The 215,877-nt window shown below is 38.4% G+C and overlaps 4 protein-coding genes and 5 long non-coding RNA genes across 22 annotated transcripts; 4 read left to right on the forward strand and 5 right to left on the reverse strand.

The window, feature by feature from the left end:
* Window positions 1–40,325: 40,325 nt before the first annotated feature.
* Window positions 40,326–43,903, forward strand: LOC148113069 (uncharacterized). Its single transcript, XR_015728585.1, has 3 exons — window positions 40,326–40,359; window positions 41,942–42,075; window positions 43,779–43,903. It is a non-coding gene; the product is annotated as an uncharacterized LOC148113069 (long non-coding RNA).
* Window positions 43,904–56,390: 12,487 nt separating this feature from the next.
* Window positions 56,391–59,778, reverse strand: LOC117678818 (uncharacterized). The gene is made up of 2 exons (XR_004595138.3): window positions 58,169–59,778; window positions 56,391–56,825 (listed from the first exon to the last, which is right to left on the reverse strand). It is a non-coding gene; the product is annotated as an uncharacterized LOC117678818 (long non-coding RNA).
* Window positions 59,779–69,116: 9,338 nt separating this feature from the next.
* Window positions 69,117–85,147, reverse strand: LOC148113070 (uncharacterized). Of its 2 annotated transcripts, XR_015728587.1 has the most exons (3): window positions 81,228–85,147; window positions 78,005–78,167; window positions 69,117–74,398 (listed from the first exon to the last, which is right to left on the reverse strand). It is a non-coding gene; the product is annotated as an uncharacterized LOC148113070 (long non-coding RNA). The 2 variants fall into 2 exon arrangements; XR_015728586.1 differs by lacking the exon at window positions 81,228–85,147 and having other exon boundaries at window positions 78,005–78,941.
* Window positions 85,148–99,647: 14,500 nt separating this feature from the next.
* On the reverse strand, window positions 99,648–123,857 carry LOC117678293 (uncharacterized). Its single transcript, XR_004594978.3, has 2 exons — window positions 123,718–123,857; window positions 99,648–99,907 (listed from the first exon to the last, which is right to left on the reverse strand). It is a non-coding gene; the product is annotated as an uncharacterized LOC117678293 (long non-coding RNA).
* Window positions 123,744–133,372, forward strand: PFN2 (profilin 2). 4 transcript variants are annotated; one of them, XR_015728589.1, is made up of 4 exons: window positions 123,744–124,501; window positions 127,392–127,584; window positions 129,452–130,585; window positions 133,221–133,372. XR_015728589.1 is itself a non-coding variant. In XM_034439256.3 (3 exons), exons 1-3 carry the CDS (start codon window positions 124,370–124,372, stop codon window positions 129,547–129,549), a joined length of 423 nt encoding a protein of 140 aa, XP_034295147.1. In that variant the 5' UTR covers window positions 123,744–124,369; the 3' UTR covers window positions 129,550–131,449. The 4 variants fall into 4 exon arrangements, 2 of the variants coding, with proteins under 2 accessions (XP_034295147.1, XP_060538968.1); XR_015728588.1 differs by having other exon boundaries at window positions 124,256–124,561; XM_034439256.3 differs by lacking the exon at window positions 133,221–133,372 and having other exon boundaries at window positions 129,452–131,449.
* A 451-nt stretch (window positions 133,373–133,823) lies between these two features.
* RNF13 (ring finger protein 13) lies at window positions 133,824–183,901 on the reverse strand. 4 transcript variants are annotated; one of them, XM_034439254.2, is made up of 11 exons: window positions 183,768–183,901; window positions 178,320–178,409; window positions 175,213–175,339; window positions 173,639–173,719; window positions 166,034–166,159; window positions 162,020–162,107; window positions 160,494–160,584; window positions 159,905–160,010; window positions 153,578–153,671; window positions 136,524–136,604; window positions 133,824–135,307 (listed from the first exon to the last, which is right to left on the reverse strand). In XM_034439254.2, the coding sequence occupies exons 3-11, from the start codon at window positions 175,324–175,326 to the stop codon at window positions 134,919–134,921; spliced, it is 1,170 nt and encodes a 389-aa protein (XP_034295145.2). In that variant the 5' UTR covers window positions 175,327–175,339; window positions 178,320–178,409; window positions 183,768–183,901; the 3' UTR covers window positions 133,824–134,918. The 4 variants fall into 4 exon arrangements, with proteins under 4 accessions (XP_034295145.2, XP_060538967.2, XP_034295144.2 ...); XM_060682984.2 differs by lacking the exon at window positions 183,768–183,901 and adding an exon at window positions 178,867–180,353; XM_034439253.3 differs by lacking the exon at window positions 178,320–178,409 and having other exon boundaries at window positions 183,768–183,895.
* Window positions 176,527–199,281, forward strand: ANKUB1 (ankyrin repeat and ubiquitin domain containing 1). 6 transcript variants are annotated; one of them, XM_034439248.2, is made up of 7 exons: window positions 176,527–176,821; window positions 188,856–189,111; window positions 192,551–192,694; window positions 194,700–194,916; window positions 195,468–195,582; window positions 195,962–196,891; window positions 198,275–199,281. In XM_034439248.2, exons 2-7 carry the CDS (start codon window positions 189,022–189,024, stop codon window positions 198,357–198,359), a joined length of 1,581 nt encoding a protein of 526 aa, XP_034295139.2. In that variant the 5' UTR covers window positions 176,527–176,821; window positions 188,856–189,021; the 3' UTR covers window positions 198,360–199,281. The 6 variants fall into 6 exon arrangements, with proteins under 6 accessions (XP_034295139.2, XP_087728748.1, XP_087728747.1 ...); XM_087872622.1 differs by having other exon boundaries at window positions 176,530–176,821; window positions 188,856–188,968; XM_087872621.1 differs by lacking the exon at window positions 176,527–176,821 and adding an exon at window positions 183,514–184,081 and having other exon boundaries at window positions 192,551–192,652.
* On the reverse strand, window positions 195,469–202,718 carry LOC117678294 (uncharacterized). 2 transcript variants are annotated; one of them, XR_004594980.2, is made up of 3 exons: window positions 202,649–202,718; window positions 196,618–196,677; window positions 195,469–195,556 (listed from the first exon to the last, which is right to left on the reverse strand). It is a non-coding gene; the product is annotated as an uncharacterized LOC117678294 (long non-coding RNA). The 2 variants fall into 2 exon arrangements; XR_004594979.2 differs by lacking the exon at window positions 202,649–202,718 and adding an exon at window positions 201,535–201,592.
* COMMD2 (COMM domain containing 2) lies at window positions 202,093–212,660 on the forward strand. Its single transcript, XM_034439257.3, has 5 exons — window positions 202,093–202,371; window positions 206,188–206,265; window positions 208,469–208,551; window positions 208,925–209,098; window positions 212,003–212,660. Exons 1-5 carry the CDS (start codon window positions 202,305–202,307, stop codon window positions 212,198–212,200), a joined length of 600 nt encoding a protein of 199 aa, XP_034295148.1. The 5' UTR covers window positions 202,093–202,304; the 3' UTR covers window positions 212,201–212,660.
* Window positions 212,661–215,877: the final 3,217 nt, after the last annotated feature.

Raw genomic sequence — 215,877 nt, forward strand, 5'->3', positions numbered from 1 at the left:
AAGTACACACATATATAATTCTTACTCTTCAGTTACAACATGGTTACATTTTTCTATAAACTATTGTTTTTATTTTAATCCTCAAAACCATATCATGACTTCATTTTTTTTGCTGCTTCTCTTTCTCACAAAAAGTCAAAAAAGAATTTCCAATCATTATTAAACTGAGAAGTAAACCATTTCAAACTAAAGCAATTTAATTTGGATAGCTTAGCAAGTTCCATCATCTTTAACATCTATCCCTCCATTGTGGGTAAAGTCATTTTTTTCCAGCTTCGTTTAAAAGTTTAAAAGTCTTGCTGCATTTGTCATATATAAAAACAAAGTACTTTCATTCTTTTCCATTTGCTTATTCATAAATCCCAAAAGAAAAGTCTCTGATTTCAATTGCATATGAATTTTTAAAATTTCTTTATTATATGTTATTGAATCCATACTTTTTACCAAGCATAATAAAATGTCCTTACTTGTTGGTTACAGTTCAAGCATAAATCTAAAGAATCTTTATATAGACAGTTTGTTCTGTGAGATGTACTTACAATATATCATTTTATTTTAAAAATGTCTTTGAGACTATAATATAATATGAATTTCAATTTTTAATTTTCTTTTTCTTCTATTTTCTTAATTTATATGTCAGCTATTCCCATAGCTTATTTGCAAATTCATTTTTTTGTTTTTGTTTTATTTCCATTATTATTATTATTATTGACAACTATTACTATAAACGTTTAATTTGCTGAAGAATGCTAATATGGAAATTTCTTTAATTCTTCTTGTTTTCTTTATCTCATCCAAAATAGCCTGGGTTTTCTCTGGCTCTTCTTTTAGGTAAAGTATTATATTCCATGCCTATGTTTAGATTATTTTAGAAAAATTCAATTAGTTTATTTTTAAAGTTCTTCTCTATTGCATCTTTCTGTAACAACATTTCATTTAATCTCCATTTGAATGTAATAGCTTTCTTTTTATACATCAAATTCTAATCCTCTATATATTTCTATATTTTCTGAACAGATGTCCTCCTAAAGCAACAGGAAATGTCAACTTTTATGTCTATCAATTATGAATTATATGCCCTTTAAGTGTAGACAAAGTCATTATTTGTGCTGTAATACACATGGTAGTTACTTAAATATCGTTTTTAAAAAATCAAACAGCCTGAAACTGGCTTTAATGGGACACATGCACATTCCGAAATAATCACGATAACTGAAATAAAAAGACCATGAATCTCACTATCCTAAGGCAGGCATTGACTAACTAAATGATGTGTGTCTGCTCAGTTTTACTTCTAGGTGTTAAATGCTGATGGAGTCCATCTTCCTTCTAGCTGTCTATTTTTTAGGAGACTTTATCTTCAAATGAGACTTAGACTGAAAAACTTTCAAACAGAAAACAATAAACAGAAAACAGAAAACAGATAAAACAATAAATAGAAAACTATCCGTTGAGAAACCAAGTAGGGGACTGCTTGGTTTAAGCAGAACTCATAATTATGCAGCACCCTTAGCTATTTCATTTATTTCTGCATTGCACATAAAAGTGCTAAGTAGAAATTAGGGCAGAGATTCAGTTCTGACATATGACGTCATGATGGCTTATATAAGACTCCTATGGATATCAACTTCCAAAAGCTAATCCAACAGATTTGGCTGATCAGTGCTTCCTTTCAAGCAGCTTTCTACTGTCTGCTTACTGAACTGGATTTACTTCTGTTGTTTCATGGCCATATATGTCTACAGAAATCAGAGCAATAGAAAAAAAAAGTCACTCATTAAGTGTAATGAAACCTAAATCCATTGGTAGCCTCACACTGCAATGAACAAGGACATTCAATTTCAGAGCTACTACAATTGTTGGCTGACCAGGGTCAAAAATAGCCAGATAAATTATTATAAATCCTGGGAAGCATGTCCCTTGTCAGTCAACAGGAGTGCTGATTTACCACCAGCTGATCAGGTACTTAGGACAGAGCCAAGAGTGCAGTGGAACAAGGAAACAGCAGTCAACAATTTAATAGCCAGCCATCAACACCCTAATTAACAACAAAATCCTACACACAACCAGGCACCATATAAATACAATATGTAAAACAGCCTAGTGCAAGTTTTCTGGAGAGAGAGAAGTTCATCAAATGTGTTCTGGATATGAGTATAATTACCTGAGTTGGGGGTTGAAGGTTGTTACAGGTAGAGTTAGCCTAGGGCCGTGATGGCGAACCTATGGCATGCGTGCCACCTGTGGCACACGGAGCCATATTGGTGGGAATGTGAGCGTTGCCCTAGCTCAGCTCCACCATGCATGCGCACACTGGCCAGCTGATTTTTGGGCCTTCTGGGCCCACCGGAAGTCAGCAAACGGCCTGTTTCCGGCCTCCAGAGGGCCTCCGGTGGGGTGGGAAAGGCTGTTTTTGCCCTCCCCAGGCTCCTAGAAAGCCTCTAGCAGGGCAAAAAAACCAGGCCTACTGTGCCCACCCGTGCCATCATATGCCAAAAGTAGGGGGAACATGGGGGGGTCGCACACGCAGGCGCGGGAGGGCAGGGCACATAGAATGATGGGTGTGGGCACGTGTGCGCGCAACTATCCTGTACTCCCCCAGCTTTTGGCACGCGATGGCAAAAAGGTTAGCCATCACTGGCCTAGGGAATGGTTTGTGAAAGGCAGTCAGAAAGGAGATTTTAGAGTGCAAAATTTTTTTATGATTTTCTCCCACTCCTCTCTCTGGAGAGTAATTCCCCTTTCTCTTGATCCAGTTGAGAGAGGATTTCTCAGTCTGAAAGTGTCTGATTATTTGTCCTCCCAAGGCATGAGCAATTCCATGCTTTGCTGCAGTATTTGCAACAGCTTTGAGATCTAACTTTTTCAAAGGGCTTTTACTGGGTGGTGCTTTATTGACTTTTCATTGATATATATGACTTGACACACTACTGATTATTTTTAATTGTTTTATTGTTATTGCTGTCGGCATTTTTTTAAAAAAAATTGGCTGAAATCTGTTCTTAATCATAGTTGAATATTCTGTATTATTTTGTATTTCAATTTAAATGTCCAAACCTGTTATTGAAATGTTTGCATCTTATACTTACACTGTATTGTCTACGATGACTGGTAACAGATGATCTCCAAGTTCTGCAGATGCTTCCATTTTTAGTCAGTTTATTGGAATGATTGGAGAAGAATTGTTACCTAGGCTTGGTGGTAGGATTAATAATTATTTTAGGTATTAATATTTTATGTTTTGCTTGACAGTTGCCTTGATTGCCCTTTGATAGAAGGGAGGGAGGGAGGGAGGGAGGGAGGGAGGAAGCAAGGAAGGAAGGAAGGAAGGAAGGAAGGAAGGAAGGAAGGAAGGAAGGAAGGAAGGAAGGAAGGAAGGATTCATTTGATTATCTGATCTGTCAAAGCCAGCATTTTCCATCTATACTTCATGTTTAATGGCATGCCTTTCCATTCCTTTCAATCAAAGACCGCACCATGGAGACTGCTAGCATCTATGAATTTTATGAGACTATCTTATATTTCTCCTTCCCATTTCTCACAGCTCCTTTTGCTATAAGATCCTGAATTTGTTACAATGCAGATGCCAACACACATATACCCACAGCCCCCTCTGCCTGCATTCTCCCATCATATTGAGGCTGAATTATGCAGACCCTAAGTTTATGCTAATTCCACATTTGAATAATGTATTCTGAATAGCGATTTGCTTTTTCTCTTCATAAGATTGGGATGCAAAGCGCATCCAGCTCTGATTATAGTTTGGAGTCAGTGCAATTGTGGGTGAAACTTTGCTTGCAAAGAGCTAGTGTTTTGGGATCCCCTGGAATATACATGATTAGGATGCTAGACAATTCTCACTCTTTTTTTTCTTTCTCCTTCAAAAAAAGGCAATGCAACTTGGTAGAGGCAAAGTCTGCACATTTATTATAATGTGGCAATGATAAAGCAGAACAGAGTTGTTTAGTTTGCAGAATTCCGGATTTTTCCTTTGGGCTTCTTTCAGATAGCTCAGCTGGCTAATCTAATAAAGGCAGTAAATCTGTTTGCCTCCTCTGTCTGTTTCAGGCAGGCAAAGTATGACAGTGTAAATATGAGAGTGTGGGCAGAGAACAAGGAACTCCTCATTGAAAGATTTGTTTACTTTGGAAAGTCTTCCTCCGTCACCCCCCCCACTCCCCCCCATAGGAAAAAGAGAATAAAGGAGAAGGGGTATAAAGAGCAACATATGAGAAAGTGGGGGCTAGCCAAACAGATATAGATACCATTTAGTTTAAGGAAATGCGCTAATCTACAGAGGAACATAGATCTCTGAGCCAACTTTCATTAATCTGCTGCCCGTCAGAAACATTGGTTTGCAACTCCTATCAGTCCAGTCAAAGCCTATGCTGAGAGTGATTGGAATTGTAGTCACCTGATTATTTCAACATAACAAAGGATATTAAATTTGAGTATTGTCTTCTTTTATCATGCTTTTCATATCATGGAAGAATTTTTTCTTGGAGCTCCTTTGCCTGTTTTACTTAAAAGTCTATAGCAGTGGTTCTTCACCTTTAAGATTTCAACTACAAGAATTCCCCAGCTATCTTTAATTCTAGGAGTTAAAATCCACACATCTTAAAGTTGCTAAGACTGAGAAATATTGATCTGTAGAGACAGTTGGCAGCTCTTCTCTGAGGCACAATACTAGATGGAATGGACATTGATGACTGGATAATCTTTGGTTATATGCTTATAACAAAATCTGTGGGAATGTGAATTACATGATAGGGCAGATTTCATTTATGTTTGAGGTGTCCCTAAGCAACATTATTTCACTTTCCCATAGAACATCCTAGAATTATGCTATATCAAAACCATATTTCAAGAAATCGACATGGCTAGACTCAGTTTTTTTACACTAGGCCCAATATTTTTAAAGCCAGCCAGAGTAGATCCTATTATAACTGTCCTTACAATGTTCCAAGAATGTCTCATGTGGATGCCAGCCATACTACTGGAAGCTCCCAATGGGTTCCCCAATATCATTCTGTCTTAGCTCATGTTAGAGATGTATGGGTTTCAATCCCAGAGTTCTTAGCAATGGACTGGTATGAAATATGAGGATTCCAGGAATTAAACCCTTCACATCCAGAAGGTGCCCAACTTGAAATAGGCTTCCCTATATTATCTATGTTACCCACTTTTTCAGTGTATCCCATTTCCAGCACAATGTCATCTGGATATGTTGGACTATAATTCCCATAATTCCCAGGTTTTCTGTCTGCTACTAGCTGAATTCTCTAATGTTTGAAAAGCCCAGTGTAAGAAAAAATTCAAGCAACACAATAAGCAAAAAAAAAAAAGTTGGAGAGTTAATATAGAAGGATCTAAAAATTAATGCAATAAGAGAAATTCAAGTCCAGATAGAGGGAAGCAAATTCGAAATGAGATGAACAAAGAAACAAAAGCATAAAGCCAGAGACTGAATTAGCAGTTATTACTAGCTATTAAGATTTTTGTTACTGACTCCCTTATCCTGTTCTTCGCACGTCACACACATAGTAATTGATCAAATATTTAATTAAAATATCACTGGATATTTAAAGGAACTTTTCCCACAATATATTTATAAAGATGTGTATATAATGTATAATATAAAAGCTTTCATTACCACTTTCCTTCTCCCTGATTAAACATTCCTTTGCATGTATTTTTGACTACATGGGGCATGTGGTCATCATATCTTTGTGTCTCACAGTAAGAGGATGGAGCATGCAGAGAAGAATTTTTTAAAAAAAAGAATATCAAAGTGAGTGGGGGAGAAGATTATGATGCAGAAGTTTCTACTGATTTTCTCTAGTCTCTGCTGCAAAGCAAAAGAAAAAAAATGGCATTCTTCAGTTCTATTTAACAATCTTTTCTGCCAACTGAGTTTCTTTGACTGGTTAAATAATGTCACTTCTTTTTCAAGAGAATGTTCATAGCATTCTCCAATCATGGAATGCCTCAAAATATCTTCTTACTAGCATTCACCACAAAGGAAGGCTTTAAATCTAAAACAGGAAAAAACCCTCAACCCTGCTGAGATCCAGTGATACAGAAGCCGACACAGAGCACATTTCTAGCCAAGGGAGGGGAGCTGTGCATCTTTATGAGTGTGTGCGTTTGTGCATTAAAGAGAAAGAAAAGCATTTTCAGTCTTGGTTAATGTTTCAAAATGGATAGTTTCATAGAAAAGTAGATTGATGTTTTATATTCTAAGCATAGCTGTCGGTACTGACTCATCTATTCATCATGTGACAGATTTATTCAAGAAACCAGACGTTTTGAAAAAGTAGCTATGATTGTTTCGGGTTTCATTTAAAAGAAAAAAAATGTGGTTGCAGGGGAATCCTTGACAACATAATTGCACTGTACACTATAAGCAATTTCTCAGCTGCACCCACTATGGCAACATCTAAAAGCAGAGTCATGGGCACACCCTTCTTCAGCTTCTCTTTGTATGAGAAGCAGTCAAACATAAAGCGTGCAGGTTGGCAGCCTCTGAACTGTGCAAATGGAGGGGATTTTTTAAAAAAAAGATAGATTGGAAAAGATTGGAAGATAGATAAAAAATAATAAGTCTACAACAGAGACACTAGATTGTTCAGCGATCAAGAAGAGGAAAAAAGGTGGATAAAGGCATGTAGAATCTAGAATTCAGATGCTTTCTTGTCTATACCAGCTTTTCAAACTTACTGTCCTCAAAATTGTACATACATATTAGTTGGATATGTTGGGAATAGACCAATATCCTGGATGGCACTATATTGAAGAGGGCCAGCCGATCAGGAAATCACTTACAGTATTTTTGTTTCCTATTTTGTTATCTCCCACAAGCCAGTGGTGGGATTCAGCTGGTTTGTCCAGATCATGCGAACCAGTAGCGGCGACTGCGGGAGGTTCCACCCACCTGCCCAGACATAATGTGCGACTACTGCACATGCACAGAACTGGCGCATGCGCTCACATTTGCGAACTGGTAGGGAAGGTAAGTGAATCCCACCTCTGGTTACAACTTTCAAATGTCCAAGCCAGAATGTTTCCTGGATGAGTTACCTGAGGAATTAACCATTTTCTTAAGATCCCAAGCCTGTCTTAAGCCTGTCTTAAGGGACTTCTAGAAGGATGTCAGGGATGGGGCCATTCCCCCAGAGGGAAATGATGTTCCACAAGGTGAGGGCCTTGGCAGAAAAATCCATCTGTCATGTCCCGCCAACTCCTTTGCAGATCGGACCTGTTACAGACCCCTTGTACCTGACCTAATGGGACAGGCACATGTAATTGGGTGAAATTGGTTCCTCCAATAACCTGACCCCATGCCACGAAAGGCTTTAAAGTCAAAACCAGCACCTTGAATTGATCATAGAAGCAATCTGTCAACCAATGCAGCTCACAGAGTTATAACATTCTAGAGGCACATATAACTGCTCATGAATAACAGTATTAACACAACTGGAGGGCGGCTGCATCATTCACATGATTCACACAGAGGTTTTTTCCAGATACAATAGTTGTTTCAGTCTGAGATGAGTGACGCTCTTCTGATTCCCTCGGATGTCATGTTGCTATCTATATTGTGGACATTTGAACGAATAAACTTGTGACTCATTTTGCATTACACAAGAAACAGGCATTCACTTTGCAGAGTGCAGCAGTGGGAAAGTTTGTGTCAGCATTCCATCTTGGACACAGCAATACATCTCTCTCTAGGAATATAAACATGTACAATTAAGTAAAAGGAGATTCAAGATTCAAGGCTCAGAGAAGTTGCTTTCATTAAAAATGTATGAAAATAACACCAGAAAGATCGACTAATGCAGAATCTAGAATTCTAGTTCTATTGTTAAGTCATCTCCAGGATTTAAATCCTGTGTCTCGTTTTCTTAGCCTTATATGGTAAGACGCTGTTTATCAACTTTGGATGGTAATGGCACCTATACAGTGTTTTAAACAAAAAGGTCTTATCTGATCCTGAACTCTTCAAAGGCCTCAAAGTTATAGCAGAAACTCTTGTCTTGCTCAACTTCCTACCTCCCAGAATTACTTCCCACCAATTGCAGCTCAGCCCCTATAACCATCAGCCCTTCATCATCATTTCTTTCTCTTCATTCATTGCAGGAGGGGGTGGGGCTTTCAACTTTCCATGCACAGTGCTTTTTCTTTCCTTCTTCTCATTGTGAACATGTAGGGAAAGAAGAATGGGTATCAGATCAACTCATTGCCATTTTTCACATTCCTGTAGCTAGAGCTATGATGGCGAGCCGTGCCACAGGTGGCACACGAGCCGTCATCCCAGTTCAGCTGTGTTGCATATGTGGGCGCGCCACCTGCCAGGCAACTGTGGGGGGCAGGACATGTGTGGGGGCCATGCACACATGCGTGGGGGAGTATGCGGGGGGCAGGGCATGTGCAGGGGCACACATGCATGCAGGGGGCACATGCAGGGGTCACGCATGCATGAGGAGGTGGGGCGCATGCACGGGGTCTGCATGCACATTGCATTTTGGGGGTTCAGGCATGCACACTCACATTCGTGCGTGCATTCACGTGCTTTGGGAACTCGGTCCAGAAATGGTTAGCCATCACTGAGCTAGAGCAAGCACTAGTCAGCTCCATGGGAAGGTGAAAGGTAGCAGTGTGCAGCAGCAAATTGTTGCTGAATATTTAAGCAGGGTGCCTAGTAGCTGTTTGTCAGAGCCCAGATAACTTTATGGCCTGGTATTCGCTCTTCTGCATTTCAATCAACCAGAAATCAGTCCAGCCAGAGTATGTGATCTAAAGATTCAAGAAAGGGTTTCAAATATATATTGCTGCTTCATGCTTGGTTCTTAAGTATTACTAAGTTGGCAATGATGTGAGTGATGTTATGTCTTGAGATTTCTTCCTAAGTTCCAGGCTTTATTAAATGTACCAACTTAATAAACTATTATGCAAGAATTCAAGCTAATCAAGTTAGTCTTCACTGGGTCTTTCCCAAACCGATACCTTCAGGTGTTTTGGTTTCCAAGAATTATGTTCTTTGGCTGGAATTCTAAGATCTATGGACCAATACTTCTATATTGTGCTTGATTAGGGAAAGCTGAATTTCAAAAAATTACTGCAGCACTTCTGGTAGAAACCAAGGCAGAAAGAAGAATGTGCTGAAGCAATGCAGGTATTTCTAGTTGAGACATAATAGGAAGGGATCAATTCATAGCACTGGTATTATTATAAAACATTTTAAAATGACTGCAGAAAAATAATGCACTTTGTTTGTGATTATATGAGTTCTCATTCTGGAATGCAATTAATGGAATGGTGAAATGGCCATACCTTAGTCCTATCCCTCTACATCAGAGACCTATGTTTAAAGTTTATTTCACACAATGAAGAACAAGGAAAGGTTTTATTTATTTATTAAACAAATGTACATGGCTGCCCAACTCACAAAGAAATGACTCTGGGCAACTTGCAACATTAAAATCTGCAACATTAAAAAAAAAACATTCCCCATGGCAGCAACAACGCAATAAAACTTGATCAGCTTCCTCTCCATTTGGGGTCCCCAGGTCCACTTACAAAACAACTTCTTCAGGGCTTTTTGGAAAAGCAGCAAAGTGGAAATCAAACGTACCTCTGGTTTCCATAGGAAAGGGCCACTACTGAGACCCTCTTTTTCATGAGGATTTCATGAAAGTTGACTCAGTCTTCCATCCCACTTCCAAGGTTGGTAAAATGAGGATCCAGACTGTTGGGGGCAATATGCTGACTCTGTAAATAGCTTAGGGAGGGCTGTAAAACACTGTGAAGTGGTAGTTAAATCTAAATGTTATAGCTATTGCTATTGCTATTATGAAGATTGTATGCTCATAGATTCAGTGGATAAGGGAAGCTGGCTGGGGAATTCTGGCAGTTGAAGTCTACAAGTCTTAATGTTGACAAGTTTTGAGAGCTCTACTCAAGGTCACCCATGTGGTTTGAAGAAAATTCTATTCCAAGGGCAACTATTTTGTCACAGACAGCATCAGGCCAGTCTGTCCATCAATGGTGCAAAGCAAGGCTCAATGACCCCACAAAGAACATGACCTCATCTTCTTTTATCAGCCCAAATAATCATCAGGAGATCACTTGCAAAGAACAGCCTTCAAACTATCATATAAAAACAGTCACAGTCATCAGTAATCTGATAAAAGTCATGGGATAATCCAAAAACCTCCAATAAAACCACAATATTTGGATGGAAGCCAGCTATTATCCCACCTTAATCGTCCAAACATGCCTGGAAGTTAAATCCAGTGGGTTTCAAAAGAACTTGCCTTTAGATACTTGTGATTATAGACACGTCTTTGGCTCCCCTGATCTCATGTCAATTTGGATCTGTTCAAAACCAAACATACCGGCTTAATGAACTGAAGAATTGGGCTCTAGCGTAACTTTTTAGTCAAACATCATAGGCATTTTTTTATTCCTGTGTTAAATGGGATTTTAAAACGACCTTGACTAAAATAATAGCATAAAAGTTAGTGAATTGCATTGCCATATATAGGATTGGATCAGACATGTCCATTCCCTAGTTTGAACATCCTGGCCACATCCTCCACTTAGCTGTTGGGTGAATAGGTAGCAATTCATGGCATCACTTTGGACCTCATTCATAGATGCAGAGCATATGATCTTGATGAACTGGAGGATAAAAATAGTCCTGATCTATATAGCATTGTTTTCTTAATCTGGTCTGCTTCATAGAGCTGACAATAGCCCCAAGTATCTCTTCCACCTCAGAATACATTTACCTGGCCCATATTGGCTGAGTGCTGCAAGATATTCCAGCTATTCTGTTACTCAAAGCATACACTATGTATACCTGCAACAATTCATGTTGTGGAAGGAAGGATAGAATTGGTCTACAGATTACAAATATTCTTGTACTGGGGCCACAAGGGCGCAGCAGGATTGGATGTCAACTAGAGATGGTCAGCATTTTGAACCGATAGCATCATGTGGTGGAGTGAGCTCCCATCATTTGCCCCTTTCCCTGCCCTGAAAGCATGTAAAAATGCAAGTAGATAAGTAAGTACCATTCCACTGGGAAAAGCTAGCAGCTTTCTGAGCAGAAGCCAGTGCCAGACCTGCCTAGATTTGAAGCACAGCTGGCGGAAGAAAGCCCAGATGAACCAAAATCTCCTGAATGCTGCTATCCATCTGGTACAAAGCTAGTTTGTTCCCCATGGTGTACCATGGATAGTGTGCATGCGTGAACGAACAGGTTAGCAAGCTAGCCAGAACTACTCTGTGGTAAAAAGGATTGTAGGCTTCCCTGGCTATGTACACCATATGCTTTAAAAAAAATCGTGCGCTTATTCCAGATGCTCTCAAATCAGAACAAGAAGCAAGCACCTGGCCTGATATTAGATACCCAGAGGCTGGCCACTATCTTCTGATCAGCTTGGAATGTAACAGCAGCTGGAGATGCTTTGGAAATCATGCTCCTAAAACATGATATTCATGATAAGGCCAAAAAAATAATGGTCTTCACCCAAGAAACCAGCCATTCTTTCTCAGGAAAGCAGGAGATAGATAATAAGAAAAGAGGGGGCAAGCCACATGTGATTGACACATTCAGTCAATCAATTATTTATTCCATTATTATCCTGCTGCAACATACTTTTGGCAAATTACATGATCTGAAGGAATTTAAAACATAAAAGATAATCAGAAAAAAGAAAAACAGTTAAAAACAAACCCAAACATTCAAATGTGAAATAATAGCATAAAAATTAAGTCAACTGCATTGCCATATGTAGGATTGGATCAGATATGGCCATTCCCTAATAAAATAGGGAAGTAAAAAGAATAACAAGATATAATTCTATAATTATAGAATTATAGAATTCTATAATTCTATAAGATTAGAATGCAGTCTGAAGGGTTTAATCTTCAGGATCCTCCAGAATCCTGTCAGAGAAGAGGCTAGTCTGATTTCTACCAGGGAGACATTCCAGAATCAAAGGCAGGGCCTTTTAAAAGGTGTAAGTTTGAAAGAGCAGAAGGTGCATCTGATAAAGTCAGCTGTCTTCTGAAAAGATGTTACAGATGCTTCCTGATTTTTTTCTACCATAAATGAACAGGTCTCCTATAATATGTAGGATAAAAGGTATTTAAAATATCTGGTTATAATCACAATACAGTACCTACCTTTAAGATCAGAGTCAGTATATCTGTGAAATGTATCTTAGGGCAAATCCACACTGCCAGCTTTCCCCAATCTGAGCTACCCACTATCTCTGGAAGCAGTGGCGGGTTTCAACCAGTGTTACCACTGGTTTGCTTCACGCATGCGCTTTGTGCATAATTCGCACAGGCTTGCTCGCTTCGCTCGCACACCAAACTTGCGCTCCGGACAAGCGCATTGCATTTTAGAACAGCTGAGGCACAGCAATCCGCTCTGCCGCGCCTATCAGCTGGGCTAAAAACGAACTAATATAGGTAGTATAGCGCAGGGTAGGCGGGAGAGCCCAGCTGACAGTCGGAGCGAACCAGTTCACTCTCACCTCACTCTCGCCGCTAGTGGCTCGCCTGAACTGGGGCGAACCGGTAGCAACCCACCATTGTCTGTAAGGCTGATGCTGTTTTCATGATGCTGTTTTCCACCCATCCTCAGCCTTTGAAAAGCTGGTTTTTTTGTTGTTTTGGTTTTTAACAAGTTCACTTATGCTGCAAGGAAGGACCTCTCCTTGTTCATTGCTAGAATAGCACAACAATGAGCCTTTGGGAAGGAAATTCTTTTTAAAACTAGATGAAATTGACCAAGAATTCTGTCAGTTTCCTCTTTCTGCCTCAGTGACAGAAACAAAAAGTGGTAAAACAACTAGTGTTTAGGGGTTTTATATTTAATGAGTCAAGAGGTGTGAAGGAATACAGTGAAGCGATGTATCCCCAGGAGGGAGGGGCTGCATTCCAGAGGAGTAAGAGGCAACCCAGCCCATGTATTATGTGTGAGAGTGTGAGTAAAGATAGCCACTCCCTAATAGTTCACAGAGTATATTATAGATGCAGATAATAGAGTGCTCAGTATGGCAAGAATTTGTCTATAGGTGTGAAACTATAAATCACTCCATTTGGAAGAATTATTATGTGTTATTCTTGGTCTGACAGAAGGGGTAAACAAATTGGACACCATAAATCAGAGCTTGGGGTAAACATGACTCAGACAGAGCATCGGGTCATCCCTGTTGCCAAAGCAAATGAAGGGGTTGAAATCCAATAAAGGATTTCTTAAGCCAGCTTCCTTTCCAGATGGTTCTTGCATAGCGAAGAAGCAGCTGAAGATGTGGGAGCTGCAGGGAAGCCCTAACAGTTGCTGGAAATCTCAGCAGGAAGGGCTAATGACACTTTGCTTGTGAATTTTCCCTAGGACTTTGGGTAATCGGCTGAATTAACTAAGCCTTAGTTCTGATGTCTGATTTATATTATTCAGCTGAATTTATATTATTCACTGGAAAGAGTCGTATGAAATAATTTATCCAATTAGAGATCATTCAGCACAGCCTATAAGTCACTGCTAAGGAAAGGGTTAGAGGTATAAAGCATTTTGTATTTTTCATATGTGCAATTCTTGGCTGCTAAATTGCCCAAGGGTGTAGAGTAGTAATGTAACAAATGTTTTCTAGTCTCATGTGACTGGTTATACCATATTCTCTGTCTCTTTCTCTGTCTGTCTCTCTTTCTCTCTCTCTCTCTCACACACACACACACATAAGCAAATATATTGTATATTTCTGAGAATGATTCCAATGTGGAAGATCTAAAAATTCTCATAAATAACTACAGTTCAGAATCAAAAATTTTACAGCAGTTGTTCTGGGACATTTAAATCTTAAGATGTTAGCTTTGCAAACATTTTTTTTATTGTTTTTAACTAGTTCAGCTAATTGTATGTTTAAATAGTCTCTCCTTGTCTGAAACTGATCCATGCACATTAACAGCATGAGATATTATTTGGAAAGATTCCATTTTAAGAGCACCATGAGCTCAGTAAGCCTCCAGCATGGTACTTTACCTTATTTCATATGTCACATTAGCAATACTTAACTCTAATCCAAATTATATTTAAAGAGCTGAAAGCATGCGTCCAACTCACATTTCTTCCCTCTAACCAACATTTCTTCCCTTTCCACTTATCAGTTAGCTGAATTATACTCCTCTTTTGCATTCAAATCCAGCCAACGTCTATGAATCAAAACGACAGGTCCAGTTGAGCTTCAGTCTGTTGGATGAGGGCAAAGGATGCACACCATCTGCTTTAAATATTACCCAAAGCTATCATTAGATAAACTAGGAAAGGGATGATATTTTTGTGGTCCTTTGAAGTGTCTCTGATCACAATTGCCAAAGTTAGTGGTATAATTCTCTAGTTAATGGAGTTAATGGACACAGTTGTTTGTCCACTGAGTTTACCATGGATAAAATAACTCAAATTTTCCCCAATGCACAAGAACAATACTATTTGAGATTCTATCATTTTAAATCATTGCCATTGCACACTATGATAAGGGTATTCCAAAAATGTTGATTGACCCACTTATCACAAATTATTGCCCACGGACCTAGTGAAAAAAATTAAGGATGTAAGCTTATGTCACATTTCCAGTTTTCCAACTACTTGAGTCTATTAACCATCTTGTGCAATGTAGGAAAAAAATAATCCCTAGTCATTGGAAAATGTAGATAAATAATAAATGAGCAATATAGTTTCCAAGATGCTAGATGAATCTGCACTGTATGTATTCTTAAAATGGATGAAGGGATAAAAGCATGCATATATTTGTATAACATAAATTGCTTGATCATTCTTCCTATGGCTAGGTTCACAGGTCAACTCAAGTTTTTTGCTTCCAAGAAAAAATATGCCTGTCGATGTTGATATGATATCAACATCCCAATTAACAACTAAAAGTCACCACATAAATATATGCATAGAATAGACAAGTGTACACATTCTGGAGGGAGAGAAGTTGCCTGAGGATGGCCTCCAGCACAAGTCTGAAAGCTCAGAAGACTAAACCTCTGGTCCCAGTGACCAACTCAAATAGGATTCTGCAACATTATCTTGGGAACATATATTTGCCTTCATTCGCAATATATTTGTTAGGTTCACATACACACACACACAATGTAAAAAAAAAAGTTATTTTAGTTAGTGTAATGAATGGGCAGCTAATAGCTCTTTTCAGCCTTAAGCATAATCTGTCTTTTCAATGGGGGAGGCAGGATCTGGGGAACTCCATATAGACACAATGGCATTCTTAGACAACAAATTGGTAGATGGCTGAACCTTGTACTTTGTTTGCTCAGAGACGTATGTATGTTTTATAACTGATCACATCCACTGCTGCTTTCAAACTTTCAAATGTATTCACTAATGCATAATATGGGGGACCACTGCACTAAGTTAATGTTTCTGTTTTCTGAATTACTTATAACTGGCTGGGTTTTCTCCAGAGACAACTTAAAGTGGATTGCAGCAAATCTAACTGTGCTGAGTCCTTGAAAAGAAGGCCTCCCCAGCCCACCACACCCCAATAGCTCTTCCCATGTGTCCCTTCTTGCAGCAGTTCCTTCTACCTCCAATCTCCTCCATCTGCTCTGGCCCATTTTCTCCATTCCTGGTGAGCTAGGGGTTGCATCTTTCTGAGTTTCATGACCCAACTAGGGAACATCATCAGTGCTATCCCAAAGGTGCTTTTAAAAGAATCAACTGGACCCTCTGGTTCCCCTCCGAAGATGTTTGACTTCTCATCCAAGAAGCTTCTTCAGCTTCTTCTTAGGTGAGAAGCGAAATGCCTTCAAAGAACAACAAGAAAGTCCAGTTGCCTCTTGAAAAAGCACCTTTGGGACAACCATAGAATAACAGAGTTGGAAGGGACCTTGGTGGTCTTCTAGACCACTTCAGACAAATGGTTATCTAATCTCTTCTTCAAAACACTTCCAGTGTTGGAACATTTACAACTTCTGGAGGCAAGTTGTTCCACTGATTAATTGTTCTAACTGTCAGGAAATGTCTCCTTAGTTCTAAGTTGCTTCTCTCCTTGATTAGTTTCCACCCATTGCTTCTTGTCCTGCCCTCAGGTGCTTTGGACAATAGCTTGACTCCGTCTTCTTTGTGGCAACCCCTGAGATATTGGAACACTGCTATCATGTCTCCCCTAGTCCTTCTTTTCATAAGAATAGACATATCCAGTTCCAGCAACTGTTCTTATATGTTTTATCCTCAAGTTCCCTAATCATCTTTGTTGCTCTTCTTTGCACTCTTTCTTTCACTAGTAATTTGTTTTATGATAATCCCGGCTATGAAAAGCATGTGACTTCTGAAAGTTATTGACTCTGTTGTTGAATCTATAGGCAGACTAAGTTTCTATGCTACAGTTCTTCTGAAAATGGAGCTTGACAGAGTTATTAATAACATTGCCTAGTTAATGACAGCATTAGAAGTCTCTCCCTGTCTCTCTCTGTCTGTCTCTGTCTCTCTCTTTCTCTCTGTCTCTCCATGTGTGAATGTGTGTCTTAAAATAATCACTTTGAATTGCTCTTAGATATCTCTGGACTACCAATTTGAGACCAAGCCACAGGTGACTCATTTCCCAGCTAGTGAGTTACTGGATTTTGCATCAATTGAAGCCCATGGGTGGCCTTCCAAGATAGCAATATGTAGTCCAAGCACGTAGAGATAAATGCATGATCTCATGCTTCAGATAGGACCACAATTGGAAGAACATTTTCTCAGACATTTGATTGGCTGTTGTAGTCCAGCTAAAGTTTTAGAATGCTGCTAAAACCTGGCTGTTTTAGAAGAATTTGGAGAGCCTGACTGGAATTTTTGATTCCTCATAGAGAGGGTAACTGAAGGTATTAGCTGCTCTTGAAACGATTAGATAAGCTATATTGATATTCTGTTTTAATTTAATTACTATTTGTAAGGTATATGTCTCTCAGAGTTGAATGTGATTTGAATAGCATATTGATGATTCATCATGTGTCATAATATAGGTGTTGACTCTTAGCAATCACATAAATAGATTTTCTCCAGGACAATCTGTCCCCAGACTGATCCTTTGAATCTTCCAGTGGTGCCTCATTGGCACTGTAATTCAGTCTAGCTGCCTTTCTGCTGGTCATTCTCTTTTTTCTCTTTCAGTTCACCTTCTCAATATTGCAGTCTTCTCATAAGCGCTTGGTCTTTGCACAATGTGTCTAAAATTTGGCTAGTTTGAGTCCTGCTTTTATGTCTGAAATGAGTACTCTGGATTGTTATATTGTGGATCCATTTGGTTGCCTTAGTCCCATTTTTCTTTACTTATTTGTCCCTCTAAGAGCTTAAAAATAATTTCACAAATGAATGTCAATGTGTAGTCAGAAGAGCCCATCATCAGACACTTTAAAGGATCTATCTATGTAAGTTTTCTTGGTAAATTACAGGAGTGGTATACTATTGCTATGAAATAATGCCTTTGTCATTGTTAGTAAGGTGTTCATTTTCTTCCAATATCTATCTAAATCACTGCAGCCCAATATAGGTGCTGGCTTGCTTTAGCTGGGCTAAACTGAGTTAATTGTAAGTTTTAGGGATGGACGTCAATCAAAAGTTATGAGTCAGTGAGATTCCTATTCCTGAATAGTCCTGAGAGCAGAATGAAACTGATGAATCATCTCTCCAAAACTGGGCAACTTCACAAATCTGGAAAAATGTTATCATCACCTGTATGCCCTTTCTCAAAAATATCATTAAATAGGACTCAGGGCTAATTACAGATATATATATTTGTTTTCTGAGGTTTTCGCGGGTATTTGTATGTAGGTCTTTGGTTATTCGGGTTTTCTCCCGTGTAAAATTGGAAGTACCTTGGCGACGTTTCGACGAAATCTCATTCGTCATCCTCAGGCTGGTGTCTTCAGCCTTGTGCTTCTAGGAGCTTGCTAGAAGCTCCTAGAAGCACAAGGCTAGGAGCACAAGGCTCCTAGAAGCATAAGGCCAAAGACACAAGCCTGAGGATGACGAATGAGACTTCGTTGAAACGTCGCCAAGGTACTTCCAATTTTACGCGGGAGAGTCTTTGGTTATTCGGGTTTTCTCCCACGTAAAATTGGAAGTGTCTTGGCGACGTTTCGACAAAGTCTCATTCGTCATCTTCAGGCTTGTGTTTTCAGCTTTGTGCTTCTAGGAGCAATGTGTGATCGCAGCTGTTTCTTCCTTTTAACTGCCAGTGGGGGTGTGAACTGATTGGGTGGGAGCTTGGCTGTGTTCTGATTGGGTAGAGGTGTGTTCTGATTGGTTGGGGGTTTGGCTGTGCTCTGATTGGATGGGGGGTTGGCTCCAATGCCTTTAAGTTCTAAGAAGAACTTGCTTGCTTCCAGCAGAACAGGAATTCATCCCCCACTTCTTTCTACTTCAACAGAGAGATGGAACAGAGCAGAATCTTGATCCCCATCTCCTCTCTTGTATTTATTCTTCACTCCTATTCTCTCTTTCTCCAGGCAGAAGATATAAAGTGTTATAAATCAAACATGGGCAGACTTTGGGTTGATATAGAAGACTTTATTTTGCCGTATTGTGCAGCTGGTGAAAACAGTGATGGGACTAAGGCCCTAACCTCTCTGCATCTAATCAAAGCACAAACATATCTAGCAATAGGCATTCTATTGTTATGACACACTAAAATATTTTCCCTTTAAACCGGCAACAAGCCATGCTATACATTTGCTCCTTGGCCATTGATTGTTGTCCCAGACCAGTAATGACAAAAGAAGTGGCACCAATTTAGTATAGGCAGGGCATGGTCCTTCCTTCTGGCCGTTGGTACAAATATTTTCCATAGATGTCTTCATCTGAGAATCAGCTGGATTCTGGAAGAGCACCATTCCAGAATAGAATTCAAAGCCCTGTCCAGCCAGGCTCCCATTGAATGCATTTCTGTAAAACACTTGATGAGCAAATTTTGACAAGTATTAAACCCATAAGGCTAGGCATCTTTCCAAACTCACCTCCTCTTTAGCCTCATCTTCATTCCATGCAGGGGTGGGTTCTACTTACCCTTACTACTGGTTTGCAATAGGATCGTGCACACGCACTTCTGGTTTACTACTGGTTTGCAATAGGATCGTGCAATAGGATCGTGCACACGCACACGAAGTGCGTGTGCACGATCCTTGCTTCTGTGCATGTGCAGATCGCAGATGACATCCGGGGTGGTGGGCGGGGCTTCCCTCCGGTTTTACTACTGGTTCTTGTGAACCGGGGGGGCAACCCACCACTGATTCCATGCTAAGATAAGTGATTGGTCCATGATTTCCAGCAGAATGATTAAAAAGAAGGAAAGCAAAGCCAAGGGTATCCCTGTTTTTGCTGTGGTCTCTCTATATAAACAAAAACCGTATCAGAATCAGAATCAAGCTGGAAGGGACCTTGGAAGTCTTCTACTCCAGTCTCCTGCTCAAGCAGGTGATCCTATATCATTTCAGACAAGTGCTAATTAGTTTCCATCTATTCTTTCTTTTCCTTTCCTCTGGTACTTTGGAAAATAAATTGACCCCCTCCTCTTTACGGCAGCCGCTCAAATACTGGAATACTGCTATCATATCCCCCCAGTCCTTCTTTTCTTTAGACTAGCCAAACCCAAATCCTGCAACCATTCTTCATATGTTTTAGTCTCCAGGCCTTTCATCATCTTAGTTGCTCTTCTTTGCACTTTTTCCACAGTCTCAACATATTTTTTATAACGTGTATTACAAAATTGTGTAATGTATCATTTGTTGGCATGTGCTTCTAGCCAGAATCACTAGCAGACGCAGCAAATGTTATGCTGATATCCTCTTCTGTTACTTCAAAGACTGGAAGGTAGCACTTTCATTCTGTTGTAGGAAATATCTGAGGTAGTACAAAATTGGATTCAGGGAATGAATCTAATTGCCTATTGCCTGCTGGGTGAAAGATATAAAAATTGGCTATATTTCTCAATATATCTACTGGGACTTTGCGGACTTCAAAAGTTATTGGGAAAATTGCTTTGGACTTTGACATAGTATCTCTCTGCTACTGACTAAAGCATGACAAGCTTGATGCTGCTGCTTTAATGAATACACTCATTTATCCAACTCTTAAAGCAGCAACATCTTTTTTTCCCAGACACACTTCTTCCAATGATGTTCAAAACATACACACTTTGATAACTGTGCCTGAGTTGCTACAAATCAAGTGTTTCAATTTTGATGTATTCATCTGCACCAAGATCTAGGAAAAACTGTTTTTAAAAAGATACAGCGTAATTGAGAGTTAAATAGCATGGCATAAGACTATTTTTAAATATGCAATTTGACTTGGTATTGTTCAACTCCTGAGAACTACTATGGATTAATTGTATATTAGCATCATATTTCCCAAGAAATGTTTTCAAAAAGCAGATATTTGATACCTGGCTTCCTGATGTTTACATAAAGTTTTTTTTATACAATTCATCCTTAGCATATTTGGTCAATAGCTTAGATCTCAAAAGAGGCAAAAGCTGCATCTCAAAAATGTATAATTAAAGTGACATCGATGGAAGCCTTTGCAGATCTCTGTAGAGCCAAATGGAGAGAAGAGAGGCCCAATAGAGTCAATCTTTCTACCAAGTACTCCTAACAGTAGTAACCAAAGAAGAGAATGCTACTTGCTAAAAGAAGGGCTTCTACAACAAAAGAAGCTGTTTGGCAGCCTTTCATATCTAACTGTAAGAGAAGCTCATATGCATAGCACACAATAGCCAAGGCATTGTCTGCTGTTTTCTGTGCATGGACCAATTTCATTTGGATCCTGCTGACACAGCTGTGATATTACTGTGAATGGGGTCAAAACCTGGCATGGCAACACTACTGAGTCACATTGAATGTGTTACTATATTTAGCCAAAAGAAGAACTGTAATCCATAGCATACCAATTGCTTAACAGATGGAAAAAGTTGGAGTATTTGTCAAGTGCTTCAAATTACATGCTACCCTATATCTTATTTTCCAAACTTTATTGCATCAACTCCCACTGAAAGCCAAAGGTACCCCTAACAGAATCATTTGGAAAGTTCAGCAGATTCTACACACACATAGAGAGAGTTTCATATATGTGCATGTACGTAACAGTATGTGCACATTTGCGTTAAAATTATAATTTATTATATTTATGTATTGCCACTCCCAGTGACTTGTGTATTGTACATGCACAAAATACATACCTTCAAAATGAATGCATTAATTTTTAACAGAAGATGCTCCTAATATTCATGATTTTTAAAAATAGTATCCCAAACAGAATTGCCAACTAATTTATCAGCAAAACTAACTTTGCTCTTAGTGTTCAGGAAGAAAAGGCCTTTGTTGGTACCTTGAAATGTTGTCAAGAGAAGAAAATATTAATGTGGACAATTTCTCAGAATAAATGAATACTTCTCTGTCGCTGTCCTTCTGAGACACAGAAGACTTTCAAAATGATAAACCAAAGGCCTAACTGTATGATTGTGCTGAAAGATGAAGCTGAAAGTCTAACCTGTATTAAAGTTATTTTTTACATGTGGCTTATCCCAATTAATTATTCATGCAGAATTAATTAACCAAATCCATTCCATATTTTAAGACATGTAAAACTAAGAGATTCAACTGGATAGATTGTAAATCAGGATTTGTTGAAATATTTGGTTTTGATATTATTATGAAATAAACAAAGCATTACAAATAATCTGCCTGCTCGTACCTAAACTATTGTGTATTGTATTTTGATCTGCAGATGTAACTGCTTAGGTTGTTATAGTGGGTAGGAAAGATATTTTTTAACTCTTGTTATTGTTGTTACAAGTAAAATTCTCCTTAACATTTATTTCAGAAACATCCTAGCATCAAAGGATGCTGTTAAAATTTAGTTGATTCAAAATATTTAAAATTATTTTTATAAGAGGAATTTCTAATTCTGAATGAAGATTAATCTTTCTGCACAATACCTCTAGTCGTAATTAAAATATTTCTGAATTGATTTTATAACCTCAAATCTTTCCTAACCAATGTACAATATGTAAAAAAATCATTTATGTTACAAAAATGCATCTAAACGCTATGAAATCTTGGACTTACATTGCATATGAAAGTACTAGTCCTTGTGTCCTGTACAAGTTATAATTGAAGGCAAGTACCAGTACTTTCCAAATCTAGAAATTCCATTTCATATAACTATCAAATCCATTGATATAACTTTGTGAATTTATTCTTTTCTCTCTTGTCTTAGAGTCAATGATGATAATAATATAGAAGCACTTGGCTGTTGGTTTACTCCAGAATCTTTTTCCAATTTTCCAGTGCAGCCTACAACCCATTTATCTCCTGGAGATCTTCTGCAGAAGTACTAAACTACTATAATCCTGCTTACGTTTTCAAGATTATGGAGGTTCAGATTGGTGCTGCCTAAATTCTAAAACTTTTTTTTATTTTTCATTTCAACTTTTAAAGCATTACAATTAACATTTCTTTTTAAAAAACTGAATAGTTTGTGGTATTAAATAGCAATGTAGCTAAATATCTATGGAGATTCCCAGGCATCCAGGTCATGGTTGTCCGAAAAGTGCTTTTTCAAAAGGCAACTAGTCTTTGTTGTTTTTTTTTCTTGAAGATGTTTCATTTCTTATCCAAGAAGCATCCTTAGTTCTGACAGAATGTACTCAAGTCAGAATTGAAGAAGCTTCTTGGATGAGAAGCAAAACTTCTTTAAGTAAAAAAACAAAGCCCAGTTGCCTTTTGAAAAAGCACCTTTGGGACAAAGAGCAATGTAATGTTAACATTAAATAAAAACAGTATAGTTTAAAAAATAAACCTAACGTGTTACATACAGTATTTAAAAGCTGTAAGGTGAAGAGAGAAAATATTAAAATCCTAAATAACCTTTCAAAAGAGAAAAAATATAGAAAAGGGGAAAACTGAAAAAAGCTATTAACTATGCTAGAAAGTTAAAATTCAACAGCAAAACACCACACACATTCACAGAAAAGAGAAAAATAGACACAGAGAGAATATATATTCAAATTCATGGACACATACACATATATCCTTAAAAATAAATTATAAACACTGTATAACTTGTTTTATTTTTTTCATTGTTGCAATCCAATTTTTCAACAACTGTTGGAACCTAGAATTATTTTTGTACCTCTCTGCTAGTACAAAATCCTAAAACTATCCCAAGCATACAGTGATTTTTAAATATGGATCAATTCTCCTTAGGATAGAGCCTTTTAGATGGTCTTAGTCAAAATGTAGCACATCTGGACTGTATTAGGACTAATTCTGATCATTCTCTTGAAAGATGCTCAATATATATATAATAAACAAGCAAGATTTGGTCCATTTGTAATTAAAAGTAATTCCATAGCAAAGTATATGAAAACAAATGTGACAATACAGTGAGCATTCAACATTAAAACCCTACAAAATGATATAAGTAAAAAAAAACCCATAAAACAATGAGAGACACTCAGTAAGGGGCACAGCACTATTAATTTAAATAATAAGCTGGGCAGACAGATGGTCTATATCAGGGGTGAAATGCTCCCCGTTCAGACCGGATCATCTGATCTGGTAGCAATGGAGGCGGGTGGTTCGGAGAACCGGTAGCAAAAATCCCTGCCCCCCCCCCATTGCCCAGCTGAGCTGCACAATCATCAGAGGCTTTTTTTTAATTTTTAAAAGCATTTTTTCTACAACCTCTTTGGCCGAAAAAATGCTTTTAAAAGTAAAAAAAAAAAGCCTCTGATGATCGCACGGCTCAGGCTGGGATCATCAGAGGCTTTTAAAAGCATTTTTTCTACAACCTCTTCAGCCCAAGAAGTTATAGAAAAAATGTTTTTAAAAGAAAAAAAAACCTCTGCCAATCAGGCAAGTCAGCTGGGATCGTCAGAGGCTTTAAAAGCATTTTTTTACAACCTCTTCAGCCCAAGAGGTTGTAGAAAAAATGGTTTTAAAAGTTAAAAAAAAAAAAGTTGGCCACGCCCACTCAGTCATATTACCCCCCCACACCAAGCCACACCCACAGAACCGGTAGTAACAAATTTTACATTTCACCACTGGTCTATATTTGATTCAAAAACCTAACTTCAGCACCAAACACAAAGGGGCGGAGAAGGAATTCCACCATTGTGGTCAAGAACCAAAAACATACATTTATAAGAAAACCATGGATTAAAATGGGAAAAATCATGTGATCCTGTGTGGATACATACAGTACAATGTATTAATATGGAGAGGCTTTTTTGTAGGGGGGGAAATATCGTTTTGTACTGTATGTTGTTGTTATATATATGTGTGTGTGTGTGTGTGTGTGTGTGTGTGTGTATAGTTAATATTTCGTGTTTCTTCCCGTGTAATTGTGGATATATCCCTAAAAGGGTAGAAGCGACGTTTCAGCAGAATCCCATACATATATATATGTATGTATGTATGTATGTATGTATGTATGTATATATGTATATATGTATATATGTATATATTTTTCTTACTTCTTCGTAGGGTTTATGTGTGTTTTTCTTCTAGCCAGGTTTTCCCTACGTAGCCAAGGTTTTTTTTTGTAGCTCCAGCTCAGTAGAATCACATCTACTCGGTTCTGGGCTTTTTTCCTTTCTAACACCTAGCAAGCTCTAACTGCTAGGTGGGAGACCTAAATAGATCCATTTCTAGCTCGTTAGCTGTCATCAGTAGGCCACACCCATATCCTCCCTGTAAAGGCACAGTATCAATTTTCTTACTTCTGGCTAGAAGAAGTAAGAAGTAAAACCTGGCTAGAAGAAAAACACACATAAACCCTACGAAGAAGTAAGAAAATTGATACTGTGCCTTTACAGGGAGGATATGGGTGTGGCCTACTGATGACAGCTAACAAGCTAGAAATGGATCTATTTAGGTCTCCCACCTAGCAGTTAGAGCTTGCTAGGAGTTAGAAAGGAAAAAAGCCCAGAACCGAGTAGATGTGATTCTACTGAGCTGGAGCTACAAAAAAAAACCTTGGCTACGTAGGGAAAACCTGGCTAGAAGAAAAACACATATATGTATATATATATATATATATATATATATGTATGTATTTCAGTCCTTTAAATATATTGTAAGGTTGAATGGATATCATGCAGCTGGGCAGGCTGTCTAAAACCTTTCATACGTGAATACTTCTAAATTTAAACAAGGTCAAGGTAATTTCAGCAAATACAGGAGACATTTTTGGCCAAATGTACAATGCCTTAATGGCATATTTCTCCTATGGGAGTAAGTCTGGAACAGAGTGCTTCTTTATTGATTGTCCTCTATTTATACAGAGGCAAATTATAAGTCCTCTTATTTCATATTAGGAACCAGGCAATAACATATAAACTCTGTTTGCACAGTCAATTCCTTGCTTTATATAAACTATGGACCAGGATTCCAATTTCAGAAAGTCCTCTCTCAGGCTATAACAACATTTCCACACTCACTTTGATTTTATTTATTTATTTATTTATTTATTTATTTATTTATTTATTTATTTATTTATTTATTTATTGTTAGTTCAATTTATATGCTGCCCTCCTCCGAAGACTCAGGGAGGCTTACAATGCACTTATAGCAATAGCCTTCATTCTTTTGTATATACCTGTTTATTAGGGCTTTTGGCCCCCCATAAGCGGTGTTTCTACAAAGTCAGCTTATTGCCCCCACAATCTGGGTCCTCAATTTACCTACCTTGGAAGGATGGAAGGCTGAGTCAACCTTGAGCCTGGTGAGATTTGAACTCACACTAATTGCAGGCAGCTGGCAGCTAAGTGCTACATAACAGCACTAGTCCGCTGCCCCACCAAAGCTCTCTTCATTGCATTTTCCTTGCAATTAAGTCTCTGAGACATATATTGGACTTTGGTAATATTTCAACAGATCTCAGAATTTGGTAGTTTATTTATTTATTATTTATTATTTAAATTTTTATACCGCATGTTGGTGATATAGTTTAGAATCAAGACTAGTTAATATTGGGACAGCAAACTGGGTGTATGAAATCCGTAGCCTAGTGTGGAAAAGTGAAGAAAAATATCCCAAACGAGATCATGTCAAACCACCTCTATTCTATATCATCTAAAGAAATTTGCACATGCAAGAAGTTCAGCTTGATTTGAAGATTTATTGCTATTATTATTAATAATTAACCAAGTTGAATCAGAGCACAAGTGAAGGTTCTAAGCTTGATAGCCCAACCACCACTCTGCAAAAATATCAGGCCTCACCTAGAAGACCTTCTCCAAGATTGTCTTCCTTTGAAAATAACTTCAAAAGCTTATTTTCTTGCATCAAATTAAATAAGAATTAATACGGAAATGTTTAGAAGAATTTGTCCACCTGAAAACTTTACTACAAGATAATGGGGACACTGGGCAAGTTAATTAAATCAAATCAAATTTCCACTTAATCTCTTTTTTCATCTTGTTCGTTTAAAGGCATCTCAGAAGCCAGCTTTCCTTCCTGCAATTTAAATCCATTGCTTCTCCTTCCAGCCAGAGCGGTCAACGCAAACAAACGACCCTTGTCCTCTTTATTGCAACCTTTCAGAACTGGTCAAGAATCAGGTTTCCCATCCCACAGGAAATTCCACACTTCTGACCTGAATTACATTTTTTGTTCTAAATCAGGAAGAAAATTCGGACGTGCAGGCTCTGCAAAAGAACCTCCCTCCTCCCAGCAATGCTCCATCACCACCATCAGAAAGACTCAGTGTAAGCCAAGCTTGCAGAACCCCAAAGCAACATTTTCATGTCTATTCTGGCCCAGAATACACTGAATATTCTCAGATTCCTATTGATGTGGAATTTTTGTCCGTCAAAATGCAGCTCCAGTGGAAAATTCTGGAGGTGGTGTTGGAGGAGGAGATGGGGAGGAGGAGGCAGCTTCTTTCCTGTCAAAACATTGTCATTCTAGGAAAATTATTTTCATAATTTTATAAACATTCAGGATAATAGTTCAGAAGACAAACCTAAAATGGAGGTTGACCAAAAGATTGGTAATGAAGAAAATGTACAACAGAGGATTGAAAGAGAAGTTTTAATGATTCAATATAATTTTACAGAATATGCAATTAGTCTGAGAGGTCTGCAGGAAAATGACAGAGATGATTTAAGGAAGATATCTTCTGAAATTCTGGCTGGGATTTTAAAGGTTCAACCTGATGAAGTGTTTTGCAGGATTGACAGAATTTATAGAATAAACTCCTGGTTGGCAAAACAAAGGCAATTGCCTAGAGATGTGGTGATTTATTTTACTGATAAAGGAATAAGAAATGATATTGTGCAGAACTCTTTTAGTTCTACTTTGCAATTTTGTGGAAGAAAGATTTGGATTTTTAAGGAGCTCCCACCCAAGATGTTAATGGAGAGGAAGAAATTTGGTTTTCTAGTGTCTGAGTTAAAAAAAAGAAATATCCTATTTAGGTGGGATGTTCCAGTTGGTTTAATATTCAGACACCAAGGAGTAAGATACCAACTGAACACTGTTGAAAAAGCGGAAGAATTTTATCAAAAAATCTTAAAAAAGAATTTAACATCTTCAGGCATAATACAGGACAAACAAAAGGAGTTGGAAACAAAGGGAAAATATCAAATTATAGAGGCTGTGGTAGATAAATTGTCTTCGGACTCCCTGGATACCCCAGCTGGACTGTCTATAAATATGAGAGCAGTGTCATCTGATTCCAATGTGATGAATTATCAAGTTACAGACAAGTGCGTAAATCAACCAGTTGATATACAAGTGATGGAAAAGAAATACGAGATAATAAAACAAAACCAACAAGATCAACTAGCTGATACACAATTTGTAGGAAGGAAACCAGGATGGAAATTCAACCCGCAAAAGAAAAAGAAAAGAAACAGATCTCATAGAAATAGTAGTTTCTAAACTAAGCAACAGCGAAGCCAAGGACTTTAAAAAAATGAACGAATATGTGAAAATAGTGGAGGCGAAGTATTGTTTAATACTATCTTGAGGATAGTGGCAGACCTCTGCAATGCCGTGATTTTGGGATGTGAAAAGAGCCTTACATTGTTGGATTTGAATTATCTATTTTGGATTTCTTTTACCGATAAATATATTATAACTATTTCGAGTTACAAGGCAAGAGAGTTATGCTGGGGCATGCAGAAGATCTGGTTGTTACCCACTAGGATGATGGGAATTAATAATCCTGATGAAAACCACAATTACAACTATATGGAATATAATCATAATGTCACTCGGGTGGTTGTTTTTACTTTTATATATATATGAGGATATTCATTACTGATGGGGGCAGATGATGACTGAAGATTTTGAACAAACTGTTGCACCAGGATGCTATGTTACCCAATTATGGATGATGGACTCAACAATCCAGTGGAAAGACGTCAAAGAAGATATTATATGGATTATAAATTTAAAGTTATTGTCTTTTTTTCTTTTTATAAAATGGAATGTATACATAGATATATGTATATTTTAGCAGAGTGGGCAGTGGTTCATATTTAGAATTGTAGTGCATGGTAATTTTGCGGGAAACTGGGTTGAAATAGGTTAGTTTACTGATTGATTAGTTTAAGAAAAAGGATTTTTAAGTCATATATTTAGGGGAGTGGAGGAATTGGATAGAATTGAATAAATGTTAAATTTGGATGTGGGGAGAAGGCTGCTTTGAAATGTTATATTAATATATATAAAAGATTAAATGTTATGTTGTTGTAATAATATACTATAAGTTTGGGGGAGGAGAAAAAGGGCAGATTATTGCGAAAATGGGGGTTATAAGAATATTATGCTAAGGGTCAGTATTTTGAGGAGGGAGTAAGGGAATGGTAAAATATTATGTAATTAGTTATGAATTAGCTTACTGTTGTGAAGAAGTCACGGGGGGGATGGGTGGTGAGGGGGGGGTTAGGGAAGAGGGGGGGAAAAGGGGGGAAAAACTTGTATTTGAAAACTTTTTCAATTAAAAAAAAAAATGCAGCTCCAGTGGAAAATTCTGGAGGTGGTGTTGGAGGAGGAGATGGGGAGGAGGAGGCAGCTTCTTTCCTGTCAAAACATTGTCATTCTAGGAAAATTATTTTCATTGTGCAATACTTTTGTAAAGAATTTCCTGCCTGGCCTCAGTTGTAGACCAAGAGGATTCTGTATCGATAACAACTGACACTCAAGAAAAATATGCTGAAAGCCACCGTGAATTGGTTTAGATACTAGATGACCAAGAACAGCCCTGCTTCTCATTATGTTTTCACTCACGCAGAGTTTCATCTCTGCACTATTTGCCCAGACTGACATCATTGTTATACTAGCCATTCCTGACCAGAAATGTGTGTGTGTGTATCTACAAATATGCACATGGTATGCAACAGTATGTTTCTTTTTTTTCCCCTTTGGCAATGCAGTTCTGCAGTCCATTATATTCAATCTCTAAATGGTATTTCAGAATTTGTACCACGAGCACAAAGGGAACCCCTGCCCGTTTTGCCATTAGTAATTGCATCTTTTCCTTGTAGAAAAATCACAGGCAGCAGATAACTTTTCATAGTTGGACAAATAATTAGACTGGATTTCAGGTGGCAGACCGTTTGGCTTGCTAAAACATTCTGGATTTTTGGAGGAAGTTCTTTTCCCTTGGGCATTAAGCACAAGCCAAATAATGCCTTATTTTCTCGTATTCACCATTTTGCTGTCTATATAGATTGTTTCAGATGAACAAAGTTGAGTCATGATTTCATTCTTCCAAACTATTTCAAAATGTCATGTGTGGTACCTTGTGGTTGTTTTTACAGCAAGCTTTGGAGATCTTTAACCAGAACTTACGCTACTCTGTGTCTGATAAGAATCACTTTTGCATGTCTGGAGGCCCTACATCATTCAACCAGGTCAAAACCTAATAAGGTCATGGCCCTGAGATCAGCTACATTCCTTCTTTGCTTCTTCCTCTTTTTTTCTAAGCAAATAATTTAATGAAGAGTCCTTGACTCTCAAAAAATTGCAGTGATTTCATGGACCTTCACTTGTCTTAACAAAAGTATGTTTTTTATATATTGCAATTTGTTGCTGGTTTATTATGGATTTCTCAGAAATCAATAGCAGCAGAGAAACTTCCTTATCTATTGCTTCTGATCTTCTCTTTGCAAGGTCCAGTTCCTTGACAATCTTAAATGGACATGCATCCTTGGTGCAGATTATGCTATGCACTGGTTCAGGCATCTTAGAATCTTGTAGAAGATAAGCATATCTGCTATAGGACTGAAGAACCTTCAACCTCTTAGCCTAATTTCAATAGCTCTCTTCAAAAGATCAATTTAGATCTCTGATAAGATATAATTGTCCTTCTTGCAGGGTGAGTTACTTGACAGAGAGAGAGAGATAAGGTGGTGTTAAAGAAAACTAGGGGTGGGAGTGAGCAAGAAGACTGATCAGGAATGTCAAAGAGAAAAAAATTGTCAGAGAGAATGATCCCCATTGACAGTAATGGCTCTGACTCCATCTATACCTTGCTTCAAAATGGCCCATCACAATAATTCTCAAACTTGGTGCCTTAAGTTCTTATCTACTAATGTTCTGTCAAAGAATCTGAATCTTTCTAAGAATAAAAAGAAGAAAAAAAATCTTTCCAAGAAGGTGTGGGTGTGTGCAACTGAGCTACTAGTATTACACTGGCAGTTAAAAGATGGATTAAGTTTATAAAAATAGGAATAATCTTGTTAACAATAATTTCATCCTCAAAAAATGAGTAAGTACTAACTGGGGCTGAAGCCATGCTGCATCTGTGGAAGCAGTCTTCTCCTATGTCCAGACCAAAACCAAAACCCAGATCCCAGGAATAAAAACTAGTTCAAATTGCTATTTTAGTTTGATTTCTGTGCCCGAACCTTTTAATTGCTGCTTCAATCCTGGTCTCTAAGAAATGCATTACTAAGCAGCTTCCCTTTGCTTCAGAATGTTGGACTAGAGATTACCTCCCCTCCCTTCTTTTCTGAGGTCCTCTCCTTTCCCAATTTGGGGATGGGAATGGTATTGCCTGTAGGCTGCTTTTGCATCCTACCAAACAAAGAAAACAATAGTCTAGAGCAAATTATTCCTGGGAGACTGAAGCTTCCAGTGTAAAATAATTGTCCATCTTGGTTTTTTTATTACCCAGTCCAAGTACAGTTTTTAGAAAGAAAAATTAGGACAAGAGTTGTCCAACCATTATTATCTGGAGAACAAACTGAGCAGATACATAAATCACCTGATAGCAGGTTTCTCCACAATTGTAAGCTGTATTCTCTTTCTGCTAAAATTACAATAATTATGTCTAAATTTATTTCTGTTGAAGAAAGTTAGCACCCACCCCCTCTTAGAAGAATGAAATATTTTAAGAAATATTAAAAAGGCAGAATATTATATTTCCCTGGATGAGAAAAGGAGAAACATGTTTTAAAGACAAAGCAGCTCTCTGCAGCTCCCTGCCCATCAGCTCCAGAGTGATGTGATTAAGATATGGCCCCCAGGACATGATGGGATTAGCCCTCTACCCATCTAGCAACAGAACTCATCATATGGCACCTGGGGAGATTGCATCACTCAGCAAAATACAACCAAGCCTGGGACTCAAGACAACCTACAAAGTTACCCCTGCATGGCCCCATGGGAGTCTAACAACCAATCAGAATAGATTTCTTACACAGGAACAGGAAGCTCCAAGGTGGGGCCCAAGAGAACATATAAATCTTTCTCACCCATGTGCTCATTTTGCCCAGGACCTCAAACCATGTGGTCCTGTCCACCATTAAGCCATCTTTCCAAATAGCCTCCATGTTTCCAGTGTCTTTCTCCCCACTTGGAACTGAACCCAGATGGACATTTCTTCCAACAACATGGCACCCCAGATGGAATTCCAAGCTAACCTGACCAATAGACCTGGCACAGGTAAGCCTCCCTTGCCGACACAGACCCATTGAGTCTGTGGGTGAGCTTTCCTGGACCTTGGCCATTTGGAACAAATGGGGTTTTGAGTTTTGAGCTCAAAGGCTGCTTGGAAAGAAGGTGAGTACCTCTAAATTTTAAAGCTCAGAAAAGCGAGCAGAGGTCCCCCCGGACATTAGTGAGTCTGAAAACTGAGATGGGAAAAATGAAAACGGCCAGGAAACTCACTGCGGGGAGGAGTGGAGTCCTCTCGGACCCCTTTTTGGTCTGCAAACTGAGAGCAGAGTTCCTTCAGAGGAGGGGTCCTTACTCTGCAGAGGGAAGCAGAGTTCTCCCAGACCCTTTTTGGCCTGAAAACTGAGACGGGGTGAGGGTTTCACTAGGAAGCCCAAGATTCACCAGGACCCAGCAGGACTGAATTGAATCCCTACATCGGAAAGGGAAACATGTGGTCCTGTACACCATTAAGCCATCTTTCCAAATAGCCTCCATGTTTCCAGTGTCTTTCTCCCCATTTGGAACTGAACCTAGATGGATATTTCTTCCAACACATATGAATCGACACAGGCATATATTGTATTGTGCCAGATGCATTTCTTTTTTTGTTCATTTCAACCCATGAAAGTGAAGGTACTTAGGATTCTGGATGAGACTCTGCCTGCCTGGCTGTGTGTCTACCTGCAGGGTAAACCAGTGGTGGGATTCAGCCAGTTCGCACCACTTCGGGAGAACCGGTTGTTAACTTTCTGAGCAATTTGGTACACTGGTTGTTGGAAGAAATCATTAGGGCAGAGAACCAGTTGTTAAATTACTTGAATCCCACCACTGGGGTAAGCTCTCTGGAAACAAAACCAGATAGGACCAAATCTGATGCAGAAAAAGAAGCTGGAAGAAAAAGATCAAGTTTGAAAGTGGATGGAATTCAATGGAAACTACAGGGAAAAAAACATATCCGAAAAAATGTCCCCAATGGATCCCCATGGGAAGTGCAGTTGGGCATTAACTTGGGAAATTGGTTTCACTATAAGCCTTTCTCTCCTTCCTTCTGTTATGTGACAGTATCCCAAGACTCCTAGTGCATAGAGTATATGCATACACATAAAAAAAACAATAGGAAGGGAGAGCTAAATCATAGCCACAGATACAAGCCTCCCTAGGGGGACCATATATGTACCCACTTTGATCAGACCCTTACATAATTGCATATTCCCTGGACAGAATAAGACACTCGCCCATGCACCTAATGACTCCCAGTTAAAGGGAGAATTCCTAAAGCCTTGCACTGCCTCCTTTCATAGCTTTTTTTTTTTTAAGTGTTGTATTTTCTTCAGGTCATTACTATTTGTGAGATGAAAATATATTGCACTGGACATAGATATCTGATTAAAAGAACATAAAATGAAAACCGGTCAGATGAGGAGATCCTCACTGGTAGCCTCACACTGCAATGAACAAGGACACACATTCAATTTTGCAGCTACTATGATTGTTGGATGAGCAGGCACAAAAACAGCCAGTGGAGTGATTGAACACTACATCAAACTGGCTTTAAGCAGTATTATAAAAGTGTAGAACTTCAAGCAGTAATATTATAGAAATTAAAAATATTGAAATACTGAAGAAACATTAAATCAACATTACATACACACACACACACACACAGAGAGAGAGAGAGAGAGAGAGAGAGACTACAATGGTAGCGTGGATGGAAGATTAATTATTATATAATGACAGATTATATTTTAATGATTAAAAATTAGATTTTCTGGTTCCATAAAATATTTTCATCAATTCAAATAAATTCCTATTTCCAATATGCATGTTATTATATATCAATGCATTTATGTGTAGGGTGCAAAATTATGAAATGTTCAAATTACATATTTAAAGTTAAGACTTTAGTTTCTTTATTATACCATCTTAACATGTCTCATTCAAAGCTATTTTAAAATGCGATCCCAAATCATAGTAAAAACAAGAAACAGATTCCACCATAAGTATTCATTTCATAGTTTATTACTGTCATTTTACCTGAAGCCAAATCTTCAAGTCTTGAATTTTTACTTATGAATAGCAAATAATTTTAAACATTTTCCTAATGTAAGACTGCAAAAATTTTTCCCCCTGTTTTTCATTTTCGGAGCCAAAATGCTGGCAGATTTCTGATTTCAATCATCCTAACTTCAACCTCTATTGTGAACTTGGATCATTAGTTTTAGGCAGTGGTGAAATGTAAAATTTGTTACTACCGGTTCTGTGGGCGTGGCTTGGTGGTGGGGGGGGGTAAAGGGACTGGGTGGGCATGGCCAACTTTTTTTTTTTTTTACTTTTAAAAGCATTTTTTCTACAACCTCTTTGGCTGAAGAGGTTGAAGATAAAATGCTTTTAAAAGGCTCTGACGATCCCAGCTGAGTTGCCTGATCATCAGGGGCTTTTGTTTTCTTTTAAAAGCATTTTTTTTTTGCTTTTAAAAGAAAAAAAAAGCCTCTGACGATCAGGCAACTCAGCTGGGATCGTCAGAGCCTTTTAAAAGCATTTTTTCTACAAACTATTCGGCCGAAGAGATTGTAGAAAAAATGCTTTTAAAAGGCTCTGATGATCCCAGCTGAGCCGCGCAATCATCAGAGCCTTTTTTTTTTTACTTTTAAAAGCATTTGTAGAAAAAATGTTTAAAAAAAGCCTCTGATGATCGCGTGGCTCAGCTGGGCATGGGGGGGGGAAGGGATTTCTGCTACCGGTTCTCCGAACCACCCATCACCATCGCTACTGGATCGGGCGATCCGGTCCAAACTGGGAGCATTTCATCCCTGGTTTTAGATTGAATCTATCTTGGCTTTTTCCAATGCTGCATAATGTTGCAAAAGTTTCAATGAAGACAATTCTACATTATGGATATTTTTCCCTTCATTTTTTTTTTCTTATTTGCATAGAATTTGATACCTCCTTTCAAATTGCACTTTTATTTTCTTAGGAGCAAGAAAAGGAATGGAGATGTTGCTTGTGGGGAGTATCCAAAATGAAACATTTTATAGTTGGAAAAATGCATCATTTCTCAGAAAGCATATCCACAATATTAAGTTATGCAACCACAATAGTGGTACTCTAAGATCCAGAATTTCTGCCCATCCATGACATCAGTTAAGTCAATAACTTGTAGAGAATCACTGTTTTTACCTCAATCCAGGGGTGAAATACAGCAGGTTCTGACAAGTTCTGGAGAACCGGTAGCGGAAATTTTGAGTAGCTCGGACAACCGGCAAATATCACCTCTGGCTGGCCCCAGAGTGGGGTGGAAATGGAGATTTTGCAATATCCTTCCCCCAGGAGTGGGGAGGGAATGGGGATTTTGCAGTATTCTTCCCTGCCATGCCCACCAAGCCACACCACACCCACCAAGCCACGCCCACAGAACCAGTAGTTTAAAATTTTGGATTTCACCACTGCCTCAATCATTACATTTCCTAGAATTTACCAGTATTCTATTTCGATAAAAATTGCATCAATAAGTTATACATTGCCTTGTTTAACATTTCATGTGTTTGGAGACTGAATACTTGCCTTCCCTTCTATCAGAACACAGAGGCAGTCAAAGGTTGAAAAGAATATGTTTGAAATATTTATAATAAATATCTGAACCTTGACTTGTACATATAGACTATTATGTTTCATCCTTTCTACAGAGTGGGGTTTTTGTTTTGTTTTTAAATACTCCTAAACTTCAGTATCTTCAACCATTATTCTAGAATGCTTTAGTTCTTAAAAGTCTTGATTATTTGCAAAGCTTCCTCTTTGCCCAAATATTAGCTTTCTTTAAAGTTTTATGTATGATGTTATTTTACTTTGGCCAATCTACCCTTTAGACAAAATACTTCCAACTTTGAGACAAGGGAACAGATCTAGTAGGATATCTGTTCCTTCTGCTCAAGACAAGTGGTTCTTTGTAGAGTCCTCTGCCTTTTTTTGAGAAGGAATTATCAATGCTCCCTCTAGTGGAAAATAGGGAGGGAAACTGTGCAAATTCAGAACAAAGAAAGAAATGTATGTAGCAAAAGGGTGTTTAAAACTTGATTTTACACTTTTTAGGGTGTTGTGTGTATGTGTCCTTAACTTGTATTTAAAACTTCTTTTGCTAAGGATTGAAGGAAAGTCACCCGGTGCTGTAAAAGCTGTCAATCCAAAGATTCCTAATAGCTGATTAGGAACCTTTGTCTTGAACTACATTTCTAGTACCAGGGGTGAAATCCAGCAGGTTCTGACAGGTTTTGGAGAACCGGTAGCGGAAATTTTGAGTAGTTCAGAGAACCGGCAAATACCACCTATGGCTGGCCCCAGAGTGGGGTGGGAATGGGGATTTTGCAGTATCCTTCCCTGCCACGCCCACCAAGTCACACCCACAGAACCAGTAGTAAAAAAATTTGGATTTCACCACTGTCTAGTACATGAAATTGGGCAACTGGACAACATAAATGGATCAGAAATTATTAAAGAGCTGGTCTACTCATCATCTCTTCATTCTACCACAGTCATTGGCTCTGTGTTTCATGGAGTCATCTTTAGTCCACCATTCCTCGTCCAGAAGTCCCATGTAGACAGTTTAATTCTGATGTACATTCAATGATATTCAAACTTTTTTTGTTACTTGGTAGATGTTAACAATAAAGATTTTTCTTGGGGGGGAAAAATCTACTTCCCTAAGTCCTGCATGATTGCATTTAGCCAATCCAACTTCATAGGATTCTTTTATTTGTCCCAACATTTACATTCCAATCACTCATGAGCAGTACTTTCTTGAATTTACATTCAGAATCCTTGCAATTTGCAGGAGAATTCTTCAGTGTTTTCCATGATTGAATCTATAGTAAGTATATCTTTAAATACCTGCATTGAAGTTCTGATTAGGGTATGTGTTTACACAGGTCAAATGCTGGAAAAGATACATCTTTGACAATCCCTTCTGGTCAAGAGCTTTATTCCTGCCTCCCCCTTTCATAATTATATCTTGCAAATAGTGCTCTGGATGCAATTTAGATTCAGCTTTTCAATTTTTCATACTGTCCCAAAAACAGTCTTTTAAGATATTTTTTCAACTACTCTTCCCAAGGCAGTCCATACACAGAAACTCATTGGGCTGGCAATGGGAGAATAGTTTTTTCTGCCTTTCCTTTAAGAGCATTATGCATTGCAAGCTTTGTGCAAAAGCAGGCCATGGGATGGATGGATGGATGGATGGATGGATGGATGGATGGATGGATGGATCAGTGGCTGGGTGGATGGATGGATGGATGGATGTTAGACAGACGGACACAGATCACACTGGTACTGAGGCTTAGCTATCAGATTCTAGACCCTTTTGGAAACATTGTTTGCCAGATATATTAAATATAGCCTTTATTTAAAAAATAGTCTATGTCAGTGGACAAAAGAGCCCTTCTCCACCCAGAACAACCTGGGCCATATTTCTTCAGTAAATAGAAGGGCTGCAGTTATGCAAGTTTAAACATCAAATGAGGCTATGTGAAATGTCATCCTCATCTATAGCCACATCACCAATTGTTTGAAGGCACCATAGTGAGGAGTTTTTGTTTTTTTTTAAGTTTGATTTATATGCCACCCTTCTCCGGAGACTCAGGGCGGCTTACAATGCGTTAAGCAATAGCCTTCATACTTTTGTATATTTATACAAAGTCAGCTTATTGCACTCACAATCCAGATCCTCATTTTACCTACCTTAGAAAGGATGGAAGGCTGAGTCAACCTTGAGCCTGGCGAGATTCGAACTTACAGTAATTGCAGACAGCTGGTGTTAATCACAATGCTATCAGTCTGCTGAGCCACCAGGCCCTTTTTTTGATGGAGTGTTTGCTTCTTTTGAGGTGCCCAAGCTTTTTTTTTTTAATTGTTTTGCAATGTTATATGTAGGGGTCTCCAGTAATGATATGATTGGATGGAGAGATACAGTATGTCATGCTTGTGTATGCATGGAGATGGCCTCATTTGATATCATAGCCCTTTTCACATCCATAAATCTGGAATTAGCCAAATAATCTATAAACATGTTGCTCCACAGCACACTTGACTTAACTAAATACACAAAGATTGAAACACCCAGGATTTATGGATCTCATAAACCTCTGCTTAAACTACATATTTCCAATTTGAGAGTAATCTCCAATTAAGGGTAGATCTATGGGATCACTGCTTTCAGGACTTATAAAGGAGGTTGTTGTGCAATTTATAGCACTTCCACAAATACAACCCAAAATATGGGTCAGATATATAGGTGATACCTTCACCATAATAAAAGAGGACCAATTATAGAACACCCACAGAACCATCAACAACATCCTCAAAGGAATCCAGTTTACTAGAGAAGAAAACAGCAACTTGCTACCATTCCTGGATATCCTGATCAGCAGAGACCACAATGGCAATGTAGAAACATCTGCACCCATCAACAAAGTGGTCTACTGCCAAAGCAACAACCCAATCTCTCACAAGAGAAGCTACTTAAGAACTCAGTGCAACAACCATGAACAGCAGAAAAAAGGAAACAGAACATCTATATAATATACTAGCTACATGCCCATGCTTCGCTACGAAACTATGTGATCGGGCATGATAAATTGACACTTAAAGCCTGAAACTTAATGTAGAATGTGTAACTCCGTAGCATCAGAGCGTGTTAATATAAGGCAACTGGCAGTTGGAACAGAAGGGGAGGGGGAGTAGAATGTCCCAGCCTGCAGGCCAGATGAGTCATATGCTGGCCACACCCATGCCCGGTTTAGCAAAGGAGTAGCATCAGAGCGTGTTAATATAAGGCAATTGGCAGTTGGAAAAGAGTTCTTTTCAGGTGGGGAGGGAGAAAAGAACGTCTAGCTCCTTAGCATCAGAGTGTGTTAATATAAGGCAACTGGCAGTTGGGACAGAGTTCCTTTCAGGTTGGGAGGGGGAGTAAAATGTCTAACTCCTTAGCATCAGAGTGTGTGAATATAATACTGTATATGAAATACTAATGATCTGATGGTCATTTTGACAAATCTTTTCTTAGCAAGTACCTAGAAAGCAAGAGTCCATAATCCATATATGTGCAAATTTCAAGTTTGTGGGCTTTACCATTCTGGAGATTTTGTGATGAGTGAGTAGTATTTGGCTTTTATATATATAGATTCCAATAAAACAGATATCCATGGAACTTTATCAAAATGTGCCTGACTCAACCTGATACAGCACAACCAACACAAGCCCTATAAAAAGAATAACACTGCCATACATCAAGAACATCTCAGAAATCACCAACAGACTATTACAACCATATGGAATCAGCATAGCAAACAAGCCAACTAAAGCACTTCAAAACATCCTAAGTAAACCAAAAGACCCAGCAGCCCCAGAAGAAAAAACAGGAGTCACCTACAAAATACAGTGTAATGACTGCAATAGCCACTATGTAGGACAAACAGGCAGAAGATTGGTAAAACACATCCATAAACAGCAACTAGCTGTCAAAAGACATGATGAAAACTCTTTAAATCCATCCATATGTTGTGAAATTAATCATAATTTCAACTGTGACCATTCTAGACCATACTAATTCCAAAAATGCTAGGGAATTTCTAGAAGCCTGGCACTGAGAAATTATTCCTCAATAGACACATAGACACAAACAAAATCTACAAACTATGCAAGAGACAATCAACAAGTCAAAAAGGGAACAAAAATACCAGAACACCTCTCCGCCAGCAATCAGCACCCAGATGAGCATAGATTAACTCCAAGATTAACATCAGATGAATAGTCAAACAATAACCCAAACCCAAAGGAACTGCTAAGCAAGCCAAAAATAAATAGCCAAACCAAAGAACTTCTATGACCACTCCCACCAACATTGACAGGACAAACTACTAGAATATAAACTGAGAGGAAAACCCATTCCTTACTAGCACCGATATTATCTAATTTGGGTAATAAAACATTTGCAAGAACCAAGTTCAGAGAGCACCAAGGACCCATCAGAAGAAAACATATTTCACCTTTGTTCTGGATCAGGGCTGTCAAACTCCCGGCCCATGGGCCAAATATGTCACATGTTGGCCATGGCCATGCCCAGTTTAGTGAAGGGGGGGGAAATCCCGCTATGTCACGTGACGCCGCCATGACACCGTGAGTTTGACACCCCTGTTCTAGATTAAAACTCATAGAGGCCCCAGATGCCCTGGTGACCCCATGAGTCAGCTGATTCAGAGTAGAAGACCATTGGACTCTGGCAGCTGTCTTTCAACCAAAGGAGATTAACAGCATTTGCTTAGCTCCCATAAATAGCTAGCTTGGCATGAATATCTCCTGCCCCAGTTCAAGTCGCAATTCTGATTTTCAGTAAGTATCTTGATTACAATGTGATCAGTTATGACGTGTGTTAAGATAAGTGGTTCTTGTCTTGCTTTCGTGTGATAGAGATATTGCACAACAAGCTTAATTTATAACAAGCACAAACTGCATCTCCAATTCTATGTATGTTGCAGGACTGGCTTTACAGTATCACTAACAGGCGGAAAATGTGTAATTGAAGAGTACTTGAAAAATTGGGCAATCCACTCACAACAAAGTACTAAAGCTGATCAGTATGTAATTATTATCCCATTTGTGAATAATGTTGCTATACAGCAATCCTATATGTTCCTCCTGACTCCTGCAGTTCAATGGGATTTGTGCCCAATATAATTAGGATTGCAATCCTAGACATTAAAGAAAATGAATCTGGTAATGTATGAGTCTGAAGCAAAATTATATTGTTTTAGCTCTATTTCAGATGGAAGTGGAGATTCCTTGATTATTAATTCTGGCATATCTTTGCCACCACAGTCTCTTGGAATATACAGTATAATTCAGCTTTGCAAATTCCTCCCTAGCTGAAATTGCTTTATATGATATTGGTCTTGGGAGTTTCTTTTCTGCCACTAATGTTGAAAAATGCATATCAGCTGCCTATTTCTCAAGTATAACAGAGTGGGAACAGTGGAAAGCCTGTCTTGAGATATTTGTGTTCTGCAGCTTCTTGCCATTCCCAGGGTGGTGAATAATACAAGTTTAATCTGTTCCTGTTAAGACGGCTAAAATGTTTGACAAATGCACTGAAGGTATAATCTCATCTGGGACCTGTTGGAAGCAGTGGAAATGAATTGGGCTTCTCTTCATTCAACTACCAATAAATTAACTATCTACAGCTGTTCAGATATTTCAGCTCAAACTGAAGAAGTCTCAACAGATGTTTTCCATGTGGCTGAACAAGAGGGGATGTGGATTCTATATATCCCAGTCATTGTTTTAAAATGGAATTGTATATAAAATGTCAATCAAGTTGTCATATCCTCTTGACTGATCAACCAATGCTTTGTATGACCATCACGGCTGCAATAGTTATTGTTTGTGTTCTATTACACAAAGTCTTGGAAACTTAATTTGTCGTTCTAAATAATGGCAACTAATGTCTGTGAATTAAAATAATAAAGTCCACAAAGGAGCTACATCTTAGCTTTATGGATTCTATAAATGTTGATTCAAGTTGATTTAAATTTTAGCACAAAACTGCTGGCTGCATTGTGCATTAGTGTTGATGCCAGAAGACATTTTCAATTATTGCTTTCTGGTCTGAAGGACAAGTTTAGAATTGGCCTAGTGCTGGACCAAGCTCACTAGGAACCAAACTACAATTACAGATAAGAGTGGAATTCCAGAACAAGAATTAAAAGAAACCCAAGAAGTAGTAGAATTAATTGAGAAGAAGGCTTTTTTCTGTGTGACAGATTCAGAGACAACAAAAAAAGCTACAGTAAGGCCATACTAATACCATTAAAATGTTGTCCATTAAAAAATTGTCTCAGACTAACCTAGGAATATTAATTGCTCTAGATAAAGCTTTAACAGTTTATCACATTAACAGAAGAACTCCTAACTACAGGAAAGAGGCTCAGAAGAAAAGTGTTGCAGGAGGAAGCCTGATGAAGAAAGTAAGGAAGAGGACTTTGACAGAGATCTGCTAGCTGTTGCCAAGATGTCAAGAGGCAAAACATTTGTTAAGTCCAGAACATCCAGGTAATATTTGAATGAGGCTCAAAAACCCTGCTAATTCACTGAAATATGAGGTAGGAGGTACATTGAAAATTATTTCTTGGTCTGGTCTACCTAGAAGGACTCACAAATGCATTGTATGAAGTCAAAGTTTCACTGTATGTAACAAATATGTTTTTCATTAAAAGTGTAAATAATGGAGCACTTAGACAAGCAATTATGGCTGTCTTTATAATTTTTTTCTGCAAGAATTATACATGGTTTGTATTAGTTATATTTTTACCACCTCATTCCCAACAAGCAGAATAATTTTGGGCAATTACAAAACAAAGCCAAATTTAATAAAAGGCAGTTATTATTCTAAATCATGGGGACTATACTTGAAACAAAAAATTCATGCTCATTTTTCAGGCAATCAGAAATTGCCCTATTAATTCATTTCTAAATGCAGGAAGTTTCCAGGATCCTTTTGCTCCTGTGTAGAAAAATAAGTAAGTCTTGCTGAGATTTTCCTTTGCTGAACAAGCTTGAGTTTGGCAGCAGAAATGAATTTTAATGTAGAAAAGCTTCACACAAAGAACAGTCAGTTAAGGGATAAAAGTACATGTTCAGTAAATTTAATCTGCAATTTATTCATATGGCAAAAAGTAAAAAAAAAATATAGGTCTGAGTGTTAAGACTTCACTCATCTTTTAGTGCTGCTAAAACAATGAATCATGATTCAGTTTATGAATAATCCCAAAGTAGGCTTTCTTACTCACTTATCTAACTGTGGTTTGCTTGAAATACTTGACATTCCATGGTTTCAGGACTGATAAGATTCTGGGTTCATTCAGACATAACAGACTGATCTCCATTGCTTTTTGTCCAAGTTTCTTATCACTTAAGAGATAGAAGGAAAGACTTGCTTTTGAAAAGGGAAAGGGGTCAACCCAGTTAATAAAACAAGGTCCAATTCCTTTGCTTGCCTGCATAGTGGAATCTTAAAGCAAAAATAGCATTATGCATGGAATGAAAGTACTCAATTCCTATTCCAGCTTCCTCAAACTGGAAATCTAAATCCCACACACATGGAGAGCAATATATTGGAGAGCATCAGGTTAATTCACATTCTTTGGTTTTCTTTTGATCCACCTCAAGTTTAGGTGTCAGCACATTCTACAAATGAGGACAATTTGCTGGGTGTATATATACTTGCAAAGGATACCACAACCTGTCTGCAAACATCTGGACAACTGCTAGACAGTAACAAAGAGATACTCAAAACTCTTTGCTGCCATCTAGTCTCTAAAGGTCTCGCAGATATTTGCAACCCACCTACAGTGGTGGATATTTTGCATCCTTCCCAAATCAGACCTTATTAAAAACATTCACAGCAGTAGATTATCTTAAATGAGATACTAGAGATTTGCTAAAGAAAAGTTTCAGTTAACAAAAATATTTTTGAGAATTAAAAAATAATAATAAAACTGCATCTAGTCTTGACTAAGCCCTTAACAGAAAATAATAAGCCATGGGTATGGGATATGTCAGGATTCAAACCTACCCTGAATTCCAACAGAAGCAGTAAATCTAGATTGCCTACATCAAGTTGCAAGCAAAAGTTCACAGAATGGAATATTATTTGGACACACAAATCAATCTAGTCCCTGCATCTCCATAGATATAAAAATCAGGCAGTAAAATTAAAGCCATCTTCGTAACAGTGTCCTATCTTCTGTTTGCAGGCATCATTTTCTACAAGGGAGCAGTTGGGCACAGCAAAGCCTTACCTGAAGTGATACAGTCCAGACAGACTTGCTGCTTCTGAGTGAGCCAGACCCAAACCTTGGGTTGCTTACTCCTGACATTTAGGAGACATTTACTCTAGAAGGAACTTGACTTTCCTTCTAGAGCCATGATGTGCCCTGTGATCCCATAGCAAGTCAGTTTCTTGCCAGCTCAGCTGCAGCCTAGTTCTAATTGCAAAATGGAAACTAGACCCTGAAGAATTGCACAGAGGGAGGATTTCCCCTTGACAGAAACTGCTGCCAATCCCTATATCTCAACTTCTTAACTCTTTTCTCCAACAGCTGCAAAGCTGATACAGCACCCTTATGTCCTCACATCAAGCTTTGCAGTTATAACTTGTTAAAAAAAAAATCAGGTGCAAGGCAAAGATGAAGATTGGGATCTTGGCTAAAAACCATTTTTTTCATTTCCTTATTGATGAGCTAGAAGCTCGGTTGGCTGGTTCTGGTTAGTTTATCCTGAATTCTCATCATGGCTCCAATGGTGATAATTGCAGACTGTTTTGAGATGGGCCCATGTGTTTAGAAAGTGTTAGGAAGTGGGATATGCTTCAGTTGTCCTAAGGCCCAGTGGTACTTATCTAGCAAATGCTTGGGCCGAAAGTCATTAGCAGTATTACTGATCCAGTTGTTTGATATTTTGCCTTTCTGCCCTATTGTGTAGACATTAGACATGTAAAATAAATATAAAGATTTATGAAAAATAAATATAAAGATTTGTGAATTTTTATTTTGTTTTTTGGTAAATCTGCTCATGCTCACCTGGAAAAGTGTAAAATTCCAAAAAAATATGCAAAGAAATAGGAAAATGCACTGAAGAGTAACAATAATATAGGTATAGGCAGTCCTCAAGTTAAGAACTAGTTCCATTACCTAACTTTGACTTTAGCTCAAACTTAACTTAGAATTTGTACTTTACAAATGAACTACCTATTAGTAAAAATGGCAGACAGTGTTGTCCTTCCTTGAGCTGACAAACTGCTGAAGCTACACAATGCTTTCAGACACCACTGAAAATTTCTGAAAACAGGCTGAATCTTGAAAATGTGCTGCTTCAGTGATTCCTGAAAGTATTGCACAGTTTCAATGGATTGTCAACTCAAGGAATGACAACATCTGCCAGTTTTAGCTTTTAGTAATAAGCAATCAATTCATATCTATGGGTTGTCCTTAAATTGTACATTAACCTGCGACTGCCTGTACAGTTTTTAAAAAATTACACCAATTCTGTAAATAAACAGAACAAATTGATCTTGTTTTAAAAATAGCTTCCATTTTTAAACAGTCATTCTCCCTAAGACCTCAGAGCTATTCTAACAGCACTTCAACAACCTTGATCAGAACAAAGCATAATGTCCATCAAACTGCTTAATGAGCCATCAGCTGCTTTGCTCCAACAAGGGTTTGCAAACTTGGAAGTTGAAACTTACACCCAAAGCTAAAATTACACACCAGTCTCACTTGGAAAGTTTTTCAAAAATCTAATATGAAATCCTTCATCGAAGCAACCTAATCTGTTGGTTATAAAGAGAGCCATTTGATAGGAATTGACGTGCCATTGACTATTACAGTGATTACCAAACTATATGAACCTAAATATAGAGTTATCCCAATACTATTGTCAAGTTTATTTCCTTCCTCTAAAGGCCAAAATTGCTTTAAAAGAAGCAAGTTTCCTGTTACTCTTTGTCACCATTTTCTCATCTGGTCTTTGCAGCTGCTAGAGATTAAAGGGTAGCATAGATTGGTTTATGAAACACAATTAGGCAGTCAATTCACTATTGTGTGTTCATAGATGCTAGCTGAAAAGAAGGATTTTCTGAACTAAACAACAGAGAAATAGGAAAGTTTGTTAAGAAAATTCTGCAAATTAGCATTTCTTGCTTATAAGCGTAGCATAGCATACCCTGTTTCCCCTAAAATAAGGCATTCCCTGATAATAAGCCCAATCAGGCTTTTGAGCACATGCGCTAAAATAAGCCCCTCCTGAAAATAAGCCCTCCCTGAAACTATTTAAAATACATGCGCAGCCAGTCCCCGCCATTTCCTCTGGTTAGGGTTAGGGAGACAGACCTGGAAATCAGGTAAGACGGCAAGAGGAGCCCCATCTTGCTCCATGTGTCCCAAAGTAATAAGACCTCCCCAAAAATGACCACCATGAAATAGCTGTAAAAACAGAGTATATATATGTGTGTGTTTTGTGTTTTGTGTTTGTCATATTGTGTTATAATAAAATAAAAATAAAAAAGACATCCCCAAAAATAAGGCCGAGCACTTATTTCGGGGTTCAAAAAAATATAAGACAGGGACTTATTTTTGGGAAAACACGGTAGTTAAGAGACAGATCAGAGTTAATTACACTAAGCCAAGTTTAATTGAATCAAGAAGGCTTTTCTGGGTACATGCAAGGCTGATGAAAGCATATTTAATTTGTATTGTTTTCCACAGAAGATTTAAACAGAGAACTAACATTCTTGCAGCAATGAGGAACTTTAACTAAATCATAATTTCATATAAGTACTACATAAATGTTCATCATTACAATGAGCAAGAGGATGAAAAGACCCGCACCAGCTATAAGAACCCCCCACACAAGGGGAAATAATAACTCACAAGGAAACTCTTCAGATTCCATGTGGAATCTGTCAGTTTAGAAGCCACAAGTGATGGTTTCCAGCTGTGATGTCACAATATTAAAAACAGGACTAAGTCCAGTAGTCTGGAGGACTCCCAAATCCAGCACTCTTTGCTTTTTGAAAAATTGTCTTTAGGAGATGTCCTAATTTGTTCCCTTCCTTTGCAGCCAAGTCTAATCATTTGCAAAAGTTAAAAGACAAACAAAATATCCAGTGTTGCTGTTTTCCAAGGAGAAGGAATTAGAGATAAAGAGCATGCAGGACAAAGACTGACAGAGAAAAGAGGATTGGGAGGAAAGAAAATTGGGATGGACTGCTCAGAAAAGTTCACATTATAGTTTGATGATTGCCATATGTGTGTGACAATTTTCTACAACCAGATTTTTTGTTCTGATTTATAAAAACCCATTGTTTCATTTCTTTAAAGTAATTGTGTCCGCTTTTCAATTAAAACTAGTAGAAAGGTTCTACTAAAAAGATTAAAAAGAAAAATCAAAATAATCGGATTTATAAAAGTGCTACTCCAGTATTAACCAAACTGAATTTTTCACTGGTGTGAGCATGACTTACTGAATAGCGTAATATACACTTTTTAAAGTAGTTCAGAAAATCTGGTTGGTTTTCTTCAGCCCGATTAGCAATTTGATCTAGTGTATCCTGTTTGGGCCTCAAACTGCTGCTGCAATTTCCTTGAGCTTGGAATCTGTAGGGCTAGCTATTCCACAATGACTCATCTGGAAGGAATGAACCCCATCTATACCCCGTTCATCTTCTATGTGTCACAAGTGAAACTCAAATCTTGAGCATGCTGTCTGCTCTATAAGTTGTTGATTCTGTGCTTGGTTTTAACTGGAATCTACTTGAACTGTCTGAACAGTATACAATATAAATTTTGAGGCTGGCAGAAGGTCTAAATCCAGACAACTACGTCAATTCCATGCAGCATGTCATTTGAATGTGCTAATTGATCCCCACCATTTCTTCTGTGCCTCAAACTATACTTTGATCTGGTTTTACCACACTCCACCCCCTAACTTGTTTTTCTTTCTTCATCTGCAAACTCCTGACCGTTCTATATTGCATTATTTTTTTTTCCAGGCATGCTTTCCAAGAAGTTTTTCTAGGAAAAGCAGATTGTGTGACGATGGGATAGCCACATTGCTACCATATTAAATATACAAAATAAAACCATAGGACTGTCACATTAAGATGATTTGCTTCTGAACTATGCAGAAGTATCTGGCTAGATGTTGCGGATCATCTTAGTTGCACCTAACATTTGAAAGGAAGGCAGGGGCCATAGAGAGCATAATGATGATACAAAGCGGATGTGACTCTCCCTCCCACTCTTTCTCTTGTACACATACACATCAGTGGTGGGTTGCCCCCAGTTCGGACTGATTCTATAGAACCAGTAGTAAAACCGGCGGGAGGCTCTGCCCACCAACCCCGACGTCATCAGGAAGCTTCTGTGCAGAAGTGCGTGAACACGCACAAGTGAGCGAAGCGAGCATGCACGCACAACCCCGTTGTGAACCGGTAGTAAAGGTAAGTAGAATACACCCCTGGGTATGTACACATACATACATACACACCAGGATAATTTAACACTTTCTGGAATTTTTTGAGAGGAAGCTAGTGGGGTCTTTTTCTCTTTTCAAAATAATATTATGCTATATTAGAGATAACACGACATGAATGGCATGTTTTCTATCTCACAATAGCAGGAAGTTACTTCTAACTGTTGGCGATTGGGTCTGAAGGAAGCTCTGGTGACAGACAGGCATCATATGGGGATTGACCATCCCTGAACAACAATCAAAAAACCAAGGAGCCTTTCACTGCTACGTGTAGGAACTTCAACAGCCTGTTGTTTATAATGTATTATTATGTTTTCTGTGCACTGTGAACTTCCAAAGGGGTTTGGATTGCAACTTTAATTATTAGTCATAATTGTCAGCATAGAAAATAAGTGAGATTACAAAGAATACCTACATGCACCCAAACTTTTAGAGGTAGATAACAAATCGTTTGCACTCCCTGTATTTCAGGGGTGGGCAATTAATTTTCCCAAGGGACCACATGAAAAACTTTAACAGTGGTGGAGGACTGCCACTAGGCCAAAATTACTATTTGATGTATCTTAGGTAGCTGCTAAATGACAACCATCTTTTTCTTTCTATCCACAAGCCACTCTAGTCAGCTAACAAATGCGAACATATATATATGTATATGTAAATATTCTGATAAAAATATTTTAAATCGGTGTTTAAACTGAATGGGGCTGGTTGAATGTAGAACAAAATGAAGCCTATCACACTTATATAGCTAAAAAGGATGGTCTTGAAACATTTTATAAAAGTGGAGCACAGTCCTTCATATTTTGGAGAAAACCAGATGACCTCTTTCCCACTTTAATATTCTTCCTAAATACTTAGGTGCAGGAACTGCCTTTTTCATTTCCCACAAGATTGCAAGAAGATGCTAACTCAGGACATTGTGGGGAATTTAAAGATAGACCCAGCTGCCTGAGGCTCTTCTGTTGCCATTTGTCATCAACTCCATGAGCGTCTGAAGAAAATCCACCTCCTAAGGCAAGAAGATTTGCCACCCTGTACTGATTCCCCTCTACTCTCTAAGGCAGGGGTGTCAAACTCAATTTCATTGAGGACCGCATGAGGCTTGTGTTTGACATTGGGAGCCTGTGGGGGGCATGGCCAGGGTGGGTGTAGCCCAGAGGTGAAATCCAGCAGGTTCTGACAGGTTCTGGAGAACTAGTAGTGGAAATTTTGAGTAGTTTGAAGAACCGGTAGTAGAAATTTTGAGTAGTTTGGAGAACTGGCAAATACCACCTCTGGCTGGCCTCAGAGTGGGATGGGAATGGGGATTTTGCAGTATCCTTCCCTTGCCACGCCCACCAAGCCACACCACACCCACCAAACCACACCCACAGAACTGGTAGTAAAAAAAATTTGAATTTCATCACTGGTGTGGCCAGCTCGACATCACTCGTGTCGGGAGCGCCTGTGATGGCCCCAGCGCTCTGCCAGTGAATATGAGCTCTGAAGCTCCGCTTTGGCTGCGACGGCCTCCTGCAACCCTCTGCCAGTGAAAATGGAGCTGGGGAGTGCCACATGCAGCCCTCCCAAGCTCCGTTTTTGCTGGCAGAGGCACTGAAGGCCAGTCCTTCGCTGTTTCCAGGGTGGCCCCATGGGCCAGATCTAAGCACCCGTGGGCCTTGAGTTTGACACCGCTGCTCTAAGGAGTCCTTGGTGCTCTCTGAGAAAACAACCAAGCTCAGAAGCATCAAGAACTGCTCATGTCAACCGTGAGCTACAATTTTTCTCTTTTGTTAGTACCTCTACTCTCTCCTTAGCATCTTCCCTGACTTACTCTTTCCTAAATGCTGTCCTTTATGCATCATTCAAGAAGATGTCCTGAGAATAATATATTATGGGTTGGCACAGTGGTATTGCTCTGAAGAGCCGTTAGATTGAAAGACTGGGGAGCCTCCCTGAAGAGTTTTCTGCCTCAGCAGCTGCCACTGCAGGGAGTTGGTTCTACTATTTATTCCACCTAATAATAACTTTAGCTAGCTGGTAAACTAACTCATTAGGGGATCATTCAACTATCAAAAGCATTTGAAAACTGGATGTCCTAAAAAAAATTATTAGGTTCTTATATTTACTTGCTTACAGTTAGTCTTAGCAACTGCCTTGCTTAACGACTGTTCACTGTTATGACAGTGATAAAAAGTCACTTTGCGACGAATCCTCATATTTATAACCTTTGCAGGTCTAAGGAAAGGAAAGCTGAAGTAAGATCATAAACACAGTTTCACTTAGTGATTGCCTTGCTTAATACCAAGTTGCCAATCCCAATTGGGATCACTAAGTGAGGGCTACATTTTCTCAAATTTACAATTGAGTATTTTTAATTGCCTCTGTGTCTTGCCATTTCAGACAAAAACCAGAAATGAAGTAGATCTACTTTTGCTTGATATAACCGAGTGATAGTGACATTGCCAAAAAGACAGAGCAGCCTACTCATTCTTCTCTTTAGTCTGGATTATTGCACTAAAAATGTAAAGCTATATCTGATGACATATAACATATGTTGGAGTTTTAAAAAAACACCCTGCCAGATGGTCTATAGTAATGTGCCATTTTTAAAAAAGCATTACTTTGATATTATCCAAGTTCATTCTACAATCTATACTAATTATATTTTGACACGACCTCTAGCCTTTTGAAGCTCAGAATTGGGATACCAAATCAGATTCCAATATAAATAAGAAAAAAATTAGTGAAATATGAAAAAGCAGGATGGGACAAATATGTGCTTCTTAGTCTTTCTTCTACTTACTTGTTCTATTATGGGAATTTCTTAGATGCTACATTCTCCAGATAACTGCTTCCTAACATCAAAACTTAAGGCAGAACCTCTTTGCTTCAAAATTCACAGATAAATTTTCCTAAGATTGTGACCAGTTACTTCCACATCCCAGCAAGTAATTTCAGATTTGCAATGCAATGACAAATGACACATGACAACATAATGGCAAGATGGAGTGTAGGGAGATAATAGAATCTGCTAAGGCAAGGCAAATGAAAGCCACATCAAGATATAAAGCACAAGACAGTTACAGTATCTATTGCAATAGATAGTGAATTGTGCAACAGCAATTTAAATCGCTTATTTAAATTAGTCAATATCATGGAACTGTGGCATCTCAAGTATTATATATAACGTATATAGTTTTGGTCGCCACGATGTAAAAAAGATGTTGAGATGTTGACTCTAGAAAGAGTGCAGAAAAGAGCAACAAAGATGATTAGGGGACTGGAGGTAAAACATATGAAGAACGGTTGCAGGAACTGGGTATGTCTAATTTAATGAAAAGAAGGACTAGGGGAGACATGATAGCAGTGTTCCAATATCTCAGGGGCTGCCACAAAGAAGAGGATGTCAAACTATTCTCCAAAGCACTTGAGGGCAGGACAAGAAGCTATGGGTGGAAACTAATCAAGGAAAGAAGCAATTTAGAATTAAGGAATAATTTTCTGACAGTTAGAACAATTAATAATTTTTCCCCCTTGGTGTGTTACACAATAAAACAAATCTTTACTGTTACTTGCTGCATGATAGGTAAGAGAAAGAAGAGTGCCAGAGGATGTTGGGGAAATAAGGTGTCAGGAAGAGAAGAAAATCATGACTCTGAGCCTTTAGTTATTTTTTGCCTTTAAGCCTCATCTCTTGTGGCTTTGATGTGGTGATCATAGTTATTCCTGCAGGAATATTGTTCCAGTGGAAAAAAGGGGCTACTCGTGAAATACAGCTCCATGTCTACAAAAAAAATTTAAGCATTGTAAAGGGATAAAAAAAAACCAAGTCACTTTGAATATGTAATTCTGAGACCAAAGGCATTCTAAATTTGGATCTTGATCTCCACTGAAGGGTTTGGAGTGCAATTACTATAATTTCAAGAATTTGAATAATAAATGTTGTTAGATAGTTATTATGCTGAATGAGCTCATCGCTATTTCTGAGTGCCAATCTATCCATCAGTTTCAGGGATGAACTAAGTACTGACCACAGGGCGCCTTGGAAGACAATTCTAGGCAGGAAAGAAGGCAGAGACAACTATGGCTTCTTCCTATCAGGTGCTGTTTTAATTCCTCGTTTGCAACTTTCAAGCTACTGTACCAGTGGTGGGTTGCCCCCTGTTCAGACTGGTTCACAAGAACCCGTAGTAGATGCCCCAGATGTTGTCATCAGCTATCTGCACATGTGCAGAAGCAAGGTGCGTGAGCGAGCAAAGCGAGCACACACGTGCAATCCCGTTGCAAATCGGTAGTAAAGGTAAGTAGAACCCACCCGTGTACATAACCAAAGAGAGATTGGGCTGGAAGCAAAAAACGATCTGGTTTCTATAAATCCATCTTTCAAGAACCATTAAAGTTGGTTTCTTTTGTCTTCTCCAGAACCACCCCTCCCCAAGTTATAGGTTATCTTACAGTAAGATATAATTGTTATATTGCAATATTATAAATTTATATTATATCATTTTCTTACAACATGGTAATAACAAATTAGGAGGTTTTTTTTTCTTTAAAACATCTAAATAAATAATATATTTAACTCTAGAAATATCTTTTGTTGCATATTGCTACCAAAGTGGTATCGTAAATATCTTGCTCATTAGAAGCAAACAGATTTTGTTATGCTTTTTCAATTCTTTAATTTACATTGGCAGGCAAGGATGCCAGACTTCAGAAACTTATCAGAGTCATATGATTTGTTCATTCTTTTTATTTCTTTTTAGACAAATATTCCAAGAATAATATCTTTAATTAGATACAGTTCATGTAGCACGAACCTCCTCCCACAGGACAAGATCTTCTCAGAGGTGGTTGCTATGAAATCCTGCATAGATACCACAATCTTGTCTTTGCATAGGTATTTCTTCAGAAATGTTTTAATTCAATAAAAGTACCGTAGTACAATGTTTTTGAAAACATCTCTATGCCTCATCAATCATCAATAAGTGTCATCATCTGCATGAATTTTTGCTCCAAACCAATGGGAATTGCTTCCATGGTGAAGATCTGAGAGCAATTAAATCCTCTCAATGCTACATGCAGGTGAGAAGCTCATGATCTTTTTGTTACCAAGAAACTGCTGAAGGAAGCAAACATCTCTCTAATTTTAAGCAGTTGTTCTGCTGCTGTATCTTAATTCTACACTTGGTACTTAAATTTGTAAAATAACAATACAAATACTATGTACGCAACACTTGACTATATGCAAAATTATTATTAAAATTTGCATATATTATATTAAAGGTTATTACTATATTATAGTAATATATAATATATAATATATAATATTATATTATGTGTGTGTGTATGTTATGTATATATATGTATACGTATATTATATACTACGGTATAATAGATAGTAAATTACTATACCAAAGGCTCTGAAGTTAAAATGTATCACAAATCAAATAATGCACAGATTTTTCACATTTAATTTTATTGAATTAATGTATTTATTTATTTACATATTCTCATTTATTTTTCACATTTCTGAACCACCAATCTCCCTCAGAAAGATCTGAGATATTTTTAATGTACCTTGACTATTTTGATGTTATAATGACCAAATTATATTTATATCCATGCAGGTTGCTATGCTTGCCCTTGTCCACATACAGTATATCTATGTATTCTTACTTGATGCCTTCTTTGGAGTCACTGGACTATAATTCCCATGATACTCAGAAAGTATAACCATGCAAGTTCTATCTCCAAATATAAGACATATTTGGAGAGCATTAGTTGATAATCTATATCAGTGGTGGGTTGCCCCTGGGTCGCACCGGTTCTATAGAACCGGTAGTAAAACTGGTGGGAGGCTCCGCCCATCGACCCCGACATCATCAGAATGCTTCTGCGCATGTGTGCGGCCCCATTGCGAACCAATAGTAAAGGTAAGTAGAACCCACCTCTGATCTATATCTAATTTACATATAATCAGTAAATAAAACTACAACCTGGAGCCAAACTCTATTTGATTAGGAGAAGGTTCAGTTCAAGTCTTTGACCTGAACTCAACATTAAAAAAAACTAAGATCATGGCATCTGGTCCCATCACTTTCTAGCAAATGCTATGATTCATGGGGTCATGAAGAGGTGGACATGACTTAGCGATTGAACAACAACAAACAAATCTTCTTAGCTCCTTACAAACCAACTCCTCAGCTTGTAGCTCTTTAAGTGTCAGGGCACATAAAGCTCTATTACACCATCAGATGGAACTCTTGTCTACAGAATGCCAAATACAGCAACCTCTGCATTTAGTGGCCTGGGGGGGGCGAGGAAGTGTCAAAAAAGTGAAGATGGTGGTAGCATTTTATTTAAAGTAGTTTTCTTGATGATTGATACCTCTTTATCTACAGTGAGAACTTCTAACATTATTTATTTATTTATTTAATTTTTATACCGCCCTTCTCCCGAATCCTTCTGGGATTCGAACCTGGGCTTGCTGGCAGATGTATTAACCTCTAAGCCATTTACTAAACCTCTAGTAAATAGATCTATACTAGTCTCCCTTTATTTCTTTGTCAGTAAATATAAATTTAACACATAATAGTTTGTCATGAAAGCGACTGCCTGAGGGTTCCTTGTTTGGGGCTGAAAGGCGAAAGGAAGCAGTATGCTCCTTCCCATATTTGGTTAGACCAGGTTGCTTCGATAGAAAACCCCATTTAATCTCTCCTGGTACAAGCTGACAAAGTGAGGAGGACTTGTGGCTTAGAGGTTAATACATCTGCCTAATTATGCCAGCAAGCCCAGGTTCAAATCCCAGAAGGGTATGGCTAGCTGATGATGAGAGCTAAATAGCTTGAAGTAGATCTATACTAGTCTGCCTTTATTTCTTTGTATACAGTATACAGTAATTTATTTATAAAAGAATAAATGTAAATTTTTAAAATAAAAAAAATAAATGTATATTTATACACACACACACACACAGAGTATATATATAGGGACGCAGTGGCTCAGTGGCTAAGACACTGAGCTTGTTGATCGAAAGGTCAGCAGTTCAGTGGTTCGAATCCCTAGTGCCGCGTAACAGAGTGAGCTCCCGTTACTTGTCCCAATCTTCTGCCAATCTAGCAGTTCCAAAGCACGTAAAAAATGCAAGAAGAAAAATAGGGACCACCTTTGTTGGGAAGGTTACAGCGTTCTGTGTGCCTTTGGCATTTAGTCATGCCGGCCACATGACCACAGAGACGTCTTCGGACAGCACTGGCTCTTCGGAGATGAGCACCACGACTAGCACATATGTGCGAGGGGAACCTTTACATTTATCTTTACAGTATAGATCTCAAGCAAATCCTTCAGCAATATAATACAGTAATACACCTATTTTAAATGTTTAAGAAGAAGAGCCAAATTAAGTACAGGATTACAAATATCCACACTGATGCCCTCTAGCTGAATTATATTATTTATTGTACTTTTAAATATTCCAGCAAACTTTCAAAAAGTTTTGGTACAACTATACAGCATTTCTAGTATCTGATAGGCTCCAGTTTGAGTATCAGTCAACTGCTCCATCTAAAGCAGTAATTTGATGCTGATATACTGTAATAAACTTCCTTTTCTCCCTTTTTCCTCTTGGATTTTTTACTATCTTGCCTGACTGAAGATTTCTTAGAAATCTGAATCTAGCATTCAAAAATACTACTGTCATCATAAAGATGTTTCCTTAATACTATATTTGGTTTTTCCTTTGTTAGTATGGTAGCTTGTCTGTAATTTGGGAAATATCAAATTTAGCTATTGAACAGAGATCCTATACAGGACAAGAAACAATGTTTATCACCTATATTGAGTTTGTAATCTCTGAGCACATAGCTCCTGATAACCAGTTTATACTGATTCTTTTTATTTACTACAATTTCCTAAATATACTCAGCTTTTTATAAATATTGCCTTGCTGACCTGGGATGAGAGCTTACTAGGAACTCCTAGGTCTATAGGAGTTTAAAACACACACACACACACACACACACACACACACACACACACACACACACGAAGGCTACTTCAGTACTGCTGTCAAGAAGACTTTACAATCAAGTTCATGAAATTGCCAAGCTGGACTCAAAGAAGGCTTTACCTTAACACTGATTCTGAATCTGTCCCTGATAAGATTCAATTTGCATTTATGTAGATTATGCCCACATTCCACCTCATTCTGTGAACTGATGCAAGCATGATATAAATGCCAGTCTCAGTATCGATGTGGGTTTTATTTTGGTTTATCTCCTGGGCAGGACAGCTGCTTTTGCTTTTAACTATTTCACATATTTTTCACAAGAAATGGTTCAAGCCTCCAATATTATTATGTTTCTTCTTTTATTAAGATAAAATTTGTCATCCTGACAATTTGGATCAACAATTTACATTTGCTTTGCCCTCACTGAGCACTAGATGGCACTCGGTTTTCATATTTCCAATGTCCAGTGGTTCATGGGAATAACTGCAACACTAACCTGACTATTATTAGTTCCTGCTTTGCTTGTGTATTAAAGAACTGAATCCCAGCCTTTCAGCCGGACAATTATGTTCCATATGATATCCCAAGGAAAATGATCGGTCCGTATTCCAAAGAAAAGCAATTGATACCAGACATACTCTGATATATGACTTTTGACTGGATGCATTCCTGATGATTCTGTGATATGAAATAATGGCTTGAGGGAACAAATCATTGATCTTCATTTCATTTGCCAGTTCTACCCATATCTCTGTATGGTTGTGGATACCTATAACTGAGAAGAACAGAAAAAGACCAATCAGTTACTTTATTCAACTTGGATAACTAGAGACCCACTTTACTGCAACAGTTGAATGTGTTACTCTTTAACAAGTATTAATATTGGACATTAATACATTCTGTCTTAAGGAGATCCTGCAGTGTACTCTTGGTTTCAATATTTCAAAGCAAAAGACATTTATTTACAGATAACTTTGATATATATGTGTTTATGTGTGTTTATGTATGTGTATATGTATGTATGTATGTATGTATGTATGTATGTATGTATGTATAGTCTATATAAGCAGAGCAGTTTATATCAATTCACGGGCATCCATTAAGATGAAGGGGATAAGAAGAATGAGCGACACAGCATGCAGCATGGCACAAATCAACTTCAATCTGTACTTGCATCAGGATGCAAGTACATGGAGTTGGGTTTTTTTTTTTTTTATTTGATTTATATGCCGCCCTTCTCCGAAGACTCAGGGCGGCTTACAATGTGTTAAGCAATAGCCTTCATCCTTTTGTATATTTATACAAAGTCAGCTTATTGCCCCCACAAACTGGGTCCTCATTTCACCTACCTTAGAAAGGATGGAAGGCTGAGTCAACCTTGAGCCTTGGAGAGATTCGAACCCTGCAGTAATTGCAGGCAGCTGGTCTTAATAAGCTTAAATCATTTGCCTTATGATTTATTGTGGGCACGTTGTCATATCTCAATCATTATGGCCTGCAATGGATGCCATTGTATCAAACTGCTAAACTGTAATAATTACACCAAAAATCAATGTAAACAATAAGAAAGGTGAGTCTGCTCTGGATCCTTTCTATTAAACAGAGCCATCTGGTAGGACACGAGAAAGGGATCTTCTCTGTGGCAGCTCTTGGCTAATTGGTTTTCCCTCCTGTCTCCTAAGACCAGTGGTGGGTTCCTCCCGGTTCGGTCCGGTTTGGCCCAGCCGGTAGCGGTGATGATATGACGTCACCGAACCGGTTCTCCCCCCCCACCCACCCACGTTATTCTTACCTTTTATTTGGTCCCACCCCCAATCTATTGCTGACTCCTGAGTCCCAGCTGATGACTAGAGGGAAAAAAAACTGTTTAAACTCTTGCCGCAGGGCTTCAAAGGGCCGTCCTACAGCTGATCAGTGTTAAAAGCAAACAAATGAGTTGGGTCGTAAGTGCGAGGACTGGTCGTAAGTGCGAGGACCTTCCAGAAATGACTCTGACCAGCTAGCCATGCCCACCTAGTCACATGACCTCCAAGCCACACCCACAAAATAAGCCACGCCCACAGAGCCGGTAGTAAAAAAATTTAGAACCCACCCCTGCCTAAGACCTTTTCCACATACCATTACAAGAATATGATTGTTATATGCTACAATTCCTAGCGAAGTCATCATAGTCATCATTTTAGCCATTGCCTATCCACTGCAAGTTGAAGGCCTCTTCCACATGTTTCCAACCAATACGATCCTGAGCTTTCTTTTGCCAACTGGGTCCATACTTGCTGATGTTGTCAATCCATCTTGTTTTAGGTCTCTTTCATGGATGCTTTTTATCAAGTGGGATCCATTCTAGGACTGCCTTGGTCCACCTGCCATCAGTTCTTTTTCTATGTGACCAGTCCTTTTCCATTTCAATTCTTTTACCCTCTTGATGATATTGTATACTTTTGATTGTTCTCTTATCCACATGTGGGTCTTTCTATCTTGTCTTGTAATGCCGAGCATGTATCTTTCCATGGTTCTTTGTGCCATGCAAGTTATGAATAGAAAAATGTTAAAGCAGCAGAGTCTGTAGAATCACAGCATGCAAGTTCTGCCTCTGCAAGTGGATGTATGATATCACAATGCAAGTACAAAAAGAGCAGCACACATGTTGCAAAAGTGCCTTCATCAGTCCAGCTCCCTCCTTGCCTTTCCCTGGGGACTGCTCTATTAAGCTTTTACAAGCCAGCAAGCCATTAAGCAAACCATCAAAATATAATCAAGAAATAATCAAACTGATCACAAAGCAAATCAATTGCCAATTATTGCTTTCCCCTGCTCAGCCCCCACCCTCCCTATGTGTCCTTAGGTTTTAATGTTTGATTTTAATTATTTATGTTTTTCTGTATATGTATAAACATATTTTTATGGCTGTAACCCTCCGAGAGTTACCCTAGGGCAGGGGTCGGCAACCTTAAACACTCAAAGAGCCACAAAGGTCCTAACCGGAAGCCCCCCATTCAATTCTGGAGCCAACCGAAAGTCCAGTTCCCCTGCCATAGAGACTCCTCCTAGCACAGCATCCTTTTTCTTCTGCCACTGGAAGCCCGGTTCTCTCACCATAGAGTCTCCTCCTAGCACAGCGTCCTTTTTCCTTTACCTATCTTAACTGAAAGCCCTATCAATTGTGGAGCCAACCAGCGACAGGGAGCCGCAGCAGAGGAATGAAAGAGCCACATGCAGCTCCAGAGCTGCAGGTTGCTGACCCCTACCCTAGGGTAAGATAGGCAGCTAATAAATTTTATAAATAATAAATAATGAATTCATCACCTTTTTTCAAAGTGAACAATGTACCCCTATGTCCAGTAAAATACACATGGTCATATGTGGCAACAACAGTAGCAAAGAAATAAGGGAAACACATGAAAATTTGCTGAACAAATAGATTAATAAATATGTCAGCTGTAGGAGCATCAATGAAGATTCTAGTATTTATACCAGTGGTGAAATCTGAACTGGTTTACTACCGGTTCACTGGCCGCGCATGCGTGCCATGCGCCAAATGCGTGCTGTGTGCACGCATGCACAGTGCACAACAAATGTGAGCTGCATGCATGTATGCACAGTGCGCGCCAAAAGGAGGCTTGGGAAGGTAAGTAGAACAGCACGAAGGGCTGAACAGCTTACGTGGCGCACGTGGGAACCTTTTTTAAAGACTTTTTTAAAGCATTTTTTTACTATCGACTCAGGGGAATAGGTAGTAAAATGGTTTTAAAAAGTAAAAAAAAAAGGTTCCGACGATCGCACGGCATAGCTATGATCGTCAGAGCCTTTTTTTTACTTTTTAAAGCATTTTTTTACTACTTATTCGCCCGAGCCTGTAGTAAAAGAATGCTTTTAAAAAGTAAAAAAAGGCTCCGACAATCACAGCTGTGCCACGCGATCATTGGAGCCTTTTTTTTAACGTTTTAAAAGCATTTTTTTATTACTGTCTCAGGTGAATAGGCAGTAAAAGAATGCTTTAAAAAAGTAAAAAAAAAAGGCTCTGGCGATTGCGCGGCACAGCTGTGATCGTTGGAGCCTTTTTTTTACTTTTTAAAAGCATTTTTACTATCTATTTACCCGAACCGGTAGTAAAAAAATGCCTAAAATGTAAAAAAAAAAAGTTCCGACGATCAGCTGAGCGATGCGCGATCATCGGAACTTTTTTAAAAAAACTTTTTAAAGCATTTTTAACTACTGGTTCCAGAGAACCGGTAGTACAAAAATGCTAAAAAGTAAAAAAAAAAAAAGTTCCGACGATCGCACATCGCTCAGCTGATCGTCGGAACTTTTTTTTTTTACATTTTTTTACTACAGGTTCGGCGAAGCAGTAGCATTTTTTACTACCAGTTCGGGCGAACTGGCCCAAACCGGTAGCATTTCGCCCCTGATTTATACCAAGATTAATGGTCAAATATAGTGCACTTACACAATACAGAACAGTGTTGTCAATATGTCTGAAATTCCAGTTTATGTGACTTAGAACATTCTATAATGAAGACATACATGCTTGACTCACCCCACACAAAACTGTCGTGAATGCATGCACAGACATGAGCACTAGGCCTATTTTCTTTCAATGCAAATCATAAATGCCTGGCTCTTAACTGAGATCAAGACTGTGATGAAAGGGGATGATTACCTAACTGGGCTTCCTCATTTATATATTATCTAATAGCATCTGCATCACACACTTAAATTCATGATGCTTTGAATGAATTAAATATTTTCATGTATTTTTGAATGGACATTCCTCTTTCTTTATGGCTATTATACTAATCACACTTATTTGCTTATGCACTCAATATTCAGCGAGAAGTGAATTTTAAAAAATTAAGAAAATAACACCATGTTTATCCAATGCCTTGATGGCGCAGCAGGCTAAAGTGCTGTTAAGTAGCACCAGCTGCCTGCAATTACTACAAGTTCAAATTTCACCAGGCTCAAGGTTGACTCAGCCTTCCATCCTTTCCAGGTAGGTAAAATAAGGACCCGGATTGTGGGGGCAATAAACTGACTTTGTATAAAAAAGAACACTGCTTAGGGGGGGCCAAAAGCCCTACTAAGCAGGCATATACAAAAGTATGAAGGCTATTGCTTAACACATTGTAAGCCGCCCTGAGTCTCCGGAGAAGGACGGCATATAAATCGAACCAATAAATAAATAAATGTAATATTTCTTAACCTTCCCCAAAGTCCATACATCTTAAAAGTTGCCAATGTTGAGAAACATGTCCGATCTAATGCCTGAAACTCAGAAGAGGGAGGTCTCCATTGGAGACAGCCGTGTAAAGTGACCACCTCACTTAGAAAAGGCAGCAATTAAATAATTTCTTCAGCTTTGCATAAATGGTTGATCTCCAACTATGTTGGGATTGCAGCTGCCAGAATTCCCCGGCTAATTTTAATTGTTTACTACTGATTGATTTACTGAATTACAGTAAATCACTGCAATTTTGCTTATATTCAAACATTACGAGCTTTTTAACAAAATGAAAAGTGAGTCATATTTTAAATTGATAGCAACAGCATTCAACCACTGTCCTAATAGAAAGCACCAGCACTCTGTTGTCTATCCATATATCTTCCACAGACAAGGACAGATTTTTTTTTTAAAGGATTCATTAATTAGGGAAGTCAAACTGGCGGCCCATAGGCTGGATGCATCATGTGCAGGCCATGCCCACCCCAGCTCCGTGAAGTGGAAGAAACGTCACAAAATGTCACGTGATGGCAATGTGACCACACGAGTTTGACACCGGTGCATTAGACGAACACTCGATGGATATTAATTTAACTCAGGTACTTTGGCAATTGGTCAAGCAATTTAAAACTAATGAGTTATGCAACAAATATTGTAAGCCAGTAATTTAGCTGACGTACTTCATATAAAATCCAAAGTAAGAGAAAGATGGAAAGTATGTCTTCATTCAGAGTGGATGTAAATACTCTCCCATGCATCTACTGAGCATATAAATATCACTGTGGAAACATCCAGTTAGAAGGTGTAAAAGTTGGTTTACAACTTTTGGTTTACAACTTTTCTCATCCAATCCAGCATGCTGACAACTGTAGTGAAGGACATTAGAAAAATTAGAAGATTAGAGGAAGTTGGAAGAATAACTAGAACTTGCATTACTTTTCTTATAAACAAAGATACTTCCTAATGTCCCTTGTGGAGTTTTTTCTGATACGGTTGTGTTCTTTTCTGCAGAACATTTCAGGGGCGGAAACCAGGGGTGGGTTCTACTTACCTTTACTACCAGTTCGCACGTGCACGCTCACTTGCACGCACGCCTTGCTTCTGTACATGCGCAGATCACTGATGACAACATCCAGGGCAGTGGGCAGGGCCTCCAGCCGATTTTACTACCGGTTCTTGTGAACTGGTCTGAACTGGGGGCAACCCACCACTGGCGGAAACCAAAGAAAAGAGCAGGTAAAAGGTCCTCCATGATTTTCTAATCTTCAGGAAAGGAATAAAAGCATGTTTTTTTTCCAACCCAAATATTTATTCACAGAGCTTACTGCTCACAACCATCATTTAGCTTTTGATGTATTGTGACCATTTTTTTTTATCAGATAGGTCATGATTAGTACAAGCTCGAGTAGGGTGAAATTTGATTTTGTACAATTCATAAATTGATAGCAGATCACATTTAATGTAAGCCAGAATTGAGTTAGTATGAGTCCAGCACACATGTGCTGGGGCTGGCACATGTGTTAGCAGCGTCTGTTGGGGTTTTAGACACTAATCATTATTTGCACAAAATGGAGTAAAGGAAGGTTCCATTTTGAAGAATTACAGCAGAATACAGGAGATAGCAAGTATGTTTTGGAAATGGGTTATCGCCTTTTAGCATTTTACACTATTTTATTAATAAACATATAAAGTTCTAGGTTTAAATTTTTTTCCCTATTGATTAGCTGGAACCAATCACCCTATTTTGTATAGAAATATCATTTTGGATAACTAGATAGCTAGCTTGCTAGTTAGATAGCTAGACAGACAAACAGATGCTTACTTGTAGTCTTGACTATATATTGCTTCAAAGTCCAAAGGATGGAAAAATGGGATAAATCCTGCTCCAAATCCATCCATCCACAGAGCCACACAGAGGCATTGTTAATCCATGTAAAACGTGCACGCTTCTAATAGAATATGGCACTCTACTTAACCCCACTAGGTGTCTCTGTAGGAGCCATTAGAATTGTTCGCGACATGCAGAATTACCTAGGCTGAAGTGTCTGCAGGCACTGGAATCACCCCTTCTAAGCATGTCTTTGAACTCTGCTCCAACAGCAATGCTGTGCTGCTTTCTCAGTGCTTAAACTAGCCCTTAAGCTAAACAAAATAGAAACACAAAATACGTCTTTTAAATATAACCTTATAAAATCATTATGAATTAAAATTATTTTTAAAAGCTACTCTCTCTCTCTCTCACTTCCAATGGATGGGTGGGTTCCTTCCTATGGGTTGCCTTTCAGACTCTCATCTTCAGGAGAAGTTGGCTGTATTAAGCAAAATGATTTAGATTTTTACATTTCTACTTCCTCCATTGCCAGTTTTTAAATAACTCACAATCTCCTTTCAAATCTGCTCCATCTCATTTAATTTTATCAAAAATCTACCTGAAAGTCAAATGATTTGTGTTTATATAAAAGATTCTATAGGAAGTTGCTTGCACAAGCAAGCCTTGAAATGCTCCATATTTCCAGCCTAATGTTAAATAATTAGCGCCCTCAAGGAGCTAAAGGCTTATTATTCCACTGCATAGGGTAGGAATGCCACCCAAGATGTGGGGATAACATTCCTGAAATGAACCGTGCCAACCCGTTTGTTGTTGCTATTTTTAAGACTGGAAGTCCTCTGGGTTTTCATTCACTCTTAGAAGTCAGGTTTTTTAAAACCCATTTGCAAGAGCTAGAGAGAAATCCTTGCACTGTAGTAGGGATAAGCATAGACCCCCCCTGCTAGCCTGAAGCCAAGTGGCTGGTTCAAGTTACTACTAGTAAGAAAGATAGAGGCTATTTACAAGCTAATGTCAAGGTGATCAGTGTCACTTCGAAGAGTAAATGGCAGGCTAAAAAAAGTATCCCATAACAAAGTAATGAAGGAAGCTTTATTTTGTTCACCTTTTGATTTCAGAAGTGTCTGCAGCAGGAGCTTGAGCATAAATAATATGAACAGATGCTAAATCTACAGAAAGGAAGAAGACAGAGACTCACATGAAATTTTGTAAGTCACAGGACATACCGCCTTTTGTGTTTCTTGTCCTTTCATCTTTACATCTTACTTGACATTCATCATACAAGTGGATTGCCTTTCCTTGACTCACACAGACAATTGCTAGGGCAATTCACTGTATTTGGCATAAGGAAAAGGAGAATAATTTACCAATAAAGAGGAGAATATTTGTAGCTCAGGGTTGAAATGAGGGGTCTACCTGAGCTTGGTTGTTTTCTTGTAGACATTTCATTACCCAAACTAGGTAACATCATCAATGCTGGTGATCAGTGCTAGAAAATAAAGGTGCTGGCTATCATCACTTCCCATCTATCCTTTAAAAAGTACAGGTCTGCAGTTTGGGGTTGTTGTTGTTTTGGTGGAACAAATAATCATCAACAACTTTATGATGGAAAAATAACATGAGAGGTAAGAGTTAAAGACCCTGCTGCCCCAATCCAGTAGGAAGTCTCATGATTTCTTTTGTTTTATAATAATACAAATTAACAGAGTTGAAAGGGACCTTGTGGGTCATCTAGTCCAACCCCCTGCCCAAGCAGAAGACCGTACACCACTTCTGACAGATGGCAATCCAGTCTCTTCTTGAAAGCTTCCACAACTTCTGAAGGCAACTTCTGTTCCATTGGTTAATTGTTCTTACTGTCAGAAAATTTCTTCTTATTTCAAGGTTGACTCTCTCCTTGATCAGTTTCCATTCTTGTCTGCACTTCAGGTGATTTGGAAAATAGCTTGACCCTCTCCTCTCTGTGGCAGCCCCTCAAATATTGGAAGACTGCTATCCCGTCTCCTCTGGTCCTTCTCTTGACTAAACTAGCTGTGCCCAGTTCCTGTAACTGTTCATTATATTTCTTTCAACGCTACAAGCGACAGGGCTTGGTGGAGGTTTTCTTTCGATATATTTTCAAGGGAACTTCTCATCATAGATTCAGGAGATGAATTAACTACATCTTGCAGACTAAGGAAAGGAAGAATGAAGAAAGAAACAAAACCCAAGCCTACATATCTTCATACGTTTATGGCTGACAATCCAGCATATGCTAAAAAGGTAGCTGTTTTAGATGTACTGTGAACAATGATTCACCTTCTTTTTCTCTGTAGAGCTGTTCATCCTCATACCAAATGCTGACAAGGGGTAATGCCTTGAGATCAGCCTGAAGATAAATTGCCAGGGGAAAAAAAGGAAGAAAGTAAAACTCCCTAGAAATCAGAGGCTCAGTGAGCACTCTAGGTTCTTTCTCTGCTGAAAGCAGCTGCCTTCTGTTGGCTTGGTCAGTAAAATCTCATGACTGCAAATATAGAACATGCTTGCTTAGTTGGTTTAATATTTGTTAGGTCTTTTTGGCTCAGTGTCTTCTAAAAAACTGAGATTGTTTGGACATAGCATGGATTGTGCCAACTCAGAAAATGGGCTACTTCAGTAGATGAGTTTTGATATATTTATAGCTAGGAATGCATTTGATCTTTAGACAATATGCAAGGGATCACACAATGAAAAGATGGGAAAAGAAAAATGAAGTATGGTTACTGTATGTTTATGGAGATTCTCAGTCATCCAGGACATGGTTGTCCCAAAAATGCTTTTCAAAGGCAACTGGACTTTCTTGTTTTCTCCTTGAAAACATTTCGTTCCTCATCCATTCATTCAGTTAAAACTGAAGAAGCTTCTTGCATGAGAAGCAAAATGTTTCCAAGGAGAAAAACAAAGAAATCTCATGTGCCTTTCAAAAGCATCTTTGGGATATGGTTACTGAAATTATTTCCCATGGAGGCAATAATTTAACTTTCTGCCTTATAATCCAGTGGCAACTGGGTTTTACGCATTGCTTTCAGGGCCAGATGTAGCCATCTATATCAGCAGCTTTCCCCAACCATCTTTAGCAATAGCAAGCATAGACTAGACAACTTTTGAGTACAAAGAATGACATCCAGTTTTTGTGGGCTAGGGAGAGGTTAAGAGTTTGGAGGCCAAAAACTTTCCTACTTAGTCAGAGCAAAAATATCCTTGTTTTGAAAATGTTGTTTTACATGATGAGAGCGATTTAAATACTGCTTAAGACCAGGACCGGAATCAGGACCACATATCTTACTTATTTACATTTTTATTGTTTATTATTTACTAAACTCATATATACAAGACAAAAAAAAAACCTCCTATGTATATGTATGTTTTATGCTATACTATACAATTAGAAGTTGTTGTGGTGCAGTGGGTAGAATGCAGTATTGCAGTCTGACTCTGCTCACTACCAGCAGTTTGATCCTGATCCGCTCAAGGTTGACTCAGCCTTCCATCCTTCCGAGGTCAGTAAAATGAAGGCCCAGATTGTTGGGGGCAATATACTGACTCTGCAAGCTGCTTAGAGGGATCTGGAAAGCACTGTGAAGCAGTATATAAGTCTAAGTGTTATTGCTATTAAATTCTGAACATTGAAATCAGTTTATTTAAAAATGAAAAGTTGTATATTAAGCCTATAAACCAAGTATAACTTGTATAATTTCACAAACAAAATGCATTATTTCTAAGAAATCCTGGGGCTGCTAACATCACTCATCTACAATGATTAAAACAACCCTACTCTTCGCAAAACATATTTTACCTCTAATATTTAAAATATAAGTCTAATAGTCCTTATCGTATCTCTTAGCAAAAAATAATTTCCCTTATCTGTTTTCCTGGTCCTAAACCATTTCACCGATTCACTGATTTTGAATGAGTCATGATCAAAGGTTAGAACTTTGCAAGGAGAATATACACCAATATAAATATTACTCTGTCAAAACATTAAGAACATAATATCAGCTCTGTTGGATTTGGTAAATGGCCCATCTCAAGTTTGATCATACAATGGCCAAATGAAAATCAGAGACTCAGAAGATTGGATCAAAAGGTAATAGATCTTTTCATTATATCTTCTCAGGAGTGGACTGTTTGTAATTCAGAAGGTTACACAAAACCCTCAAGACCAGTAACCTTTATCTAGCTTACTTTTCAACTTTACCTAAATTGGTGATCATCGCTACTTTAAATGAAAGCAAATACCACATTTTAATTATAGCATTTTACATCAGATTTCCCAATGAAAGGCACGTGAGGACAACAACTGTATGGAATGGATCTAGATCAGCATGGGCACATCTGGATACTTCTTGAGGGTAATGCTGAAACATTGCATGTAAGCCCTGAAATTGGAGCAATGGAGACATTTGCCCTGAGTCATCCAGACAGGCAGAAATACTGAGCTGATGAGAGGAATGTGACACTTTGCCAACCTATCATGTTTCCTAAAAGTGAAATGCTTCAAAAGGCACCACTAAGTGACTCATGCTTAGGAGCAGTTGCTAGTCATTTGGGGAAGTGACCCAGTGCCCTCAAAAGATATAGATATATAACCAACTCATCTGCAATGCTGCTGTTCCACCCAGAAAGGTCTCCATGACATTTTTTCATGCTGTCTGATTTCTGACATTGCATGTTGTTTTTTTCTGAGGTTTCCCATTCCTCTAAGTCTCTAGTATTGTTTTATAACATTTAGGGACACACATGTCTTCTAAATAAAGATCATTTGTCATTAGATCACAGTGTCAGGTACTCAGCAAAGTACCAGAATAACACTGTGTGGGATTTTGTCATGAATATTGAGACAGGCAGGTTAAATGGGGTTTAGATCAAAGCCAAGAGAGCAAAGTCAAAGTATCCATTGTCTTCCAATCATAACTGTCTATAAAACAGAGAGATAAGATATGAAATCCAAATAATCAAATGTTCTCTTCTAGGAATCTGGAATCAGATTATTAGACACTTTGACTCCAGTTCTGCAGATTTTTTTAGTTGTATCTACAGATGCCAAGAATCAAAACTGGTGTCTTCTTCATGCTGAGCATTTGCTCTATGGCTGATTTATTTCTCTTCTCCCATGATACTAAGGGCAGGAAGGGAAGGCTAGGGTGGCTGGCAGGAGCACAGAGTTGTATAAAATTGTATTTTAATTAGTATTAATAGCTAGATCTAATGTGGCTTTCCTTTTTCTGCAATATACTGGTAGATCTTTTATCTTTCTGCTGGGATTCTGGTTTCATTCATCCAGCTGATCTCTATAAATTAAGGGCCATAATTCTGGGACTTCCATGTTCCCTAATCCTAGCTTGTGGCTATGAGTACTTTGAAACAAAAAAAAATTACAGAAAAATAATTACATTAATGATTGGAGTAAACATTCCAGCTAACATGATTTTGTATATCAATAATTATTCTAAAAGAAGAGAAAGTTCTTTTAAAAAGTGAACCAAATGTATATTTCTGTATAAATTCCAGAAACTAAAATTCATGAGAAAGTGGTAAAGTCGTCAGATAATCTGAATTTTCCTACTCCAGAAAGATATTTGCATAGGATGGATTTTATCTCTAATAAAATATTTCAATGTATAATTTAGGATGTGTTTATCTATGTTTGAAATCAGTACAAGAGGCACTCTATCTCTCCTTAGATATAATCCTTTAAGTTTTAAAGGAGTGATATCCATTGTATTGTCATGGAAACTGACATGGAGATAGCCCAAAGTTGTAAAGCCAGCCCCAAAATCTACTCCATTATATTAGAAGTACAACTTGATCCTTCATACCAATTTATTTAAAACATTTGTATAGCTTCCCAACTTAAACCAAACTCTGTGCAGTTTACCACCAAGAATAAAAAATGGATATTACATAATAATTCCAAACATGATAAAACCAATAATTGTATGCAGCTTAAAGCCATTTTGGAGAAAGTGTCATGAACAAGAAATAAGGAAGCAAGGTGGTTCAAATGACTACAGGTTTATTGCATGCTCTCTACAAAAGCATTGCTCTCTACAAAAATCTGAATGACTAACAAACAGATTGGGGGTAGATTAGAATCAACAGAATTCAAGGTGGGCTGAATTTAGATCTCTTGTGAGTGTGAAGGGACTTAAGACTGATGACTCCTCCCTCTGGTTCAGCCTGGTTATTTCTTACAGAAAGCATTTTATTTTTAAAGAGAGGCATGGTGGATCCTTGGTCCAATTACAATGAATTCTTGCCTCATTTTGCAATTCACAATTATGATAATGATGAACTTTACACTCACAGGTCTGTAAAGCAAAGGAAAGTTGAAGTAACCTCATAAACACAGTTGTGCTTTCAGCAACTATTTTGTTTAATGGCCAAGTTGCTGGTCCCAATTGTCCCCCATAAACAAGGACTACCTGTATATCTTTAAGAAATTAATAACATCTGAGCACTTAAAAACTCCTTTGCACGTTTCATGTAGAAAATATACTTTAATTGTTCTGTGATGAATGGATTGGTCCTGGTCAAGCCTTAACTATACTATATGTGAAGGAATTATCTTCTGGGGAGATTTTGCAACACTACTGCTATAATTGTCCTCCTGCTTCTCCAGGACAGTTAATAAAGTTCTTCCGGTCTGAAAATTGTGACTAACATATAAGGTTTCCTTTGAAGGCCATTGGGAAATTATGACACCGCTACAAAAACAGCACACCGAGAGCCTTTGTGGGGTTTTTTGGAGAAAATCCTTTGATTTTTAAGTTGCCTTCACTGGTTGGTGCAACTAGGAGATAGCTTTTTCTCAATAGTTGGAAAAAAGGTAGGGGAACAGTATTCCTATATTCGTTGCTACTTCTTTACTTGTTACTTATTCCTCCAAATTAGACTTTGAGAGTCTTTGCAAGAGAAAAGCAGAAAGAAATTAAAACCTGTTCACCTCTAATGTTCTCTTCTCTTTGCTGCTTTTCAGCTTCTTAGTGTTGACATAAGTTCCTAGACTCTTGTTAGCTGTCAAGTGTCTAATTCAGTCATCAGAAAGAAGTGCAATATACCAATGATCTAATTTTCTAAAGCTGGATATCTAAAGTTGTTGCATTCCATAACCAATTTACTTTTTGAATAAACATATTCAACATAATATTTGGGACCAGTGTTATTTTCAATACTCCAAAAGTCTTTAAAGCAAAGTTTCTTAAAACTATTCTCTCTTTTTTTTTGTAGATTTTGATTTTAGATTTTGCTCAGCTCATGATATATTTTGAAGATGATGTTAGTCCACTGACTTCTGTCAGCTAAATTATGTATTCATTCACTCATTCTTTAATATTTTATAGTTCTTTCTATTATTACAAAGCAATTAAACTTCACCCACAGTACAAAATATAAATAATACAAATGAAGCAATACAAAACCATATGAAAAGACAATATATTTTAAAAAAGAAAAAAAACAAAATTAACATAAATATATAGTATTCAAAGTGGGAAAGCCTAATTGAAGAAACAGGACTAAGATACGCCTAAACGATATGTAATTATATGTTGTGAATTTTGGGAGGGAAAACATTCCCAACTGAAGGAATCAACACTGGGAAGTCTTCCCTGGTGGTAACATTAGGTTGGTAGCCTGAATCTGTCATCTATCAGTTATTCCAGTTTGAAATTGTGAGGAGCATTACACATCATGTAATGAACACTACTTGGTAGCAAATTGATAGTGAGAGCTATTGCAGCAATATACCAAATGTGAACAACACCCCTTGCCCCCAAAAGGAGAATTTGGGTAGGGATCAAGAAAGTGTATAGTAGGCCAAACAATCACAAGCATTTTATTCACATTCTTAAGCCTCAGGTATCAAAATTATTAAAATACTAGATGCCAATAGTTTCCAATAGAGATTATTATGCCCTCAGAGAAATATTTGGACTTAAGGTTTTTGTCTTTGTTTATATTCTATAATTATAAACACAAGCATTCATGAAGAGTTACAAAATGAAATAGCTAATAGAGAGGGAGACGGAGAGGGAGAGGGAGAAAGGAGAAGAGGAAGAAGATTATTATTCTTTTTCCTCACCTTCTGGCACCAATTTTTTGGTCTTTCGGGGATCTGTATGCTTAATGAAAGGTTTAATGTTAGCAAAAGACAAGGCTTAATATTAACAAAAGACAAGGTTTAATTGGAATGTAATTAAAATTAATTAATTCCAAAAACCCAGATGCTCAGAGATTCTGCTTAGTTTTAATAAAAGGTATTTATGATTAAAATATTTTTTTTGCTTTACTGGTTTCATCTTGGCAGGATAGATAATAGCTTACTACTCCTCAAGAAAATGAACAAAATGGTCCTCAGATCCAGCAGGATTTGTTCACAACAGATAATATGTATTACTCTTTAAAATTGTGGTAATGATAGGGCAGTCCAGTTTATAATTACCAACTGTTTCTCAGTTCGTAATAATGGAGAAAGTCTAAAGTCATGTTAAGACATTAAGAATACATGTTTTTCAAGTAGAAGACACATTGCATCTGTATATTCCATGGAGTATGATCTATTCCTTACTTCAATTTCTCTCTATGTTTTAACTCTTTCTTCCTTGTCATTGTCATTCTTTGAGCATTTTTATTGATTTCATCTTTGTAATGTCCCACAATTTTAAGTTCAGTTGGCACTTAATGTCCTCCACATGGGTAGAGGGAAGTTCTACTGCCTTGCAACAGAAAGTTACTAGATCATGCATTAGCTGCAATATTCATGTCATATATAAAATTATGCAATGATGATCCATATTACAGAAAATGTTATGACAAAATATAGAAAAGCCATTTTGAGACTGGATATTTTGCCCACCGTGAACATTTTCTTTTCTTCTGACATACACCATGAACCCATTTTAGATAATACGGACTTAAACAGATAAAATCCCATGTCAAGCTCTATCATAGTTGCAGAAAGGGCAAACGTCTACCCTTGCATGCACGGAATCCTTGCTTGCACTATCATAGCCTAAAATAGTTGAAGCAGCACATTTCAGACTTCAGTAATGACTGCTGGGAGACCATCAATAAAAGGTTGCTTCATGTCACTTTCAATACCTTGTTTTCTGATAAACAGACAATTTGCATTCTGAGTAATTTATAGCCTTTAACATTTGCTTACAAAGGCTTCTCTTTTCATTCTTTTTTGTCTTTTTTATTGAAAAAAAAACACCTTTAAAAGTACCTTTTAAAGAGTTAAAAAGAAAACAGGAAAAAACCAAATAATAGAAATATCTCCATTGTGAATTTTTTTTTCTTCCACACAAGTCCCTGAAAATTTCTTGGAAAAGTTGCTTGGAAGCAATTTGCCACTGCCTTCTTTCTAGGGCTTAGAGAAAGCAACTGGCCGAAGGTCATCTAGCTGGCTTTGTGCATAAGGCAGAACCACAACTCACAGTCTCCCAGTTTCTAGCTTGGTGCCTTAACCGCTACACCAGACTGGTTCTCCTATATGGATAAATATTAATATAGAGCAGGGGTGGGTTCTACCCACCTTTACTACCGGTTCGCAATGGGGCCACATGCACACACTCGCTTCGCTCGTGTGCGCTCTTCTGCGCATGCACAGAAGCATTCTGATGATGTCAGTGGGCGGAACCTCCCACCAGTTTTACTACCGATTCTATAGAACCGGTCTGAACCGGGGACAACCTGGTTGATATAGATATACTGTATAATACATGCATGATCGTAAGAAAAAGCACACTATTTTAAAATAAATTCAATAGTTTATTCATTCTATAGTTTTATCCAGAATGACATATATACAGATGAAAGTAAACTATTTGAAAAAAACAGTGTTAATATGAATAATAAATTGTGGAAAAATACAAATAAATTCTTTAGTGCAGGTTTTTCTTTCATTAATTTTTCTGTTGGAACAATTACTCCACATGTTTAAGTACCCTGGGCTAATGAATTTTTTATTTGCATTTTTGCAGTGTTTTGTAATAACTATATTTCTATATACTTTCTATAGTTAGGCAGCTAACTATAGAAATTAAACCAGTTTCTTAGTTGTGCAATTTGAATGCCTTGGGAAATAATGGATAAGTTTCATCATAAATATTTTTACATGATCCTCCCAATGTCTTTTAAAAAGGTTATGAGCAAAATGACTCACAATTGATCACTGCCACCAAAAAGTACCAATTAAGGCACAAATTTGCTTAGATTCATATCAACACAATCAAGACTGAAATTTATATGGTAAAACAACACATTACCTGTTGAAACAGATTTAAATGGTTTTCTATTTAGAGTTGTTTTAAGGTTAAATCTCAAATCATCCAACCCAAACATGATGCACTTAATATAGATTTTAGATGTTACTGTCAAGATTCCCATGTTTTAAAGTGAAGTAGATATACAATGAAGGAATAATTGAATTTGACTCAACCAAATTGGAAGTTTGTGATCCATCCATTTTACAAAGCATCTTCAAAAGTAACCATTACATAATTATTACATCTCTCATTCTATTTTCTCAGTACGTTTTGAGAAAGGAGATATTAATTCCTCGTTGTCGGTAAGTAAGAATGTGCAAAGTATTTACATCTGAATGCTTTTGAATTTGAAATGGCCTGTTTGAAGTTTGAAACAGTTGTTTTGAGTTGAGGACACCTATTCCACATTTGAAATGGACTAATTGGACTATTTTGAAAGTCTTTCAAGCTTGGAAAGACATTATCTTGAATTGAAAACATTGTTTTCAACTAAAATTATTGAAATGACCTGTTCTGAATGTAGAACATTTGTTTCAAAATAAAAAGTTTGGGATTCAAAATGGGATGTTCTGCAGTTTCTCTTAAGGAGAACTATACAGTGCATTCAGAAAGTATTCAGACGCCCTTCACTTTTGTCAATTTTGTTACGCTGCAGCCTGATTCTACAGATGTTGAAATTCATTTTTTTCTCATTGATCTAAATTCAGTACTCCATAATGACAAAGTGAAAACAGAATTTTAGAAATGTCTGTACATTTATTAAAAAAGAAAAAACTGAAATATCACATTGGCATAAGTATTCAGACCCTTCACAGTACTTTGTTGAAGCACCTTTGCCAGCAATTACAGCCTCAAGACTTTTTGGGTATGACGCGACAAGCTTTGCACATCTGAATTAGGGGATGTTCTGCCATTCCTCCTTGCTTCTTCCTTCCTTCTCAAGCTCAGTTAGGTTGAATGGCAACTGTCGGTGGACAGCTATTTTCAGGTCCCACCAGAGATGTTCAAGACTATTGGAAACAAACTGAGTTTTACGCAGTGATCTTAAATGCAGCTACTTTACCAAAATCAATATACAGTGTTCCTCAGTTAAGAACTGAAATTCTAGAGCAGATGTTACCTAGTCAAGTAACAAAATGTCTGCAAGCAAACAACCAAGCTCAGGTAGCAACAAGGACGCTGCAATTGGGACTGGCAATTCTGTCACTAAGTGGCACCCGACTGTGCCAGACTTCTAACATCAGTTTCACTGCAATGATTAAGCAAGCCACCCATGTGTTCATTAAATGCAATATCATGTGACCACAACTTGCAACTTATTTCTGTCTTCTCCATTGAGAAGTTGTCTGTGAAGCTTGCAAAAGGCGATCATATGACTGCAGGATGTTACAACCATTGTAAATACATGCCAGTTACAAAGCAGCTGAATCATGATTCTGCAGAGATGCTATGATAGTCATAAGCTTGATGACCAATCTCAATGCTACTTTTTCAGTATCACTATAAATTCAAACACTCACTAAGCAGGGTGGTTGTTAACCAAGGATTACCTATAATGAAAGATACTGTGACTTAAATAATATTTTAATTTTGAATGGAAGAGATTTATAATTATGCTTTCTGACTGGTACCAATTCTTTTTCAATGTCAATTATTACTAGTAATAAACTTCTTTGACTTCCCCTTGTTGATATTTTTTTTAATAGCAGCATCTAACAGCAGCACCTGATTTTCAAATTTATAGTACCTATGTTCCAAAATTTTCTGTTCATGCCTTCCTTGTTCAGGGTTAATAACTACTTATATTTTCTATTTAAAGCAGCAAAATGCACCAATTCCAATTTGAATTAGGCTGTAGCTTTAAAAATATTTTTTGTTATTGTCTAATCTTTGCTTCTATAAAATTTAACACATTCATTAATTTTAATTCTAGCTTTCTGGAAATCTTATACAATGCAAGGTTCAGATGTTGCTTGATTATTACTTTTAAAAGTTACGTTGTATTTGTTTTGAAATAGATATCAAGCCCTTTGTTATTATCTATTTAATACTGAAAAAGACAATTGTTATTGTTTCTGCTGTGCACTTTTCCTTTTGTTTATGAAGTGAGCAGAACTATGATTGTGCACATTTGTAACAGGCATTACATTTTCTCAACATTATTAGATTTCAATATAAAGGGAAATCGGCAAGTGAACGGACAAAGAAGTTTTGCAATACACTGGGAGTGTAATAAATTGGGAGCAAGAAAATTCTTAGGAAAAATACAGCCATGAGAGGCTGGGTCCTTTTCTTAAGCATTTCCAGATTCTGATTAATTAAGTCCCTAGGTCAGTCTCCGATCTGGAACTGATCTACACCATACATAATAATAAAAGTCATGGTAATTATCAGCTGTGAGCCATAGAAGTTGAATTCAGAATATCTGAAGGATTCCAAAACTCCTCTAGATCCAATCTGCTTATGATCAATGATTAGCACCAATCCAAATATGATTTAAGTGCCTGTAAACTTAGGCTGGTTTCACATAACATATTTAACTGGGTCAGTATAGCATTGCAACATATTGCATGAACTTCCAAACTAATATGACCTGGGATAAGAGCAGTGGATGAAATGTAAACCACAAAGAGAAACTGTGAGTCAGGCTACTCTGCTCAACTCCATTGTTTTAAGCCAATCCAAAACTCAAACACATGAGCCAAGCCTCATGCAAGGAGTGCTCCAAGAACCCAGGACAGAGGTGTAGAAAGACTGAAATATATATAGAACATTCATTGCTGAGACTTGACAGCTTTATAGTTATGACTCCCAGACATTGACTGGGAACATATTAAGCCTTCTTATGTGATGGAGATTGCAAAGGACTGACACTGGGGACTGGCAGCAGATGTGAAGAAAAGACAGAAACATCTTGTTAAGAAGTTATCTGAACACAGAAGGATGAGATGGAAATAAACTGAGGATGGGGAGGTGAAACAGCGGGCACTAGCACACCACATTAACTTCAGTATTCATTGACCTAATTTGACATATACCATTAAAGTACTGGAAGCACAGAGAGAGAGAGAGAAAGAGAGCGAGAGAGAGAGCAGACTCGGAGAACAGTTTTAAAAAAATTAAAAAAGCGAAACCCAGTGGCCTCATTTCTTCCAGAAAGCATGATGTTTTGAATGCGGCCACAAAAAACAAAGACAGCAACTTTGATTCCAAATGGTCACAGTTTGCACAACTCTTGCAAAATGCCAGGAGAACAACCTTGATTTTATTCTCCTTCAAAAGGAAGCTCTGAAACTTTCCTTTGAAACAAATGTAATCTATTCTGAAAAACCCATGTGCTTGTCTTCCCTTATAAGAGCAAGCATTTTTGTAACAAGTGCTGAAATTCTTCACAATGGAGTAATATCTCTCCCCCCCACACACAGAAACACCGGGTTCCCTTTGATTTCTTTGACCTTCAATTTTGCCACATTCCTAAAATGCAAAGAGAGAGCAGAACAAAGAAAAAGAAGAAACCAACTTTCATGCACACACAGGGAGAAAAGCCACTGCGGCAGCTGATCTGTTTCTAATTTTAAAAATATATTTATTATATTTATTTATTTTTGAAATTAGTAACATCCAAAACTATAATGACTATATAGAAAGAAAAAAGACCCTCCCTTTCATAAAATGATTAAATGATTCAGCAGACATTTATTTAGTTAACTTTTCAATTTGTCTAATTTTGCTTTTTCAAACCAACAAACGGATAGTCAACATTTGCAGTTATAAATCTGCAAAATAATTTTACAACCATTAGAAGTATGTTTATATATATATATATATATTAGCATGTATACATTTATAAAAATGCATAATAAATTATTTGTTAAATCTGTGCCAGGTAGACTGCAAACAAACTTGCATATTTTGAAATATATACTGTATACTAAGATTGTATAAATTATATACTGTATAGCCCTTTCAAACAATCAGGCTTGACACTCTGAGTTGAGCCCTAAAAATGAGAAACAGTGGTAAACATATTCAGAAAAAAACAGGAGGTTGAAAGAAACTGGCAAATTCATCCACTTCTAAACAACAGTCCTCTCAATATGCCCTTACAAACTTCAGAGCTCTTTGATGAGCAGAAAGAGGGGGAAAGAATCATTGAGGGAATTGTCTTTAAGTTGGAAGTATGAATAAAGTAAGGAAATGTAACAAAGAAAGATGGATAAAAGGACAAGATATAAATAGACTATACAATGACGTTAAATTGCAAAGTCTTAGTACCACTGAACATCTAGGATTTTTTTCCCCAGATGAAATTGCTTTTATTTTGTCCTACTAGAAGATGCAAGTTATTTTTGCATCATAAGAACATATTCAACTTTCTTGCCAAAGAAGTAACCGTACATCTTTTACAATAAAGATCTCCGGAGGCCTCAGCAAGAATTTTTCTGACCACCTGCTATGACAGATTAAACCTGGAATCCTTTGCACACCATATGCTCTGCCATTGAGTTATGATCCTCCTTCCTATTTTTAGTAACAAAGTTGACAGGCAATATATTTTGTAAATGAATGGTTTTTGCATTAATTCATGGGATCTCCACTGACATTTTTGTAATTACCTGATGCTGTGAATTAACATTATTCCCCTTCACTTTGGGTTTAATATCCATTCCGTTTGCGAAGAAAGTAGTTACTGTATTTGGTTGAAAAAATTGGAAAGCTTCATCAAGAAAGTTTTTCCTGTCGTTTATTATCTTGTTTTCCCAGGAGCTGAATAAAGTTCTAAAGTGTTAAAATTGATATTGTATCATATTACCAATTATATTGCTTTCCTTTTTCTCTAACATCTCTTAATAAAATATTCAGCACTGATTTAATGCCATTGTTTATAAAGCTGGGTCATATTATTTAAGTCTTCTGGTTCTGGTCTTCTAGCTATGGACTATTTTCCTTTATTTTAAATCTAGATTAATTCCACCCAGTCCCAAAGGATTGGAACAATATGCAGTTTGCAGATGTTCTTGCTCGTTGACATATGCATCATTTTCTTGTGATGTGAGTATGCATAGATCCAGGGCAAATTATCCCACTAAGGAGGAACGTAAATCACACCACTGCAGATGCACCACAAAACAACTGCTAGACAACTACAGCTCATCATGCCATGCTATGTATATGCAATTTAAAGAATCCGTCAGAACTAGAGATTGAATTACCCTGAGGATAGATGTAGTGAGAAACCATTCTTTTTCTTTTGGCTGTTGCAGTTGCTTATGCTTTCAAAAAAAAAAAAAAGTCTCATTACTTTGCTAATATACTCAGTGTGTGGGTTAGCTTGACATTTTAAGGGCAGGGAGATTTTGTGTATGAGGAAGCTCTCCATGTCTGGGGTGACAAGATCTCTACAGGAACAATTAGTTTCCTTCTTACAGATTTCCGACCAAACGTTTGAATTAACATCATGAGCCAATGCCCAGTGTGAGACAATGTTTTATGTCTGCTAGTACTTTGGAAGTTCTTTGGTGTGTGTGTGTGTGTGTGTGTGTGTGTGTGTGTGTGTGTCAGGTTTGCACTGATACAGAAATTCAGGAATAAATTTTTATTTATTTATACAATTTACTGGCCACCCATCTTACCATAAGGTAACTCTCGGTGGCTTAAGACATAAAAATATATCTACATTAAAACATGAATAAATTAAAACCAAGGACATGTGGGAAGGGCGGGGGTGAAATGCTACCGGTTCCCCGGAACTGGTAGCGGCAGTGGTGGCACGTGGTTTGGCGAACCGGTAGTAGTGGCAGCACAAAGCTCTGTCCACCCACCTGGACATCATTACTTCCTGGTTTTAACCAGGAAGTAACTTGTTTTTGACCCTCTGCGCAAGGAAGGTAACTAGATTCCCCCCCTGGGCAGATTACAGAGAGGTAAGATCTGTTGTTACTTGACCTCCACTGTATTGTTTCCCCATTGGAGCCTGAGGCCAACTGGCAGAACCAGGTCTTTAGACCCTTATTGAAGACTAGGGAAATTTAAAAAGGTTTGGGATATTTTTGGAGGAATTAGCCATTGAGATTGAATTGTTATCAGCGTTATGCTATCTCGGTGTTACATTATCTCAACATTACAAAGAAATTTTAACTTGATGAGGCTGAAGTTAAAGAAAATGAGCCACCATTTGATCACTTTTGGATGTAACAGACAAGATTTGAATCTGGATCAAACCTAAAATAATAGTCATGCCCATTGCATCCAGAATAGTCTGAAAAAAATGATGTGATTGAAACAATTTGGTATTTCATGGCAGTGGAAGAACTAATCCTTTCCCCCTCCCAAATGAGAGACTAAACCTAGGTGTTACTGGACTATTTTTATGAATTTCATTTTTTTTTTCTTTACAATTTTTTCTTTATTAAAAGCAACCTCAGAGCCAGATAAATGTTATATATTTTATAATGCAAAGTAGAATATTAATAATGAATCAAAGAAAGAATAGCTTATCTCCGAGTACAATAATAACAGATTCCCAGGCACCATTCACTACCAAGCAGTACTTGATTTTTACACGGAAATTTCTTATCCAGCCCCAAACAGTTTGACTTTGTCATTGAGTACTACATTTTCTTCTGGCAAATGTATCTGTCGTAACTTGGAAACAACAGAGTAATGGAAGATGATGCAATTTAGGAAAGATGAGCTGTACTGGGTTTCCTTACTAGGCATCCAAAGGGAGACATCCATCATCATTACTGCCTGGGACTCCCAACATCTAATTGCTTCAGTAAATTAGAATATCTCAGGCTATCTGCATCCAAGTGCTTGGTCTGCAGCATGGCAGCTCTTGGGAGGAGAAGTTAATTTAGCACTGGAGCCCATCTCATTCATTAAGCATCAGATTTTGTAAAATTAAGTGTCTCTCTAGCATGAGACAATGGGAAGTATGATAAAGCTAATTAGTATCACATAAATCCATCCATTAGGCTCTCTAGAGTTGATTTCAATATATCTGGAAGGAGATCTATCCGATGACGTCTTCCTATTTCAAAGTGACACAAAATATGGAATATTCATATTTCAATTTCAAAATTGTGGCCTCTAGGAAAAAGTAATAGTTTTGAGACAAGCAAATTCCACCTCTACTTCTCAGCATTACTATATTTGTATTTGATACTACAAGTTCTTAAATTTAAAAGGGAATACTTGACATGTTTTATAATCAGCTCTAATAGTATGCATATATCAAACAGTTCAATTCCTTTTATTGGAGAGCTACAATTAAATCTAGATCCAGTCAGATTTCATACTGGGATTTTGTACCAGGACAGTTGATATTACACATGTAGTTGATCTGTGGCAGAGCCAGAATTGAGGTGTGCTTCTATCCTTGTGCTCCTTGATCTCTCAGTGGCTTTCAGTACCGTTGACCACAGTATCCTTCTTAGTTGGCTCCACAGGCTGGGGATAGGAGCACATTTTATCTTGGTTCTATTAAGAGTTGGTTGGAAGGAGATTATTCCCTATGATCCTCCTTTGTGGGGGGCAACTAGGTTCTCCTTTCTCTGCCCTCCTATTCAACATCTCCAGGAAATTGCTGGGTGAGATCATAAGACAGTGTGGAGTTCTGCATCATTAATATACTGATGAAACCAATTATTTATTTCAACCATAGGTTGGCCAAGTGAGGCTATTGAGGTTCTGCCTTAGTATCTGGAGGTTGTGTGGAGAGGTACCTTCCCCAATTCAATCCTACTGCATAGCAGTAAGTGTTGGGCCACCCATACCTGGGATGGTCCTTCTTTAATCTTTCATGGGGAAGCACTTCCCCATTCAAGAACGACTTACCATCTGAGGGTCTTCCTGGACTCACAGCTCCTGCTCAAAGAGGTGGCAGTTGTAGCCAGGAATCCTTTTGTACTTCATCTGGTCCAATAATTGTGCCCTTTCCTAGATTGGGAGAATCTTCAGATAGTCATTTATGGCCTGTGCTATTGCAATATGCTCTACATGGGACCGCCTTTGAAAACTGCCCCGAAAGATCAACCAATCCAGAATGCAATAGCAAAAGCAGGGATGGGCATTTTTGGTATGCTCATATAATATTTCTAATTTGTGACCTGCACTAGTTGCCAGTTTGCTTCAAGGTGCAATTGAAAGTGCTGGTCATTAGTTGTAAAGTTCTACATAGCATACAGTCTAGACCCGTGATGGCGAACCTATGGCACGCGTGCCACAAGTGGTATGCGGAGCCATATCAGTGGACATGTGAGCTCAGCTGAGGCGGGCATGCGCATGCTGGCCAGCTGATTTTCGGGCCTTCTGGGCCCACCGGAAGTCGGCAAACGGGCCATTTCTGGCCTCCGGAGAGCCTCCAGGGGGGGTGGGGAAGGTCATTTTTGCCCTCCCAGGGCTCCTAGAAAGCCTCTGGGGAGGTGAAAAACAAGCCCACCATTCCATCACGTGGCAAAAGCAGGGGTCACGTGGGGAGTCGCACGTGCATATGCGGCGGGGCAGGGCAGGTGCATAGAATTATGGGTGTGGTCAACCCTCCCGCACTCCTCCCATTTTTGGAACGCGATGGCAAAAAGGTTAGCCATCACTGGTCTAGAGAGAAACCATCTCTCTCTCCAAATATCTGCTCAGCCTCTGATTAAACAATGCCATCTATTGGGATCCTGGAAGTTTGTCTTCTCTGTCATGCCTGCCATTTGGAATGAGGATCCTCTCAAGATCTGAGGGGGGCCTCCCTGCTACTTTTAGAGGGTCCTGAAGACCTAGTTCTTAGTTTAGGCCTTGGCTGGGATGGATATAACTTCTATGGGTATAGAAATGGGTGGCTTTATTGCTGCCCAGGGCTTTGTTCTTCACCATCTTTTGTTCCTTGTTTTTATTACTGTATTATTTGGAGCAGGGATGTATGTTTTACTTGTAAATTACCAGAAAATTGGAAGTTGAGCAGTGTACAAATTTAATAAATAAAAAAATAAACAAGCAAGCAAGCAAGCTCCTTCATTCTGAGTTTTCTCTTTTGCTCTATTTAATAGAACTGATGGACTGTTTGGGATGAAATACTTTTATTGCAGGTGGCTAGAAACAATGCAAGACTATGTCACTGGAAACACCCCCCCCCCCCATTTCCTGCCTATTTCAACTTATCTTTCCCTGGTCCCATGAATGTATAGTGAGGGGTGTGTGTGTGTGTGTTTAAGAGTGAGGGAGGGTCTTTGCTTACCTCCACCAATCTATAATATATCTGTAAATAAATCAACTGTAAGAATGCCATGTTGTAACTTCTCACCACTAATGGAAATGAGCCTGACTTGCTTATTCTCCATTATATAAAATTCATCATTCCCAAAGCTGCCAATTATTAGAACCTGCAGCAGATTATGAACTTGGCAGCCTGAAAAATAAAGAATGATCTGACAGAAGCAGAAGCTTTCTTTAAATTAAATATTGACATTGTTAATACAACAGTATGTCATTTTGGATTATATGATCTCATTTTGTAAGTATTTCTTCTTGCCTCTCAGCCCACAATGTGCCAAATATAGAATCTGGCAGGATAGAAAGTAGGAAGCTTTTTTAATGAAAGTTTAGAAAGCACATACCTGGGATCTTGGAAAGTAGGTGGAAGAAGGATTTATACCAAGGTTCTTTGAATAGGCAAGATAAATATGAGGTTCTTTTTTAAAAAAAAAAAAATCTTGCATAAGCACTGCTTAATAACAGTGATACTTCTAACACCATCAAAGAATAGTATCTCCCTATCCCAAATTCTTGGGAAGGACTCGATAGGTGGATAAAAATGTCAAATCCAGTCTAAACATCCAACTGATTGTGTGATGAACCATCATAATTAGCAGCAGCAGTCTGATAATTTTATTTTCTTATATTATTCTAATCTGAAGCAGACGGTACAATCGATTTAAGCTTAAGTCTTCCAATTTTGGAGGAGGAGGAGGAGTTACAGTAGACTTACTTCAGGTGCTTTTATAGGCAGTTCACAACATTTATAAATTTATAAATTCTATACATATCCCACACATAGGCAGTGGTGGTGAATACCATGATGTGCTATTCTAACTAATAAATAATTGTATTATTCAGCTGCTTTATATAAAATGGGCAAAATTCTCTTCACTGGGAAACTTTAAGCCTTGTTCCTCAATATGATCCAAGAAATTATTCACTCAATGAACATTCTCCCTATCTTCTAACCAAACATTTCTTCCTCTGTCCTCCTTTTTCTGTCATTCCACACCCCTCATAGTCCTATCCACCTTTTCATGTTTAGTTCACTTAGTTTTGAGATTTTGCATTGTTATACTGTATCTGAATGGTTATTTCCCTTAAATATGATTTCCTTCTTATTCCAACCTTGGAATTCTCCTGAATCTACCAGTACTGCCCTCTTGCATATGACTGTTGACCCTGGAGAAGTGGAAATGTCTTACCTCATAATAGCACCATTAAATTATTTAATAAATAAACTAGGAGCTTTCATCATATATTTCAGAAGCTATTGGACTTCCTAAAGAAAAAATACTTTGTTTTTCTTGAATCCACAGCTAATCAGTTTAATTAGATGAGTCCAAGTTCTACTATTGAGACAAAGCAAAAATAATATTCACTATCACTGTAGCATTTATAATTTTAATTTTGAACCATATCCATTCTGTGATAGCAAATCCCTTTGCAACCCAATGCCAAATCCCTTCACGAAGTTTGATCATTAAACACACCATCTATTCATATAGTGGCTGGCTAAGTCCTCAAGTATTTCAATCCAGTATTATAGGATTAATGGAGTGCGATGATAAGGGTGAAAACAGGCAGGCTATCAACAACCAAATGGGCAGAGTTCATGGAAGGATACTGCAATTTTTGCCATTCTCATGCTGAGCTGCTGATTTAAACAGCTCCTTGACCCCGTGGTCCCTCATACATGTTCCCATATAAGAGGAGTAAGGAAAATTCCTAAGGTATGTTGCTTCAATTGTGGGAAATTTTGTCTGTCCATTTGTCTTTCTCATACACAAATATCTATAGACAAACTTTTGTAAAAAACAATCATTCTAAAATATTAATATCTTAATTTGTATGTTTGGCAAGTACAGTAAGTATAAAGAATGAACTTCCTTTCTCTTTTAGTTTTTGGTCCTGTTTAGGTGTGATTTCCCCCCCCCCAATGGTATTTGGGGACAGTCTGCATCCCCACTTTTGTTACACAACTTCCTGGGCTTTATTGGCCTTAATAAGTCCTATAAAGGGAATGCTGATTTGGCAGCTTCACATCTCCTTTTCAGATATAGCTAAGCAAAAGCAGAATAAATCGGTTATTTTGTTTTCTATTTTTCCCTTTTCTTCCTCGCATTCCATGGTTGACAAGCACCATGATGTTTTTGAAAAAGTTCCTTCCACTGTTGGGTGAAGGATAGAAATATTTTTAGTGGGAGTGAAGCTCTGCAGCAACTTGGGGCAAGAAATAATTTTTTGCTCCTTATTCTCATCATACAAGGCTTTGGGGGCAGTGAAAACAATTCAAGGTCATTTTCAAATTGCTTTTGAGAAATAAAAACATTGACTGTGGAAATGTTTTCTGCTGGCTGATGTCAATACAGTAGTCTTAAAACAATTCTGTGCTAAGGTGACATTGATATTTTGGTTACCACAGAATTGTACCACAAACATCATCCAAACCATTGATCTGAAATGAATTCAAGAGTCATCCAGTCCACCTTTACCAACGAAGGCGATCCATTGGTGTCATATTCCTAAACCCACCCCACCCCACCCCAATCTCTTCAAAATCTCTAACAAAGGACATTCTGCTGCCTTTCAAGCCTGTCTGCCCCACTGTCACCAGCTCTTGCGGTCAGGATGTGTTTGAAATTTGAATCCTTTGATTTCGATGTGGTTATTCCTTGTTTTCATCTTCAGGCATTCTGATGCTAAAATAAAGGACAGTGACCAACCAGCAAAATATTGGCGGTGAAAAATAAAGTGTAACTTAATATTTGCATAGCAGCAGGCACCCGTCAAAAAATCCAGTCCAGACCTTTGTTGCCAAATTCTTTTCCTGAAGTATAAAAATAAAAAAGGGAAGGAGGGAGAGAGAGGGGGGGGAAAATGCAAGCTTATTACAGGATAAACACAACAATAAGTACTTGTGTATTTTGTCCTCTTAAAACATAGTTCTAAAGAGGGAGGAAGACTGCTGAAGTGGAAGGGATGTGAGTCACTGTTGTTGCACAAGCAACAATTGCCTAAAGCTAAAAGTAATAAAATATGGAATATATCATACAAGAGAATCATAGCACTTAAGGGAACCAACTGTCTTTCTTTTGTGTTCTGCTGTAACACAACAGTTGTTTCATTCCAAATCAACCATTGGTCCATCCAGCTCATAATGTTGCCTTGACTGACAGCAGCAATCCTGAATTTCAGGCAGGAATTTTCTAGCCCTTACTTGAAGAGGCTGTAGGTTGTATCTGGGATCCTGCATTCAATTGATATGCTTTCCATTTGGCTAAAGCTGAGGCCTCTTCCAGTGAGAGAGAGACCCAATGTCTTTCCAAGGCTTATCTCAGAATGGACAGGAATAAAGGTCCTGATCTGTTTAATTTAGCAGTACCAAAAACTCATTTCCTTTCTTCCAGGGGCAGGAATTGGAGTAATCCTCTTCTCTTAGCATGGCTAAGAAAACTTGAAATAAGAAGAGGGCACCACCATTTATCCCTGGGGCAGCTGAGCTTGCTTTCCCCCCCAGCTGCTTGAAAGGTGAACTTGCAAAGCTCCAACGTATTTTCTGACTCAGTGCATCATGTTGAGTTCCATGTCCTCCAGGAGGGTAAAGTATAATATAACAGAAATAAAGCCAAGGATAGGAGTATATTGTCATATGAGAGATTTTTAAAAAGTCACACTTTTATTCAAAACTGTTAAACTGATAATGGTCATTGAAACAATCAAGTATATAAGCATGACTGGCAAATTAGAGCATTATGAGGTCATAAAGCTGAAATAAGCCAACTGCCTACTTAGTGTATGAATCAAAATTAAGCTACAATAGTTTGCTTGGTTTTGTTTGCAAGTGAGGAGAAATCTAGTTTCTCTAATATGCAAACTTGGATTACACCCTAATATGTTTTGTGAACTCAACCCAACAATTTTAGAGAACTATCTACCAATTTTCCTTTTTTTTAAAAGAAAAAATTATAGTTGGAATTATAGTAGAAAAATTGGATTATAGTTATGAAGAGCCCTAGTTGAAGCAAATTTACTGGATCATTTTCAATAAGGATTCAGGCCTATTGTGAAACCAAACTCATTGATCACTCTTGTTGATAATCTTTGGCAGGACCAAGGTACAGGGAATAAGACACATTTCCCCCACCCCCTAAAAGAAGGTGGAAATGTTGGTGCATCTTATATACTGAATACAGCCATTTTTAGCCTCCCAAAGCCCCGCCCATCCTGTTTTTGCAAAAAACAGGCCCGTTTTTCACAAAAATGGGGTGCACAGAGAGTTTGGGAGGCCTGCAAATTGCTCCTGTGGGCTGGGGAGGGCAAAAACGCCATTTTTGTGAAAAATGGGCAAAAAATGAGCCCATTTTTCACATAAACGGGGCACACAGATGTGTTGGGAGGCCTGCAGAGTGTTCCTGTGGGCTGGGGAGGGCAAAAATGCCATTTTTGTGAAAAATGGGCAAAAAACAGGCCTGTTTTTCGTATAAACGGGGCACACAAAGTGTTTGGGAGGCCTGTAAAGTGCTTCTGGGGGCTGGGGAGGAAAAAAATTTTTTTTTCTTGCTTACCTCTTCGAAATCTTGGTACGTCTTATACATCAGTGCATCTTATAGTCCGAAAAATACAGTATCTTGGATCTCTCAACACCATTAACCATGGTACCTTTTGGACTCCCTACGCATATTGAAAGACACAATACTGGTTTTTCCAGTGTTTTCCTCCTTCCTAAGTGGCTAGTTCCAATTGGTGATAAGTGGGGAGAGGGCAAATCTTTGTGCAATCTATTATGGGGCATCTCAGGGTTCAATCTCCTTATTGTTTAATACCTGCATGAAATTTCATCTACTGGCATGGGATGACATACCATCAATATGCTGATAATACCCAGGTATGTAACTTTGCCCCAAGCTGGACAGAAATTTTCAGCAATGAAATTTTGATTTGGTACTTGCCAGGTGCTACGATCTGGATGAGGAAAAGCAAGCTTAGACTGACTCCTATCATGATATAGTAGGTATAGATAGGAATCCAGAGATGGTTTTATTTTTTATTCTCAATGAGGTAACACGTTCATAAATGGACTACTATTTGAGGTCTCTCCTAGGCTGAGAGTGCCACCAGTTGTGGCTTTTCCTGGATCAAGAGGTTTATTCAGTCATCCATGCCCTTATCTCCTAATGGTTGGATTACGGAAGTGTGTTCTATGTAGGCTGCCCCTGAAAACCACCTTATCCATAATACACAGCAGCCTTAGTAGACACGAGTGTACCAAGGTTTGCTTCTGCAACACCACTATTACAGAAGCCGCACCTGCCTTCTTCCAGGTGCAATTCAGGGTGGTAGTTATTACTTGTAAAACTCTATATGGCTCCGGGCCTGGGTAACTTTATGATTGCTTGCTACATTTATTGAATGTAGTAAGAACTGGGAGAGAGGGATTGCCGAAGGTCTCACTGCTAAAGAAATGTCCTTTTTAGGGATACTGGACATAAGTCTTTGAAGTGATGGTCACTTCCTTTCGGACATCTTAACCCTAGATATCCAGACCACTTCCTCCTTAAAACTTTCAGAAACCTGTAATAACTTGCCTCCTCAGAACAGTATTTGGGGATGAGTAGGACCATGCTAATCCAAATGATGGCACATTGGACTGACAGGTTATTAGCTGTGTTATTTACATTTTAATCTTCTGGTATTAATACTATACTCCACTCAGAGCTTCTGGAAATAGATCAACTTAAAAGTTATAGTAAATAATTCAATCAATCAATCCCAGCCATTTGTGATTTATTCAATAAGCCACTCTCAATCAAATTATGGCTTACAATTTTTTATTAGAGCAAATAAAAAGCATCAACTATACTATGGGGGAAAAGTTATATACAGCGGCAATAGACGCTTCAGAGGAATGGAATTGGCCAATAATTAGGTTTGATTTTAGATTTGTGGCCTGGTTGCTAAGATTCATTTGGAAGGATGCAATTATTGAAAAAAAAAAAAACCCACATGGATCATGACCTGTTAGTTACACTGTTAATCCCACCAATTTGCTATGCCAAAGAAAATGGTTAAACACACACCAAAGGAGAAAAAAAAGATCACTCTCCTGGCAATTCATGCATTTATTTGAAGCAATTTAAAATGAATATAGACAGTTTGAAATGCCCGAGTGCTTCATTGCCTGCTGAACGGATGATTTAGCTTTTTAGATTGACTTTGTGGTGTGTGATCCAATGGAGTTGTTTTTAAAAATTCTGAAGTATCCATTGGTTCCTATGAACAAAAGAACATGTCTTCCCTTGTTTTAGAAGAACATTTTTGTTTTTAACTCAAATCTGGTCTCCAACAGGAGCTAGTTGAAAAGGAAACCATTTTTTTCTGAACCAGAATTCTGTGAAAGCAAAAAGACATCTTTATATATTTCTCTCATGTCCCGTTGGCTGTGTTTAATTGAATTTAATTAAGATAGCAGCAACTGATGTGAAATAAAAGCCCGATATACAGGACTGAGTTTTCTATTGAACAGCTTCTCTGTTTAGGAGACCTTTCAGAATCCATATTTACTACCGTGTTTCCCCCAAAATAAGACTTTTATATTTTTTTGAACCCCGAAATAAGCGCTTGGCCTTTTTTTCGAGGAGGGCTTATTATTTTGGGACACATGGAGCAAGACGGGGCTCCTCTTGCCATCTTACCTGATTTCCAGCTCTGTCTCCCTAACCCTAACCAGAGGAAATGGCGGGGACTGGCTGCGTATGCATTTAAATGTTTTTGGGGAGGGCTTATTTTCGGGAGGGGGCTTATTTTAGTGTATGCGATCAAAAGCCCGATTGGGCTTATTATCCGGGAAGGCTTTATTTTCGGGGAAACAGGGTATTTAGCGTATTGCCTACAATGTCAGTGAAATTACATGCTAGACACACAATGCAGTCGTGACAGCCTAGAATGATTCATGCTGTTCAGCATTTATATGCCTCCTTTGGTGCCCTGCAGGAGGCGAACTAGCTTTATACCAGCTAACTAGCCACATTTGGGTTGCTGGCTCTTCCAATCTCCTCTTCCGGTCTCATCTTGCCTCGGTCATGATGCCTTGCATCCATCCAGGCCCAGTCCAGCTTCTGCTCTCCGCACACATGAACACAGTTAGGTTTTCCCCACCGAAGTTGTACCCATTAATCTACTTGCAATATTGCATGCTTTTTATCTGCTGGGTAAATAGGAGCTAGGGATTGAACAATGGGAGCTCACTCTGTCTCATGGAGCCGGGCTTGAACCACCAGAGTGCAGACTATTTCTAACCAGCAGTCCCAGCATCATTAAGTCTCTGAGCCACCGTGTCCCTTCTCAGGATCCATATTTTCGATGTGAAATAACTCCCTGCATAATTGACTCTATCAAAAAGCTCAAGGATTACCTTTGAGCCATCAATAATCTTCAGATCAATGCATTGGAATGGCCTGGTATGAGGGGGAAAAAAAAACAATGGAAGAAAGATGACGTGAATAACTAACACTAATCATGTAACTGACTCACTTCCAATCTAAGGTTGCTTTGATGCAGGATGACTTCCTGATGGTCTTTGAATTGGAAGGCATGAAACAATCATTCAAAAGGGAATTTCCCTTGCTACTATGCATGGTCGATCCAGCAGTTCTCTTTTGTGTTCTTTATCTTCTTTATTATTGGTGACATCAGTTAACTTGGTCAGCTTACTTCCAGTGGTGGGCTGAAACCAGTTTAACAAGCAGTTCTGTGAGCACGTACTTTGCGCGCGCGCGCAGGCTTCACACACATACGCACCTAACGCTCTTGCACACAGTGTTCAAAATACAGCAATTTGAAGCTCAGCTGCTTACCTTCTAAGGCAGCCCCAGTAAGTAGAACAGCGAAGGCACAGAAATAAGCTGTGCCGCGCAAATCAGCTGAGCCAGAGAGGAAATATAGGACAGGATAGGGCGGGGACGGGGCCAGCTAATAGTTGGAACTACCGGTTCACCCGGAAAGGTCAGAAGTGGCAGTAGCCCACCACTGCTTACTTCTCATTGTTCACATTGTGTGCTTCATGAAGAAGTACCAGTCCCAGTCAAGTTCTTGAACAATGAACGTATCTTCCATTGTTTTTTTTATGGCTACTTATTTAATCTTTAATCAGTTACTGATTCATGAACTGTCCACCTTGACATTATTAAATGACGTGAGTTATTAGTGATTGTTGTATCTGAAGAATCACAATAGCACAATTGATTTTCATGATAGCATCTCTTCTGGTCTCTTGAAGCATCTGATCAAGCAGGTTTTTGAAAGGCAATGAAACCTGCAAATTCTGTGAGTTGGAAAGATAGGTGGATGGAATACTATAAGTGCATACACAGTGTACTTTTATGTTTATATATTGCATTAAGCTATAACACAAAGGTTTTGGAGGACAGAAAAGCCAGATACAAATAAACAGCATCGGTATCATGGCATTTTTTTTAAAAAAAAATTGCTTGACAGATGCTTTATTCAATAAACCATAGTTAAAATAAACATGGCTTAGTAGCTTAGTACAGTATGTGAATCTAGCCAATAGTTTTGCCAGAGAATTATATGCATTATGTGCTCCACTAACATGAATAACAATATTTACAGTCTGCAACAATATCTGTAATATTATTAAACAAATCTGACTATCCTTAGAAAGTACTTGATAGGTGGATAAAATATCAAATCCAGTCTAAATGTATGGCTGACTGTGTGACTAATCATAATTTTACACACCTTTTAAAATATATTTTTGGTCAATTCAAAGTGGCACACATACCTAATACTCCTGTTTTCCCAACAACCATCCTGTGAGGTGATTGGGCTGAGAGAGAGTGAGTGGCCCAGTCACCCAGCCAGCTTTCATGCCTAAGGGAGGCTTAAACTCAGTCTCCTAGTTCCTAGGCCAGCACTCTGTACAGCTGCATATGAGTACAAGGCATATTATAAACATTTTATTCAATGATATTGGAGACAATATATGCAAAATCTTATTAGCCAATAGTTATAAACCATATTCCCATTCTATATAGAGGCAAAATGTTTTAGCAATGAAAATTCTATAGATTAAGAAGTGGCAGAGCAACATATGACTTGTTTTTTGAAACTGAAATGGCTTGCTTTGCCTATAAAAATATACCCTCTGTAATACCCCGAAATACTATCTGCCAGCACTCAATTCCTGCTTTCACCTGTAAACTACAGTCTATAATTTTATGTGTCACAACTTTAAGATGTAACAGTGAAGGGTTACTGCTAGCTAAAGGAAAGCTTCCCATAATTTACCCACTACAGGTTTAAATAGGTTTAGCTCAATTAATCTCACTCGGGTTCTCACTGACTTTCACTGGAGTGGGAGTTAAAATCAATCCCAGCGTGTTTCACTAGATAGTGAAGCAATGCTCCAGCAGGGTCTCAAAGAAATCTTTCTCCTTAATAAAGAACATTTTTCCCCACACAGTGAACCACTTTCAATAACAAGCAGTCAAGTGAATGCTCTTTGGATCAAGAGAACTTACCTACTGAAGAAAACAATGCAGATCTATTCTCCTTCATTTGCTCTTTGACCAAGGAGCAAAACATTTGAATAAACTTTTTGGGATAAACTAACTCTACAAGAGCTTTTGAAGAAAAACATTCAGTGGGAAGAAAAGACTAGAAGTTGGCGCCAGAGGAAACTGTTCATAAAGTAAAAGGTTCAAACAAGAAACAAATATTCCATAGTGAAGTCTCTTTGATTTAGGAGAAAGACTTTTTAAGTTTATTTATAGCAGGATTGTATTCATCATATGCTGCCTTTTTTACCCTGAAAGGAAAATATACGGAGGGCTCAATTTGCCATATATTTAGCCACCATAAACTATTACTGTAAGAGGACTGGAGATTAGCAAAAAGAAAAAAAAAAGGGCATGGTCATAATGTCTACCAATAATTTAATTTACAGCATTCAAGGCATCAGTGATGGCATCTCTTTGGAGAGTGCTGTCGAACAATAGGAAAAACGGCCTCAGGAAATTATGAGTTCTGTTTTGTTGGAGGTGTATATTTACCAACAAGACAGTAAGGATGTGCTAAACATACTGTCATCATGGATTTATTTAGTCCCAAATGGGCCATGCTAATCCAATTCTGGAAGTAGGTCAACCTCAAAATGGGCTGATTGATACTTTAAAGTTATAATTCTTCCAAAACACACTGGGTCAGAACAGCCTGTTATTCGGTTGATTTATTCTATGATTTTGCACACTCCTACTAAGCAGGTTGAAAGATGTTTGTAAGGCATCGTAAACTGCAGCTCCTGTGTTGAATAAGGAATTGATCTAAATTAGGGAAGGCAACCATTGGTGGCCAAGACCTGCATATATTATTTATTTATTAAATTTATATGCCACCATATCATTCTATGAAGAGATTCTTGGGAGAGGCGGCTACAGTTGGTGGCATAATGATCCACTGCAGGAAAGGCATAGCTAGCTAGCACATATATGCTTTGCGATTCGCTACCATAAGATATGGGGCTGGCTACCTGCTTGATTGGCCTCAAAGAAGAATTGGACCAATTCAAGGAAATTTTGGGGATCCATAATTAGCCTTGATGGCAGTGTGCCTGTTCTGAAGGGATTAGCACGCCGGGAAATTACTGGGCTTCCTTTGTGCAGTTGGTGGGCCACTGTGAGAAAAGACTGTTGGGTTAGATGGGCCACGGAGTCAATCTACCAGGGTACTGCTTATGTTCTCATGTTAGTATCGTATTGCAAAGATCTGAATTTACTTTAAACCATTTGTGTTCCATTTGAGGAAAACAGGAGGAAGACCTAAATGTGTCTTGATTAAAGAAGAAAAAAGAATGAAAATATTACTACAACTAATAAAGATGAGAAAAAATATACAGTAGTCAATCGGTGAATGAATCTCATGAAGAGCAGGATATAGGGTTTGTTTGTTTTTTAGGCTATTGTTACCAAAACTGATTACTTACAATTAGATTTTTTTACAGCAAATACTAATGTTCCCTTAACTTTGATGAAATTTTTTTAAAATATTATCTTAACTTTGAGTATTGTAATGATAAAGCATGAAGACTTGATAGATGTCCTATAAAAAGTTACTGTATAATTTTTTTGAGACATTTGTTCTTAAAACTTCTTTCACAATACTATTATCATTTAATGAAGCCTTCTATTACAGTTATATCAAAATCATACTTTATCTTCCAATTATAACCCTATGTGATCAATGTAAATATCAAAATCCTAACAATTCTTTTAGTAAATAGATTGCAAAAGGTGGGATTCTTGGTGGTCAAGAATGATAAGTTTGGTTTTGTTAAAAGCAGCCAGGGATCAGACAGTATTTGACTTGGTGATCTGTTTGAGTAAATATAAAAGGAGCCCAAGCTACAGATTCATCACCCAGATGCTTAAAAAACTTTCTACAAATTGTATAGACAATATATTTCTTTAGTAATCTATCTAGGTTTGGATTTGCTGAACAAGATATAAACTAGATTTGGGTTTTATAAGCAGTTTCTACATCCAAAGTTAATTCTACGTCCAAAGACACATTTCTAGTTTATAAAGGCACCAGCCAAGGATTTTGATTTTTAATTTTTGGAACTGCTGGTTTCTAATACCGGTAATGATGATGGTGGTGATGATGATATAATAAACCTGTAGGTCTATTATTAGACAAAATTACAATATTCATTATCTAGGATTTACCTCTTCTAAAAAAAAAAGTATATGTTCAGTGTAGTGTTATTAGGAAAAAAGCTTTCCTGTCATAATGATGTATGAGGATCAAAAACAAAGTTATGACCAGGAGCAGGTATTTTGTGAAACTTTTCAGATCATTTGCAATAAAGTTTGAGTCTCTTAAATAACACTCACTACAAACCTCCAAGGGACTGTTTTGATGTGGCTGTATTTGCCTTCAAGTTATAAAAGACTGTTTAGATTTCCCCACTGATAAAAACTTTCAAAATCACTCGTTGTAACTCTTGCTTTGAAGAAATCTTACTTGAATATTTTTTACTTGTAGGGAACGGTTATAATGGTGGTTTCATGAGAATTCCAGAGTATATATTCATGCATACCAATGCTTCTTCTCAAAAACTGAATCAGGTAATAGTTGCATCAGCTTTTCCCATTAGGACTGAACGTTATGCCACCTTCATCTAGTACAGCCCTCCACAATCCAACATTCTCTGGATGTGCTGAGACTTCACTTCTAAGAATTTAGCCAAAATGGTCAAAGGTGGTCCAAAATCATTTGGAGAATGTCTGACTGAGAACAGCTGGTCAATTTTGAATGCCCCAAATGTCAAAAGTATGATAGCATGCTTAATTATAGGCACTTGACTCTGCAAAATTAGGTGGGCTCACCTAGAATATTGCATTATGCCAGCATCTTGGAACGAACAGCATAGTCACAAGTGTCTTAAACAGGACGGTGAAAATATGTATGCCTCTCTCTTAAAGGAGTTATCTACAGCCTATTGACCACTTATTATGCTTTATGAGGATATTATAATCCGACTCCCTTCCTCACATTACCCTGATGTAATGAGAGAACTAAGTAGCCCCAATGATCTTGAGTGATGTTGGTGAGAATGTGAACTCCAGCAGGACAAGCTTTGCCTTCAAAAAGGAAGTTAAGATTAATCTACAATGAGGTGAGAGCAGGCAGGGCTTTGCAACTGTTAAGAGAAGCCAGCCCATATAGGAAAAGGCACTCCAAAATCAAACTTGGAAAGAAGGCAATGACAAACCCCTATAGAAATTACATCACCTTGACATTTAACAATGAAAAATCTTGGTTGGATGATACTTCGGTGGAAAAAAACCACAGAAATCTGTAACAAGAAAAAAGGGCATAATACCCCCTAAAAAATAACTGCAGCCCAAAAGAGAAAAGAACATTCTGGAATTAATTATGCTTTTGCTCTTTGAATTGAGTAAATATAAAAAAAACAAATTACATTCCTAATGATTATTTGTTTATTGCTAGCATCTGATTAAATCAAGCATCACTAGATACTCAACCCTGGAATCAAGTCAACTACATAAACGAAATGGAGAATTACAATCCAGAGTAGTTTGTGAAACATTAGAAAATTGAAGAGAGTGAGTTTGCCAACAAAATACAACCAGAACAGCGAGAATATAAAATCAATGTAGGGAACAGATTTAGGGTGCTTAGGCTAATGCAAAAGGGAAACTGAGAAGTTTGCCTTTTGCGTTGAGTAATAAGAGACATTATGAAAATCAAAGCAGAAAACCAAATCTCAAAATTTCAAAGAGGAAAAGATCCAAGTGGCTTTCAGAACAAGTTATTAGGATAGTCAGGGAAAGATGGTAAGAGGATAAGTGGATCCTGCCAGAGCGCAGGAATAACACTAGGAAGGAGGAGGGCAAGATGGAAGATGAAAGCTTTGTACTGTAGGTGCACATGGTGACAGAATACAATTGTTGTCAATGGCAAAGAAGGATTGGTATCTCAAAGATGTAAAAAAAAGGGGGGGGAGTAAGAAAACTCCAATGGTTTAAAGATCAGAAAAATCACAAGAAAATTTACAATTACTGTAAAATAATCATACTTAAAGAAGAATTAGGAGAGGTAAGATATAGACAAGTGACGTTAGAAGAAAATGGAAAAGCTAGCTAAAACTCCGTACAAATGGGGTTTGTTTGTGTGTAAAAAGCAGATTTGCACTCAGAAATGATTACTCAGAAATGGATTCTTCTACAGCATGAGCTGCAAGAAGCAACAGACAAGCAATTAACTAGGAAAACATCATACACAGATGAAATGCCCACAGTGAAATGTTTTAAAGCTGCAGCAGGAAGAGACAGTTAAAATTCTGAAAAATATTAGCAATATGGCCTGGGGGTTTCAAAAGATTGTGCCTGCATTGACTGCAATAGATGCAAGAAAATGTACAAATTATTGAACTGTTACACTAATTCCTAATCCAACAAAATTAATATGGTTAATTTGTCATGCATAAACCATCATCATAAGAGGAGTGTCAATTAATGGGAAGATTCTAGAAAAGACAGATACATAGGATTGGGTATTTAATGTAAGATGGGATAACAAAGAGACGAGAGAATACATGAAGTAACTTTATTTTTGTTTCATTGACCATATGAGGTCTCTGACATTAGCAGGAAGTTTTATTTTTTTTCAGCAAATAAAGATGGGCAGTTTTCTAGAGAGATTAAACCTAGGAAGGAAGGCAATAATAAACTGATATTTTCAACAAATATCAGAATAGCTTTTTTAATCATATGGTTGTAAAAGGTGGACACTGACAAAGAGCCAAAGAATGATGTCTTTCAATTATGGATTTGGAGATAATTATTACAAACACTATGGAATGCAAAAAGAGTAACAAAGCAGCTCTTGGCTGTATCAAGATTAACTGCTCCCTTAAGGCAATGATCAGCAAGCAGAAACTGTCACACTTAATGTGATACAAACAAATGAACTTGGAAAAAATTATGACTATTATTGTTGCAGTTCACCAGTCACTTCACACGAGATGGGTGGCTGTATATATTTGATAAAAAAAGAATATTTAATAAGGTATGTTTATTTAGGGATGCGGTGGCTCAGTGGCTAAGACACTGACCTTGTTGATCGAAAGGTCAGCAGCTCAGCAGTTCGAATCCCTAGTGTCGCGTAATGGGGTGAGCTCCTGTTACTTGTCCCAGCTTCTGGCAACCTAGCAATTCGAAAGCACGTAAACAATGCAAATAGAAAAACAGGGACCACTTTTGGTGGGAAGGTAACAGTGTTCTGTGCGCCTTTGGTGTTTAGTCATGCTGGCCACATGACCACAGAGACGTCTTCGGACAGCGCTGGCTCTTCGGCTTTGAAACGGAGCTAAGCACCGCCCTCTAGAATCGGGAACAACTAGCACCTATGTGCGAGGGGAACCTTTACCTTTACCTATGTTTATTACTTACTTATAAACTTTACAGATTGGTCCAGTTAAAGTGACTCTGAGCACCATTCGCATCCATAATCAAAAATTAAAACCAGGATCATGTACCAATAATGGCTGACAAAAATACAAGGACTACTTGTATTTTTATCCATTCATTCTGCAATTCTAGCCAGCATTTTATAATGTTCATCTTAATTTTCTTCTGGCTGTTTTTCTGACTGGCATGGAATGAGATGGGATTATGGTTACTCTTACAATAGTCATTTTTCATTGCTGTATTTTTGCAAACGTTGAAGGTCTCTAAATCAAGACGATGCCTCCCAGTTGTTCAGTGGCCTATTTTGGAATTCATAAAAATCTGTTGGCTACCGAGACAATTAACAATATGTCATCTCCATATTTCCGGAAATGACTTATAAGACATTGCTGTAGGAGCTGAGCTCAAACAAGGCATAAATCCTTTCATGATACTGGATTTTTTTAAAAAAAACCTGTGCTCCAGGCCATATATTTCCAATTCTTTATTGCAAAAGTAACTAGATTAACTTTAGAGTTTCAAGTTATGTGGTTTGAGGGTGGGGCCCCTAGACTGCAATAGAGGAAAGTTCAGATGAGCTGCAGCATTTTTTTACAAATGTATTTTGTATTGCTGTTCATGGATCGTTATCTGCAAATGGAGACCTGAACAGACAAGATGTGACTGCATCTTGATCCCACTTGACAGAAGCAAAATCTCTCTACTCAAGGCCTCATTTACTAACCAAATGACTCACACGAGCATAAAATGAATAGGTTATTTCATCACCAGATAATTTAAAGTTGGGATCCGCCCAGCCCAAGAGCTAGGGCTATTACAAGGAAATGCAACTTGTACAATCACACAGCAACAAGTTAAGCGTACTTCGTAATAGCAGGATCTAAGAAAGAGCTAAAAATTTTCCTCTAAATACATGTTTAACAATAATCATGGCGTGTGAGAGATCACAACTTCTAGTATATTTCTTTAATTCACCTATAACTATGACAGTACATGAAAACCACAAAGTATACATGTTGACCACCTTTGTAAGTTTTTATCTTTAAAAGAAGTAGAAGAAAATATGGAATGCAAGCTGTTAACAATTACCTTTCCCCATCCTGCCTACCTGGTAGAACTAGACCAACATGTCCAATGGTAAGTGACAGTCGGAAGTGTAATCCAGTCATACGTTCCCAACTGCTCTGAAGCAAATCTCATCAAGTGTATAGTTACTTACCTTAATTAGAAACCTAGTTCAGGGGTATAGTTTGTAGATTTCTATCTACCTTTCTAACAATGCTTTTTCAGGATAGCCACGGAATTCCTCTCTATACACACCTTCAAGATGCTGTTCACTAGACCCTTAAATATGCTGTCATCCTGTCATATTTTTCACAAATGTAAAGTGTGCATGGTTATGTTTATGTACATTGTCTTCTCTTGCTATTGGTGTTTTGATTACTATTATCACAAAGATCACAGCAACTTATCTTTGACAGGCGATTTTCAAAGTATGAAAGACTTGAATGAAATATAGTAGAGAATAAACAAAGTTTGGACACAGATCACTGAAAAACAATCCAAAAAGAACTGAACATTCTCAATGGTTGAAAAATCCTGAATGATAAAAGCAGTCTTTAATTACAAGTAATCCTCAATTTATGAGCACAATTACAATCAGTATTTCCATTGCTAAGTAAGGTGAGTCGCACGCAAGTTTATAACCTTTTTGCCATGACTCTTAAATGAATTACTGCAGTTGTTAATTATGTAGTCATTAAGGAAATCCAGCTTCCCCGTTGACTTTGCTCATTCGAAACCAACTGAGCAGGTCAAAAATGACGATGACATGATCCCAGGATATTGCAACCATCATCCATACATAATGTTTGCCAAGCACCCAAATTTTGATCACATTTTGACCCACTCCCATTCCCCCCGCTTTTGGCACACGATGGCAAAAAGGTTAGCCATCACTGCTCTAAGTAAAAGCAATTGTTAAACATTAAATCAGAAAAAGTACAAAGTTCAAAGAGTTTATTCTGTGAAAAATGTGCACCAAGCCAGAATGGAAGTTGATTGATAATTATGCATCAACAATCTTTCTTACAACATTATCCCACAATTATTTACATTATTTAATATCACATTCACAGATCATCATGCATCCACATACAACAGTTCAAATGAGAGATTTCTTATCATTTGCTTTTGCCAAGTCCATCTTGAAATTCTAAGATATGTTGCTCTGTCCGATTCTCAGTAAAAGTAAAATATCTAAAAGAGAACAAAAAAAGAAGCAACGTCAGATGGCTGTCATTTAATGGTAGATGCTTAACACTGTCAGCAAATTTGTCACAGCAATGGGTTTGACACATTTTTGGGGAGTTGCCTCTTTTCTTTAAGTTTCAACAAACAATCAGAAGATCTGGATTTTATCTCCAGGTTAAAATGTAAGCTACTGGAAAAGCAATCAGTTGACCAACAGCTGCAGTGCTGAAGGACACATCAGCAGTAAGCAGGTAAGTGAAATGAAGCAGGAAAAAGGTCACAAAAACCTTTCCTAAGAAGGGAGAAGAAGGGTGGGGTTTCTTTCTTTCCTTTCCTTTTTTCCTTTCCTTTCCTTTCCTTCTCTTTCTTTCTTTCTTCTTTTCTCTTTCTTTCTTTCTTTTTCTTCCTTCCTTCCCTCCTTCCCTCCCCTTGCTTTCTTATACTTTTTCCACTACCTTTTTTTTCTTTTTCTATCTGAAACTTTTAGGAAAATTATTTTTAATAAAACCATTTCCCAGGATTCTCCTCTTGCAGCCCCAAGAAGGAGAGTGTCAGCACTAGAGTAAATGCAGCTTGAAGTGCAATTTATTTGAGACGACCTCGAAACTTGACAGAGAGACTGTTTCAGCCAAACGGTGGAGTTATGTTTACCCATGAACAAAAATGGAGAGCAGCAAGATCAGTGAGATTTGCTGCCCTTCTGCTGACACAATCCCTTGAGGCCTTTTTGAGACTAAGATTCCTGAACCTTGAATTTGCCAGTAGCAGAAGCTGGCAGGAAGATGCTGAGCCCAACAGCAGATTCTCTGCCTTTGTTTGGGAAATTTCCACAGTCAGACAAACACGTCATGGGGCCTTTGGGAGGACAGTATTCAAGAGGCCATTGATGGTATTTTCCAAAGAGCTGTAGTTATATTTCCGTAAGGTAAGAAAAATGACCTTTTCAAGGATGTAAAAGTTTCCAATAGACTATTTCACATTCATCTGAGACCAAACCCTCATTAGGTTTAATCTAACATACTTCTGAATAGGGATGTGCAGAAAAACAAAGGAAAATAATGTACTCTAAATACATCTTAATAAAGTTCCCAAACAAGCAGTAGTACGGAAAATAAATATAACCTGGGCTGATATTTATTTTTGGTATGTTGCTGATAATTCATTAAATGCAATACTAATCATATTATATAAACCTGTCACATTCGTAATTAGCAGTATGATTTTTTAAAATTTGCAGACAAAAATCTGCAGATTCCAAGTATTTTAAAAATCTGAATTGCATTTGTTTTTCACTTTCTACATAGTATACCACAAAAGAAGAAAAGCCTATGAAACTCACTATCAAATGAAGGAGTATGAGTAAGTGATAACAGTTTGTGAAGTGCACTGCCCTCTTTTATTGAGTTAACAATATGTTATCTCTTAATAGTTTAACAGCCACCTTATACAGACATATCTCAGCAACTTTGGACATTTGGAAATACAGAGCAAACAAGAAGAGATTGCCATTTTACTTCCTCTATTCTCTGCCATTCTCGAACATACCAGAAACAAACCAGCTCAACATGCTATGCAGAGACCTTCATAAACTGCATTAGAAGCACTCAAAATTTCACCACATGGAAACGGGAAGATTGAACTATTAAAGTAAACTGCAGAGGATATAAATTGTATGTCCTCCCTATTATCTGAGTATCTGAAGTATCTGGAACTACCTTTAGAAAGCTTTTGTTAATATCTAACCCGCATGTGGCTTCTTGTCATTCAAGACCAGTATGTCATATCCTAAATTCTAAGTCAGCACAGAATGTCTCTTGGCCTCCTCCTGACATCCCTTCAGGAATTTTAAGAGTCTATCATATCCTTTCTCATTCTCCTCAAGGCTAAACACTCTCAGTTTCCATAATTTCTCTTTTATGGACTTACATTTCCAGTCTCTTAATCATCCTCAAAGTTCATTTAGCTTAGTACTGTCCATACTACACATCAGTTGCTCCCCTGGATTTCATATCTTGACATCAAGGTCCAAATCTGACGTTTTCTGCATGCAAAGCTTATGAGCAATCACTCAAACTCACTGCTATTCCTGCATAATTCCACAACTATGGAGGACTGTGATAGGGCCACCGGTTACATTCATACATGAAAGCAAATTGAGTAGAGAAAACTATGGAATTCTCATGTATCGATCATCATCATCATCACAATGACACTATTTCAGCAAAGAAAATACTGTCCATATGAAGAGAAATTAAATGTGGATATAGGTAGTCATCAATTTACAACCATTACTGAGAACAGAATTATGATTGTTAAATCATCTCATTCATTAAATGTGACTACATCCAATCTTTCTGCAGTCATCATTAAGTGGACACCATAATTGTTAGGTGAACACAGAGGTTGTTAAATGAATGCTACAATTGTTAAGTGAACCATTTCCCACAATGAGTATTTTTGCCAGAAACCAGAAGTAAACACCAGAAATTGACAAAACCTGACAAAAATTGTGGTCAAATACCATGGGATGCTGTAAGTGACAGTAAATGCAAGCTGGCTGCCAAAATGCAATCATGAGACCGTGTGTGTGTGTGTGTGTGTGTGTGTGTGTGTGTGTGTGTACATTTCGACCATCATAACTTTGAAAACAGGTCATAAAGTAGCTCTGGGGACCTGGGTCATAACTTCGATTGCTAAGTACAGTTGTTAAGTGATAAGTATCTGTAATTAAAGTACAGTATCAAGAAAATTGATACTCAGATTTGAAACCTTTTCAGTGTTTTTGTTAATGTGAACATTGGAAAAAGAGACATTATTTAATTTTCCCTGGGGGTCTCCTTCATTCCATCTTCCCCTCCTCCCACCCGATCTCAAATACACAGTTAGAAGTAAGCACCAGTAACAAAGGCCTTATTTACTTGTAAATACTTTTATCTTTGAGGGATGAAATCTTAGAAAAATTAATATAAAAGGAAGGAAGAAAGAGTCCCTGTAGATTTTACTCTGATAGTTGTTGCCAACTACAGGGGGTATGCTCATCTACGTTTCAAGGCTGTTGAGCCACAGCTGTCCAAAGGCATTTCCACGGTCGTGTGGCCAGCATGATGTCATGAGGCACTGTTTCTACCCACCAAAGTGGTAACTATTTATCTACTTGCATTTCATGCTTTTGAACTGCTGGGTGAAAATGGGTGCTCACTTTGTTGCACGATGCTCAGATCTTGAATTCGAGGAAAGCTGACAAACCCAGTGTCTTAACCACTGAGCCATCGCATCACCAAGAGATAGTATGAAAGGCTTTCAGAAATAACGTGTCTGCAATTTTTATTTACTATCTTGCTTTTTAAACTGGTTGTTCATTTTTATCACTTCATCTCACATCACAGCTGGGTCTCCCTCACTCAGAGAAGTCAGCACTGACTGAAAACTCATCAAAGCTTCAGAAAAGCCCTACCCAGAAATATTTATTATTGACTCCTTCTGCCACCTTCTGCTCATCAAACACAAACTCCACTAACCAAGTTAAATTCTGGAAAAAATTGATACGCAAAAGGCACACATTCCAGAGCAACTCCTTTAAGGAAGACGACTTACTGATGTCCACACAATGTACATTTTCCAAGATATGGCAGGCAGATTATAAAAATTGGCAAAAGTTGGCAGAGCTAAACCTGTCTGCCACCAGTCTTTGCCTTGGGAAAGCAAAATATCTGATAAAAATATGTATGGGTTCTTCCCATTTCTTCATCAACAGAACAGTTGTCATAAGCAAGCAGGTCAGTATTTCCCAAATAATTTTCAAGTGATCTGTTTATCTTTTACAAAATTGTACTGCATAAGCTATGACGATTCCTGTTTATGAGAATGGGTTCCGCAAGGAAACAGAACTCTGAAATAAGAAACCTGATTGTACTTGTAAATTTTAACTTTTTAAAATGGTTTTTAACCTATGCTTTTATTCCTGTATTTATATGGTTTTATTATGGAGTTGTATATTGTCAATAGTCACTTAGGTGACGTGGGCATTGTAGAAATTCAATAAACAACTAAAAGTAAACTCCCAAAGAAAGTTCATGTAGAAGCTTCCTTTTGTCAAAACACAAGGTTATTATACAAATCAGCACTGTACAAATGCCTTCGCTCTGTAATGGGCTATTGGTGCAAGCAATTAAAGAAAGCCTTCCATTTGCATGGATTTATTATTTCCCTAGATTATTCGCTTTGCTGTCATAATGGAAGTTGAACACCTGAAAGACTTGCCTTGAACATTTCTTCCTTTGGTTGATTAAAAGGTGATTTACAAGAACAATTCTGCAATCCCCTGAACAGAAATAAACCCCACCATATTCAGCAGAGTATTCCTGGATAAATATGCATAAGATTATACAAGAGTCAGGCAAGTTTTCCTATTGAAGCTAATAAGAATCATTTCCAAATAAGCTTGCATATGATTGGGTTTAACAACCGCTAAGAGAAGAAAAATTAATTCAGAAAGAACTTAACCACAGAACATGTTGCTGATTCAAGCAGTCACTGTAAACAGAGCCATGGAGACACTTTTTATTATGGAGTTTTTCTGCTCAGAGACGAAGATTGCTTGTGGTTTCTCCCAAGCAGAGGATTTATTTACAGGCTAGACTTTAACCATTTAATAGGATGGGAAAGCAAAAGAGAGAAACAGGGCACTTCATCAGACTGTGCATTCAATACCCAAGGGATTTGAACCATGGCTATAAGTGGGCTAGAGTTTCATCCCATGAAATTATGTGCAACAATATATCTCTGCTCACTTTACTGTTGTCCTCTTCCCACCCATGCTGCCGAAGGGAGTCAGAGATAACACTGATTAAGCAGTATTAAGCATCTGAGTGGCCATAAAAACTTATTACTGCTGTTGTTCTTTAAGCTAAATGAGGTTTGGGAATACTGACTGATTACAGATGAATTGTTGGTTTCAGCAAGACTGAGCAGAACTACATTAGCCATGGTAATAAATGTAATGATATGCAAAGCTTCCTTCAACACCCCTTTAATTCTGAACTTCAAGAAGACATTCCGATTGGAAATTGGCATTATCTTTGTTAAATAACACTTAATTGCACATGCAAGAAAAACTCTCCAAGCCTTGCATTCACAGCTAATTTATGATCTGAGCAGACGGATACAGGGAGAACAATGCAGCTAGTTATGAAATTATTAACTAAGCTGGAATTCTCTGAAGTATTTAATTTCAGTTATACTGTTTGTTGGCCAAAGAAATCAAACTGTTCAGACAAAAGACAAACGCATGACCTATTTATTTGTGCTAAGGACCACAGAGCAGGCCACCAAAAGGCATACCAAGCACCTCTGAACTGAAATAGTGCGACCTCCTGTGCACTAACAACCTAGGATGGGAAACATCTGAAGAATCTCTTCATACATTTGCCAAACCTATGCTCTCTAGACATGTTGGACCACAACTTGCCAGATCATTGATCAAGATGGCTGGAAAAGTATGGTGATTCCCAATCATCCAGGTCATGCCTGTCCCAGAGTTGTTTTTCAAAAGGTAACTGAGCTTTCTTGGGTTTTTTTCCTTGAAAGCATTTTGCTTCTCATCCAAGAAGCTTCTTCAGTTCTTTATAGCTTAATGTATTTGAAGTGTACCAAATTGAAGATCAATGCATTTCTCCTGCATCTAATAATGTGAAATGAAAATATAAATGTGAAGGTTATATTATTATCCTTAGTTCTTATTTCTTTCTAACCTCCTGCTTTTTGTTGTTTGTATCTCAAAAGTAATGAAGCCCCTAAACATGAAGTGTTCTTGCTTTTAAAAATGAGAAGGCATCTAACATCAAGGGGGGGGGAGAGGAGGGGATTAAGAGAGGTACTCTATTACTGCAACAGAGCATTTGTTTCGAATCTGGCTGCATTCCATGCCAGAATTCCCAACTAGCATGTTCATTACTAAGAATTCTGAACACTAAACCCACATCAGTGGTGGGTTTCAAATGTTTTTTACTACCGGTTCTGTGGGTGTGGCTTGGTGGGCGTGGCAGGGGAAAGATACTGTAAAATCTCCATTCCCTCCCCACTCCAGGGGAAGGGTACTGCAAAATCCCCATTTCCTCCCAATCAGCTGGGACTTGGAAGGCAGAGAATAGATGGGGGCGGGGCCAGTCAGAATTTTTACTATCGGTTCTCCGAACTACTCAAAATTTCCGCTATCGGTTCTCTAGAACTGGTCAGAACCTGCTGAAACGCACCTCTGGACCACATGTATGGAAGGTGTTCAGGTTGACTTACAGCCATTTAAAGTTACGATGGACCTGCCTGGGGGCTACTTACGACCCAGATTTGAAGTTCCAATAATTCTCCCCCTCCCCATGGACATGACCAAACGTTGGCACTTGGCAACTGGACCACATTTACAGCCTTTCGCAGCTTCTTGTAGTCATGTGACTGCATTTTACGATGGCTTTGCAAAAAGCTGGCCTTTACTTCTGCTTTTTGGCAAAACCACGCCCACGGTGAACCATCGGTTTGCTTAAAAACTACAGTGTTTGCTGAACGACCACCACAGAAAACAACAAAATCAGGTGGTCACATGACCAACCAGACTTACAACCAACATGACTTGTGACTAACTTGACTTGCACCCAGAATGGCCAGGCTCCATTATGGTCATCAATTGAGGAGTACCTATTGTGCTATGTTATGAGTTACCTTGGTTTCCACAGAAAGATCGCCCAGTTATGTAATTCAAAGCAGTAGATGTCCTGCAACTATTGTGAAGAGAATGTTGACTGAGGCTCAGGTTCATTTTCAATACATTTGCAGCTCTATGAATTTCAAAAAGTTTGCTGGGAAGCAACTGGCAACAGGACACGACCTAAGAATGTAGCTTTGCATGGCATACATACAATCCTGTTCAAAATTAAATCAAATTAGAAGAGCAACAAAGATTAGGGGACTGGGGGCTAAAACATATAAAGAAAGGTTGCTGGAATAATGGGTATGTCTAGTTTAATGAAAAGAAGGACTAGGGGTGACATGATAGCAGTGTTCCAATATCTCAGGGGTTGCCCCAAAGAAGAGGGAGTCAAGCTATTCTCCAAAGCACCTGAGGGCAGGACAAAAAACAATGGATGGAAACTAATCAAGGAGAGAAGCAACCTAGAACTAAGGAGAAATTTCCTGACAATTAGAATAATTAATCTGTGGAACAACTTGCCTCCAAAAATTTTGAATGCTCCAACACTGGAAGTTTTTAAGAAGAGATTGGACAACCATTTGTCTGAAATTATATAGGGTTTCTTGCCTGAACAGGGAGTTGGACTAGAAGACCTCTAAGGTCCCTTCCAACTCTGTTATTCTATTCTTTCTAGTCTGTCTGCAATTAAATACGATTTAAAATAAGATATCAAAGGCTAGAAAGATTATTTTTTTCCTTCCCTGCTAAAATATATTGACTGATTCAAATAGCCATGAAACATTTTGCAACTAAATCACCTAGTTGAATTTAAAAAGGGGATTTTACAATGTGACATACTGTATATCCTACCAACAATAGCCAACGTACTAGCTCCTGCACACATTCTGCTCAACATGTCAATGGCAATCATGGCATGGATTTTCCAGCGTTCACATTCACTTTTCACAAAACTGCTATGATCCATAAGGGCTGAGATTACAGTTTTCAGAATTTCTAGCCAAGGATCAGGCAGGTATGAAGCTCTATAGAGTAAAAATATCAGGAAAGTTTGTCTAATTATGATATACAGGCATGTTGTGATCAAGAGGACATCTTTCCAAGCCTATCCTAGAATACTATATTTTATTAAATAACCAGAATAATTTTGGCATTAGGTTTCCTTACAGTATAAATTATACATTGATGTTTATTTAAACTTTAAATAAGTATACTACTTTACAGTTATCGCATGTTCACGGTTCCTACCTAGTACTGACTGGGTTGAGAAAACCACAGATAGCACATGGCACTCAGCAACCGTTTTGTTAGTAGGCTGCTAGAACAGTCTTTCTTGTTGAATGACATAAAAGACTATTTGCATCTTGACCACGACTCAATCTGAATTAGCAATAAGATGAGAGGCAGGCCGTGGAACACTTTCAGAATATGCATCAGTTGCCAAATCATTATCCATGAGAAATGTGGCCTTTAGAGTGTTAAAATAAATACAAAATTGAAACCAGAAGTCCTTTTCCTTTTAAGTCTAATAGACAAAGAACTTGAAAGGAAATTTGGAACTTTGTTATTATATATGTTGACAGTAGCAAGGATCTTATATGCACAAAGGTGGAAAGATACACTAATTCCCACAATGGAAAAGTGGATGACAAAAGTAATGGAGTTAATGGAGACGGTGAATGTGTTTTAATTAAAGAGAAGAATTTATCTTGTTTTGTTTCTACTTGGAAATCCCTTCTGGATTTTTTGCTCGAAACCGAAAGAAATAAAAAGTTGAGGTTTTGATGGATAGAATGATTTTGTTATAGAAATGGCTTAAAATGTAAAAAGGTTGAGGAGTTGTTTTTTGTGTATATTTGTATTCTACACTAAAACACTTGGGAATCACCGCTTTATTCCTCTCTTTTTGTACTTTCTTCTTTTAGTTTCCTAACTTCTGCTTTTTCTATTTTTTTATTTTATAATAAAACTTAAGAAAAATAATATAGAAAAAGAGAAATGTGGTTTTTTATTTAACCCAATTGTTCACTACTTCGTGTGCTTAATACCTTTATCCCTTGAAGAAGCAGAATGAAAACTGCTGTCTTTATTCAGAACACAATTCTATTTTTAAAGTCTAATCCTTCATTTGATTATTGTACATACTTTCAGAGGCCAGGAAAAGTTTCACACATACTAGATGCACTACACTGTAATGACAAAACACAATTTATATTAATAAGCATAAATATTTTCTTTCCATGTATCTTGCTCACCAGGGTAGCAGAATGTTTAGATGAAAACTCTAACTTGCCACAAATTAGAAAAAGAAATTCCTGTTCTCATCATATATGGATAAAGAAAAGTATAAAAAGAAGAAAAGCAACAAATATTTTACTTTATAATTAAATGCAAACACAGCACAAAACCTCTTCTTAACATTATAAACTAAATGAAGAGCTTGACTTGTACATTAGCAGATAGTCCTCATTTAGTGACCTCATGAGATTGCTTCATTTAGTGACCTTTCTCAGTTATAGTGATGGTGAAAAAGCAACTTTATGACCAAACTTCACATTTATAACCTTCACATGTCTATCAGGCAAAGGAAAACTGAAGTAAGATCATAAGCACAGCCATGTTCCAATTAGTGAAAACTTTGCTTAATGACCAAGTTTCTAGTCCCAACTGTGGTTGCCAAACAAGGATTATTTCTATAATATAGCCCTTATTCAAAACAATAACTATCAGCTCTACTCACAATAAATTTTCAGAGTGGATTATTTCAAACTAGTGTTATAGGATAACTGAGGCAAAGTCACTTGAAGAATACAATATATTTTTTTTTTGGTTTTTTATGTAGTCCAAAGCAAATAATTTTCTCTCTTCCATTCTGCTTCCAGTCCTAATATAACAGCCTTTAATTATGTAATTAGCAGCACAGAATCATCCTGAATAGTTATAATGTTCTTAATCGTTAATTCTTCCTTGAGATAATGACCACTTCAAAGTAAAACCACCAGTGTGAGCAAAAATGTGTACAGCCCGTTAAATATATTTCAACTATTATAGTTTGAAAACCACTTGTGGTAAACAATATATAGGAAATAGGAAACAATGTGGTTTAGGAATATCAGAAACTATACCGCAAACTAATGTAGAAAATGAGGTAAAACTAAAAGCACGTTAAGATTCCATAAAAGGGTGGAAAAAATCCCGTCTATGAGCCTAATGCCTTCTTGCCTTTCAAAGTTTAAGGATGTTTTAATATCCCCGTAACATTAACAGATTTTTAATTTGACATGGGAGGACCGATTCCATGGGAGGAGAATAGTGATGGTAAAAATAGGAATAAAAAAAAATTGGATTACATTCTGACTCAAATCCATGAATATTTATAACAGGATCTGCTGTTCTTTGGTCATCTCAGATCACCTCACATACATTTTATAAACAATTTAGCATCATTATCTTCACTTCACTAGAAATCATCTTATGATTTCTAAAATAATCAATATTTATGGTAAAAAAATTATTGATTTTTCCCCATTCCACCTGGCCCCAAAACAAAGTTATGCATGTCCCCAAGGGCAGAACAGTTATTAGCTTCTGAATGTTTATATTCACTTTCATTGCAGAAATACAAAACAAAACTTTTAATCACTCCAGTTCTTTTCTTAATTTGTCTCTCTCAGCCACAAAGAACATTTATAAATATTGTTAAATGTTATGATAAATATTTAATATCTAAAATTCATGGCAAAGAACTGGAACTTTAATGCCAGTGTAATTTTAAAATATATTGCTCTTATTTGCAAAATTTACAAGAACAATCCAAAGGTAATATAAATGGTTCTAGTTAATAATACCATGCAATCTGTTCAGTACAGCTAAGTCAGATGGCTTTATTTTCTACAATTTTCATTTCTTAAGAGCCACAATTTTATTTCATTCAATTTCTACAGCCAATTCCAAATTACTTAACAAAATTCCAGCAGGAAAATTGGCATATTGATGAATAGTTTTCTTTTAAGCCACATGTTTTTATATGCAATTTGATTTATTATACATGGTTTTGTAAGCATTTTCTCTAATGTATGCACACATTGGTGTGCTCACTATTTGAGTGGAAAACTGTGATGCAAAATAAGGAACAAATGAGAAAACTATTAGGCTTTGTTTCATGCGTTTATCTAGATTGTACAAATTTCTTTCCAAACCTAATTAAAGCACAACAAAGCACCACATGCACTCACTTAATACATTAAAGGTACAAAGCAAAAAAAAGAAAGGTCTAATATAGTCAGCCTTATTATTTTAGACTCCATTTTACAGGGAACTCAAAAAACAAAATGTCCAGGCTGAAATCATATATAGGTTTGTAAGAATGTCAATCATTAGGAATCCTATCCCACCTCATTTAATGCACAGTTGAAATTATCATCCCTTTGCTTATTTTAAATACATCATAAATAAAAACTTCCCCACTGTTTTAATTTGGACGGTGGAGAACAGGGTCCAGTGACTCACAATAACTACATTGGCTACAGTAACCAAGTTCACCTATTGTGCTATGGGATAATTTCACCTGGCTTACAGCAGGGATGTGCAATTTGAATTTCTGGAGGCTGCACTGTACATTTTGGATAGCCATCAGTCATTACAGTAGATGATGATACAAAATAGGCAGCATCCACTTTGATTTATTTATGTAAGTCCCTGGTAGTTTCAAGTCCCCAGTGACCTCTGAGAAGGATTACTATCATCCACCTCTCTCCCTCCAGGCTTCCAGAAGAGACAAGCTTAGAAGACAAGCATATCAATTTAATTACTAAATTTTGGTTCCTCCATGTATAAGTGAAATTGACAAGAGTTTCCCACAATCTTGACTTTCAACAATATGAACCAGAAATTGAGGAGTCTGTAAAAAAGACAAAACACCAACAGCTGTTCACAAATAGGGGTAAAGGAGCAATATTATGTCGATTTATAAATACCAAATAATATTTTTACACTAGGAGGGAAAACAAAAATGCCCGTAATTCTATGAAAAAGGATTAAATGTGTGCTTCACAGACAACACACCAGTTCAAAAAGTATACAGTGAATGAAACAAGAATTGAAAATTGACCATCCTTCAGGATCTTCAGTTCTTTATATGCTTGAAAGTCCATTTATACGCTTGAAACAAATCCAGATCTGGATTGGTATGCTTTGTCTTCCTTCATTATCCCACTTTTCTGCTGTAGGTCTAGGAAAAAGGGCTGACTTGTTTTAGGTTAATAATAATAGCTGTGATATAGATCTGCAAAACAGCTATCTTTAGAATACCATGTAGAGTTCCACCTTTCCTTCAGGCATAAGCGCTTGAATACATCCATATGTCTATGCATGAATTCATCTAACAGAAAACCAACCAGAGAAAAATAAAGATATTGGGAAGGGCTTTTCTTAATACAAGTAGTTGGAAATATGACAATTATTAAACCGTACATAGATCAGATGGAGAAAAGTTGTAATACTAAACCAAGTTGACAAGCAGTGAGATTATTTTTACGTAACATATTTACTCAGGGAAACAAACCAAAACATGTTGACAGCCACATGTTTTGATGGCTTTAAAAAGGATTAGATTACACAAAGGCCTAATTCTCACAGGGAAATCTAGGGAAGTTTCATCACAGAATTCTCGAACTAGAAAATGCTTAGAATGGAATTGGAGGGTTAGAATGGAACATTCGAAAATGTAGTTTCTGCATAGTCCTACTCAATTAGCAAGTGGGAGTTCTTACGATCAAATGCTTTAACATGGGGGAAAAAATATCTGAAAGTAGAAAACTGAAGTTTCCATATAACATTAGTCTACAATTTATAGTTAAAATGACATATGGACATATGATTAAGCACAGCTTATTGTAGCTCTTGAATACTAAAATTGTTTTTTTTTTTCAAAGACAAGGTTTGTTTCACAAATAACTCTGGATGTGTTACATTTAAATGACCCATAAAAGAACAATAAAAAATAAATTTGAATACTTCTGAGGCTGTTGTTGCGTATTTTGCAACTTAAAGGAAAAAATGAAAAAGTACAATACAAAGATTTGCAGACGTTTGTTTTGTAAGCATTAATCATTGTTCAGCATTATGTGCAAACAAGTTCCTATTTTTGGGAGAAGAATTCTAGTCTAGCAGCTTGGTGTACAGTAACTACACACTGCACAGTAACTTTGTATGCAAGCTCATCAATTGTTAGAAAGCACCAATCTTCTCAACCAATAGGCATAAAACACTAGAAGGGAGAAAAAGCACAATTACAAAGGTATTAACAGTATTTGCTTTTGAATAATCTCAACAGTTAATTGCTCTTAATAATCGGGAAAGGAAAGAGCAAGGAAAATTACAGTGGATTGCAAACCTTTTTTTTTTTGCTCTGAGATCAAACTGGTTTTAAAGTAGCATGCCATGGATCACATTCCAGCAAAGTAGTGGGTGGAGTCAGGAAAAAAATTAAGTTTGATTAATTTTAAATAGTTATGTTGCTTAGTTTAAATAAGTACAGTTAATATGATTATTCTCCAGTAGTAAACAACTTTTTTTGTCACAGTAAAAACTGCCATTGAAGGGTGTATTTCTGAGTTAAAGAAAGTGTTTATGGGAAACAAAGAAACTACCTTCTCTAGCCTCTGAATGCTGTTGAGGGCATCTTCAGAATTGTCTAAAGGCAACATTCTACAGAGAGGACTGCTCACCCACAATGAGGATGGCATGGGTCCAGTCTTATATACAGAGGAAGAATATATTTCAATCTAGAATTTCTTTTTTGGAAAAGAAAAATGCCCTCCAATTTTCCATTATGCATTTGGAATGAAAGCATCTAGGAAAAGCAACATAGAAGGCAGCAAATCAAAATACTGAAATAACAACTAAAGGGAAGGGAATGACGACTGACCAGGTAGAGGTCAAATGGAATAACATATCTTAAAGGTGAGCCTCCCAATCTCCCCCCCCCAAGGTATCTAATGCTCCACTTAATGACTAACATGGTCACTTAATGACCACAATGGGGAGAGCACGGATGGGTATTGTTAAGTTAGGTGATCATATAAGCACCTTGCTTAATGACCATCACAACATGAGATCATAATGGGCAGTATTCATTATGGTCATTAGTTGAATACTACCTGTATCCTGATATATATTCAAAGGAGTCGGGTGTACTACATCAGTGCAACACTGCTTTTGTCATTGTCTCCTTTAACAGCCCTGTGGCATCCTCTGACCATGGATGCATGCAGTACAAATTTCACAATGACATAATTATCCAAACGCTACAACTTGCAAACTTGCATAAGATTTCGCAGTGTGTGTGTGGGTAACTGGGGTAAAAATACTTCTCAACTTACAACCATTCTTTTAGTGACCAAAGTTACAATGGCACTGAAAAACATGACTTATGACTGGTTCTCACATTTATGATTGTCGCAGCATCCCCAGTCACATGATCAAAATTTGGGCACTTGGCAACTGTCAAGTTTTATGACAGTCGCAGCTTTCCAGAGTCATGTGATCACCATTTGCACACTTCCCTAACAAAATGGAGAAAGGCAGATTTGCTTAGCAGTGATGGGATTCACTTAACAACCGTGGCAAAAAAATTGTAAAATCGGGTGTCACTTAATAACTGCCTTGCTTAACAACAGAATTCTGGTCCCAATAATGGCTGCAAGTCAAGGATTACCTGTATTTACATAATGATGTCATGGGTGTGGTCATTTTTATATCCCTGCAATTTGTTTTAGTCATCATCGTTTTACCAAAGATTAATCGGTATGCCTACAAACCTTGGGATTCTGCACAAGCCAGCAAATTCCAATTTATGTATGTGGCTGATCAAACATAGCATGTATTATTCATAGATTTGAATATATTATTGAATGTCCAAATAACCACACAGTAACCAGGATATGATGATTATAAATTTTAACATCCAATTTAGAAAATGCCTAGAATAAGGCTATAAATCAGGTGGTGGAAAAAACCACTGTGGGCATCTATGCTGGTTACCTTGCCTTGTGCTTCCCTTATCTCTCAGGAGAAAGAGCCACAGAGGGAAGATTGACTAGAGGCATTGTAATGCTAGAATAATGTAGTTGTGAAACAGACCCAGACTGCAGATAAACACTGAGATGTATTTAAGCATTCTGACATAGGCAAAAATTAAATGAAAAGAATGTGTGTATCAGGGGTGAGTTCTGCTTACCTTAACTACCGGTTCTCAACGGGATCGCGTGCGCCTTGTTTCTGCGCAGATTGCCAAGGACTACATCTGGGGCAGTGGGCAGGGCCTCCCACCGGTTTTACTACCGGTTCTTGTGAACTGATCCAAACCGGGGGCAACCCACCACTGGTGTGTGTGTGTGGGGGGGGAGAATGAATATGAAAAAGGAATTGAACAGACATTTTTAACTTTACTGGCCAATTTAAAATATCTAAATATCCTGTCCTGGATATAAAGACATCACATTATTAAAGAAAATCAGTAAGGCAAAGGTAAAGGTTCTTCGCGCATATATGTGCTAGTTGTTCCCGACTCTAGGGGGCAGTGCTCATCTCCGTTTCAAAGCCGAAGAGCCAGCAGTATCCGAAGACGTCTCTGGTCATGTGGCCGGCATAACTAAACGCCAAAGGTGCACGGAACACTGTTACCTTCCCACCAAAGGTGGTCCCTATTTTCCTACTTGCATTTTTTACGTGCTTTCGAACTGCTAGGTTGACAGAAGCTGGGACAAGTAACGGGAGCTTACCCCGTTACACAGCACTAGGGATTCAAACCTAGTGTTCGAACCTAGTAGAAAATGAGTAACCTAAAACAATTCTTTGAATGACGAATTTCCTGAATTCCTGTGAATTACCATCCTTCCCCTCCAATGTTGGGATCTATTGCTTTTTCCAACATCCTCTAAAAATGTCTTAGGTCACATAACAATATCTCCAATTAGCACACATACACAGGATAACTCAAGTTAACACAACAAATATGAAGTCTTTAACTTAATATTTTACACACAAAATCCATTGTAGTATATTATATATTTTGAACTTTATCTCCTGCCTCACACCCTAAATTTGGTTTTATCTTTCAAAACCAGCTTTGAAAGCCCTCCTGTCTATATCGCTCTACATCTCCTGTAGAAAAAGAGTTTTAGGTTCACACTTCTAAGCTGCCTTTTGTTTTCCTTAATTTAAATGGAAGTGCCAACTGAAAAATCATATATTTTATTAAAATACAACATTTTTGGATTTTAAAAATATGCAGCATGGATTGTCTACTACTACAATTACAGCTCTAGAATATTTTCTTTTTGTTTTAGTGAAATGCAAAATGACCACACCCGGGGCCTCTATCGATGGCAAACATAGCTGAGCTATGGCCTCAGAGCAAGGTTAGGTCAATTTACTCCTAAGGCATAACCTTTCAAAAGCACTGATGAAATACCGTAAGTATGTCCATGTATAAGAAATAAGAGTCTGGAGCACTTTCTATACCAGTGATGGCAAACCTTCACGCGCACTCATTTGGGCCGTACTTCAGAAAAACCAAACTTCCGGTTTCTGGCGCACATGTACACCCGACAATCAGCTGGCCGGTGTGCAGGGGCACTCCAGTTTTCGGCACTGCCATGCGCGCAAAGAACAGCTGATTGTTGTGCGCACATGTGCACCAGAAACCCAGAAGACAAACAGGCAAGACCGCGCATGCTAGGCGACATGGCTTCGCATGCCTCTTTGGGCACGCGTGCCATAGGTTCGCCATCACTGTTCTATACACATCACTTACTGTATTTTTGCTTAATTTTTAATACAGGTAGCCCTAGACTTACAATCATTTTATTTGTAAATTAGTAAAAAAGAGAGACCTTATCTCAACCACTGAGATGCCCATAACTTCCACAGGGCTAAATGCACTGTGCTATCTAAAGCTACTTTTTCTAAATTGGTGCCTTCCAAAAGATTTGATCTAGAACGCCTTTCAACATTCTAGAGAGGAATTTTGGAAATTGTCACAACATGTCTGGGTGGTACGAAATTAGGAAAAAAGCCTTAGAATTTGAGATAATTTCTTCTGAATATGGAAGAGTTTCTTTATACGAGATTCCAACCGATACCCTAAATGGTTTTCTCTTTTTCTAGCCCTTCATCCCTTTCCGGTTTCAACTGTAACATCTTGAATGAGTTTCAAGTTTTGATTTTTCAAGCTTTGCATAATGCTTTTATTGACTTGGCTTTGAATTGATGCGCTTTACATATTTGTATTTTACTGTACAGTATTGCTTAACCTTAAAATTGCTGACTGCTCCCTAGACAAGCTGTTTGCAAGCATCTTACAGGTATCAAATTTTGCTGTCTGTATTTGTACACTGAAATAAGCCATAATACAGTTTGCTGAATGCTGGCTTAAAATATTGGATGTACCCAACCATTGTAAATTATTCAACAAATCACAGCTTAAACAAACCATGGCGTAAGTGCAGCATGTACTCAAGTAAAATATTGGATTTTATCACTCAGTACTTCCTACCAATAGCGACTCGTGAAGTATGTGACCACAGCCTTTCTGAATTCTACTTGGAGATGCCAAGGATGAAACCTGAGACCAGGTTTGAAACCTGAGGTCTGAGATCAGAAGTGTCTCAGGAGATTCTCAGCGTATGGAGATTCTCAGTCATCCAGGTCATGGTTGTCCCAAAGATGCTTTTTCAAGAGTCATCTGGACTTTCTGGTTTTTCTTGAAGATGTTTTGCTTCTCATCCAAGAAGCTTCTTCAGCCTTCTTGAAAAAGCACCTTTGGGTCCTGAGACCAGAAGCCGCATCCTCTTCAGGCAATGTGTTCACACTTCCTGACAGGCAGTACAAGGAAGCACAAAGTTCACGTGCACGTCATGTGTTAACTCTCCTGTCCCCTTTCTCTATGTTGTACATGTTATTCATATTCTGGAGCTACATCCCGACATAGTGTTCATACAGTGCCAAATATACTATTAGAGGCTTCCAGATTTCCTGCTCTAGTTGATTCTTTTACAGAACCACAATGAAATTAGCCTGTTGCAAAGCAACATGCTAGAAAACCAATCTTGTTTCCAATCAAATTTCTGGGTCTTGCAGGGCAGCTATGCTAGTACTTTGTTGGCAGCTGTGCTCACCTGGCCAGGAAAACCATCTTCCTAATGGACAGGTTCTCAGAATTTCAGATGTGGCTACCTTTTTAGGGAGATCATAAGCAACTTGCATGGAATTTTGCTAGAGGACAAGATGAAGATATATGAGGAACATTCATTGAAATGTGCAGTGTGTGCAGGTAGTTGGTAATCTATCACATTTATTTTGTGTCTGTTAATTAAACAAAAGCTATTAACATGACATGTCAAAATACCTACCATTTATATAAGACATTTATAGTTTTCAAGCAATCCATGTCTATTACCTTAGCAATTCTTAAAACAATCTTCTAAACTATGTGACTGTTGCCTCCATATGGCAGATTGGTGAGGGAGGATGAGGCCTCCCAGAACACATACTTCTCTAGCATGCAACACAAAGAACAGTATAATTATACAAATCTCACTGTAATTGGCAGCTGTGTCCTTTCTTTTGTGGGGGGGAGGGGCAAAGGAGTAGGTCTATCAGCATTTTATCCAATGATGTTGATAGAGTAGAAAACAGTTTGTCACATCCCCATCACCAATTGTGATGTTTAAGACTATCTCGGGGGGGGGGGGGGGGACACTGTGCAGAGGACCAAACTCTCTACTTTGCCACAGCACAGGCACAATATGGCTGATCATCAGAAAGGCTTATAGTTCGAAAGAAGTCCCATGTTTAAATGCAGAAAGACCCAGGTTACATCTGTGGAAACTCTAAATAGGGAGGTAAAATATATGAATCAAGAGTTTTAAAATTTTGAAGATAAAAATTTATAAAAGTAGAAAAGAAAGGAAAAGAGGAAAGAAGGAAGACAAAAAATGCAAAAAGAAAGAATGAAAAGAAATAAAACTTCCAATTTTAAGTACAAATGCAGAATAATCTCTTATTCTTTAGTTACAAAAAGAAAAAAAACTCTCATTACCTCTTTTTTCTAATCATCAAAACTATAAATCATGTTCATTTTTTCCCCATTTGAGTAAAATGTCTATAGGGGGTTTCTAGTCAGCAATAAACATATTGTTTCCTCTGTAATCAAGGAAGGTAATTTAGCTATCTCCACAAATTCCATTATCTTCATCAACCATTCCTCCATTGTGTATAATGCCGAATCTTTCTACTTTTGTACATATAATAATCTCACTAAATTTATACAGATTAACCTAGAACTAGCTATCTGATCTGGGCTGCAAGAATCCAGAGAACCCCAAGATAGAAGCAACAAGTTTTCTCTGTGCTGATATCTAAGGGCAGCCCAAATCTAGTAACCCTACTTCTTGTATCTTACCTCTGATAATCTCTCAAACAGTAGTCTTCTAAAACAGTGGTTCTCAACCTGTGGGTCGGGACCCCTTTGGGGGTCGAACGACCCTTTCACAGGGGTCCCCTAAGACCATCGGAAAACACATATTTTCAATGGTTTTAGGAATAATTTTATGGTTGGGGGTCACCACAACATGAGGAACTGTATTAAAGGGTCGCGGCATTAGGAAGGTTGAGACCCACTGTTCTAAAGTCTTGCTTTCATGAACAGTATTGGGAACTAGTGCTTATAAAAAAACACAGAGTAATTAAAAAAGAAAAAATTAGCATGTAAATGTATGTAAAACAGCCTTAGCACTTAAAAAGAAAAAGCATGTTTGGGAACTCTTGTTAATTCAGTCACAATAATAAAACTTCCAGTCCAAACAGAATCCAAAATTTGATATAAGTACATGTATATTAACAAGACCCTTTCTCCCTCGGTAGCACCCATTATATTTTCTGTTCCAACACCTCTCATCTTTCAATATGCTTCTCATTTTTTTAAAATGCCGGTGTATCATGTATTTATATGCCATATGCAGCTTGCATCCCAGAACAAATGATGCAAAGTCCATTGTTCAAGTTTTACCTTGGCCATCCATTTAACAAATGGCCTCAGTGGCAAGTTAATGATTCATAACAAACTGTGATTTCCTTCTTAAGATTATTTGGTTTTGTTTCCAAAGGTACGAAACAACACCTAAGTGACCTTGGAGAATCTCAAAGTGCCAAACAGATCTGGAACTAGATGGCAAAGATGTCTACAGGATTTGCTGTACTTGTCAAAATGATGACAGTAGCATCAACTGCAAGCCCTGGCTCTTTTGTATGCTCAAATGGACAAAGCTTGTGGCACACCAGTACAACACTACTGTTGTTGCTTGCCCCCCTGCAGACACACCTACTAGTTAATGTATGGATGGAAGCCATCAAGAAAAGTTAGGCTAGATTAGAAAGATGAAAAAGTATCCCAGAAGGTGTCAAAAGGCACAATCATTCACACAGGCTTGGCAAGAAAAATATGAGGCTGTGCCCAAGGTCACCAGGTTTGACTCAAACCAGTTTTAAGCTCTCACTTCTTCTGGGCTTGGTCAGGAAAGAGACAAAAATTCCTTCTCATCCTGTCCTGTCTTTCTGGTCTGAGCTGTAATTATTGTTGCAGACTTTCTTGAAGGTTATCTCCATATTATGTTTTCGTTTTTAATTAATGTAATGCACCCGCTATAATAGTTCTTCTCAACTGGCATTCTGTGAGAGGGCAATAGGGGTTCTGTGGGACAGTGTAATTACAAGTGGGGAAAATATCTTTTTTTTTTAACCACCGTCCAATGCTAGAGCTATCTAGTTTTCTTCTTTTATTTCTATCATTTCTACTGACATTTAATCTACTAGATCCGTGATGGCGAACCTATGGCACATGTGCCCAAAGTGGCACGCAAAGCGGTGTCGCCCGGCATGCACAGCCTTGCCTGTTTGTCTTCCGGGTTTCTAGTGCGCATGTGTGTGCATGATGATCAGCTGTCCTTTGCATATGCGGGAGTGCAGAAAACTGGCATGCGCATGCAGACCGGCCAGCTAATTGTCAGGTGCGTATGTGCGCCAGAACCTGGAAGTTTGGCTTTTCTGGAGTGATCCTTCATGCACGCGGTAGTGCTGAAAATCGGCCTGCTGATGCTTGCCAGCTGATCGTCAGGCACGCATGCGCACTGGAATCCAGAAGTTCGGCTTTTCTAGAGCATGGTCCCAACAAGCACACGTGTGTGACATTTCCGCGCAACCTTTTCGGTACTCGGTGCTGAAAAAGTTTACCATCACTGTACTAGATTCTTTCAGGTCACTGAGTCAATATATGTAGTACTTCTACACTGCTGTTATATTATTAAACTTGTTTTAAAATTATATTTTACTGATAATGATTGGTTACAGTTGTACCATTTCTGTGAATCCTAAATGTATCAAAGAGCGCTACTCAAAGAAAGTGCTATAAATATGAACCACCCAGAGATTTCAAATCCACTCTTGTTAAGTGATATTATTGTTACTGATTTAGGGGAATATGATGATTTAACGTTATGAGTAAGAAATCTTGGCCTAACTAACATAAGCTAATTATAGTAGCTGAAATTGATGGCATATTTGAAGGAAAGAGTCAGTGTAGGTTTACTTACATACTAGTTCCCAGTTTACAAAGAACTGTTAGAAAAATTAACATTGGAAATACACTGATCATTTTGGAACACAGGATCTCTATCTCATCTATACTTTTATGTGCTCTTTATATATGTTTAATTTCCAATACTGTCACATAAAAATCTACTGTGTGATAAACATATTGCACAAAACACAGCATAGACAACAAATTGTGTATTTTCTTTTCCTCCTTGAAAAAACATTTGAAGGAGAAATATTCAAAAATATTTTCTGGTGCTGCACTGAAGAGACAATGAAAGCTGAAATCCTGTAGCATCTTAATTTGAAAGTAAGTTGCTTGGAATAAAGGAATTTATTTCTGAGCTGGCATATATAGGACTTCTCTGCATCCATGTCCATTCGCAGGGTGGGTATGTCCAATTATGACATCTTGTAGAACTAAGGAAGTGTGCCTATTCAGCTACAATTTCTATCCTTTGGAGAATTCATGTGATTCCCACTCTTAAGTTATTTAGGAAATTATTGAAGACTTGATTGTTCTCAAAGACCTGGGGACAAAGACACTGTGAATTCCCTGTTAGTTCTTTAGACCATTTTGTTTTAATCTTGTTTTGAATCCTTTGCTTTTCTGGTCATAGGATAAGTTGCATCAAGTGGAAACCTTACATGCCTGTCTTTTGGTTTAAGTGGTTTGTGGTTCTCACAAAGTTATCAATCTAATAAAGACTGAGGCCTAGATGTAATCTCAATTAATTGCAAAATAGAATGTACTTCCAGCCAAGTATAACAGCTTTAAAACCACAATTTGCTTAAGTACAAAGTATTTTTAAGTTTCATATCTGACTAACACTCTTTCACAATCATTGATAATGCAATTACTCTAAGGAAAGTTGGTATAACAAAGAAACAAATCTACAAATGATTTGTTCCTACTTTAATGAGAAATTGAAATGGAAACTCACAATAATATGGGATAAATCAACACGTTATCCTACAAATTTCATACACACACACACACAAACATTTTTGTGAATTGGGGTGTGGATGTGTGTCATACTCCTTAAGTGGAAAGAATCAGAACTCATTTCTGGTTGGGATTTTAAGTGTTTTAAGATATGAAATGGGAACCCTAAGTCTCTCCAAGACTTTAGACACAAATTTTACCTGCTGTACCTTCCAAATGTAAAAAGGTTACCACAATGTTGCCCCTACTTACTCTGGGACTCACAAAAGGAATGGGGTGGCAGGCAGAGGTGGGTTTCAGCAGATTCTGACCAGTTCTGGAGAACTGGCAGCGGAAATTTTGAGTAGTTTGGAGAACCGGTAGTAAAAATTCTGACTGGCTCCGCCCCCATCTATTCTCTGCCTCCCAAGTCCCAGCTGATGGGTAGGAAATGGGGATTTTGCAGTAACCCTCGCTTGGATTGGGAAGGGAGATTTTACAGTATGCTTCCCTTCACACCCACCAAGCCATGCCATGCCCACCAAGCCACACCCACAGAACCGGTAGTAAAAAATTTTGAAACCCACCACTGGTGGCAGAACATGGGAGGGTCCTCTGCCTTCTGACAATCCTGGGATACATAGAACAAATCCATCTATATTTTACCATTTTATAAGGATCTAGGTTTGGTTCTAATTCGGGCTGAAAAATTAACCAGTAACAGAGTACATAAACAATCTAGGCTTTCTCTCTCATTAGAGGTTCCCCATTTATTTATGGAGGAAAGTTAAGAAAGTAAACAAATCTCAGAATGCATGCTCTTTGGTTATTTCCTAGCTATTCAGACAATCAATGGATTCTGGCTCTTTTAACAGACAATATTTATAAACCATTTATTGGGGGGGGGCAATCTCCTTATAAGCTTTTCAAAAAGAAATCCACATTGGGATACCCTCAGCTTGCAAACATATCCTTTCATACCTTTTTTTGAAAGCAAGCACCTCACCTGAAGTTGAACAGCTTGTTTCAGAGAGCAATTAATTTCAAGTCCATATGCTTTTTACAGGGTTAACACGAATAACCAATAATTTAGAAATCAAAATAGCTTTTCTTTAGTAATAGTTTTTGCATCACCCTAACTAACGGGTTCACGGAAAGCGCCGCTGCATACAAAGAATTCCTATGCAGACATCCGCAATATTGCACCCTCAATAGTTACTCACTGTTCTTACTCGGATTTAAGATCAGCGCTTCCCCCCCTCACCCCCAACGCTTAGTCAGAGCGTTGTTTGCTGGAAATAGCTGCAAGGATGCAAAAAAACCCAAAAACCTTCAATGCCACACGGAAACACCCCCCCCCCCCAAGAATGGAAGTTTGGCCGTGCAGGTGTCCAAGGGTAGCAAAGCTCCGACATGACCACAACCAACTTTAAAAAGCAGCGCTGAAAGGGAGGAGGAGCACTGCACAGCAAAGCCTGAGATCAAAGCTGATCCAGGTAGAGTTTCACACCCACCCACCCACCCAGGAAGCGACCACCCCACCTTTTCCTCCGGTCCACGTTACCCCCATTCAGTTGCTCTGCAGCTGCCACGAATCCTCGCCCGCAGAAGCAGCTACGGTGCAGACACAGCCAGCCGGGGTCCGGCAATCCCCTCCCCACTAATAATATCAACGCAGCAGCTCCTTCTCCTCTCTCCCCCATGCGCAGAACAGCGTATCCCTCCGCCCCAAACCCAACGTTGGGAAGCGGCGGCAGGAGCCGGCGGCGGAGGGATCCTCGCGAGCGGAGGAACCGCGGTAGAGCAAAAAGCGAGAGGCAGCCCGCACTCTTTCCCCCCCCCCCCCTTTTCCCCGGCCGTCTCCCCCTCCTGCGCTTCCTCCTGACGCCGTTCTTTGCTGCGGGGCCGGTTGGGCGCTGCCTGGTGGCCTCGGCTCCGGCTGTCTGTGGGGAACGGCCATTAAAAAGCGAGCGGGCGGGCGGCCATCGCGGCAGTCGCCAGCGCCTCAGGTGGACCCACCCCCTCGGTCCCCTCCCCCGCTCCCTGCCTCGCCGCCTCCCCGCCGCCGCGCAGAGAAGCTGTCCGCTGCGGGGCTGCTCGCTCCGGCTGCCGCCTCCGTCCCCCCTTCTCGCCCGCCTGCCCGCCTCTGCCGCCGAGCCCCGGCTTCCGCCCCCCGCCCCCCCACCCACCGAAGATGGCAGGCTGGCAGAGCTACGTGGATAACCTGATGTGCGATGGCTGCTGCCAGGAGGCCGCCATTGTCGGCTACTGTGACGCCAAGTACGTCTGGGCAGCGACGGCCGGGGGCATCTTTCACAGCATTACGGTAAGGGGAAACCCGCGGCGCCCGAGAAGAAAGGAAGGAGCCATCCCGGAGGGGCGGGGGGTGAGGAAAGGCAGGGAGGCGACCCGAAATTTGGGAAGGGGACCAGGGGTGTGTGAGGGGGGGAGGGGGCTTCCTCAGAGATGCTGGGCTTTGGATCCGTATCGCATTGGGATCCGCGGGTGGGGTAGAAAGGGCTGCAACGGAGCTACTGAGGGCTGCCGATCCCTCGAAGCCCGGCGGGGCACCTTCCCGTCTCTTCGTTTCACACGCGTCCGCAGCAGCACAGCAGCAGCAGCACCGCTTGCGGAGGGGGCTCGCCCTCTCTTCCCACCGCCGGGCCCGGGTGGGAAGGGCCGCCCGCTGCCCCGTCCGGCGCTTCCCTTTCTCTGCCTCCCCTCCCCCGCGCCGTCCTTTAGAGAAATCCTTGGAAAGTGGCGAGGGAAAGAGGCGGGCAGGCGGGAGAGAGAGAGAGGAAGGGGGGGCGGGGAGTTCCCTCGTGGAAGAAGCGGGTTTTTTTTTTTTGCTCCGCGGCCGCGGCGTTGGCCTCTTCCCGCGGAAAGTCGTCTCCCGGGAGACCCAGCGGGATGAACGCGTGAACCGAAAGCGAGCCCCTCTTTTTTATTTATTATTCTTATTATTCCCCCGCCCCCGGGAGGGCTTAAGGGCTTGGAAGGGAAAGGCTCCTCGAGAACTGGCCCTGGAGGGGATAGTCGTGACTTGAGGCGAGGGGGGGGCGGAGAATAAAGGGCCCCAGATTGGGAGGTTGGGGGGGGGAAGCTGCCGTTGGGAGTTTCGCCCCACATTCAGGTGCACGTGGGGCCAGGGTGAAGGTAGAAAAGCCCGATCCTTCTTATGGGGGGGGGAAGTGGGAGGGGGAGGGGGGCACCATTTTGTACGGTAGGGTGCGGGGGCGTCTTTACTACCAGCATTGGACTAAGTCATGCCCGGCAACAGAGCGGGAGGAGGAAGAGGGAAAAAGGCCGGACCCTGGAAAGGGCGGGCGCGCGGGCGCTTGCGGATGATTCAGAGGGAGTTTAGCGTAGGAATCCCTTCGTCTGCCTCGCGCTGCTGGGGAGGGATTTGCGAATGCAGCGTAGGAGGCTTTTGTGAATCCGTTCCTCGCCAGTTGCTCCAAGTTTTTCGCCTCCAAGATGGCGCATTGCCGCTGATTTTTTTTTTTTAACCCCTCCTTTTCTCACTCCTCTCTCCCGAGATATTAATCACCTCGGTTCCTGCACTGCAGTCTTCGTCTTCTCGCCCCTTCCTTCTCTCTCTCTCCCCCCCCCCCCCATCCTGGCTTTCGGACTTATCCTAAAGTGCCCTGGTCCATAGCAGTAGAGCTGATAAAGGAGAGGGATGATCCCTCTAAGAAGGTTCCGTATTGTGTGCTGACCAGCCGCTGTTTGCAGGCTGAAACACCGCAATTATTGGCATGATATAAATATTTATACACACAATCTTCGTCGTGCCAATGCATTCGAAGTGCAATTTGATGTTGCATTACAATCCTGATCATGGCTGGCTTTTTTTCTCCGGAATGCCATTTTGGCTAACTGCTTGCCTACCTGTGCAGGCATGTGCAAAAATTGACAAACTATTGAAATATGTTTTTCTCATTTGTTAAAAATCTATTCCAAGAATAATGAGAATTTAGCTTTAGGTATCAGCAATGTTAAGATAAGGCGTAAAATATTGCTTTATCTGCAGCAGGTGTAGATGGATTAAAAAAGCAGTGCCCTTGGTGGCTGCTGAGCTAGTCTTTCTCTAATGTTGAGATGGTGATCATGATAGGTAGACTTCTGGCCTGTACTTGGGAATGACTAGGGCCTGCTATGACTCTGCAGTTCCATTGGAAGGAGACGCCTTCCAATGGAAAACGTGTGGGGAACACATTTTCTAGCTGAGCTGCCTCTTTTGTTATTGTCTGTATTGTTTGAACAAAATGCTGGCCTGGGTTTAGAGAAAAAAGACTGATTTGTAAGCAGCTTGCTTATTCTATTTCCAGCTGTTAAAACAGGCCATGTTTGTTGCTTCATTTCCCTCTTCTATATAGCTATCCGATGCCTGGCAGTTCTGAAAACCTATCCATTTTTGTTTGCAAAAGCACAAATTTGCAGTAATGGGAGGTAGAACCCTGTGTACTTTACATTTGAGAAACCTGATTTAAGAAGCCCTAAAGCTCTAGATATAAATAATTAAGGATAGTCTGCATTTTGTCCTTCAGTATTTAATGTATACTATTAATGCCTTAAAGCTGTAGTTACATTACATCTAAGAGGGTTTGTGGACAGCATAAGGCTTTTAATGGATTGGTTCACCTTCTGTCTCAGATCTATGTTGAATCCAAAGGTGGTGCCTATTCATATAGTAAAATGTCTATGGTGTCCATTCTTATACTTCTCTTTGATATTTATTTAAGAAATAGCTCCTTAACCTGCATATAATTTTGTTAACGTTCAAAATAACTTTTTTACAGTAGAGTTCCAAGCAAAGATGCATGACTTAACCACAGGTATTTCATGCATCCCGTGCAATCTTAGAGCCTGTACAAAAGCTGGCATCAATTTGTAAATTTTAAAACTACTAAAGAGAATTATTGAAAATATATAATAAAATGAATTTTATGTTACATTTTATTTATTTAAATCTTTGTTCTGGGTTCACCTACTTTTTAGAGTGCAACTGTGGCATGTCACTCAAATTAAAATGTGCTTTCTGCTTAGAGATTGCACTTCATAGCTAAAGCACAATCCCTTGAGTTCAGATTTCCACCTTTATGTTAAATTGCTAGAGAACTTGCTATTGAACTTAAACAATTTCTAGATCCATAGATTCTTCAGTGTGCAACATTAAAGATTCAACTAAAATTCTGGATTTCTCTCTTTGACAGCCTATAGAAATAGATATGATTGTAGGAAAAGACCGCGAAGGTTTTTTTACCAACGGTCTGACTCTTGGTGCAAAGAAGTGTTCTGTGATCCGAGATAGCCTCTATGTGGATGGTGACTGTACAATGGACATCAGGACAAAGAGCCAAGGTGGCGAACCAACATATAATGTTGCTGTAGGCAGAGCTGGACGAGGTAAGCTTTTTCTTCCATTATTGTTTGATTTGCTTTTTTGTTAAATAGTAGAAAATATGCAGTCAATAAATAACTTCAAGTTATATCCAATCAAATTTGTTCATAAAACTGTTTTGTCCATATTGGTAGTGCAAGATTCACAGTTAACATTAAGGGTTAATGTTGAGAATGTAAATGAGTTGACTACATTATTTACTTTCAAAAAAACAACCTGGATTTTTAATTTGTGGCATATGTATGTAGTGTTAGAGAGCAGGGGTATCCTTAATCATTCAACTGTTCATTTCAATAGTTCACAAACTTACATTAAGCTCACAGGCATTCCATTAAATCATTTTCTGAACTTGGAGTGGGTACAAGTAGTTCCCAATTTATGATTACAGTTGAGAACAGAATTTCCTTTGCTAATTGAAGTGGTTATTAAATCAACCTGGCTTCCCCCATTGACTTTGTTTGTTGGACACCACCTGGGAAGGTCAGAAATGGTGATCATGTGATCTCAGGACACCACAGCCATTGTAAATACATGCCAATTGCCAAGCACTTGAATATTGATCACATTACTGAGGATGTGATAGTCATAAGTGCGAAGACTGGTTGTCTTTTTTTCCCCAGCACCATCATAACTTAAAAGTTGGTGTTAAATGAATGGTTGTAAGTTTATTTATTTTATTTATTTATTTATTTATTATATTTATATACCGCGATTCTCCCGAAGGACACAGGGCGGTGAACAGCCAAGATCAAATACATAAATATAAATATATAAATATATAAAATTACTGCTGGTTTGAATCTCTCCAAGGCTCAAGGTTGACTCAGCCTTCCATCCTTTCTAAAGTAGGTGAAATGAGGACCCAGTTTGTGGGGGCAATAAGCTGACTTTGTATAAATATACAAAAGTATGAAGGCTATTGCTTAACACATTGTAAGCCGCCCTGAGTCTCCGGAGAAGGGCGGCATATAAATCAAATTTAAAAAAAAAATTAAAAACAATTTAAAACCAGATTAAATACTTTGGCCCATAATTAAAAACATCCCATTAAAATCCAATTTAAAATTTAAAACCGTTAAAATTAGGCTAGCCCGGCTTGCTGGAATAACAAAGTCTTCAGGGCACGGCAGAAGGTAAGTTAATGATTACCTGTATTACTTTTGGCTTCAGAGTTCAAAAGGTCCCTCCAAACACTGTGGGTTGCACTTATAGCATAAATAAGAAATGTATACTGAAAGATACCAAAAATTTAGTATTCGCTACATTTACATCCTGTCATTTCTCTGGAAGTTCAAGGTCTTATTTTCCCCCAGTCCTCTAGGGTAGAGTAATTTGAGAATAACTTGCCAATTGTCAAGTCACTGCTCGGATGTGGATTTGAATATGGTTGTTTCAGATACAAGTCCAGCATCTTAATCAGCTGAGACTTTAAGTATACAGTGTATAGAAAAAGCAGAATAATATATACATGGACACTCTTTTGTAGTGAGAGCATCTTGAGAACAGAATTATTATATATTTTAGTGACATCTGCTGGCATACGGGAGAACCTACAAATATGTTCTAAATATTTCTGAACTATGCTATTCTGAGTTATACTGCAAATAATTCTGATCATATTTAAGCCAAGTGTTTTGGTATATTTACTGTAGTTATTTCAGCTATAATTCCCACATAAAAATGCTATTTCTCAGACATTAGAGTTTATCTGCCTGCAATTTTTTATTAAAACTTTAGAAAAAGAAACATTCAAACAAAGAATAATCCTAGGTGATTGTTCTAATGTGAAACATCTGAGTATTCTTATTACAATGCTTAATTAACACTTGGAATGATTTTTAACACTCTTTTTATAATTGTTTTCTCTTTCAGTCTTGGTCTTCGTAATGGGCAAAGAAGGGGTCCATGGAGGCGGATTGAATAAGAAGGCATACTCAATGGCAAAATACTTGAGAGACTCTGGGTTCTAGTTGCTAGGCAGACTGTTAAGTATTAGGGAAAATTGCTATTAAACTTTCCTGACAGTAATCTACATTGTGGAAACTTTATTAGCAATGCAGGGTGATGGGGAATGAACCTGTGTCTCCTTTGTATCCCTCTATTGGTGGGGAAAGGTGTTATTCTTTCTTTATTTCTGTTCATCCTTGTTTCCTTGTGTACTCCAGCATTGGTTATGGTTATGGGAAAGAGAAACTGTCCAAAGAGGGACACTCAATAAGAAAGCTAATGAACTGGCTTTACACCTGCAGAGGTTTGTTATCTAAACAACCTCTCCCCATTCACATAGCAACTCTCATCACAATCCTCTTGTGTTAACCGTACTACCAGCCTAAAGATGGCAATTTATTTACACATCTTTTCCCTGATGTCATGGCTTCAGTTACTCTTTTCGTTGGTATGTTAATCATTGTTGTATCCACATTCTGTATCTGGCACCATCTATTGCAAACAGATGATATGCATGATACATTGAAACCTTGGGAAGAAAATCATGCTAAGTCCAGACTTTGCTTTGTCTTAGCGATTAATGTGACACTGAGAACTAAACCAATTTAAATGAAGTGAAATAAAGGTGCCGATTGTACAATCAAGATTGATCAATGCCTCTTCAGCACTTTGAGCATTTACACAGCTCATTAGTCTTCCTTTGTAGAGCATGGTTGGGAGGGGTAAAGTGCATGCATATCTCTACTTTCTTCCCCTTGTCCTCATCCACTTTTTTGTTTCTTTGCTTCCATCTTCTATCTATAAATACATTTTTTAAAATACAGTGCCTGGTTTGTTTAACCAATTTGCTGCTTGAAAGCTGTTAAAATTGTTGCTCTAGTTTTGTTGTTGCTCTTCTGTGTAGACTTGCAAAACTCTCCATGATGTCTGAAGCACATCCTGCTTTAAAAGGGTAACTGCAAAACTATGAAAAGGTGCCGATGCACTTCTCCCATCACCAAACCACCATCACCATCTTGAATGAATCCCCAGGGACATTCCATCACCACAATAGCTCAGGCACGTAACTTTCTTTGCCAGCTCCTGTTCTGTAGTTGAACTGTAAAAAGGCTGCCATCATGGACTTTAGATATCCCAGTGTAACCATCTGGAGTGTGTCCAGTTCCATTTTTTTTTTCATAGGACCAATTTTGATTTGCAGCTTGGGTTTTATATGATACTGCAGTGTCACTGTCAGCAAACTGCCACCTTTGGTTATACAGGTAGCACCTTGACTGACATCAGTCTGTTGGAACGTTGAAAGGATATTAAGACTTGCTACTTTGATACCAGTGTATGTTTTGAAGGTTGGTAGTTTTAAAGTAAAAGTTCAAATAATACCATTTCAAATCTAATTTTCATTTGGCCTGTCATGCCCTAGCTGCAGAAATTGTGAAGTAAATTGCCTTGTGCATTAGTCATCTGAAACGTGTAACCAAATTGTCAGTTTGAGCACGGTACTAACATGTATGTCCATTTAAAAGAGAACTGCAGAACTCTGTATACCGAAAATGAAAGATGGTCTTGGTTGGAATAACTGAGTTGGCTGTCTTGTGATAAATTTTTAATATGTATTCTGTGCCATACTAATGTTTAAAAAAATGATCTTTTGCTATTGTGAGATGGATTTTAACTAAAAGAATGGCTTCTGAATGGCACTACTTTAGGGACACTCTAGTATTTGCTTCTATTGTTTGAGCCTTGTGGATAATGTACAGACTTAAACAAATTCTTGTTGCTGATTTGTTCATTTATTTCCCTGCACTTTGTTACATCTGGGATACAGTCTAACTCATCTGATTTAATATGCATTTCAAAAAATGCCATAACTATTAAACACCTTGTTTACAGACAGATGAAATAAATTTATTCCAACCAAATAAATTATGAATTAGTGTGTTATGTGGTGTTTTTTTTTTCTTCGTTGCCCTTGTGGATTATCTACCTTATACTTACACTATTTTTTTTCTATTAAGATAGGTATAAATTAAATTATCATGCAATCTGTTGAATTTAGTGAATAATAATCCTCTGAAGATCCTTTAATAAATATCAATCACATTTTTCAACAGATCTGGGAGAGGGAAGAAATCTATTCAATTATGTCAGTGTTGCTTTTGCTGTACATCAACTGAAAATCATTAAAACCAGCTTGATCAACAGAAAAAGCTTACTAGATAGCCAAATTTAGAGCTATTGCTGAATCTTGATTAATATAGCTATACTGACATTTAGATTTTTGTCTGTTTTGAAAAATCCAGGTTCAGTGGAAGATCTCAATTTTTAGCATTATCATCCTTCCAATGTTTTTATTCAATCTCAAATTTATTAATTTTTACTGATTTCTGGTAAATAACATTAAATTTGCTTATCGCCCATCTTGACACAATGACTCTGGGTGCCTTATAACATTGAACCATAAATATATGAATAAATATATTACCATTTACAACTTGGTGGCTTTAAAATTAAGTTATATTACAATTGGAGGAGGTCCCAGCTATTTTTTTTTTTTTTTTATTTGATTTATATGCCGCCCTTCGGAGACTCAGGGCGGTTTACAATGTGTTAAGCAATTATGGTAATACATAGATGTCCACGAACCACATATAGCCTGATATTGTGTAAGCCTTTGTATGTTCAAAAATTAAAGCAAGTCTTTACACTTCCACCTTTAAACAATCCCCCAATCTCTAAATTATATTAAAGCTAATTTAAGAAAGGAAATGGCAATTATCACCCAGAGGCTTTCCACTCCCCTTTTATAAACACCTCAAAAATAAAAAAAATAGAGCTCTTTTCAGTGATAGAAAGCATCCTGTAGTTTACCAGGCAACATATGGCCATGTATCATTGCTCAAAGTTCTTCCCTTATTTTTCATAGCAAACCAATAAATCATTAGGACTTGCAATCTAAAACTTGTCTAAAGTTTGATGTAAACTATCTAATCTTTGAAACCTCTATATCTGTGGAAAATATAAATACATAAAGGTATGTCAGTTGGATGAAAACCTGAATGCCAATTTCACTTTTTCGCTAATAATAGGGTTTAAGACTTAATGCTGGGATGCGCCTCAGAATTCCAAGTAGCTTGCCAAGTAATAATTTTAAAGTCTATGCCTGCCATGTTCTTCAAATAAGCAATATTGTTCTTTAAAGAAATCTTAGGATGAATATTTGACAATTAGTTTAAAAAAGCAAATAAGGTTTAAGAGTCACAAGTTCAATAGAGGAACTGTTTTGTTTTAGACAAATGATAAAGCAGACTTCTTAAAATATAAAACTGATAAAACAGCTACTGAAATGTTTACCAAGGGAAAATTGTGTTCATTAATTGGATAAATTGAAGAGCTTGCAAAACAGTTGCCTGAATAAATTAATACTTGCTAATTCTAGTTGTCTCTGCTCATAGGTGATAGGTGCTGCACATTTTAGAAATCAAACATTTCAATCCAATATTTAAGATACATCAAGCCCTTCTTTAAAACAAATTTCAATACTTTAAAAGTGTGAAGTATAGAATATACTTGTGTTGATGAGTCACAGTAAGGGCTTTTTTATTAATTGTACAAATACTAATGTGAAAGTTGAAGTAATTTATAAACAGTTTATGATTTTTTCCCCTTCTTGTTCACTTTCTTGAACCTTATTTAGGCATGAAAGCCAGCTGGGTGACTCTGGCAAGCCACTCCTTCAGCCCAACTCACCTCATAGCATTGTTACGGAGAAAATAGGAGGAAGAAGTTCTAGATACGTTTGCCATCTTAGTTATAAAAATAATAAAGGCTTGATAAACATACAATAAATATGTGAAAGAGAAGTTATTTCTTGTTCAGAGAGGCTCCCAAACTTATTATTTTTTTATTATTTTTTATTTATATATTTGCCATGTTAGTTATAAAAATAATAAAGACTTGATAAAAATATAATAAATGTGTGTGTGAGAGAGAAGTCAATTCAGGTGTGGATGACCTAATCTGCATTTAGGAATCCAGTATGTTGCATGCATAAGCAAGCATTTTCAAAGCTTATGGCTATCATGCTAGTTCACAGGTCTCAGTCAGATGCAGCTTCTTCACAAAGAGAATGGCATTTATTTATAAAAAAAACTATAGCAAGAGTGGTTAATTGAAATTTCTAGTAATCTGCTGCCTAAACACCAGCCATGCAGGAAAGGGGTAAAACCATTTTTGGAAGGATAAAGGAATTCACACAGCCTGTTTTAATGTAGATCCACATATACTGGCAAAATGGCTATTAAAGTGGAAAACGTATTTATTAACATCCTTTCAAACTTTCCTGTACAAGGCTATATAAAAAAAAAATCCCTGTAATTTGACTATACAGAAGCATGGCTACATTTTTTTTTTTACATAGTTACACTTCTATATAATGAAGTTCTTTTCATGATACAGTGTAAGTAAAATCCTGTTAGCTATGAGCACTCATTTTCAAATTCAATACGTAGTTTGATTTATTTCTCTGCATAGTTTTTATCAAGCTAATGTATCAGACGTTCTTATTACAAGATATACCTCCTTTGTGAATCAGTACTGCACACAAAATTGTTTCCAAATACAGCATACACAAAATTAAATGTTCTAGTAGGTGGTGTGCTTTAAGGTTGTCTTTCTACAACCTGGTCCCAATCCCTGTCTGAAGAAAGCAGAGTATTAGCGAAGTACGCCAACGAACATGGGGGTTATCCTGTTTATTTCCTTAAAGATGGACTAAGCTAAGTCATGTTGTGATTTCTTTGCCAGGTGCTTGCAAATGCAATAGGATAATGAAAAAGACAGTCAAAATCCTTCACAGAGCTCAAAGCTCCAATTCCTGTTTGTTGGGAAATACTCTTGGCAGACAAATACAGAACAAGCATATCTTGTTCTTTAAAAGGTGCTGGTTCTTGTAGGGAAAGCCTTCACAGACATAACACCCATACATTTTTTGGTTGGATGGATGTTTAGGGTAGTACTTACCATACGTTTAACAAATAACTAAATAAGTCACTGTTTACTTATACCCTTGTAGCAGGGAAAACACATGTACGGTCTTGTTTCAACTTCATTTAACAAGATGCTGATATACCTCTTTTGTGGGGGTGCATTATATTTAGTGGTGGAAGCCCCATTACTAACATTGTGAAGTCCTGTTAAAATGCTTGTCTTCAAGACAAACCGAATAAACAAAAAGAAAAGAAACCTGCAATGAGATTAAACTATAGAATGCTATATGAACAGGTGCTTCTAGTGAAGCAATGGAAGGGCTGCAATGCACTTCTCTTATGTACAGGTACATAAGGTGAGAGGTCTCTGGGGAGAGGAGTTCATGTAACACTGCCCATTTTTCAGTTCAAACAGCATCTGCTGCTCTGTAATCTTTTTCATCATTGGGCTGTAGCTGGACTATTACACTTTCTTCCGTCACTCCATTCTCTGCATCGCTACTGTCAATATCTTCATTTCTTTCCTCCTCCTCCTCCTCCTCCTCCTCCTCCTCGTAGTCTGAAGATTCTGTCATATTTGGATGAGAGTATGACTCTGATAATGCCCCAAAAGACTGAGTGCTAACTGAAGCAATCGGCCTGAGCAAAGGAGTATTCTCAGAGACTTCATTCTCCTCCTGACTGCTGTCTGTTTCAGAATCAGAATCTCCCTGAGAAGGGACCACTTTCTGTTTACAGACAGGACACGTTTTCTTCGTTTTAGTTAGCCAAGGATCCACACATTTGCAATGGTAGGCTGCCAGAAAAAAAAGAAGAAGGAAGGAGAGAGAGAGAGAGAGAGGGGTGTTTGAAGGAGACTGGGGAAAACGGGCAGTTATAGGCAGTTTGGGGATAATTTTACATGTTTTATGATAATACACAAGGCACTCTGTGCCACCCACCTTCAGACCATTTTTTTCTATAGAAGCCAGTTTACTTCTGAAGAAACTATAGATGCTATTTGTGTGTGTTTTTAAGTTCTTGCTGCTTAGACATTATCCGACTGCAGAGCTGTAGCCAACGAAATGTCATTGCTGAATTTAAGAACTGAAATAATGTTGGGCCCCTGAATAGTCTTACATATTCAGGTGATAGTTATTAGTCTATTATAATGCCTACAATCATAAGATGCAGTACAAAAAATAAAAGTTAAACTGGCCCTTCAAGTCTGCAATCACACATTGTGCTCCTTGTACTAATTTCTACTACTAATAGTTGAATTTCAACTATTATGAAAAATTAAGTTCAACAAAAATCTGTGTTTGTGGAAAGCTATAAATGTGGAATTTAAAGAGCACAAACAACAGAATTCACCACAGGAAATTATTTAGCTACAAGCAATGTCACATTTTTACCTGTAAGCAAGCCACTGATCTGTACTTTCAAACAACACTCATGACTTGGATCTCCTTGGATTATCATTTCAAAATGCAAACTGAAAATAGCATAATTGAGCTTTTAAAAGCTAACAAATGCGGACATGCTGTCTCAGACAAAATTTACTCAGTCCAGCTATTCTATTAATCTCTTTGAGAAGGTACAAACTGTCAACCAGTAGATAATTTTATAAATATGAATTTTGGATGCAATCATTTAATATTAATATTTAAAATGTCACCTGTTTCAACCCGAATATACAATCAAATCTAGGATATTGATACTGCTAATGCTGTCAAAATTCCTACAAATATAGGACTGTTTCTTCTCTCCTACATGCCACACCCCAACTTTATTATATTCTAAACTGTTTCTTGAAATAACACTAAGAAATGTCATTATATGTCTTTGCCCAAGATAGCTGGCAATTCTTGGAGATGTAATCAGAACAATTCTGTAGGAACCAGCCTTCTTAATTTAATCAAAACAACTGCATTTACAAATATACAACATTTGGTTCCTTGTCTATAAGAAGCAAAATCTTGTATCCCTCACCAAAACAAGAGTTCAGTAAATAATCCAATGTCGCTACTTACCATGAGAACAAGGAAGAATTCTGAGTTTATCTCCATCCTCATATTCATCCAGGCAAATGGCACAAACATCATATTCATCTCCTGAAGCAGAGAAGTTTTGAATGAAAGAGACAGTACAGAAACAGAAGTAAGAGTATGTAGCAGAATCCATACCCTGGAGACATTTATTCAGAGTGCCTTTAGGTGGCTGGTTGAGATCTAAGCCATTGTAAGTAAAGTGAGTCATCTAGAATTTACTGGATTACAGTTCATTGCCTTCAACCACTATATCAAACTGGCTAGTATTAGCATTTAAATAGTTATATTAAGAACTCAGAACATCTGCTATGCAAAAGCTATATGGATAGTCCTTGACTTATGACTGATCATTTAATGACTGTTCTGAGTTACCATGGCAGGAAGAATGCTTTATGGCTTATAAAACACTTTTAGCTGTTGTAAAATATTGCATATGTGTTGTTTCCCCCCTCCCCCAATCACCTGACCACATTTGGGGCATTTGGCAACCAACACACACTCATGACTGATTGCAGCATTCCGTGCTCATGTAATTGCTATCTGCAACTTTTTTTGCATGTCTCTAATAAAAAACCCTATTCAGGAGAATGGATTCACATTTACCCATATGAGTCTCTTAATTACTGGCATAAAAGGGGTAGTAAAATTAGGTCCAGTCTTTTGGGTCCCTTAAAACAGTCATGACTTACAACCAAAAATCTGGTCCCAACTGCAGTCTTAAATCAAGGACTACCTGTAGCTCAATGGAAAAATAGCTGCTATTCCTTGTATCTTTTGATGGTTTTAGATTAAGATTTGTGTCTGAAAACCTGAAGAACTGCTGCCAGTTTAAACAGTTTACTAGATTACTAAAAAGGGACAATTACAAGAATATGAACAAATTTATAATTATTTTAAAACTTGCCATATTGTATCTCTAGATAAATGAGAACTGAAAGCTAAGCAGGATCAGAGCTGGTTAGTACTTGAATCAGATACCACCAAAAATCACAAGACTGTAAACCAGTCATAGAAATTTAAAAAACATCCAAGGAGGAATCTATATATACTCCATGTTGCTCTCACCAAAAGCAAAATAGACATGCCTTATATTCCCCTTGAGCAGAGTTTACTTCAAAAATATTCACTTTATCCAACAGCCTCCTTTTGCCTTAAATGTTTAGCTAATTTCTGCTATTTCATAATATTGTAACTTCTCCCATATGTTAAAATGCTTCCTATGAACCCAGCCAATTGCACAAATGACAGGAGTATCTTAGCATTTTATAGAATTCTAATACTTAGTGCAATATGATGGCAGCTTCAATACAAGAATAAATGGAGCACTTTTGGTGAAAGATATTTCAGGAAGTATGGAGAGTCAATCAAGAAGCTCTCTGCAACTTCTTACGCCAAAGCTATCTTTTCCTAGCGGGGTACTGCAAAAGCCCAGGAAAGACAAAGTGCCAAACTGTTTACAGCACCATCAAAGTATGTTTACTTTTAAAAATAAACCTTTATTCAGCTAAAATAAAAGCATTTGCTCTCTTTGAGTCGCCTTCAAGTCAGTTTTTTTTTTGACTCCTGGCGATGGCCTAGATGAGTCTCTGCAGTTTTCCTGGCAAGGTTTTTCAGAAGTGCCTTGCCTCCTTCCTAGGGCTGAGAGAAAATGACTGGCCCAAGGTCACACATCTGTCTTTGCGTCTAAGGCAGGACTAGAACTAATAGTTCCTGCCTTAACAACTACATCAAGATGGCTCTCTGCAAATGATATTTAAGGGGGGGGGATCTCCCTCCAAATAGCTGTGTTTTTTTTTTTTTAATGGAGGAATGTGGCATAAAAATTGAAAAAGAAAGAATTAAGGTTGGCCAAGAATCTAAGAAGCATTTCAATTTTTCATTTGCTGTGGCTGAAGATTCTGGCCAGATTTCCAAAGCAATTCTCAAAAAGGAATATAGAGAATTCTAGTCTTTAGGGCACTAAAAAGACACTGTTGTCAGATTTGCTTTCAGGCGATACAGGTTTGCTGCCATCCGCAGTATTGTTCTGCTAACAGACTACAGGGCCATCCCAAAGTGCCAGAAATTTCATTATCTAGGCAGCTAAGTGACTTTGATGAGGGAGTAAATTGTGTGGCTACTGAATCTGCAGTTGTCATTAAGCCAGGAGGGTGAGCTCACCATATAGAAAACAAACATGACTCAAAATGATATTGGCAGGTTGGAACAATGAGCTGTATCTAGTATAAGCTTTAATTGAGCTATCAAAAATTAAAAATGGAACCCAGACTATAGTTGAATTCATGAGTAGGGTGGCCATATAAACTGATTTAATAAACAATTGGACTAAATGAATACATATTTACATGGGGTCTTGACAACACAGATGGTCTTCACTTAACAACCATTCATCTATAACTGTTTGAACTTATGATGGTGTTGAATGAAGTTCCAGTCATCACAGCATCCTGTGGTCATATGATTGCCATTTGTGATCTTCACTGCTGGCTTCTGACAAGCAGTCAATGAGAAAGACAACAAGAAGTTGCAAATGGCAGTCATGTGATGTCATGCTTAACAATGTCTTGGTATTTGCTTAATAATGGCAATTGGGAATGCCAGAATTTCTGTTGCTAGACTTCTATGTGATATCACACTTTACAACCATATTGTTTAACCCTGAAAATTCCAGTCCCAATTACTTTTGTTAACTGAGGTCCACCGGTAGATATGAAAATGATTTAAGATATTCCAAACAGAACATGAGGTGACTCTGTTATTAATTTTTGTCGATTAGTGCAATCACAGACTGTATTTCATGGGAAACAGTTATTCAACTATAATTTGTTAATCAGACTTCAGTCAGAGAAATATGTCAAATTTACCACACTGAAAGAAAGATGCTGATAAATTGAAACATGTCACAAAGAGGAACCTTGATGAGCAGTCTGGAAAACAAGCCCAATGAAGACCAGAAAGATGTGGATAACTCCAGACATTTTAGCTCTAAGATGTTAATTCGCCTTTGTTGTTACAGAGGACAGGACTAGAATCAGTAGATTAAAATTGTAATAAACAGATCTAGCAAAACATTAGAAGTACTGTATTAAGGAGGAAAAGAGCCGCAACTAATGAGACTAAAGAGTTATAATCAGAGGCAGGGTGGCTATTTCTCTGTAGAATGAGTAATCTAATTATTAAGATATTTGCATCCCACCAGAAGCACAGCAGAAATTGTAGTGCAAGTATACATATAGAAAAAAAAAAGTTCACCGAAATTAAGGCCGATAACAATTCACAGACGTTCTCATCCTAAATACTAACAATGCTCGAGTTCCCTCGTCTCATTACTGTGAGATAACTGTCAGGATATTTCCCCGTTCCACCCACCACGAAAGCTAGTTTTTATGCCATACAAGAAGTCTCAGTGTTGCCAAGATACAGCCTAGAACTTGTTGGCTCAGATTTAACACAAAAATTCAGTTGGGAGATGAAAGAATCCCTCTCTTTTTTTCTAAAAAGTTTCACTAATTATTAGTCTCATCTGAATGCAAAGAAAAGCATAAAGTTTGCAGGCAATCAGAATGTGTTATAGTTGAAAGAAAATGAAGGAATGCCTAACACCAAATTAGATTCCTTCAAATCTGCCATCTAAATATGAAATAAAGCAGCAGAAATAGTTAATCCTTCAGTTCAGTGTCAACATGGTTTGACCAGCTATAATTGGTGCTAATGGATTTTGCATTAGTGCCCTGGGAAATCTTATCTTCAACAAATGGCAATTCTGGCTCCTCCCTTGCCAAATACAGTATCACAAAGAGCTAATTCTGAACTAGGTTTTCTAAGGTACAACTTCTTCGTGCCGGGAACCACAGGGATTACCTAGGCTTGCTTTGTTTAGATGCCATAGCAATGCCTCTGATTAAAGAAGCTTACAATACTTTTTGTGTTACATTTTTCCACAATCACGTTTTTTTTCCTCTGGGAGATTAGTATACACAATTTTATAAGCAACTTAGTTGGTATTTTAGCACCGACAACTGAACTATTAACAGGAGAGTAAGTTCTGTCTTTACGCTTCCCAATTAAATCTGTTGGGGAAAAAACCTAAAGACCTGTTTTTTAAATTAAGTACCATATTTTTCAAAGTATAAGACACACCCTTTTCCACAAAAAAAGAGGATGAAAATCTGGGTGCATCTTATACTCCGAATGTAGCCCCGCCCAGCTTCTTAAACAGAGGTTTCAGAGGCTGAAAAAAGCATCAGAAAAGAAGCTTCAGAAAAGAAGCCCCCAAACAGAGCTTCAGAGGCTTTTTTTCTGAAGCTGTGTTTTGGAGGCTTTCAGAGGCAGAAAAAAGGCCGATCCACCTGCCAATCAGCTTTTTTCTTATTTTCCTCCCCAAAAACTAAGGTGCGTCTTATACTCCGGTGCGTTTTATACTCTGAAAAATACAGTACGTGTTAAGTCTGCAAATACTGTGAAGTGGCAAGAAATTTGGCTAACTACATGTACAAGAGAAAAAAAATGCTTCACTTACCATAGGCAATTAGGTCTATAAGCATCCAAAAAGCATTATAATTAAGATTATAAACTACCAATATTATTCTTGTAGCTCTTTTACACACAATGTAATCAATGTATTTTCACAGTAAGTATAAGCAGCATTAATGTGAAAGTGTTAATTGAGAATTTATATTTCTAAGATGGGAATGGTAGAAATGTGCAAGTAATGTCAAACAAGATGACCATTAGTTTAGTGCAATAGAAATCAAGTTATATTTGAACTAGGGTGTTACACTTTGTGATATACCCTGCAGTTTGCTGAAACATAAATTATAAGGGGTATCTATAAGCCCTTAAGTAGTTATTTAGCTTCCATTTTTCAGGCAATTATTTCTGTAAAGTAATAATAGCATCTGCTCTGCCCTTCTAAATCAGATAAATTGAAGAATTATAGTGTATATAGCCATTACTTGAAAAACAATTATCATCATGTTATTAGAATGCTTGTTTCAAAGCGCTTAAAACGTTTCCTGAACTTGCATTGTTCTGTACAGCAATATGACAGGTGGCCTCTCTTGCCTCTTACACCTGGAGTGTTATCTTTCCAGTTTTTCTGCCTGGATCAGGACAGAACCAGGAGCCAGTTATGGTCCTACTGCTATTGGTTAAGCATAATAGCAACAGCAATGGCACTTATATACCGCTTCACAGTGCTATACAGCCCTCTTAAGCAGTTTACAGAGTCAGCATATTGCCCCCAACAGTCTGGCTCCTCATTTTTCTGATCTCGAAGAATGAAAAACTGAGTCAACCTTGAGCTGGTTAGGATTGAATTCCTTGCTATGGGCAGAGTTTGCCTGCAATACTGCATTCTAACTATTGCGCTACCATAGCTAATAAAATCATCTGAAGGGTAGGGATTTGGAGCAAAGCAGCAGGCATTTAAAGAACACAGGAGCCTTTGAGGGAGCTTCTCTAGAACTTATGAGCATCAGGAAAAGACCTAAGCAGGGAGGAGGGGAAAAAATCAGGAATTGCTTCAAGGGAGTCATGTGTTAATGCTTCTGCTGCCAGTGCTGTGTGTCTGACTGTTTGCTTGCTTCTGAGGCAAAGTATACTTTCATTCCCATTGGGGGAGGAAGGAGAGGAAGGTGATGTTTTATGGGTTTTATGTTTTTTTAATGCTATAAGGCTAAGCTGACCAGTGTTACCATGTATGAGTTGGAAAGTCATATAAATTTGTTTAATTATTATTCAATGAATGAAAATAATAAAGTATGGATAATTGATGTGATAATACAATGCAAGACAAAGAATTGGGCATTTCAAAGTATCATGAACTTAAAACTGAAGTATTATGACATAAACCAGCTATGGTAGTTCAGTGGTTAGTGGCACACTGGGTGTCATACTAAAAACACTGGGTGGCATTTAGAAAACCTGTGCGTTGAGAAAATTTCCATCTGTCAATTTCAAAAGGCCACACTACTTGGATCTACACATATACATCGATATATTATGACATCCAAGGATCTTGGGAAGAACTCAAGGTGAATGAAGGCCAACACCAATTAAAGAACTGGCAGCTGTGACTGTTATGAACAGATAATATTTACAAGTGATTCTTGCAACTGGAGTTACACAGAAAATACATCAAACAAGATCAAGAAGAAGTTAGCTAAATCAGGTAATCCTTGCTTAATGACTCTTTGGTTTAGAGAGTGTTTGAGGTTACAACGGACCCCCAGAAAGATACTTACGGTCCAGATTCAGAGTGCAAATATCCAGCTCCCAATGTGGTCATGTGAGTACATTTTTGGTGCTCAGCAACCAGTCCGCATTTATGACCATTTGCAGCATCCCATTGGTCACAGGAATGCAATTTATAATATTTTTTGCCAGAAATTGACATTTACTTCTGCTCTCTAGCCAAAAACACCCACTGTGAATAACTGGTTCACTTAATGACTCTGGGGTTTGCTTAACAACCATGATGTTCATTAACAATTGTGGCAGTCACTTAATGAGCAACACAAAATATGTAGTAAAATCAAGTCAGTCACATGATGACCACTTAATGACTGGCATGACTTATGATTGTAATTCTGGTCTTAATTACAATCGCAAATTGAGGGCTACCTGTATTAATTAAAAATACCGGAGTCCCGAAAGTATCTTACACTAAACTTAGATTGTAATGTGAAAACTAAAAAATATTCACCCCCAAATTCAAAATCTCCTTCAAACCTTGAAAGATAGATGACTTCAAACCTTGAAAGATAGATGAAAGATAGATGACAGTAAGTTCTACTGCTAATTCTATTATTCACCACCAAAATGAAAAGCTCTGTTTTACAGACTCCATTAATAATGGATTCAATGTAACACTCACCCTTAATCAAATATTTATAATTGTTCCAGCTGCCTGTAGCTCTTAACAATAATCTGGCAGTGATTTTGAATTCAAATAGACTGGATGTTATACATTAAATGTTGTATATTGGAAAGTCCATGTATAATTAACAAGTATTAGCAATTATTAAAAATAATTTCAATTAAAAATACAGTACAATTCAATAATTTACAAATCTCCAGGAAAAAGGTTTTCTGAGTTGGTGCCCTGAGATTTTCAGCTGGTATGCAAGTTTTTTTTTTAAATACAGCCAGTGGATGTGTTAATGGAAACAGCAAACTCAACAGCTTACATGAACCTGAAAGGGGCATCCTAACAAGAACAGTTATTCCCACCCACCTAAAATGGACGTTGTCTTACCTGAATGTCCCTTTTCTGGGCGCTGCGTACACTATCCATCAATGGGTTAACTTCTTCAGCCTTTGGCAATAACTGAGTGAGAGCTCAATTTCCCTTTCCTGTGGCCCTGCCACGCCCCCAATCCCATGATCCCCCAGTCTGAGCGAAGTTATAGGAGACCACACCGTGTCAGGTAAGTAACATAACTTTAATAAGTCCACAGTAAGAAAACCAACACAGATGAAACTAACTGGGCAGAAGCCAAATAACGAGGGGAGGGTATGGATAGTGTACGCAGCGCCCAGAAAAGGGACGTTCAGGTAAGACAACGTCCATTTTCCTGTGCGCTGCTCCCACTATCCATCAATGGGATATACCCAAGTTTAAACCCCATGGGCGGGAAGCTGAGTGCCTCCAGAGTCTTCCTCTGTCACCACCGACTGCAGCACCCTACAGCCGAAGGACGCTTCCGCCGAGCTGTAGGCGTCTATTCTATAGTGACGGATGAAGGGCGTCACCGATGACCAGGTTGCTGCTCTGCAAATATCTGCCACCGACGCCTGCGTTGCCCAGGCTGCCGATGTGGCCGCGCTGCGGGTAGAGTGTGGGAGGATCCGTCCCGGGAGCGGCTTAGAGTCCAGCTCGTACGCTAAGGTGATGCATGCATTGATCCATCTGCTCACTGTAGATGCTGAGATCTTCAGTCCCATGGAGGCCGGGTTGAATGATACTAGAAGCGCCTCCGTGTGACGGAAGGCCGCCGTCCTGCTAATGTAGATGCAAAGGGCGCGCCGGACGTCGAGGGAATGCCATTGTTTCTCCCTGCTGTTGCGCGGACAGGGGCAGAAGTCCGGTAGGATGAGTTCCTGAGCGCGGTGGAACCAGGAGTTCACCTTTGGGATGAAGGCCGGATCCAGCCGCAGGACCACCGAGGAGTCCCTGAAGATGCAGAGATCCTTCCTGATCGAGAGTGCTGCTAACTCCGAGACTCTCCTGGCTGAGGTGATGGCCAGCAAGAAGGACACCTTAAATGATAAGTGTTTGAGGGCAGCTGAGCCTAAGGGTTCAAACAGGGCCCCCATTAAGGCTCGGAGGACTAGTGGGAGGTCCCAGGACGGGTACCGGTGCACTGTGGGGGGGCGCAAGTTCTTGGCGCCGTGGAGAAACCCCCTGATGCGCGGGTGATGGGACAGCGCTTGGTAGGGCGGGCATGAGATGACCGTGGACAGAGCCGCTGTCTGGCGTCTTAGGGTCGCAGGCGCCAGTCCTTTCTCCAGTCCTGACTGCAGGAATTCGAGGATGTTCTGAACCGTTGCCGAAGTTGGGTCCTCATGGTGCTGGGAGCACCAGCGGCAGAACGCCCGCCACGAAGCCTCGTAAATGCGAGTCGTTGAGGGCCGTCTGGCAGCTTGGATAGTATTTACTACCCCATTCGAAAGTTTATCTCTTTTTAGGATGACCCTCTCAAATGCCAGACGGTCAATTGTAGCCACTGAGGCTCTGGATGAGTGACCGCTCCTTGGCATAGTTCCACCTGGTGGGCAGGGATCTGCCAGGGTCGACCCACGGATAATGCCACGAGGTCGGCATACCATGGTCGTCGAGGCCAGTTGGGCGCCACTAGCAGTAGGTCGGCTTCCTCGGCCAGCAGCTTCCGGATGAGGTGAGGAAGGAGAGGAATCGGTGGAAAGGCGTAGAGTAGGCCCCTGGGCCACCTGCATCGTAGGGCGTCGTGGTCCTACGCCTGTGCTGATGGGTAGCGGGATATGAAGCGGGTCAGCTGGGCGTTGCTCGGGGTCGCAAAGAGGTCCACCTCCGGCATCCCGAAGCGGGCACTGAGCTCCCGAAATAGGCGTGGGTGTAGTTGCCACTCCGCTGGGTCTATCAGTTCGCGGCTGAGCCAGTCCGCCCTGACGTTGGTTGCTCCCGAGATATGCTCCGCCCTGATCGACAGCAGGTGAGACTCCGCCCAGGCGAATAAGGCCTCGGACTCGAACATCAGCGCGCGGGACCTCGTGCCCCCTTCCCTGTTGACGTGTGCTTTTGCTGAAATGTTGTCCGTGCGGATTAGAACGTGCTGGCCTTGGAGTGCAGTCTGGAATTGACGTAGTGCCAGCCTGATTGCTCGGAGTTCCAGGAGGTTGATGCTGCTGCGTCGTTCGCTCCTGGACCACTGGCCCTGGGCTACCAGATGGTGTAGGTGGGCACCCCATCCCCGCAGACTTGCATCTGTGGTTAGTGTGAGTCTGTCCGGGTCCAGGAATTCGCAGCCCTTGAGGAGTGCGGGGGACCTCCACCACTCGAGGGAGAGACGGACCTGAGATGGTATGGTTACCTTGCGCTTCAGGTTGGTCTTGCCTGCACTCTGGAAGGGCAGCAGGAACCATTGGAGGGCCCGCGAGTGTCTGCGTGCCCACGGAACGATACCGAAGCAGGATACCATCTTCCCGAGGAGTGATGCTAGCTGAACCAGGGGCACTCTCCCCCCTTCTGAGACCTGCTGGATTAGGTCTCGAATGCTCAGGATCCTCTCCTGAGAGAGGAACACTTGGCCTTTGACCGAGTCGATCTCCGCCCCCAGGTGCAGAAGACGGGATGACGGCTGTAATTGGCTTTTCTCGAAGTTGATGGAAAAGCCGTGGTCTTGGAATGCTCGAAGGACTTTTTCCATATCCTTGGACGCCTGGCCGTGTGACGATGAGAGGATCAGAATGTCGTCTAGGTAACAAAGGAGGCGCACTGGAATGGTGTGGAGTGTGGCCGCCACCACCGCTACTAGCTTGGTGAAGGTGCGGGGCACCGACGAGAGTCCAAAGGGCATCGCGCGGTACTGGAAGTGGTTGCCGGCGAACTCGAATCTCAGGAAGCGTCGGTGACTGGGATGGATTGGCACATGGAGATAGGCCTCCCGCAGGTCGACTGATTGCAGGAGGTCCCCTCTCCTTACGCCCGCTAAGATTGTCTTGAGGGAGTGCATTTTGAATCTGCGATACTTTACCGACCGGTTTAGTCGTTTGAGATTCAGAATGGCTCTCCAGCCTCCCGAGCTTTTGGGCACCAGGAAGAGGGTTGAGTAGAACCCTGAGCCTTGCTGGTCGTGAGGCACCGGTTCTATAGCTCGTATCTCCAACAGGTGTGAGATCTCCTGTGCCAGAAGGTCTCTGAGGTCCTTGGACTGTGGGACCGGGCAGCGTACGAAGCGACTGGGCATAGGACCAGAGAATTCGATGGAGAGCCCCGAAGAGATTGTGCGTTGAATCCACGAGTCCTCCGTTGACTGGGCCCATTGGTGGTGGAAGAGTTGGAGTCTCCCGCCGATGGGGCCCACGGTCCGGCCGTCACTTTCCCCTTCTGGCGGTTTTGAATCCCGCCCCGCGAAAGGACCGTTTAGCTTGCTGGGGTCGGCCGCGGTCTCGGAACTGAGATCTGTCCTGGTACCTGTTCGCAGTTTGGAATTGGGAGCGTTGTGGTGGTGGTCCTCTCGGCCCAGAGCTGGTCCGAAAGGGCTGCTGGTAAGAGTAAGGTGTGTATCTGCGGTCCTGCCGCCGGTACGCCGATGGGAGCACCTTCCTCTTATCCTTATCTTCGATCAAGAGTGGATCCAGGGCTGCCCCAAACAAGTCTGGAGCCTTGTACGGGGCTGCGGCCAGCTTCCATTTGGCCTTAAGGTCTGCCTTCCAGGGGCGAAGCCAGAACAGCCTCCTTGCTGTGATGTTCGAAGCCAGCGATCTAGAGGCGAATTTGGCGGAATTCAGGGATGCATCCGCGGCATATTCGGTGGCGGCTACGATCTTATTCAAGTCCTGGTGTAGCCTCGTGTCTTCCGGGGGCAGTCTCTCCTGTAACTGGCGTAGCCAGATGAGGGTGGCTCTGTTGAAAAAGGAGGTCGCCGTTGCCGTCCTGACTGCCCAGGCCGCTGCCTGATGAGACTTACGGAGGGCCCACTCCGTCCTCTTGTCCTCAGCTTTGAGCCCGTCTACCGCATCCGTGGACACCATCGATGAGGAAGACAGGGAGGCTACTGGCTGGTCCACCGATGGTAGAGCCAAAAGGTCCTCCAATTCCTGGGCCGAGCAGTAGAGTTTCTTTTCCAGGCTGCTCGGGGTAGTTAGTGAGGCTGGCTGTCCCCAGGGGTTCTGGATCACGTCCGAGAACAGCTGGGGGCAGGGGATGCAGTCCTTCTCCTGTTTGGAGGACTTGAAGAGTGCATCCTGGGGACCCGCGGCCGCGGGTTTAGGCGCAGAGATGTCCCCAGGCACGCCCAAATTGGTTGTGAGGCGCGCCTTGTGCAGGAGCGACTTGAATAGGGCTGGACGAAACAGGCCCGTGAATGCCGGAGAATCTGGCCTCAGACCCTCGTCTTCTGAAAACTCGAGGGTCTCTGGGCCATCCTCGGCCTGGTCAGAATCCTCTGACGAGGATGACTGGGCATGCGGTTGTTGGTGCCTGGCCTGTTGCTGTTGGGGCGCCCCCTGAGCTGGTAGTTGGCGAGGGGGCCCTCCTGCAGCCTGCTGCCAGCCTGCAGCCAGGAAGGAAGACATTGCGGCTGAGAACATGGTCTGGAAGTCTAGCTGATTGGCTGGGAGGGGTCCTTCTGGGGCACGGAGGCCAGCTGCTGTTGGTGTGAATGTTGCTTCTGCCCCACGGTGGCGCCAGTGAGGTGAGTCTGACAACGGAATATCCGGCAATGAGCGAGAGACTCCTCTGGCCCGTGGTAACTCCTGGCAGACCCCAGCTGCGCTCGGGGTTGCCGGTGTTAGGGTCAGCTCTGTCAGGCTTGTGATGCCGGTGCTCGCCTCTGCACGTGCTTGGGGGGTGGGCCTGGGAGAATCAGGCTCCTGGGCCGGTGTTGCCGCTCTATCCATCTGTGCCTTAGCACAGAGGCGCTCTAGGGTTTTGTGGCGCCTTGCAGCGTCCTTGTCCTGGAACTGGGGCTCCTTTCCCCCGCGGTCCTTGTGATTGGAGGATCGCTTCTTTGAATGCTTTTTTGAGGTTCTAGCCTCCTTGCGAGGTGGGCTTGCCTCTAACTCTGGGTCTGATGAGAAAGGGTCATCAGACATGGCCATGGTTGCCATCCTAGCCCCTCAGGGAGGTTGCTTTGGCTGTGCCCTAAATGAATCGCCGGTGCCTCCAGGGAGATGGAGCCTGAGGGTCCCCAATCCCTCTGCAGCGAAACGCTCCTTGAGATGGCCCTGCCGCTGGGTGAGGGCCTCCAACTGCCACTCTGGGAGGGGCTAGCCTCGTGAAGATGAAACCAAGATGGCGGCCCGGGGGGGGTCCACCAAGATGGCGGGAGCACGTGGCTTTGGACTCCGAGGCTGGGGAAGCTGCGGTCTCACAGCGGCGGCCCGAAGGTCCTACCGCCTGCCGCGCTCAGCCTAAATCAGCCCCAAGGGCTCCGGCAACGAAGGGGGGGGCGGATGCCTCCCGCGCTGCTCCCCTGTTAGCCGCGTGCGTTGCGCTGGGCTATGCCGGCGGCGGACTCACGGCGGCGGCCCGAGGGTCCTACCGCCTGCCGCGCTCAAGGAGGGACAGCTCCGGGAATTTCCTGGCGCTGGGAGGGGGCGGCAGCTTGCCTTACCGCTCTCCGCTGTCCTTTCGCTGCTCCGCCGGCTGCTTGCTTCCGACCCCGCTAGTGAGGGTAGATGTCTCCGCTCGCTCTCCCCCCCCGCTGCTGTAAAGGGGGCTGGTGAGAGCCTCTGCCGAGCGGGATGCGTGGGCGGCCGAAAAACGTCGCCGCCTCTCAGCTGTTGAGCCGATCTTCCTGTTTCGGCTTTTGAGGCAGGGAACCGTGAGAAAAAAAAAAACAACTAGTCAAAAATAAAATAAAAACCTAAGGAAACGCTAATGAAGGGAAAGAAAAAATAGGCTTTTGAAGCCTGGAGCTCTAATGGACACTTCAGTCTTTGCCAATAACTGAGTGAAGACTGGGGGATCATGGGATTGGGGGCGTGGCAGGGCCACAGGAAAGGGAAATTGAGCTCTCACTCAGTTATTGCCAAAGGCTGAAGAAGTTAACCCATTGATGGATAGTGGGAGCAGCGCACAGGAAAATTTGATCCAATCAATTGCAGCAAAAGAAAAGGACGCGGTAACTCTTTCTGAAAGTCATTTTAAAACTGAAATTATACCATTCTAAATCTACACCAAAGAAACACACTACTACTCCCAATGCTGGGGTGGGAGGGTGGGGTGGGAGGGAGGCAGGGGGGAGAGGGGGGGAGGCATTTATAGTTTTCTATCTGTCCAAAAAGTTAATGTCTCTTGAGCTGCCCTGGAAGTAAAGAATTAGGTCTGGTTTAGGGGCTGTATCTAGTCATCTATTTACTTGGACAATCAAATGATGTCATCTACTCTATATGAGAATGCTTTTCTCCATGCCAGGTGTAATGGGGAAGAGGTTTTTCCTTGTTTTGTCTCGTATAGGCAGAAACAATCCTTGTATTACCAATTTAAGACTTGGTGCAAGTCCCATCTTGCTCTATAGCAAAGGTCTCTAAACTTTGCAACTTTAAGACTTCTGGACTTCAATTCCCATAATTCTTCAGCCAGCAAAGTCAGTGGGGAAGCTGGCAAGGAAAGTTGCGAAGTTTACAGTCCCCTGTTCTACAGCGAGGAAAGGGAAAAGTAGCCACAACAAGCTTCCTTTCTAGCAGTCTAGGTGGTTCCCTACAAGGGCAGCTCTGCAATTTTTTCTTTTTCAGCAGCCAAAGCAGCAGGAACACAAAGGCTGATTAGATAGTAGTTGCATTTAATTACAACTTGGTGAGAATGATTCTTCAGTTGTCCAGGACTATTTCCTTCTTTATAATACGAAACAAATTGCCACAGCTAAATAATAAACATTTATAGAGAAAACTACCTAAACTGCTGCACTACAAAATGTACAGTTACAGAAAGGAAGCTGTAACATGCAAATTAGTTCCATTTGTGCGGTTGCTTCTATTAAAAGTAATTAAATGAAGGCCAGAAAAATTAATATATATATGTAAATTATACCGCTATAAGCATAAATAAATAAAAAATACCAAAATTTTGAATGATGCTAACTAGAGATTTGAAACACAGTTTGGCATACAACTCTAGAGTGGTCCCCATGGCAACTTTAGTGTCCATGGGCATTGACTCTAATTTATGTCCACTTTGTAAGGACAGAAAGGTAGAATTATCTCCAAAGAATATCAATAGAGACTCCTCCATTGACTGCCAAAGGCTCCCATTTTAACTGCCCTCTATATCTGAAAGGAATATAGCATGGTGGCTCTCTAAATTAGGACATGAAGTAGCAGCGTAAGAAGTCAACAAATAGCAGCTATTTAAATGTTTGATAATGTGAGTTCATGGGCACTTTTCAACTTAAAGTTGCAATGAAACAAACAACATGTGATTACATTAAACAGGTGCAATTTTTATCTCACTAGGACACTATAAACAAAGATAGCATATGTATATGTATGCTATGAATTAAATGCAATGTAAGAATTCAATGCAACTGGGACAGCAGGAATTGCCATTGCTAAGCAGTGCAGTCATACTTTAAATTAGCGACAGAAATTCCAATTCCAATTGTCATGGTAATTGAAGGCTAACTGTACACTAAACTGACCTCATAATTGAGAGCTACTAATACTGCATAGGATTGCTGTGGCTGTATACAATCTTAATCTAGTTTATTGTCTTTGGTGTAAATTTTCTCTATGCAAGCTCAGTAGTTGTACATCTTAGAGAAAAAACCAAGCTAATCTTACAGTTAATGTATAGTCTTAATAGTTGCCACTCCATTTTTCTATTGGAAGTTATCTTGAAATCCTGCCTATATTTTTAATGCTTGTGTTCTTTCCTCCATTTTGCTGTAGCTACTTAAAGGGAATATTAACGTTCACTCATTTTAAAAGAGACTTTTGATTCTATTTATTTCTTGTAAGATTAGTCTCCTTACATAAAAGTAGAGGTGGTTACCCTTACCACAGGCCTATAAAGTCAGAAGAGGTGGTATTATGTCATTCATTTTCTTTTATCATTCCTCCCCTTTTCCTTGCTCCCAGGTGATGGGAGCTCTATCTCTTTTATATGCTGGGTCATGTGGAGGAGAACAGGTAAAGGTATCATTCTGGAAGACAGGAAGTGGCTATGAGAATTGCCAAGCTGCCACCCTGACTCAGGAATTGGACCTAGGATGTGTAAGGCTCAGTTCTGCTACTGTACTTATGTATTTGTTGAAAAGGGGAAAGGAGAAGTGGGGGGGAAGGAAAGGGAAGAAAAAGGAAACCTTAGCCTGTTTCATAATCCTTTATAGTCCATTTTAAGCCCAGTGAAATAAAACTATTCAGCAAATATCACTCAGCTTTCCATAGTGAATTTCATTATCTTAGAAGAAATTAATTTTGCACATCATGTCAAATGCACTTTTCAACCAAATAACTGCTTCATATTGTACTGACAATATCATGAATAATGCAAGATATTTATCAAGGGAAAACAACATGCAGGCTGGAGTTTTGCCTTGAGCTCATATAATGCCTTATATATTCTTTCTGTTGATAGTGGCATTATGCAGTTATAGCTCTGTTTATAAGCTGCAACAAATGGTCCCCTGAATTATGCCATGTTGTAGAGCAAAAACCCTCAAAAACTAACATCCTCACTCCTCCCTGAACAGTACACAATGAAGAAAAATTACAAAATACGATGAGAAAATTCAGTTCAAGCACATGTCAAAGGAAAGATCCTATTCAGTTTTTTTAATGAATGATTTCTGACAACTTAATACAGTATACACTTTCTCAAAAAGATGTTCTTCAGATATGTGGAAGCATATTTTTTGAAACTGCTGGCATACTAGCTGGAAATTCTGCAAATCAGAATCCCAAACAGTTGTCAAAGCACTGGGGGAAAACAGATACAGCGTATACAGCAAGCTTATTTTCTCTTTGACAGCAAACATCAAAAACCTTAATGTCCTGAGTAGAAGATACCATTCTGTACTTGAAACACAGAAGAACTACTTTATTTCTTCTAAGAGCTGTTATTGCACGACTGCTGACAAGTAACTGCTTTTGTAAGCTATTTATATGATTCATATAATGTAGGAGGGCAAATTTCATTGAATTAAGCTGTTCTAAGCCATAGAATAAAGAAAAATCCATTATCTTCTTTCTTGAAATTACAATATTTATCTTGAAACATTTTTATGTTTTATTTGTAGTATATTTACATCCTGCTTTCTTACATCATGGAGGTACATTCTAAGTAATTATTAAAGAGACTTAATCAATTCCAGTAATACATCAGACTCATTAGTTTGTAAATCAAAAATTCAGATTACTAGCAGATCTTCACACTGGCTACAAAGGACTATTTTAGTGCTCCTGTTAGTTGGTGGTTTAAATAGAAAGCTTGGAGATTAAATACAGAATGTAGAATATAATAAACTGTTCCCACTGGAAAATTAAAAAAAGACTATTTTTTGCTGATTTGTGCCTCTCCCAGCTGCCCACCAAAATGCTTCTTTCTATGTGACTTCTACAGAGCAGTTTTTAATTGAGGAAGTTGGGTCAGGGGACTGAAAGGAACAACCATATTTTTCATTCCTCCAACATGTGTTCTGCTCTTGTCTACTCTAGACTTCGGTCAAGAGCTTTGCATAGCAATCTTATAAAGCTATCCATATTGAAAGCATTAGAGTTTTTCAGTGTGTGAAACATTATCCAATTGTTTTCTGCAGCTGTAACACAGTGTTTAAAAAATTAAACTGGTCAGGGTACAGATTATTTTAAAAGTTCTAAAACATTTCACTTACCTTTCTTGAACTTATGTACTGGAAGTTTCTTAAGCTGATCCTTTTGAAGACGATTCCTTCTTGCTCTGTGTCTGTCCTGAACAAATTTTGTTATCTTGAAAGACAGGGAAAAATAAAATAAGAAAAATATAGGACTACTCAATTTATTTTGAGTTACCTAAAGAAGGAAATATAATAAAACTATAAAATACAACAGTAAGACTCCTACATGTAAATTCTTATCCAAATCCTCAGTTAACGTAATATGATAACGCTTAAACTTTCAGCAGTTATGAACTGCTAAGAAAAACATTTAGTAACTGTAACACTGTAACACCTACTTCTATTGTTCCCAAAGATGTGCAACACACACAGAGAAATTCAGATCATGTTTTAGATCTTGAAACTGTTTCATTTTTGTTTTTATATTACTGTATTTTTTGCTCCATAAGACGTACTTTTTTCCTCCCAAAAGTGGGTGGAAATGTCTTTGTGTCTTATGGAGCGAATATGGGCAACAGGCAGCAGCGGTGAACGGCGGCAGCGATCCCCGCCACCTGGAACAGCTGATTGGCGGTATTCCGGGAGGCTGATATAACCGCCAATCAGCTGCTCGGAGGCGAAGGCTCCAGCATTCCCAGGTGGGGGCAGCAGACACGGAAGGGGCAGGCTGTTTGCTGCAAGGACGCTAGCCAGATGAATACAGCTGGGAGGCAGAGGCAGATTTTTTTCCCCTTGTGTTCCTCTTCTAAACCTAGATGCACCTTATGATCGGGAGTGTCTTATGGAGCAGAAAATACAGTATATGGTGATATGGGAGCCACCTTGATTCACAGAAGTTCAATAAACCTTTAACCCAACAATTGTCTGCTAGGGATAATCTTACAAAGTCTACCATAAAAGTCTGCTTGCTCTTTATATTCGATTTTTATAAATTGGTAGAAAAATAGTTTTATTTATTTATTTATTTTATTCAATTTGTATCCCGCCCTTCTCCTAGTGGACTCAGGGCGGTGCACAGCCAGAACTAAAACACATACCAATACAAAATTTAAAATTTTTAAAAAATTATATGACTTTGGCAATTTAAAACATTCAAACTAAAACCCATTGACAATTTAAAAGGCTAAAAAGGGGGGAGGGGTTCACGCCAGCCCTGCTTGATGGAAAAGAAAAGTTTTTAGGGCACAGCGAAAGACCTGGAGATCCGATATACTTCGTATCTCCGGGGGCAAATCGTTCCAGAGGGCAGGAGCTGCCACAGAGAAGGTCCTCCCCCTGGGGGTCGCTAGCTGACATTGCCTGGCTGACAGCACCCTGAAGAGTCCCTCTCTGTGGGAGCATACTGGTCGATGGGAGGCTATCAGCGGCAGAAGGCGGTCCCGCAAATACCTAGGTCCTATGCCATGGAGCGCTTTAAAGGTGGTGACCAACACCTTGAAGCGCACCCGGAAGACCACTGGAAGCCAATGCAGCTCACACAGGAGAGGTGTCACATGGGAGCACCCCCTCACTCCCATAATCCCCTGCGCGGCCGCATTCTGCAGCAGTTGGAGCCTCTGGGTGCTCCTCAAGGGGAGCCCCATGTAGAGAGCATTGCAGTAGTCAAGGCAGGAAGTGACGAGTGCCTGAGTGACTGTGCGTAAGGAGTCCCAATCCAGAAAGGGACGCAACTGGCGAATCAGGTGAACCTGATAAAAAGCCCCCCTGGCCACGGCCGTCATATGCTCTTCTAAAGACAGCCGTGCATCCAGGAGGACACCCAAGTTGCGAGCCCTGTCCATGGGGGCCAATAACTCGCCAGCGATGGCACCAGCTGGCTATATCGGGACGCCGGAAGCCACAGTCACTCAGTCTTGGAAGGGTTGAGTCGAAACCTGTTACTCCCCATCCAGATCCGCATGGCCTCCAGGCACCGGGACATCACTTCAAGGGTATCGTTGAGATGGCCTGGGGTAGAGATGTACAGCTGAGTATCATCAGCGTACTGATGGAACTCCACCCCAAAGCCATGTAAGATCTCACCCAGCAGCTTCATAAAAATGTTGAACAGAAGGGGCAAGAGGACCGACCCCTGCGGCACCCCACAAACAAGGCGCCTCGGGGTCGACTTCTGCCCCCCTGCCAATACTGACTGGGACCAGTCAGAGAGATAGGAGGAGAACCACCGCAAAACGGTGCCCCCCACTCCCAACCCCTCCAACCGGCGCAGCAGGATACCTTGGTTGATGATATCAAAAGCCACTGAGAGATCTAACAGGACCAGGATAGAGGAGCAACCCCTATCCCGAGCCCTCCAGAGATCATCCACCAACGCGACCAATGCCGTTTCCATGCTGTGCCCAGGCCTGAAGGCGGACTGGAGCAGATCCAGATAGACACCTTCATCCAGGTACCCAGGAAGCTGTCGCGCCACCACACTCTCAACAACCTTCGCCAAGAAGGGAAGGTTGGAGACCGGACGGTAGTTAGCCAAAACAGCCGGATCCAGAGCAGGCTTCTTGAGGAGGGGCCTCACCACCACCACCTCTTTCTAGGCGGATGGCAAGACACCCTCACTCAAGGAAGCATTGATAATCCTCTGGAGCCAGCCTCGCGTAACCTCCCGGGAGGCCAGCACCAACCAGGAGGGACACGGGTCCAATAAGTTTTATTACAGTTTTAGTAATAAGTTGTAATGAAGATTTTATTGTTCTGTGAATCTATGTAAACTGCAACGAGTTGGTGGTATACAAATAGGGTTACATTCATTATAGCAAGCAGATTCAGCTGGTCGCTGCCTGACACCTCTTCTAAAGGCCAGTTATTTGATTCCTGGCTCAAAACTCTTTTCTTATGGTTATATTCCAGGTGGGACATGATGTCATGTTGAAACAGGATGCATTACTCTGGTATTTCCACAGAAAATCTCCACTACGCATTCTGATAGATTCTGCTTGCAGCCAGGATGTTTAAATGAGTGTGAAGGACTGCAATCCTAATTGTTCCCTGGCACGTTTGCCACACTCTTTCTCCTGTCATGAGCAATCTTCGTCTCTCTAACTGCTCCTATTTTCTTTTCATATGGAAAGATATGAATGCTTATGCTTCATTTCAGCCTCCAGCTTCTGCATTTGGCAGTATGGATAAGATACAACTACATCTCTTGAATTTTAACCCAGATGTGTTCCGAAAATCAAGAAAGCCTCATACCTACCATAAGTGTAAATTTGTATCAAAATTTATTTTCTCCTGTACATGCATCTATTCCTTCATGGAGACTGACAATAATTCTTCATTAATGGTCAAGTCATTTAACCACTGGGTGCTTTGGATCTTTCAAAGTCAGGCAGGCTTCTTGTGATTATCAACCTACAGCTCAAAGAGTAAGTAAAATCTGTATCCTAAGAGAAGATTTTTATTACCTTCTGATCCATTCTGATATGCTAATATTGAAGTCAGATACTTCATTCCTATTTACAGTCATTTCAGAATCCCATATCAAACAGTACTAATGCCTATGAGGTTTCCTAACCTTTCTATGCTTCTACAATAGTTATTTCATACTTCTACATTCTATGTGAATGGGATGAAAGTTTTCCATATGGCTCCTCTGTTATTTAGACCAAGAAAAGATCTACTAGTTTCACAGAACAACGCTTAAAACAGTCCCTCACAAGTTGAAGGAACCCAAAATCTACTTAGAGGAACAAGAGCACTATGGTTATTAATGATTCCTGCTGAGAGAAACAAAGGCAGCTATGTGGAAGACATGATATAGCCTTGGGGGAGGCACATTGCAAGTCCCTGTATCATTATAATGATCTTGCGAGACCCAGCCACGAATTGGAGTGCATGTGTTTTAACGTTTTTAAAGTTTTTAATGTTTTAATTTTTTTCTTTTTAACATTTATTATGGGATTGTTCGCATTGTTTTATTCTTTGTTGTAAGCCGCCCAGAGTCCCTTGGGAGTTGGGCAGCATAGAAATGCGACAAAATAAATAATAAATAAAATAAATAAATAAGATTGATAGACAGCTGCCAAGACTCTTTAAATCACCGATATGTACCCATTCCTACTATAGGATGTAACTCATTTAAAAGACACAACACAAAGGGAAGAGATGCTGCACTATGCATAAGCAAAATATGTTTGCCCAGAAATTCATGAATCAGAATATAGAAATTCATTAAATATACAGTATTTGGCTAGGAACAGGAGAAGTGAAAAACAAAAAATGTCACCCTTATGCCTGGACAGGTAGAAGGCAATTAAAAAACGTTCTGATCAGATGGCTAAAATTTCAAACAAGCATGTGAAATGTAATTTTAACAAGAATCAGATTGCAAAAAAAATCCTGTCCTCTCTAACTTTATTTCTCAGAATGCAGCAGCAACACGGGTTTTGTTCTGCTGGACCTAATCCTTATCTATATGGAGAAAGTAATTAAAAAGGGGAAGTAACTGGAATCTTGGTACAAAAACATTTTCCTGTATGGTGTCTCGAGACTCCAGGCATAGTATCACTCTTGACCTGTAGCTCTATAGACTGAGTCGAAAACTCTCAACACCAACAGAAAATAGGTGTCTCAGGTAAGACCAACGGCCCTTTACAGTGACATTAACACTCTTATCACTAAACAACAATGCTAGATTCTCACAAAGTCTCATTAGTCAAGCTTATTGAAAGGAAAAAAGGGGGTTTCATTACAAAATCTTGGAAACTGACTGTCATGTTATGTATACAGTACTTAGCTCTCACTCCATCCCAATCCACATCAGTGAGTTCTTTACTGCTCTTTAATGCATACAATGCATTAAATGTCCATCTGGTTTTCTTTTGAAAGTTTTTCAAATTTTCATTCCCATGCTCAGAGAACTCCATAACAACTGAATTCAAAAGAATTTCTTTTAACATTACCAATTGGATGTCAGTGTGTGAGTCTATGGTTTGCTATCATTTGTCCTGTCAAGATGGGCACCTGCCCTACTGCCTAATATTGAATTTAGCAATCATTCAAAAGTAGGATGCAGAAAGTCCAAAGAGAAAAAAAGCTGCCCATTTATAACCCATTCTTTGAACAGTCATATATGCAGTCACACACAATTTGCTGAACCCTATATCACAGCAAGCATTTGAGGGGTTTTCTACATTGCCAGCTGTTTCAAGAGATAGAAGATTCTGAACTAACATGAGGATTCAGGGATGACTAAAAGCATAATCCATAAATAAGATAGCTTGGATAGCTCTGCAGACTAAAGCACTGTAATTTAACACCAGCTGTCTGCAATTAAAATAAGTTCGAATCTTGCCAGGCTCAAGGTTGACTCAGCCTTCCATCCTTTCTAAGGTAGGTAAATTGAGGACCCAGTTTGTGGGGGCAATAAGCTGACTTTGTATAAAATATACAAAAGTATGAAGGCTATTGCTTAACGCACTGTAAGCCGCCCTGAGTCTTCGGAGAAGGGTGGCATATAAATCAATTTAAAAAAAAAAAAAAAAAGCATGAAATCTTCTTTTTGCAGCAATTTGCTGTTTATTTAATTTTTGAAGTACTATCGTCCTTGATTATTTTTTAGATATGAAAATAAAATTTATTTCCAGAGAAAAACATCCTTCCCAGTTCAACTTCATGTAGCTAGTACTATTTTAATAAATTTGCAGCATACCAAAAAAATTTTTTTACTCTAAGTACTAGCTATTTTTTGTTCACTTGCTCTTATAAAGGAAATGCATGAATTTTCACAAAAAATGATCCACCGGCCACAAAAAATAAATAAAATTCTTAACAAAGAAAGTCTGATTCATTAAACTTGCATAATAAAACTCTTGTATTCCAGATACATTTGAAAATATCTGGAATTATAGTTCCCTTAACCTGCAACATAAAAAGGATTTTAACCTTTAATTCGCTTCTATATTCTACTATGATATTCAACTTTTAGTCTACTCCAATTCCTAAAACAAACCACGAAAAAGTATTGTGACAAAAACTATAAGCTTCATATGCCATCAGAAGCAACAAGCATATTTTAATTAAAGTTTGGGTTTATAGTATTTGCAAATGAAACTTTGCATGTGGCATGCAGGAGGATTTATATTCATATTAAGTTGAATATAAATACTATCCATAAGGAAGCTCTTCTTAAACTGCTGAATCTGTGGAAACATCAACTGGAGTGAAGACCCAAAAAGCTTTTTGTACATTAGATTCTAATGTACTGTTTATATAATGCCTGCAATATTTTTCACAAAGGCATACACTAAACAATAAACATTAAAATAAACTGACTTCAGCAATAAAAAAATGTGTTTATATATGTAGAGAAAATCTTAAGATAACATAATGAGAAAAGATTATACCTACCATGAATATAACTATAAGGATGAGACAGATTCCCACAATTATTAAGAATGGGATTAGATAATATTCCAAAGGAAGGCTGAACTCTGGAATTAGCACAATATGGCCTCTATGAAAGAAAGGAAAAACAATTTATTGTAAAAATTCTACTTAAAAAGTTGTACAGAGAAGAATATCTGTAATACTGCATATGATAAAAAAGGAAGTCTAAAAATACTTTATTCTTCTTCTGCTAAGACACTTGTTAGTTGGTTTTATATTTCTTTGAAGTTTTAAATTTACAGATCACTTTTATATATGTTCACATACATTGCCCATAAAAGCCAGCATAATTTTTAAATAAAATTGTCTAACTTTAGAAGATAGCTAATATAAAATCCTTGCATAAATTTGTTTAAAATTTGAACACTTTGTCTACAAATTTTGTATAACTTTCACAAGAAAATAAAAAAGTTTTGAAATAAAGATATTTAAATGTTTGTCCATTTCAGCATCAAAAGCGAGCAAAACTTAATATCCTTACACTCAAATTGAATCTTTCGTTCTGTATATCACCATAGTAAATAGAGTTTGTGAGGTATCTTATACATACCCTTTTTCGAAAGTAAATTCTTCTTTAAGAGTTTTCGCAGATGTTTCGCCAATGAAAACTGATGGAATGTCAATCTTCTTTAAAATTTCAACTGTTTTTTTAAAAAAAGACGATAACTAGTAATCACTAGTCCAACTGTGATATTCATTTATTTATTAAATGTATGTGCTACCCATCTCGGCAATTAAGCGATATGCTTTTTCCCTAAAATGGTCTGCATAGTGCTGCAGAAAGTGCCGAAGCAAAGCCAATCGCTTCATCACTGGGCAGCATAATCACATAATAAGTGGCTGCCATTTTAGTGCAACTGCAAGGAATTGGAGCTGCTCTGAATATGGCGGCCACTTTCAGGACCCAGCCATGCAGCCCAGGGGCACTAAGGGATGGAGTGGTCTGCCTTCCTTCCCTGATATGAGGTCCAGAGACTTCAAAGGGTAATTGTGTGATGGGGGAGTGGAGGACCCCAAGCCCTTTGAGGACCTGGTAAGTGTGTGGGGAGAAAGCTCTGTGGGGACACAGTGGAGGGGGTAAAGGCCTGCCTTCTCTAAATGTTTTGATTCCTTACTTAATTGGGCATTTTTCCCACATTAAACCTTCTATTTGTCATGGCATATGACAGATTTTCAAATCTGTCCCAGTTACAGGTTTGTGTTTTTGGAACTGCAGTTCCTTTACAATTGATCTCACCGAGGTGGCCCTCAGTTAATGACCACTCGTTCAGCAACCATTCAAATTTACAATGGTGCTGAATGAGTGGTACTTACAACCAGTGCTCAAAGTTCCGACCATCACAGGCTAAAAGTCTCCATGGTCACATGATTGTGATCTCAGAGTTTGGCAACCAGCCTGGATTTCTGACTGTCACATCATTCCATTGTTAATTATAATTTGCTACATTCCCTGCCAGCTTCCCACAAACAAAATGAATGGAGGAACCATCATGAAATTGAAAGTTGCAGTCATGTGAAGTCCTCAGTGACTGACAAGAGATTCATTTACCAATAGTAACTGGGGATTGCTGGAACTGCTGTATCAGTGCAGTCATGTGACATTGTGCATTATGACCACATTGCTTAGTGAAGGAAATTCCAGTCCCAATTCCAATCTTAATGTTAAGTAAACTATCTGTATTCACAGGCTAAAAGATAGAAGAGCGTCTTTGTGTACTTGGCATAATACATCTGTGTTTATTTATTTATTTATTGGTTCGATTTATATGCCGCCCTTCTCCGGAGACTCAGGGTGGCTTACAATGCGTTAAGCAATAGCCTTCATACTTTTGTATATACCTGCTTAGTAGGGCTTTCGCCCCCCCCCACAGCGGTGTTCTTTTTTATACAAAGTCAGTGTATTGTCCCCACAAACCGGGTCCTCATTTGATTGTAATGATGTGTCTATGAAGTTCATATTAAAAAAAGAATTTTTTTCTTTTGTTGGAATTCTTATGGGAACAAAAAGATGATATGCCATCACCACTGAGAAACAGAATAGTTTTCAAACAGGAGAGAATTAATACCTGTACTTACTGTCTTGAGATCCCATGCTAATGAGGTCATCAGAGTCAACATTGTGAACAATTGCTGCCTTAAACCCAGCTCTCTGTGCATTCAAAACCTGTATGCCAAACACACTTGTAATAAGTACTTGTTATAGATATGACATTTATATATATATATATGCTTTGTAAAATTATTGTCATCTTGAACTAACTTCTTGTTTTATTTGCGTTCTGTTCTTATATGATATAAACTGTACAAACGTGGGTGATATATATCTTGCCTTTCGCCACCCTGCTAACAATGACTCTTAATATTGGAACTTTGATAAACGTAGTACCACTGAGCACAATACTTTTTCCCATTTACCTATATTTATATGTAGGAATACCGCTGAAACCTCTTTTTGCCCTAAGCAACTTCAGGGTGTTCTCCAAAAAACAAATTAGCTGTTTCCAACATCAGCTTTTTTATTTTACAATTTAATCCAGAATGTAATAGGATCCTGAAACTTGATTGGTTTCACAGTCCCATCCTGGGTTCACTAGATCATGCTCAATATTGAAAGAAAGCAAATATTTCCATAGTTAATTCTACACAACCAATACTATTTAAATTTTACATTGATTCATCCACAAACACTGTCTCAAAGGGTAATAAGCTGCTTTAAAGGACAACCAAACCTTACAGTATCTCTTTCTAGATCTGGTTTCTCTTCAATGGGAGAGAAAATCAGACAAGTTTGTATAAGATATCAGCAATGGTGGGATTCAAAATTTTTTACTACCGGTTCTGTGGGCGTGGCTTGGTGGGCGTGGCATGGCTTGGTGAGTGTGGCAGGGGAAAGATACTGTAAAATCTCCATTCCCACCCCACTCCAGGGGAAGGTTACTGCAAAATCCCCATTTCCTCATGATCAGCTGGTACTCGGGAGGCAGAGAATAGATGGGGGCGGGGCCAGTCAGAAGTGGTATTTACTGGCTCTTCAAACTACTCAACATTTCCACTACCAGTTCTCTAGAACTGGTCAGAACCTGCTGAATACCAACTCTGGATATCAACCATTTAGATAAGTCTGTAAAGTTACAGAAATAGTGTATCTTTAGCTTACAGTTTTCAAATGACTGTTTGCTGTTCTTAACGGGTGCAAGAAGTCCATTTGAAACCATGACAACACTACAGTAGTTACCCAAATAATGGCTTGTTCCAGAAATGTTTCAAGCAATTTTACCATGTGCTTTCAAAATTAGTACGTTTGAGAGGGTCAGGTTAGCTAAAGTCCATAAAGATAACCAATCATTTATGTTTACAATTTTACACAATTTTATCTAGAAGTAAATCTGAGCAATTCTAAATTATCCTACACAAGATCTAGTGTATGTTCCTAGGCAATACTTTCTTGACCTCTTCCCCATACCCATGCCATTTCTTTTAATACTAGATTTAAAGTAGTATTACTTGTCGTGCAGCAAAAACTGTTGTTATAGGAATTGTGCTTGCTCAAGTCTCAAGTTTGTCATCAGCAGTCTGCAAAAAGCTCAAAGGTCACTCTTTTAGTTTCAAAAGGTACTGTGAGATGGCCAATATATTTATTTATATATTTGTTCAGTGTCACAGAAGCAAGGAGGAAGGCCTTGCTCCTAAATCTTAAAACGAAGGTCTGCCATTGGACAGGCAATGACTATGTGCAAAACATTCCCAAACATGTTTACTCTGAAGTAAGTCTTATCAAGCAGTTCAATAAGCTTTATTCCCTAGTAACCATGTCTGTTTTGGATAATTACTATAGTACCCAAGTTTAATGCAGACGTATTGAAAATTTCAATTACAAATTGTCATTTGCAAATTTTTATAAACTGTATATGTTGTTCATTACACATAATTTCATAAATAAATAAAACAGATTATTTAACATTTGATTATGATCTGTTTAGTTCCTCTTCCTCAGTAAACATTTTATTAGATCCACAGAGTCCTGAATATAATCTACAAAGCTGCCTCCCACATTAGGCTAAATCACAGTTTAGAAGTCCTACACTTCCTATAATCCACAAAGCTTGTTCCTTATTCCACTGTTGTCAGTCAAAAGAAATACTTTAGCAGCATTAATTTCAGTATTCAATATAAAAACAGCTTGCACATAGCAATTGCAATTTAAAACAGATAATAGGGATAGTGAATGAAACTACCAAAGTTTGCAGCTTGAGAAGTGATCAGAATTTATTTCAAACTATACTATCTGATTTCTATGCAACAAGCCAACTGCTTTAGAAAATAAAGCTAGGCTATATCAAAAATTATTCTGGCCATGACAATTCACTGCAATTCATGCACTTTCTCCTAAGCAAAAGTATTGCAGTATTACAAACACAAATATATATTTATTGGAGAAAAGTATGGTTTTCATATACTGTATTAAGACCAACTTATTTATACATTCAGTAGATCTAGCAGTAAGCATTTAGACTATACTGCTTGAGATAGTAAGGAAACGAAAGAATCATTCAGGTAAAATAGTATGGCATTAGGCAAGTACAGAATTTTCCCTCGATTGCTATTGTTTTCTTAAATGTTAAAAGTTTCTAAAAATATTCAAAATCGTTCTCCTCTAGCAGTCAGATGAAGTTACAATCCTGAATGCAATTTAATGCAATTTAACATATGTGTAAACAGCAGCCATTGGGGAAGAGCAAACTTCTGCAAATATTCTCTTTTGCATTTGTAGAGTTCAGCTCTCCCATCCCACCTCCAGGCTGTTCAGAATTCCTGAGCATTGCTATTTAAATAAAAACCAAGACAAAAATGCACTTTTAATTATGCTCATACAACTATTGTGTTCAGCAGGGCACCCTATTAACTGTGGTGGGAGTACACTCTCTTTTTGCATTCCACTTTTTTAACAACATTACTAGTCATCTGCCAGCTTGCTATTTTATTAGCACTGCTCTGAAATATGTGAATGGCACATACAAAGTGCCCTCAATCATATGAACATACTGTCTATGCACCTATGTTTTACAACACTTGCCATTTTTCTTTTTACACTTGCTTTAGTTTATAAACCACAACAATAGATTTTGTCCAAGCCACACTTCTACGTGTTAGGAATTGTGATATACTTGGAAGTGATTAGAAAAATTGGAATTAAACAGAATTTCAGATCCTGGATTATTTTTACTTGAAACGGGAAAGTAATGTTGGAGAGGGGAAAATAAGCCTAGGACTGGCAAATGTATTAATTTTAAGAATATATCGCCTTCACCACCTCTGTTCACTAATCTCAGAAAGCCATGTACATGTTCAGCATGAACCAGCTGTTTTAAATTCTATCTAAATTCTATATTTTAATGTGTAAATTGTGAAGCCCCTAAATTCTCTTATTTCTAGGCAGCTGCATTTTACTGTAGTTTAAACTCTGTCTCAAGAAGACCAAAAGAATGAAGCAGTTGCATTCTGGAACAAAGCCTAGTGCCAACTCTTACACTTCTGAAAATATAAAGAATGTTATTTCTTTACAAAAGTTTACAGTACAGGTTGCTGGTACCCACAAGAAAAAAAAGTTGCAAGCCCGGCATTAAAGACATTCAAATATTGCACATTAAGTAATTGCAGAAGAAAATCTCCAGAAAAGGAGTTTCCTCCCACAATGCTTGATATATAAGAGAAATTGGTAGATAGCCCCAAAACCAGTTAATTAAAAGTTTTTTAGGGAAATTTAACATTTTCTGGCAATCTGAATGCTATTATGTCTAAGAGAAAAATAGAAAAAAAAGAGAACGATTTTCTGTCTTTTTTAGAGTGGGTTTCTGTGTATTTTAAATTGCATTGTCTTATAGTTTTCAATGTGTTACCTGTCTCAAAATAATGAGACATAGTTCCAACAATTTTCAGCAAGAAGAAATTTGGGGGGCAACTTGCCCAAATTTGATTTATGCATATGGACTCAACAGTGTGACTCTTTTCAAGCAGCGTATTTAAACATAATTTTGAAGCTTCAGAAACTCCAATACAATGTCTAAATTGAAGACATGAAAAGTTGCTTACCTTTATATCAAAATTGCAGTCAAGTCTTCTGATTAATACAATGAATTCACGGGATGAGTTATCCTTCAGAGGTGGAGGAATTATAGGCTCACAGGCATTCTCGGGTTTTGAATTTATTAGGAAGCCCTGAAAACCAATTTCAAAAGATACGATTAGCATCTTGACATAACATGGGAAAATTAACAGATTTTTTTTTTTTTTTTACAGTTCTGGTGGGTTGTGCAGTATAAATAAAAACGTAATATAATTAACAGGAACTATAAAATAGCAGTGCAAGTCCCATATTCATTACGAATAAAGTAATTTTGATGACTGCAGAAAGATAATGACATTTCTTTGCAAGGAAGGTATTCCAAAGCCTGAAGGAAGATTGCAACCATGCCTCCTCCCACAATCAGGCTAGTAAACTTGCACAATAACTCACCTGGTGACAAGTCACAGACCAGGAAAAATCAATCTGAACTAACCAGTCCCTCCAATTACCCAGTGCTGCTTTAGAACAGTTTAGACTGAGCTTGGAACTTTATAGATAACCAGTGCAGCAACCAAAGAGTAAGTATGACTCTGTGAATGCTTGATTGCTGTGGTATCTATCAATTGCAGTTTCTCAATTTCCTTCAATAGCACCCTCATTTATAGTATACTGCAGAACTGGAAGTATACAATGAAAGTATGGTTGATTGTCATCAGGATTTCATGATCCAGGAAAGGCAGAAGCCACAAGTCAAGGAGGACTGACTTACTTTTGAGGAAGGAAGGGAGCTTGGCCCACAGCTATCACTGTAATTGAATCAGAGCTAGCAGTTCCTGAAAGTACAGTACTTCCACCTTGCTAGGATTTAATCTGAGCTTGTTTTACCCCATCCAAGTTCTAAGAAACAATTCTATACCTTCAAATAATCTCTAGCCTGGCCTGGCCTGGCCTGTGATGTATACCTGAATGTCATTAGTATATTGATAATTACCGGTAATACGATTAACATGTTATACTGACATCTAAAATACATCAGCCAAATATATGCAGTCTAAGAAGGTAATATAAACATAACATCCCATTCAAAATATCTGAATTGGTTTTATTTCACAGAAGTTGGTATGATACCCTCTAGTGGATAGTTTTAGGTGGTTAGCTGGCATTAGTTTTTTTTTTTAAAAAAGGCAGTAGCTCTGGCTTATGTTATTATGGAATTTCAGCTCTTGGGAGATAATTTCTTATAGTATGACCCAGATTGGAAAGAGAGCAGCAGAATCAGAGAAAGCCATCTGACAAATCTGTTGTACACTCTCTGTACTCTTGGTTGGGAAAGAAAAAATATTGTGCTGGAAGGAGGACACCCAGTATTCCTGTACTGTACAGCTGCCTTCACTGTGCTATCAATTACATGATGTTCATAATGCAAACTGCCGTGGCCAGGAAACTGCCCTTGCAACACTTAACAACTGTGTGATTCTCCAAATAAGCACTAATATTATTTAATCTCTAGTACCAGTTGCTGAGAAGGGGTGCTCTTCTAAAGATTCCTTCATGCAGCGCAATAGAAGAGAACTTGTCCTATCTGTTTTACAGAACTACATCAACATTTTAAAATCTAAATTATAAAACTTCTAATACAAAACATGGCAATTAGTTCAGTTTACTTATGATTGCCTGTTTTAAATTCTTCTCTTTGGGATAAGAAAAATGATGGAAGTTTCATCTAAGTCAGTCAAAATTCTTAATGGGCAAAGATGACATTACTGTTATCAGCATCCTTTGCCAGGTAAGGACGAAATCAGAATCCTAATATCCTAAAGTCCAATACAAATTAAAATTAATCAAACGTCAAGGTACAATATAACTTATAATGACAACTTTCAAGGGTAATTGAGCTATGCTTCCAACTCTACTTCACATGGGCATTGATCCAGCAAACCACTTAAGCATATACTTAAATACACAGATAGGTATAAAAGTTTAAGTTTTAAGCATATATTAAAAAGCTTTATTGCAGCCTGCCAATTTTATAGTATTTTAAGTGCATTTTCATTAATGCATTTTAGGTACTTTCACCAGGAGCAGAATAAGAATTTTTTTAAATCTTCATTTTAAATATATCTCTTGAGAAGGGAAAAACATAGACCCTCTCAGGATCCTTGGCCCTATCGGGTATAATCACTAGAGGAGGATACAGTACTGGTATACAGTACTAATCAAAGCTTAAATAGAATGGTCCCTTTACAGGTAGTCCTCAACTTACAACCACAACTGGAACCGGAACTTCTATCACTAAGTGATGCAGTCATTAAGTGAGTTTCTCCAAATTTTACCACCCTTTTTGCCACAGTCATTAAGTGAACTTTAACTTTCTATTGCCTAATTCTTGAGACACAGGATTCAACTCGTCAGATAATACAGTTCAAATTTGCCTACCTTTCAGATGTATTTAATTATACCCCTAATATATAATTGTTAATTATTTAGTTGCTTCTGTGACACAATGGACATCAGTTCACCAGGACTGTCTATCAATAAGTTCTCCTTTCAATTCTTGCTAGCTCAATAACAGTATTTTTCCATCTTGTTTTCTGTCAGCCTTTTCACTAATTGTTTCTGATTCAACAAGCATTGGGTCTTCCCTAGTTACTCTTATCTTCATGGTATAGGTCCAAAATATTGAACCTTTACCTTCATCTTCCTGTGAGCGCTGTAGTTTTAAAGAGTACTGAAATATTTAGTTGTGGCTTGTTGGCCACCAGCCCCTCCAGCTGCTGAATCAGATGAGGCGGCGTGGGAGTCAGGGTCAGCAGCTGAGAGCTCCAAGGGGGAAGAGGGAATGGAGCTGGTAGGGACACAGACAGAGGCAGAGCCTGGGCCATCCGTCAGCCCTCAGATGGAGAGTCAACAGCCCCCAGGTCTGGAGATGGCTAATGAGGAAGAGGAAAAACTGGGTCCAGTGCCTGACACGTGGATACACAGAAGGCAGAGGAGAGGAGAGCAGTGGAAATCCGTGGGCTGATCCTTGGGAAGGAAGAGCTACCGCTGCTAGTGAAGCCCCAGCCTAGCTCTGAGGATAAAAGGCAGGGGGCGGAGATTAATAGACTATTCATCTCCCTGCCAGACAGACTTATTAGCCTGCAGTGAGAGAGAAACTTTTTGCTGGGGCTGCTTAAAGGAATCATTGATTTAACTTCACAGAGTTTGTCGTGTTTGGGAAACTGGGTCAAAACATATTTGTTCTTAACAGTCCAAAGTATTCTCAATTTTCCCAATATTACAATTCAAAAGTGTCATTTTTTATTGTTCAACCTTTCTGATAAACAAACTTTCAAAGTAGCTTTGACAAGACTTGAACATTGGGCGCTATCTAACAAAATGAAATTCAACAGTGAAAAAAGCAAGATTCTACATTTGGGGAAGAAAAACAAAATGCACAGGTACCATATATGTGGTACCTTGCTCAATAGTAGTAACTGTGAGAGGGATCTTGGAGTCCTAGTGGACAACCATTTAGATATGAGCCAGCAGTGTGCAGCAGCTGCCAAAAAAGCCAACACAGTTCTGGGCTGCATAAACAGAGGAATAGAATCAAGATCACGTGAAGTGTTAATACCACTTTATAATGCCTTGGTAAGGCCACACTTAGAATATTGCATTCAGTTTTGGTCGCCACGATGTAAAAAAGATGTTGAGACTCTAAAAAGAGTGCAGAGAAGAGCAAAAAAGATGATTAGGGGACTGGAGGCTAAAACATATGAAGAACAGTTGCAGGAACTGGGTGTGCCTAGTTTAATGAAAAGAAGGACTAGGGGAGACATGATAGCAGTGTTCCAATATCTCAGGGGTTGCCACAAAGAAGAAGGAGTCAAACTATTCTTCAAAGCACCTGAGGGTAGAACAAGAAGCAATGGGTGGAAACTAATCAAGGAGAGAAGTAATTTAGAACTAATGAGAAATTTCCTGACAGTTAGAACAATTAAAAAGTGGAACAACTTGCCTGCAGAAGTTGTGAATGCCCCAACACTGGAAGTTTTTAAGACGATGTTGGATAACCATTTGTCTGAAGTGGTATAGGGTTTCCTGCCTGGGCAGGCAGTTGGACTAGAAGACCTCCAAGGTCCCTTCCAACTTTGTTATTCTATTCTAAAGTACATGTTTCATCTAAAAAAACCATCATCTTGACAAAACATATTTTTGCTGTTGGTGTGATATCTTTGCACTTTAGCATTTTGTCTAGATTTGCCATAGCAGATGTCACTTTATTTTATGAATATCACTGTGAATCTTTGATCCTAGGAAAATGAAGTCTGTTATTACTTCAGTTTCCTTATTGTCTGTTCACATTGGGCTGTCATTGCTTGTTGACAGAATCTTTTTTAAAAAAAGAAATATTGACCAGCAGACTGGCTTTTATACTCTTTTACTTTCAATAAGAGTAACTTCTTGTAGTTACTTCCACTTTCCTTTTATCCATCAAAATGGCATCATTAGCATATCTGAGGTTGCGGCTGTTTGTCCCAGCAACCTTAATTCCAGTTTCTGTTTTTTCTACTCAGGCACTCTGCATAAACATCATTTTTTTAAGAAACCACAGCATACGATTTTGGCCTATTCCTTTTCCAATCTTGAACAATGTAGTTGCTCCATATTCCTTCTAACAGTTATTTCCTGATGATCACATAAATTATTCAACAGGTAGATGAGGTGATCCAGTGTTTTTAAGGTTTTTTGTTGTGGTTTGTAGAGTTAAAAGCAGTTATATAATTAATAAAGCAAAAAATAATAATAATGTATGCTTGAAACTCTCGCCTTTTCCATTATCCATCAGATGTTTGCAATATAATATCAGATGCTTCTGCCTCTTCTGAATCCAACTTAAATATCTTGTGGCTCTTTCTGTGCATGCTAAAGCCTGGATAGGAAAAAAATTGAGCATTTTCTTACTGCCATGCAAGATAAATGCAATTTGTGCTTTGAGCATTCTTTAACACTGTTCTTTTTAATATTGGAATATTTTCCCCCGGTATCAGTCTTCAATCAGCAAACTGTTAGCATTTCAACCAGATCATTTTAAAGTTACCTTGAGCCAGAAGATGGATGGCATATAAATTTAATCAATAAGAAAATAAAATGAGCTTTAAACAGTTGACTGATATTTCATCAAATCTCACAACTCATTGTTAGCAATATTTCCTAGTCCATTTCACTTCATTTTCCAGATCCCTTACACTAGTTCAAAATACAAACGGGGGGGGGGGAGGAGGAGGGAGGGAGAATATTTCACCAATGGGGATGCTCTCATACAATTTTTCCATATATTTCTACCATCAATTCTTTATATCTTCTTTCTTCAATAGATTGTCTTCTTTGCTTTTTACAGTGTTTCTTCTTTGCATGAAATTTGCACCAAATTATGTAAACCTGTTAAATAACTTGTACTTCCAGAACAATTATCCTCAATTTCTTTGCACTGCTTATTTAAATATACTTCCTTACCTCTTGCTCCTCTCTGGAACTTAGTGTTTGGTTTGGTAAATTTTCATTATCACCTTCTACCTTTTGCCAGCTCTTTTCACTATACTGGCAAACAGACATTTCATCTTCTTTTTGTTTTTTTCCCATTTAAGGTATTTTTGTTTATTTCATCTTTAATGATGTCATTAATTTCAAAACATAGTTCTTCAAGCACTCTATTTATCAAGTCTCAATCTATTATCTTCATTACCGTGCAGACTACTGATAAGATTTATCTTATTGATCAGTTGTTGTTTTTTTAGTTTTCTAAGAATTATTTCATGATCTGAACCACATTCAGCCCGACCTCATTTTTGGTGTATGAAGAGTTCCTTCATCCTTGCTTGCACATTACATACTTAATTTGATTCCAGTATTGTCCATCCTGTGACAAATGTATTTATCTTGTTGATTTCTAGTGTATTTTGCTATAAACTGCTAAAATTTGGCAAAACAGTTTTTCCTGTTAGTGCAGATGCTATTTGACTCCAATTTCAGCATTCCATTCTTCTATAATATAATATCATTTGAGGATGTTTTTGCTGATCCTAGAATGTCAATGTGGTGAATCCTGATACTTCTGTCTGAAGTTCGCCTTAATTCATGTCACTGAGATATGTACAAGTCCTTTCATTGATACAAGACAATATTCCCTTGATTGACTGATTGTTTATGTGCTATCAAGTGGTTTTCGATTCCTACTAACCACACAGATTTTCTCTCCATGAACCAAGAGAACATTTTCTCATGTTCCAAGAGATGGCCTATATATTACTTTAGACAATAATTCAAGAACTCTTTGGTACAAGCTAACAAATTTTCTGATGCATTTTACAGCATTAGCTGAAATACAGCCTGACAACTAAAACATTATATTTACCTTGAGATGCTAATTTGCCAATTTTCTTGCAATTACTTTTGAAAACAAATGACAAGGATCTCAGTCAATACCAAAAGAAACTAAAGCATTCTCAGAATACATCACTCTAGAAAATATAGGTACAGCATTCTGCAATTCCTTTTGATCTTTGCATAGCTATTGAGCTGCGTGGTGCAGTTGTTAAATGCAGTACTGCAGGCAACTTCTGCTGACTGCTAGCTGCCCGCAATTTGGCAGTTCAAATCTCATAGGGTCAAGGTTGACTCAGCCTTCTATCCTTCCAAGGTCGGTAAAATGAGGACCCAGATTGTTGGGGGCAATATGCTGACTCTGTAAACCACTTAGAGAGGGCTGTAAAGCTCTGTGAAGCAGTATATAAGTCTAAATGCTATTGGTATGCTAATGCTACTGCATATTATGGCCTATAAAGAACCAAATGCTTCTGAAAACAAGCATATTTGGCTGTACATTGGCAATTTAGACAACAGAATTCTCAAGCTGTTTATTCTAAGCAATACTGCCTTTGCAACTGTTATCAAAGTAAGTTAGTACAGACTTTATAATAACTAACTGTTCTACTCAAACCAAGAGAAAAAGTGCAACAGAAAATTAGATGCATTATTTGTTCTTAGTTGAGAATATGATATTTGATAGGAATATCACTGGAATATATACTGACCCAATGCTCAGTATGGCTCTGAAGACACTGCACAGGAGCTGAGAATTCCTAATCAATAGACTTACATTCAGAACCTAGTTTCTGATTTGAAAAGTAGTTATGTAAAAGATTGTAACAGGCGTCATATTATCAAGGTCTCGTCTATAGCTGAAACAGTTAGATTGCTTGCTCACGAAGGCAAGGTGATGGAGATTATGGGACATTAGAGAAAACTGTAAAATATACAGAGGCTTATTATTTTCCCTTTTACTATGATGATCTGCGCAACAATCCAGTCAGAGAATCAAAATTTAACACAAATATGCTGAAGATGTTCATTAATACAGAGATCTAACAAAATAGTTAAGATTAAAAGATGAGGCACTCAGTTATATATGGATTAGGTTACATTACCTCAAAGCACTCAATTAGCATTTCAAATGGCAAGAACTTAATGTTTGTTTAAACAAGAATTCCCAAATTTCTCTTTCAACAGCAAGTGACAATTTGTATAGTCAGTAAATTACCATCAGGTAAATTACCATTTAATAATCTTTTCAAATTATTACTTCTTACCTTCAAACCTTCAGTAGGCAACCTATAACCAAATCTTGCTGGTAAGTCATCAAATGTCTGTGTTGCATTTTCAAAATTAAACTATAATACACAAGAAACACAAAAATATATATCATGTATTAAACTGCAAAATTAGCCATATACAATATAATTTCATAATTGCATAGAATTCAAATACATACTCTTGAGTTAAACAACAATCTTTGCAAGAGGATTGTTACAAAGTACAGATCAAGACACTTCTAATTTTGAAATTTTGAAGCAGCCCAAATATAAGATCCATTTTGCTTTTATCTATTAAGGCTGATATTTAAACCAAATCCATGAATAACTGTAGAGAATGTAAACTAGTTTCCTTTTATGGAAAGTCAGAGTCAGAAAGTCCAGGGAAGGGAGGAAAAACTCAACATTTAGAAATTCAGTTAGTTTTTTGCTTCTATTCTGTTTGCTGCACCAAAAAAAGGGAATTAACAATCATATAAAACTTACTTAAATTTTGTATATGACTTTTTCAATATGAAACTAACTTAAACATAAACTAGAGCAAGTTAAAATTGTTACTTACAGTGCATTTACAGCACTGAAAACTTATCAGTGGAGAATACATGAAACATGGAGAAATCTAAGTACTAATTTTTGTTGAGACATACTGAAAATGTTTTATTAAATATAAATATTCTGTACTAAGACTTGGCTTACATAGCAGGCATTGAAAAAACAAACCACAGAAAGGAGCAATAGAGATTCTTCTGAGATAAAAGGTATTGGAGAAAAAGACTTCTGCAGAGGTTGCTTGATAAAATATGGGTGCACACTTTGACCCACAGATTGATCCCTGTGTGGCTCCCCAACTCATTACTCATATATCATATGTTGGTCATAAGTTACATAGTAACTTAGTGCTTTTAAGACTGTTGGGAGAAGATGGAAGGCAATTTATGAAAAATAGCGAATGAGTTGAATAAAAAAGTGTCTGTGTGCTTTTCTGTGGATACATTCACCTGCTGTAAGCAAGCACAGTTTCTACTTTGTCCTAATAGCAAAGAGGCCCTCAACTCAGGCTAAAACTATTTGGCCATTGACAAGTTTGTGCATCTGTGGAACAAGGCTTTGGAAAAGCAAAATTGAACCGAGGGCCACAATGACCTTTGAATAATGCATTAGGGTTAAATGCTAAATGGGATAGAGCCATTCTGCAAATGAGTGAAGTCATATCAGATTCAAAAGATGGGCACAGGATTTTATTTTTTTATGAAGGCAAGGAGGTTCATAAAAGGAAATGCAAGAAGGCGGGAAAGACAAGGGAAAGAACAAGCAATATAAAGGATTATTGCTTAATGGGAAGCAAGATGAAATCATGAGGTAGTGGATGTTATAGATAGTTTAGATAGTGCAGACCAGTGGAAAATGTAAGTTAGGATATGTGCTATGAAAAATTTAGCCATAGGATCTGGTGAAATACTTGAGTCTGTATCTAACATGCAACTAACCTAGGTTTAAAGGGTTTGAGAAGAATATTGAAGAATATTCTTTTTGAAGAATATTTTATGCTATAAAATAATTATAAAACTTACCGCTAAGATATCAGCTTCTACTGGCAATAGGTTTAAAAAAGCAAACAGCTGAACTGTGAGAATAGTATAAATCTGAGTGGCAGACATCATTAACATTCCTATTGATAACAGCATCTTAATGAAATTCCTGAAAAGAAGAACAAAAAAGAGAATCAGGATATGAAAAAAGCATTGACTTCTCCTTCTTCTTCTTTACTTCCTCTTTTACCCCTTTGGTGTTGAAGGAGTTACAAGGTTCTGGCTCTTGCTCTTCTTGCAGCCTCAACCATTGTTAATTGATGTTGTTGTAAAAGCATTCACACTCTGATCTAATTGAAACATGTCATCACTAAAGTATAAAAAATGCTTTAAGGTGATCCAATTATAGCCACAAGTTATAAAAGCAAGCTAAATATCCGATTGTTAAATAAATAGCACAGTCTAAGAAGCTATTGACAAGGGGTATTTTAAGAAGCACAGGGTGATTTTAGATTTAAAGGTAAAAACAGCTACTTTATTATTTTACTTAATAGTATCATAATTCTTTATCTTTACAGTCATGAAGTATGATTGCATTAGGTATCACAAATAACAGTGCAGTAAATGTAACCCTGGTTTAACGACTATTTACAGTTATGATGGTGATAAAAAAGTAATATTGTGACAAATCCTCACATTTATGGTCTTTGCAAGCCTGTAAAGCAAAGAAATGTTGAAGCAAGATCAGAAGTGCAGTCATGGTGTCAGTTAGCAACTGCTTTGCTTAATGACAGAACTGCAGGTAACAGTTGTGGCCATTAAACGAGGACTACCAGCATGTTACTATTCCTGAATTATAAGGAAAATTTTATCACAGATTTTGTAAAGGCTAAGGTTGGCAAGGTAGGAACCAAAGGTTTCCAAGCCAGAGATGGTCGCTATGCAAGCATGCAGAAACTGTGCAGACCACCAAGTATTTATGCCAAAGATCAGTCAATTCATGAAGGTAAGAAGAAACCTATGTTTAAATCCCTAAAAGTATATCTTTGCACTGGCAGTGAGAGGGCAATCATGGTTACATATGGCTTTGTGTGGAATAAGCATTCTAACGTAGCCGAGATGCATTTATTTTACAAATGCACATCGCTACCAATCTTAATTAAATAATTCTAAGCGGCTAACAAGTAATAAAAACAAGCACATTAAAAAACAGCAATAACAATAAAAGACTACCGCTAAAATAACCGATTCTTCAATCATCACAAAGCAAAACACATACATTGGATTCCACTATCATTATGACACCCTTTTTAAGGACATCTGAAGGGCCAATAGGGTTGGGGGCCTTCTGAACCTCAGTGGTGGGAATGTTCCATAAGGCAGGCACTGAGACAGAAAAGACATACCTCTTAGGTCTCATAACATTGTTTCACAGAAGGAATCTGTCACATGGCCATCTTTTCAAATCAAGTAGATTTGATACATTGGCCACCAAGTATCCTGGCCAATGGTGAAATCTAAAATTTCTTACTACCGGTTCTATGGGCGTGACTTGTAAGTGTTCAGCAATAACCCTGAAGAAGAAATCCAAGAACTACTCAGTAAATATCAACTCAATCCTGGGAGAGATGAGGCGTGAAACAAACTCAAGGTCAGCTCAGTTTTATTCTGTTTTGTGAGAAGGGAGACAGAGGAATACTCTGGGAGTCTTTCAAAAACCTGTTATTATACCCTATAACAATAAAGTAGAGTCCTAACCAGATCTAACCAAATACCACCTTCACTATCAATCCTTGTAAATCAGTTTTAACAACTAGGAATCTGCCAGCCACCACTTAATCTTGTATGTGTTTTCTCCCAAGCCAAGCCAAGATGCTGATCTAAGCTATAAAGTAACATCTTTTTTTACTGCCTATCCCATATTGGGAAACCTGACAGGTTTATCTAATTACAGCCTAGATCCCATAATCTTTGTCCCATAGGCATATCAAGAATTCTGAAAAGTTAATTTGAGTGCACTTACAAAGTGCCCTTACAAAACAGCTTTCTTGATTAGTCACAAAAGATGCACTTATCCAAAAGCAAGTTGGCGAGAATCTCTTGAGCCTTTCCTTATTAATATTTCATTTATCTAGGCAGACCTTCACAGAACTAAACACTACAGATGTTCTTAGGGCTTGCTGAAAATTAAGACAAGTTGGAGACCATAGCTTTTCTCTTGATATTTAAATATTGACTTCTTTTTTAAAAAAGGAAGCACTCCAAACATGATTCATTAACCTGCAAAATAGTGCTCCATAATTTGCTAGTCCAAATAACAATGCAATATATTCAAACTTCCATAACTTATATTGAAGGCAGTCAGATACTCATGTCCGTCTTTTACCTGATTGAGATTGTAAACATGTCTAAAGATGCAGACATTCTGCAGCTGGTCTAACAGGTCTGATATTACAGGAAGTGGGTAATGATCATGTCCTTACTAAGATCCTTGTAATCATGAATGGTGTGCACTTTTATGTTTCTTTGCAATGAAAAAGACTGGGGCAGAGGCTGGGGATTTACGGGGAAATCTTAAAAAGAGATTTAGCAGACCTTCAAGGTATTCCTTTAAAACACTAAGCTGTTTGGTATACATGGGATAATGTCTTTTGCCTGGGATTTTTGCTCCAGGTTTCAGCTCGATTGTGCAATCACAGCCCCTATGAGGTGGAAGTGTAGGGGCCTCCTCCTGCTCTCCAAAGTCATCCGCAAAATCAGCATGTTTAGTAGGTATTCCACTTATTCTGGCTGGATGCTCACTATAAACACCAAGGAGAGCATGGAAGTAGTTGCTCAATGGAGAGGAAAAAGAGATTGCTTGAGTCATCCAATCCACTTATGGTTTATGGAGCTGCACCACAGGCACTTGCAAGGAAGCTGTTATGTAAAAGGGCAAGAATCCCATGTCAATTGCCAGCTGCACTACAGTTGGGATGCACTAGAGCAGTCTGGTCATCTACAGTCTCTTCTTCTACAAGTCTTGGTAGTTTTACTGCAATTTTTGCACCACCTCTTCATCTATAAAGTTTGTGATGAGATGAAAGCTTTTATTTCTACCTTATATCCCAATTCTAAGGCTATAGTGACGAGTAAGAAAACATTCTTACCCCCTTTGTCTTGAGCTCTCTTTATTTGCTGGCTTGTTCCCTCCTGTGAGCTCTCATGATGGAGGCTAGTGGCGTTCCCCTGGTGAGCACCTGTGGATGAGAATAGGTACTTGCTGGCAGGTTATTCAGATGCTCTAGTTCCCGCTGCTGGTTTTCTCACTATGTAGGTCCTGGCCATATGCCCTAATACTCCACAGTAAAAAGAGAAGCACAGATCTCTTTGCCTTTCCCTATCTCCTCCTTCAAGACTAACTTATTGACAGCTCCAATTTGTATTGGCTTCCCAATCTGTCTCTGGAGATGCGACTGTTAGAAACCTGTGACCTGCAGGCACCTCTTGCTCTGGTGTGCTTGCTCTACTTCAATTTTTCCAAGAGAGTGTCAATTAATCAAACAATGCTGGACCATCTAATGAGGCAAGAGACCCTTGCCATACCAATTCAACTCGAGTGTCATCATTCAACCCCACTCTAAATTGGATAAGTACCATTTCATTCCATCCAGCACCCCAGGCCAACAATTTAAAATCCGAGATGAACAAACTTACTTGTTTCTCTGTTTGAGTTTCCAAATTTCCCAACTGACTGTGATTCTCCAAATTGGATCGTTGAAATTGTGTCTAAATCTCCTGATGAAGTTCTGGTAGTTGTCCAGTATCAAGTCATTGCCTTCTATCCTTGGAATGGCCCATTTCACAGCCCACCCCTTTCATCGAATTCAATAAAAAGGTCACACCAATGTGATCTGTTGGGAACTCCATTGCTCTGCTATTGTTGAACATTTCATTCGGAGCCAGAAAGATTCTCAGTTGGTCTACAACTCCTCTGTATTTCGCTGGTAAGCTTCCATAGAGTGCACTAGCACTGGTTCAACTGCTACTGCTGGACAACTTGTTGCACAACTTTGCACTACAGCAGCTTATTGAACTGTGCATCTGTCTACCTGATGGTGATGCTCAAGTAAGGAGGCTGCTAGCTGCTGTGGAGCTGTTGGCACATTCTTTATTTGCTTGCACCTAATGGGCAGAATCTTGCCAAACTAAAGCTGTAACCTATATCCTGAGAGATGATAGGGTGCGGCTACCTGAACCTGTTCTTATCTCCCTCCTAATCCATTTTGGGACTTCATAGTGACATAGTCTCTTAATCTGGGCCTGTCTCCGGGAAAGCTCATATTTTCCAAACTCCTCACCACTGTTTCTCCAGGTGAACATTCTACCACACTTGAATTCTGCCCTGCATGGCAGCAGCCACTCCTGGGCCTGCTAAATTCACTCTGCATAACCTGATGGCCAGCCTGCTTGTGAGCTATCTGGGACTTGTGTAATGACGCATGATCCTCACTTAACAACAGGAATGGGAAGTACCAAGATTACTATCGCTAAGTAATGTGGCCATATTATGTCAATCTTTACATGACCGCATTGCTTAGTGACAGAAATCCAATCCCAATTATTATTGTTAATTGAGGATTACCTGTGTCCTGAAAATGGGAGAAGCTGAGATAGCAGCTATTCCTAGTATAACTGCCCTGCTGCTCAACAGCCCTGGATCTTTGAGTCATCTTGCTGCTAATATTGGAAAAATTGAAATATGGTTTTGGGAGACTAGAACTTCCATGCATTGGGACAGGGAACTGAGTCAACTAGAGATTGCACAGCCTGCATAACAACTATGGGCTTGTCTCAGATAATTTCAGCCCCAAATCACAAAAGAGAGCATATGCTAAAACCCCTTTTTAGTCTAGAGTAGATGAAATATAATTTGAATATAAAAGCTACTGATATTTGTCTTCAGATTGTCTTCACTTAGGCAAGAAAAATCAAAGATATAAGTACAGATTAGGCGAAACCTGGCTCAAAAACAGTAACTATAAGAGGGACCTTGGAGTGCTAGTGGACAATCACTTAAATATGAGTCCGTAGTGTGCAGCAATGGCCAAAAAAGCTAATACAATCCTTGTTTGTATTAATAGAGGAACAGAATGAAAATCACGTGAAGTATTAGTACCGCTTTATAAAACCTTAGTAAGACCACACCTGGAATACTGCATCCAGTTTTGGTCACATTACAAAAATAGATGTTGAGAAAATGTTTCGAAAAAGTGCAGAAATGAGCAACTAGAATGATTAAAGGTCTGGAGTCTTAAACATATGAAGAACTGTTGCAGGAACTGGGTATTACTAGTCTAGAAAAAAGACGGGCTAGGGGTGACATGATAGCAGTATTCCACTATTTGAGGGGCTGCCACAAATAAGAGGGGGTCAACTTATTTTCCAAAGCATTAGAAGGCAAGACAAGAAACAATGGATGGAAACTAATCAAGGAGAGAAACAACCTGGAATTAAGGAGAAGCTTCCTAACAGTGAGAACAATTAACCAGTGGAATGGCTTGCTTTCAGAAGTTGTGGGTGCTTCATCACTTGAGGTTTTAAGAAGAGACTGGACAACCACTTATTTCAAATTGTATAGGGTCTCCTGCTTGAGCAGGAGGTTGGACTAGAAGACTTCCAACTGAATAGATCAGTTCCTAATCTTGGTTGTGTGGCAGGCTTAGGATCCACAAGGACCCACTTCCTGGCTCTATTAATATTCATAGTAACAGTTTTACTTGTGTGTGTGTGTGTAAAATATAAATATAGTTTGTAATTGGTTTTTATATTTTATGATGTATGTCATCCAGAGTCACTTATTGAGATGGGATGCTCTAAGAAATCAAATAAATAAGTAAAATATGAATCCAGAATCTCTGCAAGGATCTACTGGGATGGCCCATTTCAGGTATATAATAGATCCCAATTATTATTTCCTTTTTTGTACTGCATTCTATTGTTCTCCCATGAGCCAACACTCTGGTTTTTGGTATGCATGTATTGCACAGTAAATATTAAACTACTTTATAAAGAATATTAAATCCTATTCTAAATCAAGCTGTACAAGTGAATTATATTCCTAGCTTCTATGTCACACAAATGTATCCTGTACGTATACGTACAGGAGAACATTTGTAATGTAGACTGTTACCTTCTATGTAGTAGGATCAGATAACTTAGGTTCCCACATTTTATGACGATTAAATTGCTAGTATTGTCATATACATATATGCACACAAATATAAGGCTAATGGATCTAATTAATGAGCTGGGGAGTTAACAGCATCTTATTAGGCAGGGCAAGGAGTGACAAGAGTGTTCAAAATCTCAATTGTCACCAACACAAACAAATAATTGTTTTAACATATCTACACTGATAATATATCACATTTTTATCACAATGATTGTATGCAAAGAGAGTGGAATTTTGAAGCATTTCTTAAAGGAATATAAACTTCTTTCAAACTCCAGTGGAAGTTGTTATGCACAAAAGGTACCATATTATTTTGATTTATTATATAACCACAGCATTCAAATTCAACATTTCTAGCACTATACAGTGGTAAAATCCACCCCATTTTAGTGGTGATAAAAACTGAATAAATATTATCCCTATATAGTTATGAAATTTTGTTTAGCCATTTATCCATTCATCTAATCCTTAATAGAAAAATGTGTAATACTTAAAAGGAGCCCAGGCATTACCAAATTTCTAAGCTTAGCCTGATAGAAAGGCAGAAAGAAAGAAGAGTTTTCTTATTAAGTGTTATATTTAAAACAACAGCACTTAATAAGAAAAACCCTTCTTTCTTTTCTGCTTATCTGCCTTTCTATCAGGGCCAAGCTTAGAAATTTGGTAATGCCTGGGCTCCTTTTAAGTATTACACATTTTTTCTATTAAAGATTAGATGAATGTATAAATGGCTAAACAAAATTTCATAACTATACTGGGATAACTTTTATTTATAAGCAACATACTACAATATAGAAGCAATTTAAAGAAATTTTAAGAAAGCACGAGAGAAGGCAACCACTCACTTTTTGATCCCAGACTATTTATTAATAGCCTATGGGTCCAAACAATGACATATAGAGAGACAGAAGACAGAAAATGACTTTCAAACGCAATCACATCAGGAGTATGCCTGAAGATTTGGCAGCGTATCTGCCAACCCTTCCATCCCTTGGTCCAAAAAGTCTTTAGCCTTTGGAGCTCAGCAATCTGGAGTTGGGGGAAAACTGCATTATAGTTTGCTCCGGGGGTAGAACTAATCTGAGATTTTCCCAAGATATTAAACTTCCAACTTTTGTACAGCAGTTTGTAAGGTAGTTCTGGAACTACTCAATCCCTTGTTTGGAATAAACACGCAGATTAGCGATTGTGTCTTCCAGAGCCACTCCCTATATGTAAACCTACACAAAACTTTAAAGGCAAATAAACTAAACAGCTGCATGACGGTATCCAAGCTGTACTGAATTTTTTATTATTATTATTATTATTATTATTATTATTATTATTATTATTATTATTATTATTATTATTCGTTCTCGATTCAACGTGACCAAAAGTTTGGAGAAGAGTTCGAGGCAACCTAATATCGGCTGCCACAACTAACAAAGAGGCAGTAAATGATTTTCTATCCCTTTCCAGTGAAGAGCGCGCATTAAACGCTTCCCCCCCCCCCGCGCTCGCTAAGCCCAATACAGGGCCCTAAAAAAAAAAAAAAAAAAAAAGGTCATGTCATCACAAGCATCCACTGCATCACAAAGACGCCAGAATCACACTATTTTCCCAAGAAGCAGCTTCTGCTTCTTGAGAAAATAGGCGTGAACCCCACTCGCCCCTGATGGAACTTCCAGCAAAACGGGGCGATTTTCAAGGTTCAAGCGCCTTTGGCTGGATGGGAGAATCCAAGGCGCTGCGGAAACGATGTTGCGACAAAGCTTCGTGGGAACCGTTTCCACGCGGGCTATACCGGGGTCCCACACGACCCAGCCGCTTAAAAACCGCAAAACCAAGACGGAAGGGAAAGGAAGGAAGGAAGGAAGGAAGGAAGGAAAAAAAACAAGCCGCAAAAGTCAAACGAAAGTTACTTTATTGGGAGGGAGGGAGTGCGTGTGTGTAAGAGTTGGGGAAAACAGCCCTGCCCCCCCCCACACATACACGCTCTTTTTAATCGTGCACAACCCGAACTGTGCAACAGAAGCTCCTGCGCTTGCAAACACCAATAAGGGAATAGAGCAGAGGTCTTCAAACTTGGCAGCTTTAAGACTTGGGGACTTCAACTCCCAGAATTCTCCAGCCAGCTATGCTGGCTGGAGAATTCTGGGAGTTGAAGTCCCCAGGTCTTAAAGCTGCCAAGTTTGAAGACCTCTGGAATAGAGGGATCAACGGGAGAGGGGCGGGGGGGGAGGAGGAGAAGAGGCAACAAAATCACGCCCGCCTCTCCCAACGACCGGCTCGAAGAAGAATAACCCGTACGCTCAATCAAAGGTCAGCTCCGGAAAGAAGCCTAGGCGCCCCCACGACCCCAAAAGCCCTGAGGCGGGAAGGGGGAAAAAAAAAAAACCCTTACCGAAAAGGGAGAGAGAGAGAGAGATTCCCAGACCAGACGAAGGGACCGCAGGGCAGCTCAGCCAGAAGCCATGATCGAGCCCTCCCTCGGTCCGTCAGCAAGCCAGCCGACAGCTGCGGAAATCCCACCCCGCGTTCGCGTATAGGCCCAGAGGACCAGGAGGATGGCGTGGATTGGCTTCCTCTGCCCGTCACTCACCCGCTGGACGGTGTTTGCGCACGGCTGCTCGCACGTGACGACTCCTCGGGAGGGGAGGGGCTTGAGCCAAGCGGCCACCTCCCGAGGGATGCAGGATTGACAAGGAGAGGAGGAAGGTGAGGATAAATGAAAGATGGGCGGGCGATTAGGGTTAATGGAGGGTGTCTTGGAATTTGTTGCTTCCTCTGTGTCAGGATTTAATTCTGGAGTACAACGATAATGAACGTGATTTTTTTTTCCCTATTGAAGGCAGTCATTGGGCTAAAACATAGGGCTAAGTATAGTTTAATCCTAATTTACTGACTAAAATATAATTGGTAGAATTCATGCAATATGTTAAACTATAAGCTGAAGTTGACAAGCAACATTAATGAGTGTGCTGGCTGTGCTTCCACAGCATGCACACCTATGATTGAATCATGTTTCATTGGGTTCAGGGTTCCCTTAATACAAACCACAGAAGCTGGTTTTGGACAGCATAACAAGTCAGCAGAGGATCAGTTCACACATCAGGCTAAGGCATACTTGGTTTTATTAAAAAATAAAATGACATAAATCATTAAATAACAAGTCATATTTATTAAATAAACTATAATTAGCTGCATTCAAACATTAAAAATTCTCCATAGAGAATTAATAGATTATGAACTGAATGAGTTTGTATTGCACTAAATCATAGCAATAGGGATTATTATTTTCATCTTCAATATTAAGAATTCCCCCTCCCAGCATATCAAAGATTATAGAGTCATGCTTTGATATGAGAAAGAATGGTACGGATTATAGACGTTTTGGAGAAAGTAAGCCTAGTTAAAAGAAGAATTTTACTAATAAGAAATAAATGTTGAAGATGTCCTTTCCAAATCTCATACTTTCCATTAAACAATTCCTTCATTTTGTCACAAACTGGGAATTGAAGTACTACAAATTTGGAGAGTAGTGGTGGGATTCAAAATTTTTTACTACCAGTTCTGTGGCCATGGCTTCATGGGCATGGCATGGCATGGCATGACATGGGTTGGTGGGGGTGGCAGGGGAAGGAAACTGTAAAATCTCCATTCCCATCCCACTCCAGGGGAAGGATACTGTAAAATCTCCATTCCCTCCCAATCAGCTGGGACTCGGGAAGCAGAGAGTAAATGGGGCGGGGCCAGTCAGAAGTGGTACTTACTGTTTCTCCGAACTACTCAAATTTTCTGCTACCGGTTCTCCAGAACCTGTCAGAACCTGTTGAATACCACCTCTGGAGAGCATCAGGTCAGGGCATTGGAGATAATGAAGTTCATTTAGTGATTAAAATAAAATATACCTTAAAGTGGGGGGGGAGGAGATCAATATTATGCAATATTAGTATAAAATAGAGAGTCGTTATTTTGTGAATTATTAGTTTTCTATTGAATTAGTTCTCTAAATAACATTAATGTCATCTGTGCAATTATGTGTATACAGTATTTAATTCTGTGACATGCTTTTAATGCAAATATCTCATTCAGATTATCAAAACAACAACACCATCAAAATGCACACGTGCTAAAGCCATTACAAATTGTACATCCAGATATTCCTGTTAGGAAATATAAGAACAATCTGTTAAGGAGTCATTGCTAGTCTCAGCCATGAAAGGCGTTGCTTACCTTTTACAAAATTTGGGGCACAGGTCCCATAGGACACAATATTGTTCAAAACATGCATATATTAATGTCAGTTAGACTGAATGTCTATGGAGATTCTCAGCCATCCAGGCCATGATTATCTCAAAGGTGCTTTTTCAAGAGGCAACTGGACTTTCTGATTTTTCTTTAAAGATGTTTCGCTTCCGAAGAATCATCTTGAATGAGAAGCGAAACATCTTTTTAAAAAACCCAGAAAGTCCAGTTCCCTCTTGAAAAAGCACCTTTGGGTCAATTAGACAGACTTAAATTTATTTAATGTCACAGAAGGCAAGCAAACTAATTTACTTCCTATCATGAGGTACAACGTGATCACTTCTTCAACTTAAATCTGCCCTGTAAAAGGAAGTAAGCTAACATCTGTTTTCTTATTTCTGTTAGTTGTAAACTAGCTTTATGGAAAAAGAAATGGCTGTTGAAAATAAATATTTTCTATAAAGTAGTATCCAAAGAAATATTAAACTGCCTACAAATTCTTTCCTATCTTAAAGTTCAAGTTTTATGATATCTTTGCACAGGAATAATTGGTGTCAGCAGATCATGACAGCCACATGCTGGCTTATACACAAAGCTAGAACAAGGAGTTTATTTTTATAAATAAACTGGAGTTCTAAGAAGTGGGATTTTTTTAATTCTTAATATTGCAGCTTTATGCTTGAATTGTTTTTTCCAGCTAGCAAAAGGATGAAGCAGGAAATGGACAAAAAAAATTAGCATTGCAAGACATTCTATGTTCTTGTTTTCTTTCTACTTTCTACTTCTCTTTCAGTAACTAGTGGATGCAAATTTTTAGTGTTGCTTTGGCTCCTTATGCAGGCAAATGAAAAGATGAAAGAAGGAATGATTTGTTACTAATTCTACCAACACACATTTCAGTATTTAAATCCTTACATTTAAGGCTGCAGATAATTATAATTAGAAATAAGGTGTGGGACGATTAGGGTGTAGAAATAACCAAACAAGTTTGCTTTTCACTTAAATAGTTTTTCTCTGTGTGTGTGTTTCTAAAACCCTTCCTAAAATACGGAAGAACAGGAAAGTCTCAGATATACTCAGGGAAGTATCTGCAGACACTGTAATAATTGTGGGTGCTATATCAGGAAGATCGGGCCTAAATATTAACAAACTTTTTGAAGTGCAAACAAGCAAGGTTAGGGGGAAAAAACCTCTGAAAATTTGTAAACTGCTCATTATTTAGCTCTTTCTCTAGTGCTAATTAGAATGTATACCTCTTTTTTTTGCAAATTTTGACATTAGGAAAAAAAGTCCTTTCAATCATTGTCAATTCATTAAAATATTCCTAATCTCCTAATGAACAGGTGAAAGAACATTTCTTTTGATTGATATGTTCGTTGTGGTAAATTTATTAAAAATAAATAACATTATAGAGCTTGTTTAATTCTTATAAGTGACCAAACTAGGATAATAATAATCCTAAAATGATTTTAGGATATAAGTGGGAACAGAGGGCAAAAATGTAGTTTATACATATTTTATATTAAATAATTATTTTTATTTAACTGCATCTTCATTCCACTTTTTTAGATAGATAATAGTCTTTCCAACAACATCCACAACAAAAAGAATTAGAGAAATCCTGTTATCTGGGTTACAAATTTTTAAAAAATCAGGATCTATAAAGAAATTGGAGTTAAGGGAGAATGTCCCCCTTCAAACAGAGGGACAGCTAGACTTACTTCCAGAGTAGAGAGGCAGAAAGTTAATCAAGGGCAGTTTTGGTTTCAGCTTTTTTAGAGGCAAGAGGTACATGAAATCAAAAGGCCGGAAAATATGCTATAAAGTTATACCAGGCAATAGGACTTACAGAACAATAATAACAGTTCCAGCAATAAATGGAACCATGAATCAAAATGGTTTCATTCTCAATGTTTTACTTCAATGTTTCTCCAGCAAACTCCAATTCCTGTTGTTTTTTTACAGAAAAGGGAAAACAATTGCGCTTCCCCTTTTCTCTCATTGAGGGAAGTCAAAATTGTTGTACTTCTGCTGCTATTATCAATTACTAGACCACAATAATTTTCAACCCTTTGGAGAAATCAGAACACAGGCATTTTCATTTTTTTTTTTACTGAAGAGAAATTTATTACTGAAGGGATGATTTTTGAAAGTAGAGTATTATGCTTGACTCTGTAAGTGAATTCAATCTAAGAAAAGGGAAAATATTAGGATTGTTAAAATATTTGCATTTTCAATGATTCATAAATATAAAAATAATGTAGAAAATGAGGTATTAATTAGATTATTAAATGTACCTGGAAAGTTGTTTGGCAAAAATCTGATTGAAAGAATATAAAAGATAGCAAGAGGCAACATTTAGAAAGCATTTTATGCTAGACATTGGTGTGTAAACGATGGTTATGCTTTTTAGTAAATCGTTGAGTAATATATGAATGCAAAAAAGTTCATTGTACGTTTTCTGCTCCAGAATAAGCCTGTATTATGGAATGTTTTGTGCGAATATAATGTTGAAGGATGATTGGTGAATTCTTTGGGAATTAACAATTTGTGTTTGAAGTAAAGGATGATTAGAATAAATGAAATGCTTTGTGAATGATTTAGCGTTGAGAAACTGATATCTTGTGGGTTGTTGAGTGTGTTTATTGATATATATTCTGTCACTTTCCCACCTTTCCCAAATCTCTTGGCCTTTCAGAAAGCTGTGAACCCTGGGGTTCTGGGGTCCTCCCCAGAATCTTTTCCCTCTTTATACACAGGAAAATATTTCCCTTTCCTAAAGAAAATGATCAAATACAAGAATATAAGATAGTTATACATTTCTCCCCCCCCCCAGCTATCATTTTACTAGCTTATATGACCCTGAAAATCTCAAGCTGTTGGCAGATCCTGTTGCTCCCCAAACTAAGCTGGCAAAGCTAATCACATTAACAGGTTTACAAAGTTGTTATGGTAACATGAGTACAAAGCTCAGATTTCTTTGCAGAAAGTTTGAAGATTGTTATGAACAATTGAGTAAACATATATTAATTTAAGTCAAGAGACTGTATTTTGAGCTTAGATAAATATAATTGACCAAAGACTGCTGCACAATTGGCTGGGAGCAGCAGGCATATATACATGCTGAAAACTTGTTCATGCTTGCCTTGGTCAATACGTGCTTTGAAAGTTTAATTAGGTTGGTAAAGCAAACTTTTTTTCTTTTCAATTCAGCCTTTGATCAAATTCTTCTTACTGTTTTCAGATTCCATGGGCTGGCTGAGGATTTTCCAGGCTACTTTTTGTTTTTAAACAAGAATATGCAAGTTTAGACTGGATACTTACAAAATTGGGAAATTTTTTTTCACTTCTATTGTGGTAAGATGAAGCTTATTAAAGTCATTTGAAGAATGTAAATAGCATCTTTTAAAATGAGGATATTTGTCGCTTTTGACGGGCTCTGTGAGTCATTTGACATTTCACCAGAGAACACTGTGCAAGACGTAAAACTGATGATAAAGGTAAGAAATTGATCTTCATCAAATTGCTTCCTTTTTAGAACTTTTGACTTTCTGTCCCTGTGGAAAATTGAAATCAGTAATAAAATTCACTGCCAAAATGAAGAGAAATCTCTTTTACAGCATATACAAAGCTTTTTGTGAATCAAGGAACTGTTGTTACTATGCTTCTTGTTTACGTTACGATCACGAAGTTATATGAAACTAGAATTGTCTTATGACTTCTTTTTTCCCTTTTGAACAGTTACTTTCAAGAAAACCAATCTGCAAATCATTTGAAAACTCTTCTCTTTCTGCATACATTATATGGGAGGGTTGTTTATTTTGTTTGAATGTGAGAGGTTAACAAAAGAAAAAAACTAAATAACTAGTAACACAAGCTACATGACTACCATATTTACACAAAATTCATTGGAATTGAAATACATAGGGCTGGAACCTAAGGATTCATGTGTTTATGGTTTAGTCCTATTTCCTTTAATTGCAGAATACAAACCAGGTAGAGAAAGCATGCAGAATTTGAATTGGGATTTTTTAAAACTCCTTAATAATAGCTCTGCATCATGTGAGAAAGCAGGCTTAGAATGAAACAGTCGGCAGCATTCTGAGCAACTGCCCAACTGCTTCTCTACAGAAATACACTGGGTGATTTTTTCCCCCACATGTTTTTCTCTGCAACCCCAATCTTGATTTGGCCTGATTTCAAACTCTATTATTTTTTTTTTCAGATTTCCCCTTCCAAACTTTGTCATGTTGTATTCGGTTTTTGCAGAGTTATCTTGCTGATAAACATACAAACAAATGAACAAAGTCCTGAGTCTCTTGACACAGTCCCTTTCCAACATTGTGTTGGGTGGAAAAGAATAGAAAAGTAAAACATCATTCTTTTTCATCTTCAGAATTTATTATGACACCATTAAACCAATATTTATATGATAGTGTGAATTAATATAGCATAGCAAATAGCTATATACAAAGGGTATGCATTCCTCTGCATTCCTTTTAACATTTATTCTAAACTAGCTGGACACCCATGCTTTGCTACAAAACTATGTGCTCGGGCTTGATAAATTGACACTTGCAGCCTGAAACTTAATGTAGAATGTGTAACTCTGTAGCATCAGAATGTGTTAATATAATGCAATTGGCAGTTGGAACAGAGGGGGAGGGGGAGTAGAATGTCCCAGCCCGCAGCATCCATCAGTATTCATCTGGCTAGCATCCTGTCAGTGTGTGAGAGAGTTGAGGAGTGTTTGGAAACTCAAACAGTATTTGCTGTGTGAGCAAGAGGGAGACAAAAAAGAGGCTGGGCGTGGCTTATCTCAACTGTTCTGTAGTAAAGCTGCTTGCTGCTGTGAAAGTAAAACTGAAAGTGAAACTCCTCTGCTTGTGTTTTGCATTTGGAACAGATTTCTTTTCAGGTGGGGACTGGGGAGGGGGAGTAGAACTCCTTAGCATCAGAGCGTGGAACAGATTTCTTTTCAGGTGGGAAGGGGGAGTACAACTCCATCCTTTCTTAGTGAGCACCTAGAAACCAAGAGGAACATACATGGCAAATTTCAAGTTTGTAGGCTTTACAGTTCTGGAGATTTCGTGATTAATGCGTGAGTGGTTTTCGCTTTTATATATATAGATGATACCCTATTCAATTCAAGGAGATTCCCAATGAAGGAGATATAAGGGCTGAAACTAGCAAGGAGGGGACCATACACTTTTCAAGTTGGGGAGAATGATTATGTAAACATTCTTTAACTGTAGCTGCTTTCCCTGACTTTGAAGAGAATGCCACAGTATCTCAAATCAAGGACTTAATCCTGGAGTATAGAACACACACACACACACACACTTTAACATTTTAACTGCTGTGAATTGCAGATTTGTTTGTTTGTTGAGGACTCAGTTTCTTCTCTCCAATAAAACTATCACACCACAAAGGATCAACTGTAGCTACACAGTAGAATTTAGAGAAGCCTGACTGTGGGCATAGGATTGCAACTAAAACAACTCAGTTACTATGTAACTTTACTTATAAAGTAGTAGAATCCATTGGGATAAAAAAACAACATAGATTTAAAAACAAAATGCATATTTAAAAAAATCAGACCATTAATACCACCAGAACAGAGCCTGGTGCTCCACACAGAAACAACAGAGTACAGAATCTCGTACTGCATCTTCCACCGCAAGTACAATGGGACCATTCACGTTGATTCCAGTGCAAGAGCAGAAATCATTTGTTGTTACTGATTCAGAATTTTAGCTAAATATTATGTAATCCTAGAATATTATTTAGAGAATTTTGAAGACAGAGCAGAACTGGTAAACAGGTTGGGTTCTTGACAGCCATTGTAATCCATTGTAAACTGCCAGGTGAGTTTATCCTGCAGAAGATGCTAAGCTGTCTATTGCAACATACATCCCTGCTTGTACCGTATTATTTATCAAAGGGCATGTAAAGGGAAGATCAAGCACTGGAATAACTGTGCCATAGAGCTGATATAAAAAATCCTGCCTCATCGAGTGATCTTAAGCCAACCTCTTTGGTTTAATGGTAAACTGAGGGGTCCTTGGTGCTCTTTGAGCCTGCTTGTTTTCTTGCAGAAGTTTCATTACCCAAACTAGGCAACTCATCAGTGCTAGTAAGGGGTGCAGTTTGCTGTCAGTTTATATTAATGGTAAACTATTAGAGGCTGTTCTAAGAGGAACAGCAGTATTGAAATAATGTTAAATCTTAACCAAACTTATAACCTCTAGGCACTTCGTAAAACAAGGTTAGGAAACCCTGTAACTGCTGAGCTACAACTCTTAGCATCTCTAAGACATTAGTAATAAAATCTGTGTGTGCTATGCATTATTATTATGTGCCTTTGCTCAAGGTACACGTTCTTCGCTTTCAAGCTTATAAAAAGTAAATCAGTCTCTCACTATGTAGATGCAATATTGACACTTGCCATTGATTCTATGCGAGAGTTGCTTTTCACCTTGCTCTGCTTATATTGTGTTTAATCTCATGGTAGACTGTGATATGTTTATATTAGTTATGGACATAGAAAAGTCACCAAAATGAATCACTGATTTATCTAGCTTAATATTTGCATTAGCTTTCTTCAAATCCTTGCCCTCTGAATACTTTGGACTTTAACTTCTATATGGGATGTTGTCTGAGATAATGGGAATTGAGGTTTAGTGCAATAGAGAGTGACAGATTGAGGGAAACTGGTTCACATTCACTTGATAGTTGTTTTACATCATTCAGAAAAGGGTTCTCCAACTCTGCATTTATATGCCAGGGAAACAGACTAAATAACCCTGTTATTGAGTTCTAATCCTTCCCCCATAATTCCTACAACTATGGTTATTGAATGATAACTTGGATATTTACTTGAACTTTTAATGTTTATGGTTTTTTTATATAAAATATAATCTGTTTTCTTCTATTAAGGATTATTTTCATGTTCCACTATCAGAAGACAAACAAGGCAGGAGATACTTGGAGCTGATATATGCAGGAGCAGTGCTAAAGGACAACTGGGTACTTGCTGATGTAGGCATTACAGTTTCTTCCTCAATTAAATGTGTCATCAAGGTATGATTTTCAAATGAACAATTATATATTTTGTGTGTCTTAGTATGCCATGTATTCTAAAATTTGACTTGTTCATCAGTTCTCCATCAGCATCTGTGGCACATAGAATGATACTATGCCTAATAAGAGTGATTGAGAATGGTGGCTGGATGTGTATATCAGGTTTAATGGAATCTTCAGCAAATAAAACAGTCCTTGGTAGAATCTGATAGACACATACAGTATGGTAGCAGCAGCAAGAGTAAATCCTCTAAGCAAACAAAAGTTACTACTTTGATTTCCAAAAAAATGAACAAACATAGCTCAACCTCACATCCCTTAAGTGCAGCATGACGATATCCACTAACTGTTTTTAGAGCTTTTTAAAACTCTCCTCATTCCACAGTCTTAATCTCATGCCCAGCTGATAGGTTTCAGTTAGAGTCAAGGTTGTATTGTAAGGCAGAAAGCTGCACACCCAAAACACAATCTTCCACAATCTTTCCTCCTTCCCTTCAACCAGTCCTTCAAAACAATGTTTGAATACAATTCTAAACATAGCCCAGTGGGATGGAGGCTGGATTGGAAATAAAACGGGTCCAAGTCAGAGGGTGACAGAGGGGAGAAAATGAGGAAGTATATATCATGACATTACAACACAAATCTCATGATAGTGGGGATTGTGTACTTGTGTACAACATTGAGAAACAAGTACAAAACACAGATTTCAGCTTTTTTTGGCGGTCATTATGACAGCTCATACCAAGTGCTTATGGGAGGGGACTTTCCTAATATGACTTGTGAACTTCTTTCTGCTTCCCCCAATACCTCTCTGTTGCCCCACCAATCTTGAACTATTTTTGGACGTGGTTTTATTGGTCTTATAAAATGAATTACTATCATACTTTTCTGTCTTCTTAAGGAACAGAAGGGTACATACATAATTTTGTGCAAGATAGAACTTTTAATTAATCATGGTTATACCATGACTGTGCAGTGTGAAAATGTGATATGTGACTTATGTGCCATAATTGCACATTATTTTTTAAAATGTAAATAAGGAATTGCTGTGCCATGATGTTAATGCCTTTTCTTCAAAGAGGAAAGAAAATAAGGAATTCTCATTGTTTCTTTGAAGCTAATATATAAACAGGGAAGGAAAAATTAGTTGCAACTAAATTGAGAAACCAGGAATTATTGCTGCTGTCTTGCTTATTTTATCAATTCAGGAGTTAGTTAGCCAAAATTATTGTTCTTGGCATGGCATTACTTGGTATATAGGACATAAAAGCAAGAAAAGCATTAGAGCTGCTGTCTTCTTCTCAGTCTAGTCTTTGCACTCAGCAGGACTTAATTTCTAAATAAGAGGCAAAAAAAATTAGACTGGAAAGGAACTGCATTCATACAAGTTCATTAGTAATTACAGAAGTGCGTAGCCAAGCTTTAGATCCCACATAAGAAACAAACGCTTCCGTTGCTTTAGCTCTTTTGATTGTGGAAAATATTCTATATGATTTCTTTCTGTATATTTTCATTCTGAGAAGCATATTTAGCGATTCTTCTCATTCTGGAGATGGAAATTAAGCCAGAATAAAAAAATATTAAAGTTATCCAAAGACTACCAGAACTGATCTTAGGAGGGTATAATTTTAAACCTAATTCTCAGAGCATATACAGCATTTTTCAAGCCTAGGGCTGCATTTGTAGTCAGGAGAGGGAAAAGACAATCTAATTTATTTTAATTACAGTTAATAACAATTGTTACCTCCTGTAACAAACTGTAAGAAAAACCTTAACTACCTTAGCTATATATGTGAGGGAGATTTCTTGCACATACATTTAAAATTGCCTTTCTCAAACCAATGTCCACCAAATATTGGACATTCTGACTAGGAATTTTAATTTTGTAATTCAACAATTGTAGAAATGTAGTGTTGCAGTTCAACAAATCTGAAGGGAACTAAATTATTGAAGACATGTCATATACATTATGTTTCTTGTTCATTAATGTTGTTTTCTCCACCAGGAAGAAGACAAGCCAATTTTCTATGTATACAACCCGGTCACTCATGAAAAATTGTCCATAATGGGAAGGATTTATCTTCTTTCATCAAAGGTTTCTGAGCTGAAAACTTTAGTGACCTTGAAATGTGGTTTTCCAAGTAGCATTTATTGTCTCAGGACTCCAGAGGGCAGGGAGATGTTTGACTGCAATACGCCGAACAATTATCAGTTAGATATAGGTATAAGACTGTTTGCGTATTATATCTGTTTTTAGTTGATAAGTATAGGACCTTCAAATCTTATCTTGGTGACTCAAAATTGTAATCCAGATTTCTTTATCTGAGACGGTTTATGAATCTCAGTGAATCTAAAGCAAGCTATTTTTGATAGTTTTACTGAGAGAAATGAAATAAGGTTTTCATATTTGGCAGTGCAATTTTACTATCTCTTCAGTCTTTAAATCCTAACATAGTTGACAATTTAAAAATGTTAGAACACAAGCAACTGGTAATAAGGAAATGAAATTTAACATTTTGAAGTACGTTTATGATTAGATAATTTAGCTATTCTTCTGAACTAATGTTGATTCAATTTTACATTGTATCCATAATACTATGTAAATAGCTCCTTTTCTAAATGTAAACTTCACTTTTCCTGCTATTGTTCATGTGATTTTCAGTTTCTCTGTTACTACAGATATTAAAATATAGTACTTCAGAAGAGAGTGAGTTGTACCTTCTAGCCAACAAAGATAGAAACAGAAATAAATGACAATGTTTACTATTAACAGGCACAACTCTTCGTTTGGATGTTTGGAATGGATGGAGAGAATTCTTGACCAGCTGTATCCTAGGAAACAAATCCAAGATCCAATATTATCTGTCAAAGGAAGAACCAATACTCAGGTATGAAGATTCAACACACACTTTTCAAAATCCAGTTTTATTTTAGATTAGAACGTTTGTTCCAAGATGGTCATTAAGTGGCAAGAACTGAAGGATAGAAGAAATAGGCGGGAAGAAAGTGAAAGTTAAAATCAAGAAGGTCAAGCCTTCAAGATAACATCTATTTTGCCTTTGCTGCATTGGTTACAATAGGCTTTCAAGATCATTTCAGAATGCTGGTTGCGTTACTTATAAATCATAGTGCTGGATTATATCAGGGACTACTGTATGTAAATGCATAATGGTTTCTGTAGTGTAATTTTGATTACACTTGTGATTTTGGAAATGCTATACTATTCTTTACATAGCTAATTATTTTTTTGCACACATATTGTTTCAGGTATCAAAAGAGAGTAGCTCTTTACATGGCAGCCTTTTTCGGACACCTTCAAGTTTCAATCTGGCTTTTGAAAAAGGGAGTGAAGCCCACTGAAACAATTGGTGTACATCCTTATCGTGAATGGTGTCAAGAAGATGATAATTCTGACAACATGAAATGTCCTGTTCATGCAGCTGCAGAAGCAGGCCAACTTATGATACTGAAAGCGTTTGTTAATTCCAGTGCCTTATCCCTTGAATGCCAAAATTCTGCAGGGCAAACTCCATTGCAGCTATGTATCCAGCACAGACATAAAGATTGTGTATTGTATTTAGTCACCAAGTTATGGTCAGTGGTTTCTTATCCTACATTCTCTCTGCCCATGAAAATCTATATTAAATTAAAGCTGTGGCTTCTTAAATCTCAAAATAACATCTATCCAGTCAAGAAGTGCAACCCTGCTGCAGTCTTCAAAACACGAGTTGGGGATGTTGTCTTCGTGGATGGTTTCACAAAACCAGAAATGACCTCCAAAGGTTTTTGCTCAGCCATGATCAAACATGCAAACAGCAGAGGTTGCACACTGCCAGATTTAAATAATCGGTTTCAACACGAGCAATCTCGGTACCATTTGACCATATCTGATACGTATCTCAAAGCAAAAAATGTTAGCTTACCTCCAGTGGTAGGTGCACAGAAGAGAGGTAGCAAAGATAGACACTGGCAAAAAAGGAAGCCTAGAAAAAAGAACACACGGCTTAATGAAGAATATATGGACCAAAATATGTGTTTAGCAAGAGTTCCTCTACCTTCTAATTCTCTCCTCAAACCAGCTTACTATTATTCCATACCTAATGTAGAATTCCTGCTAAATCCTTCCCTGGAGTCATTTTCAGAATATTGTGGAAGAACTCCAAGAGAGAATGCAATCTACTGCTTAGCCATAGCCAGGTATGTGTCGGTCTTTATTCAGAAATATATAAGTTGAAAAGCAGCATCAGAAGTTTTCTTCTTCTTCTTATGGAGAACTTGTTTCCATTCCCAGTCTTAAAAGAGGTGCCTCAGTCCCAAAATTGAGCTTGAAAAATTGTGGCAAAAAATAGCGATTTGTTGCCATAATTGACAATGTGATTTCACGGTGCCAGGGGGCATCAACCTGAATGCTGAGAGGCCTGCATGTAGGCTACAGTCTATCCAGCCTTGAGCCTTTTTTGTGTGACAGAAGCATTCAAAACATTTTACAAATGATACAGAATTCACCACATCACCTGTTTGGCCTGGGGCAAAGGTAAATAACTGGGCATCATTAGCATGCTGATGATACCAGAATCTATGTGATGGGTCACCTATCCCAGCAATTTCATGTAGATGTTAAAAAGAAGTGAGGAGGGTTTCATAATTAATCATCACAATTGGCAATCATTATTGTCAATTATAATTATCATGTATTATTGCCAATTATAATTATCATTTGGAGGAGCTGCTGAAAATATAAAGATTCTGATGAATAGATACTGCCATCAAGTGGCAACAGTAAATTCAGGAAACTATAATCGGAGAAGAGTGGGAGTCTAGGTCAAGGCTGAGCAAGTTGATTTTAGCTGATTTGCAGAATCATTAAAAAAACTATTAAATAAAACTAAAGTGTGGATTGTCCTCTCCTGCAAAAATGTTTTTTGATCCACTTCATTAGACAACATCTCTGTCAAGTTTCCAACATTCTCTGTTGGGAGAAGCTTCTGAGAACAGGTTAGGGAATCAAATACAGGATGGATTAGTTTACTGTTCAGTGCAGTATGTCAAATTCAAAAAATACATTAATTTAGCAGACAATTTATTTTTCTTTTTTTCTTTTATGAGACATATATTATATTGAGGAGATGCGATGGCTCAGTAGTTAAAGACACTGAGATTGTTAGCTGGAAAACTGACAGCTCCGGTATGTGATAGGGTGAGCTGTTGCTAATGGCCCCAGCTGCCCACCTAGCAGTTTGAAAGCATGGAAGCGTGAACAGATAAATAGGTACCACTTCGGTGTGAAGGTAACCTTTACCTTTATATACTGTCTATTTATCAAACTATGCAATTACAATAGCCAACTATCATTTGAACACAAGCATAAATAACATCACAGAGTGGACTTCTCCCAGGTATTTGTCTTTATTTTCAGGGTATGTGTTCTATTAATAATGCATACTAGGAGTCCAGATTCAACATTATCAATTTATAAATGATGGAACAGTTGGGGTTTACTTGCTTTTGCATGTATATATAATTAATTGATACCTTATATGTGGCTGCAAAGGTAACAAATGTCTATATCTTTTATTGCAGTGAATTTAAAGAGAAACCTTGGCTGCAACAATTGGACATTGCAAGAACCCTAGCTAGAAAAAGTATATGTAAACCTACATACTAACTAGACTCAGATAAAATAGACTATATAATAAATAGTCTAACCAAAAAGATTTACCGAAACAATGCATCTTGGCAAGCAAAGTTGCATTGGACTATCTTCATACATATTCTGAGAATCCTGGAATCTTCCCCTCTGTGGGAATCCAATAGCATCCTTCAAATGCTATTGAAGTGCCATTCACATTCCAAAAGGATTAAGAGTAACAATTGGTTTATATAAATATGAAACACTAACACATATTTTTTGAACATTTTGGAGGACTCCTATTGGGGATTCTTTAAACAGAAACATTGTAGACAATCAGCAGACTAATTTTTCTGAAGCTCAGGAATGGGACTGAAATGGAATGGATTGGAGACCTTGAAAAAGATTGTGGTGGACAAAGAAGTTGGTATTCAGAAGAATCCTCTTAATACTAAAAATGATCTTAGCTTACATATTATGTGGATGAAAATATTTTGCATGTAAAAAGGTGCTATCATTGGAGGAGTGGACTCTCGTCCTAATTTGAAAACAAGGCTGATTGACAAGTCAATTTTACTATAATGCCATCCCCAAATTAGTCAGATATAATTGATCCTACTTTATAAAACATTTTTGATGCTTTTGAAATGTATTTCTGCTACTTCTTAGAATTCATATGTTCCTATTTATTAAATCATTATTGACATGTCTTAATTTAATTATCTTTTTGTACTAATTTATTGAATTGAATCTACTTGGAGAGCAATAAGGTATAGCAGTTATAGGGGTGAGGCGAGATATGCTGGAACATTATTGCCACAAAGACTGCTATTTCTATGACCTCTTACAGCAAGAGAGAAAGGAAAATCTAATAAATGACGGCTGGAGGTTCACTTATTCAGTTTCCAAGATTTTGTACCCTATCCCTTTTTTGCTGCCATTAAACCTAATGAATGAAGTTCTGCAGTATGTGAATTGCTTCCATGGTCATGCATTGTTATTTAAGGGTTTAATATAACTTGAATATGCTATAATTGGAAGAATGCAGATCTGGCTAAACAATCATAACCGAGGTATATATGTCAATTTCTCTGTATCGTTTGAAAAATTCTACACTGCACTGCTATTCTGTTACTTTATCAAAGTGTTTAGGTGGTTATTAGCTACCCACTGGTGTATAATAAGTGAACAGCTGTATAGAAAGGGAGGGAGGGAGGAAGGAAGGAAGTTCAAATGCAGGAGTATAGAATTAGGACCATTCTGAACAGCATGCAATAAACAATCTAAAAATAGGTTACAGTGCGATGCCACTGCAAAGGGACAAGAATCCTCCTGGCACTATATCAATGGGAATATACTGTCATGATCAAGATAACTCACTGTCCTCTTTACAAATAGTCCTCAACTTATGACTATTTGTTTAACAACCATTTGAAGTTACAATAGTGCTGAAAAAAGTGGTTGCCAGTCCTCATACGTACGACATAACAACATCCCCACAATCTTGTAATCAAAATTTTGTCACTTGGCAAGTGGCATGTATTTACAATGATTACAGCATCCCAAGGCCATGCGTGATTACTACCGGTGACCTTTTAATAGGTTTCTGACAAGCAAAGTCAATGGGGGGCGGGGGAGCCTGATTTGTTTAGCAACCATGTGATTTGTTTAAGGACTGTGGTGATTAGCTTAACAATAGCAGCAAAAAAGGTCTAAAATCAAAGGTGAGTCACTTAACAACTGCATCACTTAGTGATGGAAGTTCCGGTCCCAATTGTGATTATAAGTCAAGGACTACTTGTATTTTGCATTGGTTAGACAACACCTGGAGTTTTGTATTACGTTCTAGGCTGATTCTGGGAAAAACATTGACAATCAAATCCAAAGAAAAATAACTAAATAATGGAGAGAACAGTTGTATATACTGAGTATTTAAAGCTGGAGAACACTGCAAGAAAACACTATATCCATTTTTAGATAATAAAGATGACAAAATAATTTTTCAGTTCTGGATGACAGGATAATAAACAATGCATTTAAATCACAAGGAAGTACAGTTAACCATCCTGAAAACATTCCTAATAGTAAAAGCAAGTCAACTGTGGAGCAAATTGCTTTTCATGCTATGCACAGGTAGTCCACAATTTAAAATAGTTCATTTAGTGACCATTCGAAGTTATAACGGCACTGAAAAAAGTGACTTATGACTATTTTTCACACAACGGCTACAATATCCCCATGGTCAGATGATCAAAATTCAGACACTTGGCAACTGACTCATATTTATGACAGTTGCAGTGTCCAAGGGTGACATGATCATCCTTTACAATCTTCTGACAAGCAAAGTCAATGAGGAAGCCAGATTTATTTAACAACTGTGTTACTAACTTAACTGCAGTGATTCATTTAACACGATGGAAAGAAAGGTTGTGAGCTGTAGTGGCGCAGTGGTTAGAATGCAGTGTTGCAGGCACACTGCATTCTCACTGCCAGGAGTTTGATTCTGACTGGCTCAAGGTTGACTCAGCCTTCCATCCTTCTGAGGTTTGTAAAATGAGGACCTAGATTATTGGAGGCAATATGCTGGCTCTAAACTGCTTAGAGAGGGTTGTAAAGCACAATGAAGTGATATACAAGTCTAAAAGCTTATTGCTATTCCTATTGTAAAATGGGGCAAAAATTAACAACTGTCTTGCTTAGTAACAAATTTTGCACTCAATTGTGGTCATAAGTCAAGGATTACTTGTATTGCCTTCTTTGGAGGTATTTAGACTTGGTGATCATTGGTAGAGATGTTGTACAGTGGTCACAAATTTCAGCAGTGGGTAGGGAAGTGGATTAGATTATTTCTTTTTAAAAGCAGGTATTTATTACTAATATAATTTCAAAAATGTATAGAAATACAAATGCTTTTAAAATATAGAAAATATGGGGGGAAAGGGATAGGAAAAATAATAAAACGCAGGTGGATAATTAACAAGGATGTAGTATTAGTTTTGCACATTTGAGCCAGTAAATCAGAAGTGTAACTAAAATCTGGTTTTATCTAAAGCAAGCTCACGTTGCTCTAAATTTCTTTTATCTTAAATGTGTTTTGCTTTGTTTGCTTTGTCTGACATTGCTAACTCCAGAAGGACATCACATGATGGATTTGTATGCAATACTTTTAAGGAGCCTGACCAAGAACATGTCTTCAATAATTGTTACATACCGTACTTTGTTCTCCCTCCTGCCTTTTTTTGGAGGAGACAAGCATACCTTGTATATCTTTGCAGGTGGCTAGATTTCAACACAAAATACGACAAGTTTATTCTTTAATTGACAGAACCCTGTCATAAGCTCTGGAAAATATGATTCATATTTTCATGATCTATCATGATAGCTCTGAGTGGCTATGAACCCAGCTAATTGTGGGGTGTTCAATAAATCTTATTTAGTGCTAAAAGATTTTAATTCAGGTCACTTTACCCGCCCGCCAAAAAACGCTGCCCTTCACATTTTCAAAAGAGGACTCTCTTAAGTGAACCTGTTAGCAATAATTTCTGTATAGTTAATGCTCAGTGGTGGGATTCAAATAATTTAACAACCGGTTCTCTGCCCTAATGATTTCTTCTAACAACCAAATTTATGCTTCATATTAAATCTGCATTAAAATATTTTAAACGTGGTTTTAGATTCACGATACAGAAGAAGACAGCGAGGGGGAAACTTTTGCCAGCAGGCGGCGGCAACAGCACCAGCAGCAACGCCTCGACTTTGCTTTAAAGTCAAGACAGATCCTGCATAAGGGCTGACGCCATAGAAACAGAGTGGAAGCGCGTTCGTCTTCAGCGAGTCCGAGTGGGAACCCTTGATGAGGGAAGCTGCTTCTCGGCGGAGCGCTATCTCGGTGACACCAGCCGGGAGGGAAATTTTGCCCGGCGGGTAGCGAAGCCGGGAAGGGCTGCTTGTGTCGGTGAAGGGCGCTAAGGCGAGGAGAAGATGCTGCTGGTGCTGTCGGAAGAGCACAAAGAACACCTGGGCTTCCTTCCCCAAGTAGAGAGCTCAGGTAGGAGCACTTCGAGGGGCTTGCAAGGCTGCCTGCCGCTCGCTTTACTTAATGGCTTCGCCCACTCTGGACCTGCGTGGCTCCGGGAAACGCTGGTCCTTCCTCTCGCCCCCCCCCCCCATCTACCGCGGGGGTAGATGGAAAAGCGCGTGATGGGATGCGCGGAACTCATCCTGATACGTTGAGGCCCACAGAAGCCGTTGCCTGCTTACTTGGGAATGTTCAGTGGGGAGTATCGGAATATTTAGGGCTGCGACCCTCAGAGCGCCCTGGATACCTTTGCTCAGCTGAAAACACCCGTTGGATATGCATAGAGCAGAGGTCTTCAAACTTGGCAGCTTTAAGACTTGTGGACTTCAACTCCCAGAATTCTCCAGCCAGCATAGCTGGCTGGAGAATTCTGGGAGTTGAAGTCCACAAGTCTTAAAGCTGCCAAGCTTGAAGACCTCTTGCCTTAGAATATGCTTCCAGGGAAGTGTGGCTACCCTCACAGTTTAAATCAGCATTGCCAGTAAAGATGCTTGTAGCAAATAATTGTCCCGCCCCTGCTTTTGTAGTACAATTATTTATTGCAAGTAAGCATAACAATTCTAATACCGTTGTTTTATTGATGCCTAGGGATATGGCCTTCTGTTAAGCCTCTTCCATAATGTGTTCACTTTATTTGCTATGAAGACTTACGATTCATTTTGACTTTAAGCTTCAAGAAATAATAGAAACCTATGCTATAATTAGGGATGCGGGGGCTAAGACGCTGAGCTTGTCGATCAAAAGGTCGGCAGTTCAGCGGTTCGAATCCCTAGCGCCGCGTAATGGGGTGAGCTCCCGTTACTTGTCCCAGCTTCTGGCAACCTAGCAGTTCGAAAGCATGTAAAAAATGCAAGTAGAAAAATAGGGACCACCTTTGGTGGGAAGGTAACAGCGTTCGGTGCGCCTTTGGCGTTTACTCATGCTGGGCACATGACCACAAAGACGTCTTCGGACAGCACTGACTCTTCGGCTTTGAAACGGAGATGAGCACCGCCCCCTAGAACGACTAGCACATATGTGCGAGGGGAACCTTTACCTTTACCTTTACCTTACTCTATAATTTGACCTATGTTAATTCTGCAGTTTTAATATGAAGGCTTTTCTAAGACAGCTTTAGAACCTCTTGCTTAGCTTTCAAGGCCAAAAAGATAATACACAGTGTCTGGAGTACTTTGTTCTGTATCTTCAAGATCAAAGTATATTAAAGTTTTATGTAAATATTTTTAAATGAAGAGCACAGACTATAAATCTAAATAATGATTCCTATGAACTTTACTCATATATCTTAGTATTTTTGTTAAATGTAAATGTTTGCAAATATTCTAAGAGAAAAAAATGTGAAATTTGCAGTTGGTCAAAAATTATGTTGGAAATGACTTTGCCTTTGTTATTTTATTTTGTATTTTACTTTTTTGCAATGAAAATATTTTTACAGTGAAACAAATTATTTAATTTTTCTTCTTCACATAATTGATTAAGATGTGGTTTGATTAGCAATGAAATGAAACATAATTAACTGGTTTCATGTAACAAATTAAGCAATAATCTATAGTTTACAAACTAGTAACTGAGCTTGCATACCAGTGGTGGTTATATAATGTGATCAACCAGCTTTTGTTTTTAGGTTCATACAATACATTGAAGAATGGAATAGCTAAGTGGCCTGGATTTGTGTAACATGCAGGTGGCTAGTTAACAAAGTTAACTAATCAATCTTAGCAAGTTTGTGACTGCTTCTGCGTTGTGTGCACATAGCCAAGTCTGCCAACTTGCACAATCACTTAGCATAACCTAATCATTATCTCAGATTAAATAAATTGATCTAATCCTCATATTGCAGATTATTAATGTAGCTAGCTTGCAATTACAAATGTTCTAGCAGAGGCAGTTCCTGTGCCTGCAGTTAACTCAATGTTATTAATTCAGTAAATTGAACCAAATTAACTGTATAACCTGAGTTCAGATTGCATTCTGTGTGATAGCAATAGCACTTAGACTTATATACCGCTTTACAGTGCTTTATAAGCGGTTTAAATAGAGTCAGCATATTCAGATGGATAGAAGGCTGAGTCAACTTTGAGCCTGGTGAGATTTGAACTGCCAAATTGCAGGCAGCCAGCAGAAGTAGCCTGCTGTACTGCACTCTAACCACTGTGCCACCACATCTCATGTGATGTTTGGGTCATTTTGTGATTTCTTGTGAATACATCTTAATTTTTGAGGTAGGGACTTTCCTGGTCACATTAGAGTTTAAGTAGACAGTAATATTAGGAAACACATTGTGGCTGCCAACCCCGAAGCACTTCAGAAACTGCCAAAGCTTCCTCACTCAGGTTCAGTTCATATGCAGTTTGATATGCAACATTGATAGCGTTAACTCTATACCCAATTGTAGAAACTTGTATAAGTGGAATCATATACAGATTAATATTACCTATACCAACTGATTAAGTATTTAACAATTTGATTTATGTCCACATGTAATTTATGTTCTCATTAGTGGACTAGGTAAAACATACAGAAGTGCTTTATAAAATGCAGGGATGTACATACAGCATTTATTTTTGAACTGCTAAAGCAGCTGTGTATTTTCACCCCAGAAAAATAATTCATATAGAGATAGCCAAGATCAGTATTTAAAGCAGCAATACAAGCATTGCAAACCATATGACTACTTTAATGTTCCCCAAAGGAGTTGGAAAGCTTCATTTTAAAATATGCTTTGCAAAACCCTATTTGCTATTACTTTCATTCATGCTTGAATTAACCACCCTTCCTAGATTATAACCGCAGTGATAGATCAACTATTCTTTTGGGATGATTGGAATCAATAACAGACTTGTTGCACCTACGTAACATTTGAGCAAACCAAAACTATTTTTTCTTGTTACTTTGCTTATTTTTATCTTTTTGGGGTTTGGGGAAGCGAAAGAATTAAAATACTGCATAAATGATGATATAATACTTTTATTATAAAGTATGGTATATTAATACTTTTAAGAGGAATAAGAGATCCTAGATCATATGGCAAGGAAAACAAACCACAGACCTAAAGGTAAATTGGCTAGTTATGCCTGCTGACATGCAATCGTGGCAGTATTCTGGCTTATCATTTCAAGGAAACATGGTCATTTTGTGATCCAAATAGTGTGATAATCTTTTTATCGTATGACAAATATCATTTATCATATGACAAATATTTCTAACATAATTTTCTGAGGAATTCTGGTTTTCTCAGTTTTAGGCACTCTGCTCTATTGCTGCTATGTGGCTGTTGCTCCTAGTTAAATATGAAAATTGGCTTAATGTTATGAACCCGAGCCCTGTCTTGTTCCTTAATAACATCATCAGAAATCACGGATTCTTTTTAGATTATGGTTATTGAGAGAAGGGCAAGACACACATACTGAACAAACCACAGATGGTACCATTCAGGTTTATTTAGCTGACAGAATGGACTATACATAAATGTTTGAGTATTGTGCATTAGTCTAATATTTATTCCCAAGCCAGAATTTTTTAGACTCTAGTTCACTGTTACATGGAAAATTTATAAGTGAAAAATAACGATTGAAATTTTACTCTGGCAGGCCATAATGTTTTGCTACTTTCTTTTATTTGTCCATTTCTGCCTACATTCATTACTCTCTAAATTTCCCTTTGTAAATTCAGAAGCAGATTCATAATTTGCCATTGATAGAGATATGTTGTATTCAAATGGATTACTTTTAAAGGAGGCTCTTCTATGTCCCAGCCATAATTCCATTATGGTGTTTCTTTTTTCAGTTGTCAATGAATTTGGTCGTATTGCTATTGAGTTCTTAAGAAAAGGCACAAATCCTAAAGTCTACGAAGGAGCAGCAAGTAAGTATGTTTCTGGCTATAAAAGCAACAGACAAAAATAAATGACACATCTATTATCAATCTATTGATGAGAAATAATGCTGTTAACCCAATAAACAATTAATGTGAACTAGGGATAAGATTTGTATCTTGGTCCAAACTACACTGCTCAAAAAATTAAAGGGAACACAAGCAGAAGACATCCGAGATCTGAATGAATGAAATAACCTTATTCAATACTTTGTTCTTTACATACAGTAGTTTATACACTGCTCAAACAACTAAAGGGAACACAAAACTACTGTATGTAACGAACGAAGTATTTAATAAGGCTATTTCATTCATTCAGATCTCGGATGTCTTCTGCTTGTGTTCCCTTTAATTTTTTGAGCAGTGTAGTTTAGGATCATGGATTACAAAAAATTGTAAACTAACTCAGCAGGATGATTGGCATACAAAACTATGTTGAGGAAGTTAAATACAACTTCTTTGTATAGTATGCTAAAGGCCACATCCAAAAGAAATGGGGTGACTATTTTTTCCTTTGATTAATTTTAAAGCTTTTATTAATTTATTGTTAAGGTTAGGATTTATTTAATGTTTAAATTTTATTCGGGAGGGAGTAATAACATAATTTTTCTTACCATAAACCATAGCTGATTCTCTTCATCTATGGGGACTTGATTCATTGTTAACTTCCCCTATTGATAAAGAGAAGACACTACAACCTTTTTTTAAGTTCAAATGAAGTGAAAGTGAAGAAGGGAAATCAGAATAAATCCTTTTTGTTTTTTACAGGGAAACAAGATTTGTTTCAATTTAGTTTTAGAGTATGGAGAGTGTTTTTAAGGGATACTTTTTCTCCTTTAAAATTCCTAAAATTGAAAAATGGGGGAAACTTTTAGCTTTCCCATCCACTATCAAACCAATAAGTCTTGAATTCAGATATCGATGCCTGTGTTAAGCATAGAAGAAAAACCAGTAAGGCATTGAAGGAGAACTACAAAGGCATTGAAGTAAAATTACAAAGATCATTCTCAGTGAGAAAAGGCCTGATTTCAATCTTGCAACTGAGAACTCTGAAAGTACACATGTGCAAATGTTTTAATCCTTTTTTAAAAAAAAATCCAGAATTTTATTGAACATGACAAAGGAGGGTAGAATAGTTAATTTACATATTACGTGCAGAGGAAGGATTTTCTCTCTAATAACCTGTTCAATTTTCTGTTTAGTTCAGAGAAAAGATGAGGCATTTTATACCTCTTTGATCAGCCTGTTTAGTTGTATTTCTGTAATTCCTGGTTGCTAAATCAGTGCTTAAATATGAATCTGGCTTGATTAGCCAGATTGGAAATTAGAAATTATCAAAATAAACTGTTAAGCAACTTTCTAATGTGCTGAAAATCCGAAGAAATTTAGAAACCAAAAAATAAATATTAATGCATACTTACATTCTGAATAAATATGTTCATATATTTTTATTTATATAGTTTATTACTCTGGGTCCAGATATGATGGAATAAAGCTTGCTTACAAATGTAAAGCAACAAGGAAATTCTGAAATCACAACTGTAAATAATGAAAGGTGTATTTCTGATAAATGTGTTCAAATTCTTTTTCCACTTCCTTAAAAAGCAGAAACCATGTTCAAATATTTTTTTCAGCTATTGTTAAATCACTGCATTTGTATTGAGATTTCATTAGAATTGGTGCAGCAGTTTCAGAATTGGATTTAAGTTAGGAATGTATACTCTGAAAAAAAGGGGGTACAATCTGAACATGATATGTCATGTTATAGAGATGTTACATATGGTAAACAAGCATGTTTTCCATAGGCTTGGAATATTTGACATAAAGCATATAGGCATGTTATTCGCAGTTTGCGTTCTAAGCAGTAAAGGCCTGCCTTTCTGATGTACTTACTCATTTTATTTTCTGATAATTCATGAAAAATGGAAAAGTTAGCTTTAGAAGAGCTCTGATCTCTAGTCGACGTTCATAGGAATTTCAGTTGATATTGCAAACCGAAGATCTTTTCCTGCCTCTCTTTTCAATCATTGTTAATCATTTACATGAATAATTCAAGAGAGCTTGCTTTTAATAAATATATTTACATTTTCAACCTAAATTATGTTTTCTAGCTATATATTATGATTTATTTTTATGATGTTTCCTTTATTGGCCATTTATATGTTGTATTTCTGTGGACTTTTTCATTTTTTAGGAAAACTTAATGTTAGTAGTGAGACAATTCAGCATGGAGTAGAAGGATTAACATACCTTCTCACTGAGAGCTCAAAACTCATGGTAAGTGGTTACACAATGTATTCTATTTAGAGAAATAAGCATATACTTCAGATTGTTTTGTGGGGGAGAATTAAGAATGTGTCACTCCTACAAAGGTGTGGTGTTTCAGATGAAAGTTTAAACATTCCTCTGGTTTTGGTGCATTTACTATTTAGCTATTAACTTCTTCCACCTATTCAGGTTTCATTGACTTTAAGAGCACTTATTGATGATTACCTGCATAGTTTAAAATTTTTCAATGCTCATTTCTACTGACCAATCATATTTCATAGTGGGAAATGTAATCTTTGGAACAAGAAATACATTTGGAGCAAGGAAAAATGTAATAAAAGCAACTGAAAATTTAAATGTTCTGCATTTTACTACTTTTTAGATATCTGAAATAGATTTTCAAGACTCAATACTTGTATTACGATTTCCTGAAGAACTGAATGCCTTATTACTTCAGCTCTATCTTGACAACAGAAAGGAGATCAGGAATATTTTGAGTGAACTAACACCAAAGTTTCCCAGTTATCATAATCTGGAGTGGAGACTAGATGTGCAGGTAAGATTACAAGCATGAATTCACTGATTCATATCAGCTTCAGTATGAACCAAATTTGTTTATTGATTTCAAATTAGCAAATATTCATTTTTTCCAGAAGATAGAGGTAGCAGCATTATGAAATCATGTGTTTTGTCATATAATTATTCACAGAAGGATACAATAAAGTGAACTGTATAAGTTATCCATTTATTCATTAGGATAATGCAGTTGCACCTTTAATCTATTCATATTAAGAAAATACTTCTATAAATTTCCATCATTCCCAGCTTACTAGTGCAATAGTATATCCTGCTGTAGGCAAATTATTGAAATTTTATTCAAATTGCCTCTTAGTTTGCAATAGAAAATTTGGAATAAACGTTGGCCATTTTAAATGGTAATGTAATAAATTATTTAAAGCAGCTTCATGAAAGTTTAAAGAAAATTAAAGGTTCCAGTGAGAATAATAAAAAGTTATGTACACAGTCTAGTCAAATAAAAATCAGCCACTAAACTGTTTAGCAGCCCATTCTTGAAATTAGAACTAGGGTAACATATTTACAACATTGTAACATAACACATACCATAAAAGTGTGCAGGTGTGTTTTGGGAAGGAGGGATTATCCAATTGACAGGCCCCATTGAAGTCTTTCCTACAAAGGTAGTATAAGAGCTTCACATGGGAGCCAGTTTGGTGTTGTGGTTAAGGCACCAGACCAGGAACCACGACGCTGTGAATTCTAGTCCCACCTTAAACATAAAAGCCAGCTGGATTACTTTGAGCCAGTCTTTCTCTCTCAGCCCATTATGTCAGGGCTGGCTTTTAGGAGACAACCTAGTTGTTGAATTCCTATCATAATCAATAAATCAACACTTGATTGATCTGAAAAAAAAGTATTGTAGAACCTGAACATGCATGAAGAGCACTAGGCTTGAAAGCGCACGCACACACACACACACACACACACACACACTTTTTTTTTTTTATTTGATTTATATGCCACCCTTCTCCGGAGACTCAGGGCGGCTTACAATGCGCTGAGCAATAGCCTTCATTCTTTTGTATATTTATACAAAGTCAGCTTATTGCCCCCACAACTGGGTCCTCAATTTACCTACCTTAGAAAGGATGGAAGGCTGAGTCAACCTTGAGCCTTGGTTAGATTCAAACCTGCAGTAATTGCAGGCATCTGGTCTTAATAACCAACTTAATAACAGGGTGCCTTAGACCACTGTGCTACCAAGGCTCTTCAATTGAAACAAAGTATGTAATTCAAATTCAATGGATGTTTGGATTTAATAAGCATTCCCTCCACCCAAATGGAGGGAATGCCCAAATAATTGACTTTTTAATATAACCCAAATTGGATTATTTTATAAAATAATTCAGTTGCCTTTTTATTAAATGTCAAAAGTGTGTTAGATTCCAGAAAAAGGAATCACAGTATATTCTGGTTGCCTTAGTTATCTATGAGGTTTTAAAGCAACTAAATAACTGCGGAGAATGGGCTGTAGTCCCTGATTTACAATCACAAGTGAGCCCAAAATTTCTGTTGCTAAGCAAGACAGTTAAGTGAGTTTTGCCCCATTTTATGATGTTTCTTGCCGCAGTTAAGTGAATCATGGCACTTGTTAACTTAGTAGCATGGTTGTTAAGGGAATCTGGCTTCTCTGTTGACTTTGTCTGTCAGGAAAAAGGTGATCACATGATCCTTGAAATACATGTCAGTTACCAAGCATTCAAATTATGGTCACATGTCCACAGGGTTTCTGCAATGGTCAAAAGTGTGAAAACTGTTATTAGTCAGTTTTTTTCAGTACTGTTAGAACCTTAAACAGTCACTAACCAATTGATTGTAACTCAAGGACTATAGAGGTAGTCCTCAACTTACAACCATTTGTTTAGCAACTGTTCACAATTAACATGGCTTTGAAAAACCTGATTTATAGCCAGTCTTCGCATTATGACCATTGCAGCATCACTACAGTTATGTAATCAACATTTGGGGGCTTGGCAATCAATCAGCATGTGTTTATGACAGTTGCAGCATCCCAGGAGCGTGTGATTGCCATTTGTGATCTTCCCAGCTGGCTTCTGACAAGCTAGATCTGTGATGGCGAGCCTATGGCACGCGTGCCGAAGTGGCATGCAGAGCCATCTCTCCGGGCACACAAGCCATCGCCCGTTGCTCTTTTGGGTTCTGGGGTGCCGGCCAGCATATGGGAGCGCTGGAAACTGATAGAGCAGCCGCCCAGTGCACATCTGCCCACTGGGAAGATGACCTTCCAGTTTCCAGTACACGCATGCATACTGGACAGCTGATCTTTGCACATGCATGCACGCCAGAAACTGGACGATCAGGTGGCCGATATGCATGCATGTGCTGGAAACCAGAAGATCATGTTTCCTGGATCTTTTGGTTTCTGGTGCGCACACGCTCCTGTTTCAGCACTCAGTGGCAAAAAGTTTCGCCAACACTGAGCTAGATCAATGTGGGAAGCTGGATTATTTTAACAAATATGGCAATAGAGAATCTAAAATCAGGTGTGACTCACTTAACTGCCTTGCTTAGCAATTAAAATTCTGTTTCCAATTGTCCTAAGTCAGGACTACCTGTAGTAAGGCAATGGAAAAAAACATAGTCTACAGATGTGCAAAAACCCTACTTTACATCTGCCTTCTTGCGCGTACAATATTGTACACAAATGAATGCCCAAACTAATATTTAGTTCTGGTTGAAATTTTCAAACTGCAGTGAATGAGTATCAGTAAAACTGGAATATTCAGTAATAATGAAGAAACTAGTATGCACTGTAACAAACTTACATTTTTGTAACCATTTGCTTTATGACTGCTATGAATATGGCTGCTCTTAATTCATCCTTATATTTATCATTTTTTCCATCTCACAATTTAAATAGCTTGCCAGCAGAAGTCTGAGACAACAAATTAAGCCAGCTGTAACTTTGAAGCTACACCTTAATGAGAATGAAAATCAAACGACAAAAATACTACAAACTGATCCTGCCACATTGCTCCATCTAATTCAACAAATGGAGCAAGCATTGGGGGAAATGAAAACAAATCATTGCAGACGAATAGTGCGCAACATCAAATAGTGTTTTCATTACAGTAAATCTGCATAATTATAGGAAGCAGTGCATCTGGACCAGTCAGAGCAGTATTCCAAGAACATAAAACAATGTTTACTGGTTGAAGTTGATTGGGTACTATGTTGATAATGTTGCCGGATGCAAGTTAGAATAACTGTCAGAAACTTTAATCATGCATAAATAGTTCATTATGTGAGCTTTTTCTGTTCTATGTATAAATACAATGATTTTTGACCAATTTTTTCTTTTTCCAATCTTTAAGAATAAAACACATATATTAACATTTTATATATTTTTGGACTTCAGACTTGTTTCTTACAGTTACTGTATTATTCTTCAGCAAATTACTGGTTAAGGAAATAGAACATTTTGTCATGCTGTAACTGTCAACTGATATTGTGTAAAAAGCAATATTACAATCATCTATTCTAAAAATTACTTCATTAAAACAAGAATGTTCACACAAGTTACTTTTGTTTGTATATTCACATGTGCATCCAGATGCTTTCAGAGTTTACAGAAGAGAAAGTATAAATCAGAGCAAATAATGAATCCTTTAAAACAATTGTTGTCATGAATGTATACATTATTTTAGTGGAAGTTGTCACTAGTTTGTGTTTATTTTAAATATTTGGTATGGAGAAGTTCCAGGTACCCAAAGTCTCTGTCTTGTCCAGATACAAGAGAAAAGTTAATCAAGGGGCATTGGGCTGAGAACTTGGCAACTACTGGACAGGCTTGTGTTAAACAAATTAATAGTCTGATTTGGGTATTGAATATGATGGCTGATTTTAGGGTTTAAGATGGGAGAAAACATTTCTGTCCTTTTCTAAGAACATACAAGGCTTATTCCTCATGCAATATGTCCAGTCTGTTTCCCAAGCTGGTCACTGCCTTTCCAGGTTATAATCTTCATCTTTCAGGGGGGATGATGGAGGCAGGTCTTGAGAATATTATCTGGGAAGAGTTTGATCCTGTGACTCCCAAAGATGTGGACAGGATACTGGGCAAACTGAGCGCGGCCACATGTTTATTGGACCCGTGTCCCTCCTGGTTAGTGCTAGCCTCTCGGGAGGTTACACGAGGCTGGCTCCAGGGGATTATTAATGTTTCCTTGAGTGAGGGTGTCTTTCCCCGCCGACTTGAAAGAGGTGGTGGTGAGGCCTGTCCTCAAGAAGCCTTCCCTGGACCTGGCAGTGTTGGCTAATTATCGTCCAGTCTCCAACCTTCACTTTGTTGTGAAGGTTGTTGAGAGTGTGGTAGCGTGACAGCTTCCTCAGTACCTGGATGAATCGGCTTATCTAGATCCGTTCCAGTCAGGCTTCAGGCCTGGGTACAGCATGGAAACTGCATTGGTCGCATTGGTTGATGATCTCTGGAGGGCTCGGGACAGGGGTTGCTCCTCTGTCCTGGTCCTATTAGACCTCTCAGTGGCTTTTGATACCATCGACCATGGTATCATACTGCACCGGTTGGAAGAGTTAGCGGTAGGGGGCACCGTGCTGCAGTGGTTCTCCTCCTTTCTCTGACCGGTCACAGTCTGTGTTGGCAGGGGGGCAGAGGTCGACCCCGAGGCCCCTTGTATGTGGGGTGCCACAGGGGTTGGTCCTCTAGCCCCTTCTGTTCAAGATTTATGTGAAGCCACTGGGTGAGATCATCCGTGGTTTTGGGGTGAAGTATCATCAGTACGCTGATGACACTCAGCTGTACATCTCCACCCCGGATCACCCCAATGATGCCCTTGAAGTGATGTCCCGGTGCCTGGAAGCTGTACGGATCTGGATGGGGAGAAACAGACTCAGGCTCAACCCATCCAAGACCGAGTGGCTGTGGTTTCTGACATCCCGATACAGTCAGTTGGTGCCATCACTGACTATTGGGGGCGGGTCATTGGCCCACATGGAGAGGGCTCGCAACTTGGGTGTCTTCCTGGACTCACGGCTGTCTTTAGAAGAGCATTTGACGGCTGAGGCCGGGAGGACTTTTTATCAGGTCCACCTGATTCGCCAGTTGCGTCCCTTTCTGGATCGGGACTCGTTAAGTACGGTCACTCATGCCCTCGTCACTTCCCGCCTGGACTACTGTAATGCTCTCTACATGGGGAGGCTCCAGAATGCAGCCGCATGGGTGGTTATGGGAGTGACATGGCGCTCAAATGTGACTCCCCTCCTGCGCGAACTGCACTGGCTCCCGGTGGTCTTCCGGGTGCGCTTCAAGGTTTTGGTTACCACCTTTAGAGCGCTCCATGGCTTAGGACCGGGGTACCTACAAGACCACCTTCTGCCACCAGTAGCCTCTCACCGACCAGTACGCTCCCATAGAGAGGGGCTTCTCAGGGTGCCGTCGGTCAAACAGTGTCGACTGGCGGCTCCCAGGGGGAGAGCCTTCTCTGTGGGGGCACCTGCCATCTGGAACGAGCTCCCCCGGAGGATACGGAGGACCCCGGATCTGCGCACTTTCCGCCATGCCCTCAAAACATTCCTATTCCAGCAGGCTGGTCCAGCATTGCTATTTTTAAATTTGTCTTATAAATTGGGGTATTTTAAATTTGTTTTGGGCCAAAGTATTTAATGTATTTTAAATGGTTTTTAACTTTTGTACTATGTGTATTTTATCTTTTGGCTGTTCACCGCCCTGAGTCTTTCGGGAGTAGGGCGGTATATAAATTTAATAAATAAATAAATAAATAAATAAATAATAAATAAATAATAAATAAATAAATAAATAAATAAATAAATAAATAAATAAATCTTAACTAGAATGACTCTTCAGTGAAAACTTGTTTAAAAATTAACTTGTTTAAGACACGATAGCAATATAATCATAGATGCATTTACTTAAAATTACCCCCCACCCCCCAATGCTCAGAGTTATTCCTAAGGAAGTCTGTAAGGGTTGCAATCCTAAAAATATCAGTTGAATATTCCTGACTAGGTAAGATATAAAATTAAAATAATTGCATATTGGTTTTTATTTGGCAGACTTCCCTCTACTGTAATTGTACTGACCTTCCTATTAGACATCTAACCTATCACAATTAAAAACAAATCAATTCTATTTGCTCCACATGTTAAATTTGGCCAGTTTTAAGCTTCATTAGGGTTTTTTATGGTTTAACCTTACTTATCTGGTAAGTATCATGGCTGAGCAGATATTTAAATCTGATTCTAATTTAGGTTTAACTACTGTTGAGTGCTGAATAAATAGTATTTTAATTGCTATGTTGCCATTTGCTCTCATTTATCAGGTTTTTTTTTTAAAAAAAATAGAATTCTGATGAACCATAAAGTCTCAAGTGAATATTAAAGTACATATGATGGCAGAGATGCTCTTTTGTAAGGACAAATGTAGCTTCTAGAGTGCAAGCAAAGGCTCATTGATGACTCAGTTTAATGTGTAAGGTGTTGCTGAGATTTTTATTCAGATGTGTCACCTGTAAGAACTGGAAAGCTGAGGAACACTGAATATGTTGGCGAATCTGTGGCTCTGTAGTTATTTGTTCAAGTTCCCATTGACCATGTATAAGCATGGCCAGCAGAAGTCATCATTTAATATTTGAGATTTTTCACTCCTAAACTAAATCTACCTACTGGGGATATTTCTTAGACTGGATTCACCCATTATACTAATTATGGTTGGTTTGCTTTGTATTTATATGTGACATGAACCTGCTGCGTTGGCTT

The sequence above is a fragment of the Pantherophis guttatus genome, chromosome 6, assembly GCF_059756535.1.
Source record: "Pantherophis guttatus breed Tessera chromosome 6, ASM5975653v1, whole genome shotgun sequence".
NCBI classification, from domain to species: Eukaryota; Metazoa; Chordata; class Lepidosauria; order Squamata; family Colubridae; genus Pantherophis; species Pantherophis guttatus.

Coding starts and splice junctions, on each gene's coding strand:
- COMMD2 (XM_034439257.3), top strand. CDS start 202,305: ATGCTGCTGGTGCTGTCGGAAGAGCACAAAGAACACCTGGGCTTCCTT. Junction 206,266..208,468: donor AGTCTACGAAGGAGCAGCAA/GTAAGTATGTTT, acceptor TTCATTTTTTAG/GAAAACTTAATGTTAGTAGT. Junction 209,099..212,002: donor AGTGGAGACTAGATGTGCAG/GTAAGATTACAA, acceptor CAATTTAAATAG/CTTGCCAGCAGAAGTCTGAG.
- RNF13 (XM_034439254.2), bottom strand. CDS start 175,326: ATGCTGTTATCAATAGGAATGTTAATGATGTCTGCCACTCAGATTTAT. Junction 160,585..162,019: donor TAGCATGGGATCTCAAGACA/GTAAGTACAGGT, acceptor TTAAAAAAACAG/TTGAAATTTTAAAGAAGATT. Junction 160,011..160,493: donor GAATTTACTTTCGAAAAAGG/GTATGTATAAGA, acceptor TTTCTTTCATAG/AGGCCATATTGTGCTAATTC.
- PFN2 (XM_060682985.2), top strand. CDS start 124,370: ATGGCAGGCTGGCAGAGCTACGTGGATAACCTGATGTGCGATGGCTGC. Junction 124,562..127,391: donor CCATCCCGGAGGGGCGGGGG/GTGAGGAAAGGC, acceptor TCTCTTTGACAG/CCTATAGAAATAGATATGAT. Junction 127,585..129,451: donor TGTAGGCAGAGCTGGACGAG/GTAAGCTTTTTC, acceptor TTTCTCTTTCAG/TCTTGGTCTTCGTAATGGGC.
- ANKUB1 (XM_034439248.2), top strand. CDS start 189,022: ATGAGGATATTTGTCGCTTTTGACGGGCTCTGTGAGTCATTTGACATT. Junction 189,112..192,550: donor ACGTAAAACTGATGATAAAG/GTAAGAAATTGA, acceptor TCTTCTATTAAG/GATTATTTTCATGTTCCACT. Junction 192,695..194,699: donor CAATTAAATGTGTCATCAAG/GTATGATTTTCA, acceptor TTTCTCCACCAG/GAAGAAGACAAGCCAATTTT.